Source organism: Cervus elaphus, chromosome 11, assembly GCF_910594005.1.
Source record: "Cervus elaphus chromosome 11, mCerEla1.1, whole genome shotgun sequence".
NCBI lineage: Eukaryota > Metazoa > Chordata > Mammalia > Artiodactyla > Cervidae > Cervus > Cervus elaphus.
Window position 1 is genome coordinate 98,168,000 of NC_057825.1, and position 203,659 is coordinate 98,371,658.

The 203,659-nt window shown below is 39.4% G+C and overlaps 6 protein-coding genes across 17 annotated transcripts; 3 read left to right on the forward strand and 3 right to left on the reverse strand.

Moving 5' to 3' along the window:
• The first annotated feature begins 2,652 nt into the window (after positions 1 to 2,652).
• LYG2 (lysozyme g2) lies at positions 2,653 to 13,312 on the forward strand. Its single transcript, XM_043918614.1, has 6 exons — positions 2,653 to 2,894; positions 4,585 to 4,656; positions 7,092 to 7,232; positions 8,001 to 8,197; positions 9,104 to 9,242; positions 11,106 to 13,312. The coding sequence occupies exons 1-6, from the start codon at positions 2,783 to 2,785 to the stop codon at positions 11,222 to 11,224; spliced, it is 780 nt and encodes a 259-aa protein (XP_043774549.1). The 5' UTR covers positions 2,653 to 2,782; the 3' UTR covers positions 11,225 to 13,312.
• A 23,476-nt stretch (positions 13,313 to 36,788) lies between these two features.
• On the reverse strand, positions 36,789 to 47,909 carry MRPL30 (mitochondrial ribosomal protein L30). 3 transcript variants are annotated; one of them, XM_043918618.1, is made up of 6 exons: positions 47,759 to 47,909; positions 42,398 to 42,475; positions 40,786 to 40,866; positions 37,391 to 37,537; positions 37,091 to 37,164; positions 36,789 to 37,012 (listed from the first exon to the last, which is right to left on the reverse strand). In XM_043918618.1, the coding sequence occupies exons 2-6, from the start codon at positions 42,446 to 42,448 to the stop codon at positions 36,880 to 36,882; spliced, it is 486 nt and encodes a 161-aa protein (XP_043774553.1). In that variant the 5' UTR covers positions 42,449 to 42,475; positions 47,759 to 47,909; the 3' UTR covers positions 36,789 to 36,879. The 3 variants fall into 3 exon arrangements, with proteins under 3 accessions (XP_043774553.1, XP_043774554.1, XP_043774552.1); XM_043918619.1 differs by having other exon boundaries at positions 47,734 to 47,788; XM_043918617.1 differs by lacking the exon at positions 47,759 to 47,909 and adding an exon at positions 46,494 to 46,666.
• A 34-nt stretch (positions 47,910 to 47,943) lies between these two features.
• On the forward strand, positions 47,944 to 63,091 carry MITD1 (microtubule interacting and trafficking domain containing 1). Of its 2 annotated transcripts, none has more exons than XM_043918615.1 (7): positions 47,944 to 48,177; positions 58,175 to 58,276; positions 60,606 to 60,742; positions 60,827 to 60,913; positions 61,844 to 61,959; positions 62,720 to 62,780; positions 62,874 to 63,091. In XM_043918615.1, the coding sequence occupies exons 1-7, from the start codon at positions 48,027 to 48,029 to the stop codon at positions 62,967 to 62,969; spliced, it is 750 nt and encodes a 249-aa protein (XP_043774550.1). In that variant the 5' UTR covers positions 47,944 to 48,026; the 3' UTR covers positions 62,970 to 63,091. The 2 variants fall into 2 exon arrangements, with proteins under 2 accessions (XP_043774550.1, XP_043774551.1); XM_043918616.1 differs by having other exon boundaries at positions 48,042 to 48,177; positions 58,062 to 58,276.
• Positions 63,092 to 66,311: 3,220 nt separating this feature from the next.
• Positions 66,312 to 69,223, reverse strand: LIPT1 (lipoyltransferase 1). Of its 4 annotated transcripts, none has more exons than XM_043918623.1 (2): positions 68,794 to 69,223; positions 66,312 to 67,498 (listed from the first exon to the last, which is right to left on the reverse strand). In XM_043918623.1, the coding sequence occupies exon 2, from the start codon at positions 67,495 to 67,497 to the stop codon at positions 66,376 to 66,378; it is 1,122 nt and encodes a 373-aa protein (XP_043774558.1). In that variant the 5' UTR covers position 67,498; positions 68,794 to 69,223; the 3' UTR covers positions 66,312 to 66,375. The 4 variants fall into 4 exon arrangements, with proteins under 4 accessions (XP_043774558.1, XP_043774556.1, XP_043774557.1 ...); XM_043918621.1 differs by having other exon boundaries at positions 69,110 to 69,220; XM_043918622.1 differs by lacking the exon at positions 68,794 to 69,223 and adding an exon at positions 68,647 to 68,752.
• A 7,120-nt stretch (positions 69,224 to 76,343) lies between these two features.
• On the reverse strand, positions 76,344 to 76,601 carry C11H2orf15 (chromosome 11 C2orf15 homolog). The gene has a single exon (XM_043917204.1). It carries the CDS (start codon positions 76,599 to 76,601, stop codon positions 76,344 to 76,346), a length of 258 nt encoding a protein of 85 aa, XP_043773139.1.
• Positions 76,602 to 80,072: 3,471 nt separating this feature from the next.
• TSGA10 (testis specific 10) lies at positions 80,073 to 173,034 on the forward strand. Of its 6 annotated transcripts, none has more exons than XM_043918627.1 (20): positions 80,073 to 80,215; positions 91,924 to 92,052; positions 103,403 to 103,618; positions 111,136 to 111,201; positions 112,291 to 112,458; positions 113,093 to 113,248; positions 115,969 to 116,139; positions 116,230 to 116,307; positions 117,259 to 117,410; positions 130,070 to 130,185; positions 132,410 to 132,564; positions 136,288 to 136,343; positions 137,456 to 137,624; positions 139,961 to 140,071; positions 141,975 to 142,160; positions 160,950 to 161,159; positions 163,904 to 164,106; positions 166,332 to 166,436; positions 166,600 to 166,749; positions 172,702 to 173,034. In XM_043918627.1, the coding sequence occupies exons 5-20, from the start codon at positions 112,408 to 112,410 to the stop codon at positions 172,724 to 172,726; spliced, it is 2,094 nt and encodes a 697-aa protein (XP_043774562.1). In that variant the 5' UTR covers positions 80,073 to 80,215; positions 91,924 to 92,052; positions 103,403 to 103,618; positions 111,136 to 111,201; positions 112,291 to 112,407; the 3' UTR covers positions 172,727 to 173,034. The 6 variants fall into 6 exon arrangements, with proteins under 6 accessions (XP_043774562.1, XP_043774560.1, XP_043774559.1 ...); XM_043918624.1 differs by lacking the exon at positions 80,073 to 80,215 and adding an exon at positions 80,307 to 80,517; XM_043918625.1 differs by lacking the exons at positions 80,073 to 80,215; positions 166,600 to 166,749 and adding an exon at positions 80,306 to 80,517.
• The last annotated feature ends 30,625 nt before the right edge of the window (positions 173,035 to 203,659 follow it).

The window sequence follows — 203,659 nt, forward strand, 5'->3', positions numbered from 1 at the left end:
GGATAGAATCTAAAATATGACACCAGGAATTCCCTGGTGAGAATTAGGTTAGGACTCCAAGCTTTCACTTCTGAGGGTGTGGGTCCAATCCCTGGTTGGGGAACTAAGATCCCACAAGCTGTGCAGCCAAAGTAATAAAAATAATAAATGACACAAATTTATCTATGAAACAGGAACAGACTTCACAGACATAGACAGAAAACTTGTGGTTGCCAAGCAGGCAGTAGGGAGTTTAGGGTTAGCAGATACAAACTATTATATGTAAAATGGATAAACAACAAGGTCCTACTGTATAGCACAAGGGATTATAATCAATATCCTGTGATAAACCATATTGGAAAAGAATATGAGAAAGAATGTATATATGTATAACAGAATCATTTTGCTATATGGCAGAATTAACATGGCAGTGTAAATCAACTATACTTCAATAAAATAATTTTTTTTAAAAAGAGTTAGGCTTTAGAGTGCAACCGATCTGGGTTCAGGCCTAGGCTGTACCCCTTACTACTATTCCACTAGGCTTGCGGTACAAGCTCAATGCATGTTAGCTACCGTTGCTGTTGATGGAGAGGAGGTACAGTGACAAGTGGACATTGAGGATACGCTGACTCATACTCATTTGTATTTAAAAATTACAACAGGATCTACTTGAATGACTGGTAAATATCTGTGACTGGAATTATTTACTCAGACCACAGATAACGCTTTGTGTGCAAACTGGTTGATTTGAGCCTGTTAGGGTAATCACTCTCTGGGGTCATTGGACCACGGTGCCAGTACCTCTGATGCAGTAGAAGAACGTGGATGTTGGAATTTTACAGTCCTGGGTTCACATCCCAGCTTTGCCATGTCCTACATGTGTAACCTTTGATAAGTTGCTTAACTTCTCTGAGTCTCATTTTCCTCATCTCTAAAATAAAGGATAATACTGACCTCACAAGGTCATTGGGAGGATCAAATGATACAATGTCCATAGCAACCTAGTGGACAACGGGTGTCAAATAAATGCTCATCTGTAGTCTCATAACTTGGGCAAAGCTTCATAATCCACATGAGTTTGAAAGCCATTTTTTAAACTGCAGAGGGCCTGGACATTAAGACCTTCCTACCTGGAAGGACTGGAGGCCCCTTCTCTGAAAACAGGGAGAAGAATAAACTCAGCTCCACATTCAACAGTCCTCTCTGTGTTTCATGATTTCTTTTATTCTCTAGAGACAGCTTCAGCCTCTACCCCGTATCTCTTACCTAATTTAACTCTACTCTACTTGTTCTTCTCACTTTCTTGATCTTTCTCCTTACTCCTAGCTGGTAACCCCACAGAAGCCCAGGCACTGGGAAGGCTATGAGCTGGTGCCACCGTCACTGGTGGTAGCCCACGCATTCCCGAGGGCCACGTGGGAGCAGCTGGACCCACGCCAAACCAGTGTGTGAAGAGTGGCCCTGACGGCGAGATTGACAGCAGTGGTGGGGCAGGGCCCGCACGAGTCATCTTCCTGATGGCTGGGGCAGGAGCACCATCAGTCAGGACAGCCCCACCCTTCTTCCCTGGAATGCAAGGCTGGAGGCTGGTGTGAAGGGCAGACCCTTCTACAAACCAGAGGCGGATCCGGGCAGCAGCTAGTGCAGTGGGTGGAACAGAGATCAGCTTTTCCCAGGAGGTGTGGTTGCTCACTGCCAGGGAGCCTGGAAGTCACCTGTCTCCTGCCCAGTCTCCCTCACACCTCTGTTCACCTGGGGGTGAATGAAAGGGTGTGTACAGTCTTAGAGACTTCTCACACTGGTGGCAGCATCCATGTCAGACTCTCCTCCCCTCTGGGAAATGTACTTTGCCCAGGACTTCCCTGGTGGTCTATTGGTTAAGAATCTGCCTTCCAAGGCAGGGGATGTGGGTTCCATCCCTGGTCAGGGAACTAAGATCCCACAAACTGCGAGGCAACTAAGTCCCTGTGCCAAAACTAAAGAGAGGCCTGAGTGCCACAACAAAGACCCAGTGCAGACAAAAAAAAAAAAAGAACATCCCTTCCACTTCCTGTTTCTGGAGCTGCACAATGAGCTCCATCTCTTCCTACAAATCAGTATGAAGATAGTCCATCCTCGAAGAAATGTTCATCCCTGGCCAAATTTTGTTTTCACATTTCTTCAGAAGTTTGGGAAACCAGTACCCATGCTTCTAGTCCCTGGCTTTTCACTGACATCACAAGAGCAGGCAGAAACTCTTAGATGTGCTTGTCAGAGGCAGAATTGGAGCAAAGAGCCAAAAGGACCATGTGACTGTGGAATGAAGAACAAAAAGCAGGAGGCTTAGCATTTCAGGGAAACAAGCCAAGAGTGGCAGCTGCTAGAATTTCCTATTTATTTATCTTTTTTAGGCTAATTATCTGTTTCTTGTTCTCACATTCAGAAGATGTTTGCCTCGCATAATTTTAGAAACCCAGAAACACTCCACCAAATATATACCTCCAGTACAACTTGGGGGTTCATTAGATTAATTGATTAATAGTGGTTAATGTATGCTTTTAAATCCTTTTATTAAAAGGGCCACCTAGCCCGAGTACCATTATAATCAGGCCTAATGAGGTCAGTGGTTTATAGAGAGGGCTTTAAAGCATATATAAAGCTCCTCCCAGATTGGAGGTACAGGATGAAGGTGAGAGAGGCGGGCAAGTGTGCATGCTGGTGTTTAAAAGCTCCTCCACAGCGCAAGAGCTGCACTGAAGGCGGTGGATTGAAGCCAGGAAGACGGAAATTTGCTCATGGATTTTCGAACTGAAACCAACCTATGTTACAGGACCAAGGCCACCACTGTGTAAAGTCCGGACAGGTTGCTGCTGAGTTCAGAAGACCTTCTCAAACAGAGACGAGAGATTTTTCTCTGCAAAGTCCCAAACCAGGTTAGTCCTAGCTTTATTTTGTTTTTTAATTGGAGTCTAATTGCTTTGCAATGCTGTGTTAGTTTCTGCCATACAATGAAGTGTATCAGCTACAAGTATACATACGCCCCCTCCCTAGCAAGCCTCCCCAACTTCCCCCAATCCCACTCCTGTAGGTCATAGACCCCAGGGAGCGCCCTGTGCTGTAGAGCAGGTTTCCACCAGCTGTCTGAGCTACACACGGCAGGGTGTACATGTCAGTCCTAATCTCCCAGTACAGCCAGTCTGGAGAGCAGTTTAGAGTCCTAGCCTTGTTCTCTCTTGTAAAACACATGAGCTGCTTTTTGAATGAAACCAAGGATTGAGCCCATGGAGGAAGAATGGAGCGCAGCAAACCTCTTCTGAGTCATGATCTCCAAGGTTCCTCTTATCAAAAGTGGTTTCTTCTGATTTTCTAAGGAGACTAGTACAAGAATAGGAACAAAATTGTGGTGTGACCTTGTTTGGAGATGGATGGGAGTGTGTGTGTAGGTAACATATGTAAGTAGTTGTTCATATACTCCTGTGATGATCAAGAGGGGTGGAACAGGAGGGTGGGAGGGAGGCTGAAGAGGGAGGGGATATATGTATACCTATGCAGATGGTGACTGCAGCCATGAAATTAAAAGACGCTTGCTCCTTGGAAGAAAAGTTATGACCAACCTAGACAGCATATTAAAAAGCAGAGACATTACTTTGCCAACGAAGGTCCGTCTAGTCAAGGCTATGGTTTTTCCAGCAGTCATGTATGGTTGTGAGAGTTGGATTATAAAGAAAGCTGAGTGCCGAAGAATTGGTGCTTTTGAACTGTGGTGTTGGAGAAGACTCTTGAGAGTCTCTTGGACTACATGGAGATCCAACCAGTCCATCCTAAAGGAATTAGTCCTAAATATCCATTGGAAGGACTGATGTTGAAGCTGAAACTCCAATACTTTGGTCACCTGATGCAAAGAACTGACTCATTTGAAAAGACCCTGATGCTGGGAAAGATTGGAGGTGGGAGGAGAAGGTGATGACTCAATGGACATGAGTTTGAGTAAGCTCCGGGAGTTGGTGATGGAGAGGCCTGGCGTGCTGCAGTCCATGGAGTCGCAAAGAGTCGGACATGACTGAGCGACTGAACTGAACTGACCTGATGACTGATTTGGGCTTCCTTGGTGTTCAGAGGTAAAGAACCTGCCTACCAAAGCAGGAGAAGTAGGTTAGATCCCTGGGTCAGGAAGATCCCTTGGAAGAGGAAAGGGCAACCCGCTCTAGTATTCTTGCCTGGAAAATCCCACAGACAGAGGAGCCTGGTGGGGCTACATTCCTGGGGCTGCAAGAGTTGGACATGTCTTAGTGAATAAACAGCAACAACATGGTTGATTCAGGTCACTTTATAGCAGAAACCAAAACAACATTGTAAAGCAATTATACCCCAGTTTTTAAAAATAAATTAAAAAAAAAAGATGTTCATGGGCTCAGGTCAGTATAAAATCTGGTTAAAATGAGTTGGGAGTTAGTGCTTAGGATAGAGTGATCCAATGAACTGAGTCTATGAGAATAATATCTTGGAAACAAAAAAAAAGGTCACTGAATTGAAAAGAAACTTTTTTTAAGAAAATCAAAATTAGTTTCTTTAGGAAACTTTCAAGTTTTAAAATTAACCAGTTTCTCTTTTGAATCACCACAGGTGCTGGAGGATACGAGTCACCACCTACCATGCTATATTTTGCCCTGTTTGGGGGCCTTTTTGTCCTCATTGGTAAGGCCTTGATTGACGTTTATCACTGTTTGCAAGGTGTCCACAAAAACATCTCTCCCCATCCAGCCCAGTCATAAATCAGAAATGGCTGTGATTATATGTCATGGGGTTGGGGGTGGGCTCTCCTGACAGGCCCAGCCATGAGTCAGCTGCTTATTTCTATAATTAAGAGTGTTTTCTTGCCAAGTAAGTGGAGGTGTTATCAGTGGGAGATTATGGAACCGTGCTTTGTGAGGCAAGACACATGAAGGAAAACCGTCAATTCTGGACAGTAAATAAGAGTTATATGAGTAAATAGAAAAAATTCTAGCCTGGGAGGAGTTTAGAAGAAAAAGTTCACATTCAGTCAGTATGATGCAACCAAAAAGGCATCTGGGGAGGTACAGGACAGTGGAAGTGCTTCCCAGGTGGCACTGGTGGTAAGGAGCCCACCTGCCGATGCAGGAGACAAGAGAGATGCAGGTTCAATCTCTTGGTCGGGGAGATTCTCTGGAGGAGGACATGGCAATCCACTCCAGTACTCTTGCCTGGAGAATCCCATGGACAGAGGACCCTGGCGGGCTACAGTTCATAGGGTTGCAAAGAGGCGATTATATAACATAAATGACTTAGCATGCATGCATGCTAGGAGTTTTTGTTTTTCATTTTTTAGAATGTCTTTTTCTCTATTTGATGTAATTTATTTTATTATAGAAATATTCATAAGATCAAAATAGACTTCAAGAGTGGAGTGGGGAGGTCAGTTAAGAGGCTGAACATTAAACCAGACCAGTCACGATGCTGGTTTTGGCTATTGTGTTAGCAGATGTGATGAGAAGTGGTCAGATTCTGGATGTATGCTTTCTGTCTGCACCCTCACTCTCAAACCCCATGCGTCAAATTTTTTAAAATTAATTAATTTATTTTAATTGGAGGCCAATTACTTTACAATCCATGCTTCAATTTTACATGTGATCTGTGTCGTGGGACTCTGTCCATTCATTCACTCATATGTGTTTCACACACACCCTGTAGGCACGAACACTGTAAAACACCAAGGGCCAAGAGGGGAGTCAAGGTGATGCTCCTGCTCTCCGCCTCACATGGGAATCCACACAGCTTAAAGAAATGTAAGGGCTTTGCTGGTTTATGCTGCGTCTATAATCTAGATAGGCTTTCTCAGCATCCCCAGTTTATTTGATAGTTTCACTCTCTGCCATTTTGGTTCATTTTTTAATTCCTTTTTTGTCTGTTTGTAGATGGGAGAGAGAAGATTATGCCTGTATTTTTTATTTGTTTTGATGAGTTTTGCTGTTTAAAAATCACATACTTGTGAAGAGTTAATCTTTAGAGTTGCTTTGCTTTCCTTTGAAGATAAATATTACCTACTTATCTGCCTACCAATGCGGGAGACATGGGTTTGATCCCTGGGTTGGAAAGATCCCCTGGAAAAGGAAATGGCAATCAGCTCCAGTATTCTTGCCGGGGAAATCCCATTGACAGAGGAGCCTGGTGGGCTACAGTCCACGGGATCACAAAAGAGCCAGGCATGATTTAGTGACTAAAGATTTGCAAGGAAGAGTTCCACTGACTTTGTGCCTAATTCTAAGAAAGCCTCTAGAATTTATACTGTCTGGTTAATCAGAACTAGATCTATGGGAAAAGGGTAAAATCAACCTCTCTAGTTAAAAACACCATTCACTACACTAAGTGAAACATAGGTTTTTACAGCAAATGTTTTAACAAATATAATTTCTTACAAAAAAATTTGTGGTCTTAAGGCACAATTCAGTCATCCTAAGAACTACTAGAAGAAACTTTTCAACTTATAGACAAGCTTCTTATCTCCTTCAGTAAATAGAAACTCACTTCATAATGACAAAATAAAAAATAAGAATAGATTTAACTTAAATTTTATGGTAAGTTAAATTTTATTTCCAAGTTTCTTAATTAGACTTAGATAGAAACTCAACTTCGCAGTAAAATGATATCAAATTACTAAGTGAATGATACCCTTCTTTCTTTAAGTGAATGATACTCTTCTTTCTTATCTTCTTAAACGAAAGTCATTATGAATTCAGATGTTTACATTTCCAAAAGCGCTTGTGTCAGAGGTACCTGAAAAATGTTCTCCAAGTTTTTACTTAAAATTTTATTGGCAGTTTTCATTCTGATGAAGATTGCAGCAAATGTTTTTGAGACCTATAAGAACTGATTGTCATAATACTTTGGACAATGTTTAAAATTAAGGGTAGTATTCAACTTTTTTAAGGTTGAACTAGAGTGGGAAGGGGGAATCTTCTGTTCTGTTGTGTCTAGTGAGCCATTCTGGGGTTTGGAGAGGGGTTTGGGAGGATTAAGCCTATGGCTTTGCCATTGGTTTAGTAATACTCGTAAGAGCAACTTGAGCAGTATTTCCTTGAAGGCTTCATGTGAATTACCATTCTGCCCTACAGGCACGTCTAGGGGCTCACACACCTTCACTCACACAATGAGTCCTCGCCTGCACTTCCGCCTGTACCATGGCTGCTACGGCGACATCATGACCATGGACACCCCTGGTGTTCCCTGTGATAACACCAGGCTGATTGCCTGCGGTGAGTGTGAGGCCATGCCAGCATCTGGCTAGCCTCCTTTCATCATTCTCAGATTCTTTCTTAGGAAGTAGCTTAGTTTTGAGAAGTTCATTTTTATAGCTGTATTATCAAAATTAAAAACTAGAGGAAAACAGAATCCTGACCCATCTAACAAACTTCTTCTGTTTTCCCTTCATCCTTTCCAAACCTGATCCAGATGGCGTTATTTCTACATATTAAAATGATTGCTTAAGTAAAATGTCAAATTCTAGCTTTGTTTTTTGGTTTGTTGTTGTGTTTACTTCATGTTACAACATGAACGTTTGAGGCAAGGCTCTCTGTATGTCCTCTCTTGGTCTTCTGTTCCGAAGACTTCTTACGTTGTCTCAGCATTAGCATGTCAGAGTTTGAAGTAACTGCAAGGTCAATCTAATCCTACCTTCCCAATTTACAGATCAGACAACTGAGGCTTAGCAAGGAGGAGGGACTTCCCAAGGTTCCAGGGCTAGGTAGTAGCAGAACCAGACTCAAACTTAGGTTGGCTGACTTCACGTCCAAGACTTCCCCTCTTGCACCAAATGTGGGAGAAAACAGAAGAAAAATAAAGAAAGTGGAAGTGGTATCCATCTGGGGCTATGGACCTTTCCGGGTTTATGCAGAGATCAAAAATGTCCTAAAACGGTTGTCCCAAGCCTGAGGGGCTACAGTCAGGAGCTGTGGCTAACTTATTAAACTGAAAAAGAGTTCTCTTATGAAGTGGACAACACCGTTTATTTTCTATTGACGCAGGCATCCGTGGTTCTGAGATGTTTGCGGAGATGGATTTGAAGGCCTTACAGTCTTACCAAATTCTGATCAAAGAAATTGGACTGCGGCACTGCGTGGACCCTGCTCTCATTGCAGCCATCATCTCTAGAGAAAGTCACGGTGGAACCACCCTGCTGGATGGCTGGGACCACACAGGACTGAAGTTTGGCCTGATGCAGGTACTCAACCAGAAGCTTTCCACCAGCCCACTCCATCCTTCCTCATGGATTGTTTGCATTTATCCTAGGCTTTAAAACACTGGTACTTGCATGGTTTCTGCTGGTAATTCTGTAACATGTCAAGATATACCAGTTATTTGATATCTTTAAAAAAGTATCTTACAGGTTTTATAACTACAATTTGCAATGAATACTATGCAATGCACTTAAATTGAGAAAATCTTATAAAAAAAGGGCACTATTACCAGTATCCACTTGAGGTTCGTGAAATAGTAAATTTCATCCATGTAGATCAAAACATTATAATGAAGTCCTACTTGAACCAAATTGTTCATTAGGCAATTTGGAGGAAGGGGACCCAAATTTTCAGAATATTTTCTTCCAGGCTTTTATTATTGTATTTACTTTTAAATTCATATTTAATTATTTTTTGGCTGTGTCACACAGTTTGTAGGATCTTTGTTCCCTGACCAGGGATTGAACCTGGGCCCCAGAAGCGAAGTCACCAAATCCCAACCACTGGACCACCAGGGAATTCCACCAGGCTTTATTTTGAATGGTCTGAGAAACCCAGACTTCCAGTCTCCCCACTTAGAAAAAAGATATTTTTGACTGTAAATATCTAGGCTTTGGGTGCTCATTATTTGTTTTAAAACAACTTTTTCCTTTATTTATTTGTTAATATTTGAGTACTTAACTAAAACTATGCCACACCCAGTTCTCCCAAATCTCACTTTGTTTTTCAGACTCTTTCCTATGAAAGAAAGGACATTTAGAATTGATTCCGTGGAAACAGACAAGGGGCAAGGCGGTGCCCATGACCTTGAACATAAGGAATAGAAATCAGGACAGCAGAAACCTGTGTTGCTCCAATCAGATGCTGACATTCTTATCTGAATTTTCTAGCTTGATAAAAATATTCATCGTCCTGTTGGTACCTGGGATGGCAAAGAACACCTTTTGCAGGCTGTTGGGATTCTCACAGACAGAATTAAGGCAACCCAGAAAAAATTCCCCAGCTGGAGTGCGGCTCAACACCTCAAAGGTAGGCCGGATGTGCAGTGCTCTGTTTAGAGAGTGGTGAGTAAGAGCCCTGAAGGCCTGTGTGCCCTGGGCATTCCTGGGCCTGTGCCCACCGGGGCAACTCTGGGCCTGGGAGGAGCCTGAACGCTCTCTGAAGCACTGAGCTCCCTGGAGTGGTCTTCTTTTCTGCTTCCGTTTCCTTCTGCCAGACGTTGGGGTTCCTTTTACATCTCTCCCTGGTTCTCCTTTTTTTTTTTTTTTTTTTTGGTTCTCCTTTTTTAAAAAACATTCATTTATTTATGGCTGCACTGGGTCTTCGTTGCTGCATGCAGGATTTTCTCTGGTTGTGGCAACTGGAGGCTACTCTCCAGCTGTGGTGCACAGGCTTCTCGCTGTGGAGGCGTGGTGGGCGGGCTCTCGGCATGCAGGCTTCAGAAGTCGCAGCACGTGCGCTCAGTAGCTGTGGCTCCGGAGCTCCAGAGCACAGGCTCAGTAGTTGTGGTTCACAGGCTTAGTTGCTCTCATGGCATGTGGGATATTCCAGGACCAGGGATCAAACCCGTGTCCCCTGGCTTGGCAGGGGATTTTTAACCACTGGACACCAGGGAAGTCTTCTCATTGGTCCTTGAGCCACTGAGTGATGCCCTGAAGGTTAGTGTGATTGTTTAAAAGAATGTTTGCCTTTCTCTGATGGGTTTTTTTCCCCCTGGTGCAAGAAACTGTTGCACACTTTCTGAACTGTTGGAATACATGTTCACCCCGTGAGCACCCTCAGTGACAGCAGGGCTCTAAGTATCATGATGTGTCCAGGGAAAGATGCCTTCTAGGCTGATCACAGACCACCTCAGGTTCACTGTCTCCCAGACCGAATTAACTCACTTTGCCTGCTTGCTTAGTCATACCCGACTCTTTTCAACCCCACGGACTGTAGCCCACCAGGCTCCTCTGTCCATGTGCTTTCCCAGGCAAGAATACTGGAGAGGGTTGCCATTTCCTTCTCCAGGGAATCTTCCCAACCCAGGGATCCCACATCTCTTGTGTCTCCTGCATTGGCAGGTGGGTTTTTTACCAGCTGAGCCACAGGGAAGCAAATTAACTCACTAGCCTCCCATTATACATTTGCTTTTTCTTCTGTATTTTCTGTCTCTGTGGAAGGCACCATAATATATCCAGTCATCCTGGCCAGAACAACCAGATTGTTTTCTGAGGTTCCCTGGTTCCTTCTCCTTTTACATCCAACCATACCTCCTTTGGACCCATCATATGCACGTACCTCTCTCCTTCCACACTTTACAGCCTGATTTTTGAATAAACAGTTTCTATATTCTATTTCAATGTCCTAGGAGGCAGGGATCAGGACCAGGGGTCTTTTTCTCTAGACATCCAAGAAGAGCATGGTTATGTTAAACACATGAGTAACTATTGAAGATTAACCTCCTAGGGTATATAACACACACATGCACACTGCACGCATACCCGTACAAAGAAATGAGCATGTCTCGGGCATCACTGTGCAGCTTGCAAGTCAGCGTGGCACCCTTCCTGGTGCACAGTAGTTGCTTAAAAACATTTACTGAATGAATGAGTGAGTGAATAAATGAGTTATTGAATGACTGAGACAATGTTACAAGTATTCTCAGAGTGAAGATTGGTAAAGAAATGAGAAGCAAATCTGACTTATGCAGCAAGAAAACAAAAGCCTCTAGAAAAAGAGAAACAGAAGGAAAGCAATCTGGAATTTTCTCAGTGACTCTTGAGGAAATAGATCATTTCAGGACGGGAAGAAGGGGGAAAGAAGATCTGGGACTGTGCTTTTGGAGATTTGCTCATAGCTTACTTCTGCTGAAAGTTAATTTTTCAACCTGAACCTCTGGTTTCATTTCAGGTGGTCTCTCAGCCTTCAAGTCAGGAACTGAAGTCATTGCCACCTCCGCAGACATACAGGCTGACTATGTCAATGATATTTTAGCCCGAGCTAAATTCTATAAGAAACACGGCTTCTAGACAAAGCTCCATGGTTAGGCCAGGCCGGTAGGTACTCATACGGCCCCTTTGAGGATTTGATAAGGTTGTGTTGTACCCAGTGCTGGCAAAGGAATGGTTACACTTAAGACAAAAAATCCATTTCCTACTCTTCTTCATGCAAATAAACATAAAAAAAGGAAAATCCCCCCAGTTCACATTATGGTTCCCATGAGATATATGTAGATATATGCATAATTACTGTGCAGTAAAAGTGAATATCATAGTAAGTGATATATTCTTACCATATTCTTAGGAATAAGTCTACCTATTCCAGCAGGGCCTCATTTTAGCCCACGATTTTTCTTTTCTTGACTACACCACACGGCATGTGGGATCTTAGTTCCCTGAGGAGGGATCGAACCTGTGCCCCCTGCACAGAGTCTTAACCACTGGACCACCAGGAAGTCCTAGCTCATGATTTCAATGCCCACCTACTCCCTGTCTTACCAGAATTACTAAGAAGAGAGCCTGACCTGAGCCTTGGACCTCCTCCCAGCATCTGCTCAAGCCCCTAGAGCTTTGCTTGTGAGGGATGCCTGACTCATAAGCCAACCTGGGAGATGGTGGAGAAACCGTCGAATTCCCAGGGTGGAATTCGAGCTCCCTGGGCACCTGAGAGCCAACCTCGGTGAAGCTAATCCTCCTCAAGGGATGTACAACGCATCCCTCAGGCCCACTCCTGCCTCCTATGTCTTCTTCCTCTTATTTGCTGAAGATCCAGCGACTGGCTTCTCTTCTTCCCTTTTTTGTCAGTAGTTGCTGCCACATGCTCTTTCAAGGGGTCAATTCTCCACAAAACGTGGCTGAAGATAAGCATATTGGGCCTGAATTTGTTATGGTTCTTGGGTGCAAGTAAAAGCCAATCCTTGAAATTTTAAACAATAAAAGGAAATTACTGAAAGACTATCAAAAGGCTCACTGGGCCAATGAGAAGACCAAAGACAAGAAGAGGAACCGGGCAATTCTGGACTCTGGGTAGCAGGAACCAGCTGACCATGCTTTGTAGCACCCCACTGCATGACTGAACTAGTGCGCTCACTGCATAAATGAACTCCAACACCTTTTTCTCCCATCCTTTCACCACTCTGTTTCACTTTCATCATCCAAGGAGAGAGACTCTGATGGACTATCTCAGATCATACACATACCTAGGGGCTGGCTGCTTTGCTTTTTGGTCTTGCTCAGACCACTACCATGGAGAAGAGACATTCCTCCTGAAGGAAACCTCAGGTAGAGTGTGGCTTTTACTTCCATACTCAGGAGAAAACACCAGTAACGTGTTGGATTGTAAAGTTCTCAAAGTCCCTGCTGATAGGGTCCCTGCTGGGCCTTTGGCTTCCTTCAGAGATGTTTGATGAATGTTTCTAAGAATCACTTATTTTTCTGAGGAGGAATCAAAATCATACCCACCTGACTTCCCTGGTCCAGTGGATAAGAATCTGCCTGTCAATATAGGGGGCAGGGGTTCGATCCCTGGTCTGGGAAGATCCCACCCGCTCCAAGACTACCGAGTCTGTGTGCTGCAACTGCTGAGCCCTTGTGCCTCACAGCCTGTGCTCCACAGAAAGAGAAGTCACCGCAATGAGGAGCCCTTGCACTGCAACGAAGAGTAGCCCCCTCTCACCGAGACTAAAGAAAGTCCTCGAGCAGCAACCAAGGCTCAGCACAGCCCAAAAAAACATCATACCCACCTACATCTGAGCCCCCTTGGAGAAAGCCAGGTAAACCCTTCTCTGCTCAATGACCTCTCAACCCTGCCTGAAGATTTGACCCAGGCAGAACTGGGACCCCTGTGTTTCACTAGGGCAGAGCCAATAGTGTGATAGCCCTGCAGTATGCAGGCCAGCATCTTCTATGATCAGATGAGGGCCATGCTGTATCAGCTGTTAAATATTTTGATTATTATCTCTGCAGAGAGGCAATCCAGGACACTCTTTAGACATTCACATTGCTCAAGAGTGATTTTTTCTGTGGGGGAAACCACAAACATGTTCTCCATTTAATTGCAAACTCCTTCAATGTCTCCACTAAAACAATAAAGTACACCCAGATGAGATCATTTCAAAATAATTTAAAAACAAGAAACAGTATGATGACTTATGACTGAAATACCAAATGCTGTAGAGTCCATATTTAAGGTGTCTTAGTTAGGTTACCATAGAAGTAGACCCTGACCCTGACCCTGACCCTCAGGTGCAGGTGATTTATTTGAGTGATGCAGGGAGTGCTGGTATGAAGTGGCTTGGGGATACAGGGAACGGAAGACAACTCATAAAACGTATGTCATCAAGCCGGCTACCACAGTGGGCACTGGAGTTTGGTCCTCCAAGCAAACATCAAGGAATTGTACAAAACACACACTGCAGAATTATCAATATTACACTCTAGGGACAAGGAGCTGAAGTATTTATGCATCAACTTCTAAGAACCATTGACTGAGGTATCTGCCTGTTGAGGGGAGAGCAGTTTAATTCTTTGCTCTTCTGGTCTGCTGTGCAAGTAGGCGGTATACTTATTTGCACTTCCAGGTAGACGTCGACGTGCAGATCCTGGCAGTTGTAAATCAATTAGAATCCTGAAATGTCTAGGGACATAGAAAGGCCCTTGCTTGCGTATGGGGCACTCTCCAGAAAACCTCTCTCTAGCCTGTGATGTTGCTTCAGTTGTGTTCAACTCTTTGCTAGCCTATGGACTGCAGCCCACCAGGCTCCTCTGTCTATGGATTCTCCAGGCAAGAATACTGGAGTGGGTTGCCATGCCCTCCTTCAGGGGATCTTCCCGACCCAGGGATTAAATCAATGTCTCTTATTTCTCCTGCGTGTTCGCTCACTGGTCAGGGAACTAAGATCCTGACTGTCCCCCCAACCCTGAAACAAACCTCACAAATGCCTGAAAGAGAGGTTGACTTTAGTCAAAGGAACACAAAGAAAGGCCTGGCCAATGAGGGAGACAAAACACAAGGAACAAAACACAGATTAAAGTGTGAAAGGAATTATGCCACGTGGACATTCCTGCTGCTTGGGTTCACTCAATACATTCCTCAGAAAAGCTATACTGTTTACTTTTAAGAAGATGAAAGGTTAAAACATGGCTGAAGCTTTAAAAATGTGAAGGGCAGAAAGGGATGGGGAGGCGTGGTTTCTGATTGTGCCTTTGAGGTTAAAACAGGGGTCCCCAACTTCCAGAATCTAATGCCTGGTGATCTGAAGTGGAGCTGATGTAGTAATAGAAATAAAGTGCACAATAAATGTAATGCACTTGAATCATCCTGAAACCACATCCCTACCCCCAGTCCATGGAAACATTGTCTTCCAGGAAACCGGTCCCTGGTGCCAAAAAGGTTAGGGACCACTGTTTTACACGCATCTGCAGGCTCTGGCATCCTGAGAAGGGCTGCACACCGGTAGCCACCGGAATCTGGGTGTGAATTGCTTCTCATTTCTGTTCCACTTGTTTATCTTTTTTGCTGGTTGCCTGGGGTTGAATTCCTATTTGATTGACAAGCTCAAATTTAACAGCAGCAAAGAGTAGCAACACCACTCCAGTGCTTAGCTTTGTCAAATCCATTTTGAGTGTAATTATCACTGAAAGAAAAACAGCTTTTCTCATTTTTAAAAGAATGAAATAACTTGCTGGAGGCTGTTCACTGTCATTTGAAACTAGCAAAACCATATGGAGCCATGACTGTGAGCATCCTGTCTTATCTGTTTGAATATACCAAGTCAATGTTGTGAAAAGCAACAGGTTTGTCTTCCCCAATTCTCTGTGTGGCTCTATTCCTAACCATGTCTTCTCCTATCCTACCTAATTCTCTTTCCCACTATGTCCTTCACTCAGTCTCTCACACTCATGGTCCTTCCCTCTGCAGGATCTATGCTTCTCCACCTGTTCTCCGGGTTGTCTGCCCCTTCTGAACTCCTAGGCCTACACAAACCTCTCCATTTCCTAAGGGTCTTCCCTGGGCTTGGCGTCCCCTCCTGCTGCCTCTATAGCCCAGCCTTCCATCACTACTTCGTGCCCTTTTCCTGTACTGAATTCCAAAATTAAGACAAAGATATGTTACAAAGTGAACTCTCGGTCAAGGTATTTCTATGATGTGCTACTTCCAGCTGAAGGAACTGGAGCCAGAGAATCTGGATTAGCCTTTTCACAGGTAAAGAACAAAAATTCCTTATCACTTACAGCTTTGAGGAGGTTTTTTGGAGTCCTCTCTAAAGAAAAAGAGTTCCCTGCTCAGGTATCCTTTGAGCTTTGTGTCCATGGATTGAAAATAAAAATGACTGATAAAAATTTTGTTCCAATATGTGTTCCTAGCCTTTATTAAAGTTATAGAAAGCATACTAATTAGGTTAAATTGGATTTTGCACACACATTTTTAGTTTCATTTTCTTGCAAAAATATAATTAATGGATCTTAGGATTGTCCTGGGTTCTGGAATGTTTTGACAAGAGTATCTTAGGGGAAGAAGATACATCTTAAGTGCAATACAGTTCTGAAGGTATTGTTGTGGGGTTTATGAGTGAACAAAACACAGTTTTCCTCACAGTTGCTCAACATCGTGGTGCTTGCGAAGACTTTCCTATATGTGCAGTGCATGGGTTGTTTTAGTTTCTATTATCTATCTTTCTAGCATCTGCCTATGCTCTTATTTACAGAGCAGTGCTAATAGGTAGGGTCTATTACCATGTTGTCTCATATCCTCAGCATTCTTTGAAGACAGATGAAGAGCATGAGGCTCAATGGATGGTTCTGGGCCTTGGGGTCTTCTCAGGGGGATCTGAGAAGAGTGTCCACACTATGGAGATCTGTGGAGGCCTTACCTATCATCACCAGGGAAGACCTCTGAAAGGTCCTGAGGTCTAGTACCCCCAGCGAGAGCAGAGTAGGAGGGGGAAGTTGTGAGAGTCATGGGTGTCTGCAGAGCATGGAAGATGCAACCCGAGGGGAGAGAAGGCTTCTGCTCAAAGAGCAGAGGGGTGAATGTCCACCCGAGAGTGTGTGCTTCAGCAGCAGCTTGGTATACAAAGCGTACATTAGTACCCTTATCAGTAAAGGTGCTACTCATTGAATACTGGTCAATGATGGCAAAGCAATCTTATTCTCTAATGAATGTGAAAGGCGCTCAGTCATGTTCCACTCTTTTCGACCCCAGACTGCAGCCCGCCAGGCTCCCCTGTCCATGGGATTGTCCAGGCAAGAATACTGGAGTGGGTTGCCATTTCCTCCTCCAAGCGATCTTCCTGACTCAGGGGTTGAATCCATGTCTCCTGCATTAGCAGGCATATTCTTTATCACTGAGCCACCAGGGAAACCCCCATAATTGACACATAACACTGTAAGTTTAAGATGTACAGCACAATGATGTGATTTACACATTTTATGAAATGATGATCACAATAAATTTAGTTCACGTCCATCATCTCATGAAGACACATTAAAGAGAAAAAAATTTTAACTTGTGATGAGAACTCTTAGGATCTACTCTCTTACAAGCTTTCAAATACATCATACAGCAGTGTTAACAAGTTATCACATGGGAGGTACATAACCTCCCAGGATTTATTTTCTTATAACTGGAAGTTTGGACCTTTGCCTATGGTAACCACAAATCTGATCTCTTTTCCTATGAGCTGTTTCTTTCTTTTTTTTAAGAGTCCCCATATTAGTGATATCATACACCATTAGTCTTTCTCTGTCTGACTTATTTCATTTAGCATAATGCTGTTAAGGTCCATTCCTGTTGTTGCAAATGACAGAATTTCCTTCTTTTTATGTCTGAATAATATGAGACTTCCCAGGTGGTGTAGTGGTAAAGAAGTGGCCTGCCAATGCAGGAGACATAAGAGACAATGGTTCAATCCCTGAGTCAAGAAGATCTCCTGGAGGAGGGCATGGCAACCCACTCCAGCATTCTTGCCTGGAGAATCCCATGGACAGAGGAGCCTGGAGGGCTATAGTCCAAAGGATCACAAAGAGTCAGACACAACTGCAGTGATTTAGCATGCCATGCTCATTATACAACCACATTTTGTTTATCCATTCAGCCATTGATGGACACTTAGGTTATTTCCATGTCTTGGCTATTGTAAATAAAGCTGCTATGAACACGGGGGTACAGAAGTGATCCCCAGAGACAAAGGGGGTCTACCTGGGGAACAAGTTTGTGTATCTGAGTGTGCTCTGGTGGGGGCTGGAGGATGGTCCAAAAAGACTGTAGTCCAGGGGCACAAAGGGCTCTGGTGGGAAAGAGGGGGGACTAATGACAGAGAAGACCTTGGCAGCCAAGATTAGGAAGCCAGAGGGGATGAGGCGGAGTGAAGAGGGCAAGTGAAGTTTAGGAGGACACAGTGGCTAGGGCATTCTGGAGCAAAGTGGTGAGGCCAGCTGTGGGAGCAGGAAATGCCAGTGAGAAGGGAGGGGCAAAACAAAAGCCAGTGATCAGGTGGGAAAGTGTGTTGGGGCAGGACCCACCGGTGAGGATGGAGACAATGAGGGGAGCCTGGACAGGTGCAGTGAGGGGAAATGGGCCTGTGGAAGGCACTCCAGCAGAGGCTGGGAGACCTTGTAGGGTCCACTGAAAAGGTGGAGGCTGGTGTCAGGGAGGCTCAGAAAGAGGGCTGTGGACACTGAAATGGGAACAGTGGAAGCAGCATCTTCTCCAAGCTCCTCAAACAGCAGAATGCCAGCTCTGGGAGACTCCGTATATGTACACGTATGAAGACACCTCACAGCCAGATAATGACACACGGTTGTTGACAGTGGCCCTTATCAGGAACATCCTTGGGAATGTGGAGGGCAGGGCACAAGCCTCAGACAGGAAGGAAGAGGGGCAGGGTGTCCTGGTAGGGGTAGTGGCACCTGATGGTTACTCCCATCCTGTTTCCTGCACCCTGTTTCTCACCCCCATGGCTGGATCTCATGTTCTCTTCCCTAGAGATTCCCCCGACATGTCAGGCCAAGCCATCCTGAGGGCCTGGAATTGCACCAACCATGCTGGGGAAAGGAATACAGAAAGCAGGGAAGTGATGGATCCTCCTGCACAGAAGAGAAAGTAAGACTTGGACCACTTGAGTTTCTTTCTGGCAAGTTCTCCAAGCAGGGGAACTAGCAGACTGGGTTACCTGCGGTGAAGCTAGAAGCACAGAGATACTCTAAAGAGGTGGAGGCTGAGTGGAATGATCCTAAGGAGAGATCCGAGCAGCTTAGACCCTGAGAGCAACAAGAATTAGCATCAGGGGACTTCCCTGGTGGTCCAGTGGGATCCACCTTGCAATGCAGGCAACTTGGGTCCAACCTCTGGTCAGGGAACTAAGATCCCACATGCTGTGGGGCAACTAAGCCCATGCTGCAACTCTTGAGCCTGTGCAATGCAATGAAAGAACCTGCATGACACAACAAAGTTCCACAACTAAGACCAGATGCAGCCAAAAAAAAAACAAAACAAAACAAAAACAATGGGCATCGAGAGTGCTGGCTCGCCACAGACCAAAAGACACACCTGGAGCTTGGTAAGTTCCCTTTATTGCATCTCAGAAAAAGTTCTTTGGGAAGGACTTTATAGGATTTGGGGTTTTATTAGAGGGTTTTCATGAGTGTTCAAAGAAGTAGGGGTTGCTCAGGATTGGCGCTGTCAGGAGAAAGAGATGGCTCTATGACTGGTGTCTTCATTAACCTCATCTAGAAGGTGAGAGGGAAGAAGTGAGGCTGAACCTGTGTGACAAGCAGCAGCAGCCCCCACGTTACCCAGAGGAGGGGAATGTTCAGTCACTTTTCTGGCTTGAACAATGTTGGTGTTTTCATCTCTGCTCAGACATGATTACACAATGAGCTTATTTCTGTCTTGATCCATCAGTCACAGATGGAGAAGGAAATGTCAACCCACTCCAGTATTCTTGCCTGGAGAAGCCCACCGACAGAGGAGCATGGTGGGCTACAGTCCATGGGGTCGCAAGAGTTGAACACAACTTAGCAACTAAACCACCATCAGTCACAGAGCGGCTTTATCTGATGTTGGTAATTTGTGAAATCACTCCAGCTCCTAGACACACAAAGGTGTGATGGTTCCAAGTCAGCTCCTGACTGTCAGATTTGTTTTTCTCTAATGATCCTCCTTGGCCAAAGACAAAGTCAGACCACAGGCATGAATGCATGACAGCCAGATTTTTCACTTGTCAAGAGTTTGATGATTCAGGGAGTTCCCTGGGGGGTCCAGCGGTTAGGACCACTGGAGGGGGCATGGGTTCCATCCCTGGTTGGGGAACTAAGATCCTGAATGCTGTGGGGTGTGGCAAAAAGAAAAACAAAACAGGAAAGCTTGCCAGGTGAGACCAGGAAGATGTCCAGAGGACACAGTCTTTATTGGACCAGAGCTCATGCCCCCTCTGCTGTCGTAGGATGAGTTGCTGAGTCATCTGATGTGAGAATGCACAGCAGCATTAAGATTTTGGACAGGGTACAAAGACAAAGGATAGAAGGCAGGAGGAGGAGGGGACGGCAGAGGATGAGACGGTTGGATGGCATCACCGACTCAATGGACATGAGTTTGGACAAACTCCAGGAGATAGCGAAGGATAGGGAAGCCTGGCGTGCTGCAGTTCTTGGGGTCGCAAAGAGTTGGACACAACTTAGCAACTGAACAATAACAACAATGACCAACCACAACACAGGCAAGTATCAGAAACCAAAGGATCATGAGTCTTGTGACAAGTCCTGGAAGGCCAGGGTTCCAAATTATAAAACCCAAGCAATGAAAACACTGAAGAGATCCCAGAATCCAGCAGGGTCCCTTACAGAATCAGGTGTTTTATTTATCCTTATATCCACAATTGTGCTTGCCCTGTAGTATGTAATACAACCAGAAATACACTGCTCCACCCCCAACCACCACCAGTTGAGAGGAAATCAAGGTGTTCAAAGGGGCTTTGAGTATCCTGTCTATACTTGTCAGAATTGCTTTGCAGGCAGGTAGGACGTGCAGTGGAAAAACCCTCAGTGGTGTCTTTAAAATTACCCTACCAATGCTGGTCCAATGTTGCTGCTGATTTTCCTCTGCTTTGTGGGTAATATCACAAAACATACTTGCTAAGTTTCACTTTTTATTACGGTCACCTCCTTACATATAGAAAAGCACTTCAATGCTCTTTAATTCTTTGTCAGTTTTGTAGGGCTCCTGTGATGATCAGCACATTTGTTTCTAAAGCATTTCAATGTCACGGACTAACTCGAAATCAGCCACCTAGCCTATCATTATAAATATTTAGTTTTGTTACTAGGCAGATCTGGGAGAGGGCATTGAATGGATATAATTTTTTAAATATTAAACATTTTTTTATTTATTTATGGAAGCACTGGGTCTCTGTTGCTGCACTTGGGCTTTCTCCAGGTGTGGTAAGTGGCGGGCTGCTCTTCATTGTGGTACTCAGGTTTTTCACGGGGGTGGCTTCTCTTGTGGAGCTCAGGCTCTATCTAGGGTGCTCAGGCTTACTTACTCTGTGGCATGTGCGATCTTCTTGCACCAGGGATCCAATCCATACCCCCTGCATTGTCAGGCAGATTCTTAATCTCTGGACCAAGGAAGTCCAGATGGATATAATTTTTGAGGAAAGCTTATATTTCAAGGGCAAATTTGAGTCTGATGACCCAACCTGCTTAGTAATTTTTAATTTTACTAAGTATGTATAATCTACACACACAATTAAATCAGAGTTATTCAGGGGAGTCTTTAGAAGGTCAGTTTAGGGTATGGCTAGTTCCCTGAGGCAAGCAACTGTGAGCTGTTCCTTTGTCGGAGAGGGAAGGAGGTGGCTGGGTTTAGAATGACAATATTGGACAGCGAAGTGTGAAGGAACAGCACCAGTTTTTCACAGGTTAGGTGACTAGCTGGAAGATGCCAAGGGTTTACTGTCAGTGGAAGTCTATATAGCACCCTATGGGAAGCCTTTAAGATTAATGGAGACCCAAGAACTGAATCAACTGAAGTTTTCATACTTTTATTACTGCTGCTGTGGCTCTTAGACAAGGTGGATACACATCTTGGCTGCTGGAGGGGAAGAAAGACTGAAATAAGCCAAGAGCCTCTGGTGATCTCCATTTAACTGAAGCTGTTCCCTAGTGCCTGTTCAGATTCATAATAAAAAGAAAGGGAGTGGGGACAAGGGGAAAATTTTTATTTCAGAACAATGGAGAAAACTTCTAGAAGGTAGTTTTATGGTACCAGTCTTTGTGTCCAAGGACTATGTTTCTTTTAACTTAAAAAATATATTCACTGAAATGTATTTAATAGACATATATCTAACCTAGGAAGATCAATTCTTCCCACTTTTTTTTTCCTTTTGCTGATACGAATCTATTACTTTTTAAAAGTAATTTTTCCCCCAATGGTAGATTTATTGTACAGGAGACAGAGATCAAGACCATCCTCAAGAAAAAGAAATGCAAAAAAGCAAAATGGCTGTCTGTGGAGGCCTTACAAATAGCCTTTACAAATAGAAAAAGAAGAGAAGTGAAAAAACAAAGGAGAAAAGGAAAGATATATCCATTTGAATGCAGAGTTCCAAAGAATAGCAAGGAGAGAAAAGAAAGCCTTCCTCAGTGATCAGTGCAAAGAGATAGAGGAAAACAATAGAATGAGAAAGACGTGCTCGCTTCGGCAGCACATATACTAAAATAGAATGGCAAAGACTAGAGATCTCTTCAAGAAAATTAGAGATACCAAGGGAACACTTTATGCAAAGATGGGCTCAATAAAGGACAGAAATGGTATGGACCTAACAGAAGCAGAAGATATTAAGAGGTGACAAAATATACAGAAGAACTGTACAAAAAAAGATCTTCATGACCCAGATAATCATGATGGTGTGATCACTCACCTAGAGCCAGACATCCTGGAATATGAAGTCAAGTGGGCCTTAGGAAGCATGACTACAAACAAAGCTAGTGGAGGTGATGGAATTCCAGTTGAGCTATTTCAAATCCTTAAAGATGATGCTGTGAAAGTGCTGCACTCAATATGCCAGCAAATTTGGAAAACTCAGCAGTGGCCACAGGACTGGAAAAGGTCAGTTTTCATTCCAATCCCTAAGAAAGGAAATCCCAAAGAATGTTCAAACTATCGCACAATTGCACTCATCTCACATGCTAGTAAAGTAATGCTCAAAATTCTCCAAGCCAGACTTCAACAATACATGAACCGTGAACTTCCAGATGTTCAAGTTGGATTTAGAAAAGGCATAGGAACCAGAGATCAAATCACCAACATCTGCTGGATCATCAAAAAAGCAAAGCAAAAATTTCAGAAAAACATCTATTTCTGCTTTATTGACTATGCCAAAGCCTTTTACTGTGTGGATCACAATAAACTGGAAAATTCTTCAAGAGATGGGAATACCAGACCACCTTCTGCCTCTTGAGAAATCTGTACGCAGGTCAGGAAGCAACAGTTAGAATTGGACATGGAACAACAGACTGGTTCCAAATAGGAAAAGGAGTACATCAAGGCTGTATATTGTCACCCTGCTTATTTAACTTATATGCAGAGTACATCATGAGACACGCTGGGCTGGAGGAAGCACAAGCTAGAATCAAGATTGCCGGGAGAAATATCAATAACATCAGATATGCAGATGACACCACCCTTATGGCAGAAATCGAAGAACTAAAGATCCTCTTGATGAAAGTGAAAGAGGAGGGTGAAAAAGTTGGGTTAAAGCTCAACATTCAGAAAACTAAGATCATGGCATTCGGTCCCATCACTTCATGGCAAATAGATGGGGAAACAGTGGCAACAGTGGCAGATTTTATATTTTTTTGGCTCAAAAATCACTGCAGATGGTGACTGCAGCCATGAAATTAAAAGATGCTTACTCCTTGGAAGGAAAGTTATGACCAACCTAGACAGCATATTAAAAAGCAGAGACCTTACTTTGCTAACAAAGGTCCATCTAGGCAAGGCTATGGTTTTTCCAGTAGTCATGTATGGATGGGAGAGTTGGACTATAAAGAAACCTGAGCATGGAAGAATTGATGCTTTTGAACTGTGGTGTTGGAGAAGACTTTTGCAAGTCTTTTGGACTGCAAGGAGATCCAACTAGTCAGTCCTAAAGGAGATCAGTCCTGAGTGTTCACTGGAAGGACTGATGCTGAAGCTGAAACTCCAATACTTTGACCACCTGATGCGAAGAACTAACTCATTTGAAAAGACCCTGACGCTGGGAAAGATTGAAGGCGGGAGGAGAAGGGGACAACAGAGGATGAGATGGCTGGATGGCAACACCGATTCAGCGGAAATGAGTTTGAGTAAACTCCAGGAGTTGGTGATGGACAGGGAGGCCTGGCGTGCTGCAGTCCGTGGGGTGGCAAAGAGTTGGACATGACTGAGTGACTGAACTGAACTGAAGGTAGATTTACTCCTAGGAATATTTTTCTTTCTGATGTGATGGTGAATGGAATTGTTTCCTCTTTCTGATCTTTCGTTTTTAGTGTATAGGATTGCAAGAGATTTCTGTGTAGTAATTCTGTATCCTGCAACTTTACCAAATTCATTGATGAGCTCTAGTAGTTTTCTGGTAACATCTTTAGGATTTTCTATGCATACTTTTTTTCCAGTTTGGATTTCTTTTATTCCTTTTTACTTGATTATCATGGCTAGGACTTCCAAAACTATGTTAATTAATAGTGGAGAGAGTGGACATCCTTGTCTTGTTCCTGATCTTAAGAGGAAATGCTTCCAGGTTTTCACCATTGACAATTATGTTTGCTGTGGGTTTGTCATATATGGCCCTTATTATGTTGAGGTATGTTCCCTCTGGGCTTCCCAGGTAGCTCAGTGGAAAAGAACCCACTTGCCAATGCAGGAGACTTGGGTTCCATCCCTGGTTTGGGAAAATCCCCTGGAGGAGGAAATGGCAATCCATTCCAGTATTTCTTATGGACAGAGGAGCCTGGAGGGCTACAGTTCACTGGCTCAAAAAGAGTCGGACATGACTGACTGACAAAGCAGGCACACACACATAATTAACTACATTATCATTAACTAAAATGATTAATAATTTTTTTCTCCAGACAATGAAGAAAATTAGAGGACAGAAAATGAAAGATTGTTTAGCTATTTTTTTCTCCAATCATTTCATATCATCTTAATACTTTCGAGGGAAAAAAATTTAAGTAATCTTATCCAAAGGCATTTCATCATTTGTCACTAGATTGCCATTCTAAGAAATAAGGGTAAAATTTTTATTTAGTGATTAATGTTTTGTATCTGTTTCTTATTTGGAAACTGTCCAGACTTCCAGTCTTTTTTAATTTTTGGCCGGGCTGCATGGCATGTGGGAGCTTAGCTCCCTGGCCAGGGATTGAACCTGCACCCCTTGAAGTGGAAGTGTGGAATCTTAACCACTGGACTGCCAGGGAAGTCCCCCAGTCTTAATTAATTAATTACCTAAGATATTAAAGTTGAGAAAAGCTTAAATGTATAAAACAGATTGTGACATGTATACTTTATTTATTTTTTTTTAGATTATGACATGTATATTTTAAAAAAGGTGACAGATGGTTTAGACAGTAACTTGGACCCTTGATATTTTTATCAAGCTGTGTGCTCGAAAGTCAATACCTAAAACTCCTCAAAAGATAAGAAAGGAAGGAGAGGATACCACCTACATTAAATAAAATAGTCTTTAAAAAAAATTTTTTAAAGAAAAACAAGACAAATGATGTCTTCATCAAGATTTACTTTTTGTTCTAAAGTACCTCCCAAACACACAACCTTGCTCATGTCAAAAGCTTCCTAAAGTGGCCAGTGCAATTCCAAACTTTGGTGAAATTGTGACAGAGTGATAAGCATACTATTAACAGTTAGTACTGTTCATAAGAAAAGATGAAGAAAACAGGTGTTTGGACTGAAAGAGGCACCATTTAGATTGAGAAGACCCTGGGAACTGGAGAGGCTCTTAAAGATAGTGCTTGGGTAACTTTATCTCCCTTGAGCCTGACCAAAGGGCCAATGGTTTCACCAAGGAGTGGCCAGACAAACCTCCTGAAATAAAGCAATTCTCAGAGACACAGAGACCAGAGAGAAGTCCCTAAAAGGTTTGAAATGATGGGAGGCAAAGGAGTATCAATCTCAGGATTCCCCTTGTCCAGCTTGAGGATGGACTTGACCAGGCTTGACATATCGACTTCATGGAGGCCTTCCTGATCCCAGCCCCTGGTGGGCATGCCTTTGGGGAACTTCCCTCCTCGTATGTGGACTGGACCCATGACTTGCTTCTAACCAGTGGAATGAAACAAAGGAGATGGAATCCAGATGATTGTATTTACATGATTACCTAAGAGGTAGCACCATCTTGCTGGAGTCTCTCACTCTGATGCTGCTTTTAAAGAAGCAACTGGCCTTGACTTTTAAAGCCACGAGGAAATGAACTCTGCCAACAGCCTGGGAGAGCTTAGAGGCAGATACCTGTCCTGTCAAGACTCAGATGAGAGGCCAGTTTTGGCTGATACCTTTTTTGTAACCTTGTCAGACCCTAAGTGGACTCGCAAGCTAAGCCATGCCCAGACGCCTGACCCAGACAAACAGTGGGGTAATGAGCACATGTAGTTTTAAGCAGCTAAGACTGTGGTACTATGTCACGTGATAACAGAAAAACGAACGCTCTAGCCTGTGCTCATCTCCCGACAGGCTTTTACTCTTCTGGACAATTTAATTTCTTTTTTTTTTTTATAATATGTACATTTAATGCAAATCATTCATTTGACATTATTTGTTAGGTATACACACATCACACCGGGTGTACAAAGTTTAACACTGGGCATATAATGCTTAAAATTATATGCTTAACATTGAGCATACAGTGTTTATTTTTTTTAATATAAATTTATTTATTTTAATTGGAGGCTAATTACTTTACAATATTGTAGTGGTTTTGCCATACATTGACATGAATCTGCCAGGGGTGTACATGTGTTCCCCATCCTGAACCCCCCTCCCACCTCCCTCTCTACCTGATCCCTCTGGGTCTTCCCAGTGCACCAGGTCCGAGCACTTGTCTCATGCATTGAACCTGGACTGGCGATTCATTTCATATATGATAATATACATGTTTTAATGCCATTCTCCCAAATCATCCCACCCGTGCCTTCTCCCACAGAGTCCAAAAGACTGTTCTATATATCTGTGTCTCTTTTGCTGTCTCGCATATAGGGTCATCATTACCATCTTTCTAAATTCCATATATATGTGTTAGTATACTGTATTGGTGTTTTTCTTTCTGGCTTACTTCACTCTGTATAATAGGCTCCAGTTTCATCCACCTCATCAGAACTGATTCAAATGTATTCTTTTTAATGGCTGAGTAATATTCCATTGTGTATATGTACCACAGCTTTCTTATCCATTCATCTGCTGATGGACATCTAGGTTGCTTCCATGTCCTGGCTATTGTAAACAGTGCTGCAATGAACACTGGGGTACACGTGTCTCTTTCAATTCTGGTTTCCTCAGTGTATGCCCAGGAGTGGGATTGCTGGGTCTTATGGCAGTTCTATTTCCAGTTTTTTAAGGAATCTCCACACTGTTCTCCATAGCGGCTGTACTAGTTTGCATTCCCACCAACAGTGTAAGAGGGTTCCCTTTTCTCCACACCCTCTCCAGCATTTATTGCTTGTAGACTTTTGGATAGAAGCCATTCTGACTGACATGAAATGGTACCTCATTGTGGTTTTGATTTGCATTTCTCTGATAATGAGTGATGTTGAGCATCTTTTCATGTGTTTGTTAGCCATCTGTATGTCTTCTTTGGAGAAATGTCTGTTTAGTTCTTTGGCCCATTTTTTGATTGGGTCATTTATTTTTCTGGAATTGAGCTGCAGGAGTTGCTTGTATATTTTTTAGATTAATTCTTTGTCAGTTGCTTCATTTGCTATTTTTTTCTCACATTCTGAAGGCTGTCTTTTCACCTTGCTTATAGTTTCCTTTGTTGTGCAAAAGCTTTAAAGTTTAATTAGGTCCCATTTGTTTACTTTTGGTTTTATTTCCAATATTCTGGGAGGTGGGTCATAGAGGATCCTGCTGTGATTTATGTCGGAGAGTGTTTTGCCTATGTTTTCCTCTAGGAGTTTTATAGTTTCTGGTCTTACGTTTAGATCTTTAATCCATTTTGAGTTTATTTTTGTGTATGGTGTTAGAAAGTGTTCTAGTTTCATTCTTTGACAAGTGGTTGACCAGTTTCCCCAGCACCACTTCTTAAAGAGATTGCTTTTTCTCCGTTGTATATTCTTGTCTCCTTTGTCAAAGATAAGGTGTCCATAGGGGTGTGGATTTATCTCTGGGTTTTCTATTTTGTTCCATTGATCTATATTTCTGTCTTTGTACCAGTACCATACTGTCTTGATGACTGTGGCTTTGTAGTAGAGCCTGAAGTCAGGCAGGTTGATTCCTCCAGTTCCATTCTTGCTTTGGCTATTCGAGGTTTTTGTATTTCCATACAAATTGTGAAATTATTTGTTCTAGTTCTGTGAAAAATACCATTTGTAGCTTGACAGGGATTGCATTGAATCCATAGATTGCTTTGGGTCAGTCAGTCAGTTCAGTCACTCAGTCATGTCTGACTCTTTGCGACCCCATGAATCGCAGCACGCCAGGCCTCGCTGTCCATCACCAACTCCTGGAGTTTACTCAAACTCATGTCCATCGAGTCGGTGATGCCATCCAACCATCTCATCCTCTGTCGTCCCCTTCTCCTCCTGCCCCCAATCCCTTGCTTTGGGTAGTACACTCATTTTCACTATTCTGATTCTTCCAATCCATGAACACGGTATATTTCTCCATCTATTTGTGTCCTCTTTTATTTCTTTCTCCAGTGTTTGATAGTTTTCTATATATAGGTCTTTTGTTTCTTTAGGTAGATATATTCCTAAGTATTTTATTTTTTCGTTGCAATGGTGAATTGAATTGTTTTCTTAATTTCTCTTTGTTTTCTCATTGTTAGTGTATAGGAATGCAAGAGATTTCTGTGTGTTAATTTTATATCCTGCAACTTTCCTATATTCATTGATTAGCTCTAGTAGTTTTCTGGTGGAGTCTTTAGGGTTTTCTATGTAGAGGATCATGTCATCGGCAAACAGCGAGAGTTTCACTTCTTCTTTTCCTATCTGGATTCCTTTTATTTCTTTTTCTGCTCTGATTGCTGTGGCCAAAACTTCCAAAACTATGTTGAATAGTAGTGGTGACAGTGGGCACTGTTATCTTGTTCCTGACTTTAGGGGAAGTGCTTTCCATTTTTCACCACTGAGGATAATGTTTGCTGTGGGTTTGCCATATATAGCTTTTATTATGTTGAGGTATGTTCCTTCTATTCCTGCTTTCTGGAGGGTTTTTATCATAAATGTATGTTGAATTTTGTCAAAGGCTTTCTCTGCATCTATTGAGATAATCATATGGTTTTTATCTTTCAACTTGTTAATGTGGTGTATTACGTTGATTGATTTGCAGATATTGAAGAATCCTTGCATCCCTGGGATAAAGCCCACTTGGTCACGATGTATGAATTTTTTAATATGTTGTTGGATTCTGTTTGCTAGAATTTTGTTAAGGATTTTTGCATCTATGTTCATCAGTGATATTGGCCTGCAGTTTTCTTTTTTTTGTGTGCGTGGCATCTTTGTCTGTTTTTGGTATTAGGGTGATGGTGGCCTCATAGAATGAGTTTGGAAGTTTAGCTTCCTCTGCAATTTTCTAGAAGCGTTTGAGTAGGACGGGTGTTAGCTCTTCTCTAAATTTTTGGTAGAATTCAGCTGTGAAGCTGTCTGGTCCTGGGATTTGTTTGCTGGAAGATTTCTGATTACAGTTTCAATTCCGTGCTTCTGATGGGTCTGTTAAGATTTTCTATTTCTTTCTGGTTCAGTTTTGGAAAGTTGTACTTTTCTAAGAATTTGTCCATTTCTTCCAAGTTGTCCATTTTATTGACATATAGTTGCTGATAGTAGTCTCTTATGATCCTTTGTATTTCTGTGTTGTCTGTTGTGATCTCTCCATTTTCATTTCTAATTTTGTTGATTTGATTCTTCTCCCTTTGTTTCTTGATGAGTCTGGCTAATGGTTTGTCAATTTTATTTATCTTCTCAAAGAACCAGCTTTTGGCTTTGTTGATTTTTGCTATGGTCTCTTTTGTTTCTTTAGCATTTATTTCTGCTAAGTTTTAAGATTTCTTTCCTTCTACTAATCCTGGGGTTCTTCATTTCTTCCTTCTCTAGTTGCTTTAGGTGTAGAGTTAGGTTACTTATTTGACTTTTTTCTTGTTTCTTGAGGTAAGCCTGTATTGCTAGGAACCCAGCCCTTAGCACTGCTTTTACAGTGTCCCATAGGTTTTGGGTTGTTGTGTTTTCATTTTCATTTGTTTCTATGCATATTTTTATTTCTTTTTTGATTTCTTCTGTGATTTGTTGGTTATTCAGCAGCATGTTGTTCAGACTCCATATGTTGGAATTTTTAAGTTTTTCTCCTGTAATTGACATCTAATCTTACTGCATTGTGGTCAGAAAAGATGCTTGGAATGATTTCAATTTTTTTTTTTTTTAATTTACTAAGGCTAGATTTATGGCCCAGGATGTGATCTATCCTGGAGGTTTCCATGTGCACTTGAGAAAAAGCTGAAATTCATTGTTTTGGGGTGAAATGTCCTCTAGATATCAATTAGGTCTAACTGGTCTGTTGTATCATTTAAAGTTTGTGTTTCCCAAAAGCAAAAATAAACAAATGGGACCTAATGAAACTTAAAAGCTTTTGCACAACAAAGGAAACTATAAGCAAGGTGAAAAGACAGCCCTCAGATTGGGAGAAAATAATAGCAAACGAAGCAACAAAGGATTAATCTCAAAAATATACAAGCAACTCCTGCAGCTCAATTCCAGAAAAATAAGTGACCAATCAAAAAATGGGCCAAAGAACTAAACAGACATTTCTCCAAAGAAGACATACAGATGGCTAACAAACACATGAAAAGATGCTCAACATCACTCATTATCAGAGAAATGCAAATCAAAACCAAAATGAGGTACCATTTCATGTCAGTCAGAATGGCTTCTATCCAAAAGTCTACAAGCAATAAATGCTGGAGAGGGTGTGGAGAAAAGGGAACCCTCTTACACTGTTGGTGGGAATGCAAACTAGTACAGCCGCTATGGAGAACAGTGTGGAGATTCCTTAAAAAACTGGAAATAGAACTGCCATAAGACCCAGCAATCCCACTCCTGGGCATACACTGAGGAAACCAGAATTGAAAGAGACACGTGTACCCCAGTGTTCATTGCAGCACTGTTTACAATAGCCAGGACATGGAAGCAACCTAGATGTCCATCAGCAGATGAATGGATAAGAAAGCTGTGGTACATATACACAATGGAATATTACTCAGCCATTAAAAAGAATACATTTGAATCAGTTCTGATGAGATGGATGAAGCTGGAGCCCATTATACAGAGTGAAGTAAGACAGAAAGATAAACACCATTACAGTATACTAACACATATATATGGAATTTAGAAAGATGGTAATGATAACCCTATATGCAAAACAGAAAAAGAGACACAGATGTACAGAACAGATTTTTGGACTCTGTGGGAGAAGGCGAGGGTGGGATGTTTCGAGAGAACAGCATCGAAACATGTATATTATCTAGGGTGAAACAGATCCACGAGCCCAGGTTGGATGCATGAGACAAGTGCTCGGACCTGGTGCACTGGGAAGACCCAGAGGGATCGGGTAGAGAGGGAGGCGGGAGGGGGGTTCAGGATGGGGAACACATGTAAATCCATGGCTAATTAATGTCAATGTATGACAAAAACCACTACAATATTGTAAAGTAATTAGCCTCCAACTAACAAAAATAAATGAAAAAAAAATAAAGTTTGTGTTTCCTTGTTAATTTTCTGTTTAGTTGATCTATCCATAGGTGTGAGTGGGATATTAAAGTCTCCCACTATTATTCTGTTATTGTTAATTTCCCCTTCCATACTTGTTGGCATTCATCTTATATATTGCAGTGCTCCTATGTTGGGTGCATATATATTTATAATTGTTACATCTTCCTCTTGGATTGATCCTTTGATCATTATGTAGTGTCTTTCTTTGTCTCTTTTCACAGCCTTTATTTTAAAGTCTATTTTATCTGATATGAGTATTGCTACTCCTGCTTTCTTTTGGTCTCTATTTGTGTGGAGTATCTTTTACCAGCCCTTCATTTTCAGTCTGTGAGTGTCCCTTGTTTCAAGGTGGGTCTCTTGTAGACAACATATATAGGGGTCTTGTTTTTGTATCCATTCAGCCAGTCTTTGTCTTTTGGTTGGGGCATTCAACCCATTTACATTTAAGCTAATTATTGATAAGTATGATCCTGTTGCCATTTACTTTGTTGTTTTGGGTTCGAGTTTATACACCCTTTCTGTGTTTCCTGTCTAGAGAAGATCCTTTAGCATTTGTTGGAGAGCTGATTTGGTGGTGCTGAATTCTCTCAGCTTTTGCATGTCTGTAAAGCTTTTGATTTCTCCTTCATATTTGAATGAGATCCTTGCTGGGTACAGTAATCTGGGCTGTAGGTTTTTCTATTGCATCATTTTAAGTATGTCCCTTCTGGCCTGAAGAGTTTCTATTGAAAGATCAGCTGTTATCCTTATGGGAATCCCTGTGTGTGTTATTTGTTGTTTTTCCCTTGCTGCTTTTAATATTTCTTTGTGTTTGATCTTTGTTGATTTGATTAATATCTGTCTTGGGGTATTTTGCCTTGGGTTTATCCTGTTTGGGATTGTCTGGGTTTCTTGGACGTGGGTGAATATTTCCTTTCCCATTTTAGGGAAGTTTTCAACTATTATCTCCTCAAGTATTTTCTCATGGTCTTTCTTTTTGTCTGCTTCTTCTGGGACTCCTATGATTCATACGTTGGGCCATTTAACATTGTCCCAGAGGTCTCTGAGGTTGTCCTCATTTCTTTCAATTCTTTTATCCTCTCTGTTTCATTTATTTCTACCATCCTATCTTCTACCTCACTTATCCTATCTTCTGCCTCCATTATTCTACTGTTGGCTCCCTCCAGAGTGTTTTTGATCTCATTTATTGCATTATTCATTATATATTGACTCTTTTTATTTCTTCTAGGTCCTTGTTAAACATTTCTTGCATCTTCTCAATCCTTGTCTCCGGGCTATTTATGTGTAACTCCATTTTGTTTTCAAGCTTTTGGATCATTTTCACTATCATTATTCAGAATTCTTTATCAGGTAGATTCCCTATCTCTTCCTTTTTTGTTTGATTTGGTGGGCATTTATCCTGTTCCTTTACCTGCTGGGTGTTTCTCTGCCTTTTCATCTTGTTTATATCACTGTGTTTGGGGTGGCCTTTCCGTATTCTGGCATTTTGTAGCTCCTCTTTATTGTGGAGGTTCCTTGCTGTGGGTGGGGTTGGACGGGTGGCTTGTCAAGGTTTCCTGGTTAGGGAAGCTTGTGTTGGTGTTCTGGTGGGTGGAGCTGGATTTCTCCTCTCTGGAGTGCAATGAAGTGTCCAGTAGTGAGTTCTGAGATGTCACGCGGTTTGGTGTTACTTTGGGCAGCCTGCATATTGAAACTCAGGGTTATGTTCCAGTGTTGCTGGAGAATTTGTGTGGTATGTCTTGCTCTGGAGCTTGTTGGCCCTTGGGTGGTGCTTGGTCTCAGTGTAGGTATGGGGGCGTTTGATGAGCTCCTATTGATTAATGTTCCCTGGAGTCAGGAATTCTCTGGTGTTCTCAGGATTTGGACTTAAGCCTCCTGCCTCTGGTTTTCAGTCTTATTCTTACAGTAGCCTCAAGACTTCTTCATCTATACAGTACTGATGATAAAACATCTAGGTTAATGATGAAAAGTTTCTCCACAGTGAGGGACACCCGGAGAGGTTCACAGAGTTACATGGAGAAGAGAAGAGGGAGGAGGGAGATAGAGGTGACCAGGAGGAGAAGAGGGGGAATCAAAAGGGGAGAGAGCAAGCTGGCCAGTAATCAATTCCCTACGTGCTCTCCACAGTCTGCACCCCTCAGAGATGTTCACGGGGTTACACAGAGAGCAGAAGAGGGAGGAAGGAGACCGAGGTGTCCAGGAGGATAAAAGGGGGAATCAAAAGGAGAGAGACAGATCCCGCCAGTAATCAGTTCCCTAAGTGTTCTCCACAGCCTGGAATACACAGAGAGACTCACAGAGTTGGGTAGAGAAGAGAAGGGGGAGGGAGAAGATAGAGGCGACCTGGTGGAGAAAAAGGAGTCAAAAGGGGGAGAGCAATCAAGCCAGTAATCTTGCTCCCAAGTAAAAATGGGTATTGAAGAATGGGTTCTTAAAGGTAAAAACTGATAACAAATACCAAAAAGCAAAGATTAAAAATCTAGAGTAGAGGTTAGATTCTCAAAAATACAATATTAAAAAATAAAACAAAGTCACAAAAATTATAATATATATATATATGAAGTTTGCTTTAAAAGTAGGGTCCTTTTTTTTTTGCAAGGTAATAGTAGGTTATAAAAATGAAACTTAAAAGAGTAATAGAGGACTTAAAAATAAAATTTTTTTTTAATTTTAAAAATGATAATAGTGAAAATATATCTAGGACTTTCTCTGGAGCTGTTGCAGAGTGTGGGGTCAGTTCATTTTCAGGTAGTTCCTTGGGCCGGCTTATACTTCTCAAGGTCTATAGGCCCCTTCCTGTGAGTGGGTGCTAACTACAGGGTCTTAATCTGTTGCACCTGTCACTTCCAAAGCGGTTCCCTCTGTTTATTTTAGCTTCTTCTGTTTGCTGGTCTCTTCAGTGTCTAATTTCCACCCTGACACAAGGGGGCAGTGGTGGTCCCTTTTTTTAGGCTCACTTGTTCAGTCGTGCTGTGGGGAGGGAGGGACACTGCGAACAAATATCACTGGCGTGTGTGGGGAGTGCGCGCAGTGATTCAGCCGCCCTGGGTTTGCAGCCGCTCATGGCGTGTGTGCCCTCCCAGTCTACACTGCTCAGGCTCTAGGTTGCTCTCCTGGGAACTGTCAGGCGGGCCCTGGGTTGCGTGCACTTTCCAGGTCTAAGTCGCTCAGGTTCAGGTTCTCGGGTACTCCACAAAGGCGCAGACTCGGTTGGGCCTGCGTTTTGTGCCCGTCCCAGGTCCAAGCAGCTCTCGTGACCAGGTGCTTGGCGAGTGCAGTTGCCCCCAGTTGGAGGCTGCATCTTATCGCCTCCCTGTCCCAGCCTCTCGGTTTTCTGGGTGCACAATGGGCATGCCGTCTCAGGTGTGCCATGTGTCTCTTCTGGGGAGCCGATCTCTGGCTGCGACCCTCCCGGCAGATGTCAACCATCCAGAATCCCTAGAAGTCTTGGTGAGCAACCAAGCCTGCTTGTAGTTTGGTAGAGGATGCCTCTCTGGGGCCGTGATTGCCCCCTTCCAGCTCTGGCTGCCCTCGCCGGCCTGTCTCCGGCGGGGGATGGGCCGGTCCTCAGCCAGCTAGCTCTGCTCAGTGCTTTGTTCTGTGAGCGGGCCTGGCGGTCTCTTAGGTTAGAGCTTTGTGCGGGATAGCTGTCCCACAGTCTGGGCTGCTATCTCAAGTTAGTTTCCTCAGATTGGCCTCAGGACATTCAGGCTGACCCTTACCCTAAGCAATGCAGCCCGCACTTCCCTGTCCAGCCCCCGCTTGCTAGTGGCGGATGTGAGCGTCTGGGCTGCTGTTCCACTGGGCGTTGCCGTCAGGCATGTAATCTGTGGGTTTTAATTATTTATTTATTTACTTATTTACTTTTCCTCCCGGTTATGTTGCCCTCTGAAATCCCAAGGCTCGCCACAGATCCGCCGGTGAGAGTGTTTCCTGATGTTTGGAAACTTCTTTTTCTCCCTTCCCAGGACGGATCTCTGTCCCTACCTCTTTTGTCTCTCTTTTTATCTTTTATATTTTGTCCTACCTCCTTTCAAAGACAATGAGCTGCCTCTCTGGGTGCCTGATGTCCTCTGCCAGCATTCAGAAGTTATTTTGTGGAATTTGTTCAGCATTCAAATGTTCTTTCGATGAATTTGTGCGGGAGAAAGTGGTCTCCCCGACCTATTCCTCTGCCATCTTAGGACCGCCCCCTCAGACAATTTCATTTCTAAACATCCAAATGAACATTTAGATATTTTCCTTTAGTCAGGCACAGCTAAGGTTAAAATAGCTTACCCAAAGTTTATTAGACTCTTTGGGTAAAAATTAACCAATGGTCCTCTCCCCGTGTTAAGCAGTATTAGCCCAGTAAAAGATGGGAAAACATCAGCAGGGGCAACTTTCATATCCACATCTGGCCTCAAGCTAACTCCAGCATGGACAGCTTCTGTTGCGGCAAACAGGTATCTCTCCAGTTAGAACCAGCCCTGTGAAGTTAGTATCCTTCTGCTTTATATCCTCTCCAGGCTGTATACATACCGGATGTTCAGTAATTGTGGGACTGAAACTGTGACTGCCCTGAAGCTTATTAATTCATGATATGTGGCTTCCCTTTAGGCAGCACTTCTGCTTGATGCCCGGACTTTGACAGGACAGACACTGGGACCAGAGGCAGCGAGTATGCCAATGTTACTGCTGCCTGAGCCAGGGTTTAGGAGAGTTGAAGGCAGGAAAATAAAGGGCAACTAGAATTTCGAGTCTTCAGCATCATCTTTAGTTATCAGCTGCCACAGGATCTCCCAGTACTGAACCTCTCCTAAAATTCTTACTTCTCCCCACCCCTACAAGTATCTGAAATAGAAACAAAGAAAAAAATTTTCCCTAAAGAATTTTTCCTTTCTTATTCTTCTTTTAATAGTAAACCTCAACTGTTGGCAGAGGTTTCTAGGAATTCAAGGAATATCAATAAAGTTTAGGCTAAATGAGATTTATAACTAGAAAACAGATATACTATTGGGTGTTAAAGGATAGAATGAAGCCAAGTCCACATATGTACTTACAGACATGACAGCAAACAGCAATCGGTCAAGCTATACCTGGTGTCTAATGCCTCTGGCTGAATCTCTGTTCTCCAGCAGAGCAGACTAAGCTCCGTTAGGGCAGGAACCACATCTGGTCAGCTCTGGATTTCCCCAACACATAACACACTCTTCACTCAAAAGGCCACTTATAGGCTCTGTAACAACCTAGAGGGATGGGATTGGGAGGGAGGTTCTAGAGGAAGGGAACATATGTATACCTATGGTTGATTCATGTTGATGTTTGGCAGAAATCAACACAATACTGTAAAGCAACTATCCTTCAATTAAAAAAAAAAATTTTTTTTAAGGGCCACTCATAGAGTGTGCTGAATCCAAATAAGAAAACCATTTTTTAAAAAAGTTAATGATGATTGCTAACGTGTCACCTGAACCCATGTGTTTAAACATTGCTATTTTCCAGTTACACCACAGCGGGGTAGTAGGGGGGAAAGGGAGATAAACTACTAAGGGTGGGGTGGGGAGGGAATTAAACCAATTAATAGCACTAAAACCTCCAAGACTACCCAAGGAAGAATCACACCATGTTTAGCCAGTGAAAAGGATTAGAATTTTTTAAACATTTTAATGAGAACACTTTCTCACCATCTTTAAATAGAAATGACTTCCACTTTCTACTCTGAAGCTTCTGGGCTGTCAGCACTTCTTCGCTTCCTGGTCCGCGGGGTTCAGAAGCCAGCGCACCACCAGCTCGCCAGTGCTCTTCAGGCACGTGTTAGACATGTCCTCCTCTGTTGGGAGACCCTGGGGCAGCTTCAGGGGCTTGATTCTGTGACATGAGAAGATGCTGTTAGTGTTACACCAGGTAACACACTTTAAGAAACTGCTAGAATAACAAATAACAAACCTTATCAAATGTTTAACCACTTTCAGTTTTGCATTCACTGAAGGGATATTCTTGTGAACTTGAGGAGTATGTGCCTACAAAGGAAACATTAGGAATCAATTTCAACAGTGCAGATGGTCCCACCTTTCAGCAAGAGGTTAAGATGAAGTCTCCTTCTATCTAAATCAAATTTTCTAATACATTACATGAAATAATACATTTAAACAAAAGAAATATTAAATAAGTAGGTTAAAAGTTTTAAAGGTGGAAAATTTACAGCAAATTTAAACAACACTTAAGATGACTAAAATAGGTACATACTTTTTGTAACCCAAGCATCTTTATTATATCTTTCTCCCAATATGGACGTCTTCTTGTACTTTTTATTCTGGTAACAATATGCAGTTTATGAGGTTGCTGTGGATCCCCACCATATTTTTCATGATCTTCAGGTGAAGGCCGAAAAACCTAGAGAGAAGAACTATAAATGATAAATTTTCGACACAGCTTCAATGTACCCCCCTTTTTTTCTTAAAAAAAAAACAAACTTCAAACGACTATATAATAATTTCATATCTAATCACTCTACAATTCTCATCCTCAAATCGAACATTTCTACCAGTCTGACTACTCAGATAGATGAAGTCGAAGGAGTTCATGCACTAGGAAAAACATCACACAGCCCGGGATTTTCTTTTGTTTTGATAAAGAACAAAGCAGGAAGAACCGGGTGACAAACGCCAGAAGGCACTGCACTGTACGGGCTAGGCCTTGAACTGCATCCCCTCCCCCATTCAGGGAGGGGACAAATACAAACTTACAGTAACACAGGAGTATTATTAAAATGGAGTATGTACTGGGCTACATCCCCAAATAAGGATATATGTATAACACTATTTGTAATACTGAAACATTTAAAGGCCATATTCATATTCCTCAAGAGAACAGCTAAAAAATTAGGATTACTGCATAGTCATAATTATTACATTCTAAATAAAACTATTAATAACTAAATTAGACATGATGCAAATAAATTCTGCTGTATTCTCCTGGATTTAATGCTGCTATCAAAATAAATAAGGCTTACCATTTACCATTTTTGTAGGTATTAATTTTGAAGGATGGTCACAATATACTCTTGAGCAAAAACAACTAAATTTCCACACCACAAAAAAACAAATTTCTACACCACTATGTGTAGTAGGATTCTGTCTTTGCTTCATCTATACCATGATGAGTGTGTACATGTGATGTATTCTATAAATATCAATTCTAAGAATATGACCATAAATTCTAAACATGATTCTAACAATTCTACACATATGTGTGTGTGTCAGTCACTCAGTCGTGTCTAACTCTTTGCAACCCCATGGACTATAGCCTACCAGGCTCCTCTGTCTATGGAATTCTCCAGGCAAGAATACTGGAGTGAGCTGGGTATCTTCCCGACCCAGGGATCAAATCCAGGTCTCCTGCATTGCAGGCAGATTCTTTACCATTGAGCCACCAGGGAACCCATATATGTGTGTGTATACATCTACATACACACACACACACACACACAACCTTAAATGTAGAAAGGTCTCAAAAACATTAGGTCAAGAGTCATACCTCTGGGGAAACAGACTGAGGGAAGGACAAAAAAAAGATGTTACTTTAATCACAAATAATATTATTTAATCATTAATTTCTCCACAGAGTGATCAGGTTACATTGCTAAACGATGAAAGCAGCTAGAGAAGCATTATAGCCAAGATAATGCACATCTTTAAAAATATGTAAAAGAGAAGTACACGGAAGGAGTGGGCAGTGGTTGTCTCCAAATGGATGGGATGAAGGGTATTTTTCTAGAGCTTTTGAAGAAACATAGGGTGAGAAGAATGGTGGCATACAGAGGATGGGGTAGGTACACCAAAGAAAAGGAAAGACGACATAAAGAAATGGTGTGAGGAGCATGAAATATTTAGGAAAAGTCAGTGGTTCCATGTGAATAAGGTAGGAAAAAAAAACATGAAAAGCAATGCAGGCGGAGGAGTTAAACTAAGCTCAACTATGCTGAGTCTTTAGAAATTTCCAGAAGGCATATAAAGCTATTGGAGGTTTGAAACAATATGACATTTCAAAGATAGATTCGGAAAGAAAACTCTTTCAAAAGAACTGGAGGTGGAGACTGATACAAAAAAAACTCAGGAAGGTCTTAGGGACATGGTTTGAGGGTCTGAATTACAGCAGCTGTAACAGAAAAGGACTGACCTGGGGACTTTGGCCAGTAAAACAGATGGATTTGTGGCAGGTGAGGGAGCAGACAGGGTTGAGACTGACTCAGAAGTTTTCAGTCTGGGAAATCAGACAGAGGATCAACTGACATTACTAATACAGGACAAGCACATTCTTTTAGTTTGGTTATTTGGAGGGAAAGTAAGACAGTGAGTTCAATTTCAGATAGCTTGAAATACCTATGGGTTATCCAAGCAGCAAGGTTTAGAAATTATTTGAGAAAACAGGAATAAGTCTGGAAGACAGGCAACGGGCTACAGATGCACACTTCAGAGTCATTTCTATGAGGCTGGAAAGTTTTCAAACTCACTACAGCTGGCGATTAAAATCACCGCCTCCCACATTTTAAACAAATGTTAACATATGTATCTATCCTTTTCTTACAGAAGTTTACAGTCTAAGAAACATGGAAAGATATGACAATGTAGTTGCAGACCATGACATGGAAAAAAGATTTCTGATAAAGGAACATCAAGCATGTTAAAGGTATCAAAATAATCGACGGTAATACTATTTCAGCTCTGAAAAAATCAGTAGAAAATGCTGGTTGCCAGAGACTGGGGGAAGAAGGTATGAGGAGTTACCGTTTAATGGGAATAGAGTTGTTCCAATTTTGTAAGATAAAGAGTTCTGGAGAGGGATGGTTGTGAAGGTCACACAATCATATGAAAGTACTTAATATCACTGAGTGAAAGTGTTAGTCATTCAGTTGTGTCCAACTCTTTGCGACCTCCTAGACCATAGCTCACCAGGCTCCTCTGTCCATGGAATTCTCCAAGAAAGAATACTAAAGCGGGTTGCCATTCCCTTCTCTAGGGGATCTTCCCCACCCAGGGATTGAACCAGGGTCTCCTGCATTGCAGGTAGATTCTTCACCATCTGAGCCACCAGTGAAGCGTGTAATATCACTGAAGTGTACACTAAAAAAAAAAACAGTTAAGACACTAAAGTTTATATATACCTTATGCATTTTACCACAATACTGAAAAATTGGAGCAAACAAAAGAAAAATCTATTGAGGGCTTAGCCAGTGTTTTTTGAAAGAATGATAGGTACACACAAGTTTAGCAGAGAAGATCCAAATTAGCAACAGTTGATAGAAAGTAAAAACCAAGAGGCACAGGGACAGTATGAGCAGGAAGAAGACAGTTTTCTCAGGACAACAGTGCTATGAAGACACAAAATATTAAGGGAAAAAACCATAATCAGGAATAAACAGGTTCTGAGATGATAAAAAATCCACTACTTAAAAGGCCAGTAGCACAATTTTATTTTTAATAATTATTTACCTAAATCACACTATGTTTAAAACTCTACCCTTCTACTTATATCGACAAATAATTTAACATGAAAGTTTCCAATATTGCAAAAACCAGTACCTTTCAAAATACAACATGTTTTTAAAAAATAGTAACAGGAAAATAAAACCTTGTTCTTACTTCATCTGGAATTCTTGACCTCGTAAACTTGTGACGAATCCAATCTGTACAAATAAGAGGCTCCACACCTTTTGTTGCCGTCTAAAATATGACATAAAACATTTGTTTTTCAGCACTCTATCTAGCACAGAAATCCAAACCTTCTATTTTTAGGTGGTGAAAGTCCATTCTTTCTGTTCTTGTGTTACTCGCTCAGTCTTGTCTGACGCTTTGCAGCCCCACAGACTCTAGCTCGCCAGGTTCCTCTGTCCCTGGAATTCTTCAGGCAATAATACTGGAGTGGGTGGCCATTTCCCTTTGCAGGGTATCTTCCCAACCCAGGGATCGAACCTGGGTCTCCTGCATTGCAGGCAGATTCTTTATTGTCTGGGCCACAAGGGAAGCCCTATTCTTACCTAACCTGTAATTATTAAACATTTATCTCAACCCCCTAGCTGAATGAATATACATCTTATCTTACCATTAACATTAAATATTAATATAAACGTTTAAACCAGCGATTGGCAATAATTTTCTGTAAAGGAGTAGACAATAAATATTTCCAGTTCTGGGCTACATGGTTCCCAGAGCCAAGTCTCAGCTCTGCCACTGCAGGGTCAATGCAGCCATCAACAATAATTACATTGTTGTGGCTATGTTCTAATAACACTGTTTCAAAAACCGATGGTGGGCTGAAGCTGGCCTGTAGGTTACAGTTAATGTGCTCAAGACAACATACAGTAATTTATCCTTCAACAACACAATGTAAAAGAAAGTCAAAATGAGTTTCCAGTTTTCTTTCTAGTCCCAACAGTGTCATGAACTCTGGGTTCCTGTCTCCTGTACTCTTTCTACAAGCCTCCAGTAGTATTTCTCCCAGGCTGCCAAAGAAAAAGGATTCACTGTCAATCCTTCATACCAGGAAACTCCTCTGGGTAGGCAGTAATCATTCCTTCTATGCCTTCCCTGGACAGCAGAGAGCACCGGGAGAATAAGCAGGAAGGAACTGGGACGGGGGGGCAGTGGGCGGTGGGGGGAAGTGATGGACACAGGCTCTGATTCACCAGGAAATAATACTAACCAACCAGGATTAATCTGAGGCTAAGGTAAGAATCTCAAACATCTGACATTATCATCATCTAATTGGAGGTCCTACCTAGACTCTGGCCCTCATGAGTAGACTAGCTACACCACTGCAATTTCTAAAAGAAAGACTAGAAGGAAATACATGGAAGTACAAACATAAATGATCTCTGGGAAATTGTTTCTCTTTCTACTTTTCTACATTTTTCTAATTTTCTAAGATTGAAAATGCACTCTCTTTATAATTGAAAGGAAAAAAAAATCTAAAAAGATTAAGGTGGACAAAGGGTAATCAATACTAGTCATTTTTTACCAGCATGTTCTCCAGGAAAAGGTCTTTTGTGATTTCAATTCTTTAGGGATAAAACAGCAAAGAAACCAAATAAAATCAACTCTCAACATTAAAAAAAAGAAAAAATATATATATATGAAGAAACTTAAAAATTTAACTTGCCTGTATGTTTTGTTAATTAGAAAAGAGATAAAAAGTTCTTAAGGAATAGAAAAGCAAGACAACTGAAAAAGATAATTACTGAAAAGAAACACTTACTTGAAGTCTCCCTGGGGGCCTCTGAACTATTGAGCGCAAAATCCCTGCCATGGATGTGGTGGCTGCTCTCCTTAGAGGCTGTGAGAAGTAAAAAAACAGACCTGTGGGTCACGTATGTTTTGGAGACAGATAGCTCCCCCATTTCTGTAGTAACAAAAAGCTGAGCAAATTGAAAAACTGGATGAAGTTTAACAGTACAATCTTGGTTGTTTTAATACAATAAGGACAAGAATTAAGTTATAATAAATGTTTTAGTCAGAGTTCAAGAAAACCATAGGCAGTAATTATACATTAACCATGTACCATTTTCACCAAAGAGTTAAACCCTAAGTTGATTTCAACAACAAAAATGGGTAGTGGAGGTTACTATCATTCAAAAAATCTTCAACAGGGAGGGCAGATAAAGAATGCTTTGCTGTAGTATCACAAAAAAAGAGAGAGCTGGAAAGGACTGAAGACACCCCAACTCCTAATTGGAACTAATGACCCTCTTACTTCATTTATACGGAAAATGAATCCCCAGAGAGTTCAGTCATTTTACCCAAGAGCATCCAGCTTTTAAGAGAGTATATGGTCTGGAACCTAATTTTTTTATTACATTTTCATTAAATCCTAACACCCTTCTGAAGAACAGTAGGATGCTCTTTTTTGCTTATTTGCATTTTAAGCTATTCTTAATGAACATGCATTGCTTTTATAAAGTAAAAGTCACGTTTATTTAGACACAGAACAATTATAGCCTATTATACTAACTTGAGGGCTTCCCTGGTGGCTCAAAGGGCAAAGAATCTGCCTGCAACGCAGGAGACCCAAGTTTGATCCCTGGGCTGGGAAGATACCCTGGAGAAGGAAATGGCTACCCACTCCAGTATTCTTGCCTGGAGAATTCCATGGATAGAGGAGTCTGGTGAGCTACAGTCCATGGGGTTGCAAAGAGTCAGATATGACTGAGTGACTCTCTCTCTCTCTCTCTCTCTCACACACACACACACACACACTGACTTAAACTGAATGTAGAAAGATTAAGTTCATGAACTACATGCATTAATATATTTTGGATACGTGACTTAATTCATATGTTTCAATTCCCCCCACCCCCAAGAATAGAAAGAAAATAATACCTATCTTGCAAATGAATTATTCTAAAAACATCTAAAACAGTACTTGGCATATCAGAAGCCCTTAATAGATGGTAACTTTTACTATTATAAGATCATTAAGTTATTACAGAGCTATAATAAGAATACCCTAACATGCCAAAATAAGGTAAGTGCTGTATTTCAATGTCTACCAGATTCTGGCTCACTCAAGCTCTGCAGGTCTTTCCTGTGGTGTGGAGAAAGCAATGAAGTTGGGGAATCAATGCAAGATGTCCCCCTAAAAGGGCCTAACTTCAGAAAAATTCTCAGCAACTGAACCAGTATTTCAAAATTCTGTATCAGTTTTAGAAGCGCTAACTACTATAATCTGAGTGCCCTAAAAGCAAAACTTTTGTTTTATTCATATTCTATATTCTTGGCATCCAGCACACTATCTGATAGACAGCAGGCACCGTGTTTGTTGATGAATGTCTGAATTAATTAATGGGTTACATCCATGGTCCATTCAACCAAGAATTCAGAAGTAAATCAGAATTTCATAACTGCCATTCAGATTTTATACTTCAAACATTACAATACAGCATAGCAATTTCTAGTTCAAATTATCCAGTTTGCTTGGCTGGCTGTTTAGATCCTTTGTATCAAGGCTTCTTTAGAAGAGAGGCTTAATCCTCCAGTGCTCCAATCGAACAATCTAAATTATTTTCCCTACCATACTTCTTCCTCCAAAGTTAAGCATTTTCTTAGGTACTAACAAAAATAGTAGGTACCTAAGCACAAAGTTAGGTACTAATCCAATTTATTTAACTTGGCTCTTTGTTAAATCTTTCTCTTATTTAGATTCCAAGCAAAGCCTCCTAATTGGCCTTCCTGCTTCTATTCTAATTTCCCCAAGGTCTTTTCCCCATGGCAGCAATCATCTCACTAAATCTGAAATCAGGTAATATCAATACCTCTGCTCAAAACCTTCCAAAGACCCAGGTTTCTCGTTGTTAGAGTAGGTGGTTACACACAAGCCAGAGAGGAAGGGTAGAATATCTATGTCATCCCATGACACAGGATTAGTGGTGGAACTAACATTTAGCTTAATAAAAATATGATGGATATAGAAATAATTATAGATACATATATATATACATATATACATATACATATGTTATATACATATGTATATACATTTGTTATATACATATAACATGGGTTGGCCCTCTTAGCTGAGAGGACCTAAAAACAATGGCATTCCAATAGGAATGAGCACATCCAGTGCTAAGATCTTAGTTCCTAATAGCATTCTCTGATAAAAAGAACCAGGACTTCTTGGAGAAAAGGCTGATTACACGGCTGTAGCAAGGAATATATAAAGAATATATAAAGGTAAGTCTGGAGCATCGTGTAGTGCTAGAAAGGAACTACTCAAAAAGTCAAAAATGATGGGGACTATGTCAAAGGGACTAAAAGCCAACTGAAAGAGCTCCCAGCAGCTACAGCTGAAATAATATGAGCAACAAGATAAGTAATACAGTATTGGCATAAAACCCAAAACATAAACATAAACTAACCATGAATCCATACTGATATAAACAGATGAATGATGAGAGGAAAAAAAAAATCTCTCTTACAGAAGGATTTCAAATAATTTATGTAGATACTCCCCTCTCAAAGAGGTGGAGAAAAGCTATCAACTCTTAAGCATGGGGTACACTTAAAGACTTTCTGCTAGAGTTAGGAAAGAAGTCGTGGGGGGGGCGGGGTAGGAAATAATGTTACACTAGAGAAATCTAACCAACACTACATCTTCAAAGTGATCACGATTAACATCAACTGTGATAAAAGCCAAGCTGATAGCATCCACAGAATGATAGAATGAGAACAGCACTTCACCTCTGTCTTCCTTCCAAAAACCCCTATCACCACTCTAACAGAAAAATATCAGACAAACTCCAGTTGAAGGACATTGTACAAAATACTTATCCAGTATTTCCTCAAATACCTGACCACCTCAAAACTGTCAAGCTCATCAAAACCAAGGTGAGTCTGAGAAACTGACATAGTCAAGAGGAGCACTTGGCAACTAAACATAATGTGGTATCTTGGATGGACTTTTGAAAGAGTAAAAGGACATCAGGTAAAAACTAAAAAAAATCTGAATGAAGTATGACTCTAGTTAACAATGTATTAATATTGGCTTATCAATTATAACAAATATACCACACTAATTTAAGATGTTAATAACAGGGGAAATTTTGTGTGGGCAGGGTATATAGGAAATATTAATATCTGCATAACTTTTCTGTAAATCTAAAATTACTCCAAAATTAAAGTTTATTTATTACTAGACTGAAAACTTTTAACTTAACACCTCTTCATTTCAGAGTGGCGGCCAGTCCTTAACCTTCCACCCTGAGGATTTCATCTCCAATTATTCTCTTGCTCAGTTGCTATACACACCTGCTGCAAGAAAGCCCTGTAACTTGCCAGGTAGGCATACTCCCCTGACTATTCCCTCTCCTGGAATGTCCCTGATATCCATATAGTTAATTCTCTCACATCCTTCAATTTCTGGCTAAAATCTCATCTTCTCAATGAGGTCTACCCTGATTCCATTATTTAACATTTTGACCCAGAGGACAATTGTCAGCACTCCCAATGTCTTTTACTTTACTTGACTTTCTTTCCATAGCACTTAACATCTTCTAATATAATTTAATTACTTGTTAGGTTTGTGGTTTACCATCTGTTTCCACCCAATAGCATGTGAGTTCCACAAGGACAAAGATTTTAAAATTTTGTTTTGCTCTGTCTATTCACAGATATACTTCAAGCATCTACCTAAGCAGCATAGCCTTGTAGCAGCCACTCAGTTTTTGCTGAATGAAGTTTTACTTCCAGACTTCAGAAGGTGTGACAGTCAAAAGTCATTAAGTTCTAATAAAGTAAAAGTTGTTCTTAATAATTAGGCACATAACTCTTGGACCTGTCTTTCACTGTACAACTACCTTTCTCTCGCACAGATGAAAAGCCAGGAAAATAAATGCGGGGCTTCCCAGGTGGTGCAGAGGTAAAGAATCCGCCTGCCAATGCAGGAGAGGCAAGAGATGAGGGTTCGATCCCTGGGTCAGGAAGATCCCTTGGAGTAATAGGAAATGGCAATTCACTCCAGTATTCTTGCCTGGAAAATCCAATGGACAGAGGCTGGTGAGCAACAGTCCAAGAGTTGGACAAGACTGAGCACACACACACACGAGAAGTATGATCCCACTTCCATTCCATTAAAAAGAGAGAGCGATGTCTGTGAAACTCTAGAAGCCTATCAGAGAAACGTTAGCATATCTGGGGAGAGAAGGGCAGGCTACCAGAACTATTTGCCCTAACTTCCACCCCTGGTATTGTCTGATAGGTTTGTTGCTGTTGTTCTTTTACAATGACTGTACATGTAACTGTTCTTAAAAAAAGAAAACTAATTCCTTTTCTAAAGAGGCAAGACATCCATTTAATAATAAATGGGGATCGGGAAGGAACACAGAACGCATAATTTCCCTTTGAACAAACTGACATCTCTGAGGGCAAGAAATGCCTCTTTTTTGAACTTTAGGCAGCCCTCCTAAGTGCCTCTTGGGAAAAAACAAAACAAAACAACGCTGAACAAGTAGCTTTGAGTAGGTGGCGATCAAAACACGGTTGCAAAATCACGACTTTTGGTAAAACGGTAATTTTTTTTTTTTTTGGCCGCGTCCCACAGCAAGCGGGATCATAAGTTTCTCCACCAGGGATGGAACCCATGTCTCCTCCAGTGCAAGCGCGGAGTCTTAACCACTGGACCGTCAGGGAAATCCCAAAAGATAAAATAAGCTAACTCCGCGGGGTTTGCGTTCTAAAATGCAGCAATTTTTAAATTAGATAATTTTGTATCACCATTAACAATTCGTTAGGCTGCCCCCCAGAAGAAAGCCCAAGTTACGAGTAAAACAGAAGCACAGAAATTCCCGCCAGACTGCCGGGCCGGGGACACTCAGCCCTCGAGCTCCAGGAGGCGAGACTCCTCAGGCCGCATCCCGGGATCCCTCAAACTGGGAGACGTGATCCAGCCGGGAAGCGGCTTTTCGGGAGACCAAGGGCCAACCCTGGACGCAGGCCCATTCAGCTTACTGTGACCCGTAAACCCAGAACTGAATAGACAAAATCAATCCTTATTTGCATAGGGTTCCCAGATATACGCTCCTAGCAAAAATGCAATACCTTCAGCCACTCACTCCCCACTCACCAGCAGTTGCTAGAAGTCTCTCAGCCTTAAGTTAACCACTGAGGAGAACAGGAGCCGAGGAAGGAGCCGAGGAAGGAGCCGGAGCGCCACACTCAAACTCGGCCGTAACAGTGCGCACACAGTGCAGCACTTTAGTTCCAGCCGACTCCCGCCCACTCCGGCACCATAAAAAGAGAGCACAGATGCATGGGCGTCACGTGACCGCGTGCGGGCGCGCCGCAGACCCACCACCAAGGAATGTGTAGAAGCTGCTGTAGTTTCCGGGATTATGGCGAGGTCCGGCCTGGCGCAGGACGCTGGGAGCACGGCTGCAGTCACTGTGATAAAGCGGGCGTTGGAACTCGAGTCCGAGTCCCGGTACCCGCAGGCTCTGGTGTGTTACCAGGAGGGGATCGATCTGCTCCTGCAGGTTCTGAAAGGTGAGCAGTGAGCCGGGGAGCGGAGACTGGAGGAAAAGGAGTTGCAATCCGTCTTGCCTGAGTGGGAGTGAAAGAGTTAAAACGATTCCTTTCGCCGCGAGACAGCAGTGAAATAACAGAAGATGGGGCATTCTACAGGACAGGTGTACTGGTTTCTTTTATATCTTTATTAGATTGATGTCGACAATGAAGGAGAGGTTACTGTTCTAGAATTTTTAGAGGTAACTAGATGCAGTAGCTGCCTTGAAGGGACTTGGATTTGAACGAACTGTGTAAAACATTTGGGGATCAATTTAGGAAGATTGTATATGGAACAAGTAGCAATAAAATGATTACCTTTGTTAGGTAGTATGGTATTTTTTCAAACTCTATTCTTAATTTTAGAGGTGCAGACTAACATGTTTGGGAAGGAATTATCATGATGTCTGAATTTGAACGTCGAAGCAAATATGACAAATGCTAACAATTTTTAAATCTAGGTGATAGATAATAAGGGTGTTCATTACATTCTTCCTTATTTTTCTCATTAAACATTTTCATTATAAGTTAAAAAAAAAAACTAACAAGGGCCTACTGTATAGAACGGGGAACTCTACCCAGTACTCTCTAATGACTTACATGGGAAAAGAATTTAAAAAGAGTGAATATATGTGTATGTATAACTGATTCACTTTGCCGTACCCATGAAACTACCACAACACTGTAAATCAACTATGAAAGTATTAGTTGCTCAGTCATGTGGGATTCTTTGTGACCCCATGGACTGTAGCCTGCCAGGCTCCTCTGTCCATGGGATTTTTCAGGCAAGAGTACTGGAATGGGTCTTCCTGACCCAGGGATTGACCCGGTGTTTCCTATGTCTCCTGCATTGGCAGGTGGGTTCTTTATCACTAGCACGACCTGCAAAGCCCAACTATACTCCAATTTAAGTTTTTTCATTAGAAATGGATATACTGAAATTTCGTGTGAGAAATGTATAGGATTGTGAGAGCTAAGACTTTCTGTTACATGGTTACTCAGTGTTGTTGTTGTTGAGTCCTTCAGTCACCCAGTTGTGTCTGACTCTTTGCAACCCCATGGACTGCAGCATGCCAGGCCTCCCTGTCCCTCACCAGCTCCCAAAGTTTGCCCAAGTTCATGTCCATTGCATCAGTTGATGCCATCCAGCCATCTCATCCTCTGACGCCCTCTCCTCCTTCTGCCATCAGTCTTTCCCAGCATCAGGGACTTTTCCAATGAGTTGGCCTTTCACATCAGATGACCAATTCAGTGTTGAGAAGTACCCCAATAACCTTAACAACCGAGCACAATCCCTTGCATGTAGTAAACATGTAATTATATATTAATTGACTTAAAACGAGCCCCTGCTCCCCATCGTCTTGTGTTCCCAGTCTGGCCCAAGATTTCCCCTCTATGCCTTTTTGCCTGCATGTTTATGATTTGTTTCAGAAGCTTTGAGGCAGCAGAGGCTGCTCTTCAATGCACAGTGCTTTTCTTAGAACTCTAAAACCCTACCTTGAGCAACCTAGATGCCCATCAGCAGATGAATGGATAAGGAAGCTGTGGTACATATACACCATGGAATATTACTCAGCCGTTAAAAAGAATTCATTTGAATCAGTTCTAATGAGATGGATGAAACTGGAGCCCATTATACAGAGTGAAGTAAGCCAGAACGATAAAGAACATTACAGCATACTAACACATATATATGGAATTTAGAAAGATGGTAACGATAACCCTATATGCAAAACAGAAAAAGAGACACAGAAGTACAGAACAGACTTTTGAACTCTGTGGGAGAAGGGGAGGGTGGGATGTTTCGAAAGAACGGCATGTATATTATCTATGGTGAAACAGGCCACCAGCCCAGGTGGGATGCATGAGACAAGTGCTCGGGCCTGGTGCACTGGGAAGACCCAGAGGAATCGGGTGGAGAGGGAGGTGGGAGGGGGGATCGGGATGGGGAATACGTGTAACTCTATGGCTGATTCATATCAGTGTATGACAAAACCCACTGAAATGTTGTGAAGTAATTAGCTTCCAACTAATAAAAAAAATAAATAAATAAATTAAAAAACCCTACCTTGGGCAGGGACCATTTGATGATGGTGATAACAAGAGTAACTATCATTTATAAGTCTTGAGTGGTAGGTAGTGTGCAGAGCACATTAGAAGCATGATCCCAGTTCGTCCTCATGGTTGCCCTATGAAGTATGAGGTGATGTTACCCTCATTTTACCGCATAAAAAGCAAAGTTCACTTTCGTGAACTGCCACCATTAGTAGAGTCACAATTGGAACCCAAGGCTTTAGTGAGTCTGCTCTGCTGACTCCCAGAAAGGGATATGGCATACAGTGTTGGACTCTGAAGCAGCAGAATCCCAGGAGTTCTGCTCCTGTGTGCTCCATTGATCCTGTGGGGGTTAAAGAGACAGTAACATGATCTTGAAGGTTAAGATATAAATGCAAATAACTGTACTGCAGGGAATAAGTGCCAAGAGTCACGGAAACAAATGCAATGAGGATTTAAACAGCCAGTGGTCATTTGGGGATGGAAAGGTAGAGGTTGCTTTTGATAGGGGTTTTGGAAGGTGAAGTAGAATTTCAGAAACTCAGCTAAAAGTGTTCCAGTTCTGTCTCTGCTGTTTTACTAAATAAGTGGTTCAGTTCACTTTGGCATATCCCTATAGAGGAAGAGGAGAAGTTTAAAGGTATACTGGTGCTTGGAGCATGCTGTGGATGGCCTTGACTGCCAGGAGATTTTAACTCATTCCCTTGACAAGGAGAAACTAAAGTTTCTGCAAAGAAGTGACATAATTAAAGTTGCATTTCAGGGCCTGCCTCTCGGGAATATGTTTTTCTCCCAAATATTTGCATGACCTGTTCTCTCTCCTCTTTCAGGCATTTACACAAATACCACCTTATTTGTGAGGCCATTCCCCGACCCCAGTGTGAAATTACAACCCCCATCCCAGGACTCCTTTATCCTTCTTCCTTGCTTTATTTAATAGCAGGTTGTCACAGTCTAACATAGGTGTTTTACCAATTTATCTCTGTTGTTGTCTTTCCTCCCATTTGAATGATAGTGGGGAATTGTATTTTGTTTTATTAACTGCTGTGTCTCCTGTGCTTAGAATAATGCCTGGCATGTGGTAAGTTCTCAGTAAATATTTCTTGAATAAATGAGTGAACAGGGCAGGAGTGTAGGAGAGACATGAACCTGAAGAGACTGAAGTCAAGCAGATCAATTAATGAACTCCTGCAGGAGTCCAGATGAGAGGAGATGAGGGCCTGAATGAACCATGACCTGAATGACACCACTTATTAGGAAAGGGAGAGGACAGAGTGGACATTGAATTACTGGCATTGGCTCATTGATTAGATGTGGGAGTGAGTTTCCAATGGGACTTGGAGATGGCTATATGATGAAGCCTGGAAAACAAAGTCATGTTTGAAGAATGGGTCAAACTGTGATCAAGGATAATGATTAAGAAAGAGGACAGGGAAAATAGTGTATATTTATAGGCAGTAGCAAAGTAACAGTAGAGTTAAGAAAAGAGTTGTTAGATAAAATCTAGTTCTAAAGGAAGCCGAGAGGGCAGTGTGTTAGGAAATTAAGTAGATGATAATGATACTGACAACATTTATTGAGTATTTCCTGCATGCCAGTCTCATAATTTGTTGTTGTTCAGATGCTAAGTCATGTCAACTCTTTGCAATTAGTTTTTCATAATTAGTCCTCTCCACAATTTTCTTTCCATGTTAGACAAGAAGAGAAAAAGAGGTTGAATAACTGGCCAAGATCACACAGCTAAAAGTGGCAAAGCAGGTTTTGTTTTTTAATCATTTTTTGACTGTGCTGAGTCTTCGTTGCAGCATGGGTTCTCTAGTTGAGGCAGATGGGCTTAGTTGCCCTGTGGCATGTGGGATCTTAGTTCCCTGATCAGGGATTGAACCCAAGTCCCCTGCCTTGGAAGGCATATTCTTAACCTCCTGACCACCAGGGAAGTCCCCAAACATTATATTTTAGTTGGTTAATTTTTTTTTTCTCACGATAGTATGGCTTAAGAATTCTGAAACTGCTTGATGTCTATACTGAACTTGAAAGTGAAAGTATTAGTTGCTCAGTCATGTCCGACTCTTTGCAACCCCATGAACTGTAGCCTGCCAGGCTCCTCTATCCATGGGGTTCTCCAGGTAAGAATACTGGAGTGGGTAGCCATTTCCTTCCCCAGGGGATCTTCCCTACCCAGGGATCTAACCAGGAACAAGCTAATAAATATATTGTGGATAACGAAAGAAGTTACAGGTGAGGAAAGGAGGAAAGCTAGAATGAACCCAGTGGGATCAAAGTTAACGTGAATTTGTGGGTTTTGATGCAGATGGACAGATACAGCAATAGAGATGTATGTATTAGTAAACCTCAGTAGACTTTCTGCCTGTATTGACAGAAAGCGTCTAGACTTTCCCCAAGCTACAGTGAGCACACTTAGCACTCAGAATATGATCTCTTGATACCATTCTCCAATAAAAGAAACCAAAGTCTCTGGGAGAAATGGTTAATTCTGGGGCTGGAGCAAGAAAACTACAACGTTTTGCACCAAAATGTAAGGAAATACTCAAAAAATAATGGGTTACGTCAGAAGTACACAGGAGCTCTCAAAGCCAATGTTGATAATATTTAAGCAAGAAAATGATGATAGTTTCCCATCCTGATACCAAAACCAGACAAAGACAACACAAAAAGAAAACTACAGGCCAATGTCACTGATGAACATAGCTGCAAAAATCCTCAACAAAATTTTAGCAAACACAATTCAGCAACACATCAAATGTCCATACATCATGATCAAGTTGGGTTTATTCCAAGAATGCAAGGATTTTTCAATATACGCAAATCAGTCAATGTGGTACACCCTATTAACAAATTGAAAGATGAAAAGCATATGATAATATCAATAGGTGCAGAAAAAGCTTTTGACAAAATTCAGCCCCATTTATGATTAAAACTCTTCAAAAAATGGGCATAGAAGGAACCTACCTCAACAAAGGAAAGGACATATATGATAAGCCTATAGCAAACATTATTCTCAGTGGTAAAAAACTGAAAGCATTCCCCCTAAATCAGGAACAAGACAAGGGTGTCCACTTTCACCACTATTATTCAACATAGTTACAGCAATCAGAGAAGAAAAAGAAAAACAGGAATCCAGATCAGAAAAGAAGATGTAAAGCTCTCACTGTTTGCAGATGACATAATACTGCACATAGAAAACCCTAAAGATAGTTCAGAAAATTACTAGAGCTAATCAGTGAATTTAGCAAAGATTCAGGATACAAAATCAATACACAGAAATCACTTGCATTTCTATATACTAATATACTAACAATGAAAAATCAGAAAGAGAAATTAAAAAATCAATCCCATTCACCATTGCAACAAAAAGAATTAAATAGAAATAAACTTACCTAAGGAGACAAAAGAACTGTACACAGAAAATTATAGAACACTAAGGAAAGAAATCAAAGACTACATAAACAGATGGAGAGATATTCCATGTTCCTGGGTAGGAAGAATCAAGATTGTGAAAATGACTGTACTACCAAATGCAGTATATAGATTCAGTGCAATCCCTATCAAATTACCAGTAGCATTTTTCACAGAACTAGAACAAAAAATGCCATAATTCATATGGAAACACAAAAGACCCTGAATAGCCAAAGCTGTCTTGAGAAAGAAGAATGGAGCTGGAGGAATCAACCTTCCTGACTTTAGACTATACTACAAAGCTACAGTCATCAAGACAGTATGGTGCTGGCACAGAAACAGAATACAGACCAATGGAACAAGATCGAAAGCCCAGAAATAAACCCATGCACCTGTCGGTACCTTATTTTTGACAAAGGAGGCAAGAATATACAATGGGGCAAAGACAGTCTCTTCAACAAATGGTGCTGGGAAAACTGGACAGCTACATGTAAAAGAATGAAATTAGAACACTTCCTAACACCATACACAAAGATAAACTCAAAATGGATTAAAGACCTAAATGTAAGACCAGAAACTATAGAACTCTTAGAGGAAAACATAGGCAGAACACTCGACATAAATCAAAGCAAGATCCTCTATGACCCACCTCCTGGAGTATCAGAAATAAAAACAAAAACAAGTAGGACCTGATTAAACTTAAAAGCTTTTGCACAGCAAAGGAAACTATAAACAAGGTGAAAGGACAACCCTCAGAATGGGAGAAAATAATAGCAAATGAAACAACTGACAAAGGATTAATTTCCAAAATATACAAGCAGCTCATACAACCCAATGCCAGGAAAACAACCCAATCAAAAAGAGGGAAAAAGACCTAAACAGACATTTCTCCAAAGAAGACATACAGATGGCTAACAAGTGCATGAAAAGATGCTCAACATCACTCATTATTAGAGAAATGCAAATCAAAACTACAATGAGATATCACCTCACACCAGTCAGATGGCCATTATCAAAAAGTCTACAAACAATAAATGCTGGAGAGGGTGTGGAGAAAAGGGAACTCTCTTGCACTGTCGGTGAGAATGTAAATTGATACAGTCACTATGGAAGACGGTATGGAGATTCCTTAAAAAACTAGGAATAAGCCCACTATATGACCCAACAATCCCACTTCTAAGCATATACCCTGAGGAAACCAAAATTGAAAAAGACACGTGTACCCTAATGTTCGTTGCAGCACTATGTATAATAGCTAGAACATGGAAGCAACCTAGATGTCCATCGACAGATGAATGGATAAGGAAGTTGTGGTACATATAGACAATGGAATAATACTACATTTTTATGTTACACCATAAAAAGGAACACATTTGAGTTAAGTTCTTGCTGAGCAAGAAGTAAGAGCAAGAAGTAACAGCAAGTTCCTTGCTGTCCAAGGGACTTTCAGGAGTTTTCTCCAACACTACAGTTCAAAGGCATCAGTTCTTTGGTGTTCTGTCTTCTTTACAGTCCAGCTCTCACAACCATACATGACCCCTGGGAAGACCATAGCCTTGACTATACGGACCTTTGTCAGCAAAGTAATGTCTCTGCTTTTCAGCACACTGTATAGGTTTGTCATAGCTTTCCTGTCAAGAAACAATCGTCTTCTGACTTCTTGACTGTAGTCACCATGTGCAGTGATTTGAGAGCTCAAGAAGAAGAAATCTGTCACTACTTCCACCTTTTCCCCTTCCCATTTGTCGTGAAGTAATGGGGCTGGATGCCATGATTTTCGTTCTTTTAGAAGTTACTCTCCTCCTTCACCCTCATCAAGAGGCTCTCTAGTTCCTCTTCACTTTCTGCCATTAGAGTGGTATCATCCACATATCTAAGGTTGTTGATGTTTTTCCTGCCTATCTTGATTCCAGCTTGTAGCTCATCCAACCCAGCATTTCTCATGATGTGCTTAGCAGCGTATAGGTTAAACAAACAGGGTGACAGCAGACAGCCCTGTCTTACTCCTTTCTCAATCTTGAACCAATCAGTTGTTCCATACAGGCTTCTAACTGTTGCTTCTTGACCTGCATACAGGTTTCTCAGGAGACAGGTAAGATGGTCTCGTATTCCCATCTCTTTAAGAGCTTTCCATAGTTTTTTATGATTCACACAGTCAAAGGCTTTAGCATAGTTGATGAAACAACTATGTTTTTCATAGTAGATGTTTTTCTGGAATTCCATTGCTTTCTCTAAGATCCAGCAAATGTTGGCAATTTGATCACTGGTTTCTCTTCCTTGTCTAAACCCAGCTTGGTCATGTGGAACTTCTTGGTTCACATAATGTTTAAGCCTAGCATGCAAGGTTCTAAGCATGACCTTAACTAGCATGGGAGATCAGTGCAATTATCCAACTGTTAGCACATTCTTTAATACTACCCTTCTTGGGAATTGGGATGAGGATTGACCTTTTCCAGTCCTGTGGCCACTGCTGAGTCTTCCAGATTTGCTGACATGCTGACTGCAACACCTTGATGGCATCATCCTTTAGGGTTTTGTTTGCATAGTTCTACTGTAATTCCAGGTGGTGCTAGCATTAAAGAAGCCACCTGCCAGTGCAGGAGACATAAGAGATGCAGGTTCGATCCCTGGGTCGGGACGATCTCCTGGAGAGGGGTATGGCAACCCACTCCAGTATTCTTGCCTGGAGAATCGCATGGACAGAGGAGCCTGGCGGGCTACAGTCATGGAGTCTCACAGAGTCGTACACAACTGAAGTGAGTGAGCATTGGAATTCCATCACATCCACTAGCTTTATTAACAGCTGCTGCTGCTGCTGCTAAGTTGCTTCAGTCGTGTCCAACTCTGTGCGACCCCATAGACGGCAGCCCACCAGGCTCCCCTGTCCCCGGGATTCTCCAGGCAAGGACACGGGAGTGGGTTGCCATTTCCTTCAATGCATGAAAGTGAAAAGTGAAAGGGAAGTTGCTCAGTCGTGTCCGACTCTTAGCAACCCCGTGGACTGCAGCCTACCAGGCTCCTCTGTCCATGGGATTTTCCAGGCAAGAGTACTGGAGTGGGGTGCCATGGCCTTCTCCCTTATTAACAGCAGTGAGTCCTGAAGCCCACTTGACTTCGAACTCCAGAATGTCTGGCTCTGAGTGACCATGTCATCAGAGTTATCTGGTTCATTAAGACCTTTTTTGTACAGTTCTTCCATGTATTCTTTCCGTCTCTTCTTGATATCTTCAGCGTCTACTAGGTCTTTACTTTTTTTGTCCTTTATTGTGCCCATCTTTGGGTGAAATGTTCCCTTGATATTTCCAATTTTACATCCAACTAGACACAGAGATCCAGAGAATAGCACAGAGAGACAAGAAGCCCTTCTTCAATGAACAGTACATAAAACTAGAAGAAAACAACAAAAGGGAAAGACTAGAGATCTCAGGAAAATTGGAAATATCAAGGGAATACTTCACCCAAAGATGGGCACAATAAAGGACAATAAAGTGGGATAATTAATGAAATACCAATAAGGTATGTAGATGACCTAATAGTGTTGTATCAGTGTTCACATGCTTGCTCTGATAATTGTACTGTAGTTGTGTAATATGTTAATATAGGGCAATCTAGATGAAGGGATTTGCCTTCATTTGTCTTTGCCATTTTCTTTGCTTTTCCGTAAGTATACAATTAATTCAAAATAAAATGTTTTTAAAAACAGAGTTTAAAGATGAAATTAAAGCGAAAAATGACTATGGCTGATTTCATATCAATGTATGACAAAACCCACTGAAATGTTGTGAAGTAATTAGCCTCCAACTAATAAAAAAAATTTAAAAAAAATAAAATAAAATAAATTAATTAAAAAAATAAATAAAAGCTAATTAGGAAATCAAATCCAAAAGGACTGAATCCATAAAATGTTGGCTTTGTAATACTGATGGAAAAAAAAAAAAAAAAGAAAGCGAAAAATGAAAGCAGTATTAAAAGGGAGGAAGGAAGGGACCAGAAGTAATTTGGTAACTGGTTGGAGGTAGGGCTTGGGATAAGCGTTTATTGATAATGTATACTCAAAAATACCTTTGATTTTGGAGATGGCTGGGAAAATGAGATAACATAAGCTATAAAGGGGAAGTCTGGGATAGAGACTGGTTTTGTGGAAGAAAGATGTTGTTTGCTATCTTTTGATTATGCTAAGATTTCAAACTTCTGGGTAATTGGAACAAAATAGTGCTCATAGTCAGTGACATGTAATAAGCCACCTTTGTTTCCACACCTGATTGAGTGTCCCCAGCTGTCAGTCACAGTGTCAGAGTCCCCACTCCTAAATAAAGTGGCTTCCGATGCTCAGTGAAAAGGTGAAGGTTGTACAGGATCAAGCTAAATTGGGACCTATTATTTGTGTATTTTAGGACCAAGGCAAACCATGCCAAAGGACAGGAAATCTGTGGAAAATTTAGGAAATTTTCCTGTACCAAAGAGAAAGCCTGGTTGGAATCTTGAGAGTCTATTTTTTAATTTGTAGGCACCAAAGATGAAACAAAAAGGTGTAATCTCAGAAAAAGAATTTCTGACTACATGGATAGAGCAGAACACATAAAGAAACACTTGGACCAAGAAAAAGAAGGTAAGGAGGCTACTTTGGAGAGTGCTTGCCTGAGCTCTTGTGACAAAGCCTGTTTCACCCAGTGTTTCTGGCTGTGCCCTTTGGAGCTCTGCGTGGTCTGGACTGTTTACCCTTGGGAGCTTACACGTCTCCTCTGCATTTCCAATTCTTAACTTTTTTTTTTTTTTTTAATTTATTTGGCCACACTGGGCCTTAGTTGCATCACTAAAAAAAAGACAGGGACTTTTTTTTTAGTCGCAGTGTATGGGATCTAGTTCCCTGACCAGGGGTCAAACCCAGACCCCTGCACTGAGAGCTCAGAGTCTTAGCCACTAGACCACAAGGGAAGCCCCTTTGCCCTGTTTTGTTTTGTTTTCTGCTCCGGGGAATGTGGCAGTCAGATGCCCTCCTGAGAATTTGAGGACAGCTCTGCATACTGCAGAACTTTGCATGCCATTTTAAGGAATTCATGATCCCCATGAAGCTTATGTGTGGATTCCAGTTTCACTGTTACTACAGAGCAATACTGAACGTAAAGCCTGTATTTTATTTGTATCTCCCTTTATAAAATGACCAAAATATTAAAGTAGCTCAAGAAATGCCCGGGGCTTCTTTGAGATTTTTGTCTCGAATCAGAACGTTTTAGGAGTTAGGTATTCTTAATGATGAGAGATGCAGAAGGTATGGTTCCCTATTTATAACTGGTTCTCTGGGGGCTCCCCAGGTGGCGCAGTGGTAAAGAATCAGCCTACCAATGCAGGAGACATGGGCTTGATCCCTGGGTGGGGAAGATCCCCTGGAGGAGGATATGACAACCCATCTAGTATTCTTGCCTGGGAAATCCCGTGGACAGAGGAGCCTGGTGGGCTGTAGTCCATGGGGTCACAGAGTCAGACATGACTGAGCAGTCACAGTGATGAGAGATGCAGGAGGTATGGTTCCCTTTTTATAATTAGTTCCCTACATTTTGAGCATCCAGTTTACAGACATATAGACACCAGTGGCTGTTGCCACCTGACATTCACAGCTGCTGCATTCTACAGTCAAAGGAACTGCTGTCCTCAAAAAAAAAAAAAAAAAACAAAAACAAAAACAGTGTCCCCCAGCCCTCAGCTCCTGTTTACTCCAGCCCTCTGCACACCTCTTCCTGGTATTCTGTACTATCCCAAACCCTGGCTACCCAGATTAACCTGGCTATCTGGCTACTTTGTTGAGGAGTAATAAAATTGTTTACTTCATCCCAAATTGAAACCTGCAACGCAGTTTCCCTCTGAAATCTGAAGGAAATAGAGCACCATCAACTTTGTGGCTTGAATACACTGACTTAAACTAACCTGTGTGACTAGCTTGGCTTGAAAACTGATGCACAGTTTGTAACTTTTTATGTTTTGAGATATTAGGAACAGAATCCAAACCACTGATTTTCAAACAAAGTTTAAAAGTGCAACCACCATATAAATCAGGAACTACCATTAAAGATCATATTTTTAAAAAAAAAAAACTTAAAGGTCTTTGATAACTTACTAAATAATTATTCATTTTGAATGAACAAAAACAATAGAACTCCCCTGCTGACCCTATGGCTTGGATTACTAAGAAGTACTATAAGTTTCTGCTTAACACACTGTCTACAAGTTCTAAGACTCCTAGACTCCATATTATATTGCATTTATGTATTTAATGTGTGCTTAGTAACTCACTCATGTCTGACTCTTTGTGACCCTTTGGACTGTAGCCCACCAGGTTCCTCTGTCCCTGGGATTTTTCAGGCAAAAATACTGGAGTGGGTTGAATACTGGAATTCTCTAGGGACTCTTCCCAACACAAGGATCAAACCTGTCTCCTGCATTGCAGGTGGATTCTTTACTGCTGAGCCATCGGGGAAGCCATATATGTAATACCTCAGGTATTAAATTGCAAGACATAAAAAGACTTAAATCTGAAGAGAAAGACCAGTTGCCCACTGAATCATAGCTTATGATTCTACTCACGGTGACAAAAATATTAGATATAATTATATACAGTATGGTTCTCTCCTGAATAAACTAACTGGTTCTATAGGATTTAGCTCAAGAACCTATTCCAAGAAATCTCTGGACTTTCCCATTTGCCTGGCCTCCATGAAGGCAAAACTCCCTCATTGGAAGGTTTGCCTTATTTACCTCTGTGTGTGTGTAGCATCTTGCAATGTGTCTGGTATAGATTAAGCATTCAAAAATGCTCACTGAGTGCATGAGTTTAAAAACATTAACTTGTATGTGCTCCTGATTTTTCACTGTATATAAATATAGTATGTATAAAAAGAAAACAAGTAGTCACTGGTTTTATTACAGAAGCTTCTGTTTTGTAGCTGGAAAATATCACAAGCAAATTAAAATAGAAGAGAATGCAACAGGTTTCAGCTATGAGTCCCTTTTTCAAGAATACCTGAGTGAAACAGTTACAGAAGTTTGGATAGAAGATCCTTATATTAGACAAACACATCAGGTAGGTGAAATGTTCTCACATAGGATGAAATAGTTATTCTTTAACATGTACGAGTTAGTAATAACCTATCCCAATATCTTTCAGCTGTATAACTTCCTTCGATTTTGTGAGATGCTGGTTAAGAGACCATGTAAAGTAAGAACTATTCATCTTCTCACCTCTCTGGATGAAGTAGGTACCTGAAAGCATTTACTCTTTCTTAACATCATGAACTTTACTCAGTTGTAGGATGTAGTTCAAAGCAAACTTGGATGTAATGCTTCAGCCAGAGCTGTTTCATTGGAAATGAACTTGCTATCTTCATGTTCAGTTGCTCAGCTGTGTCTGACTCTTTGCGGCCCCATGGACTGTAGCCCACCAGGCTCCTCTGTCCATGGGATTCTCCGGGCAAGAATACTGGAGTGGGTTGCCATTTCCTCCTCCAGCAGGTCTTCCCGACCCAGGGATCAAACCTGCGTCTCTTGCATCTCCTGCATTGGCAGGTGGATTCTTTACTCCTGAGCCACCTGGGAATAGGTATAAAACACATTGGAGGAGATGCTGTTGATTTTAGTATGTTGTACCTTGCATTTGGCCACTTAGCTAAGCTCTCTTATTCAAATAGTTTGTCAATTTAGTTTCTTGGATGTTCTATGAGTCAATCACTCTGTCTTCACTATTGATAGTTTCTATCATCACTATCTTGATTTTGATTTAAATAGGGATAATTCTAAACAATTCATATTTCTAGGATTAATTTGAGAAGAAATCCTCATCTGAATAAGTAGCACCATTAAAATACATCTTAGGAGATGGCACCAAGTTGTGTTATGTTCACATTAGAAAAAAAATGATTATTTTGATAAAAACAGTTGCTCTTAAACTACTTCATCTTCTTTGGTTGCTTCTTTGCATTAATGGACAGAGAAATTAGTGTAGAATATTTATATTTTAATTCACCTAAGATACACATTGCATGCGCTTCCTAGGTGGCTCAGCAGTAAAGAATCTACCTGCCAATGACACAACTATGCACCTGAACACACACATGCATAGCTTAAATAATTTAAAATATTAATAACGGAGTCAAAAAATTGGTTTGTTTTTTTTTCCTATTAACAGGGCACTGGGAAAGAGCAGCAGAGTAGTGGCCTGGAAGAGATAAAACAGTCACTCAGGAATCATGGAGTGCATTTGGAATTAGAATATTCTTCTTCAATACATGACCGAGAAATTAGGTTAGTATATAGTAATACTTTAATTTTTTTTTAATACTTTAATTTTTATGCAGTTGAAAAATACTTATTTTTATTTCTCATAAGTTATTTATAATTACATATAATATTCCACTTAAATATTAAAAATTTAAATAAAGCGTAATTTTAGTATTTTTCACTTTTGAAGAAAAAAAAATTTCGGTAATTTTGTCCTCTGTGTGAGTTTCCTCTTTCCTAATGGAATAAAATTTACATGTTCTGTGTCATCTGAGCAAAGGAAGTATTTTCTATCCAATTATACATACAGTATTATGGCATTGGGATAATTTCCTTTTCTGGTGATACTGGTATTTATTTAATTTGGCTTTACTTCTTATAGTTTATTAAATTTTCTAGTAGGCATGACAGGATGCTGTGTTGTACCCATCGGGGCCTCCTCTGCCCTGGTACATCCCCACCTCTAGGCGGGGAAGGCCCTGAAACACCACCAGTCTACCTGAGTACTCTTGGAAGCCACTTGTTAGCAGAACAGGGAAGCTTTCTCAGGAAGGTGAAATTCATGAGGAAGGTTTAATTGAATTGTTAAACTCTTTTATCAGCTAATGGTTGTTTTGTTTCATTGTAGACACAGCCCATAGGTAAACCCAGGTTTGGTTCAACTCTTGCCACTGAAAGAAGTGATTTTATTTGTTAGGGGGAGATTTAGCTGACACTTCATACAACTTTGATCATTGTCTGTCTTAAATGTCTGGAGTATAATACTATATACTAATTTCAATAGGTTCAACAATGGATGGATGATTAAGATTGGAAGGGGACTTGATTATTTTAAGAAACCACAGGTAGGATATAGTCTTATGTGACTGTGTAGCATTCTTTAACAAAATGGCTTTGATCCTTTTTGTTTAAAAAAAACTCTTTTCTTCTCTTCTTAGAGTCGTTTTTCCCTTGGATATTGTGATTTTGATTTAAGACCATGTCATGAAACAACAGTGGACATTTTTCACAATAAGCACACAAAAAAAATATGATGGATAGTAGCCTAACTTACATATATATTTCTACTTTGAATGTTGGGTTTTTTTTTTTAAACTTTGGACAGATCATTCCTATAATGTATGAATTTAACAATAAATTTTTTTATTTCTACTAATGTATGGATTCCTTGTTCAGTTGTGTGACCAATCCTGAATACTTTTATCAATAAGTTACTCAGAGTTATAGTGTTTCAAGTATAGCTAGTTGAAACATCTCCCCAGATTTTCCCTTATTTGGATGTTGATGAATGAATCAATACCTTAGCCACTGGACCACCCAGGAAGTCCCTACAATTATGTGTCTTTAGCAGACATTTACCTAAATTCAGTTATCCTCTATTACTTAACTCCTTATAAAGGCAAATCAAGCCTTTTAGTAATACCGGATGCATTTTGCAGCTCACCTAACCTTGACTGGAACATCTATAAAGCTCTGCAGCTTAGCATCAATTGTCCTGGGAAAGCCTATCCATTGAGATGCCAGTTGACTGGTTGGGGGACAGATTAGGTCCCATGGGGATCAGCTGGGAGAGGGGATACTGCTAGAGACAGTGGGCAGACCAGAAGCTTGAAGAATAAGCTAAGCCAAAGTCTGTAGAGGGAAACAGAAGTCCTGGTGTTGGAGAGTGCCCTCCTGAACATCACATCTGGAAAAGGTTGAAGATTTCAAATCAAGAGTGAATAGTGTGGAGGGACAAAGCCAGGTAAAGGTCATAGGAAGAGTTGGGCAGAGTAGTCTGGGGTTGGGGAGGACCCTGAAACCCCTCTGTTAAGGGGTGATTGTGCACACACATAACCCCTAGAAATTCACATGTTTAAATCCCAATCCCTGGTACCTTGGAATATAACCATATTTGGAAATAAGGTCTTCAAAGAAATAAGTTATGTCTGTAGGTGATCCTAATCCAGTATGACGGGTGTCCTTATAAAAAGTGGACATCCTGACTCAGATATGCACAGAGGAAAGACTATGTGAAGCCACAGCAAGATGGCACCACCTGCAAGCCAAGGAGACGAGCCTCAGAAGAAGCCAAACCTGCTGTCACCTTGACCTTGGATTGAATAAAATAAATGACCGTTGTTTAAGCCATCAAGTTTTGGAGTGGTTTGGTGTGTAGCAACAGATGGCTGATGCAGCCTGACTACTCTCCTCCCTGCTCCACTTCGCACGGCTGCCTTTTCATTCCTCAGGGCTCAACATCAGTGTCAGGTCCCCGATGGCTCCAAGTGGGGATCCCGTGTTGTCTACCTGCCTGGACTTTTCTTTCATACTTTCTCATTTTGTAAGCATTTACTGGTTTGTCTACTTTCCCTACTTTAAACAACTTAAGTCTTGACCTATTAATTGGTCATAAAGTTAATTTTTAAGATGAAATAAAATTGAATATAAAACATCAGCTAAGTGTGTAGTAAAGGGTAAGCTTCGTATCGTGGTGTATGCTGGTGCACCATGTAAGATATATTTTTTACTCTAGTTTTTAGAGTTTGAAAACCACTGCACTAAATTGTCATTTCCTAAGGTTGGTGACCATGTCTCTTTTACCAGGAACATCCAACTACTAGCAAAGTATCTGGCACAGAGTAGGCACTCGATAAACAGGAACTAGTGTAGAAATGAGGAGTATTGGAGTGAACTATAGAGACAGGAAATGGTTGGCGGGGGTGGTATTCTTTGAAGCAGTTTGGCAACCATGCAATGCAAAGAAACAGGAAACCCTTGAGCAGAAGTCTCAGAAAGGGGAGACATTCGCACGTCCATTCACTAAGGCTAATGATTCAGTAAAAGTTGAGATAGACTTATGCGAGATAAAGGAGCTAAATAATTGATAGTACAAAGCACAAACAGGAGACTTCCCTGGTGGTCCAGTGGTTGAGAATCTGCCTTGAAATACAGGGGACAGGGGTTTAATTCCTGGTCGGGGAAGTAAGATGTCACATGCATGGAGCAACTAAGCCCCAGGGCCACAATTAGAGAATCGGTGCACTGCAACAAAAGATCCCAGTGATGCAACTGACACCCTATACACTTTAAATATTAAAAAAAACCTGGAGAAGAAAAATCCACAGTACAACTAGGGGCTCAGCTTTAAGGAAGAGGAGGTATGTGTTTCTCTGAGATTGAATGAAATGAGAAAAGTTGAACTAGAAAACACAAGCAGCTGAAGGAGCTCATTTCCGAAAGCCTCTACCCTCAAATTATAAATGAAGGTTTGTGACCAGATTAGTTAAAAGTAGAATTCTCAGCTTAGGAGGAGTGGGAGCATTTAGGAGTAAGGCCTCTGGTGAATGAGAGGCAGTCAACAGGGGTGAGTTGAATTTGACACCTAAAGAACAAAAACAAGTGAAAAACTATAAATATGAAATTGGGTGAATCTGTGTAAGCATGCGCGTATGTGAGCATGTGTGTGCGTGAGCTCAGTTGTGTCCAACTTTTTGCAACCCCATGGACTGTAGCCTGCCAGGCTCCTCTGTCCATGGAATTTTCTACGCAAGAATACTGGAGCAGGTTGCCATTTCCTACTCGAGGGGATCTTCTCCACCCAGGGGTCAAACTCATGTCTCCTTCATCTCCTGCATTGCAGGCAGATTCCTTACCACTAGCACTGCCTGAGAAGACCCTAATCTGAATGATTATGTGAATTTTCTTCTGGCATTGCCCACCATCTAGTTATAGGAGTGGAAAATCAATTGTTGAAAAAAAAAAAGTGGCTATGATAGGTCAAGAGAAATGTGAGAATGCTGGTAGGAAATGGAGATGAAGCAAGAGACTGGAGAGAAGTTATTGGCTTAGAAATGTGCGGTAAGCTTGATTTAGTGGGAGAGAATGAAAGGATAAGAAAATGTAATAAAAAGGGAGAAATTTATAGTTTATGGTATCAAGAAGCCAGGGTTATTATTCCCTAGTGGTAAGAAAAAGAACTGTGAGGTCAGAGTGTAACAAAAGAAAGAGCTGAAATACAAGTGCAGTCAAGTATAGGGTTGGCCAAAAAGTTTCTTTTGGTTTTTCCATTAACATCTTATGGAAAATCCTGAATCAATGCTTTAGCCAGCCCAGTATTAAAACCAATGAAGACAGACAGAGATTTCCCTGGTGGTCCAGTGGTTAAGAATCCACCTGTCAAGGCAGGGGACACAGGTTTGATCTTGTCCAGGAAGATTTCACATGCCCCAGGGTAACGAGGCCTGTGTGCTGTAACTACTGAGCCTCTGCTCTACAGCCTTCAAGTCACAACTACTGATGCCTTCAAGGCTAGAGCCTGAGCTCTGCAACAATGAGAAGCTCATGCACTGAACTAGAGAAAGCCCATGCACAGCCAAGAATAAAACTTAAAAAGGTAATGCACTGTAAACATTTTAATTTTCTCATCAAAACTGTCAACATTAAGAAATTTACTTGGAATTACATTATTCCCTTAATTTTTTCACACAGAATATTCCATCTACTGTGTAGTTCATCATCCCCTGGATATGTTCTATGTAATATACTTGTTAGCATTGTCGTTTCAATTGGGCAAAACTTACTACCAATAAAACTTGAATTTAACTGGTCACATATTTCCAGTGGCAACCAATGATCGGGTGCTTCAATATTACAGACTTCAATTCTCCCATTCTTGACATCTATGAATACTTTAATTTCCAAGTGTGACTGTTCATGTAACACAGTGAAGGAAGTGTCTACACTGAACTTCGGAGTTTTGCCATATATCCATTCCCAGGTCTGCAGTTCTCTGGCTTTGCTGTTTATTCCAGGAAACACTGTCTCGTCTGTTGGGTTTATTAGGTGAATGTGATTATCGATTTGATGAGAAGCAGCATACTCTGTGGCAACAGCATTTATCACTACTTCACAGGTCAGAGTGGGATCTTTTTCCATAAGGTTTCTTACTAAGGCAGGTGTGCTGGCAGTGGCATTGCTCCTGATCCCTTGGTAAGGGCTCTTCAGCAGAGATGATAAGAAGGTCCCGTCAGTACTGCAGAGCAAAGTGCAGTGGTGATAAGCTGCATTGCGGCCAATCTTGGAAGCTGTTCCTGAGATTTTAAACTGTCCGTCAAGTAAAAGGTCAAATCTTTCAGTAGCCTGCACGTCCAGGTGTGGCTGGACAGCCTTCAGGGCTCTCACAACTAATTTTAGATTCTCCATCCTATCATACTTTTTCTTGGTTGTAAAAAAAGTCAAGTTGATGTTACCCATATCATGGTAGACTGTGCCTCCTCCACTTCTCCTCCGAGCCAGTTTCACACCTTCTTCTCTCATCAGATTCAGGTTACATTCCTGCCAAGGGTTCTGATGCCGACCAATTACCACAGAGGGAGAATTCCTCCACAAGAAAAGGACCGGCTTGCCTTCTAAATTCATATGGTCATGGATCCAGTCTTCCACAGCCAGATTGTGGTAAACGTCATTGGAAATCGACTGTAAAATGAGTCCACTTTTAACTGTGTTTTTAAAGCCAGCTGCTGGGACCTTGAGATTACAAAGTAACTGGAAGCAATTCTTCATGGAGAATGGGATTAGCATGCTGTCAAAAATGGAAGACAAATTAATGATCAAGAAAAAGAAAATTAAATTCTATTTTGTTGCTATCACTTCTTGGTTATTTGATCCAAACTTATCTAAGTATCCAGTCTGATTGCTTTTCTTGCCTTTTAGCTTTACCATTAGTCTTTAATAAAACTTCTCCAACAGAGTACTCAAAGGAAATAAGTCATATAAACATCAAATTGTTTTAGCTGAAGTGGAATAAGAGCAGAGATTATTCAAATAATAAAGCTGAAAATAATTATGTAATATACCTCAAAGCCAAAAAATTATTTTGAATTCACAGGTAATACACATTGAGAAAAATGAGAAAATATAGACAGGCAAGAAAAAAAAAAGGAATCCAAAATACCATCACTAACATGTTGGTGTATACCCATTCTGTGCATGTGTAAATCCACACACACTTCCCCACCAGAAGTGTAACCAAACTGTTATTTAATTCAATGTTAAACCAATTTTTACATCAGTCTTAATGTGTAATATTTCATTGTCAGATAACACCACCTTTTACTCAACCAATCTCTTAGCTTGTAAGTTTAGGTTGTTTCTAGTTCTTCTGTGTTACCAACAATGAACATCAGTGTAGAAAGATTTATGTCCTTATAATACTTGAAATGTAATTTCTATTTGACTGTGAGATACATGATTTACTGGCAGCCTGTTTTATTTTGATCAATATTAAATTAGGATGGATCCTCCTGAGGTCAGGGGAGAGGTCACAGTAGCAAGGTTATACAGAAAGGTTAGGAACAATTTTATTATGTTTCAACACTTCACACATTTGTTAGCAGTGCTGATGAAAAGAGTGAAAATACTAGCTATAATAATGAAGTATTCTGACTAGCTATGACTGTAAAGAAACCATTTAATTCCATTTCTTAGAATGGTCATAATTTTCTAGGTTAAAGCCATGGTCATAATTTTCTTCTAAGTTAAAGGCCTGGGATGGACTAGGGTACTAAAATCCATAACTAGGCCAAATTATTTTGTAGTTACGTCCTGGAGGAATAATTTCTATGGTACAGTCTTCATATTTTCATCACTCTTGCTCTACCTTGATACTACAGAAAGCGGAACCAATTTACACTCTAGAAAGGTTAGGAGAGATTTAAGAGGAAGGGATACCTGACCTGAGTCTCGACATCTGATGCTTTTTACCACGTTGATGGGAGTAGCATATTCCAGGCAAACAGACAGTCCTCCAACAGTAAGGAGGGCCTTGGGGACTCTCTCCCCAGGGAGTTCCACTACCGGTCTTCCAGCTCCACTTACATCTATGGCTGTGCTGACACGATCCCATCTGTTAGAACTTAACTTATTCAGTCTCTCACACGGACGGCCGTGTGCATGTCTGATTTCGGCTTTTTGGCTCTCGAAGAGCGCGGCAAGGGCTGTCACCCAACATGCCTAACTTGGGACCCTCCTGTGTTCAGGATAAACCGGTCCTAACCGTGGAGCCAGGTCCTCCCAAACTCTAAGCGGACACCGGGGGGCCTGCAGCGTCCCGGGATCGGAGGTGCCCGACCGCTGCCAGTGCCCGGGGCCCACGCTGCCAGCCTGCACCCGCCGCGCCTCCGGCTTCACACACCTGCAGCTTCCGGTCGCGCCCACGCCGCGCGCAGGCCGGGTGCGAGGTACCGGTGCGAGCCGGAGCCCGGCCGGCTGCGCACGCGGCCGCTCTGCCAGCCGCCCAGGCCAGCGTGGGGCGGAGCACCGGAAGCGCCGGGAGGGGGCGTGGCTGACGGTTTCCGGTGGGGGTCCTGCGGTGCCGCCTCCATGGCGCCAAGCCCGGTTGGAAACGGGGGACGCCACTCCCTTTCTAATAATAGTAGTATCGAAAGTCCTAGAGCCCCAGGCCAGATGGAGGTTCCCCGCGAGACAGCCCAGAACCGGCCCGGGGGGTGGAGGGGGTGTCAGCAGGGCGCAGGTCGGCGCGCGGCCGAGTCAGGCTGGAGGGGGCCCGCCAGGTAGCCAGAGTAGTCGGGTCGCATGCTCTTCACTGAACATTTATCCAAGCATTGTGCTGAGCTTTGCGCGTCTCATAGTGCCAAGGGCAGGCAAGCAACTCCAGTTGGAAGGGGACGAAACTAAAATCCGTTTTAAAAGACAAATGGCATTTAAAGGAATAAACGCTGGTATTCCCAATACAAAGACGGTAACAGGTAGGAAGGAGAGAGCCGGAAAACGAACACATCGAGGGCCACGAACGTCCCCACTCAGGGTATCCCTCAGTGCAGTTGGCAAGAGCATCCTTGTGGGGCTTAGCCAGATGGGAAATTCCCCCAGCAGGCAAAGTTCTAGGTAGTAACTATAGCTGCGTTAACAAGCTGCCTCAAACGCCAGTGGCTTAACGCAACGATTTATTATTTCTAACATTTGTATGGGCAAGGCTTGCTTGGGTGGCTTCAATGAGCATTCAGCATAGGTTGGCTGAGCCGAGGGCTCCACACCCTTATTCACACGTCTTATTCACACCCCCGGCAGCTGGTGCTTGCTGGCTGCTGGTGCACTTCCATTCAGGCTTAGTCTTCGATGTAGCATGTCGACCACATTATGTTGACCAAAGCACCAGTAGAGACATCCCAGAGTTAAGAGGTGGAGTAATGGATCCCACCTCTTGATGAGAGGAGCCCAAAGAATTTGTCGTCCTTTTTCAGTCTTGGACAGACATCAGTCTCTCCTTCGAATAGAAACCATTGAGACTTGAATTTTGGAGTGAGAAACCTCCAGAGTTCACAGTTAGGTGGTGCGGATACCCGGACCAGGGCTCCATATAAAGTTACAATAAAGACACAATGGCTCCTCATTTATGTTACCCTTTTGATTGAAGTCACTCTGAGTAATTAGTCTTTCTTGGATTATGCAGGTGGGAATGGATTCTGTGCCAAGTTAGTCCCGATAGAAGTTTTCCTGCTGCTGCTGTTTTCCTAGTTATCATTAAACATAATGACACAATTGTGTTGCCCTTTGCTTATATTGTTGTTGTTTAATTGCTAAGTCACGTCCAACTCTTTGGGACCTCATAGACTATCCCACCAGGCTCCTCTGTCCCTGGGATTTCCCAGGCAAGAATACTGGAGTAGGTTGCCGTTTCCTTCTCCAGGGAATCTTTTCAACCCATGATCTTCCCAATTCATGTTGCTGGATCCAGTGAACTTTCAGTCCGCATTTACCCTTTCAGTTGACTGCCTCCACCTTAAAGACTGGTGGGCAGTCTTGACGTTATCCTGTCTTGGTTTTCCCCCAGCCTGTCTACTCTTCCATCCCCTTTGCGAGCTCCCCCAGCACTGGCCAGCTTCTGAATGTTGTAGTTGCTTTATCTCACACTCTACATTCACCCCAAGCAACCTCATTTATTCCCATAACTTTTAGACACCACTCTGTATACAACTTTCAAATTGGTATTTTTCATTCCATACACAGAACTGCCTGCCTTGGAAACTGGTATGTCCAAAACCTGTGCTCCCCAGCTCACTCTTTCTCCTACAGAACTTCATGCATCTAGCCGTATTTTTTTTTTTTAACTAGAAACCCTTTCTTTCCCCCTCTTTCAGACCATCACGATGTCCTGCCAAACTTCATCTAAACTCTGTCCCCTCGGCCATCATCTCACTTGGACAATTGTGTCCTTGCAAAAACTATAAATGTCACCTCTTCAGAGAATCTTTCCTAATTCCCACAGTTAAAAATTAAGTATAAAAAAAAAAATCAAGTGTATGTTATGTCTCCTCTCCTGTCGGTTTGACCATTTAACTTTTTCTTCATGACACATCACAATTTGTATCTTATATAATTAGTCTGATGTTCTACTGGTAGACAGTAAGAATTCAAAAGGTGGTGTTATTGTTTCAGTCATTCATTCATGTCCAACTCTTTGCAACCCCATGGACTGTAACCCGTCAGGCTCCTCTGTCCATGGAATTCTCCAAGCAAGAATACTGGAGTAGGTTGCCATTTCCTCCTCCAGGGGATCTTTCTGACCCAGGAATCAAACCTGCAATTCCTGCATTGTCAGGTGGATTCTATACCATCTGAGTCACCAGGGAATCCCACCAAAGAAGGCAGTTGCTGTTTTATTCACAATTCTATCCCAAGCACCAAGCACAGTGCCAGGTTAGGTGAACAAATGAATGACCTGTGTATTTTTTTGTCTCCCAAAGAATTATGTTCTATAAATGATAAAGAGTGTCATCTTATTGGCTTACATCCTTTTCAATGTTTTTAAACTCTACAAAAACATGTTTAGTTTTTCTCTGATTAACAGAATACTTTTCCCCCTAAAAGATTACCTTTCCTCTTGAGTATGCCTTTTTCCTTTATCAATATTAAGGATATTACTCAACTGGACATTAGAGATCACATTAAATAGTAAAGTACAGGAAAATGTTCAAAACATACATAGTAGAAATATTTATTTACAGGTCACTATCTGTCCAGACACAAGTGGTTTTTAATTTCAGCTAACATTATTTGGGACAATACTGCTGTTTCAAACTACTAGATGTTTCAGTAAGGATGACAAACTGATACATATATATGTATATATATATATACATAGTCTTTTAAGCAACTAGTTTGTTTTCTTATATTAAATATTGGAGGCATAAAATGGTAACATCTGCAAGATAAATCATTACATTTAGAAAAACTGTTTTGTGAACTCTGAAATGAATTCTGTGTGGGTTAAAAAAAAGTTTTAAAAGGATCATGTGAAATGTGAAATGCTTCTTTAGCTACTAGTGATTTTTAACAGAACAGAAATACAAAAATGCAGGAAGATAAAGTACTCTAAAGCAAAATCTCCAGCTGGAAATCCAACATACAAAAGCAATACACCAGAAATCATGGGAAATACTGATGTCAAAGTGGGGACTGTTTTTTGGGTTTTGATCACTTGTTAAAGAAATACATAGAATTAAAATGTTTTGGTGACATTTAAATACCCTTAGACAAAAACTCTGATTTTTGACAAGTATAGACTGTAATATGAAAGAAATCTTGAATGTGAATTTTGTAAAGTTTCTTCTCTCTAAAGCAACTTTTTTTGAATATGTATCATCAAAAGATGCAATCTACATTGATTCATAAACAGTAAAAAATAAGCGATTATCTTCCTTCATTTTGTTAGGTTTTCCTAATGACGTCTGGGGACAATGGCAGCCTGCAAAGAGTCCTCCCATCTCAAATCTTGCCCTGGGCACCTCTCCCAGGTGGCTGTTCCTGAGTTGTATCTTTTGTAAAGAGCCAGCAATAAAGACTTCAGCCCGGGAGGCAGCATCTCAAGTGACCCTGAGAGAGCTGCTCCAAGGAGGCAAAGGAGGAGCTGGATTATATAGAAGTTTTGCAACAAAGGGCAGAACCAGATACCCGAAGTTTTTCTATAGGGAAGGAGCAGCGGCTGTGCTTTGCTGGAGCAGCCGTGAAGAGATACCCCACGTCCGAGGTAAGAGAAACCCAAGTAAGATGGTAGGTGTTGTGAGAGGGCATCAGAGGGCAAACACACTAAAACCATAATCACAGAAAACTAGCTAGTCTGATCACAGGACCACAGTCGTGTCTAACTCAGTGAAACTAAGCCATGCCGTCTGGGGCCACCCAAGACGGTCGGGTCATGGTGGAGAGGTCTGACAGAATGTGGTCCACTGGAGAAGGGAATGGCAAACCACTTCAGTATTCTTGGCTTGAGAACCCCATGAACAGTATGAGAAGGCAAATGATAGGATACTGAAAGAGGAACTCCCCAGGTCGGTAGGTACCCAATATGCTACTGGAGATCAGTGGAGAAATAACTCCAGAAAGAATGAAGGGATGGAGCCAAAGCAAAAACAATACCCAGTTATGGATGTGACTGGTGATAGAAACAAGGTCTGATGCTGTAAAGAGCAATATTGCATAGGAACCTGGAATGTTAGGTCCATGAATCAAGGCAAATTGGAAGTGGTCAAACAGGAGATGGCAAGAGTGAATGTCAACATTCTAGGAATCAGCAAACTAAAATGGACTGGAATGGGTGAATTTAACTCAGATGACCATTATATCCACTGCTGTGGGCAGGAATCCCTTAGAAGAAATGGAGTAGCCATCATGGTCAACAAAAGAGTCCGAAATGCAGTACTTGGATGCAATCTCAAAAATGACAGAATGATCTCTGCTCGTTTCCAAGGTAAACCATTCAATATCACAGTAATTCAAGCCTATGCCCCAACCAGTAACGCTAAAGAAGCTGAAGTTGAATGGTTCTATGAAGACTTACAAGACCTTTTAGAACTAACACCCAAAAAAGATGTCCTTTTCATTATAGGGGACTGGAATGCAAAAGTAGGAAGTCAAGAAACACCTGGAGCAACAGGCAAATTTGGCCTTGGAGTACAGAATGAAGCAGAGCAAAGGCTAATAGAGTTTTGCCAAGAGAATTCACTGGTCATAGCAAACACCCTCTTCCAACAACACAAGAGAAAACTCTATACATGGACATCACCAGATGGTCAACACCGAAATCAGATTGATTATATTCTTTGCAGCCAAAGATGGAGAAGCTCTATACAGTCAGCAGAAACAAAACCAGGAGCTGACTGTGGCTCAGATTATGAACTCCTTATTGCCAAATTCAGACTTAAGTTGAAGAAAGTATGGAAAACCACTAGACCATTCAGGTATGACCTAAATCAAATCCCTTATGACTATACAGTGGAAGTGACAAGTAGATTTAAGGGACTAGATCTGATAGAGAGCCTGATGAACTATGGACAGAGATTCGTGACATTGTACAGGAGACAGGGATCAAGACCATGTCTTGATGGTCTTGGAAAAGAAATGCAAAAAGGCAAAATGGTTGTCTGAGGAGGCCTCACAAATAGCTGTGAAAAGAAGAGAAGGGAAAAGCAAAGGAGAAAAGGAAAGATATTCCCATTTGAATGCAGAGTTCCAAAGAATAGCCAGGAGAGATAAGAAAGCCTTCCTCAGAGATCAATGCAAAGAAATAGATGAAGACAACAGAATGGGAAAGACTAGAGATCTCTTCAAGAAAATTAGAGATATCAAGGGAACATTTCAGGCAAAGATGGGTTCGATAAAGGACAGAAATGGTATGAACCTAACAGAAGCAGAAGATATTAAGAATAGGTGGCAAGAATACACAGAAGAACTGTACAAAAAAGATCTTCACGACCCAGATAATCACAATGGTGTGATCACTCACCTAGAGCCAGACATCCTGGAATATGAGGTCAAGTGGGCCTTAGAAAGCATCTCTACGAACAAAGCTAGTGGATGTGATGGCATTCCAGTTGTGCTATTTCAAATCCTTAAAGATGATGCTGTGAAAGTGCTGCACTCACTATGCCAGCAAATTTGGAAAACTCAGCAGTGGCCACAGGACTAGAAAAGGTCAGTTTTCATTCCAATCCCTAAGAAAGGCAATGCCAAAGAATGCTCAAACTACCGCACAATTGCACTCACCTCACATGCTAGTAAAGTAATGCTCAAAATTCTCCAAGCCAGGCTTCAGCAATACGTGAATTGAGAACTTCCAGATGTTCAAGCTGGTTTTAGAAAAGGCAGAGGAACCAGTGATCAAATTGCCAACATCTGATGGGTCATCGAAAAAGCAAGAGAGTTCCAGAAAAACATCTATTTCTGCTTTATTGACTATGCCAAAGCCTTCGACTGTGTGGGTCACAATAAACCGTGGAAAATTCTGAAAGGGATGGGAATACCAGACCACCTGACCTGCCTCTTGAGAAACCTGTATGCAGGTCAGGAAGCAACAGTTAGAACTGGACATGGAACAACAGACTGGTTCCAAATAGGAAAAGGAGTACGTCAAGGCTGTATATTGTCACCCTGCTTATTTAACTTCTATGCAGAGTACATCATGAGAAACGCTGGGCTGGAAGAAGCACAAGCTGGAATCAAGATTGCCGGGAGAAATATCAATAACCTCAGATATGCAGATGACACCACCCTTATGGCATAGAGTGAAGAGGAACTAAAAAGCCTCTAGATGAAGGTGAAAGAGGAGAGTGAAAAAGTTGGCTTAAAGCTTAACATTCAGAAAACTAAGATCATGGCATCTGGTCCCATCACCTCATGGGAAATAGATGGGGAGACAGTGGAAACAGTGTCAGACTTTATATTTTTGGGCTCCAAAATCACTGCAGATGGTGGCTGCAGCCATGAAATTAAAAGACGCTTACTCCTTGGAAGGAAGGTTGTGACCAACTTAGATAGCATATTAAAAAACAGAGACATTACTTTGCCAACAAAGGTCCGTCTGGTCAAGGCTATGGTTTTTTCAGTGGTCATGTATGGATGTGAGAGTTGGGCTGTGAAGAAAGCTGAGCACCGAAAAATTGGTGCTTTTGAACTGTGTTGTTGGAGAAGACTCTTGAGAGTCCCTTGGACTGCAAGGAGATCCAACCAGTCCATCCTGAAGGAGATCAGTCCTGGGTGTTGATTGGAAGGACTGATGCTGAAGCTGAAACTCCAGTACTTGGGCCACCTCATGCGAAGAGTTGACTCATTGGAAAAGACGCTGATGCTGGGAGGGGTTGGGGGCAGGAGGAGAACGGGATGACAGAGGATGAGATGGCTGGATGGCATCACCGACTCAATGGACATGAGTTTGAGTAAACTCTGGGAGTTAGTGTTGGACAGGGAGGCCTGGTGTGCTGCAATTCATGAGGTCGCAAAGAGTCAGACACAACTGAGTGACTGAACTGAACTGAACTGAATAAGATAAGGCTCTCATTCATCAGGCTCTCTTAGTCAAAAGCCACTTTTGTTTTCTTAGTAATGTACAAAATAACTTCATTCAAGGTCTATCATTTCCCATCACTTTCTTTAACACACATCACTGGACGCAAGGCTTTCTCTGAAAGATATCCTGTGCCAGTGTCTTTGCTCCTTGTAAAGGCTTCTTGATTTGGGTCTTCTAATCTTATTTTCTTGGTGTTTTGAAATAACTGAGTCACTTGCTCCAATTTGCTTTTCTCAGTCCTTTGCATTAAGTGATCACCCACTTTTGAATCCATACGCAAAGCAGAAACCTGAGTAGCAGATTTACTTGGAGAAAACCCCATTGGGACAGCTGAACAAAAATAAGATTGCTGGCACCTCTTAAAGCAGTGGACACGTTTCTTCCTTGATTGCTTGAGGGAAAAACTGTAATAAGTGAATAGATTGGGAATTTCAACTAACTTCAGGCAATGTTTGTTGTAAAAAAGGAAGAAATTCTGTAATATACTAAAACATGATGAATCTTGAGCACATTATTCTAGGTTAAATAATTCAGTCACAAAAAGACAAATGCTGTTTGACTTCACTTATGTGAAGTATCTAGGTATCAAATCAAAGAAACAGAAAATAGAGTAGTGGTTGCCATGGGGAGTTGTTTAACGGGTTTAGAGTTTCAATTTTACAAGATGAAAAGAGTTCTGGAGATGAACGGTGGTCATGACAGCACAGCGTTGTGAATGTAGTTAATGCACTGAACTATACACCTAAGAATGGCCACGATGCTACACTTTATGTTATGTGTATTCTACCATAACACAAAAAGTCAAGGAAAAAAGCATCCAAGAAAGACACAGTACTTTTTATTATGAATGCCCAGCTGAAGAGAGATGACCATGCAACATTGAGGGAAGAGCTTGAAAAGATTGTAAGAGGAGGGGGGCGGTCCACTGAGGTATTGCCTCAATAATGGAGTCAAATTAGCCCTAAATAAAGACAACTTTGGACCTAATAAAGCTTAAAAGCAAGCTTCTAAAGCAGGTCTGTCCAATAGGACTTTCTACAATGATAGAAATATCCTTTATGTATTGTCTAGTATAGTGGCCACTAGTCACGTGTGGATGTTGGCAGGTGAGAATTCTACTACTGAACCACCAATGAAAGCTAAATGTTCGAATTTGAAATGTACAGAGCACAAATGAGGGACTAAGTTTTAAATTTTATTTCATTTTAATAACAAATTCAAAAGGCCACATGAAGCTAGTGGTTACTATTTTCAACAGGGCAGTTCTAAAGGATCAAATTGTTTTCAAGTAAACTCACTGCATTTCAGGATACAACCTACACATATTTAAAGGAAACCCAAAACCTCCAGCATCAACAATGTCAAATCTGCAACATCTGGCAGTCAGGAAAGATTTGTGTGCTCAGTTGCTAACTTGCGTCTGATTCTCGGACTATGGACTGTAGCCTGCCAGTCTCCTCTGTTCATGGGATTCTCCAGGCACAAATACTGGAGTGGGTTGCCATGCCCTCTTCTAGGGGATCTTTCTGACCCAGAGATGTAACCTTTGTCTCCTGCATCTCTTGCACAGGCAGGCAGATTCTTCACTCTGAGGCACCTGGGAAGCCCAATAAAAACATGTTGTTGTTCGGTCGCTAAGTCGTGTCTGACTCCTTGTGACCCCATGAACTTACCAGGCATGAAAAGAAGCAGATGAATGTGACTCATAGCTAGGAGGAGAAAATAGGTTAGTAGAAACAATCCCACTGGGACTTCCCTGATGGCTCAGCAGTAAAGAATCCACCTGCTAATACAGAAGACATGGTTTGATCCCTGGGAAGGGAAGATCCCCTGGAGGAGGAAATGGCAACCCACTCTAGTGTCCTGCATGGGAAACCCCACGGACAGAGAAAGCTGGTGGGCTACAGTCCGTGGGACACAAAGAGTAGGACACGACTTAGCGACTAAAAGGGCAACAACAAAGGTGGCATACGTAAATACTTGAACTCTTCTAATTTTTTTCCCTAGAGGAGGTACTTTCCCATCTCCTATGTTAATAATCACCTTCACTCCGCAAGCCTTCAACATCATCAGAAAGTTTTGAGGTTTGTACATTTTCCTCTATTTTTTTCAATTAATGCTAGATAGATCATGAGAACACTTTATTCAAAATAATCTTAGTATCTTAAGAGGAAATGAGAATACTTTGTTTTCCCTAAAATAACATTTTAGGGTGGTCTTTGAGAGCTCATGCTTCTTGTAACTTATTTTATCAGTTAGGTACAATTATATTTCACAGAAAATGTATCTCTTGGGACTTCTGCCTTTATCTAAAACAACTGGGACATGATTTAATTTTTTAGTATCTAGCTATACTTACAAAGTTTTAAAATCTTAATGCAACAAAATGAGAAAATGTACCGGCACAAATAATGATAAAAAATAGGAGATGGGAAAAACATATGGCACATATTAAAACGCACTTTTATGAAATTTGTTCTAACAAAATTTATTTATGTCTGTCAATAATACATTGTGGGGAAAAAATGAGTACTCATCTGGCAAAAACAGGAATAGTTTGTCTCTTCAAAAGTGAGATTACATTTGAAATAGACAGGCGAATAGTATATCAAGATCATCAGAGATCAGCTATAAAAACCTAGTTTATCTATTTCATCTGTGGAAAAGACAGGGAGATAAAGTCACTATTAGAGTTCAGAAGCCCTTGGGTTATTTAAGAAACGTGGAATATGTTAAACATTAAGAAATGCTACAAAGACTAAACAGTTCTTTTCCAGTTGGCAGAATAATGCAATTTTCATTCTTTTTTACTAAAAAACTCCTTTCTTCACTTTTAGCTAATATGGTCAACATTAACATAGTCGGATGGCCAAAAATATTATACCTGGTTAAGTTAAATGAGTGTTCCGAGACTGAAGGCTCCTAATAGAGAGAAGACAAGTTTAAACTGTATTAAACAGGAAAAGAATCGATACAATATTAAATATCAAGTGAGATACTCTACCCTTTCGGTTTTTGTTTGTTAACCGTGATTAGTTTTGGGGGGGGACTTGGAGAAGGCCTCAGGGAGGCCTGGCGTGCTGCGATTCATGGGATCGCAAAGAGACGGACGCGACTGAGCGACTGAACTGAACTGGACTGAACTGGATAAGGCCTGGCTTGTGGAGAAGGTATACAGGTCAGGAATCTGCAGTCACTGTCCTCTCCCTGTCATTCCCAGATTCAACCCAGACTGGATGGTGCAGGGCGGTCGGGGCTCCCCAGACTCTGCAGGCTGCGGGCGCTCACCCCAACAGGCCGGCTCACTCTCGCGGGGCTGCAGCAGCAGAACCCCACCAAAGGAGGCTCCCCGCACAGCGGCCCCTGACCGTGGCTGGAGAGCGCACCACCCTCCCAGCGCCCAAAAGGAGCTCTGCGGAGTAACGAATTCACTGATCTGTCCAGAATGGTGACCGATCCCTGGGAAAATAGCACACAAAAGCGGCAGTAAAGCAGCAGGTATCCCAGAGCTAAGGGAAGACAGCCAGAGGGCAAAAAAAAAAAAAAAAATGAGAGAGAGAGAGAGCGCGCGAGAGGGAGCTCTGCGCATGCGCACTGTACCCCGTTAGGGTGGCCACACGCAGGAAATAGGGGAAAAGTCTTGGAAAAGTGGGTGGAGGCTGGTTACTAGGAGACGGGACGCTCTGGAGGGTCGTCTAGGCGCTGCGTGGGCTTGCGCCTGCGCGGCGCGGATGGACCAGGAAGAAGCCTTTCCAGGGCGCCCTGTAAGGCAGACAGGCGGACGTACGCGACGCTACGTGCGTGTGTGCGCGCGCACGGCTTGTAGTCCCCGCGAGAGGGAGAGTCGAGCCAGGTACGCGTGCGCACAGGGACTTGGGGCGCGCGGGACGGAAGCGGAGTGAAGGCGCCGGGGAGGTGGAGGACGAGCCCCCTCAGGTACAGAGCGTGAGGGCGGGGCGGACGGCGACGCCGGCCGGCGCTAACCGCCCCCGCCTCCTTCCCGCCTGGTCCCGCCTCCCTCCTGCCCGGTCCCGCCTCTCTCCTGCCCGGTCCCGCCTCCCACCGCCCCCCGGGGAGGGGCCAAGTCGATTTGGGGTGGGAAGGGAGGAGGAGTGGGCGGAGGATGGAGACCTTGAGGGACCTGAATCCCAGGCGGAGACCGAGTCCTGGTAGTCGCCGGGATGATCTCCGGGGAGGACGACGGGCCAAAAAGCCCGGGGAGGGACCCACTGCCCCAGGTAGAAGCACGGGGATGCGCCGGGTTGGGGTAAAGCATCTCCTGGTCGGCAGGCCTTTGAGAGGGCAGCTGCAGGGGGCGGGTGTGGTGGGGATTAGGGTCTGTGGGCGACCCTTGAGGTGGATTTTGGCTGCTGGCGCCGCCGTGAGGGGTGGTAGCGGGCAGAGTTGAGGTCCAGGGAAACCCTCCCGGAACAAACTTTGCGCGTGTTGTCGTTTCTGGGGAGCTTAGGGTTGAGCTTATGTTCCTATGGTGACCGCTTCGCTTTCCGCCGCAGCTTTCCGCTTGGTTGTTGGGGGACTGTTCTCTTTAGAAACGCTTTGGAGTGGCGCTGAGGAATTTGGAAGTCAGAGATTTGGGGGTTCAACCAGGGTCTACGTGACCCCAGCTTCTCATTTCTGAGCCACTTTATAGACTTTGGGAGGTGAAGGGCCGAGATTACGTAGGCAGTTGCACGAAAAATCTCGTATCATTACAGTAGAAATTATACACAAGAAAGGCAGGGTAAGCTGGCTTTCCTTTGAAAAAGTGTTTTGAGATTTAAATTGAATAACTTTGCTGCGATCATGGACATGATACCTAAACACGCAAAGGAATACACTTTTAATTCTTTAAATAAAGTCAATAGCGATTTCAAGAAACATTGCATAGATGACAGTATCTCTGTGTTTGTTTTCCTTCTTCCAGTCTAGGTCATTATATCTCAGGATATTCGTTATTTTAAATTTCCTCTAGTGGTTTTCAGAATTTCAAATACACTTTTTTCTTTAACCCGTAAGGAAATAAACAGAATAATAATCGGGTTGAAATTATAAGAAAACAGATCAGTTATAACTATGAAATAATAGTTATAACGAATCTATTACAGTTTAGGACATAACTAACCTATTATAGTTTAGGACAGGGATACCTAGTGTGCTGCTGTTCATGGGGTCTTATAGTGGGACACGAATGAGCCATTGAAGAACAACATAACTATGAAAGGAAAGTGTCCCATTATTCAAATCTGCATCCAGGATAAAACTGATTTTTTGTTCGTATTTGAATTGATCAAGGAACTAGACAGACCATTTAGTCTTAATTAGTGGGTAATAACTAGGAAGGTATATTCATGAAATATTTATTTTAAACAATATACACTTTAGCATTATTTAATGGCAACTTCCAAAATAAATCTTGTTTACCTTCTGAAAAAAGTCACTGCTTATGACTCCTCTGAAGTAGACGTTCTCAGTCTCTTTCTTTTTCAGTTTGTTTCAGGATAATTTGCTTTTAAAGTACTCCAGTTAGAAGCGGTTAGAGCAGGTGTTATGTTTAAAATATTTATTTATTATTTATTTATTTGACTTTGACGGGTTTTAGTTGCAGCATATGGGATATAGTTCCCCTACCAGGGATCGAACCCAGGTTTCCTCCATTGGGAGTGCACACTCTTAGTCACTGGGCCACCAGGAAGTCCTGGAGCAGGTGTGTTATTTTTCATTCCCTTTTCCCATCATACTTGCCTCCTTGTCCCCAGATGTAGCCCCTATCATGACTTTTTGCTTTTCTTTAGATTTTCACTGTCATTGTATGTGAAGTTGCACTCTCTAGCTTGGCTCATTTTGAACTTTGTGTACTTGGAATTGTACTAAGTTCTCCTTTTATTTTGCTTCATTACTCAACATTGTTTTTAAGGTTGATCCTAGTTATCGCTTGTAATTAGTTTGTTGCTTGTTGTTCCATTGTAAGAGTATACCACAATTTATCTACTGTGCTGTTGGTGAACACTATAGTTTCTACAGTTTTGGGTAAATATAAACAGCACTGCTGTGAATTTTCTTACACATGTACCCATGATAATCCTTTGAAGTGAGCTAGTTAGTAAGGTGGGCTTCCCTGGTGGCTCAGTGGTAAAGAACTTGCCTGCCAGTGCAGGAGATGTGAGTTTGCTCCCTGGGTGGGAAAGATCCCCTGGAGAAGGAAACAGTAACACACTCCAGTATTCTTGCCTGGGAAATCCCATGGACAGAGGCGCCTGGCTGGTCACAGTCCATGGGTCGCAGAGTCAGACATGACTTAGCAACTGAACAGCAAACAAAGTAAGGTAGTTCTCTTTGTCTTAGTTATGTTGTTAACATCAATCTACATTATTAAATTCTTTTGATTCAGAAAAGCCTCTTGACAACAAGAGGAAATGATAAATGATACTTCTCCTAAGGCCACTGTTTTAAGCTCCTTAAAAAAAGCACGTTATTTCTTTACAGTAAGGTCTGGATTGGAGAGAAATGAGGAGCTTGGGCTTGGATGGAATGACTGGAGAGATTATTTCTTTTCAAGAAAAGTTATCAAGTGACCTTACTATTTCATTGGAAGTGAATGCCTAAAACATTTATTCACTTATTTTTATTATAAATACAGAAACTACCTCAAAATTATTCATAAAATTTTGTGTGGTTTTCTACGTCCTTCTCTGTTAGTGAAGCTATTCCTTCTTACCTCAAAGTGTCTTTCAACCTAAACTTTTGGAGACAATTTCCTTCAAAGAAAACAAGTTGACCTGCTGTGAAACCAGATTTCAGAATCCCATATTGGATAACTCCACTGTTTTCAATTATTCAGCCAAAATATTTAATAGACTTTTGTTGAACACACATTATATGCCTGATATTTTGCTCAATGCTGATGAATACATTTTAAATGCAACTGATTTTATTAATTTATTTTAAAATTTTATGTATTTCTTAATTTACTTTTGGCTGTGCTGGGTCTTGGTTGCTTTGTGGGCTTTTCTCTAGTTGCTGCGATTAGGGGCCACTCGTTAGCTCTGTGAGGGCTTCTTTTTGTAGCGGCTTCTCTTTTTGTGGAGCACAGGCTCTAGGGTGCACCGGCTTCTAGTAGTCGCAGCACATGGGCTCAGTAGTTGTGTTCTGGGCTCTAGAGCACAGGCTCGGCTGTGGTGCGCAGGCTTAGTTGCTTTGTGGCACGTGGGACTTTCCAGACCAGAGATTGAACCCATGTCTCCTACATTGGCAGGTGGATTCTTTACCACTGAGTCTCCAGCGAAGCCCCTGATGATACTTTTTAACACATGATCTTAACTCCTATAACACTGAAAAATTAAAATTCTGCCAGGCAGGAACTTTAAATTTCTGTCCCTTCTTATTTAAATCTTCAGTTGACCTTGCTTTTTCTGTCTTGTCTCAAAGGACAGTGCACACCCTTTACCTGGTTTCCTCTTATTAGCTCAGGGGCCTTTCTTCACTAGCCCATATCTTAGGAATCGTCATTGTGTTTATACTGTAAGAATTCTTATCCTGGAGTACAAGAACTTTGGGGAATTCTTGAACCCCCGGAATGATTTGTTAACTTTTGTATGTGTTTGCATTTTCCTGAGGTCAGGACTCAGGTGCATTCTAAGTTGCTTCAGTTGTGTCCAACACTTTGCGACCGCATGGACTGTAGCCCGCCAGTGTCCTCTGTCCATGGGATTCTCCAGGCAAGAATACTGGAGTAGGTTACCATGCCCTTCTCCAGGGGATCTTCCCAATCCAGGGATCAAACCTGCATCTCTTAAGTCCCCTGCAGTGGCAAGCAGATTCTTTACCACTCAGGCCACACGGGAAGTCCTAGGACCCAGGGCTTTGCTTATTCCTGAAAGGGGTCCTTGACATACAGGAAATTAAGAAACAAGTTTTTCTCCCCTTGCTTTGGCCCTTCACCCTTTCTCTACCTCTTTTCTCACAATCAGGCTTTGTAAAAGAAGTCTACATTTTCTATTTCTTTTTCTTTACTATTCCTTCGTTTGTTAGTCCTCCTACCATTGAAACTACCTTATTTGAATCATCAAAATTTATTATTTGGGAATGGTTTTTTTGAGTACCAACTTTGTGGTAGGCATTCCTCTAGACATTAGGGACATAACAGTGACCAGACAAGTGCCTAGAATGCTTGGAGCTTAATTCCGGTAGAGGGTGACAGACAGTAAACAAATGAAGGTATAAATGATACAATTTCAAATCTTGCTAAGTGTGAATAACCTAGTGGGAGAGTAAATAGGAGAGAGGGTACTTTAGGTAAAAAAAATCAGGAAAGGCCCTTTGAATATTTGAGCTGAAGAGCTGAGGGTAAGAAGTAGCCATTCATGCAGAGGGCTGGGGAAGAAAATGTTCTCAACAGAGGGAAATCAAGGGAGGAGGCCCCGAAGTGGAAAGGATTGGCTTAGTAGAGGAACAGGAGGAAACCCAATAGAGCTGGTGGGTGAACAAACAAGAGAATAGGAGCTCTACTCGGGCATGTGAAGGCAGTGGCCAGATCAGTCAGACCTTAAAAACTTTGGTTTTTATTTTGATTGCAGTGGGGAGCCATTGGCGTGTTTTTGTGCAGGATCTCATTATTTTTAAGTGATTGTTTTGATCTTTGTTTGGAAAACAGGTCACAGGGAGCAACAGTAGAGGCAAAAAGATTGGTTAGGAGACTACTTCAGTAATCCATATGGGAGATGATGCTGATTTGAACCAATTAGAAGGCAATAATTAAAATGTACAGAAGTGGATGGATTGAGGGTATATTTTGGAGATACATTCAAAAGGGCTTGTTGATGGGTTTGATAAGGTTCAGGGAAAAAGGAAACAAGGACAACTTCTTGGTTTCTGACCTCAGTCACTGCACAAATGACAGTGCCATTTGACACAGGAAAGACCAGGAAGGAACATGGTGGAGGCAGGGTTGAGAGCAGGAGTGCAGGTGGGGAAATTCAGAGGTCTGTTTTAACATGCTGAAGTTGGGATGACGGTGGACATGCAATAAACCCAACACACTGTGTTAGGAGCTTCAGTGGGAACATGTTTGTAGTTGGAGGGAAAGTGGAAAATATGTGCTGAGTCTTTTGGGGGAAAGTGAAAAAATGAAAGTGTTAATCATTCAGTCATGTCCGATTCTTTGCAACCCATGCTCCTCTGTCCAATGAATTCTCCAGGCCAGAATACTGGAGTGAGTAACCTTTCCCTTCTTTAGAGAATCTTTCCAACCCAGGGATCAAACCCAGGTCTCCCACATTACAGATGGATTCTTTACCAGCTGAGCCACAAGGCTGTTCATAAATTTGTTTGATAAGTGGATAAAGGTCACAATCTGATAGTATGAACTGAAACAGTGATGGTCATGATGGAAAGGCACGTGTTTGAGAGAGATTTTAGTGAGGAGATCAGTAGGAAATGATGGCCAATTAAATAAGTTGATTGGTGAGAGAAATTATTGATACTAATTGTAAATAACAATTTATATAACAGTTGTAAATAACAATAATATTTAATAGTTACTATTTATTGCCAAGCCCTATTCTAAGTGCTTTACATACAGTAAGTCCTCACAACAACTCTGTGAAGCAAGTACTGTTATCATTCCTATTTTATTTTATTCTTTAGATATTTATTTGTTTATTTGGCTGCTCTGGGTCTTAGTTGCGGCATGCGGAATCTTTCGGTGTAACATGTGAGCTCTTAGTTGTGGCGTGTGGGATCTAGTTCCCTCACCAGGGATTGAACCCACTCCTACTGCATTGGGAGCACAGAGTCTTAGCCACTGAACCAGCAGGGAAGTCACTGTCATCCCTATTTTAGAGATAAGGAAGCTGGGGCCAGAGTAGTAATTTGCCCATGGTCATGCAGCTGACAAGGGGCAGAACTGACGTTATGAACCGAAACGGACTGAGGCTACAGAGCATGCTCTTAACGACTGCTGTCTTGCTTCCCCAGTGAGAAGGATTGTGATTCTAGCTTGGGTGATAGTTGCTGATCGCAAAGTACTCTGTACTTTATTTACATGCCTTCTCTGACCTCTGTTCCATCCAGAGGTTATAGGAAGGTGGAAGATATTCAGGTGGCCCAAGGTGGAAAAACTGGCAGGCCAGGCATGGCCATTTCAGATAGACCGATTTCTCTCCCTCTTTATTGCTTCCAAAGCTAGTGCAGGGAAAGCAGCAACTCTAATATGATGGCTCACAATTGTCAGGTAAACCCTTGATCTCTATACTTTTAATTTCTAGACCTGACTGACAGTAAGCTTGACTGTTCATCCTACCAAAAGAAGAGGGAAGCTTCCTTTTCTTAAGTTAATGTTTATTGGAGTATAGTTGCTCTTCAGTGTTGTGTTTCTTGCCGTACAGCAAAGTGAATCAGTCATATGTATACACGCGTCCCCTCTGTTTTATATTTCCTTCCCGTCCAGGCCACCACAGAGCCCTGAGTAGAGCTCCCTGTGCTGTCCAGTTGGTTCTCATTAGTTAGCTATTGATATTCTGTCCATAGTTGTGTATATACGTCAGTCTCAACCCCCAGTTCTGCCCTTCCACCCTGGGAAGGTTCCCTTTTGTCTGCTTTAGTACACTGCTTCATTAGCAAGCTCTACAAATTTGTATTGACACCTTCCTGTTACCCAAAGAATTCTGTGCAGATTTTGTGGGCACAGAGAGCCATTTTGTGGGCTAGAGAGCTCTAGCATATTGCTTGTTCTTAAGATACTAATCAAATCCCTTACGATTATACAGTGGAAGGGAGAAATAGATTTAAGGGACTAGATCTCATAGACAGAGGTTCGTGACATTATACAGGAGACAGGGATCAAGACCATCCCCAAGAAAAAGAAATACAAAAAGCAAAATGGCTATCTGTGGAGGCCTTACAAATAGCTGAGAAAAGAAGAGAAGCGAAAAGCAAAGGAGAAGAGGAAAGATATACCCATTTAAATGCAGAGTTCCAAAGAACGGCAAGGAGAGATAAGAAAGCCTTCCTCAGTAATCAGTGCAAAGAAATAGAGGAAAACTATAGAATGGGAAAGACTAGAAATCTCAAGAAAATTAGAGATGCCAAGGGAACATTTCATGCAAAGATGGACTCAATAAAGGACAGAAATGGTATGGACCTAACAGAAGCAGAAGATATGAAGAAGAGGTGGCAAGAATACACAGGAGAACTATACAAAAAAGATCTTCACGACCCAGATAATCACGATGGTGTGATCACTCACCTAGAGCAAGACGTCCTGGAATGTGAAGTCAAGTGGGCCTTAGGAAGCATCTCTATGAACAAAGTTAGTGGAGGTGATGGAATTCCAGTTGAGCTATATCAAATTCTGAAAGATGATTCTATGAAAGTGCTGCACTCAATATGCCAGCAAATTTGGAAAACTCAGCAGTGGCTACAGAACTGGAAAAGGTCAGTTTTCATTCCAATCCCAAAGAAAGACAATGCCAGAGAATGCTCAAACTGCCACAGAATTGCACTCATATCACACTCTAGTAAAGTAATGCTCAAAATTCTCCAAGCTAGGCTTCAGCAGTACGTGAACCGAGAACTTCCAGATGTTCAAGCTGCTTTTAGAAAAGGCAAAGGAACCAGAGATCAAATTGCCAACATCCACTGGATCATCGAAAAAGCAAGAGAGTTCCAGAAAAACATCTATTTCTGCTTTATTGGCTATGCCAAAGCTTTTCACTGTGTGGATCACAATAAACTGTGGAAAATTCTGAAAGAGATGGGCATACCAGACCACCTTACCTGCTTCCTGAGAAATCGGTATGCAGGTCAGGAAGCAACACTTAGAACTGGATATGAAACAACAGACTGGTTCCAAATAGGAAGAAAAGTACGTCAAGGCTGTATATTGTCACCTTGCTTATTTAACTTATATGCATCATGAGAAATGCTGGGTTGGATGAAGCACAAACTGGGATCGAGATTGCTGGGAGAAATATCAATAACCTCAGATATGCAGATGACACCACCCTTATGGCAGAAAGTGAAGAACTAAAGAGCCTCTTGATGAACGTGAAAGAGGAGAGTGAAAAAGTTGGCTTAAAACTCAACATTCAGAAAATTAAGATCATGGCATCCGGTCTCATCACTTCATGGCAAATAGATGGAGAAACAATGGAAACAGTGACAGACTTTATTTTTCTGGGCTCCAAAATCACTGCAGATGGTGACTGTAGCCATGAAATTTTTGACACTTACTCCTTGGAAGAAAAGTTATGACCAACCTAGACAGCATATTAAAAAGCAGAGATATTACTTTGCCAACAAAGGTCCGTCTAGTCAAGGCTATGGTTTTTCTAGTAGTCATGTATGGATGTGAGAGTTGGGCTATAAAGAAAGCTAAGCACCGAAGAATTGATGCTTTTGAACTGTGGTGTTGGAGAAGACGCTTGAGAGTCCCTTGGGCTCAAGGAGATTCAACCAGTACATCCTCAAGCAAATCAGTCCTGAATATTCACTGGAAGGACTAATGTTGAAGCTGAAACTCCAATACTTTGGCCACTTGATGCGAAGAACTGACTCACTAGAAAAGACTCTGATGCTGGGGAAGATTGAAGGCGGGAGGAGAAGGGAATGGCAGAGCATGAGAGGGTTGGATGGCATCACCAGCTTAATGAACATGAGTTTGAGTAAACTTCTGGAGTTGGTGATGGGCGGGGAGGCCTGGTGTGCTGCAGTCCATGGGGTCGCAAAGAGTTGGACACGAATGAGCAACTGAACTAAACGAGCTGAAAGATACTAATAACTGTGTGAGGAAGACCACAGAAAATGCATAGCTACATAAATTGTTGTATTATCAGTATCTTGGATGTCAGTGAAGAGGTGATCACTATTTGACAGAGAAGACAGAGAAAATCTGGTGAATTTGGAATTCAAGCCTTAGAAGTTTCTTTACTTTGGTGGAGAAAAGGGTGAGGGCAGGGCTCGTGAACAGAAGATAATATGGGGTTATCCCTGACGGTCCTGTGGCTAAGACTTCATGCTGCCAACGCAGGGGACCCAGGTTTGATCCCTGGTCAGGGAATTAAATCTCACTTAGCATGACTAAGAGTTCTCATGCCACTTTTGTTTTTTTTTTTAGTATTTATCGGAGTATAGTTGCTTTACAGTGTTCTGTTAGTTTCTGTTGTACAGCAACGTGAATCAGCCCAATGTATACATATCCCCTCTTTGTCACCACAGAGCATTGAATAGAGTTCCCTGCGCTATACAGTAGGCTCTCATCAGTTATCTGTCTTATTCCTGGGATCAATAGGGTATGTATGGTTTACTTGCCAAGTCATGTCCAACTCTCATGACCGCATGGACTGTAGTCCGCCAGGCTCCTCTGTCCATAGCATTTTCCAGGCAAGAATACTGAAGTGGGTTGCTGTTTCCTTCTCCAGGGGATCTTCCGGACCCAGGGGTAGAATGCAGGTCTCCTGCACTGCAGGCAGATTCTTTACCGACTGAGCTACCAGGGAAACCCCAGTGTATATATGTCAGTCCCAATCTCCCAATTCATCCCACCTCTCATTTCCCCCTTTGCTGTCTATATGTTTGTTCTCTACGCCGGTGTCTGTTTCTGCTTTACAAATAGGTTCATCTGTATGAGAAACTTTTTCTTTTTCATGTTTTATTTACTTTATTTTTATTTTTCCAGTCGTGCAACTTGTGGGCTTGCAGAATCTTAGTTCCCTGGCCGGGGATTGGATCCCAGCCCCCCTGCTTGGAAATAAGCAGTCCTAACCACTGGATCACCAGAGAATTCCCGCTGAGCAATTTCTTGAAATGCAATATTTCAGAGCGACTGTGAATTTAAAAAAAAAAAAAAAAGCATTTTAACAAGATTCCCAAATTGTTCACGTTTACTAAAATTTGAAAAGTAGTGAGGAATCATTTGATTGTTATACTAAGTTGCATGTTTATAACTAGGAATATGTTTTTCAACAGAAACTATGTAAGAAATGGTTAGGATTTCAGCCTAACTGATAAAGGCCTAAAACGATTCATAATTAGAAATGCTGTGTGGAATCTAATGCTTACGTTCCAGGACAGGCAGGAACTGCTGGACTGGAGAGCAGAAAAAGCAGATTTGTATCTTGGTTAGAGAAGGGGGAAAAGAAAAATAAACGTATCAGACTGCTATGGGCTGATTTGCACAGGGTGTGACACAAGGTCAGTGACTGGGGATGCTGATCCTGTAATTTCCCAAGAGCCAGGTTCTGGAGCACAGCATCTGTGTTGCTCTGCTTGTAGCAAATTCTCTCTTAACATAATGGCAGCCTTGATTGAGAGAACAGATTATTTCCGTAAATTACACAGTTTCTAAGATACATAGTCAAGTGAAAAAAAGCACAGTGCAGAGTAGTATGTATAGTATGCATGTGTGCATTCCAAGTCCCTTCAGCGGTGTCTGTCTGACTCTTTACGACCCTATGGACTGTGGCCTGCCAGGCTTCTCTGTCCATGGGATTCTCCAGGCAAGAATACTGGAGTGGGTTGCCATGCCCTCTTCCAGGGGATCTTTCTGACCCAGGGATCGAACCCATATCTCTTATGTCTCCTGTATTGGCAGGCAGATTCTTTACCACTAGTGCCACTTGGGCAATCCCATGTGTAGTATGCTAAAGTGGAAAATCTTTAACACTTGTTATTTTGCTCATGAGCAAATATGTATGTAGAAAAATTCCTAGAAATGGAGTTATTTGTATAGAAGCTACGTGAATTTGTAATGTTGCTAGATTTTACCCAGTTGTTTCCATAAATATTGTATCAATTTACACTGCTACTAGTGATATTAGAATGCTAAGTTATATAACCAACTTTATGATCTTTGCCAATGCAATGGTTAAAAAATGGTATTTCAGTGTTGTTTTAATGTGTATCCCTCTAAATGGTGAGATTAAATATCTTGAAATGTATTTAAAAGTCATTTCTGTGAAATATCCTGGTGCACGGGTGCGTGCTCAGTCCTGTCCAACTCTTTTCAACCCGTGAACTGTAGCCTGCCAGGCTCCTCTGTCCATGGGATTTCCCAGGTAAGAATACTGGCGTGGGATGCCATTTCCTCCTCCAGGGGATCTTCCCGACACACAGATCGAACCAGGGTCTTCTGCATTGCAGGTGGATTCTTTACCACTGAGCCACCTGGGAAGCCCCTTATTCTTGGCCAGTTTTATATTAGAGTATTTCTTTTCCTTTTTTTATTTATAGGCGTTATTTATATATTAGGGAATTTAGCCCTTTGTGTTATGGGTAGCAAATCTTTTTGTTAATACACAAAAACAGCAATGAACAGGTAGCTAGTGGCCGCCGTATTTAATATCATAGGCCTGGAAGTTGACCATGTAATTTGCTGCTGACCCCTGTTTCCTTAGATATGGTGGGGTATGTCTTTTTTAAAAATTGTGTTCAAGATTGTAGTTCCATATATAGAAAACACATGGAAAAAGTTTTGTAATGTAAAGTTTTAAGAAACTAAAACTTGATGAAGTCCTTTTACCTGGTGGAACAAGGTTAAAAACATTTTTTTAATTGAATGTTACTAATTTTCAAAATTTTAATTGTTGTGGGAAATCACTTGGCTGTTTTAAACCTAAATGTCTCTGTATTATTCTCATTCTTTCCACCAGGTTACCACCAAAGAACATGATTTTGGTCTAGGGGCTCCAGTTTCTGAAGCTGAAAAATACCAGAATATTCTCCAGCTAGAGCAAGAAGTGAGAAATCAAGACAAATTCATCTCTACACTGAAATTACAGGTTATACTTAGCTTCTGTGCATATGTCCCTAAGTTAATTTGGGAGGGGGGCTTATATTAAAATAAGATAGAGAATAAATTCTCATTCAGTACTCATTTAAATTGTTTGGGTCTAAAATCATTCCATTTTTATCTTAACCATCTTGAAAACACACAGAGTGAGTGAGTACAGACTATGTGCCAGGTATCAGATCAGATGTTTTTAAGTACATAATCTTATTTCATCATCCTGACCTTGTAAGACTGTGGTATCATTTCCACTTTACAGATGTGGAAGCTAAAGTTCCGAGAGGTTAAAGAATTATTATATTTGACTAATGAGTGACAGAGCTAGGATTTCCCTGAATTCCCAATTTAGTTAGAATTTGATTCCAGTTCTGTGAACTCCCAAGTTCAGTACTGTTTCTGGTCTTCTGGTGGAATAGCTATTAATGAAGCGAAAAGTTAGTCATTTAGTCGTGGCCAACTCTGGCAACCCCATGGACTGTGGCCCACCAGGCCCCAGGCTCCTCTGTATTTGGAATTCTGCAGACAAGAAACTGGAGTGGGTTGCCATTTCCTTCTCCAAGGGATCTTTCTGACCCAGAGATTGAACCTGGATCTCCTGCATTGCAGATAGGTTCCTTACCATTTTTCCGAGCCAACAAGGCTGTTAAAAGAAACTTTCTCTTCTAGGAAAATGGAGTAGACTCACTTTTCCTTACTCTTTCCACTAAGTACAGCTAAAACCCTGAATATTGAGTGTGAAGCAAACCTAAGAACACTAACAGGTGAGCAAAAGGAAGACTGGCTAGGGATCTCAGTGCACAATGAATGTTAGGACATGATAGGGAGTTTCTGGTTTTTCTTTGTGCTCCAGGTTTCCCAGGCAGAGTACTGGAAAAACTAGCAACCAGAAATAAGGGATGCAGATTAAAAAAGGTCTCAGAAAAGGCATCCCTCCTAGCCAAAGGACTAGGAAATGGGCTATCTAGCAAGGCAGATTACTCTTTGACAAGAACTGCCCACTCTTAGCAAATACCAAGGAGAAATCTAGCCCCATTCCTGCCAGCAAAGGCTGAATAAAGAGCCTGGAATAAAGAGCCTCATACTATAACAAGAGAGCCCACCTTGCCTCATCCCCTGCCATCCTGCTCCACAAGGCCCCCATCCCACCAGTGTTGTATCAAAGAAGGCTGAGTGGGGAACCAAGACTTTAGTGTCCATCAGGCAATAAGGAAGCCCCCAACCCCATATTGTCAGCAGAGACCATGTGGGGAGCCTAGAAGTCCACTGCCTCCTGGTAGTAAGAGATGCTTCCTATTTCTGTTTGCTGGGGTGATATCAGAGGTGACCTAGTGCAGAAGCAGAACCTTTACCACCCTACAACAGTAACAAGTCCACCCACCCACAGTGGCAGTGGGGAGTACGTGGGAGCAGTAATAAGATGCCTCTGTTCCTGCTCGCTCTGGTGGTATCAGCCAAGGTCTGAATTCTCATCCCTGCCTAGCAGTCACAAGAGGCCCCACATTTCCTGGGTGTTACCCGAGGCCCTGTGGAGAGACTGGACTTCCGCTCCTGTCCACAGTAGCAAGGCAGTGTCCCTCTTTTCTTCCTGGAGCAGTGTCACAGGAAGCCTACTGAAAGACACGAGTCGGTGTCTTAGACTGCCAGACCTCAATAAAAGATTAAAATCACTCCTCATCCCCCAAATCCGGATGATCTCAGTCTCTGTGAGAAAAGACAATGAAGAGGCACCAATGCAGAGATGCATCAGATATGACAGTTATCTGACAAAGATTTTAAATTAGCCCTCAAATAAATGCTTTAACAGGCAGTTTGAGCATGCTTGAAACAAACAGAAAATCTCATCAAAGAAACAAAAGATATAAAGTATTAATAGAGCCAAGTGGAATTTTGGAAGCAAACAAGATGTTCTTCAATAGGTGAATAGATAAACTGTGGCACACAGTAGAATATTATTCATTGATAAAGAGAAATGAGCTATCAAGCCATAAAAAGACATGAAAGAACCTTGAAAGGATATTGTGAGGTGTTAAAAGCCCATCTGAAAAGATCATGTACTCTGTGACTCCAACTTCAGGACCATCTGGGAAAGACAAAGTAAAGACTTTAGAAGATCACCGGTTGTCAGGGGTTTGGAGGGAGGGGTGAATGGAGCACAGTGGATTTTTTAGGGCAGTATATATTCTGTATAATACAGTAACAATAGCTACATGTCACTATACGTTTGTAAAAACCCACAGAATCTGCAACCCAAGAGGTGAACCCTAATTGAACTCTGGACTTTACTTAATAATAATTTATAATGTTGGTTCATCAGTTGTAACCAATGTACCACACTAAAACAAGATGTAAATAAGGGGAAATCAGGGTGAGTGGGAGAGGGGAGAAGGGGTGTGTGGAAACTCTCTGTACTTAAATGGTCAATTTTTCTCTAAACCTGAAACTGCTCTGAAAAAAGTAAGGTCTGTGACCAAAAAAACACATGGGAGAAAAGATTTACAAATTATGTATCTGCTAAGGAGTTACTATCCAGAGTATATAAAGAACTCCTTCAACTCAACAACAAGAAAACTCAAAACAACTCAGTTCAGAAATGGGCAAAAGACTTGAGTAGGTGTTTCTCCAGAGAAGAGATACAAATGGCCAATAAGCATATGAAAAGATGATCAGCATCACAGTCATTAAGGAAATGCAAATCAAAACCACAGTGAGATATCACTTCACACCAATTAGGACCACTCAGTCAGTCAGTCAGTTCAGTTGCTCAGTCGTGTCCAACTCTGCGACCCCATGAATTGCAGCACGCCAGGCCTCCCTGTCCATCACCAACTCCTGGAGATTACTCAAACTCATGTCCATCGGGTTGGTGATGCCATCCAGCCATCTCATCCTCTATTGTCCCCTTCTCCTCCTGCCCCCAATCTTTCCCAGCATCAGGGTCTTTTCCAATGAGTCAACTCTTCGCATGAGGTGGCCAAAGTATTGGAGTTTCAGCTTCAGCATCAGTCCTTCCAGTGAACACCCAGGACTGATCTCCTTTAGGATGGACTGGTTGGATCTCCTTGCAGTCCAACGGACTCTCAAGAGTCTTCTCCAACACCATTAATTCTTCGGTGCTCAGCTTTCTTCACAGTCCAACTCTCACATCCATATATGACTGCTGGAAAAACCATAGCCTTGACTAGACAGACCTTTGTTGGCAAAGTAATGTCTCTGCTTTTTAATATGCTATCTAGGTTGGTCATAACTTTCCTTCCAAGGAGTAAGCATCTTTTAATTTCATGACTGCAATCACCATCTGCAGTGATTTTGGAGCCCCCCAAAATAAAGTCTGACACTGTTTCCACTGTTGCCCCATCTGTTTGCCATGAAGTGATGGGACCAGATGCCATGATCTTAGTTTTCTGAATGTTGAGCTTTAAGCCAACTTTTTCACTCTCCTCTTTCACTTTCATCAAAAGGCTTTTTAGTTCTTCACTTTCTGCCATAAGGGTGGTATCATCTGCATATCTGAGGTTACTGATATTTCTCCCAGCAATCTTGATTCTAGCTTGTGCTTCTTCCAGCCCAGCGTTTCTCATGATGTACTCTGCATATAAGTTAAATAAGCAGGGTGACAGTATACTGCCTTGATGTACTCCTTTTCCTATTTGGAACCAGTCTGTTGTTCTGTGTCCCACTAGCTATCATCAAAAAGCAAAAAATAACAAATATTGATGAGGATGTGGAGAATCGAGTTATTTATGCATTGCTAATGTAAAATGGTTTAACAAAAAAGTTTGATAATTCCTCAAAAAGTTAAGTATAGAATTACCATGTGATCCAGCTACTCCATTCCCATGACTATCCTCAAACGATTAAAATCAGGGACTCAAGCAGATACTTGTATTCCAAAGTTCATGATAGCCAAAATATGGAAACAACCCAGATGTCCATCGACAGATGAATGCATAAACAAAGTGGGGTATGTACAAGCAACGGAACTTTGTTCAGCTTTAATTCAGATGGGAGACAACAAGGTGGATGAGCCCTGAAAACGGTGTGCTCATTGATATAAGGTACAGGGCAAATATTGTATGATTCCACTTACAAGAGTTAGACAGATTCATAGGTGATTATTTAATGGGTACAGTTTCTGTTTATGATGAAAAAGTTCTGAGAATTAGATATGGGATGGTTGCACTATGTTTTGAATGTACTTAATGCTACTGAATTTTAACACTTAAAAATGGTTGGAGTGGAAAAAAAAATGGTTGGAGTGGTAAATTTGGGGATGTTCTATTTTACCACAAAAAAAAGTTTTAAAAGTACAGTAACTGAAATTAAAAACTCAATAAGCAAAAACATGGAGAAGAGAAGAATGAATCACTGAACGTGAGAGTAGAAACAGAGAAATTACCTAATGTGAACAATAGAAAATAGGTTGAAAAAATTGAGCAAAACTTCTGGGATAGGTGGGCCTATAAGAAACGCTCTGCATTTGGATGGTTGGAGTCCCAGAAAGAGAGGTAAGAGAAGGTGGGGTTGAAAAAATATTTGAAGAAATAATGGCTAAATATTCCCCAAATTTGAAAGAAGGTGGGTGAAAACCTACTAGGGGTCTCCCAAAGAAATCTACCCTGAGACACTTCATATTCAAACTGAAAAGTATAGACGAAAAACATCCTGAAAGAAATGAAAGAAATAATTCATAATTTATAGGAGAGCACCAATTTAAATGATTGCAAATCTGAAAACATGGATATCAGAAGGAAGTGGCACAACATATTTTCAAGTGCTGGAAGAAAAGAACTGTCAACCTAGTACATATTCTGTATTTAGAGAAGTTTCCTTCACAAATGAAGGGAAAATTAAGATGTTCTCAGATGAAGAAAACTGAGTTTGTTGCCAGCAAAGCTACCCTAAAAGAATAGCTGAAGGAATTTCTCTAGTGAAGAAGGAAGTGGTAAAAGGTGTAGTCTTGGAAGAACAAGAGGGAAGGAAGAACAATCCATACAGCAAAAATATGGGTAACTTTCATAGAATTTCCTTTTCTACTTTTCTGAATTATGTCTGTCAAACGTATTTCTCAATGCATGCAAAGGGAATATTTAAGACAATTATTTTATTAATAGAGGAGGATAGGGGACATAAAGGGAGGTAATAATTTTCACTTCACTTGAACTAGTAAATGTAGGCTGTGATGTGTGCTCAGTCACTCAGTTGTATCTGATTCTTTGCAGCCCCATGGACTCTAGCCCACCAGGCTCCTCTGTCCATGGAATTTTCCAGGCAAGAATGCTGGAGTGGGTTGCCATTTCCTACTCCAGGGAGTCTTCCCTACCCAGGGATCGAACTCGTGTCTCTTGCATTGGTAGGTGGATTCTTTACCAATTGTACCACCTGGAAAGCCCGTAGGCTGTGATAGCTTATGAATATAAATGAAACACCTAGAGCAACAACTAAGAATCTCTACAAAGAGATATACTGAAAATTGCTATGTATAAATCAAAATGGAATTCTAAAAAATGTTCAGGTAACTCAGAGGAAAGCAGGTAAAATAAAACAATAATTTAAAAAAAAAACAGAAAACAACAAAAAAATCACACTTGAATCTTAGCATAAAAGTAAATACATTAAATATATGTAATCTAAATATACCAATTAAAAGAAATTGTCACAGTAGATTAAAAAAAAACATGACCTAGCTTTATGCTGTCTATGAGAAATTCACTTCAAATATAATGATATAGCTAGCTTGAAAGGCATTCAGACCCGAATGAAGAAATAAAACTTTCCCTGTTTACAGATGACGTGATCTTCTTCCTGGAAAATCTTATAAAATCTACAGTGTAGAAACTGGAACTAATTAATAGGTTCAAAAGGTCAGAATACAAGACAAACATATTGTATATTTGTATATTATAATTAAGTTGTAGAAATAAAAAATGCAATACCATTTACACTCAAATAGAAAATGGAATCTTTGGATATAAATCTAGCTAAATAAGTGTGCACTTACATTCTGAAAACTGTGAAATGTTAATAAGAGAAATCAAAGTAGATTTAAACAGATGTTCAGAGATTGGAAGCCTCAACCTAATAAAGATAACAATTCTTTCCAAATTGATATACAGATTTAGTGTGATTCCCATCAAAATCCCAGGAAAAAATAATTTTGAAAAAGAACAAAGTGGAAAGAGTCATTCTCCTTGATATTAAAACTTAATATATGGCTACAATAATCACGATTGTATGGTATTGCTAGAGTAATAGACTCAGGTCAATGATACAGAATAGAGAATCCAGAAATAGCCTTACACAAGTACAGCCAGACGATTTCTGGCAGAGGTACAAATGTAGTCTAATAAAGAAAGGGAGTCTTTTCAACAAAAATTGTTGGATATCTTTTAGGGAAAAAAATTAGCCTAGACCTAAACCTCACACCTTACACAAAAATTAACTCAAAGTGGATCAAATGTAAAACAAAACTATGAAACTTTTAAAAGATAACAGGAAAAAATCTTCAGGATGTTGGACTTGCTGAAGAGTTCTTAGACATGACAGCAGAAGTATGATTCATAAAAGAAAAAGTTGATGATTTGAATTTCATCAAGACTTAAGCCCTTTGCTCTGCAAAAGACCCTGTTAATGTGATGAAAAGATAAGCCACAATCCCTGTTTCTGTCAAAGGACTCATATCAAGAACAAATGTGGAGAACTCTCAAAACTCAACAGGTTAAAAAAAGCAAACAGTTCAAGTAGAAAATGAACAAAGAATATGAAGATATATTTCACAGAACGAAATATTGTAGACAAACAAAAAGATGTTCATCTTTTCTAACGGAAATACAAATTAAGACCATGATGATATAACAATGCATATTGTTGAGAGCAGTTAAAATAAAAAGTAGTGATAATACCAAAATCTGGCAAAAATGAGGATCACTCATATATTCCTGATGGCAATGGGAAATGGTACAGCCACTTTGAAAATAGTTTAGTTCTTAAAATACTAAACGTACATTTACCGTACAACTCAGAAATTTTCCTCTTGGGAATTTATTCCAGAGATATGAAAATTATGTTCACTAAAAAACCTGTATATAGTTGTTCATAGAAGCTTTATTTGTTACAGTCCCAAACTGGAAACATCTAAAATTTTGCTTAATTGGTGAGTGATTAAACAAACCACTGTAATCCATACTGTGAAATATTATTCAGCAATGACAAAGAACTGTTGCTCCACATAGCAATTGAGATATCAAGGGCACTGTTTTGAGTGAAAAAACCAGTGTCAACAGATAACATGCTGTGATCTGTATCACATGACTCTGTTTATGTTATGTTGTTGTTGCTAAGTTGTGTCCAACCCCAGGGATTGCAGTGCGCCAGGCTTCCCTGTTCTTCACTGTTCCTGTAGTTTGCCCAAACTCATGTTGATTGAGTTGGTGATGCCATCCAACCATCTCATCCTCTGTTGCCCCTTCTCCTCCTGCCCTCGCTCTTTCCGAGCACTGGGGTCTTTTCCAGCGTGTCGGCTCTTCACGTCAGGTGACTGAAGTATTGGAGCTTCAGTTTCAGCATCAATCCTTCCAATGAATATTCAGGGTTGATTTCCTTTAGGATTCACTGGATTAATCTCCTTGCAGTCCACGGGACTGTCAAGAGTCTTCTCCAACACCACACAGTTCAAAAGCATCAATTCTTCGGCACTCAGCCTTCTTAATGGTCTAACTCTCACATCTGTACATGACTACTGGAAAAACCATAGCTTTCACTATGTGGAATTTTGCCAGCATTTATTTATGTTGTCTACCTATTTATGTTGCATTCTCCAAATGACAAAATTATAAAGATTAATGACTGTTGACATTTAAGGGTGAGGAGGGAATGGCTGTGACTGCAAAGGAGTAGTGGGAGGGTGACCTTTGTGGAGATGGAATAGTTCTGTATCTTACAGAGGTGGTAGTTACAGCAGTTCACACAAGATAAAATGATATAGACCAATAGATACACATTGTTCCAATGTCAGATCTCTGGGTTTGATATTGTGCTGTAATTATTTAAGATATAACTGTTGGAAAAACTGGATTAAAGGCACATGAGCCTCTCTACTACCGTTACAGCTTCCTGTGAACTTTTAGTTATTTCAAAATAAAAAGTTTTTTTTAAAATAAAAACTTGTGTTTGATTACCTGTTATCTGCCAGCAATTTTACTTGAACTTTTAGATCTCTCTAACTTTCCCTGCAAATTATAGGTATTCTCCCCACTTAACAGATGAGACTTAGGAGGCTTCATTTGTTTTTTTTTGAAATCAGATGCATCTCTTAGGATCAAGAAAATCTGGTAAATTGCCTCAGGTCAAGTGACTGGTGAAGAACTACAGCAAGCTTTAAACCTGGCTGCCTCAGTCCAAAAGCCCATGTCCTAAAAAAGAAAAAAACAAAAAGAAAACAAAAAAAACAAAAGCCCATGTCCTTTCTCACCTCCTGCTCTTAGTACTTGTGTCTTGGAATTAAGTAAAAGTAGGGCTTAATGTTGAGGTGAGGGGAGTATTTATTTATTTATAATGTTAAATGATAATTTAGCATTATAGGCTAGATAAATGATAAATGACACAGAAATGAGAGGTATGTTGATCCAGAGATTAGAAACATAAGCCCTTTAAAGTTACTTAGAATTTAGTGGAAGGGTCAAGGAAGTAAAGACATAATTATAATAGATCTTATAAAAATACTAAGATAAAACTATATAAGAAGCTTTTTATATATATAAGAGGTTACAGGCTTCTCTTCTCCAGAAGAGAGAAACCTGTAACCTCTCCTGGGGCAGTGGAAGGTTAGCAAACAGGTTTAGCGTGTTCTTGTTGCTCAGAGACATGGCGCTATAGAAGCCGTGAAGAGAGACAAAAAGACAGACAGACAAATTGAAGTTTGTTTGATTATCCCACATCCTGTAGTTTGAGAAAAATACTAGTAATGAAAGTAGGTAATGAGAGCAGGGGAAAGGAAAGAAACAGTGCAATCATGGATGAGAAGAGCCAACAGGATATCACTGCATGGTTTCTGTACTAGTTACTGAAGGTGAGCTGCAGGTTGTTTTAAACTTCCTAGAGGCAAAGGCAACAAAGAAATTGTAGTTAAATAGTTTATGATCCAAAGGATAAAAACAAGGAAGTACATTTTTTCCTGAAACCGGAGACCTGAGCAAAGTTCTTCATGAGGGTTCTGTCCTTTTTTAATTTATTGAAGTATAGTTGATTTATAATGTGTTAGCTTCTGATGTGTATAGCAAAGTGATTCAGTTATATGTATATTATTTTTCATATTATTTTCCATTATGGTCTATTACAGAATATTGAATATAATTCCCTGGGCTATACAGTAGGGCCTTATTATTTATCCATTCTGTATCCCTGAGGATTCTTACAAAGAGGGTTCTGTAACATAGTATATAGCACTTTTTCAATAAATTCCCTAATAGAGGTTTTAAAATCAGTTTGGCGAGATTGTTTCTTTTTTCTTAATTAATTTTTATTGGAATAGAGTTGCTTTACAATGTTGTGTTAGTTTCTACCATACAGCAAAACGGATCAGCCATCTGTATACATGTCTCTCCTCCCTTTTGGACTTCGTTCCTGTTCAGGTCACCATAGTGCTTAAGGAGAGTCTGTGTGAGACTGTTTCTTACAGTCTGTCTAGAAGTTAGGTATATACTGAAGACGGTGGAAAGGGCTTTACAGGCAGTAGGCCTTGGATCACAAATGGAATTTGTTCGTCTCATTCTCACTGTAATGAAGCACCATAAGGCTACAGAAATTACCTCAAATTTGCACTTTCAAAGAATTTTTAGCTGTTTTTGAGAGAAGACCAAAAAAGAAGAGAGTAGGAGGTATTGCTGCCATTCAGCCTGGTTGTGATAAAAGCTCAACTAAACAAATAAGTGCATTTACAGTTACCTTTTTGCTTTTTTTAAAGAAAAAGTTTCTTCACATTTTTTCTCCTTTCCTGGGTTTGACAACTTAAATTCTTTTTTTTTTTTTTAACTTAAATTCTTTACATGTAAATCTCACAGGTTAAGGTGCCTTGTTTTACTGTTGTTTAGTCGCTCAGTTGTGTCCAACTCTTTGCAACCCCATGGACTATAGCCTGCCAGGCCCCTCCGTCCATGAGATTTCCCAGGCAAGAATACCAAAGTGAGAGTTGGGTTAAAATAATGACTTTTCTCGTCTTCTTGAGCATAATAAATATCATTGTACTACACTTAGTTATATGTAACTCATGACCTTTAGGATACTTCCTTATATATGTGACAAATATTACAGTTTATATTTTTAAAGAAAATTTTGTTGATTTTGATAGTTTGGAAAGAGCTGTCTCTAGTTCTTTGAAAAGGGCACGGTTATAACAAAAAAAATAATGCTAGAGCTAAGAATAATGTTACATAAGGGGTTTAGCAATTTTAGATGCTCTTTAAAGACCAAAATTGTTTTTTCTTCTTTTTACATCTTACACCAACATAGTACCTTGGATATAGTAGGTACTCAGTAAATATTTGTTAAATATACAAGACAGATCTTATGGAAAAGGACCTTTGTGCCACCACTTTATCTCAGATATTTCTTTTATGGCATTTACATACTGTATATGTGTTTTCTTAAGTAAACAATACATTCTCCTTGAGCAGATACTTAACCTATCTTTGTATCTTTTGAATTTAACAAAATTCTTAACATATTATCCTTATTCAATGACTCTAACATTTTTTTTTTCCTTTAAAGGCATTTGGATACCTTCGTGATAGAAAAGGCCCTTTTCTTCATCCGTTGATGGTTTGCTAGTGGGCTGGGAAAGGAAGCTGTGGTCCTCCACTTTAGTCAGCAAATACTTGATTGATTTGGTATCAGTATTTAGCTTAGTCAAGTAAGTTACTGATATGTTCAAAAGGATTTTTCTAAAGAGTTGACATATTTTGATAACAATAATTAGAAATTTAATTCTAAAGAATGCCTAATTGGTGATTTTAATGATAATAACATAATTATTTCAAGACTGGTTCCTTGTCTGCAGATACAAGTATTTGGCAATTTTTCTAAAAAATCAACGCTAAGTTTTTTTGTTTCTAAGCTGAAAATTGTCTTGAGAGTTACAGCTATATAAACCTTAAAAGTATTTAATTAGTATATATTTTTCAGATAGGTAATATAGTCACGTGGGATGAAATTCAGAAAAAAGATACATAGTTAAGTTTCCCTGCCAGGGAAGCAAACCTCCTTTCTTGAATCCAGTCACCTAGTTGTTCTCCTCAGAGGGAAGCTAAGGAAATCTTTTAATGTGATTATTTTCTTTCTCATTACAACAGATTGAAGATCTCAAACAGACAAATCATGGGTTGGAAGAATATGTTAAGAAACTCTTGGATAGTAAGGAGGTGGTAAGCAGTCAAGTAGATGATTTAACCAGCCACAATGAGCATCTTTGTCAAGAATTGATTAAAATTGACCAACTAGCAGAGCAACTAGAAAAAGAAAAAAATTTTGTGGTGGATACCGCTGACAAGGAACTTGAAGAAGCAAAGGTACTAGATTTATCACTAATTAGTTTTTTTTTAATTGAGGTATAATAGACATGTTACATTATGTTAGTTTCAAGTGTGCAACATAATGAGTCGAATCAGTTTTTTTTTTAATTGAGGTATAATAGACATGTTACATTATGTTAGTTTCAAGTGTGCAACATACTGAGTCGATATTTGTATGTATTGTAAAATAATCACCGTAACAAGTCTAGTTAACCCCCAACTAACTACTGATCAGGATTTTAGTTCTATTTAAACATCATGCAATTATTAATTCGGGCTTCCCTGGTGGCTCAGTGGTGAAGAATCCACCTGCCAATGCAGGAAACGTAGGTTCAATCCCTGGGTTGAGAAGATCCCCTGGAAATGACAACCCTCTCCAGTATTCTTGCCTGGAGCATCCCATGGACAGAGGGGCCTGGCAGGCTACAGCCCATGGGGTCAAAAAAAGAGTTGGACACAGCTTAATGATTAAACAACAACAAATTATTAATGCAGTAGGAAAAGTGACATACTCATTTATATCATCTGAAGGTTTTTTGGATTTGACATTGTAATTAATTGTCTATTCTAAGGATTAAATTATATTGTGCTTCATATTTTATTTCTTTAAAAAAATTTGCTCAAAAAATTTCCCAAGTAATATGTGCTCGTGCTCAGTGGTATCTGACTGGCTGCAACCCCATGGACTGTAGCCCTCCAGGCTCCTCTGTCCGTGGGATTCTCCAGGCGAGAACACTGGAGAGGGTTGCCATTTCCCCCTTCAGAGGATTTTCCAACCCAGGGATCGAACCTGCAGCTCCTACATTTCCGCACTGGCAGTCGGATTCTTTACCACCGAGTCACCTGGGAAGCCCAAGTAATACATAGTCACAGTAAAAGCTTTAAGCAATGGGGATGTTCTATATGTAGAAGAGTTCTCTTTCTCCTTAATCCTTTTTTTTTCTCCTTAATCCTTTTATCTTCTGCAGAGGTATCTGCCAACAAATAGATATGTATATTTCCATTCTTCTTTTTTGTTTTCACACACACACACACGAAATTTATTTCACACTTAAAAAAAAGATGTTTTTCTTAAACCTCAGTTTTAAGTTTCTATGTGGTCATATTTATCAGTCTTGACCGACTTCTGAGTTTTGATCTTTGATGTTTTTGAGTTCCCACTCCCTTTTTAAAACATTTGAATATATTTTACCTTTTTAGAGCAGTTTTAGGTTCAGAGCAAAATGAAGCAGAAGGTAGAGAGATTTCCCATATACTCCTTGCCCCCACATATGCCTACTGTCCCCCATTATCAGCATCCCCCAGCAGTGGTGTATTTGTCACAGTTGATAATGAACTGACATCATGATCACCCAGAGTCCACAGTTTGCATCAGGTTTCACTCTTAATGTTGTACAGTCTACAATTTGAACAAATGTAAAATGACATATATCTACCATTATAGTATAAAACAGAGTAATTTCACTGCCCTAAAAATATTCCTCTGAAAATCTCCACCTAGTTTTGATCATTGTTTGGGAAGGCCTTCTCATCTCAAAAACAACAAGAATATCTTCCACAGTTTTAAGAGTTGTAGTATATATATTTAAAGTTTTAATCCTTCTGGAATTTCTTTTTGTTCTAGTATGAGGTAGAGTTGACTAATCCTTTCTTCAGTCACTGATTTGAAGTGCCATTTTAACAGCCACTAAATTCTTATATGTGCATAGATATGTTTCTAGACTTTTTGGTTTCATTGATTCATTTGTCATTTTCTATGCCACTATCATATTATTTTAATAACTAGCTTTATGATTTTTTTTACATAAAAACATTTGTTTATTTATTTATTATTTTAAAATTTTGACCTTGCTGGGTCTTCGCTGTGGTACATGGGCTTCTCTTATTCTGGAGCATGGGTTCTAGAGCACATGGGGTCAGTAGTTGCAGTGTGCGGGCTCAGTTGCCCTTGTGGCATGTGGCATCTTAGTTCCCCAAATAGGGATCGAACCTGCATCCTCTGCATTGGCAGGCAGATTTTTCAATCACTGGACCACCAGGGAAGTCCCATGATATTTTGATAAACATTTTATTTCTTGATTAAATTTTGGTACTCAACCATGACCTTTAGAAGATAGGAATTTAAGCAGTATTATAAGATGAAAGTTTCATTTCTCTTTGCTGTCTAATAGCTTATAGGCAAGACACAGAGTATGTCTGAAAGCCAAAAACCAACCTATTGAATTTTTAAGTGAAAACATGTGATTGATTTTATTAATCACTAAATTAATAAATTGTTATCTGTGAGAAGATAGTTTCCCAAAGCTAATTGTTGTTGCATGTTAGTTCTTGAACATCCTTTTAATGCATTCTTAGTAGCATATGATAAAGCACTTAATGATCTAGCTGCAAACATAAGTTATTAAAGACATTATTTATTATAGTAATTTGAAACATAAGAGCTAGTTATGAACACCAGGCTGGTATTTGCTTATCTGCAGTAACCTCACTTACTTAAAATGTGTAAAAGATGAGTCTGTAGTAGTGAAAAGTCTGAATAATGGAATACTCAAATACATGAAGTTTATTACACTATCTTCTTTAATAGTGTTGCCTGGAGGAGGTCCTTAGAAGAACTACTTGAGAGAGTAGATAAGAATGATTTGATTTGTGTTTAATTTGCAATTTATCTTATAATGGTTGCTGCCGAAGTCTTTGGAGGATATTCAAAAGTAACTTAGGACTTCCCTGTCGGTCCAGTAGTTAATAATCCTAGCTTCCAAGCTGGGAGCATGGGTTTGATCCCTGGTGGGGGAACTAAGTTCTCACATGCCATGTGGCCAAAAATATAAATAAATGTAGCTTAACTATTTTAAACATTCTTAATAAATTCTTTTGTTTGTATTGTTTCTTTTAAAATAATAGTTATCCTTCATTCACAGTTTAATGGTAAATTGAGTTCAGTCTTAATTATAAAAATTATCAAAAAACACTGAATTGATGTTTAATTATGTCTTTCTTGTTTTCTTCTTCAAATTTGAAATTAACAGCATTCCTTCCCAGACTGTGGGAAGCCTAGTTGGCCAAATTCTTCTATAAGGAGAATGCCTAGTTTTGAAGTATTGATTTTAAAGGGTTGTTAGAGTCTGTGTTCTAGAGAGAGAGTCCTCTTTCAGAATGAACCTTCTGCTATCAGAAAGGGAGAATTTCAGGAATGGAAAACATCTAAAATAAAAGATCTTGGATTTACCTAAAACTGAAAATATTAAATTTGTAAATGGAAATTCTGTCCATCTCAGAAGAGAGTGTTTCTAGGAAAGAGATATCCATATATGTATAATGTGGAAAGTCTGGTGTACTTGAGAATTGGAAAGCTATTTGTAGAAGAGGTGGGCTGCAGTTTTAGGGAGAGATAACATTGTTGATACAGGGAAAGTATTAAAAAGTTAACAGAGAGAGGACACAATGGAAATAGGTCCTTTTTGTTGGTGAAAGATCCTGAAATGAAAGCACCAACCTCAATGAACAAATGTGCCACGTAGAATGGGGATTAGAAAAAATGCATGACCTGTGCTGGGAATATGAACCCCAGTGCATGTTGTTATCATCAAGTCACTGGGTGTACAGTTTAGACATCCAGTCCCAGGGTAGAGAGTCTTTGTCTGATTTGTGAGATGAGACTTGAAACGAGAATTTCTAATCTGAGAGATGAGAATGTTTGGGTTCCTATACTGTTTAAGATTGTGCTTTAGGTATGTGGAAGTAGAGTCTGAGGCTAAAGCTACTGTTAGTTTGTCTAGAATTGAAATAGTATTAATTTTATTTACTCAGAAGAGTTTATTTTTAGCCATGTTTTTAAAGTCCACTGAGTAACTTCTTTCCATCATTTATTCCATTAAAATGTTTTGAGGAACTTCCCTGGTGATCCAGTGGTTAACACTTTACCTTCCAGTGCAGGGGTTGCAGGTTCAATCCCTGGTCCGGGAGCTAAGACCACCTATGCCTTGGGGCCAAAAAACCAAAACACAAAACGGAAGCAGTATTGTAACAAATTCAGTAAAGGATTTAAAAGTGGTCCACATCAAAAAAAATCTTAAAAAATAAAAAAATGAAATGTTTTGTTTCTTCATACAATTTATATTTCTAATTAAAAACGAGGCCATTATTGGATAGCATGACCGATTGAATGAATATGAATTTGAGCAAACTCCAGGAAATAGTGAAGGACAGGGAAGCCTGTTATATTATCTATAGCCATGTAACAAATTACTATTGAACTTTAATGACTTCAAACAACAAATATTTACATCTCACAGTTTCCAGTGCAACTTAGCTGAGTAGTTCTGGTTCATCATTTCTCAGGAAACTGTAATCAAGATGATGGTCAGGCTGTAGTCATGGCTTGACTGTGTACTGGTAGATTTGCTTTTAAGATGATTTATTCAGATGACTCTTGGCTTTTGACAAGAAACTTAGTGTCTTGGGCTTCCCTGGTGGCTCAGTGGTAAAGAATCCATCTGCAATGCAGGAGACTGGGGTTCGATCCCTGGGTCTGAAAGATCCCCTGGAGAAGGGAATGGCAACCAACTCCAGAATTCCTGCCATGGACAGAGGAACCTGGTGGGCTACAGTCCACAGGGTCACAAAGAGTCGGACACAACTGAGTGACTAACACTTTCGTTTTTCACTTACTTAGTTCCTTGCCAGGTGGACCTCTCCCTAGGTTGTTTGATATATTCTTTGTGGCAGCTGGCTTCCCTCTGCCACAGTGATCCAAAAGAAACAAAAAGGAAGAGTTTCCAGTCTCAAAATTTACACACTGTCACTCCCACATACCTTCTTAGTTAGAAGAGAGTCCCCAAGTATAGACAGCACTTAAGGGGAGGGGAATTAAGCTCCATTTTTTGCAGGCAAGAGGATCAGAATTTTGAGACATTTTAAAGCTACCATGAAAAAAAAAAAATAAAGCTACCATGACCATAAGCCTACTTTTATCTTTTCACTTTGAGTTTATCATATACGACTTAATGCAGTGTTTCCCAGAGTGTTGAGCACAAGTTTCTGAAACATGAAGAAACAGAACTGTAATTTTATCATCACTAGTTTTGTCATACAATTTATATTTTTAATTAACATAGGGCCATTATTAGACTGGATCTCTGGTAACTCTTGTCATTACTGTTACTTTATATGTGATTCAGTCAAAAATACTTTAGAACCTACCATGTGGAAGACAAAGCATAAAGCCTGTGTATGTGTCTAACCCACGGCCCCAACCACACATACATTGATTCCCTCCTCTCTCTCCCCTGCTTCATTTTTCTCTAGCACTTTCCTCCTTCCTCCCTCCCTCTGCTGTAGCCACACTGACCTCCTTACTGTTCCTTGATTTAGCAAACAATCTTTTCCTTTTTGCTATAGCTGTATGCTTTGTCTGGAATATTTTTCTTCAGTTTTTCAATGGTTGACTCCCTCAGTGTGGACTTCCCTGATCACCCCATTTTAAATTTTATTCTTTGTAAACACTCCCAATATCCTTAAGGATATTACTCCTTTTTTCTAATGTACTATATAATTTATTTTTAGGTTTATTTTTTGTCATCTACCAACTAGACTATAAGGTGTCCAAAGGCAAGGATCTTTGTCTATTTCATTCCCTTTTTAAAAATCTAAAGTATAGAACAGGTGTGAGTGTTCATTATATTTTTTCTTGAATGACATAATCACTCTCTGATATATACTTTACCTATTATCTTTTATTTTTCTCTTTTCAACTAGAATGTTAGCTCCATGAGGGTAGAGGTTCCTGTTTTATTCCGTGCTATAACCAGCATGTGAGACAATCAGAAACACAGTAAGATCCTCATTGAACAATTGTCAAGTGAAGACAGTAACATCTTTTCATTTGGGCCAGTTATAAAATTTTTTTTCAGAGTGGAATAAGCATTAAATTTTTTTATCTTGATAAAAGTAATACATTTTTTTAAAATAGAAGAGTATAATGAAGAAAATAATATGTACCATAATCACACCTTGCTATACCTAGACATAATCTATCTTGCTCAGTTTACATACTATTGATTATAGTCCATCTGTATTTGGGATATGTATGTATAAATTCATTTTTTACCAGAATGTGTCATACTGGATAAAATTTTTGACAGTGTGAGTTTTTATACTTAATTTTTATGAACACCTTTACACATAGACCTATGCCAACAAAGTTCCATCTAGTCAAAGCTATGGTCTTTCCAGTAGTCATGTATGGGTGTGAGAGTTGGACCATAAAGAAAGCTGAGTGCCAAGGAATTGATGCTTTTGAACTGTGGTGTTGGAAGAAGACTCTTGAGAGTCCCTTGGGCTGCAGGGAGATCTAACCAGTCCATCCTAAAGGATATCAGTCCTGAGTATTCATTGGAAGGACTGATGCTGAAGCTCCAGTACTTTGGCCACCTCATGTGAAGAGCTGACTCATTGGAAAAGGCCCTGATGCTGGGAAAGATTGAAAGCAGGAGGAGAAGGGGACAACAGAGGATGAGATGGTTGGATGGCATCACCGACTCAATGGACATGAGTTTGAGCAAGCTCCAGAAGTTGGTGATGGACAGGGAAGCCTGGCGTGCTGCAGTCCATGGGGTCACAAAAAGTTGGACACGACTGAGCGACTGAACTTACACATAATTCAGAATAGATCCACATCTTTTTAGTGTTTAGATAGTAGTGAAAATTAAAGCATTGAAAATTATTCAAAATTATATATAAGCTTATCCAAACTGTACATGAGTTATATTCCATACTACAACTAACCCTTTAGTATTTCATAAACTAAAATATAACTGCCAGAGAAATCTTAGAACTTTGGTCTAAAGGATAAATGAGAAGAAATAATTCCAGAAAATTCAAATTTTAAAGGGAAACATTTTAGTTTGGAATAACAAAGGAGGAGGTTATAAATTGAGAAATAAATCCATTAAACTAATATGCCAACTTTTAACAGAGATTTACAGCTTTGCATAAAAACATAACCACTATTCCCTGGGAATGTACAGTCTAGTCATAGACTAAATATATGACTACAAGGCTGTTAAGACAGTGTCATAAAACTGATACAAAAAGTATTTTGTTGGTTGGATTGAATTAAACTATTAAAAGAGCTCACAGGAAAGAGTAATCATTTCTGACTTGGGAAAACTTAACTTCATTCTAGTCATTCTTTTGACTTCCTTATTCTCATCTTCAGAATTATAATTAGTATTAACATTTTCTTTTAGTTTATGAGCAGTAGTTTGGTGACGTGAAATCAATTAGTTTTTTATACAAAACATTAGATAATCTAAAGGAACTGCTTCATTTCATTCTAGGTTCTTTTACCATCAAAAGTAGGTAAATATAAAGGAATAAGTTACCTTTTCTCTCATAAAATATTTACTGTCTGCATGATTTTAAGTGGCTTCTGTTTCTTATGCTCTCTTTCCAACAAAAGCAATTTAGACATTTCCCACCTAAATAGCATTTTTTTCTGGCTTGTTTTTCAGATTGAGCTCATTTGCCAGCAAAATAATATAAAAGTATTGGAAGATACAATAAAAAGGCTTAGATCTGTAAGTACATTTTTCACAAATAAATGTTAAGGAATCACTTTTGTTCTGTTAGTAGGACTGCAAAAAGTTATACATATGTTTTGGCTCTCATGTAATTTGTGAAAAATAAAAAAGTGTTTTGTTTTCTAAAATCAGCACTCTCCCTGGTGGACAGGAGTCCTCCTATCTGTAAAAGCAATGCTGTTCTTGCTCCCTTTCCTTAGTCCGTCCTTTCTTAGAGCTAGAGAGAACTTTTGCTTGGTTTTATTAATGTTCTTAGCTGTTACTTGATTAAACTGATGTCTGTGAGTAATTTAATTCTCAAAATATAAGCTGTATTTGTTTACACATTAACTTTTATCCCTCTTAATAATAAATTTTTTAAAGTCAAATGTTGTTACTTAGTTCTGAGTAATATGTTCTCTTTAACAATGTGAGATGAAAGTTGCTCTGTTTAGGTATTTTAATGTTGTCATTTAAAATATTTGAAACACCCTCTCTAAAAGTATGTCTGTACTTTTATCCCAATAAAGTATTGGTAAATAAATGTAAAACAAATGCTTCTAAATATATTAAAGTGAATGGAAATGCACTTGAAAGTATATACAAACAGAACATCCAGCATTCATTTAATTTATTCAATTATTTTATTTTGTTCAGTAAATTTATTAAATTAATCCAACTTTATTCATTGAACAATTATTGAATAAAACTTGAAACTATAAATAGATGCTTTAATAGCATACAAGTTTCTCTAAGCAAATTAATTTTATTTCTAGAACTTGTAACTAGGTCTCTTATAAGAAACAATATTGGCCTCTGAAATTTCTTTACTATTGTTTCTTCAAAATTATTGTGTCAGCATAGGGACATTTTCAGTGAAATAAAAATACAGTACATTCAGAAATCCTGGAAAAGAAAGGTACTAAGTGCTTTTAATTTTTTTTCTAACTGCTTTTTAAAAAATATTGCTGAATTATTATTTTTTGAATTATTTCAAAATGCTAAATTTATTATTTTTAAGGATCCTGTTTGCTTTCAACTTTCATTTAGAAAATGATGATATAGTTTAGCTTGAAATAATGGCCTAATTTTTTCCTCCTTGGCAAGATAATTTTAGAGACTGAAAAAGCACAAAATAAATCTCCTTCCAGACTTGATTCCTTTGTCAAAACTTTAGAAGCAGACAGAGATTACTACAAGAGTGAAGCTCAAAATTTGAGAAGGATGATCAGAAGTAGATCTAAAAGCCCACGACGCCCATCTCCATCTTCTCGGGTAGGTGTTTGGAAACTTGTAAATGTTTTGGAATTTTTTGCTGAAGCAGTGGATTTTATTTTTTGATTCACCTAATCTGGAAATAATTCCTTTTAATTTGGCATGACTTGGTGTCTCAAGGAGAATGGGAGATGGAGCTCTCTTTGGTGGCACCGTGGACCATCAAAATTGGTCCTTTATCCCCAGCATTAGTAGTGGTTGGGGGGTAATCAGACAAATGTGGAGCAATCTGGGATGATGTTGTTTAAAAGAGAAGTGATTTTTAAGCTTTTTTTCCATTATTTCATTATATACTCATGTTTGCTTAACCAAAAATTGTGTGCTGCCACCAGTAGTGTGTGTGTGTGTGTGTGTTGTTGTTGTGTCCGACTCCTTGCAACTCCATGGACTGTATTAGTAACACATGTCAAAGAAGAATTTCACATTTTAAAAAAAAATTTTTGCTGAAGTATAGTTGATTTACACTGTTGTGTTTAATTTCACTCTGTACAGCAAAGTAACTCAGTTATACATACATATTTTCTTTTTCATATTCTTTTCCATTATGGCTCATCATAGGATATTGAATGTAGTTTACTTGTGGTATACAGAAGGACCTTGTTGTTTATTCAGATTTCTCATGTAATAATTGTAGGGTACAAACTGTGATGTAGAGCTTTTGAAGACAACTAGAGACCGTGAAGAACTCAAATGCATGCTGGAAAAATATGAGCGTCATTTGGCAGAAATTCAGGGTAATGTCAAGGTTCTCACATCTGAGAGAGACAAGACCTTTCTTCTGTATGAGCAGGTAAACTTATTTATACGTAAACAAAATATGTAAATACTAGCATTCAGGTCTGTGTGCGTGTTTGTGCGTGCTCAGTCACTTCAATCGTGTCCAACTCTTTGTGACCCTAGGACAGTAGCCCACTAGGCTCCTCTGTCCATGGAATTCTCCAGGCAAGAATACTGGAGTGGGTTGCTATTCCCTCCTCCAGGGGATCTTCCTGGCCCAGGGATCGAACCCAGGTCTCTCATGTCTCCTGCATTGGCAGGTGGGTTCTGTATCCCCCCGGGAAGCCAGCATTTATTTACTGCTGCTGCTGCTGCTAAGTCGCTCCAGTCGTGTCCGACTCTGTGCGACCCCATAGACGGCAGGCCACCAGGTTCAGAGATGGGTAAATTCTTTCAGTTCTGTGAGAATACTTAAATCTATTAATCAAATTAACATTTTGGAAGTACCTTTGTTCTTATGATGTTCTTAATGAAATATAAAGTATTTGTGTATGTGTACACACACATGTTATCCTCATACCCTAGAAAGATGATATACATGCATAGAAATAGCCTGATTTTTGAAATAAGAAATGAGAAAAGTGTTAAGTAACCGGATACAGTGAGTTCAAGGTGAAAAGATTTGGATTTGGAGGTTAAAAAATATTAACACATCACTTGTGGTGTACTGTCAATCACTTTAGGAATTGCCATAAAAATTTGTTTAATTTCAGAGAGTAAAATCAATTTGTCGTTTATCTGTATTTTTAGCTTATGATTGTACAACCCTTATTAAACAAATAGCTTCTTTACTCAATTAAACCCCATATATCACCAACATAATTTTTTCAAAAATATCAAATTTTATTAAGAATTGCAGCTACTAAGTGTAAGGTTCTGGGCTTGTTACTCTAAAAGATGGAAAAAATAAGACACTCTTTCCTATTTTTACATTCTAGTTAGGAAGAGAAATATATTGTGTTGTATCTATTTTTTGTTCTTTTAGCATAAGTAGTCTAGAAGATATTATAAGAAATAGAAGAGATGGGTATTTTTTAGTTTTGGCAATTAAGATATTTGCTGGACTATATGGAGTTTAAGTCCTGAAGGAAGGTGGTGTTTCTCTTATCTTGAGAGGGGTAAAAAGGAACATTCAAGCTAAAGGAATGACCTGAAACAAAGGGTAAAGGCAGGAAAAACAGTACGTGAATGAATCCATTTATGACTAGAGCAAAAGGTATATGTCAGTGGAGTGAGGTGGGAGCCAAGGCGTGAGAGGTGGACTGGACTAGAGCAGCAGCTTTCACACTTTTCCTGGGAAGGCCCGGGTGAAAAGCAGCTTGGGCCTTGCAGGCTGTGTGAGCGCTGACCCAGCTGTCAGCTCTGTTGTTGCAGTGCAGCAGCCCCGAGAGATAACAAACAGGAGAATGAGTTTGTTCCTGTTATTCAGTCGCTCAGTTGTGTCCAGCTTTTTGCAACCCCATGGCCTGCAGCACGCCAGGCTCCCCTGTGCTTCAGTATCTCCCTGAGTCTGTTCAAACTCATGTCCGTTAAATCAGTGAGGCCATTCAACCATCTCATCCTCTGTCGTCCCCTTCTCCTCCTGCCTTCAGTCTTTCCCAGCATCAGGGACTTTCCCAATGCGTAGGCTCTTTGTATCATGGGGCGAAAGTATTAGAGCTTCAGCTGCAGCGTCAGTCCTTCCAGTGAATATTCAGGGTTGATTTCCTTTAGGATATGGCTGTGTTACAGTATAATTGATTTATAGAGACACAAGTACTTGAAATTCCATAGAGTGGTGGGTGTGGGAGTCAGGTTAGACTGGGGTAAGAGAGTGGGTGATAAGGAACAGGCAGGGTGTACAAACCATGACACTTAAAAAAAAAAGCTGTCAAAGGAAAAAGAGACAAATGATGATAAATGGGACGGTAGGATTAAGTGACAGTTTTTCAAGATATGGGAGCCATGTGCATGGTTGAAGAAGTAGAGAAAGAGCCAGTGGAGAGGGTGGTATTTAAAGTGAGACAAATAATTAAAATTGAATTAGGGGTATCTTAAAAGACACTTCAGGAAATGAGGTCCAGGAGTCTCGTCAAGGCTTACCTATGAAATTGAAGTAATATATCTTCTTCTGAGACTTAGATACTAGCTGAATAGATAGTGAGCAAAATCAAGAGGAAGTAAGATAAGGGACGGAAGTAGCAGAGTAGGGTATGAAATCACCTGCAGATATGGGATAGACTTGGAACCCAAGGATAGTTGTTGAACCAGTATGTGAAGCACAGGTTGGGTTATCAGTAAGGATCAGTGGGCCTTTCTGTCGGGGTGAAAGTAGTCAAGACATGGAAATGGCACATACATTTTTGTAGAGGAATACTGGAACACTATGATAATATTTATTAAGCCAGTGTTCTGCCTATATTGTGCTGATTTCAAATTTATTACAAAATGGATGATATATATTGTAGGTACTTCTTAGTAAAACACTCTCTCTTGCATTAACTGCCTCCAAATAAATTTTTTTAAATTTTTGGCAAAGATAGTGTAAACCAAACTTATGTTTGTAGATATTCATTTACATTTGGGGCATCATTTGCATTTATTTGTGTAAGTTCATTAACGAATTATATCATTATCCTGCTGCATGCACATTAATTAATATAGGCTTGCATTTTATCTGGCTGGATAGAAGATAGCAGTCTTTATTTCTGTCCTAAAGCTTGTTAAACAGAAGTCTATGTATTTAAATAATAGGCACAGGAAGAAATTGCCCGACTTCGACGAGAAATGATGAAAAGCTGTAAGTCTCCTAAATCAACAACAGCACATGCTATCCTCCGGCGGGTGGAGACTGAGAGAGATGTGGCCTTCACTGACTTGCGAAGAATGACCACAGAACGAGACAGTCTGAGGGAGAGGCTAAAGGTTCGAAAGAATTTTATCTCTGTGAGGATCTGTGAGATGCAAAATAGCAACATTAAGAGCACCTTTGTTTTGTTTTTGTTTTGTAAACAGATTGCCCAAGAGACAGCATTTAATGAGAAGACTCACTTGGAACAAAGGATAGAAGAGCTGGAGTGTACAGTTCATAATGTAAAGAAAAGTCACTTTCGCACTTTGGGCTATAAACTGTCAGTGGCTCCCCACTTTCCCCTTTTTCTGTGTTCAGAAAAGTTGGTTTTCTCAGATAGCATTTGCAATCCTAAGATGTTTAAGTTGGTGTATATGCTGTAAATTGTCACTTTTTCATTATTTATTTTCTTCTAAAAATGTGAGTAAAGTCTTTTTTGTGTTAGGTTGTGTATGCTTTTTGTGTATGTTCTTTAAAGAAAAACCATTAGGGATGCATTCTCAGTGATTTTAACACTTTTTCATCTTCCTGTTTCATTAATGATTACATTGCCAGGGACAGAGAACCTGGCTTATTCTTCCTAAACAGTAGCTAGGGTAGAGAAAATTATAGCAAAATGAAAACCAATGAGAAAAATATATTTACTCTGAATTTAATTGTGAAGCATCACCTTTTTACTAGTTAAGGCTTTGAGATGCTGTCCATATATATTGGAGATATTATGACTATATAAACAGAATTAAGGGAATTCAGCTTTCCGTTACCAACTTTAATTGACTATATTTCTAAATTCATCTGTTTTATGTTGTATAATGAGTTTTTTTTTTTTTAAAGCAATCGACAGGAGTAGACAGAAAAAAACAGGGTTTTTTTTTTCATAATCCCAGTTTGTATGTGTAACTTGTTCATATTGAGCAACAAATAAGAAATCTTCTTGCAAATAGGCTATGTGTGCTATAGTTTAGCTGAACCAGATTGAAAATGTGCATCTACTGTGATAGGCTTTATGGATAAGCTGTGGGCAGCTTGCCCAAGTTCCTACTCTACAGTACCTTGTCCTTGTAGCCTCCAGAAGGTTCACGTCTAATCTGACCATCTCATATACCAGTTTGTACAAAGACAGAATGTCTCTCTTGAGAGAATACTGAGATGTTTTTAGTGATGGCAGTAACCTTGTCATTCTGCTTGTATAGCTTGATGATGAACGTATGGAGCAAATGTCAAATATGACTTTGATGAAGGAAACCATAACCACTGTGGAAAAAGAAATGAAATCACTAGCAAGAAAGGCAATGGATACTGAAAGTGAACTTGGCAGACAAAAAGCAGAGAATAATTCTTTGAGGTAAAGTCAATTACCGTTAAACCAATGGTTTACTATAAATAATAGCTCTGCTTTTTGAAGGATATTTTAGGGTGATAATTAAGTTATTTGTTGACTTTAATTTTTGAAAGGATTATTATGAAGCAGTAGTGGACACGTCAGCACACATTAAATGATTTCCTAAAGGTCAGTTACAGACTGACAGACTGGGAATGCCACACTTATAGGAATCAAACTTCTAGTAATTTTAATCTTGTATTTGCAGAAAGCTTCAGTATTTAGCTGAAATAGCGTTTACAAAGCCCTTCTGGATAAAGAGCATGTTTGACCTTGGCCTTTCACTGTTTAATTTACCTTATAACTTAAATTATGTTCTGGGATCTGAACAGAATAAGAAAACACAAAGGACAGGTTTGACCATAGCTTAGAAAAGGGGTGGTTTAACATCCAATAAAAGCTATAGCAAAGAAGTGAGAACATGTAACAGAACTTCTGTTAACTGAATGCCATGTACTGTGTAGCTGTTCCTACATACTGCTCTGAAGCAGGAGAAATTCCAGTTAAAGCAACCTACAAGCAGTGGTGTAGGGGAGTAAGTTTTTAAAGATCTCCATGTTAATAGTTTTACTTGTAGTGTCTATTGATGTGAGAAATAGAAATTCTACACATTCGCTCAGGTTGAATTTCAGTGTATCTATGAACGTGTGAAAAATAATAGTTCATGAGTGTGAAATACATTATTTAGTCTACAGATAATACTTGGTTCATATACAAATTCCCAAAGTCGCCTCTTTGGTCTTTCAAGGGTCTGTGGTACATATTGATGCATTGGAATCACTTGTCAGGACAGAGAATTACTCAAATTCTTTCCCTTCTTTATTTATTTATTTTTAATTAATTAATTTATTTTAATTGGAGGCGAATTCCTTTACAATATTGTAGTGGTTTTTGCTCATACATTGACATGAATCAGCCATGGGTGTACATGTGTTCCCCATCCTGAACCCCCCTCCCATCTCCCTCCCCATCCCATCCCTCTGGGTCATCCCAGTGCACCAGCCTGAGTGCCCTGCCTCATGCATCAAACCTGAACTGGCGATCCTGTTTCACATATGATAATATACGTGTTTCAGTGCTATTCTCTCAAATCATCCCACCCTCGCCTTCTCCCACAGAGTCCAAAAGTCTGTTCCATACATCTGTGTCTCTTTTGCTGTCTCACATATAGGGTCATTGTTACCATCTTTCTTAATTCCATATATATGCATTAATATACTGTATTGGTGTTTTTCTTTCTGACTTACTTCACTCTGTATAATAGGCTCCAGTTTCATCCACATCATTAGAACTAATTCAAATGCATTCTTTTTAATGTCCATGGTGTATATGTACCACAGCTTTCTTAGCCATTCGTCTGCCGCTGGACATCTAGGTTGCTTCCATGTCCTAGCTATTGTAAACAGTGCTGCGATGAACATTGGGGTACACGTGTCTCTTTCAATTCTGGTTTCCTTAGTGTGTATGCGCAGAAGTGGGATTGCTGGGTCATATGGGAGTTCTATTTCCAGTCTTTTAAGGAATCTCCACACTGTTCTCCACAGCGGCTGTACTAGTTTGCATTCCCACCAACAGTGTAAGAGGGTTCCTTTTTCTCCTCACCCTCTCCAGCATTTATTGTTTGTAAACTTTTTGATCGCAGCCATTCTGACCAGCGTGGGATGGTACCTCATTGTGCTTTTGATTTGCTTTTCTCTGATAATGAGTGATGTTGCGCATGTTTTCATGTGTTTGCTAGCCATCTGTATGTCTTCTTTGGAGAAATGTCTGTTTAGTTTTTTGGCCCATTTTTTGATTGGGTCGTTTATTTTTCTGGCATTGAGCTGCATGAGCTGCTTGTGTATTTTTGAGATTAATCCTTTGTCTGTTGCTTCGTTTGCTATTATTTTCTCCCATTCTGAAGGCTGTCTTTTCACCTTGCCCTTCATTTATTTTTTACTCTGATGCTTGAAAGGATATTGCAGGTTCAAGTGAAATAATAATAATAATAAAATAAGAACAACAACAAAGAAAGCCTTGAAAAATAGAGAAAGTTTCCAAGAAATTTAAATCACCCATGATTCCATAGCCCAGGGAAAATGCAGTAATATAGATTTGTTTTTCTAGCCAGAAGTGTTTATGTCTGTATATAAGCTTTCCATGTAATTGAGCTCATCCTATATTAAGTTATATATTTGGCCAGTTTCACTTAATCACATACCATAAATATTTTCACATGTAGTTGGAAGTTCTTTGAAAGCATTTTAGTGGTTTATTAAAAATATTCTGAAAGATAAATATATAATAAATTTGAGGGTTTTGTGTACATTTGTTTTCTTTTAACAGTATTATTAAAGTATAATTGACATACATATAGTAAACATTGCACATACTTAAAGTGTTCAGTCTGGTAAGTTTCGACCTTTGCACCTGTAAGGCTTTCACCACACTCAAGACAGAGGCCCTGTCCATCAGTGTTCAGAGTTTTCTCACGCCTGTCTATCCTCTTCCCCAGGGAACCACTGGTTTGCTTTCTGTCACAGAGACTTATTCAGATTTTCTAAAATGTTATTATATAAGTGAAATCATGCGGTGTATATGCTTTTATAGGGCTGCTTTCACTCAGCATAATTACTTTGAGATTTGTCCATGTTGTCACATACAATCAATTGTTCATTCCTTTTTATTGCTGAGTAGTGCTCCATTGTATGGACATACCACATGACCGTTTCGGCTGTTCCCACCTCAGAGCCATAGTGTGAACTGTTAGAGCATGCATACACACGTGAGTCTCTACATGGGCGTGTGCTCTGACTTCCCTGGGTAGACACCTGAGACTGCAGTGACTGAGTCACATGATGAAGATGTGTTTAATTTCTGAAAAACCCATTAAACGGTTTTCAAAGTGGTTGTGCTATTTTATTCTACATTTTCACCAGCAGTGATTGAGTGTGCCAGTTGTTACATATCCTCATCAATACTTCATATACAGTATCTTTATAGTTTTAGCCCTCCTAATAGGTATGTATTGTGGTTTTGATTTGCCTTCTCTAAGAACTAGTGATTTTGAGCATCTGTTCATGTCATTTTGTGCCATAAATATATCTTCTTTAGTGTCTGTTCAAAACTTTTGCAAACTTTTATGGAGTTATATGTATTAATAAGTTGTAAAAATCCTTTCTATATTCTGGATATAAATTCTTTGTCAGGTACAATATATGTTTGGCATATATTTTTTCCCAGTCTGTGGCTTGCCTTTTTATTTTCCTAAGCATCTTTTAAAGAGGAAATATTTCTTTTTTTTTTTTTTTCCAGTGGGTTTTGTCATACATTGATATGAATCAGCCATGGATTTACATGTACATGTACATGTTAAAAAGCAGTAAGTTTCACTTAATCAATAAGTGAAACTTACTGCTTTTTAAAAATTTATTTCCAACCTTTGTATTCTTTTAAAGAAATTATTGTCAAGCCTAAGATGAGATTTTTCTCCTGGATTTTCTTCTAGCAGCTTTATAGTTTCAGTTCTTACATTTAAATCTACAATCCATTTCAAGTTAATTTTTGTTTATGGTAGAAGGTGTAGTTCACCATTCACTTTTTTTTACATATGAATATCCAATTGTTCTAGCACCACTTGTTGAAAAGCTTTCCTTTTTTTCACTAAATGGTTTTGTAACTTTGTAGAATGTCAGTTGTCCATATATGTGAAGGTCTATTTCTTGATTGTCTGTTTTGTTTGGTGGATCTATTTCTATGTCTTGATGCCAGTATAACTTCCTGATTACTTTTTTAGTCCTCAAATTAGGTACTGTTAGTTCTCTAACTTTGTTCTTTCTTTAAAGTTGTTTTGGATATTCTGGTTCCTTGCATTTTTATTTAATTTTAGAATCAGCTTCATAGTATAAACAGAAAAGCCTTGGGAATTTGGAATTGGTGAAAAACCCCTACTCATGAACACTTCCATTTCTTTCTTTTTTTTTTTTTTTTTTTGGCCATGCTTAGTGGCTCATGGGATCTTAGTTCCTGGACCAAGGATCGAACCTGGGCCACTACATTGAAAGCAGCAAGTCCTAACCACTGGGCCATTACTAGGGAACTCCTGTCCATTTCTTTATTTAGATCTTCAATTTCTCTCATAATGTTTTATAATTTTCAATGTATAGCTCTTACATTATTTTTGTCAATCTATCCCTAAGTATTTTCTGCTTTTTGATACTGATGCAAATGGAACTTTAGAATTTTACTTTCTGATTGCTTATATATGAAAATACAAATTTTAAAAAATGAAACTTTGTATTATAGAGAAGTTTTAGATTTACAGAAAATTTGTGAAGATAGTTCAGAGTTCCTACATACCTCACACCCAGTTTCCTCTGTTAATAACATTTTGCATTAGTATGGTTAATTTGTTAAAATTAGCCGATCAGTATTGATACACTCTAATAAAGTAAAGTCTGTAATTTATTCAGATTTCCTTACTTTTTCCATAATGTCCTTTTTCTGATCCAGGATCCCATACAGGACACCATATTACATTTAGTTGTCTTGTCTCCTTAGGCTTCTCTTGGCTATGAAAGTCTCAGACGTTCCTTGTTTGTGATGACCTTGACAGTTTTGAGGAATACTGATCAGGTATTTTGTAGAATGTCTTCCAATTGGAGTTCGTCTGATGACTTTCTCGTGGTTAGACTAGGTTATGTTTTTGAGAGAAAGGTCACAGCAATAAGGTGCCATTTTCGAGTATACAGATATTCAGGTGTCATGAGTACATCTTACCAATATGATGTATCACTGTTGATTTTGACTTCAGTTGCCTGGCTGAGGTAATGTTTGCCTTTTCCAGAATGTCATATAATTGAAATCATATGGTACATAGCCTTTTCACACTGGCTTCTTTCACTTAGTAATGTGCATTTAAGGTTCATCCGTGTGCTTTTCATACCTTGATAGTTCATTTTGTCTTATTGAATAATATTCTATCATATGTATGTACCACAGTGTGTTTATCTGTACACCTACTGAAAGTCATTCGGTTGCTCTAGTTTTTGGCAATTGTTAATAAAGCTGCTATACACTTTCATGTGCAGGTTTTTGTGTGGACAGAGTTTTTATTTTTTTATTTAAATTTTTATTTTGTCTTCTCCTCACAGTTTGCAGGATCTTAGTTCCCTGAGTAGGTGTTGAACCTGTCTGTGCCCTCAGCAGTGAAAATGCAGAGTCCTAACCGCTGGGCTGCCAGAGAATTCCCAGAGCAGAATTTTTTAGATCAGTTCAATAAATACTTATGAGCACAATTGCTGAATCATATAGTAAAACTACATTTAACTTTGTAAGAAACTACCAAATTCTCTTTCAAAGTGAGTATGCCGTTTTGCATTTCCATTAAAAGGAATGAAGGAGACTTTCTGTCAGCATTTATTATTGTCAAATTTCTGTATTTTAGGCATTAAAATAGGTGTGTAGTGATCTCTTGTCATAATTTGCAATTCTCTGGAGAAGGAAATGGCAACCCACTCCAGTATTCTTGCCTATCCCATGGACAGAGGAGCCTGGTGGGCTACAGTCCATGGGGTCGAAAAGAGTCGGACACGACTGAGTGACTTCACCTTCACCTTCAATGACAGGTAATGTGGAATCTCTTCTCATATTGTTGTTTGCCATCTGTGTATTTTTGGTGAGGTGTCTCTTTAGATCTTTAGCCCAATTTTTCAATTGTTTATCCATTTAGTGTTGAACTTTAAGATTTCTTTATATATTTTGGGTCATGTTTTTATCAGATAAAGTGAAAGAAAGTGAAAGTGTTAGTCACTCAGTCATGTCCGAGTTTTGCGACCTCATGGGCTGTAGCCCGCTAGGCTCCTCTGTCCGTAGGATTCACCAAGCATGAATACTGGAGTGGGTTGCCATTCCCTTCTCCAGGGGATCTTCCCAATTCCGGGGATTGAACCTAGGTCTCCCACATTGCGGGCAGATTCTTTACCATTAAGCTGCCCAGGAAGCCCTCTCAAATACATTCTCCCAGTCTGTGCTTTGTCTTTTTATTCTCTTAATAGTGCATTTTGCAGAGCAGAAAGTTAAAATTTTGACAGTGTTCAGCTTAGCAACTTTTTCTTTCATGAATTGTGTTTTTGGTGTAATATTTAAAAACTCGACTAAATCCGAGGGCAAATATTTTTCTCTTATGTTTTCTTTTAGAAATTGTATAGTTTAGCATTTGATACTTAAGGTCAGTGATCTGTGTTAATTTTTGTGAAAGCTGTAGTTTACTTAATTTGCATATGGATGCTCTAAAATTGGCATCACTGACTCAAAAGACATGAGTTTGAGCAAACTCTGGGAGACAGTGACTTACAGGGAAGCCTGGCATGCTGCGATTCATGGGGTCACAGAGTCAGACACGACTTAGCGACCGAGCAGCAACAAAATTGTCCCAGCACTTGTTAAAATACTGCTCTTGTGCAATTGTCTCTGCTCCTCTGTCAAAGATCAGTTGCTTATATTTGTGTGGGCCCATTTCTGGCTCTCTATTCTACTGGATTAATTTTTTTTTTTTTGCCAACCTGTACTGTCTTTTTCCAACTTTGTGAATTATCCAACTTTGTCCTCTTCAGTATTATATTGGCTATTCTGGATCTTTTGTTTCCATGTGGACTTTAGAATAAGCTTGTTAATATCTGTAAAATAGCTTTCTGAGATTACACCTGGGTTTGCATTGAATCTGTGGATCAAATTGGAAAGAACTGACATAATAATCTGGAGAGTTTCAATCCATGAACATGGAATATTTCTCTATTTATTTAGATCTTGGATTTCTGTCATCAGTGTTTTGCAGTTCTCTGTATATAGTATGTTAATTTTGGAAAGTTCTAGGTCATTGTTACATCAACTATTTCTCATGTTCTTATTCTTTTCCTTTTTTCGCCTTCTGGCATTTCAGTTAGACTCACAATTCTTGGATATTCTGTTCCGTTTTTGTTTTTTTTTTTCTTCTCTTTGCTTTTCAGTTTGGGAAGTTTTTATTGACCCATTTTTAAGCTCAATGATTTATTCTTGACCGTGTCCAATCTACTGATGAACCCATCAAGGGCATATCAAGGATCTTGTCATAGTATTATGCTATCATTTTCATTTTATTTTCTCAGAGTTTCCATCTCTCTTCTTCTTCTTCTTCTTTTTTTTTTTTTCAATCTTTCTTCTTATGTTATCCACCTATTACTGCATGTTGTCTACTTTTCAGCCATGGTTGAATCTTGCATTGATCCTTCAGGCTGTTTTTGCTTGCCTTTTGGCATGCCTTGTAATTTGTTGAAAGCCAGATATTTTGTTTTGGTTGTTTAGTCGCTAAGTCGGTCTGACTCTTTTGTGACCCCATCAACTGTAGCCCGCAAGGCTTCTCTGTCTGTGGGATTTTCCCAGCACGAATACTGAAGTGGGTTGCCATTTCCTTCTCCAGGGAACCTTAACAGCCCAGGGATTGAACCTGAGTCACCTGCATTGCAGGCAGATTCTTTTTAGTTAATTGAGGAAAATAGGCCTGAAGAGGAGCATGTAGGGAAGCCTAAAGTAGTCAGTAAGAGAAACAAAAACAGGACAATAGAGACAAGAAACACCTCTGGCATCTGCAGCTACAACAAACGTTGACCAAAGTTCATCACTTAGAACTTTGCCTTTGCCTTTTGCTTCTTTTCTCAGCTATTTGTAAGGCCTCCTCAGACAACCATTTTTGCATTTCTCTTTTCCTGGGAATGGTCTTGATCACTGCTTCCTATACAGTGTCACAAACCTCAGTCCATAGTTCTTCAGGCACTCTGTCTGTCAGATCTAATATCATGAATCTGTTTGTCACTTCCACTGTATAATCGTAAGGGATTTGATTTAGGTCATACCTGAATGACCTAGTGGTTTCCCCTACTTTCTTCAATTTAAGTCTGAATTTTGCAATAAGGATTTTTTTAATTTTGCAACAACCCACTTAGAATGGGCTAAAGACCTTAACAAACATCTCATCAAAGAAGCTATAGAGATATCAAATAAGTATATAAAAAGATGCAACACATCATACATCATCTGGAACTGCAAATTAAAACAAGATATTAAAACATAGCTATTAGAATGGCCAAAATCAGAAGCACAACAAATTCTGGTAAGAATGTAGATCAACAGGAGCTGATGGGAATTCAAAGTGTCACAGCCACTTTGTAAAGCTATTTGGCAGTTTCACACAAAACTAAACATGCACTTAACCGTATGATCCACCAATCATGCTTATTGATATTTACCCAAAGAAGTTGAAAATGTTATGTACCCACAAAAATCTACACATAGTGTTTGTAGCAGCTCTAATCATAATTGCCCAAGTTGGGAAGCAACCAAAATCTATAATAGGACTCTGAGCTAGAGATGGCAACTGTATGTCAGATCCCACATTAATGTCATACTGAGAACCTTCACTATATGATTTCTGGCCAGACAAATCACCTGTCAAGACGTTTTCCAAAATTACTCTAAAAATCTGTCATTTGGTTCTGATTATGTCATTTTGTGAAGGAAGCATTCTATTCTGTGCACTGAGTTTTATAATAGGTACAGATTTCTCATTTTGAATTTTAAGCCTTAGAGTCATTCTGAGGTAGCAAAGCATAAATTTCAGTCTCTGCTCTCAAACTTGCTTGTAATTTTCTTTGGTAAAATGCTGAATGGAAACTGTAAAAAGCCATCACTATACCTTGTAGCTTGGTTTATGAGTGCTGTCATCTGTAGAATTTTGTTTCACTAGTTTGAGTTTCTCTGGAAAATCTACTTAATTAAAAATAATTATCTATGAAAGCGTTATTTTGAGTGTCTCTGAATAAGTATTTCTTTAGAACTGGGCAAAGTGTGTACAACTGAGCACTAGTGGAGAGTGCAGTTTGAGAACCAAACGGTAATTTGTTTTGAGAATAAGACCATAAAGAGGAATCAGGAGAATCGCATGCTATGCCAGAACCCTTATTTTTAACACCTACTGAGGGTGCACAGAGGAGTTGGTTTTAAGCTCCAAAATAACCATTTGAAAAAAAGTACATCAGGTAGTTTATAATCTAAGCCCCTTTGGGCTTTGGTATAAAAACCTCCTAAATATATCTTGAATGAGTTTTCTGACATTGGAGGGCCTGTTAGAAGAGTCCGCAAAAGAAGATACCAGCTTTATTTCTGAAGTTTCTGTTTCTTGAATGTCTGTTTTCGGTGTGGGTTTATGGGTCAGTTTTAAAAGTCTGATTTGAGAACTTCTAATTGTGCATGCAGTTTTCCATTTTCCTATTAGATGTATTCTTGAGTTATACAGGGATCTTATGGCTATTTTGGAAAATATGCAGCTTCAGTATAGTTTAACAGGATAAGGATGGCCACAGTGCACACCAGAAGATTTTGTCACATCCTCTGCCTGTCTTTCCAGGACTCATTCATTGTCACATGAATTAATACACTTATTATATTTATGGCTCTTATATTAGCATGTATTTTCAAGAATATTTTTATTAAAGTAAGGTTGATTTACAATACTGTGTTGGTTTCAGGTATACAGTATAGTGATTCAATTACATAAATGTATGTTGCTTTTCAGATTCCTTTCTTATGTAGGTTATTGCAGAATATTGAGTATAGTTCCCTGTGTGATAGAGTAGGTCCTTATTGGTTACCAGTTTTATATATAGTAGTGTGTATATTTAATCCCAGCCTCCTAATTTACCTTATCCCACCCATCTTTCCCCTTTGGTAATCCAAAGTTTATTTTCTGTGTCTGTGAATCTCTTTCTGTTTTGTAAATAAGTCCATTTGTGTCTTTTTTTAGATTCCACATATAAGCGATATCAGATGGTATTTTTCTTTCTCTGGCTTACTTCACTTAGTATGATACTCTCTAGGTCCATTTGTATTGCTGCAAATGGCATTATTTTATTTTTTTATGGCTGAGTGATATTCCACTGTATATATATACACATCTTCATCTGTTGCTGGACATTTAGGTTGCTTCCGCGTTCTGGCTATTGTAAAGTGTTGCAGTGAACATTGGGATGCAAGTATCTTTTCAAAGTGTGATTTTCCCTGGATATATGCCTAGGAGTGGGATTGCTGGATCGTATAGTAGCTCGGTAGCCCTATTCTTAGTTTTTTTAGGAACCTCCATACTGTTTTCCATAGAGGATGTATACCAATTTACATCCCACCAACAATGGAGAAAGCACTGGCACCCCACTCCAGTACTCTTGTCTGGAAAATCCCATGGACGGAGGGGCCCGGTAGGCTGCAGTCCATGGGGTCGCACAGAGTCGGACACGACTGAGCGACTTCACTTTCACTTTTCACTTTCATGCATTGGAGAAGGAAATGGCGACCCACTCCAGTGCTCTTGCCTGGAGAATCCCAGGGACAGAGGAGCCTTGGTAGGCTGCCGTCTATGGGGTTGCACAGAGTTGGACACGACTGAAGCGACTTCGCAGCAGCAGCAACAAGATAATAGGATTCATCTTTCTCCACACCCTCTCCAGCATTAATTATTTGTAGACTTTTTGGTGATGGCCATTCTGACTGGTTTGACATGATACCTGGTTGTAGTTTTGATTTGCATTTCTCTAATAATTAGCAGTGTTGAGCATCTTTTCATGTACCTATTGGCCATCTGTATGTCTACTTTAGAGAAGTGTCTATTTAGATATTCTACCTAGTTTTTTATTGTATTGTTGATGTAGAAATCTTGTCTCCCTTTAAGTCCTTTTACCCTCCCCCATTTACTAGATACAGATTTGTTTTTTGTTCTACCCATGATTTACATTCCCTTAAAGCTGGTTTTCATGTTTTTCATTGATATTTCTTTTTTTTTTCATTGATATTTCTTTAGCGTAAGATTTCATGTGTTATATGAGCCATTGTTTTTTTGAATATTGTGTTTGTTCTTTCCTGGAATCCCTATTAGGTAAATATTGGACCTCCTCATTCTGTTGTTTATGTCTCCTAAACTTTCCTTTGTATTTGTTCCGTCTTTTTTTGTTTGTTTGTTTGTTTGTTTTTGTTCTGTCTTTTTATCTGTGCTCTATTATAGATAATTTCCCCTGATCTGGCTTTTTTTTCTAGCTTACTAATTGTCTCTTTAGCTGTATCTGTTTTGTTCTTAAACTTGTCGTTTGATGTCATTTAAAATTTTTATTTAAATGCTCTTAGTTTAATTTCCTGAAGTTCTCATTGGTTCTTTTTAAAATCTGCTGGCTCTTTTTATTATATATTTTTATTACACTTTTTATGTATTAGTATTTAAAATTATTTTAAAATTTCTGTTTAATAAGGCTATAATCTGAAGTTCTTTGAGATCTAATTTAGTTTGTGTGTCTTTTGACTCCCACTACGTTTGGGTTGTTTCTTAGAACGTTTTTAAGATTGAATTGTGAGCTCATTTTGTAAAAATTTGTTTTCAATTGAAAGATAATTACAATATTGTGTTGGTTTGTGAGCTTATTTTCGACAGACTCTTGTCTGGGGTTTAGTTTGTGCCTGAGTTGAAGTCATGTCCCTCCAGTAAACTTTTGTGTATTTCCACCAAGTTTTCTAGATTATATTACCGTCCTGGAACCAGATTTCATTTTGATTTCTTATCTTGAGATTGAGATTTCCCAACGAAGATGTTTAGTTATTTTTGTTACCCTGCCTTAGCAATGTTTGGCAAGCTGATTTCCTCTAGTCTGGCCTCTCCACTAATAGTATAGCTCTTAGTGGCTTTATGTGGGGGATCTTATTCCTAAAACTTGTGTTGCAGACATTTCTGTAGCCTCATCTTCTGTTTCTGAGTTAGAAGACAAGACTCTAGGCTATTGAGACAGGTAAACCCCAACCATATCTAATATAACATCAGTTCATAGTCTTATTACTCTGATTTGACACCAAAGGACTTCTCTTACAGATGGTTCTGAGTTTTGCTATACATTTTAAAGGATGCTTCTTACATCTTCTTTAGTATGTGTGTTTTGTGGTGAGAGTACTTTCAGATTATCTAGCTTCCATATTTCCAGAAATTGTAGTCTGTCTACTTATTTGTTTATTGACTATGAATTGCATGAGAGCAGGGTCCCTGCCCATCTAGTTCACCATAGTGCCTGCTACATACTTAGTAAGTGTTTGTGGATTCAGTGAAATACTGTTCATTACAGATTTATTTATGCTAATGAAAACCTGAAATGAACCCAAATGTCTAATATTAGGGGAGTACTTAAGTAAATGGTTATATTTACTTGAAAGCAAATGGCTATTGCTCATATAAAGCTTTTCAGTAGAAAATGATCCTTTGAAGGGCTAAATTATAAGACTGAAAAGTGTTAAAGATTGAGTATAGGTGAAAAAAATCTGAACTCAAGTTTGAATTTAGATTATGGTAACTTTATGCAAAGCAAAAAAGCACTAATGAATACTAAAGTTGTTTATGTTACAGTGATAGATTGAGGATCCCCTTTTACCCTTTATATTTCAGACCTCCTATAGTGTGTTTTTATAATGAAAATACTAAGAAGAAAAAATGTGCATTAGTTTCCTTAAAAGTTCTTAGATTTAAATACACTAAAAAGTTGATAAAACATAAAATTTCAGAATTAGTTTTATTATTAAAATGTTTACAGACTTTTATATGAAAACACAGAGAAAGATCTTTCTGATACTCAGCGACACCTTGCTAAGAAAAAGTATGAGCTACAGCTTACTCAGGAGAAAATTATGTGCTTGGATGAAAAAATTGGTGAGTTTTTTCCTGATGTTCCTTTTTGTTTTTTAAGTCTGGAAAAAAAAGTTTTCTTCTCTTCAGTTATAACATAGAGAAACTTAGAAATAGACCCTTAAGTTAAAAGTTTTTAGTCAAAAATCATGAGAAAATGTATTTTTCTTTGATAGTAAAATGTTTTACTTAAACTTAGATCCATAAATACTTAGACATGGCTTCATATTTTTCAATGAAGGAATAGCTAAACAAAGCAGCAGTACTTTGTAAATTTATGATGATCAATTTTAAACTTACAAGCTTTTATATTATATTATATCATGCCCATAGCTGTTGTAATGAAATGTATTACATATATACTATTTTTGGTAGAAAGTATACATAGATTTGGATATATCTATAGTTCATTTGAGTTTATAGAGAAGATTATTTTTATGAAGTCTCTTCTGATTGTTTCTTACCAGTGTTCTTTATCAAAATATGGTCATAACTTAATCTTCTTGTAACTTTAAATTAAAATTTTGGTCAGGACAATAAAAGTACTCATTTTAAAATTGAATAAGACTTTTAAAGTTTGCTATTATGCAGATCAAAAATATCTGACATAAGCAATTAGGTGGGTGGGGTGCTTTTTACTGGGGCAGAAAGTAAATATAAAAGGAGAATATTGAAGAACTCATTTTTGGATTTTAAGTTCAAGTAAAAATGTAGGGTAAGTAGGTAAATAGATAAGTTAGTATCTCAGAAGAGAAATCTAAGCTAAAGATATACATTTAGGACACACCAGCATGTAAATGATATTTTAAAACCGTGAAATCACCTAGGGAAAATGTAGAGAATGAGGAGAAGAGGATCCAGGACTAAGAAGAAGCCAAAGAAGTAGGAAGAAAACCCAGAAGTGAGTGTCATTTGGGGAGGCAAGAGAGCAATGTGTTTTAGAAAGGAGGATATGATCAATTGTCAGATACTTTCGAGAAGCGAAATAAGATGAGAATGAAAATATATTGATTGGATTAACACATTGGAGGTTTTGGAAACATGGGTCCCCCAAAAGTTTGAATTATAGTGTTAGATGAAAAAGATGGAGTAGTCTGAGGAATGATTGGGAATGAGATGGTATAGACAGGAGGGAACAGAAGTCAAACAGAAGTTTGGCTATTAAGAGTAGCAGAAAAATGGGGTGGTAGCATAAATGGGATGCTAGGAGATCCTAGAATAGGTTAGAGTTTGTTTTCTGCCAATGGGAATGAACTCAGATATCAGAACACCCAAAACAAGTGGTTTGCCTAGAAAAGAAACAAGATACATCCCTTTTGTATACATCACCCTCTTGTGATATGGAATTCCACTCTCAGTGCCGCAGTGGGTGGCCCTTAGTAGTTGTTTACCTAGAGGTCTAGTCACACCAACTTTCTTTGGGTAGAGATGGTCTAGACCAGTGCTCCTCAAACTTCAGGAGAGCTAAGCTCACTGGAGCCAGGCTCCTCGGAGTAGGATATGCCAGGGATTTTGTATCTTTCCCAGGGTGCTTGTTGAAACATAAATTGCTCTGCCCACTCAGAATTTCTAATTCAGTAGGTCTAGGATGGGACCTAAGGATTTGTATTTCTAACAAGTTCCCAGGTGATGCTGATGGTTCTGGTTGAAAAACCACAATTTGAAAACCACTTTTCTATACCAATTATATAGGACTTCAACACTGACACTGGCATTCCAGCATACTTACAAAGCAAATCAGACTTCTTGGGATGATTTTTTTCTAGGAATGTTTATAACAGTGCTGTGGAGAAAATCAGAATATTAGAAGATATTTGACTCCAATGATGACTTAACTGAATATATTTTTAAGATCTGGTAGTTACCAATTTATATGCAATAGTGATTTGAAGCTAAAGGAAGGTGAAATTAGAAGAGAAAAAAAATCAACATTCCATGTACTTTCTCCACACACCTTCCCCTCTCCCACCACACATTCTACTTTGAGAACTTGTTACATAGAACTTTCCTTTGCTGTTCTAATTCAAATGTGTTAATTGTGCTTTTTCATTTATAAGTCATTTAGAATGATTAATCTTCATTTTTAATCACTAACAACAAAAGCCATTTTAAAATTTGGAATAGAGTATTTTATCTTTAGTCATTGAATATAGTATAGGAGAATTTACTTTAAAAAGTACTTCACTCTGCTTGAACTGGAAAAATTTTTATCTTTTTTAAAACAATGCCTTTATGATTACACATTTAGATAATTTTACAAGACAAAGTATTGCCCAACGAGAAGAAATCAGCATTCTTGGTGCAACCCTCAATGATTTGGCTAAAGAAAAGGAATGCCTGCAAGCATGTTTGGATAAAAAATCTGAGAATATTGCGTCCCTTGGAGAGAGTTTGGCAATGAAAGTATGTTCTGAGAACTGTGATTTAAAAGAAATGTTTGAACTTGAATCTGAATAAAATAATAGGATTTTCCCAACTTTTTTTCCTTAGAGAGGTGAAACTTTAAAATCTGATTTTGAAATATTTCAGGATAGTCTTAGGAAATATGTGTTCAAATTCACTAGCTAATATTTTTAAATAAATTTTTCTCTCATCAATTTCTGATCAACTTTTACTAACAATAACTAATTCAAACATCTCAAAATGTAAAGCATAATTTAAAAAAAGCAGTGAGACTGATTTCTTTTTAAAAGCGCACCAGAACTTATATTTTCAAGTAGCCACCTTGGGAGGCAATATATGTCATTAAATACAATGAAGTTTATATTCAAAATTAGGATCATGTTTTTCCATCATCTTCAGCCTTTGAGAGTGGATCATATGGAACTGGTAAACAAATTGGGTGATAAACTTCATCCCACAGTTTTGTTGTTCAAACAATGACAAATAAAGGTGTTTTGAAATAATGACCCCCTTTCTAGCTCATAAACTGATTCTGAAGGCAATTCCTAAACTGTTTTCTACAAATGTCTTAAGCAAAGGCAGCATCACTGGCTTAGGGTCTTTCCCCTCTGTAAGGGCACTAACTTAGAGGGTCTTTCCCTCTAAGGGAACTAAGCCATTCACTCATCCATCCATCCATCCTTTCAACAAACATTTATTGACATGTACCAGGTATTACGTTAGAAACTGGGACTGAGTGGGCATACCTTCCAAAGGCCTGTGGTATAATTCAAAGCAAGATAAAGAAAGATGCTGTTATGATGGAATATGCCAAGCGCCATAATGGCACATGCACAATGTATGAGTGAAGTTTGGCAGAAACATCTGATTCAGGCCAGGGGTTGGATCAGGGGAGGAAGAATATCTAGGAAGCCTTCCACACGGTGATGGTGCTTATACTGCCCTGCAAGATGACTAGAAATTAGCCAGGAAAAGATTTAGAGAAAGGAGTGATCCAGAATGGTAGAGCGCTGTTTAGAGAAAAGGTGATCCAAACAAGTAGAGCAACTTATATGGAAGCCCAGTGGCTTTCATCAGAGAATTTGGTGAGATTTCTTGATAGATTTCATACTAAACTATCAAGAAATAGAGTGCAAGGAGGGGCATATGGGGGCATGAAGACAGGTAAAAGATAAGATGGGATAGATAAGCAACAAATCAAAAATACATGAGATGTTGAGTTTAGATACCATCATCATGGATGTAGAGGATCATTGAAATCATGTAAATGAGTTGTTACAATTAGATCTTTAAAGCATTATCCTGTCATTTGTTAATCCATTGTAAAAAGTGGGTTGTAGGGAAATGAGAGTAGTGATAGGACATAGTTAGGAGTAAAGTGATAAGAACTGTATTAGGAAGTGACAGTGTCCATGAGAGAAACAGATAGCTCTGTTTAGGAAGTAAGACTGACAGGATGTGCTTTCTGACTTAGGAGCCCAATGACTAGTTCCTGTGTGTGAAGTAGGAAACACAGGACACAGAGCAAGCTTAGTGAGGAAGGTTATCAACATGCCTTTGTGACATGAGTTGAATCTTGTATTTTAAGGTTTGCAGAGAAAATTGAAGTTAATAGATTTGGATATCATGAGCATAATTGAAGTTATCAAAGTACACGAGGTAGTAAATTTTGGCTTAACTGGAAAAGTCTGATTAATTTCACATCTTCCACTCTGCTAACTGTACCAATATTATCTTCTCCTTCACAAAGAATATTGAGTTGCAAGTCCATTTCAAAATTGAGTATTATATAGGATTATGAATGTAAACACATCCATCCTATGAAGGGAAAACAGTGTTACACATTCAAAAGAGGAAACGTTCTATACAATGATATTTCAGAGCTGAATTTATAATACCTTTCAGTGAAAAATAGTAGTTTTATTAGTTTAATCTGGAGACTACATTGGAAAAGTAATTACTATGGAAAAGTCTATATTATAGTGAATAAAGTGAATTTGGTCTGGTAAGCATAGTTTTTTAAAATTTGTTCTACTACTTGATACCAATTAAAGTTAGAAAATTCAATAGCAAGTTCATAGACTTTTGAATCATAAAAGTCAGAATTATTTGTATAAAATTTTAGTTTGTTTCTTTTTTCTGAGTAGATATATGACCACCCTGTCCACGTTGAATTTTTAACAATTAACTTGAATCTATGTCTCTGATTGGACAAATATATTGAGATTGTACAAGGATTATCAAGTTGATAATGATATAAATTTTAAAAAATGGTACTATTAGGGTCACATTAAGAGAAAAATAGTCTAGGAGGATATATTATTGGATTCTATACAGTAATTTTGTTTGCCCGGAATACTTTTGCAGGATTTTTAGAGAATCTTTCAAGGAATTTCTTTTGATAAAAGAGAGATCTTTTTAGGCCTATAAGCCACGTTTAAATCTTAACCAAGTAACAGCTGTCAGAAATACTAGAAATTCAGTTAGCTTTTCAGAATTTATTTAGAAGTGTGTTAAGTTGTATTTCCAAAGCATTTGTAAATATTCCATAGTAAGCAGTATTTTCTCTTTGTTTTTCCTCCATTGGCTGTGATTCTTTAAGGGGTTTAACAGTTTTGCTAATGGATATTTTAACCATATACTTCAGTATCCATTATGGCCAGATATGGAATCTGTGCCATTCTGTCAGAAAACAGAATGGGAAACCAGAGCTAAAAATACCCTAGAGAGGAACACATGAGTAAGGACGTATCACACACACACACACACACACACACACAAATACGCACACACACAGAGTTGTCTCTGATGATGGGAGCAGCACTGGTTGGGAACTACAGGTTTAATTTTCATCTTGTTACTTGGTTACTAGGAGTTGAAAATTTAAAAGGCAAAGTGAAATCTGGTTATTTTAGTGGAAGAATAATTTTTCTACTTTTTAAGGACTTAATGTCAGTGCTAAGTGTCTATGTGTAGTATCTGTTACTAGTTCCAGGATCAGCTAGTTTTTAAAGGAGGACATCTGGAAATGGTATTGATGGCATTAAGATATTCCCCCTCATCTCAGTCTTGATTGATTCCACTAATCCTACTCTCTCTCCACACCCTTGAAAAAGAAAAATAGAAATAATTTATTTCTTACACTTTTGCCCTAGGCCTGCTTACTAGCTTACACCTAAAATTGATAGTATACTTCTATAAGTAATCCCACTGTAACAGCTTTTTCAAGGTGATGTTGACGACTGATATATATGGTGTACTTTGTCAAGGTCATTATTCTTAATAACTAAATTTAATTTTACATGATTCACTTTCCTGGGTTTTATAACATGAAGAAGTAAGGAAGTAAATCAGTCCTATTTCCAGTAGAGAACCCAGTGCCAAATCATTGGGTTTCCTCCAAAAACAGAGTGCTTAAGGGGTTCTTATGTTGCTGGGTGACTGCACAAAACATCTTTTAATGGTATTTGATGTGATGATCTCATATCAATATACCTAAGTATAGTCTTTGTTTTGAGGAGCACAATCAATTGTTTTTATCCAGTACAGATACTCACATTGATAAATTAAGCATTAGTTTTAAAGCGTAGCAAGAATAGAACACAAGTGTTTAAAAACAACTGTAAATCAAAAAGGAGGTGGGAAATTCTTCTCATATATTCACTTTTAACAGAAATACAGTTTAAGATAATTTTGTACTTAATACTTATATTATTTTTCAAGGAAAAGACCATTTCAGGCATGAAGAATATCATTGCTGAGATGGAACAGGCATCAAGGTAAATCACTTACTCAAGAAAGATTTGATCACTTATTGGGGGGCAAAGTACTATGTTAGGTACAAAGATAGAAACAAGGGGCTTAGTGTTATGTATAAGATGCTAGCTCTCTAATGTTGGAAGGAGGCCTGAGTCTGTTTGAGGAAGTAAAGGGAAGATCTGGTGTTTGCCAAAGATAGGAAAGAGAAGAGCATTCAAGATAGAAAGAGTAGCAAAGAGCCATAGAGAACCACAGGTGGGGTTCAAAAGTCTCTGGAATGACAAGTAGGTAAATATGTTGGAACCCAAAGTGTAAGGGGAGAAACGAAGGAGAGGCTAGGCAGGCAGGCAGAGGCCTGTGATACAGACAGATGAGCCTGTGGGCAGTGAGAAATCACTAAAGGCTGGTGAGATGTCTTTTGTCAGAGAGATTGCACAGGCTGAATAGGTGTGAGAGACTGGCCTTAGGAGGCTGAGGGACAGGGGTGTGGTGTTTGTGAGGGAAAGAATCTAGGAAAATGCCAAATGCTAGTGATGAATACTAGACATGATGAACCTACATGGAAAAAGATTTTTCTTTGACTTTGAAGAGTTTCCAAGACCTTCTTGTAGGTATGTCTAGTAAGCAGTCAAATATGAGTCTAGAGTGTAAGGGGTGGCCTCTAGAAGCTGAGGCAGGGGTGGTCATTTCAGAGTTGTCTGAGTGTAGATAGGGTTGGGAGCCTCGGATATGAATAGGAACTGTCAGAGAGAAAGAAGTGCTGGCATGAGAAGAATCAGGAGGCTAAGAGTTAAGCCCTGAGAACCACTCATTTTCACAAGGGCAGAGGAAGAGGAGCATCTAGCATCTAGAGGTAGGGCAATGACTTTCTTATACTTGAACATCAGAAGTTTTGAATCTGTAACAAATCATTGACTACTGTGTGTATTTATTTGGCATCTTTTTCATAGTGTAATGTTGGCAACACAGAGAAACTTCAACGCACTATCTTTGCAGTATTTATTCCTGCAAATTTAAATGTGTTTAAAACTCTTTAAATGTTTTCATGCTGTCTATCTTCTGTCTCATGAAAATTTGTTATTCTGTTTCGGTAAAATGTCTCTTCTCATGTACTGCCTGATTTGTGGAATAGACAGTCTACTGAAGCCCTCATTATGTGTGAACAAGACATTTCCAGAATGCGCCGGCAGCTGGATGAGACAAATGATGAGCTGGCTCAAATAGCCAGGGAGAGGGACATCTTGGCTCATGAGAATGACAATCTCCAAGAACAGTTTGCTAAAGCTAAACAAGAAAACCAGGTATACTTGTTCCTAGAATCTTTTTCTCTGAGAAAGATATGTTTCTTCTGAGCTACAGCCCTTGTTTCATTTCATAGAAAAGCTCAGGCTTTGGAACTAGCCATTTTTAAAATCTTTATTACACAGAAAATAAATGAAATTTTCAAACATAAGGTTAAATATTAGAGAACAGGGGTGTACCATTTGTATTAAATCTTAGGAAGTACTTCCTTAGTGAAGGGTAAATATTGGAATAAACTAGCAAATGAAGATAACCTTCAGAAATGGTGAAGAAAAGAGTAGGTTTATTTGATGGACTCTTTGCTCTTAATATGAGTATATTGACCATGGCACGTTATTTGGTCCTCTTTAGCACTGTGATTCTTTTTAGGAAAATTTCTCTTATAATTAGTTCGTCTCTAAGCCAGTACAGTTCAGTTTTATCAAGAGCTCTCATTACCAGTATCACTTTTAATTTTATCATTAGAAAATTTTCCTTGAAAACTTTCTTCCCCCATTGAAATTCTTCAATACAAATGATTTCCTTCACTTTGCTGTCACTCTCAATGTGTTTAGTTTGCATCATAAAAGTCTGTATTTTTAAACTGTTAAATAATTTAATTTACATAATCAGATATAAAGACGCCAAGCTTTGTTAATTATTAAAAAGTTGTTTGAGGTGTTAAGGTATTTTTTTCAAAAGTTAATGAACACTGGGATCCTGGAACAGAAAAAGGACATTCCATAAAAATGGAAGGAGTAGGAATAAATTATGGACTTCAGTTAATAACTATCAACATTGGTTCATGAATTGTGACATGTACTATACTAATATAAGATGTTAATAATAGAGAAAACTGAGTATAGCCTATATGGGCATTCTCTATACCATTTTAATAACTTTTCTATAAATCAAAACTTTTAAAATAAAGGTTAATTTTTAAAAGTTAATAGCAGTAAAAACAAGAGATGTGAACTTATAGAATCTACTTTTGTGTGCTCTATTTACCGCTAAAGCAAATAGGCTAAAGCTAACTGTAACTAATATTTATGAAAATTAGATGAAAAGCTCTCATCTTTACCATGCAGTTATATGCTGTTAACTTTTTTTTTTTTTTTTTTACTGATTTTCAATATACTTTACAAATTTTATACTGTCTTTTACATGAAATTTTTAATGTAGCTGGGATAAAACCACATACCACTTTACATCATGCTTTGTTCTACATGAGAAGACAACAGAGTGAAGTATTTAAGACTCACATGAGTGCAAGTCCCCCTTCCTGGCTGTGTGATCATATCAACTGTAAAAATGGAGAGTAGATGAGAATATGACTGGCAAGAACTTAGAGCATCTAGCATTATCACTTGATAAATATTTTGTAACTGTTATTAGCTTACTATAACATCATAGTTGTTTGTTATACCTTAATAAACATGTTTCATAATCAGAAGAAAATTATTACCATAACAATATACAAATGTTCAAGAGTAAATTTTTCCTATGTTTGGGTCATAGGGCCCAAATGTAGAAGATGGACCCCTCTGTGTTGTTAAAAAACCCATATCATAGAAGATTTGGAAAACAGAAACCTTAAAATAATTTCTCGCTCAATACCACGATTTTAAACAAATTGAGATGTTTTTAGTGTTTAATCCTGATTTTTTCAAATATGCATTAACATTTTTCTCTGTTATTAAAAATTTTTTCCAAACTTTTTCATGGATGCATAATGTTTTGTGTGGTTTTACCACTAGGTGGATACTGTTATTTATTGCATCATTCACCTAATGAATAAATATTGTCACAGAGCAAATAATTCCTTACTAGACATTCCTTTTCATTAGGTTTTATAGATTTGCTTTCAAATGGAATCAAACGCTTATGAGGTGTAATTTTTAAATTAAGAAACCTTCTGAGTGGACATGAGTATAGTGACTACCCATGTATCCATTTCTTACCTTTAACAAAAGCCAACGTATTTGTCTTTCTTGTTTTTATGAGCTTTTAAAAATGTCTCTTAATACATCACCAGGTAGAAGATCACAGATTTGCTTTCCTCAAATTTACATTTATTCCAATAGTACATAAAAATGTACATTCCTTGCCATATCTTTGATTGCTAGTAAATTTTAACTTTAAGTATTATCCGTTTGTGGTTCCTTTTTTGTGAATTGCGTTTGGGTTCTTTGTCCACTTACTCTTAGGACTCCTGTGTTTTCTCACTGTTTTTATATGAGATTTATGTATTAAGTATATTAATTTTATTTATCATATTGTAAATATTTAAATATTTATGGTGGTTTTGATGTAGAACAATTTTCAGTTTTTTGTAAAATCTGTCTTTGTCTCATAGGCACTGTCTAAGAAACTGAATGATACTCATAATGAACTTAGTGACATTAAACAGAAGGTTCAAGACACTAATCTGGAGGTTAATAAACTGAAGAATATATTAAAGTCTGAAGTACGTATACATTTATTTTCCCTTTGGCCCAAGATAGCTGAATTTGCACAAGAGCTATTGATTGATTGCACTCATAGGAATGGCTGCATCAAGTGCATTTCTTTAATGCGTAGCATATTCTAATGTTGACAATTGTGTGTTAACTATATATTTAGAAGGTCACCAGTATCCAGAAAGGTAACTCAAGAATGCACCCCTTTTGTTTTGCCACTTAACCATTTTAGATAAGTAGAACCCTCCTAACTGGATGGAGGACAAGGGGCCAGAATCAACATGGGCTCACTTATATTTGGAAATGGTAATTGACAATTACAAACCTTTGACGAAAGAGGCTTCACCTGATTGCGTAGCAAATCAGAATTGATCACTCTGTTGTGGGACCATCTATTTCTTAGGGCCAGAGGGCAATGGCTCTCTTCTCCATTTCTCTGTTAGTAACCAGTTGACATAAAGCTGTAGGGCAATTTTAAAAGAATGATATACAGTAAGTGCTACAGAAAGTTAAAGAGAGTAAAAATTGATGTGAGTAAAATTCAGTTTATGTACACTGTACCATGTATCTCCCAAGTACATACTCTGTACACAACTGTTATTTTTAGTACAGTAATAGGAAACACACATCTGATTCCTACTGGCACATCGGGAATATCTGAATCTTAAAAGCCAATACAGTAGATTAGTATGTTAACTTAATCAACAGACTTGGCACAGATCCTCCATATTGGTCAAGGTACCATTAGACCACAAGGTGGCGATATTAACTGAATTTCAACCAATCTCATGATTAATCATATTTGTGAGAACTTAAATCTTGATTTGAAAGTCTTATACAATTAGAGGTGTTGTTTATTGTAATTTTGGCAATAAATGTAGCCCGTGTTTCTAAACTGTTTACTAACAAGTAGGATAGAAAGAGATCAAGGGTCCTTTAAATTAATTATCAGAATTATAAATAAGTTTTTAGAATGGGTTAGTCAAACCATACTATTAAAATAATTTTTTTAAATGTATTTTGTAAAAGTAGCTTCATAATTATTACTCAACATAGTCTATTGTTTGTGGAGCTGATTGTTTTCTTTTAGAAATAAGCTCCTACTTTAGTCAGTCTATAGGGTCTAACAATGTGGTTCTTATTGTACGCCCAGTATATTCATTCATGTATATTTGGTGGGCTTCCCTGGTAGCCAACTCATAGGTTCTAACAATGTGGTTCTATATTGTACGCCCAGTATATACCTGAATGTATATGTATGAATAGTGTTTATCAGCATATTTTACTTCTGAGCAACTTCAGGCAAGTTGTTAGAACAGAGAGCAAAAGTGAGTCATAGAACAGCCTGTGGTGGAGAAGATTAAGGCCTGGGTTATGAATGAAAGGCAGGAACCAGATAGGAAATGCACCAAACCCAGAGATTTATCAGAAGCTGATGCTTAAGATATGCAAGCGGTCAGAAGCTCTGTAGTCACAGTACCGCCCAAAAGAGCAGCTGGAACCCCGGAATACATAGATACAAAAGGTCAGGTCAAGGCAGAAACTCAGAAACCAGACCAGCAAGTAGTCAGCAAGCAGATATATAGGGAAAAGAGGCAATGAGGAGTCTTGTTTAAACCAAAGCAAATGTAAAAACATATTCATTGAGGTGTGGAAGATAAGAGTAAAACCATAACCGTACTAGAGTGTGTGTGACTCAGGAACCAGGGCAGATCCTTGGCCCATTCCCTTTTGTTAATTATTAATGGACCAATTTTCTAAATTGAGAGTATAGATAGGATTCCTTGAGGTTATGCTATAGATGGTCCTCTTGACAAGTAAATTCCTAGTGACCTGGCAAATAATATTTAATTTGCATCATATGTTTAACATTTTACTCTTTTAAAGTAACACGTAAGATTTACTTTTTAGGAATCTGAGAACAGGCAAATGATGGACCAACTCCGAAAAGCCAACGAAGATGCTGAAAACTGGGAAAATAAGGCCCGTCAAGCAGAGGCAGATAACAATACCCTCAAATTAGAACTTATCACTGCAGAGGCAGAGGGGAACAGATTAAAAGAAAAAGTAGATGCCCTCAATAGAGAGGTCGAGCAGGTAAGTCTGGGAAAATATGCTGGTTGTACATCCTGCATCATATTTAAAAGAGTTTTGTTTAGCTTTCCATAAATTAAGTGTATAACAAACACTTAGGTTATCTAAGTATACTGTGAATTGTAGTCTCTCTGTTAAGTGTTCTCCACACTGTTTCTCTAATCTTTTACCTAAGTTAGAAAGTTAAGTCGCTCAGTCATGTCCGACTCTTTACGACCCCATGAACTGTAGCCCACCAGGCTCCTCCATCCATGGGATTCTCCAGGCAAGAATACTGGAGTGGGTTGCCATTTCCTTCTCTAGGGAATCTTCTTGACCCAGGGATTGAACCCAGGTCTCCCGCATTGCAGGCAGACGCTTTAACCTCTGAGTCACCAGGAGAGCCATCTCTTACCTAACCTGCAACTATTAATAGAATAATCTTTAGCATTTTAAAAAATTAGAAACTATTTCAAGCATACAAAAACAGTGTCCTCCCCAAAAGTAATATAAAAGGCCCACATAAGCCCATGTCCAAGGTTGAAGATGCTAACATTTTGCCATTTTTATAAAGAATATATTTATCATTTAAATAAAGTGTCTCTTTATTTAAAGAAACAAAACATTGCAGACCCAGCTCCACATCCTTTTCCTCCCCCGCTCTTGTGGTTGGTGTGTAGAACTTTGATGTCAGTGTATAACTCTCTTGCATGTTTGTACTTTATCTACATACCTGTCACCCACAAATGATGTATAATGTTTTGTGTGCTTTGAGTTTTGGGGGGTTTTGCTGTTTTCTAAAAAACTTTATTAGGGTCTAGCTGCTTAACAATGCTGTGTTGGTCTCTGCTATCCAGCAGAGTGACCCAGCCATGCGCACACATGGACCCGCCCTTCTGTGGACTTCCTTCCCGTTTAGGCCACCACAGAGCCCTGAGTAGCGCTCCCTGCGCTGTAGAGTAGGTTCTCATTAGTTTCCTATGTCATACATGGTCTCAGTAGTAAGTATGTGTCAATCCAATCTCCCAGTTCATCCTATCTCCCCCTTCTCCCCCTTGGCACGTATGTTGTTTTCTCTACATGTTTTCTTTCTGTGTCTCTGTTTCTGCTTTGTAAATAAGACTGTCTGTACCAATGTTTTTTTTCAGATTCCACCTGTGTATGTTAATATATATTTGTTTTTCTCTTTCTGACTTACTTTGCTCTATAATAGGCTCTAGCTTCATCCACTTCATTAAAACTAACTCAAATGTGTTCTTCTTTATACCTGAGTAGTATTCCATTGTAATATATGTACCACATCTTCTTTATCCATTCCTCTGTCAATGGACACTTAGATTGCTTCCATGTCCTGGTTATTATAAATAGTGCTGCAGTTAATTCTAGGGTGCGTGTATCTTTTGGAATTGTGATTTTATCTGGATATATGCCCAGGAGTGGGATTGCTGGATCATATGGTAGCTCTATTTTTAGTTTTTAAAGGAACACCCAACCTGTTTTTCATAGTGGCTGTACCAATTTATTGAGACATTCCCACCAACAGTATAGGAGGGCTCCTTTTTCTTTGCACTCTCTACAGCATTTATTGTTTATAGATTTTTTTGATGATGGCTATTCTGACAGGTATGAGGTGATACCTCATTGTAGTTTTGATATGCATCTCCCTAATAATTAGTGATGTTGAACATCTTTTTCATGTGCTTTTAAGCCATCTGTATGTCTTCTTTGGGAAAATGTCTATTTAGATCTTCCACCCATTTTTTGATTGGGTTAATTGGCTTTTTTTTTTTAATATTGAGCTGCATGAACTTCTCCTATATTTTGGAGATTAATCCTTTGTTGGTTGCTTCGTTTGCAAGTATTTCCTCCCATTCTGAGGGTTGTCTTTTTGTTTTGTTCATGATTTCTGTTGCTGTGCAAAAGCTTTTAAGTTTATTTAGCTATTACTTTTTTATTTAGCTATTTATTTATTTAGCTATTTACTTTTTATTTTCACTATTCTAGGAGGTGGATTGAAAAAGATCTTGCTCCAATTTATGTCAAAGAGTTATGTTTTCCACCAAGAGTTTTATAGTATCTGGCCTTACATTTAGGTCTTTAATCCATCTTGAGTTTACTTTTGTCTATGGTATTAAGAAGTGTTCTAATTTCATTCTTTTACACGTAGCTGTCCAGTTTTAACTTCCTGTTTTAAGTTTCATAGAGTTCTTCTCTTATTTTTTTTCTTTTCTTCTCCTTCCTTTCAATTTGCTTCTTTTTCCAGTTTCCTACTGTGGAAGCTTAGATTATTGACTTTAGATCTTTCTTCTTTTCTAATAAATGCATTCACTGCTACAAATTTCTTTTAGCTACTGCTTTCACTGCATGCCACTAATTTTGATAAGTTATGTTTTACTTTAGTTAAAATATCAAAATATTTCTCTTGAAATTTCTTTTCTGAGCCATGTGTTATTTAGAAGTGTGTTGTTTAATCTCCACATATTTGGGGATTTTCCAGTTATCTTTCTGTTATTGATTTCCAGCTCAATTTTACTGTGGTTGGAGAGCATACTTGGTATGATTTATATTTTTAAAAATTTGTTAGGCTGGGACTTTCCTGGCAGTCCAGTGGTTGGGACTTCACCTTCCGAAGTGCAGGGAGTGTGGACTCAGTCTCTGTTCCAGGAGCTCAGATCCCACATGGCCCAGGACCAAAAAACTAAAGCATAAAAAAAAGCATCAATATTGTCACAAGTTCAATAAAGACTTTAAAAATGGTCGACATCAAAGAAAATCTTTAAAAAATTGTTAATGTATGTTTTGTAGCCCATATGTAGTCTCAGTTCAGTTCAGTTCAGTTCAGTCGCTCAGTCGTGTCTGACTCTGCGACCCCATGAACCACAGTACGCCAGGCCTCCCTGTCCTGGCGTATGTAGTCTACTTAGAGAATATTCCACATGAGCTTTAGAAGAATGTGCATTCTGCTATTGTTGAATGAAGTTTCTAGAACTGTCAGTTCCAGCGATTGGTACTGTCCAATTCAACCGTGTGGTTACTCATTTTCTGCCTGCTAGATCGGTCAGTTGCTGATAGGAGCATGATGTCGTCTCCAGCTGTAGTTGTGGACTTATGTGTCTCTCCTTGCCACGCTATCATTTCTTCCTTTATGTATGTTGACATGTTGTGTTGTTAGGTGCATACACTTTATGGGTTGCTATGTTTGGTGAATTAAGCTTTTTATCATTATTTAATGTCTCCTCTTTATCTCTGGTAAGTTTCCTTGCTCTAAATCAGCTTGTTTAAAATTAACTACTCCAGCCTTCCTTTGATTTGTGTTTGCATCTTTATATTAAAGTGAGTTTCTTGTAAATACATATAGTTGAGTTTTGTTTTTTCCCCATTCTGACATCCTGATGTCCATTCACATTTGCAATGATTATAGATATAGTTGGGTTAATAATTATCATATTTGTGACTGTTTTCTATTCATTGCCCTTGTTTTATGTTTCTTTTTTTTCTTTCCCTCACTTACTGCTTTTCTGGTTTTAGTTGAGCGTCTTTTATGATTATATTTTATCTCCTAAATTAACATATCAATATACTTCTTTTTTTAAACTTTTAAAGTGGTTACCCTACAATTTTCAGTATACACTTATGACTAAGTCTGCATTTTTAAATAGCACTATATGACTGCAGGAATAGTGCAAGTGTCTTTAACGTTGTGTTTGAAATTCCTCTCTCCCATCCTTTATAACATTACTGTCCATCAGTTTACTTATCCAAGAGCTATAATCACTGAATAAATTCTTGCTATTGTGTTGAACCAACTGTTATCTAGTAAATTAGTTAAAAATAAGAAAAATAAAAGATTTTATTTTACCTTAACTCATTCTGTCTCTAATGTCCTTCCGCTATTTGTGTAGATATGAGTTTCTCACATATGTTATGTAACTTAATTGAAAATCTCTTTTCAACTTTTCTTCCAAGGAAAATCTACTAACAACACAACCCAGGGATCGAACCTGGGTCTCCTGCATTGCAGGCAGATTCTTTACTGTCTAAACCACCAGGGAAGCCCATGACCACCATCAGTTCAGTTCAGTTCAGCTCAGTCCCTCAGTCGTGTCTGACCCTTTGAGACACCATGGACTGCAGTACGTCAGGCCTCCCTGTCCATCACCAACTCCTGGAATTAACCCAAACTTAGGCCTGTTGAGTCGGCGATGACATCCAACCACCTCATCCTCTGTCATACCTTTCTCCTCCTACCTTCAATCTTTTCCAACATCAGGATCTTTTCAAATGAGTCAGCTCTTCGCATCAAGTGGGCAAAGTATTGGAGTTTCAGCTTCAGCATCAGTCCTTCCAATGAACACTCAGGACTGATCTCCTTCAGGATGGACCAGTGGATCTCCTTGCAGTCCAAGGGACTCTCAAGAGTCTTCTCCAACACCACAGTTCAAAAGCATCAATTCTTCAGTGCTCAACTTTTTTTATAGTCCAACTCTCCCATCCATACATGACTACTGAAAAAACCATAGCCTTGACTAGATAGACCTTTGTAGGCAAAGTAATGTCTCTGCTTTTTAATGTGCTGTCTAGGTTGGTCATAACTTTTCTTCTAAGGAGTAAGTATCTTTTAATTTCATGGCTGCAGTCACCATCTGCAGTGATTTTGGAGCCTAAAAAAATAAAGTCTGTCACTGTTTCCACTGTTTCCCCATCTGTCATGAAGTGATGGGACCAGATGCCATGATCTTAGTTTTCTGAATGTTGAGCTTTAAGCCAACTTTTTCACTCTCCTCTTTCACTTTCATCTAGAGGCTCTTTAGTTCTTCTTCACTTTCTGCCATAAGGGTGGTGTCATCTGCATATCTGAGGTTATTGATATTTCTCCAGCAATCTTGATTCCAGCTTGTTCTTCCTCCAGCCCAGCGTTTCTCATGATGTACTCTGCATAGAAGTTAAATAAGCAGAGTGGCAATATACAGCCTTGACATACTCCTTTTCCTATTTGGAACCAGTCTGTTCCATGTCCAGTTCTAACTGTTGCTTTCTGACCTGCATATAGGTTTCTCAGGAGGTAGGTCAGGTGGTCTGGTATTCCCATCTCTTTCAGAATTTTCCACAGTTTGTGGTGATCCACACAGTCAAAGACTTTGGCATAGTCAATAAAGCAGAAATAGATGTCTTTCTGGAACTCTCTTGGTTTTTTGATGATCCAGATGATGTTGGCAATTTGATCTCTGGTTCCTCTGTCCTTTTCTAAAACCAGCTTGAACATCTGGAAGTTCATGGTTCATGTATTGTTGAAGCCTGTCTTGGAGAATTTGAGCATTACTTTACTAGCATGTGAGATGAGTACAGTTGAGCAGTAGTTTGAGCATTCTTTGTCATTGCCTTTCTTTGGGAGTGGAGTGAAAACGGACCTTTTTCAGTCCTGTGGCCACTGCTGAGTTTTCCAAATTTGCTGGCATATTGAGTGCAGCACTTTCACAGCATCATCTTTCAGGATTTGAATTAGCTCAACTGGAATTCCATCATCTCCACTAGCTTTGTTCATAGTGATGCTTCCTAAGGCCCACTTGACTTCACACTCCAGGATGTCTGGCTCTAGGTGAGTGATGATACCATCGTGATTATCTGGGTCATGAAAACGTTTTTTATATAGTTCTTCTGTGTATTCTTGCCACCTCTTCTTAATATCTTCTGCTTCTGTTAGGTCCATACCATTTCTGTCCTTTATTGAGCCCATCTTTGCATGAAATGTTCCCTTGGTATCTCTAATTTTCTTGAAGAGATCTCTAGTCTTTCCCATTCTATTGTTTTCCTCTATTTCTTTTCACTGATCACTGAAGAAGGCTTTCTTATCTCTCCTTGTCATTCTTTGGAACTCTGCATTCAAGTGGGTATATCTTTCCTTTCCTCCTTTGTTTTTCGATTATCTTCTTTTTCACAGCTATTTTGTAAGTCCTCCTCAGACAGCCATTTTGCTTCTTTGCATTTCTTTTTCTTGGGGATGGTCTTGCTCCCTGTCTCCTGTACAGTGTCATGAATCTCCATCCATAGTTCATCAGGCACCCTGTCTGTCAGATCTAGTCCCTTGAATCTATTTGTCATTTCTACTGTATAATCATTAGGGATTTGATTTAGGTCATACCTGAATGGTCTAGTGGTTTTCCATACTTTCTTCAACTTAAGTCTGAATTTGGCAATAAGGAGTTCAAAATCTGAGCCACAGTCAGCTCCTGGTTTTGTTTTTGCTGACTGTATAGAGCTTCTCCATCTTTGGCTGCAAAGAATATAATCAATCTGATTTCAGTGTTGACCATCTGGTGATGTCTATGTGTAGAGTCTTCTCTTGTATTGTTGGAAGAGGGTGTTTGCTATGACCAGTGCATTCTCTTGGCAAAACACTATTAACCTTTGCCCTGCTTCATTCTGTACTCTAAGGCCAAATTTGCCTGTTACTCCAGGTGTTTCTTTTTTTTTAAATTTATTTATTTATTTATTTTTATTTTTTTTTATTAGTTGGAGGCTAATTACTTCACAACATTTCAGTGGGTTTTGTCATACATTGACATGAATCAGCCATGGAGTTACATGTATTCCCCATCCCGATCCCCCCTCCCACCTCCCTCTCCACCCAATTCCTCTGGGTCTTCCCAGTGCACCAGGCCCGAGCACTTGTCTCATGCATCTCACCTGGGCTGGTGATCTGTTTCACTATAGATAATATACATGCTGTTCTTTCGAAACATCCCACCCTCACCTTCTCCCACAGAGTTCAAAAGTTTGTTCTGTACTTCTGTGTCTCTTTTTCTGTTTTGCATATAGGGTTATCATTACCATCTTTCTAAATTCCATATATATGTGTTAGTATGCTGTAATGTTCTTTATCTTTCTGGCTTACTTCACTCTGTATAATGGGCTCCAGTTTCATCCATCTCATTAGAACTGATTCAAATGAATTCTTTTTAATGGTTGAGTAATATTCCATGGTGTATATGTACCACAGCTTCCTTATCCATTCGTCTGCTGATGGGCATCTAGGTTGCTTCCATGTCCTGGCTATTATAAACAGTGCTGCGATGAACATTGGGGTGCACGTGTCTCTTGCAGATCTGGTTTCCTCAGTGTGTATGCCCAGGAGTGGGATTGCTGGGTCATATGGCAGTTCTATTTCCAGTTTTTTAAGAAATCTCCACACTGTTCTCCATAGTGGCTGTACTAGTTTGCATTCCCACCAACAGTGTAAGAGGGTTCCCTTTTCTCCACACCCTCTCCAGCATTTATTGCTTGTAGACTTTTGGATAGCAGCCATTCTGACTGGTGTGTAATGGTACCTCATTGTGGTTTTGATTTGCATTTCTCTGATAATGAGTGATGTTGAGCATCTTTTCATGTGTTTGTTAGCCATCTGTATGTCTTCTTTGGAGAAATGTCTGTTTAATTCTTTGGCCCATTTTTTGATTGGGTCATTTATTTTTCTGGAGTTGAGCTGCAGGAGCTGCTTGTATATTTTTGAGATTAATCCTTTGTCTGTTTCTTCATTTGCTATTATTTTCTCCCAATCTGAGGGCTGTAGTTTCCTTTGTTGTGCAAAAGCTTTTAAGTTTCATTAGGTCCCATTTGTTTAGTTTTGCTTTTATTTCCAATATTCTGGGAGGTGGGTCATAGAGGATCTTGCTGTGATTTATGTCAAAGAGTGTTTTGCCTATGTTCTCCTCTAGGAGTTTTATAGTTTCTGGTCTTACATTTAGATCTTTAATCCATTTTGAGTTTATTTTTGTGTATGGTGTTAGAAAGTGTTCTAGTTTCATTCTTTTACAAGTGGTTGACCAGTTTTCCCAGCACCACTTGTTAAAGAGGTTGTCTTTTTTCCATTGTATATCCTTGCCTCCTTTGTCAAAGATAAGGTGTCCATAGGTTCATGGATTTATCTCTGGGCTTTCTATTCTGTTCCATTGATCTATATTTCTGTCTTTGTGCCAGTGCCATACTGTCTTGATGACTGTGGCTTTGTAGTAGAGTCTGAAGTCAGGCTGGTTGATTCCTCCAGTTCCATTCTTCTTTCTCAAGATTACTTTGGCTATTCGAGGTTTTTTGTATTTCCATACAAATTGTGAAATTATTTGTTCTAGTTCTGTGAAAAATACCATTGGTAGCTTGATAGGGATTGCATTGACTCTATAGATTGCTTTGGGTAGAATAGCCATTTTGACAATATTGATTCTTCCAATCCATGAACACGGTATGTTTCTCCATCTGTTTGTGTCCTCTTTGATTTCTTTCATCAGTGTTTTATAGTTTTCTATGTATAGGTCTTTTGTTTCTTTAGGTAGATATACTGCTAAGTATTTTATTCTTTTTGTTGCAATGGTGAATGGTATTGTTTCCTTAATTTCTCTTTCTGTTTTCTCATTGTTAGTGTATAGGAATGCAAGGGATTTCTGTGTGTTAATTTTATATCCTGCAACTTTGCTATATTTGTTGATTAGCTCTAGTAATTTTCTGGCAGAGTCTTTAGGGTTTTCTATGTAGAGGATCATGTCATCTGCAAACAGCGAGAGTTTCACTTCTTCTTTTCCTATCTGGATTCCTTTTACTTCTTTTTCTGCTCTGATTGCTGTGGCAAAACTTCCAACACTATGTTGAATAGTAGTGGTGAGAGTGGGCACCCTTGTCTTGTTCCTGATTGCAGGGGAAATGCTTTCAGTTTTTCACCATTGAGGGTGATGCTTGCTGTGGGTTTGTCATATATAGCTTTTATTATGTTGAGGTATGTTCCTTCTATTCCTGCTTTTTGGAGAGTTTTAATCATAAATGAGTGTTGAATTTTGTCAAAGGCTTTCTCTGCATCTATTGAGATAATCATATGGTTTTTATCTTTCAATTTGTTAATGTGGTGTATTACATTGATTGATTTGCGGATATTAAAGAATCCTTGCATTCCTGGGATAAAGCCCACTTGGTCATGGTGTATGATTTTTTTAATATGTTGTTGGATTCTGTTTGCTAGAATTTTGTTAAGGATTTTTGCATCTATGTTCATCAGTGATATTGGCCTGTAGTTTTCTTTTTTTGTGGCATCTTTGTCTGGTTTGGGAATTAGGGTGATGGTGGCCTCATAGAATGAGTTTGGAAGCTTACCTTCATCTGCAATTTTATGGAAGAGTTTGAGTAAGATAGGTGTTAGCTCTTCTCTAAATTTTTGGTAGAATTCAGCTGTGAAGCCATCTGGTCCTGGGCTTTTGTTTGCTGGAAGATTTTTGATTACAGTTTCAATTTCCTTGCTAGTGATGGGTGTGTTAAGATCTTCTATTTCTTCCTGGTTCAGTTTTTGAAAGTTATACTTTTCTAAGAATTTGTCCATTTCATCCAAGTTGTCCATTTTATTGGCATAGAGCTGCTGGTAGTAGTCTCTTATGATCCTTTGTATTTCAGTGTTGTCTGTTGTGATTTCTCCATTTTCATTTCTAATTTTGTTAATTTGGTTCTTCTCTCTTTGTTTCTTAATGAGTCTTGCTAATGGTTTGTCAATTTTGTTTATTTTTTCAGAAAACCAGCTTTTAGCTTTGTTGATTTTTACTATGGTCTCTTTAGTTTCTTTTGCATTTATTTCTGCTCTAATTTTTACGATTTCTTTCCTTCTGCTAACCCTGGGGTTCTTTATTTCTTCCTTCTCTAATTGCTTTAGGTGTAGAGTTAGGTTATTTATTTGGCTTTTTTCTTGTTTCTTGATGTAAGCCTGTAATGCTATGAACCTTCCCCTTAGCACTGCTTTTACAGTGTCCCATAGGTTTTGGGTTGTTGTGTTTTCATTTTCATTCATTTCTATACATATTTTGATTTCTTTTTTGATTTCTTCTATGATTTGTTGGTTATTCAGAAGCGTGTTATTTAGCCTCCATATGTTTGAATTTTTAACAATTTTTTTCCTGTAATTGAGATCTAATCTTACTGCACTGTGGTCAGAAAAGATGACTGGAATGATTTAAATTTTTTTTAATTTTCCAAGACCAGATTTATGGCCCAGGATGTGGTCTATTCTGGAGAAGGTTCCGTGTGCACTTGAGAAAAAGGTGAAGTTGATTGTTTTGGGGTGAAATGTCCTATAGATATCAATTAGGTCTAGCTGGTCCATTGTGTCATTTAAGGTTTGTGTTTCCTTGTTAATTTTCTGTTTAGTTGATCTCTCCATGGCTGTGAGTGGGGTATTAAAATCTTCCACTATTACTGTGTTACTATTAATTTCCTCTTTCATACTCGTTAGCGTTTGCCATACATATTGCGGTGCTCCTATGTTGGGTGCATATATATTTATAATTGTTATATATTCTTCTTGGATTGATCCTTTGATCATTATGTAGTGTCCTTCTTTGTCTCTTTTCACATCCTTTATTTGAAAGTCTATTTTATCTGATATGAGTATTGCGACTCCTGCTTTCTTTTGGTCTCCGTTTGCGTGAAGTATTTTTTTCCAGCCCTTCACTTTTAGTCTGTATGTGTCTCTTGTTTTGAGGTGGGTCTCTTGTAGTCAGCATATATAGGGGTCTTGTTTTTGTATCCATTCAGCCAATCTTTGTCTTTTGGTTGGGGCATTCAACCCATTTACATTTAAGGTAATTATTGATAGGTGTGGTCCCGTTGCCATTTACTTTGTTGTTTTGGGTTCACGTTTATACAACCTTTCTGCATTTCCTGTCTAGAGAAGATCCTTTAGCATTTGTTGAAGAGCTGGTTTGGTGGTGCTGAATTCTCTCAGCTTTTGCTTGTCTGTAAAGCTTTTGAATTCTCCTTCATATCTGAATGAGATCCTTGCTGGGTACAGTAATCTAGGTTGTAGGTTATTCTCTTTCATTACTTTCAGTATGTCCTGCCATTTCCTTCTGGCCTGGAGGGTTTCTATTGATAGATCAGCTCTTATCCTTATGGGAATCCCTTTGTGTGTTATTTGTTATTTCTCCCTTGCTGCTTTTAATATTTGTTCTTTGTGTTTGATCTTTGTTAATTTGATTAATATGTGTCTTGGGGTGTTTCGCCTTGGGTTTATCCTATTTGGGACTCTCTGGGTTTCTTGGACTTGGGTGGCTATTTCCTTCCCCATTTTAGGGAAGTTTTCAGCTATTATTTTCTTGAGTATTTTCTCATGGCCTTTCTTTTTGTCTTCTTCTTCTGGGACTCCTATGATTCGAATGTTGGGGCGTTTCACATTGTCCCAGAGGTCCCTGAGGTTGTCCTCATTTCTTTAGATTCTTTTTTCTTTTTTCCTCTCTGCTTCATTTATTTCTACCATTTTATCTTCTACCTCAGTTATCCTATCTTCTGTCTCCGTTATTCTACTCTTGGTTCCCTCCAGAGTGTTTTTGATCTCATTCATTGCATTACTCATTTTTAACTGACTCTTTTTTTTTTTTTTTTTTGCATGGCTTACTTTCACTTTTTATTCTAGGTCTTTATTAAACATTTCTTGCATCTTTTCAATCTTTGTCTCCAGGCTATCTATCTGAAACTCCATTTTGTTTTCAAGATTTTGGATCATTTTTATTATCATTATTCTAAATTCTTTTTCAGGTAGATTCCCTATCTCCTGCTCTTTTGTTTGACTTGGTGGGCATTTTTCATGTTCCTTTACCTGTTGGGTATTTCTCTGCCTTTTCTTCTTGTTTAGATTGCTGTGTCTGGAGTGGGCTTTCTGTATTTTGGAGGTCTGTGGTTCCTTTTTATTGTGGAGGTTTTACCCAGTGGGTGGGATTGGACGATTGGCTTGTCAAGGTTTCCTGGTTAGGGAAGCTTGCGTCGGTGTTCTGGTGCATGGAACTTGATTTCTTCTCTCTGGAGAGCAATGGAGTGCCCAGTAATGAGTTTTGAGATGGGTCTGTGTGTTAGGTGTGACCTTGGGCAGCCTGTATGTTGACTTTCAGGGCTATGTTCCTGCGTTGCTGGAGAATTTGCGTGGTATGTCTTGCTCTAAAACTTATTGGCTCTTGGGTGGTGGTTGGTTTCAGTGTAGCTATGGAGGCTTTTGGACGGTCTCTTATTACTTAAAGTTCCATGTAGTCAGAAATTTTCTGGTGTTCTCAGGTTTTGGGCTTAAGTCTCCTGCCTCTGGATTTCAGTTTTATTCTTCCTGTAGTCTCAGGACTTCTCCAACTATACAGCACCGATAATAAAACTTCTAGGTTAATGGTGAAAAGATTCTCCCCCGTTAGGGACACCCAGAGAGGTTCACAGAGTTACATGAAGAAGAGGAGAGGGAGGAGGGAGATAGAGATGAGCAGGAGGAGAAAAGGGGGAACTCAAGAGGAGAGAGACAGATCTACGCAGTTGTCTGTTCCCAGAGTGTTCTCCGTAGCCCAGACACCCACAAAGATTCACAGAATTGGATTGGGAAGAGAAGGGGAAAGGAGGAAACAGAGGTGTTCTGAGGTAGAAAACGGAGAGTCAAAAGTGGGAGAGAGTAATCAACACACTCCTGAATAAAAATGGGAACTGAATATTGGATTCTTAAATGTTCACAATTTATATCATATACTGAAAAACAAAAATTAAAAGTCTAGAGTAGAGGTTAGACTATTAAAAATACTATATTAAAAACAAAAACCAAAACACACAAAAAAATTTTAGAAATATATATGAAGTTCGGTTTAAAAATAGGGCTTCTCTTCTTTTTTTTTTTTGGTAAGGTTATAGTGTAATGGAAATGAAAATTAAGGAGTAGTAGAGGAGTAATAGAGGACTTTGAAAAGAAATAAGAGAAAAAGAAAAATAGAAAATAGAAGAGAAAAAGGAAAAAAAAAGAAGAAAAAAAGAAAAAAAATTTTTTCCTAATTAAAAAACTCGTAAAAATCTATGAAAATGAAAGTTAAGGAGTACTGGGGGAGTAATAGGGCATTATAAAAGAAAATAAAAGAGAAAAAATTAAAAAAAAATTTTTTTTCTTACTTAAAAAAAAAAAAAAGTAAAAATATATCTAGGAATTTCTCTGGAGCTGTTGTGGTCAGTGTGGGTTCGGCTCAGTTTCAGATAGCTCCTCGTTCCAGCTTACACTTCTCGATATCTACAGGCCCCTTCCGGTGAAGTCGGTGTTACCTACAGGGATTTTGATCTGTTGCACCGGTCCCTTCTGAAGCGGTTCCCTTTGTTTATTTGGCTTCTGTTTGCCGGTCTCTTCAGTGCCTCATTTCTGCGCTGCGGGGAGGGGCTGGCGCTGCTTCCCCGCCCCCCGCCCCCCCCCCACCCGTCTATGCCGCTCAGGCTCCCAGCCGTTCTATATGGAGCATGCCCTGCGCTGTGCGTGGTTCCAGCCCTCGGGTGTTCCACAAAAGCGCGGAATAAAAAGCTGCACCTGCTTTTTGTGCCTTCCCCGTCAGCGCGGTTCAGGCAGCCAGGGGCTTGACGGGCGCACTCTCCCTGGGTGCGGCGCGCCTACTCTCTTCCGCTCTCCCAGTCTCAGTTTCCGCCTGCACCAGTCGGGTGCATGCACCTTCTGCCCTCTGCGTCTCCAGCCCCAGTCCCTGCCCGCGCTGGTCAGGTGCCTGCGCCCTCTGTCTCGCCGCGACCCTCCTGGTGGATGTCGACCATCCAGAATCTCAGGTCTTTGATTAGAAACTGGAGGCCTGTTTGCAGTGCGGTAGGGGATGTGGTCCTTGGGGCCGAGCCTGCCCCTTTCCCCTCACCCCTGTCTCCAGCCTCCGGCGGGGCTGGGCCGGCCCGCAGCCTGCAAGCTCTTCTCTGGACTTGCTCGGTCCCTTTGTTCTGCGAACGGCCGGCAGTGTGTTCGGGCTGGTTAATTCTCTCTCTCTCTCTTGCTATCCCACAGTTTAAGTCGGTAACTCACAAAAGCTCCCTCCGATTGTCCTCAGGGCACTCAGGCCCGGTCCTTACCCTAAGCAATGCCGCCCGCTCCTCTCCGTTCCGCCCCCACTTGCTGGTGGCGGATGCGGGTGTCTGGAGTACTTTTCTGCTGGGAGTTGCTTTTAGGCTCGTAATCTGTAGGTTTTATTTATTGTTCCCCTCCCAGTCAGGCTGCCCTCCGAGATTCAAACACTTCCCCCAGACCCGCCAGTGCGAGGGTTTCCTGGTGTCTGGAAACTTTCTCTATTAAGACTCCCTTCCCGGGACTGATCTCCGTCCTTAGCTCTTTTGTCTCTCTTTTTATCTTTTACATTTTGTCCTACCTCCTTTTGAAGACAATGGGTTGCTTTTCTGGGTGCCTGATGACCTCAGCTAGCGATCAGAAGTTGTTTTGTGAAGTTTGCTCTGCGTTCAGTTATTCTTTTGATGAACTTGTAGGAGAGAAAGGGGTCTCCCCGTCCTGTTCCTCCGCCATCTTGGCTCCTCCCCCCCAGGTGTTTCTTGACTTCGTACTTTTGCAGTCCCCTATAATGAAAAGGACATCTTTTTGGGGTGGTAGTTCTAAAAGGTCTTGTAGGTCTTCATAGAACCATTCAACTTCAGCTTCTTCAGCATTACTAATCAGGCATAGACTTGGATTACCGTGATATTGAATGGTTTGCCTTGGAAATGAACAGGGATCATTGTGTCATTTTTGAGATTGCATCCAAGTACTGCATTTCAGACTTTCTTGTTGACTATGATGGCTACTCCATTTCTTCTAAGGGATTCTTGCCCACAGTAATAGATGTAATGGTCATCTGAGTTAAATTCACCCATTGCAGTCCAGTTTTGTTCACCCTTGCCACCTCCTGTTTGACCTTCCAATTTGCCTTGATTCATGGACCTAACATTCCAGGTTCCTATGCTATATTGATCTTTACAGCATTGGAACTTGGTTCCATCACCAGTCACATCCACAACTGGGTGGTGTTTTGCTTTGGCTCCATCCCTTCATTCTTTCTGGAGTTATTTCTCCACTGATATCCAGTAGCATATTGGGCACCTACCAACCTGGGGAATTCATCTCTCAATGTCCTATCTTTTTGCCTTTTCCTATTGTTCATGGGGTTCTCAAGACAAGAATGCTGAAGTGGTTTGCCATTCCCTTCTCCAGTGGACCACATTTTGTCAGACCTCTCCACCATGACCCATCCATCTTGGGTGGCCCTACATGGTATGGCTCATATAGTTTCATTGAGTTAGACAAGGCTGTGGTCCATGTGATCAGCTTGGTTAGTTTTCTGTGTTTGTGGTTTTCAGTCTGTCTGCCCTCTGATGGAGAAGGATAAGAAGTTTATAGAAGCTTCCTGATGGGAGAGGCTGACTGAGGGGGAAACTGGGTCTTGTTCTGATGGGCGGGGCCATGCTCAGTAAATCTTTAATCCAATTTTCTGTTGATGGGTGGAGCTGTGTTCCCTCCCTGCTATTTACCTGGGGCCAAACTATGGTGGAGGCAATGAAAATAATGGTGACCTCCCTCAAAAGATCCCATGCATGTACTGCTACAGTCTGTGCCCCCAACCCTGCAGCAGGCCACCGCTGACCCACCCCTCTGCTGGAGACTCCTGGACACCCACAGGCAAGTCCAGGACAGTCCCCTCTGGGGTCACTGCTTCCTGGTGCACACAAGGTTTGTTTGATCCCTCTGAGTGTCTCTGGCGGGAATGGGGTTTGATTCTAAACGCGAATTTGCCCCTCCTACCATCTTGCTGGGCCTTCTTCTTTGCCCTTGGATGTGTGGGTTATCTCCTCACAGCCACTGTAGTGCTTACCGTCTTACTAGGGTTTCACTGACCTTGGACGTGGGGTATCTGGTTGGCCTTATTTGTTTTCCTTCCCAGAGATCATAGTTCTGTACTACCTTTTATCTGTTTTCTGAAAACTGATTTTTCCCTCCTATATTTTGTTCATTTTTCTAGTTGTTTTGGCAACAGGGTAATTTAGACCCTGTTAATCCCTCTTGTCTAGATAATAGCTGTTTTAAGGCCCTTATCTGCTAATATCATCTTTTGTCATTTTGCATCAGTTTACATCAACTAATTTTGATGCTCGTGGATCACTTTTCCTGTATCTTTACATGTCTGATATATGTATTTTTAAACTGAATGCTGGACATTGTGAATTTTACTTTGTTGAATGTTAGATTTTATTATCTTCCTTTAGAAAGTGTTGGATTTGTTTTGGCAGGCTCTTAAATTACTTGCAGATTAACTAATACTTTCAAGATTGTTTTTAAGCTTTGGTAGGCAGATCTAAAGTAGCCTTTCCTGTAAGACTAGTTTAGCCTCACACTAAGGTGTGACCCTTCCAGATTCTCTATTAAATGCCCACTCCAGGGTGTTCTACACTAAAGAGTTTCTTAATGAGGGTGAAAGAGGAGAGTGAAAAAGCTGACTTAAAACTCAACTTTCAAAAAACTGAGATTATGGCATCTGGTCCCATCACTTCATGACAAATAGAGGGGGGGGAGGAATGGAAACAGTGGCAGATTTTATTTTATTTGGCTCCAAAATCACTGTGGACAATGACTACAGCCATGAAATTCAAAGACAGTTGCTCCTTGGAAGAAAAGCTATGACAAATCTAGACAGCACATTAAAAAGCAAAGACATCACTTTGCCAACACAGGTCCGAATAATCAAAGCTATGGTTTTTCCAGTAGTCATGTACGGATGTGAGATGTGGACCATAAAGAAGGCTGAGTGCTAAAGAATTGATGCTTTCAAACTAGAGAAGACTAGAGAAGACTAGTGCTAGAGAAGACTCTTGAGAGTCCCTTGGACTGCAAGGAGATCAAACCAGTCAATGCTCAAGGCAATCAACCCTGAATATTCATTGAAAGGACTGATGCTGAAGCTCCAATACTTTGGCCAGCTAATGCAAAGAGCTGACTCATTGGAAAAGACCCTGATGCTGGGAAGGGTTGAAGGCAAAAGAAGAAGAGGGTGGCAGAAGATGAGGTGGTTAGGTAGCATCACCAACTCAATGGACATGCATCTGAGCAAACACCAGGAGATGATAAAGGACAGGGAAGCCTGGTGTGCTATAGTCCATGGGGTCGCAGAGTCTACCATGACTTAGCAACTGAACAATGAACCACCAGGGTGTTCATTAAGAACTTTTCACTTTCACAGGCTCAAACTTTGTCCCCAGCTTTGGCCCATTTGTTACCAGCTGACCTTGACTCATTTTCTTTATGTTTGGCATGTGAGAATTTCTCTTTCTTACCTACAAGTTCAGCTATAAATTGCAAAAATAATTTTTTTTCTATTTTATCCAGAAGATTTTTCTCTTAGCTTAATCAGCAATTTTACTAGAACCTGAAACCTTCCATACATTCTTTTCAAAACATAAAACTGATCATATAACCTCCTCTGTAAGATCATTTAGTGGAAGTAAAGACCTAAATTTTATTGATACCTGGGTTACCAGGCTCTGTTTTATAGGTTGTACGTGTTTTCAACTGTGTCTCTTTTCACTCTTTTCTGTGGTCTCTGAGCTCGAGACATAGGAACCTTTTCTCTGCCCTTGCTTCACACTTGGCATCCTCCAATTTGAAAAGCCACCTTCGCCTCACACATTGTGTATCCATTTGCTTTTCAGATCTCAGTTCAAGTGTCATTGACTCAGAGAAGGCTTTCTTGACTTCTCTGATCCTTTCAGTCTAGGTCACTTCCCTGTGTTATAGTTTTTTTCTCTAGAAATGTTTGCCTAATCTGTATCTACATATTCAGCTATATGATTATTTTATTGACCATGATTCCCCCATAGTCTGGAAGCCTCATGAGAACAGAGACCATTACCATTGGCTATGCATCTAGGCACATTGTTGGAACATAGAATATACCCAAGAAAAATGTATGGAATGGATGGATAGGTGGTTGAGTGGGGTGGGGATGGATAGAAGTTTGTTTGAAGAATGTGTGAGTAGTTGTATGAGTGAAGAAGGAAGGAAAGGAGAAAGAAAGGAGTGAATTTTGGCCAAATAACTTATTCCAGGAGCAATTTTTTTGTGTGTTGTACTTGTAAAAACGCTTATAAAAGCAGAAAAATTTCTTGGCTTGCCTCTTAGTTCTCTTAGCCTCATATAATAGCAAATAATTCTCTGTAGATGGCAGTGCACTTACATAAGAACTTTTTCTGTAAAAAAAGGAGGGGGGGGAATTATCTTGAATATTTGAAATTTATTTATATAACTTGAATCTCATAGTACAGTGTTTAAAACATGCTCTCATTTTCTATAATATGGATATATCCTTAACTTATAGTTACCCAGTCTATTTCCCTCAGAGGCATTAGTGTTAGAGAGTTATCAGTCCTCATTTTATGATACTATGATCCATATCAGCATGTCATTCAAGAATGGGAAGGTAGGCACAGTGAATGAAACAGTGGCTAATGTTTTATCTTTAATAGCAGCAATATTTACATTATAGAATAATTGTAACTGTGGCAAATATAGACAGACCTACAAAGATGTATATGTCTCAACTAGCTTTGGGGCTGAGACTTTTGTTTTCTCAGTACATTAAAAAGAATGATCAGCTGACCACTTTACTCATGGATTTTGTATATGAATACTTGAAATTGATCTTTCCCAGAATGTTTTGTACATACTCTTACCATCTACATAAACTAAAGTTCTTTATAGGGACTTCCCTGTCCTTGACCATTTCATGTAATGTCCTTTACCATTCCCTGTCTCATGGTTAAGGCTCCATGCTTCCACTGCAGGAGGCATGGATTTGATCCCAGTTTGGGGAATTAAGATCCCACATGCCATTTGGCAAGGCCAAAAAAAAAAAAAAAGAGAGAGAAAGAGAAAGTTCCTTGTAATCTAAAAGTAGTGTCATTAAAAGATTTGCCTCACTTTGTTTTCCGTGTTGTGGGTTTTTCCCATGTTAAAAAATATATAATAATTTGTCCTTGCAGCACTTAAATGCAGAACGGTCTTACAAGTCCCAGATTGCTACTTTACATAAGTCTGTTGTAAAGATGGAAGAGGAGCTTCAGAAGGTTCAGTTTGAAAAAGTGTCTGCCCTTGCAGATTTGTCTTCCACAAGGGAACTTTGCATTAAACTTGACTCAAGCAAAGAACTTCTCAATCGACAGCTGGTTGCTAAAGATCAAGAGATAGAAATGGTACGTCATACATTTTTAAATGGTTCTTTTAGTAATGTTATCACTGTAAAATTTTTGTAATTTTAGAAAAACAAACTTTTTTTTTTAATAAAATGCTACAGCAAAGGTATGTCTTTCAACTTTAGATTTTATTTTTAAAGTCCAGGATATTAATTTCTGCTGTGTTCCAAACCATTCAAGACCATAACAGAGATTTTTCCTTTGTGTGCTCTGCATTTACTTTTAGTCAAAAGAATGATAAAACACACTGACATACCAGTCAGCAAAGAACCACGAGGTTGAGGTTTATCTAGCTAAATTATAATTTTAATGATATTGTTTTAAGCTAGATTTACTATTTGGCTGAGTTCTTTTCAACTGTAATTCACTTGATTTTATCTGCCATGTGCCTGATGCCTGCCATCATGCTTGCCATGTGAACATAATGTTCAAAAGGTACAGTCCCCCTCCCTCAAAGACCTCCTGGTATTGACATACAAATAATTTGGGGTGAGTGTGATACTAATAAGAAATACTCAAGGTTTCAGAGAGGAAATTTCCCATTGGCCTGTGGGTATCAGAGAGGAGTTCATAAAGGTGTACTACTGAACTCAAAAGGAATGAGGGAATAGCTTAGGCAATGGTATGGAGGTATAAACAAACTCTGGAATAAGCAGTAAGTCATTTGCAGTGGCCAGTGCAGCATGAACAAATGACTGAGATGCATCTGAAGAAATAGACGGGACCTGAATCCTAAAAGAATGTATGTTAAAGTTGCATAGTATAATTGAAATATCAACACATTTTGGCTATGTTTACATTTCTGTTATTATCACACCCTGTTGAACTCCCTTATTTTGTTAGCCTACTGCTTGTTAGGAGGATATGATGCATTTGAGAATGATGTGTCTTGTTGGCTTCTGTAAGAAGTTCCATGTAAAAATGGATACACAATTGTCCTTAGCAGCATTCTTCATAATTGCCAAGAAGTATAAATAACTCAAATATTCATACATCTATGCAAGGGAATATTATTTGGCAGTAGCAGTAATGAAGGATTGATAGCTGCTAAAACATGGACAACTCTTGAAAACATTACACTAGGTGAAAGAAGTCACTCATGTAAGACCACACACACACAGACACACACACACACACACAGTATGTTTCCATTTATATGAAATGTTCAAAATAAGGCAGATCATACAAAACAGATGAGTTATTGCCTAGGGCTAGTGCTGGGGCAGAGGGAAGGGAGTGACTGCTAATGTGTACTGGGTTCCATTTTTGGATGATGAAAATGTTCTAACAATAAACTGTGAGAATGCGGTGTGATCACATAGCTCTGTTAATACTGTGTCGGCCAAAAAGTTTGAATTTTTCCATAAGGTGTTACAGAAAAACTCAAACAGACTTTTTGGTCAACCCAATATACTAAAAATCATTGACTTGTACCATTTGAATGGGCGAGTTGTATGGTATGTGAATTACATCCCAGTGAAGCTGCTACCAAAAAAGTGATGCTCCATTTTGTATTCCCGCCATGATTGCCTATTTTAATGTTAATCAACATGCATTAAGACATTTGCCAACTTAATAAACTGCAGCATTGGTTCAACCAAAAGAGGTTTTTCTCCTCTGAATATTTAGCAATGTCTGGAGGTATTTTTGATTGTCACACCAGGGTTGGGGGGTGTTGTAGACCTCTAGTAAGTAGAGGCCAGGGATGCCGCTCAGCATCCTGTAAGGCACAGGGCAGCTCCCTATACCAAACAGTTACCCAATGCAAAAGATCAGTAGGGTCAAGGTTAAGAAATCCTGGATTAGAAATACCATTTTGCTTTAAGTTATGTTTCTTTATTAATATAAGATATATTATTCTCTATGTTTACTAATTAGCTAGCTATATTTTGTAAATTTTCTGTTCATATCATTAGTTCATATTTCTCATGAATTAGTTCATATTCCTTTTATTAGTAAGATATTAACTATTTACTGAGTTTATTTTCATCTGGTTTTTTTCCTTGTAAATTTTGGTTGTTTATAATGACTATGGATATGTTTTTTGCTATGGTCAGACATCATTTTAAATTGTATCTAGTCTAAAAAGTTCTTACCCTACCTGCCTGCCCCTTTCCTAATAATTCATTTTTATTAGACTTTCTTTTCTCAGCGTTTCACATTAAATTTTTGAATATATATATATAATTTATTATAATGTATATTATGAGATAAAGAATATTTTTTTTTCTAAATAGTGATGTCTGGTTTCCCTCCTTTTGGAGAAGCATTTGGAGAATGTATTTTAGGCTGAAGATAACCTTCAAAAAGTGAAGTGTTTCATCGGACCATACAAGAGAGGGAATGTGAGATTACTCCTTATCTTTCTTAACCATGGAGTATGATGACATTCCATCAGGAAGTTAGGCATTTGTAACTTACCCAACTTGGGACAAAGCAATAGTCACAGATACTACCATGTCAGTCTTGCCAAAATATATTATAAGAAATAGCAAAGCTGGACATGGAAATTGTTTGACGTTTGGGATTAATAACTCTTAAATTAATGAACCTTCTAATACTATCAGAGAGTTGGGAAGTGATACTGTGTATGTGCATGTATCTCCTAAGAAGGACGCAATTTCAAATCTAGAAATTAAACGTGGTTGTCAGTTCATAACAGATAAATTTTATGAGTCTCTGATAATACCTGAGTTAAGTGAACAAGTGGGAATAAGTGTAGATATCTTCCTATCATTGTGCAGATGGAGAATGAGTTGGATTCTGCTCGTTCTGAAATAGAACTCCTCAGGAGTCAGATGACAAATGAGAGAATCTCCATGCAGAATCTAGAAGCTTTGCTGGTGGCCAATAGAGACAAAGAATATCAGTCTCAGATAGCACTTCAGGAAAAAGAATCTGAAATTCAGCTTCTCAAAGAACACCTTTGTTTGGCAGAAAACAAAATGTGAGTTGATTACCAGTATGATAACATTAAGTCGTATTTCTTAAGTTTTCGGTACTTTATAGGTTAGTGAAATTTTAAAGCTGGAATTTAGATGATTTAATGTCATAGTTTCCTATTAATTAAACTGAGGACCCAAAATGTTGTGATTTGTCTAAGATTTAGTACCTATTTCTATTATGTGTCTCTAATGCATCTAATGGAGAAGGCAAGGGCACCCCACTCCGGTACTCTTGCCTGGAAAATCCCATGGACGGAGGAGCCTGGTAGGCTGCAGTCCATGGGGTCGCTAAGAGTTGGACACAACTGAGCGACTTCCCTTTCACTTTTCGCTTTCATGCATTGGAGAAGGAAATGGCAACCCACTCCAGTGTTCTTGCCTGGAGAATCCCAGGGACGGAGGAGCCTGGTGGGCTTCCATTTATGGGGTCGCACAGAGTCGGACACGACTGAAGCGACTTAGCAGCAGCAGCAGCAATGCATCTAAATTTAAATGTAACCATCTTTGTGTTGATTGTTTCCAATGGAGTTTTGGGTCTAATAGAACCTCTACTGATCTAACATACTGCCTTTGGGAAATATTATAACCAGCTTAGGAAAAAAAGCACTTCTGAAACCAGAAGGATTTTTCCATTATGGGCCTGCTTGGTATTGCTACCCAGTCTCTTCACTTGTCACGTGGTATTTCCCGGTGCACTGGGCACCTGGAAGCACTACTGCATTCACTGAATGCTGGAGACGTCCCCCAGAGCACTGATGGTGACTTTTTTTAAAGAACTCCCGGTACTGTTAGCACCTTGTTACACCACTGGAGGCTTAGATGGAAATGCCTGCCTGCATGTGTGTGTCCTGGATATGCTTAGTCGCCCAGTCGTGTCTGACTCTCTGGGACTTCATGGACTGTAGCCCACCAGCTCCTCTGTCCATGGGATTCTCTAGGCAAGAACACTGGAGTGGGTTGCCATTCCCTTCTCCAGGGGATCTTCCTGACCCAGGGATCAAACCCCAGTCTCCTGCATTGCAAGCGGATTCTTTACCATCTGACCCACCAGGGAAGCCCCCCGCTGCCTGCATAGCAGATATTTTATTTTATCACCTTTGTCACCTGTCACAAAACCTGATGGGGGACCCTTAGCCTCTGTTCTTATCCATCCCACCTGTAACACCTTTTCATCCAGCCTCAGCTCTGCCCTCCCGTCTGAGTAGGGGACGTGGGGAAGGACAAGAATCATGGTCTCAGGAACTGGCCACTTGTGGGAGCCCCCGACTGAGCACAGGCTGCAAAACCAGGGCTGGTTTCCTTCAGAGACTGTTTCTAGGTTGTGGCAGCTGTAACTGAGTCACTCTTTTCAGTCACTGCAGCTGGGCTTTGGACTGGACCTTCAGAATGATCCAGTTCTGTAGGATCATTTCCTCAAGCCATAGGTGGAAATTGCCTCAGTGAAGTATGCCAAAACTCCCACCTTAAGGGGCTACACTCTGTTTTAGACGGGCTGGTGAGTAGTGTCACCTAGAACTGGTAAGCTTTATAAACGCCTGTGTTCCTAGACTCTAGAGTTTAGACTCCAGCAGTCCGTAGTGCAGTCCCGAAAGCCAGCAGAGAGGAGAGAATGTTCTGGCAAGAGTGGTCACCTCTGTCATTATCTTCCTCCTGGTAGTGTACTTATCACAGGGTTTTGGAGGCATTGTTTAGCCCTAAGGAAGATCCTGTTAAATGGAAGAGATTTTGTCTTTAACAGTTGGATATATCAAATTTCATTACACACACATATAAGGCATTTGGTCAATTAGATATACATATATGCACCAACTGCATATTTATTATGGTGCTAGTGAATTCCAGTGTTATATGCATTGGAATATGCACATCATACCGTGAAATAAACTGTAAAAATGATCTGCAGTGAATTGATAATATAGGTAGATAATAGTATTACCATATCTAAAAATAGGGAAAATGAAGTTTAACTAATTGAATGGGGTTGAGACAGCTTAAAGGGCTTTTAGTAGACTACTTTGCACATTTACTGCATCTAAAATTGGCATGTTTTATTTTAATTTATTTTATTTGTATGAAATTGACATATTTTAGATGCACCAATACATCTGTAAAAATCAGAATGTTGCTTGGCCTCAGCTGAGAAACCGTGGCCAACGTGGTTTCAGGTGCCCTAGGAATACTTTGGTATTCTGCCTTTAATCGACCGTCATTCACGTTCTATATACAGGGCCATCCAGAGTAGGGACGTGGCCCAGTTCAGGAACGTCGTGACGCAGCTGGAAGCTGACTTGGACATTACAAAGAGACAGCTAGGGACAGAGCGCTTTGAAAGGTAAGTTCAGCAGCTGGAAAGCACTGTTTCTGGGATAAAAACAGACTTTGGTTATTTCATGGTGATTAGATTTTACGGTATGATTTGAACTGCAGTTTTACAACAGTGTTAATAATGTTGCTGGATATAAAAGTTCAGTTAAAGTGTCCCTCTTTTGCTTTAGGGAGAGGGCTGTGCAAGAACTCCGCCGCCAGAATTACTCAAGTAATGCTTATCATTTGAGTTCCACAATAAAGCCAAATACAAAATGTCACTCACCAGAACGTACTCACCATCGATCTCCTGACCGAGGCCTAGATCGATCATTAGAAGAGTAAGTGGCTTAAGGATCCATTCTTTAGGGAACCATATAGCAATAAGCACTGAATATTTGAGGGAGTGAGAAAACTCAGTAACCATCTACCATTAATAGTGCTTTTTAAACATCATTATATAATTGGATATGTTGACATTAAAAAAAGTATTTTGATAATTAGTGTCATATAAATATGTTTAAGAAATATGTCTATTTTATCTAAAGTTTACATAAATTTTTAAAATCTGATTTTCTTTAATTTCTATAACATACATTTTTATATACTTTCATTAACAAACTATTGGCTAATTATTGTAGCCCCCAAAATACATATACTCTAGGAAAGTAATAGGCTAATTTTTCAAAGGAAAATATTTTAGCTATATTCCTAAATGTCAGAAACTTTGTAAAAACATTTTTATTTAGAAATAATTTCAAACTTAGAAGTTAAAAATAAAACAATGCAAAGAACATCTGTACACCTTTTATCCCTACTCACTGTTATAAAAATTTTACTCCGTTTGCTGTTTCTGTGTTTATGAGGCAGTATGAGCTGTCTCAGACATGCATACTCTTGCACTTTCTCCTCCCTGTCTTCCTCTCTTGCCTTCCTCCCACCCACCCACTCCCTGCAACAGACATTTTTAAACAATAACCAGTACCTCCAGTTGGAACCATCCTCATAGCTTTCTCCCTTGCCTCCTTCCTTTCTGTATTTGTATGACACACCTTTTTCTCCAGTGAGAGGCCTCAGTTCAGTTCAGTTCAGTCCCTCAGTCATGTCCGACTCTTTGCAACCCTATGAATCGCAGCACGCCAGGCCTCCCTGTCCGTCACTATCTCCCAGAGTTTACTCAAACTCATGTCCATCGAGTCAGTGATGCCATCCAGCCATCTCATTCTCTGTCGTCCCCTTCTCCTCCTGCCCCCAATCACTCCCAGCATTAGGGTCTTTTCCAGTGAGTCAACTCTTCGCATGAGGTGGCCCAAGTACTGGAGTTTCAGCTTCAGCATCAGTCCTTCCAATGAACACCCAGGACTGATCTCCTTTAGGATGGACTGGTTGGATCTCCTTGCAGTCCAAGGGGCTCTCAAGAGTCTTCTCCAACACCATAGTTCAAAAGCATTAATTTTTCGGCGCTCAGCTTTCTTCACAGTCCAACTCTCACATCCAAACATGACCACTAGAACAACCATAGCCTTGACGAGACGGACCTTTGTTGGCAAAGTAATGTCTCTGCTTTTTAATATGCTGTCTAGGTTAGTTATAACTTTCCTTTCAAGGAGTAAGCATCTTTTAATTTCATGGCCGCAGTCAGCATCTGCAGTGATTTTGGAGCCCAAAAAAATAAAGTCTGACACTGTTTCCACTGTTTCTCTATCTACTTGTCATGAAGTGATGGGACCAGATGCCATGATCTTAGTTTTCTGAATGTTGAGCTTTAAGCCAACTTTTTCACTCTCTTCTTTTACTTTCATCAAGAGTCTTTTTAGTTCCTCTTCACTTTCTGCCATAAGGGTGGTGCCATCTGCATATCTGAGGTTATTGATATTTCTCCCGGCAATCTTGATTCCAGCTTGTGCTTCTTCCAGCCCAGCGTTTCTCATGATGTGCTCTGCATATAAGTTAAATAAGCAGGGTGACAATATACAGCCTTGACATACTCCTTTTCCTGTTTGGAACTAGTCCAGTTCTAACTATTGCTTCCTGACCTGCATATAGGTTTCTCAAGAGGCAGGTCAGGTGGTCTGGTATTCCCATCTCTTTCAGAATTTTCCACAGTTTGTTGTGATCCACACAGTCAAAGACTTTGGCATAGTCAATAAAGCAGAAATAGATGTTTTTCTGGAACTCTCTTGCTTTTTCGATGATCCAGCGGATGTTGGCAATTTGATCTCTGGTTCCTCTGCCTTTTCTAAAACCAGCTTGAACATCTGGTCAATATCAAAATGTTCACTCAACAATGATAACAGTTATTCCTTTGCTCAATCGCAGAGTGTATCTAAAGTACTTTCAAGATTTCTTCATCTATGAACTATAATAAACAGGCCAACTTAGAAAAAAGTTCAAAATCTGTTTGCAATTCTTCCTTCCTGTCCCATACATGACCTTTCCAAAGTCTTGAGGGCATATAGTCAAATACTGTGTTAATAAATTACTTGGATTATTTTTTTTCACTCTCACTGTGATGATGGTATACATTTAAAATAACAGTAGATTGATTTGTTTCAATTAGCTTTCATTTTTCATTTTTCTTTATTATGCTGAGATGTCCTAGCCAAGAAGAAATATTCCATTGGAACAATGTTCCATTGTTCAAATTTGCATTGTGTCTTTAAGGAATGGCTTGTAGTTTTTCTTTAAATAGGTTTTGAATATTTCTTGTAAAATTCACTCCTGAATATTTTATTACTTTTTTGTTATTATTGTAAATGGAGTTTCCTCCATATATTATATCTTCAAATGATGTTACTTTTGCATGTTAATTTCCTAGCATGTTATCTTGCTAAATTCTTTTATTTCATTAAATTTCATTATTAATTCTTTAGGGGTTTCTAGGTATACTATCATGTCATCTGCAGAAAGAGATATTTATTTCTTCTTTTCCTATTTTTATCTCTTGAATTATATTCTCTGGTTAATAGCATTTTCTAGTATCATCAGAATAATGACAGATAGTCGTGGCAAAAGTGAAATTTCTGTTTTAATTCTGACCTGTAGTGGGAATACCTCTTTTTGTTGTTTTTTTTTTTCCTGTTAATTAAGATACTAGTTTTATGATTCATGTTTATATATTTTATGGTATTAAGGAAATACCACTTATTCCTGTTTTTTTCAAGATTTTTTTTATTAGGAAACTGTTTTTGTCAAGGATTTTTTTTTTAGCATCTATGAAGATATGGTTTTTCTCTTTATAATTATTAATATGTGGATATATTAATTAATTTTTCAACTATTGAACCGTGTTTGAATTTCTGACATACATGAGAAATTGGTCATCGTCTATTATTTTGTTAGTGTTTGATAATATTTTATTTATTTTAGATTTGTATATCAATATTCATAACTGATATTGACCTGTACTTATGTCTTTGTGCTTTTTCTATTAAGTTTAGATATCAATGTTATATCTGCTTCTAAAAAAATAATTTGGAAATTTTTGTTTACTGTAGTTTGAAACAAGTTATACAGTTGGGGATTATCTGATTTCTAAAGAGCCTTGACTCTTTTTTGTGGGGTGTACTTCCTTGGTAACTTTTTCTATTTCTTCTTTGGAAATTAGTCTTTTTAAGCTATATCTGTTTGTGTAAAAATTATCTAGGCTTTTAACTCTAGGTTTTCAGCTTTATTTGCACAGAAATAATGAGTGCAATATCTTATAAACTTTTAAATTTCTTTTGTGTCAATAGTTACATCCTGTTGCCATTTCTTATTTGTGTATATGTGCTTCTCTCTTTTGTTTGTTGATTACCTTAGCCTGTGGTTTGTTTACTTAGTTCATTGCTTCAAAGAACCAGCATTTTGATTTATTGATTTAATCTATTTTCTTTCTCTACCTTATTAATTTCTGTTTTTATTTACATTAGTCCCTTCCTTGTGCTATTTTTTCATTTACTTTGTTGATTTTTTTCCCGTAGGTTTTTGAGTTAGAAACTTAATTCATTTATTACCATTCTTTTATCAATGTAGATATTCAGGGTTATGAATTTTTCTATGATTACTGCTTTAAATATATCCCACAGATTCTGATATATAGTGTTTTCGTGATCATTATTTTTCAGAATTTCTTTAATCTTTGTTTGTATTTTCATTTTTACCCAAGAGTTGTTTGATAGAAAATCTTTTAATTTTCAGTGAGAAGAGTTTTTTGTTTGTTTTGGTTTCATTTTTAATTCTCAGTGTTATTGTGTATATTATTTGTAATATTTCTATTTTATGGGAACTACTGATGTTTTCTTTATACTTTACTACATGTTCAAGTTTTGGTAACAGTTCATGTACACTTGAGAAGATATATTCTCTCTTATCAGAGTATATTGTAATATATCCAGAAGATTTACCTTTTTAATTTTACTTTGTCCTTTTATAATTTTTGTCCACTTGACTTGTTTTACTAAGAATGGCATTTTAAAATTTCCTATTATTGGTATGTTTTTATTTCTTCTTATATCTCCTATAAATTTTGTTTCATATAGGTGGTTTGCTGTTTTATCTGTTGCATAGATATTCTGAATAATCATATCTTCACTGTGAATTTGGCTTTTACAAAATGTTATTTTCTGATGCACTTAACTTTTTTGGAAGGAGGAAGGACTTGACGTCTACTTTGTCTGGTACTAGAGTTACAACTCCTATTTCCTTATTGGGTCCATTTGCCTGGTAAATCTTTGTCCATGTCTTTTTTTGAATCTCTGCATTTTAAATGTCTCTCTTCAGATAGTATGGATTTGAGTTTGGCTTTATGAACCATTTTGAAATTCTTTTTTTTTAAATAGGTAAGTTCCTTAACATTATGGATATAACTGTTAAATTTGGTCTCAACAGTTATATTATGATAACTGTTTACTATGTGATATTTGCTCTAATTCTTTCTCTATTTGGTTATTCTTTGCTTGTAACCATTTCTTTTGATATTCAGGAAGTTTAGTGTCTTAATATAATAATTACCTTTCTATTAATACTTTTAATAGTGTCCTTAAAGTATCCCTTTTAAAACTTTTAAGTTTTTGCTGTTCGTTTTAAATGGTACCTTTTGACTACCATCTAATATCTAGACATGGGCTTCCCTGGTGGCTCAGCAGTAAAGAATCCATCCGTGAATGCAGGAGACGCAGGTTCAATCCTGCCTGAGTCGGAAGGATCCTCTGGAGAAGGAAATGGCAGTCCACTCCAGTATTCTTGTCTGGGAAAATCTCATCAACAGAGGAACCTGACAGATTACAATCCATGGGGGTCAAAAGAGTTGAACACAACTTAGTGACTGAATAGCATCATCTAGACAATAGTCAATGTACTTAATTTACTTTTTCCAACAGCTGGTCTGTTTCCTGTTCCTATAATGTTTTCTTTTCAGGTTGCCATACAAATGGAATCATGTGGTATATAGTCTGCAGTGGCTGACTTTTACCCAGCCACTGGGTAAAATATTAGATTTTTATAGTAGAGATTTATCCAGGTTGTTGTATATATCAGATATTACTGGATACTGCTTTTAACTGCTGAATAGTATTCCATTGTGTGGCTGTGACACAGTTTTGTTTTGCTTTGTTTTACTCTTTATTTTGAAATAATTAGTCTCATAAGCAGATGCAGAAATAGTGCAGATGGTCCCACATATCCTCCGCCAGCTTCCCCAGTGGCCATGTCTTACAAACCACGAAATTGACATTGGTATAGCTAACTAGCTGATACACCTTATTCAGTTTTTGCTAGTGTGTGTGCAGTTTTTTTTGTTTTTTGTTTTTTTTTACATACCACACATAGAACACCACCACAGTCAAGGTTCTGAATTGTCCCATCAGCCCCAAGGAGCTCATTCCTTCACAATACCCTTTAATGGTGACATCCTCCCGTCCACCTCCCTATCCCCGAGCAAACTCTACTTTCTTCTCTATCTCTGTAATACTGTCTTTTTGAGAGTGTTGTGTAAATGGAATCACACACAGGATGTAGTTTTGTGAGAGTGATTCTTCTCTCTTAGCACAATGCCCGTGAGATCCATCCAGGTTGGTGTATAAAGTCAATAGTTCTTTCCTTTTTATTGTTGAGTCCATATTATTGCATGATATGGATGATTCACAGCTTCTGAAAACTGGGTGATAAAATACATTATATCTGACTTCCTTCACAGAAGCTGAGGGGAAAAAAATCCCAAGTATTGCCAAAGTAACACTAGAATACATTTTTTAATACATCATAAAATCATTGAGTTAAAATATTAATCTACATAACTTTTTTCTCTCTTATAGGAATCTTTGCTATAGAGATTTCTGACACATGGAAAGATTCTTCACATCCTTGGGAGAGGTCAAAGTTTCAAACTGATTTTTTTTTTGCTATATGATTGCATTTATCTTTTGAATGCTTGACAATGTTAAATGAATTTATTAACGCCATGCCTCTGAATCTCTGTTTTCATGTGCCGTGCCATACCGCAGTGATCTGAGATGACTTATAAACACAAAAATGTATATGGCCCTTTCTATCCATACAGTAATAGTGAGTGTAAAATCTGCTTACTTCACTATTGACGACTGTTGTGTTAACTATCCGGAGTAAATAAAGAAGCTTATAAAAAGAGGGCAAAGTGTTTTAACAAAACTGATTTTTTTTCCTTTGTGATTTATGCTTTCATGGCTGGACAAATTGTGCCAAAAGAGGCGCAGTTTACCACTCCTGGCCTGGGACCCCATATTCCATTTTGGATCCAACCTGACATGAATTCCGGGCCATGCTCTGACTCCAAAGCAGTATAGTAGGCGTGTGTCAGGGTTTTTAAATCCTTAGTGTTGTACCATTAATTAGCATACATTTCCTACAGTTGTTTACCCCTACTATTTTTAGAAAGGTAGGTAATACTATCTCTGTCAAGAATGTAAGATTATTTTTTAAAAAATCTGTACTTTTCATACGTTTTCCTTTAAAATATTAAAATACTGCAATCAACTTAATTGCCATTTTATTTATTTATTTTTGCCTGTGGCAGCTGTCTATAATGTAGTGTAACAAGTTCAGTGATGTTTCTTTTTTTCCCCCAAAGTCTCCAAAGTCTCTTCCTTTTCTGTCCATAGACTTCAATTTCATGTTGATATTATAGTCTGAACACTATTGTATTTTACTAATACAAGTTATTTGTACTCTTGCCATTTTAATAAAAAAAAAGTCCTGCCATTAATAGTATTCATATGATGTAGACAGTTTCTTATTTTATATAGTCACTACTCATTATGACTGCAGTAATGCAGGACAGTGCCCTGATTTAGGTCTTGTTTCATTAGCACTCCGTTTCACTGTAAATTCATGCTATATACTCACTTTACTTTGATTTTTAAAAACCTTGAGTTTACTCCTCTACTTCAGGACAGTCACTATAGATTGGTTTTAAAAACTGAGTAATTAAAAAGATGACCTTTTATAAACATTGTGTAGAATAATATGCAAAAAGTTGTTCTTGCTAGTATTAAATAATATACCAGTGAATATGCAAAATTAACCTTTGCTAGGTAGCAAAGCACTAGGTCATCACAGCAGTCATTTTAGTCTCTCCACCTCCTAAAAGAGCTGACAAGGAGCTGAGTGTCAATCTGTTGTGTGCACTTAACACAGATTTTATGTGGAGAGGGCAGTAGGAGGAATGGGGGCATGACAGAAAAAGGAAGACGTTTCCATGCTTGATGAAAAGTATACTGTACTTGACTTGTGCCATCAATTGTGGAATACTTAAAAGGAAAATTATACGGTGAGTATAAAGGGGCCAGTGTTATCCAAAGGTAGGGAAACCTTGACTGTATTCTGTGGTAAAATTCAAAGAAAAGATTATTTCTTATGGTAATATTTTAAAACATTCTTTGTTCTAAATGAGATTCTAATTGCTTGAGGTAAACATATAATAGGCTATTGATATGGTAAAGATGCAATGCAAAAAATGCAATAAAATACACAATACAAAAGCGATATCAAACATATTCTTTCTTGATGACAAAGAAGTCTCCTGGAAAAGAGCTCTCAGTTTTGAAATGCCATGTTTAATACAAAATATCCACTTTTGCTGAAGTAAGGGTGTTTTAAAAGAAGATTAAATATCTGATTAATTAATACCCTCTGAGTTAAATGTCTCATAGGCACTGAGTCTGAATACGCCTAAACTCAACTCAGCAATGTTTCCTCCTAGCAGTCCCTACCCTGGTTTCCCACGGTGGAATGCCACATCAGCTACTGTGACAGACGCCTGAAAGTCCAAATGCCATCTCAGGTCACTCCCTTTCCTTCTCACTCCACACAGTCAACCTAAAGGTCACTTCCAACTTTGCAACATTACCTAAAGAAATTAAAGAAGACCTAGATAAGTGGAAAGACATCCTGCAATCATGGATTGGAAGGTTTACTATCCTTAAGAGGAAATATTCCCCCAAACCTATTATTTTTGCAGAAATGGAAAATCAAATCCTAAAACTCACATGGAATTGCAAGTGCTGAAGTTATAGAACCCTTTGAAGAAAATATTGAAGCAAATTTTCATGACTTTGTATTTCACAGTGGTCTCTTAAATATGATTTAAATGATGAACACTATCAAATACAGATAAATTGGACTTAATCAGAATTTAAAAAACCTCTCCATCAAAGGACAGTATCAAGAAAGTAAAAGGCAACCCAAGTAATGTGAGCAAATATTTGCAAATCATGTATCTGGTAAGGATGTCCTCTCCAAGCTAAATAAAGAGTTTTTACAACTCAACAACAAAAAACAGATATACTTTCAGTCCTACTTCCATCTAGTCCATTCTCCACACTGTAATCAAAGAGTGTAAACACACACGTATGATGATCACTTCCTTCTCCACACATAACACAGTGCGAGTACCAAATTTATCATTGGAGTATAGTCCAAGCTTTTTAACATTTTATACAGACCTCTCTGATTTGTTGGGTTTTTTAAATCTCTTCAACTTCATACCTTACCATCCCCCCACTTAAAATTATGTATTACTGTTTTTCTCAATTGCTTTCGATAACAGTTTGTGCTCTTTTATCTCTTGGCCTTTGCACATGCTGTGGATCACTCTGAATCACTCCTTTTTCTCTTTCCTATTCCCCTCCCAGCCTGGAAAATTCTTGTCTTAACGTTGTGTCCTCAACACCAAGTACAGAGCCTGGCACCGATATGTGTTTAGTAAATACTTGTTTCTAAAAGTAAACGTCTTTTTATTTCTTGTCTGATTTCATGTATTATTCTGTTTGCTATTAATGCATTAGAGAACGCATGTGCCCCATTGCATTCTTACTGTATCCTCTTGTTTGTGTGTCATGCCCTTGGACTGTGAGCTCCATAAAGGCAGGAGTAATTTGATTTAGTTGTCATGGTGCAAACCCTGCCTGACTAAAGGCGGCTCCCAGTTAATGTGTTTACTGAAAGAGGGTGCATTTTAGGTGGTATGGTTCATAACCATAGTCGTAGTTCTTGAGTCCCACTGCTTGACTTTACGTAACTGTGTAGTTGGGCAAGTTAGCACGTTCTATACTTTATTTTCCATATCTGTAAAAGGTGTATTTATAATAGTACCTAATAGTTTCCCAAAGAAAGTCAGTGCCAAAGAATGCTCAAACTACCGCACAATTGCATTCATCTCACACACTAGTAAAATAATGCTCAAAATTCTCCAAGCCAGGCTTCAGCAATATGTGAACTGTGAACTTCCAGATGTTCAAGCTGGTTTTAGAAAAGGCAGAGGAACCAGAGATCAAATTGCCAACATCCGCTGGCTCATCGAAAAAGCAAAAGAGTTCCAGAAAAACATCTATTTCTGCTTTATTGACTATGCCAAAGCCTTTGACTGTGTGGATCATAATAAACTGTGGAAAATTCTGAAAGAGATGGGAATACCAGACCACCTTACCTGCCTCTTGAGAAATCTGTATGCAGGTCAGGAAGCAACAGTTAGAACTGGACATGGAACAACAGACTGGTTTCAAATAGGAAAAGGAGTATGTCAAGGCTGTATATTGTCACCCTGCTTATTTAACGTATATGCAGAGTACATCATGAGAAATTCTGGGCTGGAAGAAGCACAAGCTGGAATCAAGATTGCCGGGAGAAATATCAACCTCAGATATGCAGATGACACCACCCTTATGGCAGAAAACGAAGAAGAACTAAAGAGCCCTTTGATGAAAGTGAAAGAGGAGAGTGAAGAAGTTGGCTTAAAGCTCAACATTCAGAAAACTAAGATCATGGCATCCGGTCCCATCACTTCATAGCAAATAGATGGGGAAACAGTGGAAGCAGTGGCTGACTTTATTTTTGGGGGCTCCAAAATCACTGCAGATGGTGACTGCAGCCATGAAATTAAAAGACACTTACTCCTTGGAAGGAAAGTTATAACTAACCTAGATAGCATATTAAAAAGCAGAGGCATTACTTTGTCAACAAAGGTCCGTCTAGTCAAGGCTATGGTTTTTCCAGTGGTCATGTATGGATGGGAGAGTTGGACTATAAAGAAAGCTGAGCACCAAAAAATTTATGCTTTTGAACTGTGGTTTTGGAGAAGACTCTTGAGAGTCCCTTGGACTGCAAGGAGATCCAACCAGTCAATCCTAAAGGAGATCAGTCCTGAGTGTTCATTGGAAGGACTGATGTTGAAGCTGAAACTCCAGTACTTTGGCCACCTCATGCGAAGAGCTGACTCATTTGATGCTGGGAAAGATTGGAGAGAAGGGGACGACAGAGGATGAGATGGTTAGATGGCATCACTGACTCAATGGACATGAGTTTGGGTAAACTCCAGGAGTTGGTGATGGACAGAGAGGCCTGGTGTGCTGCAGTCCATGGAGTCACAAAGAGTCAGACACGACTGAGTGGCTGAACTGAACTGAATATAAAAATAGAATCATGTGGTTTAACTGAGCCAATACATCCAAAGTGCTTAGTATCAGTAGAATGCCAGGCATACAGTAGGTGGTCAGTTGATGTTTTTATAATGTTGTTGAGTTAAAAAAGAAATCTGTAGGCCTCAGTATCAAGAGAGAAAACTTGGCTAGAGAAAGAGATTTGTTAGTCCTCAGCAGGTATGGTAGTGGAGATCAAACAAATGAAAAGATATGGAAAAGGAAAAGCAGTTTAGGAAGGATAAGATCAGTTATGGTTTACCAGATGGCTCAGTTGCAAATAGTAGGTCACAGTCTTAATAATGTAAACATTGAAATATAAATCTAGGCAAAATAACAAAATTAATTAATGAGAGGATGAAGGAATGGGAAAGAAGCAATGTGTCATAAAGGCCTTGAAAATAAATAAAGCAAATTCTCTTTTGTAGTGGTAAGTTAATGCTAACACCTAAAACTGTAAAGCCAAGAAATAGTGATGTAAGTATATTATTTTTAAAAAAGGAAGCAATCAGCTAAAAGAGGTAAAACTGGTTTCCTCTGGGAGGGAAAAATGCAGGGATGGAAATGAGGCTGGCTGGAGTCTCTTCTTAATAATCTTGGGGAACTATCTGAATCTTTTGTAATTTTGATAAAAAAATAAAATACATAAATATTAAAGTTTTTGTTCTCTTTTGTTTAAGAGAGAAAGTGAGAAACAGATCAGTAGCTGGAAGGCTTTTGAAATGTTCTCTAATCCCATTAGCCCTAAATTAGTTTGCCCTTCTCTGACCTCCCATTAAAATATTTATCTTTTAAGGTATTTATCACATAATGCCTTGTATCATGGAGAAGGCATTGGCACCCCACTCCAGAACTCTTGCCTGGAAAATCCCATGGATGGAGGAGCCTGGTAGGCTGCAGTCCATGGGGTTGTGAAGAGTCAGACACGACTGAGTGACTTCACTTTCACTCTTCACTTTCATGCACTGGAGAAGGCAATGGCAACCCACTCCCGTGTTCTTGCCTGGAGAACCCCCGGGACGGGGGAGCCTGGTGGACTGCCGTCTATGGGGTCGCACAGAGTCGAACACGACTGCAGCGACTTAGCAGCAGCAGCAGCAGCAGCCTTGTATCATACCTATTTGTGTGCTTGTTTTCATTTTCTAATAGACTTTGAACATTTTAAGGAAGGGAACGTAGTTTCACCCATTTTAGTTTTTATCCCCAGGCTTCTCCTACTCAAAACAGTCCTTTGTACGTCATAGGTAGTCTTTAAATATATGTTGAATGGCTGAAATTGTATTTAGCTAGGTTCCCACTTCGTGTACCTTTGCTTTGTTTCACCAAATATAATACTGGGGTCCAGTTTTTGTATTTTTCCATCTCTAACCATGCTGAAAATGTAAGTGGGTACTTAATAAATGCTAGGATAGTTCACAGAAGCAGTATCAGAGCCCTAAATTTTTAACAAGATAAGATTAATCAGTATGCCAAAACCAATTTTCCAAAACAACCTACATTGCTCTAAAGTGCTAGAGATATAAAGTGGAACACACACCTATTATACATTTACAGCACTTTAATTACCATTTAACATTCTTTCCATTATTTTTACACATCATGATCTTTTGTCTGTGGTGTTCTCTGGTACTGAGAATATACACACTTTGTTCCTATCCCTCAAAACATTTCCTTTGAGTCAAACCTCCAGTTCCTCCAGCCCTCCTCTTTCCCTCCCTTTATCCTTCCTTTTAATGGCCTTATTGAGGTATAATTCGCATGCCATATATTTCACCTATAAAGGATGTAGTTTGAGGGTTTTCAGTATATTCACAGAGTTGTGCCACCATTGTCACAATCTAATTTTAGGAAATTTTTGTCACCCAAAAAGAAACACCATGCTTGTTCCACCATTGCCTTCTACACACTCAACCCCCTGCCCTAGGCAATCTTACTAATCATCTTTCTGCTTCTCTGATTTGCCTGTCATGGACATTTCACATAAAAAAAAATGATACAACATGTGGTCTTTTGCCACTGGCTTCTTTCACACAGCATGTTTTCAAGGGCTTTTTGTGTTATAGCAGGTATTGGTTCTTCTTTAATTTTTATTGCCAAATTATATTCCATTGCATGAATATACCATATCTTATTATCCATTCATGTGTTGATGAGCACTTAGATTGTTTCTACCTTTTAGCTATTATGAATAATAAAATGAACATTCATGTACAAGTCTTTGTGTGAATATGTGTTTTCTAACCTCATAGATGTCTTTCTAGGTGGCGCTAGCGGTGAAGAATCCGCCTGCCAGTGCAGGAGACACGGGTTTGATCCCTGAGTCCGGAAGATCCCCTGGAGTAGGACATGGCAACCCACTCTAATACTCTTGCCTGGAAAATCCCGTGGACAGTGGTGCCTGGCCGGCTACAGCCCACTGGGTCACAGAGAGTTGGACACACGGAGCAAACACACATGCAACCTCATAGGTAGGAGAGAACTTCCTAGTTCATATGGTAATTTAGGAACTGCTCATCTGTTTTCCCAGCAGCTGTACTATTTTACACTCCACTGGCAATGTATAAGGGTTGCAATTTCTCTGTATCCTCACCAACGCTTGTTATTGTCAGCCTTTATTTTTAATAGCCATTTTGAAGTGGTATTGTTTTGACTTACATTTCCCTAATGGCTACTGATACTGAATATCTTTTCTTGTGTTTATTGGTCATTTGTATGTCTTCTTTGGAGAAGTGTCTATTCAGATCCCCTGCTCACTTATTAACTGGGTTATCTTTTTATTATGTTGTAAGTTTTCTTTATGTATTCTAGATATTAGACCCTTATCAGATGTATGGTTTGTAATTATTTCTCGCATACTGTTGGCTGTCTTTTCACTCTCTTGATGGTATCACTTGTAGTACTAGCTTCTAATTGTTCAAATCCAATTTATCTATTTATTTCCTTTTCTTAGATGTACTTTTTGGTGTTGTATCTAAGAAGATACTGCCTAACTCAAGTCTTGAATATTGATTCCTATGTTTCCTTCTAAGAGTTTTATAGCTTCAGCTCTTAAGGTTAGTTCTATGTTGTTGTTTAGTCGCTAAGTCATGTCCAACTCTTTTGCGACCTCATGGACTGTAGCCCACCAGGCTCCTCTGTCCATGGGATTTCCCAGGCAAGAATACTGGAGTGGATTGCCATTTCCCTTATGTGCAATGTGAAGAAGGGATTTAGATTCATTCTTTTGCTTATGGATATTCAGTTATCTGGGCAACATTTGTTATAAAGACCTTTCCCCTTCAAATTGTCTTTGCATCCTGATGAAAATAAGTTAACCGTAAATGTGAAGGTTTATTTTTGGACTCTTCTGTTCTGCTGACCTATACGTCTCTCTTTATGCCAGCACCACCCTGTCTCAATTATTAGTTAATTTTGAAACCAGGAAGTTTGAGTCCTACAATTTAGTTGTTCTTTTTTTTTTTAAGACAGCTTTAGTTACTTTAAGTTGCTTTTACTTCCATATGAATTTTAGGATCAGTTTTTCATCACCTGCAGAAAAGGGTACCTTTTGATAGGAAATGCATTGAACTTATAGATCACTCTGGGAAATATGGCCATCTTAACAATCTTCTGACCCATGACTATGTGATATGGATACCTTTCTGTTTATTTAAGTCTTCTTTAATTTATTTTGACAGTGTTTTGCAGTTTTCAGTGCACTCCTTTTGAAAAATTTATTCCAAAGTTTTTTGTCCAGTTTTATTGAGAAATAATTGACATAATCACTATAAAAGTTTGAGGTGTACAGCATGATGGTTTGATATACATATATTACATATATTGTGAAATGATTACCAAAATAGGCTTAGTTAACATCCCTCACCTCAGTAAAAAGAAAAAGTATCTCCCTGTGAGAACTCTTGAGATGTACTCTCTTAACAACTTTCCTATAAATCATGTAGGAGTATCAGCTAAGGTCATCATGATTGTACATTCCATCATTAGTGTTTATTTATCTGGTCCAACATCTATTGGATCATCAAAAAAGCAAGAGAGTTCCAGAAAAACATCCACTTCTGCTTTATTGACTATGCCAAAGCCTTTAACTGTGTGGATCACAACAAACTCTGGAAAGTTTTTAAAGAGATGGGAATACCAAGCACCTGACCTACCTCCTGAGAAACCTGTATGCAGGTCAAGAAGCAACAGTTAGAACCGGACATGGGACAACAGACTGGTTCCAAATTGGGAAAGGAGTACGTCAAGGCTGTATATTGTCACCCTGCTTATTTAAATTATATGCAGAGTACATCATGTGAAATGCTGGGCTGGATGAAGCACAAGCTGGAATCAAGATTGCTGGGAGAAATATCAATAACCTCAGATATGCAGATGACACCACCCTTATGGCAGAAAGTGAAGAAGAACTAAAGAGCCCCTTGATGAAAGTGAAAGAGGAAAGTGAAAAAGTTGGCTTAAAATTCAGCATTTAGAAACTAAGATCATGGCATCTGGTCCCATCACTTCATGGTAAATAGATGGGGAAACAATGGAAACAGTGACAGACTATTTTTTTAGGCTCCAAAATCATTGCAGTTGGTGACTGCAGCCATGAAATAAAAAGACGCTTGCTCCTTGGAAGAAAAGCTATGACAAAACTAGACAGCATATTGAAAAACAGAGACATTACTTTGCCAACAAGGGTCCAATAGTCATGTATGGATGTGAGAGTTGGACTATAAAGAAAGCTGAGCACCGAAGAATTGATGCTTTTGAACTGTGGTGTTGGAGAAGACTCCAGAGTCCCTTGGACTGCAAGGAGATCCAACCAGTCAATCCTAAAGGAGATCAGTCCTGAATATTCATTGAAAGGACTGATGCTGAAGCTGAAGCTCCAATACTTTGGCCACCTGATGTGAAGAACTGACTCATTGGAAAAGACCCTGATGCTGGGAAAGATTGAGGGCAGGAGGAGAAGGGGATGACAGAGGATGAGATGGTTGGATGGCATCACCAATTCGATGGACATGAGTTTGAGTAAGCTCCAGGAGCTGGTGATGGACAGGGAAGTCCCAGGAGTTGGTGATGGACAGGGAAGCCTGGCGTGCTGCAGTCCATGGGGTCGCAAAGAATCAGACACGACTGAGTGACTGAATTGAACTGAACTAATCTGGTAGCTAGAAGTTTATACCTTTTGATTACCTTTCTTCAATCCCCCCTCCCCCAACCCTAGCCTCTGGTAACTGCAAATCTGACCTCTTTTTTCTATAAATTTGTTGGGGGTGAGGGTTGGAGGGTTTTTTTGTTTTGTTTTGATATTTTCTATATTCTACATATAAGTGAGATCATTCAGCATTTGTCTTTCTCTTTCTGACTTATTTCACTTAGCACAGTGCCTTCAAGGTCCATTGTCGAAAGTGGTAGAATTTGCTTATTTTTTTATGATTGAATGATATTCCTTTGTATATACATGCCATACTTCTTTACCCACTCATCCATTCATGGACACATAGGTTGTTTCCTTGTCTTGACTATTGCAAATAATGCTGCTCTGAACATGGTTCTAGTATCTTTCCAAGTTAATGTTTTCATCTGGATATATTCCCAGAAGTAGAATCACTAGATCTTATGGGAGTTCTATTTTTAATGATAAACCTTCAGAATATTTCGAAGTAGCTTTTTTTACTTCTTCTTTTTATAAAAAGGGTGTTTTGCTACATCTACTGCTTCCCTGATAGCTCAGTTGGTAAAGAATCTGCCTGCAAAGAAGGAGACCCCAGTTCGATTCGTGGGTTGGGAAGATTCGCTGGAGAAGGGATAGGCTACCCACTCCGGTATTCTTGGGCTTCCCTTGTGGTTCAGCTGCCGCCTGCAATGTGGGAAACCTGGGTTTGATCCCTGGATTGCAATGATCCCCGGAGAAGGGGAAGGCTACCCACTCCAGTATTCTGGCCTGGAGAATTCCATGGACTGTCTAGTCCATGGGGTCACAAAGAGGCAGATACAACTGAACGACTTTCACTTTCACTAATGAAAATAGAGGAATGAGATGATGGTGAGTTTCGGCTCTTGATGAGGAGTGAAAAGTGTTAGGCCTTTGACAAGTGTATGTGCTCAGTTCAGTTCAGTCGCTCAGTGATGTCTGACTCTTTGCAACCCCATGGACTGCAGCACGCCAGGCCTCCCTGTCCATCACCAACTCCTAGAGCTTATTCAAACTCATCTCCATCGAATTGGTGATGCCATCTAACCATCTCATCCTCTGTCATCCCCTTCTCCTCCTTGCCTTTAATCTTTCCCAGCATCAGGGTCTTTTCCAATGAGTCAGTTCTTCACATCAGGTGGCCAAAGTATTGGAGTTTCAGCTTCAACATCAGTCCTTCCAATGAATATTCAGGACTGATTTCCTTTAGGATGGACTGGTTGGATCTCCTTGCAGTCCAAGGGACTCTCAAGAGTCTTCTCCAACACCACAGTTCAGAAGCATCAGTTCTTCAGCACTCAGCTTTCATTATGGTCCAACTCTCACATCCATACATGACTACTGGAAAAACCATAGCTTTGACTATATGGACCTTTGTTGGCAAAGTAATGTCTCTGCTTTTTAATATGCTGTCTAGTTTTGTCATAGCTTTTCTTCCAAGGAGCAAGTGTTAGATGGGCACAAAAAGAAAAGAACCCAGATTCATGAATAATAGGAATTCCTTTCCTTGAGGAGAGCTTATCATTGTTACTTTCTGTTAAGGTGGGCAGAGGTGTGGCAGGGACAGTCAGACAAGGGGCCAATGAAGCCAAGTAAAGAAGTTCTAGAGGCCCCTGATGCATGGGGAAGGTCTCCTTATGAGAAAGGTCAGCTTTTCAGCTGGAAACACACTCCTGGTGTCCTCAATGAGTCCCTTCTCTTTCAAGTCTGTAGTTTAATGTTGGGGAGAAACCTACGTCTCTTTAAAAATTTAGATATAATTGATGTATAGCATTGTACTAGTTTCAGATGTGCAATATGATGATTCATTATTTGTATACTTTGTGAAATGATTACCACAGTGCATCTAGTTAACATCCACCACCATACATAAGTACTAAAGTTTCTTTTTTTATGATCAGAACTTTTAAGATTTAGTCTCTCAGCAACTTTCAAATATGCAGTCCAGTATTATTAACTACAGTCACCATGCTGTACATTACACCCCCATGACTTATTTATAACTGAAAGTTTGTCTTTGACCCTGTTCATTTATTTTGCCCACCCCTTCCCTTGCTCCCCACCTCCGGCAACCTGTCTGTTCTCTGTATCTGTGAGCTCTTTTTTGTTTTGTTTTAGATTCTACATGTAAGTGAGATCATGCAGTATTTGTCTTTCTCTGATTTATTTCACTTAGCATAATGTGCTCAAGGTCTATCCATATTGTTGCAAATGGCCAGATTTCCTTCTTTTTATGGCTGAATAATATCCATTTTAGATATACACCACAACATCTTTATCCATTCATCCATCAATGGACACTTACATTGTTTCCATATTTGGCTACCGTAAATAATGCTGAAATGAACATGGGGGTTCAAGTTAGCATTTTCATCCCTTTGGATAAATACCCAGAAATGGAATTACTGATTCATATGCTAATTCTATTCTTAATGTTAGTATCTGCACCAATTTACATTCCCACCAACAGGACACATTCCTTCCCTTTTCTCCACATCCTCTCTAACACTTGTTATTGCTAGTCTTTTTAATAAAAGCTATTCTAACAGGTATGAGATGATATCCCATTGTAGTTTTGATTTGTATTTGCCTGATAATTAGTGATGTTGAGCATACCTTCATGTACTTGTTGACTATTTGTATGTCTTCTCTGGAAAAAGTGTCTATTCAGATCTGCCCATTTTTTTAATCAGATTTTTTTTGTAGTGTTAAGTTGTATGGGTTCTTTATGTATTTTTCATATTGACCCCTTGTCAGACATATGATTTGCAAATATTTTTTCCCATTTGGTAGGTTGCCTTCCATTTTTTTAATGGTTTCCTTTGCCGTGCAAAAGCTTTCTATGTTTTAAATTTTTTGTTGCTGTAGTTCCAGGAAATTTTACATCTCATACTTGCACATTTAAGTGTAAAAAGAAGACCAAATTTCATAAAGCCTCAACAAACAAGAAAATATAAAATATATAAATATTTCACTTTTGCCCCTCAGGAAATTAAGAATTTTTATGTTTATTTTGCTTTTGGAGGTAATGTTAATTATATGCATGGTAACATGAACTGTTATCTATTAGGACAAAATACAGCATCCTGTTTTAGATTTAAGGAAAAATTCTATCTTCTGCTTGCTACCTCTTTATATGTGTTTTGTTGAACTGGATTTGAACCAGTTTTATCTCGGTAGGAAACAGACATTACAATAATTATTAAGGCATTTGCATCATCTCTTAGGCTATGGCATCTGATATAATAAAGAGGCCATTTTACAATATTCTGAATTAGAAGACTTCAGACTCCTCAATAAGACAGAAATCTCTTCTGCTTCCTCAGTTTTCTTAACAGACTATGGAATGTCAAGGATTGCTATTAGAGTTTCTTTAATGATATTTCCATCAAAGTCAAGGCAACTTGAAGTTAGCCTGGCTCGAGAGAAGCTAATTAACTCCATCTGTGCTTGTCTGTAATTCAGGATAACAGCCTCTAGACTAGTGGTCCCCAACATTTTTGGCACCAGGGACAGGTTTCATGGAAGACAGTTTTTCCTCGGACCAGAGAGAGGGATGGTTTCAGGTTAATTCAAGCACATTACATTTACAGTGCACTTTATTTCTATTATTATTACATCAGTTCCACCTCAGATACCAGAAGTTGGGGACCCCGTCTCCAGACAAATAGACCTATGCTTTGGCTCACTACTAATGAGAGTGATGGAGAGAACTAGGGATATGCCTCATGGTCATCTTGTTTTCAAAGGAAAATGTTTTTATCTGTATTTAAGTGTAAGTCTAATTTGGTATTCACTTTCATATAGTTCTTCCTGTTTTTCTTTCATTGTACTGTTGCAACATTTTTCACCAATTCAGACTCAAGTACCAGTGACTCTGATCTAGTAGTGAAAGTGAAGCGAAGTGAGATGTTCAATAAATATCTGCCGAATGAACAAATGAGTGAAACCTATTTTTTACATTCTTGAGAGTGAAAGGTTTACCTCAGAACTTGCCTGTAACTCTGAGAGCTCACTGGAATTGCGCTGCAGTGCAGGCAACCTTCACGCGATTCCCAAACTTCTGCCAAATGGCTGGTAAAGACTCTGCCCAGCCGAGGGATTCTTTTCAACTGCATTTACATTTTTGAAACATGGCCTATTTCTCTCCACTTTTGAAAAATTTCTAGCTAAGCAAAACATAGCTTAGGTACATCTCTGTAGTTGTCATTCAGTCACTAAGTCGTGTCTGACTCTTTGTGATCCTGTGGACTACTGCCCGCTAGGCTCCTCTGTCTGTGGGATTTCCCATTGGAAATGGGTTACCATTTCCTACTCCAGGGGATCTTCCCAATCCAGGGATTGAACCTGAGTCTCCTGCATTGGCAGGCAGATTCTTTACCGCTAAGCCACCAAGGAAGCCCATCTAATGTAGTTACTTATTTAATAATTTCCTCAGAAAAAAGCAGACAGTGGGTCTTGGCAGAAGTGAGTGCTGAAGGCAGATCTGAAGAAGATGGTCACAGACAGGAAACAATTCAGGAACTCTTCCTTAGTAGCTCAGGGTTGTAAGATTCAGTAATCATGCTAACCCAGGATGAAACAAGTCTGTGACCATTTTCAAGATCTTCTGTGCAGAAGACAGTTCATCCTAGGTTTTGTAGGCACTGATGGAAGGATTTGATGGCTTATATTAGAAAAAAGTTATATTGAATGCCTTAAAAAAAAAAAAAACCTTTAGTAGCTCCACAGACAAGTTAATACTTTTTATAATAAGTGATTGAAAGTTTTGGTTTTCTGTATGAACTCACACAAATTTATATAGTATGTGTCCACATAAACCTACAACTTTAGTTTCCTCTTGGAAGAACTTTCTACGTGTTTCTGTTCTATGTTTGGGGTTTTTGGCCATGAGGCATCTCGGATCATAGCTTCCTGACCAGGAGTCGAACCTGCAGCACCTGCGTTGGAAGGCAAAGCTTTAACCCCTGGACCATCAGGGAAGTCCCCTTCCATGTGTTAAAAAGTTCTAAGCTGTGTTATGGTTAGAATTTTACACTTGGTCCAGGTAAAAGAAAAAAAGGTTTTTTTTCTTCCAGTTCTGTACCTTGATTGAATTATGGTGACTGCTAGAACTGATCTTTCATTTGATTATTGCACCCCGCCCCCCGCAGCATCTTTCAAATCCCCCTGCCTACCTACACACCTCAGTCATTTGTGAAGTTTGAATTGTTCCCAGATAAGGGTTTTCTGCAAGTAGATCAAAGATAGATTTCTTCAGGTTTCACCAAGCTCCCATCTGGCAGCAGGTTAGCCTTCAAAGGTTTTGAAATAAACACCTTCACTGGGGCAGGTGGTTCATTCATACATGAAGCAAAAGAACAGTATCTCCCTTTGTAGCTGTGAATGGAAGATTTATGCAGGTTAGCTCTGATGAGAATGAATAGGAATCGCCTATTTGAGGAGTTGCCACATCATCAGAACCAAACAGGGAAGATGGTCATCTCTCTGGGTTCTTCTCTGTGCTATTCTTTTTATTGCTTATTGTTTCAGAACTCTCTGGGGTAAAATGGAGCAGACATCTCTGGATTCTACAATGAGAAGTAGGACTTTTTCCTTTTCTGGCGAACAATGTCTTTGTGACCATGATCTTATAGGATCATAAGTCTAGAATCTGATAATGTCAGATATACTTAGAAAGGCTAGAAAATGTCACCTATAGCAGGGGTCCCCAACCTCTGGAATCTAATGCCTGATGATCTGAGGTGGAGCAGATGAATAATAATAGAAATAAAGTGCACAAGAAATGTAATGCACTTGAATCATCCCAAAACTATCCCCGCACCAGTACCCCTACCCCGGTCCATGGAAAAATTGTCTTCCATGAAACTGGTCCTTGGTGCAAAAAACGTTGGGGACTGCTGAATAGGGATGAGGGAAGAAGTATTTGATTCCAATTTTCTGTATTTCATTATTAGAAAACTCTAAATTAAAATCTTAGCAATACTTCATAGAGTGCATTTTTGGCTATAAAGTATAACCATGTAGAAAAGGACAATGAAAAAAAATACCCATAAAGCCACTGCCTGGCTGGGTCAAGATCCAGGGAGCACCAGCATCTTAGCAGCTTCTAGGATGCCCTGTCCCAGCTGCTCTTCCTTTCTCACCAAATAGCCAGGGTCCTGATGTCTGAGACTCCTAGTTTAGTATAGCATATTTGGAGACTTGTATAAATGGAATCCTAGTGTATGTACTATTTCCTTTTCTTCACTCAGTATTTTGTTTCTGAAATTTACTTACATTGGTAAACATAGTTTCCATTTTCTTTGTTGTGTATTATTCCATTGTACAAATATGACACAATTTATTTATGCATTCTCTGGTAGAGATATATGGATTGCTTCCTGATTGGGGCTCTTAAGAATGATGCTGGGGACTAACCTGGAGGTCCAATGGTTCAGACTTCACCTTCCAATGCAGGGGGTATGTGTTTGATCCCTGGTCAGGGAACTAAGATCCCACATACCTTAAGGCCAAGAAACCAAAACATAAAGCAGAAGCAATATTGTAACAAATTCAATAAGAGACTTTAACAGTAGTCCACATCAAAAAAATCTTAGATGTGGCACATATATACAATGGAATATGACTCAGCCATTAAAAAGAATGAAATAATGCCTTTTGCAGCAACATGAATAGTCCCAGAGAGTGTCATACTGAGTGAAGTAAGTCAGACAGAGAAGGAGAAATACCATATGACATCCCTTATATGCAGAATCTAAAAAGAAATGATGCAAATGAAGTTATTTACAAAACAGAAACAGACTCATAGACTTAGAAAGTGAACTTACAGCTGCCTGAGGGGAAGGGATAGTTAGGGAGTCTGGGATGGTCATGCACACACTCCTGTATTTAAAATGGATAAACAAGGACCTACTTGGAACTCTGTTTAATGTTATTTGGCAACCTGGATGGGAGGGGAGTTTGGGGGAGAATGGATTCATGAATATGTATGGCTGAGTCCCTTTGCTGTTCCCCTGAAACTGTCACAACATTGTTAATTGGGTATACCCTAGTACAAAATTAAAAGTTCAAAAAAACAGCAATACAAAACAAAACAAAACAAATATTAGAAAAAAAAAGAATGCTGCTATGTGAACAGGTATATACATGTCTCGGTGCACATATGATACATTTAGAAGTGGAATCCTGGATTAAAGAGTATGAATAGGTTCACCTTAGTAAATAATGCCAAACTTATTCAAGGTAATTGCACTAATTTACACACCCACCAACAGACCAAGGGAATTCACAGTGCTCCACAAGCTTGGTAGTATCCATCTTTTTATTTTTTGTCATGGTGGTGGGTGTAAAGGGCTCCCCAGGTGGCACTAGTAAAGAACACCCCTGCCAATGCAGGAGACATAAGAGACTCGGGTTCGATCCCTGGGTCAGGAAGATCCCCTAGAGGAGGGCGTGGCAACCCACTCCAGTATTCTTGCCTGGAGAATCCAATGGACAGAGGAGCCTGGTGGGTTACAGTCCGTGGAGTCACAAGAGTCAGAAAAGACTGAAGCAACTTAGGAGCAGCAGCAGTGGGTATAAAATGGTATCTCACTGTGGCTGTGATTCACAATTCCCTAGTGACTTAACGTGGTTAAACCCCTTTTCAGATGCTTATACCCAACTGGTTTAGGTAGTTGTGAAGTTCCTAATCAGTCTTTTACTTACTTTTCTGTTGGGTTTTCTATCTTATTAATTTACAGTTCTATATATATTCTGGAAACAAGCCCATATATGTGTTGCAAATAACCTTTCCACCAAGGATTGGTTTTTCACTCTCTTAATGGTATCTTTTAATAAACTTTTTAAAATTTTAATAATGTCCAACTTATCAATAATTTCCTCTAAGGATATGCATTTTTTCTGCCCTATTTAAGAAAATTTTTCTTACCTTAAGGTTATACTGGTGTTTCATATTTTCATCTATAGACATTATTTTCTTGTTAATTTTAGATATCTGGAATTGATTTTTATGTAGAATTGAGGTGTAAGTATTGAGATTTTTTAAAACTTCATATAGATTTCCAATTAACTGAGCACTGTGTGTTGGAAAGACTGTCTTTCCATTACTGCCTTGTCCTCTTAAGTGCCTAAATGTGTGTGTCTTTGTTTTGGGCTCTCTATACGATCCCATGGGTCTGTTTTTCTACCTGACAAACATCTCATCTTTATAATTATTGTATCTTTACAAAAATGTCCTGCTACCCACTAGAGCAGGTCCTATCATATTATTGTTCTTCTTCAAAAGTATCTTGACTTTTTCTTTCACATTTCTGTGTAATTTAAAAATCATTTAGTGATGTTCCATATAAAATATGTTATGATTTTTAACCTACTACATCAAATTATGTATACATTTGGGAGAATAGACATCTTTCTAATACTGAGTCTTCTAGTCTATGAACATATGTTCTTCTATTTATTTATTTTCTTGGTAATATTCCATAGTTTTCTGTGTTAAGGGGTTGATATGCTAATTTTTAAGTATTTGTCACTAGGTATTTGAATTTTTTGATGCTTTTATACATGAGTATGTGTCATTTTAAATGTTTAATTTTTAAATTCTTGCTGACACATAAAATTCATTTGGATTTTGCATTTTGACCTTGTACTATATTTAGCAACCTCGCTAAAAGTCACTTACTTATTCTGATAATTTAGTGGTAAATTCTTTAGGACTTCATAAATATATTCAATCATTTCATCTGTGGAAAAAAATTTTATTCTGTCACAATTCTTATACATTTAATTTTTCCTAATCGAGTACACTGGCTAAGACCACCTATATGAAGCTGAATAGAAGTGATGATAATGGATACCTTTGTCTTTATGATCACAAAGGAAAATTTTTCAGCATTTCACCATTAAGCATGATGCTTTCTGTGGGTTAATGTCCTTTTTTTCTTCAAAGATACTGTTTATCAGATTAAAAAAGTTAACTGCAGTTCCTGATTTAAGAGATTTAATCCTTGAATGGATGTTGAAATCTATCAAATGTTTTTCTGCATCTGTAAAAATATTTTGATTATCATATCAGAAGTTAATTTAACTGTGTAGTCAACTTGGTTTTCACATGGAAGCTTTTTATATACAGCTAGATTTGATTTGTTAATATTTAATTTGATAAAACTGAATGAAATTGAGTTGTATAAAAGTTCATCCTTATAATGGCCTTGTCAGATTTTGGTATTAAGATTAAGCCAGGCTCAAAGAATAAATTAGGAACTTTCAGGAAGAGATCAGAGTGAAGTGATTTCTCCCTTAAATGTTCAGTAGAATTACATTGGTGAAGCCATCTGAGCCTGTAGTTTCCACTGTGGGAAGGTTTTCAATTACAAACTCATCTTTAATAGTAATAGGACTCTTCAGATATCATTCTTCTTCAGTTGGTGTTAGGTATTTGAATTCCTTTAATAGGAATTTGACCATTTAATTTAGACATAAAATTGTTCACGTGTGCATTTGTGTGCTCAGTTGCTCAGTCATGTCTGACTTTGCGACCCCATGGACTGTAGCTTGGCAGGCTCCTCTCCCATGGGATTTTCCAGGCTGGAATGCTGGAATGGGTTGCCAATTCTCCTCCAGGGGCTCTTCCCCACCCAGGATCAAATCCACATCTCTTGTGTCTCCTACATTATCAGGTGATTCTTTACCACCGCACCACCTGGGAAGCCCAATATTGTTCATAAAACCCTGTAATTATCTCTTTAATATAATAGGATCTACATACCCCCTTTTTCGTTCCTAATATTGACTATTTTTGCCTTCTGTCATTTTTTTCAGGCTCACCAGGAATATATCAATTTTATTAATCTTTTCATAGAATCAATTTTGGGGTTTGTAAATCCTTTCTACTGTGTTTTTATTTTTCTATTTCATTAATTTCTTCTCTTTTTTTCTATTTTCCATTTTCAGTATCATTTGCTAATATTCTGCCTAAATTTTTAAGGAGGGATGCTGAAATCAGGTTTTCAGTCTTTCTTCTTTTCTAACGTAAGTGTTTTGGACAAGTAATACTTTTCCACTAAGGCAAAGTATTTAGGTGCATCTTATAAGTTTTGATATGTCATATTTTCATTAATGACTGCTTAAAAATAATTTCTAACTTCCATTGTGATTCCACTTTGACCCATGGATTATTTTATTTCTTAATTACCAAAGATCTAGAGATTTTTTTATTATACCCATTCTTTTTATTTAAAAAGTTATTTATTTTTGGGTGCGCTGGGTCTTTGTTGCTGTGTGTGGGCTTGCCCTAGTGGCAGCAAGCTGGGGCTCCTCTCTAGTTGAGTCGTGTGGGCTTCTCATTGTGGCGGCTTCTCCTGTTGCAGAGCACAGACTCTAGGCGCATGGCTTCAGCAGCTGTGTCTCATGAGCTCCAGAGCTCGGGCATCAGTAGTTGTGTTGTACGGGCCCTGTTGTATGGGCTTAGCTGCATGGCAGGTGGGATCTTCCTGGACTCGTGTTGGACCCATGTGCCTGCCAGGCAGATTCTTAACCACTGGACCAACAGGGAAGTCCCTATTATACCCATTCTTGTGCATGTGTAGTGGCTTTGATTTGGAACACAATAGAACGGGAAAGACTAGAGATCTCTTCAAGAAAAGTAGAGATACCAAGGGAACATTTCATGTAAAGGTGGGTACAATAAAGGACAGAAATGGTATGGACCTAACAGAAGCAGAAGATATTAAGAAGAGGTGGCAAGAATACACAGAAGAACTGTACAAAAAAGATCTTCATGACCCAGATAATCACAATGGTGTGATCACTCACCTAGAGCCAGACATCCTGGAATGTGAAGTCAAGTGGGCCTTAGGAAGCATCACTATGGACAAAGCTAGTGGAGGTGATGGAATACCAGTTGAACTATTTCAAATCCTGAAAGATGACACTGTGAAAGTGCTGCACTCACTATGCCAGCAAATTTGGAAAACTCAGCAGTGGACACAGGACTGGAAAAGGTCAGTTTTCATTCCAATCCCAAAGAAAGGCAATGACAAAGAATGCTCAAACTACCACACAATTGCACTCATCTCACACGCTAGTAAAGTAATGCTTAAAATTCTCCAGGCCAGGCTTCAGCAATACATGAACCATGAACTTCCAGATGTCCAAGCTGGTTTTAGAAAAGGCAGAGGAACCAGAAATCAAATTGCCAACATCCTCTGGATCATTGAAAAAGCAAGAGAGTTCCAGAAAAACATCTACTTCTGCTATTGACTATGCCAAAGCCTTTGACTGTGTGGATCACAATAAACTGGAAAATTCTGAGAGATGGGAATACCACACCACCTGACCTGCCTCTTGAGAAATCTGTATGCAGGTCAGGAAGCAACAGTTAGAACTGGACATGGAACAACAGACTGGCTCCAAATTGGGAGAGGAGTACATCAAGGCTATGTGTTGTCACCCTGCTTATTTAACTTCTATGCAGAGTACGTCATGAGAAACGCTGGGCTGGAGGAAGCATAAGCTGGAGTCAAGATTGCTGGGAGAAATATCAATAACCTCAGATATGAAGATGACACCACCCTTATGGCAGAAAGTGAAGAAGAACTAAAGAGCCCTTTGGTGAAAGTAAGTTGGCTTAAAGCTCAACATTCAGAAAACTAAGATCATGGCATCCGGTCCCATCACTTCATAGCAGATAGATGGGGAAACAGTGGAAGCAGTGGCTGACTTTATTTTTTGGGGCTCCAAAATCACTGCAGATGGTGACTGCAGCCATGACATTAAAAGATGCTTACTCCTTGGAAGGAAAGTTATGACCAACCTAGACAGCATATTAAAAAGCAGAGACATTACTTTGCCAACAAAGGTCAGTCTAGTCAAGGTTATGGTTTTTCCAGTAGTCATGTATGGGTGGGAGAGTTGGACTATAAAGAAAGCTGAGTGCCGAAGAATTGATACTTTTGAACTGTGGTGTTGGAGAAGACTCTTGAGAGTCCCTTGGACTGCAAGGAGATCCAACCAGTCCATCCTAAAGGAAATCAGTCCTGGGTGTTCATTGGAAGGACTGATGTTGAAGCTGAAACTCCAATACTTTGGCCACCTGATGTGGAGAGCTGACTCATTTGAAAAGACCCTGATTCTGGGAAAGATTGAGGGCAGGAGAAGGGGACAACAGAGGATGAGATGATTGGATGGCATCACCGACTCGATGGACATAGGTTTGGGTGAACTCCGGGAGTTGGTGATGGACAGGGAGGCTTGGCGTGCTGCGGTTCATGGGGTTGCAAAGAGTTGGACACAACGGAGCGACTGAACTGAACTGAACTGAATGAATAATCATGTTGAACATCTTTTAATATATTTATTAGCCATTCATATAAAGAAATGACTGTTTAAATCTTGTGCCCACTTTTAATGGTGTTATTTTTTAAGGTAGTGAGTTATGAGTTCTTTTAATATTCTGCATGTAAATCTTTTATCAAATATATAATTTGCAAATATTTTGGTTGCTTTTCTATTTTTCTAAATTAATTTATTGGGATTCTAATGTCAGTTTACTGAACAGAGGTTCTGGTGATGTCTATGACATGTTATGAAACTCTGAGATGAAGAGGTAGTTTTGGAAGCAAAATTCAGTGGTCCAGCTGCTTAGGTGGCCAACACTTCCTCAAGATCCTTTTATGCAATGTTTATGTAATGTTTTGTATCCAGGAACTAAGTAAGCCTGCTTTATATGCATTCATATAGTTCTATTAAAACATATCTGCTACAGTGGTTTCTGTACAATATGGTACAAAGAGTAACACATAGTTTTAAATATTTTTTACATATTTACTTTTAAGTTGAATTTACTTAAAAGTAACATTTATCACTTTTTACTTTCTCAATGGTGTACTTTGAAACATGGAAGTTTATAATTTGTGATGAATCCCAACTTCCCTTTTATCACTTGTGACTTCTGGTGTCATATATAAGAGATCAGTTCATAAATCAAGGTCACCAAGATTTAACTGTGTGTTTTCTGCAAAGAGTTTTACAGTTTTAGTCTTAATTATATCTATGATTCACACGAGGTAATTTTTGTGTATGACATGAGGAAAGAATCTAAATCCATTCTTTGGCATATTGAATATCCAGTTGTTCAGCAACATGTGTTGAAAAGACTATTCTTATCTCATTGAATCATCTCAGCATTGTTGTCAAAAATAAATTAACCATGAGTGTTTATTTCTGTACTATCAGTTCTGTTCCCTCAATACATATGCCTGTCTATTGCCAGCACCATGCTGTCTTAACTTCTGTAGTTTTGTAGAAATTAAGAATGAACTTTAAAAAACTGAGCTATGAAGTCACCTGGGTCGATATAAAATTCACAACTTTGAAATGTCTTTGGAGCACGGACTCCTGGATGTGTTCCTTGTGCATCACGGCTCAGCTCACAGAACAGCAGAGCATCTTCTGAGAGGTTCACAGTGGCTCATGACTGACCTTCATTGCGGGTTTTCTCTCCATCATAGTCTGTTTGTAGAGTGAGCAGAAATGTGTTAGTTTAGTGAAGTCTGCTCTCAGGTCACAAGGGAAGACAAGCCACAGGAGAACACACCCCTTGTACCACTTTGTATGGGGCTTCCCAGGTGGCACTAGTGGTGAAGAACCCGCCTGCCAATGCAGGAGACATAAGAGATGCAGTTTCGATCCCTGGGTCAGGAAGATCCCTTGGAATAGGAAATGGCAACCCACTCCAGTATTCTTGCCTGGAGAATCCCATGGACAGAGGAGCCTTATGGGCTATAGTCCATGAGGTCAAAAAGAGTCAGACATGACTGAAACAGGCATAGAAGCAACATGGATGAAACCATAGGCAACTAGATAAAAAAATACAGTCAATAGGGACTTTCCTGGTGGTCCAGTGGTTAAAACTCTGTGTTCCCAATGCAAGGGGCACAGGTTCAATCCCTGGTCGGGGAACTAAGATCCCTCATGCTGCACGGTGCAGCCGAAAAAAACAAAAAAACAAAGTAAAATACAATCAATAAAACTTTCAAATATATATGAAATAAATGAGATTCACAGACATGCAGAATAGCAAGAGATCATAGAGCTGGCACTGAAATGGTGAGCAGCCTAGAGAGTTATCATGTCAGAAAGAGGCCCTCCAATTCTTTGAAGAAAGTCTTCAGATCCACTAAGGCCTTGCAAGCCCATACATCATTCCCCCTTTCCTCTTTTTCCATGGAAACAACGAAGAAATTAGTCCTCATCCTATTTTCATTCCAGACACTATTTTTAGTGTTACCATTTGCTACAGAAACACTCCCTTCATTCTTTCACCTGAATGTCATAATTTCACTGACAGAGCCACGGAAGAGCTGCTCTGGCAGTTAGCAGAAGAGGGTTGCCTTATGAACATGTTTTTGTTCTAACTCAAGCAAAAATAAGGAGCTGCCCAAGCAGTGACAGAAAATCTTTCTGTAATTAAAAAAAAGAAAAACACTTCTATGGTGGATGAACCTAGAGCCTGTTGTACAGAGTGATGTAGGTCAGAAAGAGAAAAACAAATACCGTATATTAATGCATATATGTGCAATCTAGAAGAATGGTGCTGATGAACCTATTTGTAGGGCAGGAATAGAGATGCAGACACAGAGAAGACTTAAGGGTGGGACAAATTGGGAGAGCAGCACTGACATATATATACTACCATATGTAAAACAGCTAGTATAACGCAGGGAGCTCAGCTCGGTCCTCTCTAACAGCCTAGAGGGGTGGGAGGGAGATTCAGAGGGAGGAGATATAAGTGTACTTAAGGCTGACTGGAGTTGTTGTATGGCAGAAACCAACACAACATTTCAAGCAATTATCCTCCAGTTAAAAATTTTTAAAAATATGTAAAAAACCTCCTCTACATATTTATTTATACTTTATTTATATTTATAATCTGTCAAATGAATAAGATACTGCTATCAAACAGTAAGCTCCTATTGAATGAATAGGAGTGTCTCTCCTTTGTCCTACCAAGAAGATAAGCTGTCTGTCAAGTTCTGCTGGTGATTTCCAGAGATTCAGGAGGCTACAGAATTAGGCAGAGGTAAGCAGATGCTGTTAACACACCTCCCTTTAGCAAAGTCCAGCCATCGGCATGTAACCTTGGGCTGTTCTCGTCCCCTCCAACATGAGGTTGAAGAGTCTGATCACTAAGATCCTGGACAGATCTCATCTTCCACACTGTAATTCCAGTCACGTAGCACATCGTGCTGGGGAGGCAAGACCAGCCCCAGGGAAGCTTCATCTAAATGAAAGTCGTGAACTGCATTGGGTACTCAGAAACACAGCAGTGTGTCCATTGGCAGGAGCGATCGCTCTTATTCAGTGCCTTGCATTTATACTCCCACATTTGTTCTCCTTGCTTCTAAATTAGTCAGTGTAAAGACTTTTAAAAGATTAGCTGGTTTAAAGCCACATTTGCAAAAGGAGCTATGTGGGCCAGCACATAAATCAGATACATGCTTATTTTATTTCTCTGGGATAAAACCAAAAGAAAAGTAGTGGTTTAGACTTTTTCTTTCTAAGAGTAATTAAAGTCCTCATTTTTCTTGTGGAAAATACCATTCCATATAAACACAGCATCAGCACCATGAGGGGTTCCAAAATAATCTTCCAGATTCATCCCCAGTCCAGAAAGCTGATATCTTTGGATAAGAAATTCTTTTGGGGTTAGAGTAAGGGTTAAGTATGAAAGTGCAGAATTTCATGGAAAATAACATAACTACTGATAAAAAAAACAAAACTGATTTTTAGAAGCTGTTACAAGAGAACACACTTTCTAAAAGAGGGAATAATCTAAAATAAATCTTATAAAATTGGGGTGAATTAAAATGAGCATTTTTGAGTTATCAGAAGATACTGCTGTGGACATTACTGAAAGGTCTATAAATTGCTGTCTGTGTATGTATACTCAGTTGCTCAGTCTTGTCTGACTCTGTGACCCCATGAACTGTAGCCCGCCAGGCTCTTCTGTCCATGGGATTTCTCAGGCAAGAATACTGGAGTGGGTTGCTGTTTCCTTCTCCAATAAATTGCTGATGGTATTCAAATAACTGCCCAAGGCTTCAAAATTTCAGACTGTCAGTGTTCCGCATTTGCCCCCCGCCACCCCCCCACCAAAAAGTGCATGGAAGAGCCTTAGTTAAGAGTCTGAATCCTAGTTTGAATGATAACCTCCATTTAAAATATTAAGCTTGGAACCTCCCTGGTGATCCAGTGTTAAGACTCCACACTCCCAATGCAAGGTGCTCAGGTTCAATCCCTGGTCGGGACACTAGATCCCAATTTAAAAATTTTTAAAATATTAAGCTTATGCAACTAGGATTCAGTCAAATGCATGTCCAATGGGACCTCTTCTCTAGACTGTGCCAGTGAGTAGGCATGGAGAAACAGACTTTCCAGCAAAAAGACAAGGGGATTCTAAAATAAATTATTAGTATCCTATTGTTGTAGTAACAGATTACCACAAACTTAGTGGTTTAAACAATACAGTTCAATGATTTTACAGGTCTGGAGGGCTTTACAGGTCTGAAATCTGCTGTTTGTCTTATTAAGCTAAAAATTAAAGGTTTCTGAAGGAGTCTGTTCCTTCTGAATCCATGAGGGGAGAATCCACTTCCTTACCTTTTCCTTGAGCTTCTAGAGCCCACTTTTCATGGCTTGTGGCCCCTCCCTCCACCTTCAAGGTCAGCACTGTTGAGCTGAGACCATCTCAGGCTCCATGTCTCTGGTCTTCACTGCCTCCCTCCTCCCTTTTAGTACCCTTGTGATGATAGTGGGCCCACCCAGATCATCCAGGAAAATCTCCCTATGTTAAGGTCAGCTGCTTAGCAGACTTACTTCTATGCCTGGTAACTCTAATTTTCTATGGAATAAAGAAGCAGAGCCATTTGTTTGGAAGAGTGTGATGGGTGGGCCTGAGAGCGGTAAGAGCTATTGCTCTGAAGAACAGGAGAAGCTGCTGCCCAGGGATGAATGGAAGCACTGTCCACTTGTGTCATTCTGACCCTACAGCCTAAGAAGCCTTCACACCCCGTGACTCACTAGTGCCTTCGACCCATTCACAGCCATGGACTCAGGGCCTCCTCTCTGGATCTCTCCTAAAGATATAAATGCAGACAAATTATGGACAAGGCATTTGTCAGATAATTTTGTATCATACTTTTAAACTGGAAAACATGCAGTAGAGAGATAGTAAGATGAATAATGACATATCTATCTAATGGATATCAGTCGGTTATTAAAAAGTACATTTATGAACACTTGATGATCACATGGGAAGATACTTGGGTTATGATGTAGCTGAAAAAATGAAGACACAAAATTGTGTATTTGGCTTAATCTCAACTAGGCAGGAGACATCTGAGTCTGCAGGCTAACCCTAGTGTCTTTTTTATAAAAGAAAAATTGGAAGGAAAAACAATAAAACGCCAACAGCATTTTCAATATAAGAATTGAATTTCAATATAAGAATCATATCTAGAATATATAAAGAATTCCTACTGCTATGTAAGTAAAAGATAGCCCAATAGAGGAGCCAAAGACTTGAATAAGCATTTCAAAAATAAGATATCAAAATAGCCAATGAAAAGATGCTCATCATTTGTTATTAGAGCAATGAAAATTAAAACCACAATGAGATACCACTACAACACTAGAATGACTAAAATTAAAGAGATTGACAATACCATATATGCAAGGATGTGGAGAAACTGAAGCTTGTGTGTGTATCATGGCCCATGTGTGTGTATAATGTGAATTGGCCCAACTACTCCAAGAAAATGTTTGGTAGTATGTATTAAAGTTGAACCTACATATGTCCTGTGATCCAGGATTCCACTCTTGGATAATAACCAGAAAAACTGAGTGTTTATGCCCACCAAAACATATATGAGAATGTTAATAGCAGATTCATTGTAACATACCAAGCTTGAAAACAATCCAAATGCCTAAGAAGAGTAGAATGGGTAAGCTGTGGTATATCCATACAATGGAGTACTATGCAGCAATGCAAAAGGAATGAACTGATACAACATGGATGAATCTCACAGATATCATGTTGAATAACAGAAGTCAGATACAAAAGAAGACATACTGTGAAGGTCTACATATACCTATTCATGAGCCTTAACACCATAGGTCACTAATCTATGGTAAGAGAACGTGAAATAGTTCGCTGAGTACACTGACTGCAGAAGGGTACAAGAAAGCGTCCCAGGGTGCTAAGAATGTTCTAGATCTTGATGCGGGTGATGGTTGCATGAGAGAAATGATATGTAACTGAAAATTCAAGCTAAATACAGAGATGTGTGTCCTTTAGGTCAGTTATACCTCAGAAAATAAAAACAAGACCAAATCCTGCAAACAACAACAGCAAAAATCACTGGCAAGATTTAGCCCACCCTGAGACTGTAAGATTTTATGAAACTTATCATCCATGATAAATTTCTAGCAGAAGTGTAACCTCCCAGCCCCAGCTAATGCTAAGCCAGAATTATCAAATATCCCTGCCTCACTAAACCTGAAATACCTTGCTACAGATCAATGAACTGGCCAAAATGATAAATAGTATCTACATTAGGAAAAAAACATTCCATCAGGGAAAAAAATCAGAATTCCCTGAACTTGTTCTGAACATAAGCCCACTTGGTCTCTTAACGTGACATCTAATTTATAAAATAAAATGTTTTATACATTTATGAAAAAACATTCAGAACCACTGAAATAAAGGTGTGATTTCAAGGCAGAGCCTTATGACTCTTGTAATGGTCTTGAGAATAATCCCTAGTTACAGTGAAAATGCACAAATGCATGAAGCTGCTTGATTGTGTGGACAAAAATGTACCTGACTGGGTGTGTGTGTGGTGGCAGATGATGCTATGTGAATAACAGGCAAGGAAGGAGGACAGTGACACAGTTCAGTTCCACCTCTGTCATCAAGGCTCACCCAGGCAACGGGCTTGCTGTCATGAGAAAGCTGACATCTTTTTTGGCTAGTTGGCTCCTGGCTGGTCCTCGACTCCAATCCTCATCTGGCCAGATGGGGGGTCTGTATTTTTGGAACCCAAGGGGAAACAGGCGGAACGAGTGTCTTATGAAGACCCCAGAGCAGAAGCCTGGGGTGAAGCCATTTCTTGCAGAAGCGTCTCTTGGTACCAGCCTGGGCTACTGAGCCTGGTGCCTCTGGCGAACCCCCTTCTTCATCCCACCAGTGATAGCTCTCTGGTCTAAGTGATTATTCAGTAGAGAGGAGACTAGACTTAAATAATCTTGCTTTCTGAGATCCCAAAAGATGCTTCTTCCTAAGAGTGGGGAAGGGTGAATGTCCTTTCTTTTTTAAGCATCTTCAGTTTGTAGCATTAGATGCCGTTGGCAGAAAGGTGGGCTGCCCAGGGGGCGCACTGGTAAAGAATTGTCCTGCCACTGCAGGAGACACAGGAGATGCAGGAGACACTGATTCCATCCCTGGGTCAGGAAGATCCCCTGGAGGAGGAAATGGCAACCTGCTCAAGTATTCTTGGCTGGAAAATCCCACAGACAGAGGAGCCTGGTGGGCTATGGTCCACAGGGTTGCAGAGTCGTACATGACTGAACGACTGAGCACACAGCAGAAAGGCAGCCTATTCAGTGCCAGGACTGCAGACTGTGGGTTCAATCCTGGCTCTGCCACTTCCTTCCTGCCGCACCTTGGGTACCCGCCTCGTGTCTCCACAACAGGGGGATGACAGCAGTGCCTCATCTGTAAAACGGGATAATCGTAGGTCTTGTTTGATAGAAATGCGTTCCCAAGTGAGATGCAATACATTCATTGATTGATACGGACCACTTTTGAAGTTTTTTTTAATTGAATTTGTTGCCATACTGTTTTTATGTTTTGGTTTTTTGACTGTGAGCCATGTGGTATCATAGCTCCCCAGGGATCGAACCCACATGCCCTTGCATTGGAAGACAAAGTCTTCACCACTGGACCACCAGGTAAGTCCTGAGGTAGCCAGCTTTAGCTCTTTCTTTTGCCTTATCAGCGAGGCTCTCCTTCCCCAGGAGGGAGCGTTCAGGGATAGATGAGCGAGATTTTTCTGGAGTTCCAGAATAAACAAAGAAGCAAAAACCAAAACCAACCCTCTGCTCGTTGCTTTGTGGTTATCTGTGCAAGATTCCAGAAACTCTACATGGGGGCTGTTTCCTTGAAACTGTTGGCAAATGGTCACTGACATTTTAGCCTTTTCTCAACCTGGCTTCAAGATTTGGCCCAAGAGGCATTATAGAGGAAAAGAGCTCCCTTGAAGGGCACTGGAGGAGCCCTGGGGCTGAGGAAGGGGGAGGGCATTCTTCCTTTCAACACTTTTAAAGCTTGCTCTACCAGGACCGGATATTTTCCCATTTTTCTAACCTGTTCACAAAGTTCCCCTACCCTTTCTATTTTGGGTGTTGACACCATGTTCTTTCTCAGCCTTAACTAATCACCAAGAACTTTTGGTTTTGTCCTCTCAAAACCTCTAGGAACTTCAAAAGCCACCCACAGCACACACAAATAAAGCCAGAAGTTTATGATAGTACAGAAACAAATGAAATCCTTACTTAGAAAGGCAATATATGGAGTCAGTAAATATTTAGGAGTTACAACAAAATAAATGCGATTTTTAACAGCTAGGAGCCAGAGGCTCAAGGTGGGAGAGAAGAGGGTGCAGGTTTGTTTAGAGTTGTTCAGTTTAGTTTGAGGATTCTGAAAAAAGCACACACACCGCTCCCCACCCGCCCCCCGCTCCCCGCCAGTCCTTGTCTCTTATCTTCATGAGTCACCTATCCATTGTGAACGCAGGTTATTAAATTGGGGGGCTATAGACTGATTCACAATATATTTTTATTCCTTTCACGCAGGAAATTTAAAGCACTTAACAACGGCAAAAGGGGTTTTTAAGAGAATGGCTTATTCCAAAGGGATTATACAAATTTTATTTTCATAAGTAAACTTCTCTTTATTTGCTCAAGTAAATGCGATCTGTCTTTAACTTCTTTCTGTGCCCTCTGGTGCTTAGTTGCTTTCAGCGTGTCCAACTCTTTATGACCCCATGGGTTGTATGTAGCCCGCCAGGCTCCTCT

Excerpts from the sequence above, each read along its gene's own strand:
- LYG2 (XM_043918614.1), top strand. The coding sequence starts at position 2,783 with ATGTTACAGGACCAAGGCCACCACTGTGTAAAGTCCGGACAGGTTGCT. Across the intron at positions 4,657-7,091 it reads GGGCCTTTTTGTCCTCATTG|GCACGTCTAGGGGCTCACAC; the intron begins GTAAGGCCTTGA and ends TCTGCCCTACAG. Across the intron at positions 9,243-11,105 it reads TGCGGCTCAACACCTCAAAG|GTGGTCTCTCAGCCTTCAAG; the intron begins GTAGGCCGGATG and ends GTTTCATTTCAG.
- MRPL30 (XM_043918618.1), bottom strand. The coding sequence starts at position 42,448 with ATGGCAGGGATTTTGCGCTCAATAGTTCAGAGGCCCCCAGGGAGACTT. Across the intron at positions 40,867-42,397 it reads GGCCCCCAGGGAGACTTCAA|ACGGCAACAAAAGGTGTGGA; the intron begins GTAAGTGTTTCT and ends GTCATATTTTAG. Across the intron at positions 37,538-40,785 it reads GGTCAAGAATTCCAGATGAA|GTTTTTCGGCCTTCACCTGA; the intron begins GTAAGAACAAGG and ends TCTTCTCTCTAG.
- MITD1 (XM_043918615.1), top strand. The coding sequence starts at position 48,027 with ATGGCGAGGTCCGGCCTGGCGCAGGACGCTGGGAGCACGGCTGCAGTC. Across the intron at positions 60,914-61,843 it reads TTCTCACCTCTCTGGATGAA|GGCACTGGGAAAGAGCAGCA; the intron begins GTAGGTACCTGA and ends TCCTATTAACAG. Across the intron at positions 62,781-62,873 it reads ATTATTTTAAGAAACCACAG|AGTCGTTTTTCCCTTGGATA; the intron begins GTAGGATATAGT and ends TTCTCTTCTTAG.
- C11H2orf15 (XM_043917204.1), bottom strand. The coding sequence starts at position 76,601 with ATGGGGTTTTCTCCAAGTAAATCTGCTACTCAGGTTTCTGCTTTGCGT.
- TSGA10 (XM_043918624.1), top strand. The coding sequence starts at position 80,461 with ATGATCTCCGGGGAGGACGACGGGCCAAAAAGCCCGGGGAGGGACCCA. Across the intron at positions 116,308-117,258 it reads TGGAGTGTACAGTTCATAAT|CTTGATGATGAACGTATGGA; the intron begins GTAAAGAAAAGT and ends CTGCTTGTATAG. Across the intron at positions 161,160-163,903 it reads AAGATCAAGAGATAGAAATG|ATGGAGAATGAGTTGGATTC; the intron begins GTACGTCATACA and ends ATCATTGTGCAG.